This window comes from Heptranchias perlo, chromosome 25 (assembly GCF_035084215.1).
Source record: "Heptranchias perlo isolate sHepPer1 chromosome 25, sHepPer1.hap1, whole genome shotgun sequence".
Taxonomy (NCBI): Eukaryota; Metazoa; Chordata; class Chondrichthyes; order Hexanchiformes; family Hexanchidae; genus Heptranchias; species Heptranchias perlo.
Window position 1 is genome coordinate 14,177,865 of NC_090349.1, and position 239,857 is coordinate 14,417,721.

The following is a 239,857-nucleotide window of genomic DNA, read 5'->3' on the forward strand; positions in this document are numbered from 1 at the left end:
TCACCACCCGCCGCAGGTCCAGTCTGTCAGCTCTGTCCTTCAGGAATCGGCCAGCTCGGTCAGTAGTGGTGCTACCGAGCCACTCTTGGTGATGGACATTGAAGTCCCCCACCCAGAGTTCATTCTGTGCCCTTGCTACCCTCAGTGCTTCCTCCAAGTGGTGCTCAACATGGAGGAGGACTGATTCATCAGCTGAGGGAGGGCGGTAGGTGGTAATCAGCAGGAGGTCTCCTTGCCCATGTTTGACCTGATGCCATAAGATATCATGGGGTGCAGAGTCAATGTTGAGGACTCCCAGGGCCTCTCCCTCCTAACTGTGTAGCACTGTACCGTCACCTCTGGTGGGTCTGTCCTGCCGGTGGGCAGAGTCTGGGATGTTGGCAGAAAGGTATAATTCTGTGAGTATGGCTATTTCAGGCTGTTGCTTGACTAGTCTGTGGGACAGCTCTCCAATTTTGGCACAAGTCCCCAGATGTTAGTGAGGAGGACCTTGCAGGCTCGACTGGGCTTGGTTTGCCTTTGTCGTGTCCGGTGCCTAGTGGTCCGATGCCCGGTGGTCGTCCAGTTTTATTCTTATTGTTACTTCCTGTAGCGAGATTGTACAACTGAGTGGCTTGCTAAGCCATTTCAGAGGACGGTTAAGAATCAACCACATTGTTGTGGGCCTGGAGTCACATATAGGCCAGACCGGGTAAGGACGGCAAGTTTCCTTCAAATATTTGTGCTATATTCTTAGATCAGATAATGTAGATTACTCAGGATTTGAAAACCAATAAAGGATTTGTACAAAAGGAAAAAATGAATAGGCACATCGAAATCCAGCCCAGCTGGACCAGATTTATCTGTTAATGAATAAAGGATAATTCTATTTTGATTTAGTGTCTGTTCCTGATTGCAGTGTAGTGAGATGAACCTATGCCCTGAGCTCGTTAAACTGGACCATATGTGCCAATTTTAGCTCGTGCTGAAAGTTTCATTGGCTCTGGGAGCCAACAGCCACTAAAATGGCCTTAAGTCGGTGGAAAAGAAGAGATCAAAGCAGCTGAGAGTCGGACAATTTAAAATTCACACCAGGACAGGTGTCTCACAAGTTTGGCTCTGGTAGGTATTGGGAGCACCGAAGAGGGCTGATTTTCCGAATGCAAGTTTCTGGTGTAGAGAATCATCGGAAGCGCGCCCGTGACTTCCCGATAGGCGCTCCCTGCGGCAAGGCTCCATGCCAGGAGCACGCATGGGAAAAATCAACCAAAGAAACCCCACAGAAAACTAGCAACAAGGGATGACAGGATAAGTCACACATTTACCTTGGCCTAATGCATGATCCTGAGAGTCAGTCAGATCTCTGTTCAGTTGTGAGTCAGACATGCCCAGGGGGTTTTATAATGGTCTCCTTCAAACCTTTTACTTTCTACATTCAGTAAGTGCTGATGGAGGTATGGTTGATAGCCCTGAATTTTTATTTTTGCCATTATTGTTATTTTCTTTAGAAATCAATTTGTGAATTTACTCTCAAGCGATCCCCCGAAAGACGTAAAGTGAGAAATCATCAGATAGTTGCTTTTAAATATATTTTAGCAATTTGTTTTTCCCTACTCCTACGTCTTCATTTAATTACAGCACCTTAAAACAAATCCCAGGGCCCATCTCCATGCTTGTAAATGTAAAAAAAAATTGCTTGTGCAAGGTGAATTTGCATTTGAACCCATTTTTAATATTTAATTATCAAACTGCTGCAAATCACTTCCACTGACATAAATCAGCCTTCTAAACCTAGTGCACGAGTATTATTTTGCAGTAAAACACAGTGCCTTTACACTGGTGCACACTCTTCCTCAGATCATCCATCATATCTGTTTCAGCAGAAAAGAGAATATTGGAAACATTTATGACCTTGGAGGTAATTCAATGTTAATTGAAACTGAGGGCTAAATGTCAATAGCACTGTGCTGCTGCTAAACTCCATTAGTGCCGTGTCCAAGGCCCCCATGCAATTTAATAGTGCACAGACTGCATCCCCTTGTTTGATCCTCCCCTTTCCATGAGTGGGGTGGGGGAGGAGGTATTAATATGACGCTGGAGGCATCACATCATAAATATATTGATTTTCTGGTGACACAAATAATCCAGTTAGCGTAACAGTGGCAAGATGCTGTCATCTCAATAAAATTTACAATTGAAGTTTTTTTATAACTATCCACCTTGTTCTCCCTCTAACGTCAGCAAGATGTTGCAGAATAAAGTCGAATACTAACTCAAACAGCCTTTGTACCAGTTTTCTGATTCCTATTTCCAGAGGGTACGTGACCCTTTAATTACCAGCACTATTTCTTCCTTACTGATAGCTGTAATTCTGGCATGCTGATATACTGGGTACGGAGATAAATCAATTCATATTAGCTTAGCACTGATTATATGTGTAAATAGCTTCAGAGGTATCTGATAGTGTCTTGTCCTGATATTAGTAGAGAAGACAAAAACCCGTTGCAGATCTAATTTGGACAGCTATGTATATATGAATAAACCAATGCAATCCCTAAATAACTCGATCCATGAGAGGACTGTCGCTGACTCATGAAGATTAACTGACCCAACAAGTAGAGATAGAAAAGCTTACAGTCTTTAATGAACCCCCTGAGATAAGTGGCAGAGTATGACAGCATCAGACCTTGTGTTGGACTGAGGGCTGGCTTTAGTCTTTTCTGAGGCTCCAGGCCCCGCCAGAGGTAAAGTAATTGATTCTGGAGGGGACGGGGTGGGGGGGTGGTTTAATGACCTTACTGAACCCGAGTTATTGCTCCAGTTGGTGTTGAAGATCCCTTGGAGCCATTTTTCCCTTGGCCCGTGTAGGGCCTCTGGGTGCCCCTAGTGGAGCAGCTGTGTGCCGCTCACCCTTCCCGCCAGCAATTCGAGGTGGGATCTGCCCTGAACATGCTAATAGCCTTGACCCAGGAATTTGGAACAAGGTCAGCGAACATGGCTAAAGGCAGCCAGGAGTCCATTTATGACACTCTCCTGGGGCTGGAGGAGGTACTCCTGGAATTTTGGCGCCAAGGACTTTAAAAAAAAATCTGGCAAAGTCAGAATCTTGTCAACAGGCCTGACTCACTTTAAAGTAATATTCTGGGTTTATTTTATCGACATCATTTAATATTTTAAATACCTTGATGAGGACCTCCCCTTTAATTTTCTCTCTGGACTATAAAGTTTGAACCTCTCCAATCTTTCTTCATTGCTCATCCACTTTACACTTGGGATCATTCTCGGCAAGATCTCAAATGATAGCATGAAACATAATGGCCAGAATTGAATGTAGCACTCCAACTGTGGTCTGACCAATAAAGAAAGAAAGAACTTGCATTTATATAGCGCCTTTCATGACCTCAGGACGTCCCAGTGCACTTTACAGCCAATGAAGTACTTTTTGAAATGTAGTCACTGTTGTAATGTAGGAATATAGCATGTTGTAATATAGCATGTTGTAATATAGCATGTTGTAATAAAGCTTGTTGTAATATAGCTTGCCTATAAAATATGTAGGAAACGAATCAGGTTAGACGCCAGGAAGTTTTTCTATTCTCAGAGGCTTCGTGCCCTTTTGAATGTATTACCAGTTGATGTGGTAAGTATGGGAACACCACAATCCTTCAAGAAAATACTTGACAAGTTCTTGAAGGAGGAGCATATTAGGGTGCATCAGGGATGTGCAAGTTGGTTAGGTTCAACTAGCGATGTGTCATGATTAAAGGAGGGAGGACAAGTTGATAAAGCTGTAAAAATATCATAAGGGATTGTAGGTTTTATAAATAAAGGAAGGATATACTTGCCTTAGAGGGGGTGCAATGAAGGTTCAGTAGATTGATTCCTGGCATGAGAGGGTTGACCTATGAGGAGAGATTGTGTAAAATGGACCTATATTCTCTGGCGTTTAGAAGAATGAGAGGTGATTTAATTGAAATGTATAAAATTCTTAGACGGCGTGATAGGGTAGATGCTGAGAGGCTGTTTCCCCTGGCTGGAGAGTTTAGAACTATGGGTCATAGTCTCAAGATAAGGGGTCGGCCATTTAGGACCGAGTTGAGGAAAAATTTCTTCACTCAGAGGGTTGTGAATCTTTGGAATTCCCTACCCCAGAGGGCTGTGGATGCTCAGTCGTTGAGTACATTCAAAACTGAGATCGATAGAATTTTGGACACTAAGGGAATCAAGGGATATGGGGATATGGCAGGAAAGTGGAGTTGAGGTAGAAGATCAGTCATGATCTTATTGAATAGCGGAGCAGACTCGAGAGGCCATATGGCCAACTCCTGTTTCTATTTCTTACGAGTACAAAAGCAAAGAGGTATTGCTAACTCTATACAGGTCATTGGTTAGGCCACAGTGAGAATATTGGAAAAGAATTTCAACTTGCCGCCCAGACATAGAACTGGCTTTGTGGATCGGCCGCCCGTTATGGAAACCGCCTGATTATCATTTCCATCGGTGGAAATGAAAACCAGGCAGTTTCTATAACGAGCAGCTGATCTGAAACACTAGTTTTACACCAGGGAGGTAAGTTGAAACTCCACCCCATCGTGCCCAGTTTTGAGCATCCTACTTTAGAAAGGATGTCAAGGCCATGGAGTGGTTGCAGAAGAGATTCGCTAAGACAACATCAGGGATAAGTCATTTTAGTTGTTAGAAGAGACAAGAAAAACTGAGATTCTTTTCATTAGAGCAAAGAAGGTTAAGAAGAGATCTGAAAGAAGTGTTCAAAATGTTTCCAGCGGGTTGCCGCAGGGCTCGGTACAAGGTCCTTTGCTTTTTGTGGTATACATTAACGATTTGGACTTAAACGTAGGGGGCATGATTAAGAAATTTGCGGATGACACAAAGATAGGCGTGGTTGTTGATAGTGAGGAGGAAAGCTGTAGACTGCGGGAAGATATCAATGGACTGGTCAGATTGGCAGAAAAGTGGCAAATGGAGTTCAATCCGGAGAAGTGTGAGGTAATGCATTTGGGGAGAGCAAACAAGGCAAGGGAGTACACAATAAATGGGAGGATACTGAGAGTTGTAGAGGAAGTGAGGGACCTTGGAGTGCATGTCCACAGATCCTTGAAGGTAGCAGGACAGGTAGATAAGGTGGTTAAGAAGGCATATCCTTTCCTTTATTAGCTGAGGCATTGAATATAAAAGCAGGAATGTTATGCTGGAACTGTACAAAATACTAGTTAGGCCACAGCTTGAGTACTGTGCACAGTTCTGGTCACTACATTACAGGAAGGATATAATTGCACTAGAGAGGGTGCAGAGGAGATTTACGAGGATGTTGCCAGGACTGGAGAATTTTAGCAATGATGTCAGATTGGATAGGCTGGGGTTGTTTTCCTTGGAACAGAGGAGGCTGAGGGGTGATTTGATTGAGGTGTACAAAATTATGAGGGGCCCAGATAGAATGGATGGGAAGGACCTATTTCCCTTAGTGGAGGGGTCAATAACCAGGGGGCATAGATTTAAAGTGATTGGTAGAAGGATTAGAGCGGAAATGAGGAAAGTTTTTTTCACCCAGAGGGTGGTGGGGGTCTGGAACTTACTGCTTGAGAGGGTGGTAGAGGCAGAAACCCTCAACTCATTTAAAAAATACCTGGATGTGCACCTGAAGAGCTGTGACCTGTAGGGCTACGGACCAAATGTGGGAAAGTGGGATTAGGCTGGGTGGCTTGTTCCTCAGCCGGCGCGGACACGATGGGCTGAATGGCCTCCTTCTGTGCCGCAAATTTTCTATGATTCTATAATTCTATGAGGCGTTTTGTTAAGGTAAGCTGTTTTGTGAGTCGATAACTAGAAAGCATAAATTTAAAATCATCACCAAAAGAATGAAGGGAGAGGTTTGGAGATTTTTCTTTATGCAGAGGGTTGTTAGGACATGGAATTCCCGACCAGAAACGGTGGTGGAAGCGGTTAAGTATTTGAAAATAAAAGATTAAAAGAGTGTGGGGAAAGGGCAGGGGAGTGGGACTGATTGGACAGCTCTTTTTAGCGAGCCGGCACAGGTATAATGGGCTGAATGGCCTCCTTCTGCGCTGTAAAATTCTACTATCTTCTGGAACTTGCTTGATTGCCGATTGGAGTTGGGGAGAAATTTGCCAGACATTTTCATGAAGTTGGCCATGGCATTTTGTTCTCTGTTTTCTTGCCCCCTATTAGAATTAGCCTTACAGTCAACGGGGAGGGTGATGCACAGGGCTGCACCACCTAGTGGATAGGGTGAACATTAATGGGCCGGACCATCTTACTTTGCCCTTTTTGTACATTTGTTAAGTATAATGTAGCAAAAGGCATCGTGCAGAAAATGAAATACAAATATTTAAAACATTTAAAGGGGAACTTTCATCAATTTTTTTTCATGAAGATGGTCCATTTAAAATTACAAAGCATCAAGTCCTGCAGTAATTTACTTGCTATCAGTTGTATTTTCTATGGGAAAGTCACAAATCTGCGGAATTTGTCTTATGTCCTAATTGGTGATGATTTGTTCTTCATGAATTGGTCCATTGCAAAACTATCTCACACCGTTAAGTATCATGGGAAACCCACAAAATAGATGCAAATTACACCTCCGAGGACATCAAAATACAAATGTGGACTAGAGATTCTCCAATTCCACCTTAATGAACCTCATTCCATGTTTTCCTTCCACACAGGCTTTTGTTGTATCCACAAAAGAAATAGCACGAGGCAAGAGTAGAGTTCGATGTCTGAAGGATCTTCTGTAAATAGCTCTTTTTTCAGGGTCTGATCGCTTCAAGACATGAATACAACACCCAATTATCAATTCTTTACTACAGTTTCAGGGGACTGACAATATCATTGGTCTCATTAAGGGTTCATCTTATCAAGGGTTAAGTACACTCTAATGAATCTTCAGTCTGAATTAGGAAAATAGCTCATTATAAAGGAAGTTCCATGGAGTGTGTTGTGAAGTTGATAGTATTAACCTCCACTCTGCACATTCCAAAAAGAATACTTCTAGTGTTTTTTTACTTATTTAATTAGAGAGAACATTATGGTCTTTTCTCTCTCCACCTCCTCCCCCCATACCCCCTCTCCTGATTGCAGTGATTCACGCTGGGGTACCGTATCTGGGAGGCCGGAAGCCCTCTGGTACCTCACCCGAGTGGCCATTCTGCATGTGTGAACCTGGACGGTGACTATTGGCCAGTTGTTTGACTAGAGGAACGTCCCCTCCAAGCCTGATCCTGTCCTCACCTCAAAGCAGGCTGCTACCATCAGCTGCAACAAGTTGGAGAGGGTCTCGGAGAATAATGGAAACTCAGCAGAGTGTTGAGTACTAAAATATGGTGCTGTTGTAAGGTACTCAATTTTTGGAGTTATTAGCTTGGCCATTTCTAACTTTGGACATGTTATTAATGGCAAAAACCCAGCCTTTAAATTGTTGAACAGATATTTTTGTTCAGATAACCGCATACCACAGATTCTTGTCTGTTGATAAGGAATCAGGAAACAGAAATAGCACAGCATCAAATACTGCACTGCCACAAGCAATATAGAAGAAGATCCCCTCTTATAGCAGTCAGAAGCCACAGGGCTAAGACAAAGAAAATCTCCTTACAAAGGTATAGCTCAAGCTCTCCTTCAAACTGTATAAAAGGAGAACAAACTGTGCTATTGTCAGGAGAGGCAATCGTCAAGGAGAGGCCACACGAAGAGGCACCATGAAGGAGAAGCAGAAGACCAAGACAAGGAAGAACCACTTTGGTAGACACCCCAATCATCTCCCCAGGGCAACAGTCTGATCAATCCTGCATCCTGAACAATATTCCACAGTTCTGACTATTGCTTAGAGCTGTTGCTTATTGCTGTTCAGCAGTCACATAAAGTGCTTAGTAATCTTAGTATCAGTCTCTGTGGTTATTGTCTCCGCTCAAGGTTAGAACTAGTAATTGAAATTAGTAATAATCCTACACTGTGGAGTGAAGGGTTTTGATAGAGTAGATAGGGAGAAACTGTTTCCACTGGTGGGAGGGTCGGTAACCAGAGGACACAGATTTAAGATAATAGGCAAAAGAACCGGGGGGAAATGAGTAGAAACCTTTTTACGCAGCGAGTTGTTATGATCTGGAATTGCACTGCCTGAAAGGGTGGTGGAAGTAGATTCAAGAGTGACTTTCAAAAGGGAATTGGATACATACTTATCCAAGGAAAAATTTGCAGAGCTATGGGGAAAGAGCAGGTGAGTGGGTCTAATTGGATAGCTCTTTCAAAGAGCCAACACGGGCATGATGGGCCTCCTTCTGTGCTGTAAGATTCTATAATTCTATGAGTGGGAGGGGAGGGGCAAATGCTGATTTAATCCCAGCACTCTGCTGAGTTGCCGATCTGAACTGCACTGCTATGGTCAGATGTTTGATGCCAGATATGCCCCGGTGAAGGAAAGGGAAAAACTGGAGGGAGAATCATTGTTGGGCACTTATTTTTAGCATCAGCTAGGAGGCAGAGACCTAGAAGCAGATAATATACCTACCTCCCAGTTTCAGTTGGTACACAAGGACACCAGGGGAATCTAGGGGGAAAATAATGGTGTTTAACACACTGGAAAAAATATGTTTTTGTACTGTACGTGTTTGGATTATGAATTTCAATGTTCACAAATGCTTTAATGCAGCTATGAAAAGCTTAATAAAAATCCATATAATGGATTACTGCAGAATTTAGACCTTAGAGAGGACTCGGCTTTCAATATGGCCAACATGATTGATGATGTCAAAGGAATTTTAGTTTCCTTACCCTCTGGCCAAACATGATTTTTATGCAACGAGTTAGAATATTTTCTTATTGCATTGAAAGAGCTCAGCTATCTATAAACACAAGTTTTATTAGTAGTCACTTGGCAAAGAATATCCCTATTTACAAATAAGAAGTGCAGTTCACTGATGGTCATTGATGCACAACATAAGAACCGCACAAATAAAACCACATAGGATCCCTGAACAGGCTTCAGTCTCGAACTCAATGTTTGTCGGCATCTCGGAGCGATTCAGTAATTTATCACCACACATAAAATTGATGTGACTCACTTATTTCTTTAACCTCACCTGCCTATCCTGGGATTGGTGTGTGGCATGTGGGGCACTTAAAGAGAGAGGGCAACAAAGAAGTAAATGCAGAGAGGGGTGGGTGAAGAGGAAAGTTTTAGTGTTACTTGAGCACAAAATTTAGGCTGACACTACAGTGCAGTACTGGGGGAGTGCTGCACTGTCGGAGGTGCCGTCTTTTGGATGAGACATTAAACCCAGGCCTCGTCTGTCCTCTCAGGTGGACGTAAAAGATCAATTGGCACTCTTTCGAAGGAAAGCAGGGGAGTTCTCCGTGGTGTCCTGGCCAACATGTATACCTCAACCAATATCACTAAAAAAGATTCTCTGGTCATTATCACACTACTGTTTGTGGGATCTTGCTGTGCGCAAACTGGCTGCTGCGTTTCCTACATTACAACAGTGACTACACTTCAAAAGTACTTCATTGGCTGTAAAGTGCTTTGGGATGTCCTGAGGTCATAAAAGGTGCTATATAAATGCTAGTCTTTCTTTTTTACATGGCAGCGTTCGGAATCTCCTTGGGTGGGGTGCGGCTTCTCTCAATCGGTTGCCTGAAACTTCGGCAGATCAGCGGAAACCCTATTTGCGCGATTTATCCGGGGTTTCCGCTGAAATTAGGACAGCCAATCAGGACAACCCCCAATGGAATTCCTGGCGAAACGATCTTAAGACAAAGCAAGCGTAGAAAGAATCAGGTAAAGGGTTAATTCTTTGCTCTCCTGCAGAGTTTCCACTGCATTTATAGTGAAGAAGAAAAAAAGGATCATCTCTGCAAGGATGAAGGGCTGGAATCCAAGCTGACATACTGCCCCATGAGTTGGATTTTTTCCCTCACCTTCCAGCTGGAAAATTTTTTGCGCTGCAAATTGCTGGAAGTACGAGCTGATAACAGGGCATCTGGGACCTTGGTGAATGACGGGACCAACAGTCTATCTCCTTAATCAGTGAGATTTAAGGATTGAGAAAGAAACAGAGGAACCATGGAAAAGGAAATAGAATGATTTCGAGTCAAATTACGTACAGAAAGAGAAATAAAGGAAGGAAAGATTGGATTAAGAGAGAGAGAGAACAGAGTCAGAAAGGAAAAGTAAGAAAAGATTTTTTAAATTTTAGGTTTTAAATTTTAAAAACCTCTAAGAACAATTTGCTACCTGCAGGAATGAGATTCCACAGTTTCAATTGATCCCTTTCTGGGACGGAGAGATTGCGTAGCATTGCAGGAACATAAATCTTGTCATTAAAAGGGTCCTTACGTTGTGAAATACCAGCCCTAACTATCTGTGGCAAGTTTAATTCGAATTTACTGTGCAAATGTAGCAATTCCTTGAAACTCTGGGGGAGATTGAGGGCGAGTTGCCGTTTTCACGATGCTAATGACGGCGCAGCGCAAATCGTCAAGCAATTCGTGGCGATTCACAACTCAGGGTGTATCTCTTCATCGCCACAAATTGCTGGACGATTTGCACACTAATAATGGTGTGCGTATTAAACTCCCCGTTATTTTCCCAGCAAATTCTGGGCCAGTGATATATTTCCAAACCTAACACATGCAGAAGTGTAAGAATGTAAAAATCCAACAAACGGAACAGTTTTCAGGTGCAAATCGTATTTTCTAGAGATTGGCGTAATTATTTAACACAGACTACCCGCTCAATTTCAGAGCGTATATTCACACGTATGGAACAACTAGAGATAAAGGACTTTCCCTTTTGCACCTTGCACAGTAATATTACCAGTTATTGTGTGGTTGACTGTCCGGAAATATCTAGATCAGGGCAACATAATAATATGGAGTAAAAACAGAAAGTGCTGCACGTACACAGCAGATTCATCAGCATTTGAAAAAAGGAAAGACATGTTAACATTTCTGGTACAGTCTACTCCTGTTACTTGGAAGTCGCTTTTTATTCGAAAAAATTATGGAGTAGTAAAAATTAAACAATTTTAGTAAAACAGCACAGGGAGCTTTTTCTTTAAAAAAAAACTATTTAAATTCGAACGAACAGATAATTCGAATGAAGCAACGTTGAATTAGGAGCAGATTGCGTGGCTGGAGTTATGTGCTTCTGCACTTGCCAGCTTGTGATTTACTGCCTGTTCACTTTAATGGGTGAAAAATCGCATGCTGTGGAGTACAGAAGCAGAAAACCTTGGCCTACCTACTTTTAATAAAGCCAATACATTAATCTGTCATTTCTCTTTTCAGACCTGATGGACCTGCTGCGTATTTCCAATTATTTCAGATTGGCAGTTTTTTAATATATATAACAATATGGACATTGGGATGGACCCTTCCTCTCTGCCTGTGTAGACGCTTTATACAATTATTACTCTTAGTAATTGCTCTCTGCAGACATGAGGGACAGAATTTCCCGAGGCTCCCCTCACCACTACCATAGGAACATAGCAACAGGAGTAGGCCATTTAGCCCCTCAAGCCAATTCCGCCATTCAATGAGATTTTTAAAAAATTTGTTCATGGGATATGGGCGTCGCTGGCAAGGCCGGCATTTATTGTCCATCTCTAATTGCCCTTGAGAAGGTGGTGGTGAGCCGCCTTCTTGAACCGCTGCAGTCTGTGTGGTGAAGGTTCTCCCACAGTGCTGTTAGGAAGGGAGTTCCAGGATTTTGACCCAGCGACGATGAAAGAACGGCGATATATTTCCAAGTCGGGATGGTGTGTGAGGGCAACGTGCAGGTGGTGTTGTTCCCATGTGCCTGCTGCCCTTGTCCTTCTAGGTGGTAGAGGTCGTGGGTTTGGGAGGTGCTGTCGAAGAAGCCTTGGCCAGTTGCTGCAATGCATCCTGTGGATAGTACACACTGCAGCCACAGTGCGCCAGTGGTGAAGGGTGTGATGTTTAGGGTGGTGGATGGGATGCCAATCAAGCGGGCTGCTTTGTCCTGGATGGTGTCGAGCTTCTTGAGTGTTGTTGGTGCTGCACTCATCCAGGCAAGTGAAGAGTATTTCATCACACTCCTGACTTGTGCCTTGGAGATGGTGGAAAGGCTTTGGGGAGTCAGGAGGTGAGTCACTCGCCGCAGAATACCCAGCCTCTGTGGCTGGTCCAGTTAAGTTTCTGGTCAATGGTGACCCCCAGGATGTTGATGGTGATGGTAATGCCATTGAATGTCGAAGGAAGGTGGTTAGACTCTCTTTTGTTGGAGATGGCCATTGCATGGCACTTGTCTGGCATGAATGTTACTTGCCACTTATCAGCCCAAGCCTGGACATTGTCCAGGTGTTGCTGCATGCGGGCACAGACTGCTTCATTATCTGAGGGATTGCGAATGGAACTGAACACTGTGCAATCATCAGTGAACATCCCCATTTCTGACCTTATGATGGAGGGAAGGTCATTGATGAAGCAGCTGAAGATGGTTGGGCTTGGACATTACCCTGAGGAACTCCTGCAGCAATGTTCTGAGGCTGAGATGATTGGCCTCCAACAACCACTACCATCTTCCTTTGTGCTAGGTATGACTCCAGCCACTGGAGAGTTTTCCCCCTGATTCCCATTGACTTCAATTTTACCAGGGCTCCTTGGTGCCACACTCGGTCAAATGCTGCCTTGATGTCAAGGGCAGTCACTCTCACCTCACCTCTGGAATTCAGCTCTTTTGTCCATGTTTGGACCAAGGCTGTAATGAGGTCTGGAGCCGAGTGGTCCTGGCGGGACCCAAACTGAGCGTCGGTGAGCAGGTTATTGGTGAGTAAGTGCCATTTGATAGCACTGTCGACGACACCTTCCATCACTTTGCTGATCATTGAGAGTAGGCTGATGGGGCGGTAATTGGCCGGATTGGATGATGGCTGATCTGTGACCTAACTCCATATACCCGTCTTAGCCCCATATCCCTTAATACCTTTGGTTAACAAAAATCTATCAATCTCAGATTTAAAATTAACAATTGAATTAGCATCATCTGCCATTTGTGGAAGACAGTTCCAAACTTCGACCACCCTTTCCATGTAAAAGTGTTTCCTAACTTCACTCCTGAAAGTCCTCGCTCTAATTTTTAGGCTATGTCCCCTTGTCCTAGACTCCCCAACCAGGGTAAATAGTTTCGCTCTATCTACCCTATCAGTTCCCCTTAATATCTTGAAAACTTCGATCAAATCACCCCTTAATCTTCTAAGTTTCAGGGAATACAACCCTAGTTTGTATAATCTCTCCTCGTAATTTAACCCTTGGAGTCCAGGTATCATTCTAGTAAATCTACGCTGCACTCCCTCCAAGGCCAATATATCGTTCCTAAGGTGCGATGTCCAGAACTGAACACAATACTCCAGGTGTGGTCTAACCAGGGCTTTGTATAGCTGTAGCATAACTTCTACCCCCTTGTATTCTAGTCCTCTAGATATAAAGGCCAGCATTCCATATGCCTTTTTGATTATTTTCTGTACCTGTCCATGACATTTTAAAGATCTATATTCATGGACCCCTAAGTCTCTTTGGATGTCCACTGTTTCGAGCCTTTCACCATTTAGAAAGTACTCTGATCTATCCTTTTTAGGTCCAAAGTGGATGACCTCACACTTACCTACATTGAAATCCATTTGCCACAGTTTTGCCCATTCACTTAATCTATTAATATTTCTCTGTAATTTTATGCTTCCATCTACACTGCTTACGATGCTGTCTATCTTTGTGTCATCGGCAAACTTGGATATGTGGCTCTCTATCCCGTCATCTAAGTCGTTAATAAATACAGTGAATAGTTGAGGCCCCAACACAGATCCCTGTGGGACACCACGAGTCACATCATTATCAGTGCCTCGCATGCAGTGGGCAGCCTATCAGAAGATCAACTTTGTACCACCTGCCATCATCTGTCCGTTGACATTAATGGACAAAAAAATCGTAGACAGTGCTCCTGCCGATAAGCTGCCCACTGCACGCAAAGACCTTTGGGCCTTGGAAACTTATAATAAATGTATTTATTAAAGGTGTTTCTTACATTGGAGAGATGCACTCAGTACACCTCTTGTATAATAAGGTAAGATTGTCATTGCATTGCATGAAGTGGTCAGCCGTGCAGCAATATTATTGGGACTCCTCTCACTCATAGCAATGTCGGGCAAATCCTGTTTTACCCAGTTACAGCTGCGATGCCATTTGGCACCTGCCAACTTTTGTAATGTTCTGCGATAGAGATGTCACAATATTGTGCCACTTTTAAAGAGTCAGGACAATCAAACTGTCTTTTCTTATCTTTACAATATGAACTATAAGGCACAACAAAAAAATGAGTGAGGAAGACCTCAGCCAGTGATTTTTTATTATTATTTTTGTTCTTGAGGTGTGAATGACGCTGGCAAGGCAGCATTTAATGGCCATCCCTAGTTTTCCTGATATTGTTACATATTGTTCTCTTCTGTTTTGTTTCAACTTTACCGCTGGATCATGCCATTGAAAACACTTGGCTTGAAATGGGTGGTGCTCCTTACCTACTGGACATTAGCAGTCTCCTGCCTTACTTTCAGGACAATACACAGCAGAAAATGCCCTCATTGCAAAGTTTCGCCATCATCAGGAAGCGTAGGTGCTGCTTTAAGAAACTGCACCGACACATTTCTGCTCCTGCCCAGGAAATCCTGACCTCTGCACACACGGTGCGTGATACAACTGCTGGTAGAAGCGGCCCAGCTACATTTAAAGGAGGGGAGAATGGACAGCCTGAGGAAGTCCCCAGTATGTGCCGGCAGCATGAAATGCTCCTGACTAAACACGCTCGTGGTGCTGCCGGTGCATCCAAAACAAGAGTTTCAGGCCTCTCCCACCGTGCTTCAGTCAAGCCCTTTTCATGTGATCATTGATGGTTAAGTGTCGAAGTAGGCTCAGTGTCATTCTGCAATGTTATCATTATCACTGAGCGTTATCATTAAAGTTAGAAATTATATCATCAAAAAGCCACTGCCCCAGATACCTTAAATTTGTAAAATGGTTTTCAAAATGCAGAAGCACTTGTGAATTCTTCTGTGAACCACTCAAAATTCTCCAAGGGCCTTCTCTTCTTTCAGAAGCATCAATTTGCAGTAAAGTCACACAGTATTTTGCATACAGAAGCAACCACTGATTTAATTGTGTGCTCTTTAGATTTTGCAATTAAAGGTTTGCACAATATCAGGTGCTGTTATGGATTATCAGTCCTGAACCTTTCACTCTTAAATTCAGACTAATAACAGCTAGATCATTCGAGACTGTTTTTAAAAAAATATAACAAAGCTAAAGTAATCATATTAACTGTTTCACTACTATTTTCCCAGAATGTCATTTTTTCAATAATTCCTTATTAAGGTAGTCCTTCCTTATATGGCGACTAAAAATGCTTTAAATATATGAGTTATGTTATAGAAGATATCACATAAGACACATTTGTCCCCGTTCCAAGTTTCTCCTCTTCACTCCAGCAGTCACTGACTTACACTGGGTACTAAGACAGATTTCTATGAGTCCTGTCTGGGCCTTTGTTACCTCCAGGTTCAACTATTCCAATGCTCTCCTGGCTGGCCTCCCATCTTGCATCCTCCATAAACTTGAGCTCGTCCAAATCTCTGCTGCCTGTATCCTAACTCGCACCAGGTCCCATTCACCCATCACCCCTGTGCTCGCTGACCTACATTGGCTCCTGGTCCGGAAACACCTTGATTTTAAAATTCTCATCCTTGTTTTCAAATCCCTCCATGGCCTTACCCCTCCCTATCTCTGTAACTTCCTCCAGCCCTACAACTCCCCAAGATCTCTGTGCTCCTCCAATTCTGGCCTCTTGCACATCCCTGATTTTCATCGCCCCACCATTGGTGGCCTTGCCTTCAACTGCCTAGGCCCTAAGCTCTAGAATTCCCTCCCCAAACCCCTCTAGCTCTCTAACACTCTATCCCCCTTTAAGACGCTCCTTAAAACCTACCTCTTTGACCAAGCTTTTTGTCACCTGTCCAGTATGTCCTTATGTGGTTCGGTATAACACTCCTGTGAAGAGCCTTGGAACGTCTTACTATGTTAAAGGCGCTATATAAATGCAAGTTGTTGTTGTTGTTGTTGTTTGCTCTCCGTTACCTCGCCTAAATGGTTATTTTTCATGTGTTAGCCTAGATCATGATGTTTGCAGCCTATTTGGCTGTGAAGCAGGGGGCATCACAGCTAACCCTAATTCTATCATTACTTTATGGCCCGTTTCTCAGGCACTAAATTGGTGCGTAAGCCTCCAATATGGTGGGCAGGAGGTGCGCGCTCATTATGAGCTGTAAGTGTGTCACCTGTGACATTGGTATGGGCAAAAAAATAGGCGTCCAGGGCCCCTATGAAGCTCCCTGTGCAAAATTGAGTTGCCCTGAACGCCGGGCCGGCTGTGCTCAGGAAAACCAGGTCTACGTGTGGCCTACCCCAGCAGTCCTCAAAGAGATCACCACAGGCCGCCACCAAAAAGGTAAGTTTGTAAAAAATACTTACCTGAATGTGGAGCTGGGAGGAGCAGGAACGCAGGCCTGCGTGAATGCATTTCTAGTCCAAAGCCTCCACATATTGCTCATGATGAGTCAGTTAGGTTGTTGCAGTAAAGTCTGGGAGTGTGGGAGGGTTGCACATCTCCATGGAAGGGATTTGGAAAGAAGCTTGTAAGAGATCTACTCAGTGATTATTTGATTGGGTCCTGGAATGTAAATAATGCTGTTTTCCTTGCCCATTGTAGGTAGCTGAATAAATAAGATCATTCCTCTCACATACCACAGTTATGTAGATACATCTCTGCACGTCTACAGCGGGCAAGGAGGATACCAAATAGGCAAAATGTCCCATTCTTTTTGGGTGCAGGTTTTTATAGCGAGGACCAAGAAATATAAAACTAATTTGCAACTTTCTTTTACGAAATATCTTTGTGACTGTAATTGAGTATTGTTTAAATAAATGTGCTTAATTTAGGAGTTTTATTCAAAGGCTGTTTCCTTTCCTTCACTTTTGTCTTGTCACTTGACAACGGCTGATAATGAATTGAGATGCCTTTTTGGCCCTTCTATAGACTTTCTAAAGAATTTTTGTCCCCCTATTGTGACCCATCCCTTTAATTATCCCCAGCCCTTTAACTTGCACTTCAATGCAATATTCATCCCCTACCACAAATGTGTTCCCTCCAACTGCCCAAATCTGTTTTTGGATCTGTGAATCATTATGCAAGTGGACTGACCCAGGAAATTTGGCTCAGTGACAGCCATAGCAACACTGGGCACCAGGAATGTGATTTCATCCTTAGGGTCTAGGAATGACAGGAGATGATGCATGACATCTTTCCACCATTATCTTGCAAGTGCCATTCAACGTCTAATGTCACTTGCAGCGGGAAATTTTGGAAGTTGCGACGGGTGGCAGAAAGACGGGCCCTTTTACAGCTGAGGGCCATCATGCAGCGAAAGAGCAGTGCCAGATTAGCCTAAATGGAGATGGCCAAAACAGTGAATGCTGCCTCACCTGCACCAAACCTGGGGGCAGGTGTGGAAGAAATTTACTGGTCTCAGGAAGGCTGCCATGGTAACTTCTACTACCACTTAGTTTAACTTTCTAATGTTGGCTCTCAAGGCATCTTAGCAGTAACAAAGGGGACAATACACAGCTAATGTACATTAACAGGGGAGTGTAGCGCTGCCATAGAATCATACAGCACTGAAGGAGGCCATTCGGCCCATCATGCCTGTGCCATTTCTTTGACAGAGCCATCTAATTAGTCTCACTCACCTGCTCTTTCCCCATAGCCCTGCAAATTTTTCCTTTTCAAGTATTTATCCAATTCCCTAATGAAAGTTGCTATTGAATCTGCTTCCACCACCCTTTCAGGCAGTGCATTCCAGATCATAACAACTCTCTGCATAAAAAAAATTCTCCTCATCTCCCCTCTGGTTCTTTTGCTAATTATCTTAAATCTGTGTCCTCTGGTTACCAACCCTCCTGCCAGTGGAAACAATTTCTCCCTATCCCCTCATAATTTTGAACACCTCTAATAAATCTCCCCTTAACCTTCTTTGCTCTAAGGAGAACAAGCTCAGCTTCTCTAGTCTCTCCATATAACGAAAGTCCCTCATCCCTGGTACTCATCCATGGCAATGCATTTGCTCTGTGGCCCATTACATGCAGCAAGGAACAAACACCAAGCATGCTGCCAGCAAAAGGTCCCTGAATGATGCTGTCCTGGGCACTTGGCTGACACACATCTTCTTGCAGATTCTTCTTTCCAACATATGTTACTTTTCTATCTGCTTGCCGGAGAAGGCTGCATATAACAGGTGCCTGCACACCGGAGGGGGTCACCTAGCATATGCCCAGGGTCCTGGAGATTCTGCACAGGGTGGTAAAAGGCGGAGTGTGGGAGGTTGAGTTTGGATATGTCTCCCAAGCTGATGGATAATATCATCCTTTCTTTTTTATTCTTTAACTCCTTACTCATTCACTCCCTCACAGGTATACATGGCAGTAAAGCAGCCCAGCACATTGAGATAACTTGCAATGTGAAGCTGTATTTCAAGGGGTGTGTAACCACTGAAAATGAGCTCTTCTTCTGTTTTTACAGGCTCCCAAGAGGCGTAGGTGGAAGAGCCTAATGTATAGCCTCAAACAAGCACCTCACAGCACCCTGCATCACCTGCTCTTACTGTGACAAGCAACATCACAGTTATATCCATTCAGTTAGCAAGTTACAGGAGGAAGCCCTTACATGAAGAATTTACATGAGTGAGGAGCAACATTGCAGAGGGATATTTTATCATTTCTGTTTTCTTGCGGGTGATGCCCTCAAGGCCGACATTTATTGCCCAGTTGCCCTGTGGAAGGTTGCGATGGGCCTTCTCCTCGAATTGCTGCAGTCCTTGTGGTGATGGTATTCCCACAATGGTGTGCTCGGGAATTCCAGGATTTTGACCCCAGCGACGATGAAGGAACGGTGGTATACGTCCAAGTCAGGATGGTGTGTGACTTGGATGAGATCTTGGAGGTGATGGTGTTCACAAAACATTGCTCCTCGTTCTTCTCGGTGGTAAAGGTCATGGGGTTGAGAAGTGCTGCCAAAGCAAGCTTCATGAGTTGTTGCATTGCACCCCGTGGAAGTACAAGCTGCAGCGGTGGTGGATGAGGAGGAAATTGAGTTCAATGGGAGGGGCGCAAATCAAGTGGACTGCTTTATCCTGAATTGTATTGAGATTCATAAGTGCTATTGTGGCTGCACGCATCCAGCTAATTGGTGAGTATTCCATAACAATTGGAGGAACTGCAACTTGCCCACTGGCGGGTCAGCTAGAGGACTTCAGTTGGTGAATCCAGGGATTTGGATCTCACACCACTGACCTACAAAGACAATGGGATAGCTCCTGATCAGTAGTTCATGTAGTTATTTCAGAAGTGACTAAACTCCCAACTTCTCAATTGCCATTCAGGTCATTTATTTCCCCATGGAAAATGCACAGCATCACTAAAGAGCCCTGCAATTTTGCTGTCTGTCTGGATTCACCAAAATGGAGGGCATTATTTATGGCATGTATGAGTCATGACCTTCAATTTTTCCTCCTTCATGAACAGAAAAGGGCTCCATTCCATGAATGTACTGCTAGTCTGTGACCATTGGTATATAATCATGCATGTGGATACCTGCCAACCTGGCAGTTGCTATGTTTCACTTGTATTACATCAATTCCCCGAGGTGAGCATTATTTCAAGAGCCGAGAAGCTTGGATGGATGTCTGTTGGGGGACAAAGATTATCAATTGCAACCATGAATGCTTCACTCATCAAGGCATCCCTAAGGAAGACCTGGAGAGAGATATTGGGCCAAATTTTGCTGCGTTATTTTGAGATCGAATTCTGGGCCATAATAAAGCATCTGCTACCATCAGGATCTTGGTGGATAAGACCATTGGAATCCTTAGATATGAGGTCAAATGCCTGGACTGATCAGGGTGAACCCAGCCAAAGGGTCGAAAACTATTGCTCCCAGCTGCTTTTTACACAACCGCACTGCAAAGGGACCTTGCATGGAGCAGGCAGGGAGAAGTATGATTCGTGGCATGTCTAATATTCCTACCTCACTATCTTAAACTGATCTTAAACTATGTAAAACTCTGGACAACTACATTGTGAAGGTGCAACATCAATTTCACACATGGATCATATTTACAGAATGCCAAAAATAGCTGGACTGTTTGCATAAACAAGACAGAGAGCCATGAAAGCCTGAATGGATGGGATATTCAGATGCATTCTGGAGATGCAGAGCACTGCTTCTTTAAAGGTTGGCATTTTACCAGTGCAACTTCACCTTGAATTGATATGTTCAGCTTCCTTGTGCTGATTTCTAATAGCATGCAGGTGTACTCCTGATTTTATACAAATGATGGAATAATGAAAGCGAATTATACTGGAATGCACTATTTCCATCATTTCCAATGCCCACTGAAGACTTAGAAAACCCTGTGGAGGCTGCGTATGTTAATGATTTGCTGAAAGTTAAAGTAAATGAACAAAAAAAATCTTCATGCCTCATTTAGAGAGATGGCAATAAGTATATCAAGATTCCATGGGATGTTAACACTGGTACCAGAGAAATGTGAAAAAGTTTGCCATCTGTTTCAAAATAACAATGGAAACAATAAGTAGGCCTGTGCCAAAGCTAATAGCTAACAAAATATCAGATTCCATCCCTGTCTAATTAGCAACATGTTATATCTGATTTCCCCAGGTAAGTTAACTAACGGTCCTGTGACAGAATGTGACATTTTAAATAACTCTAGGCCTTATTTTTTTTTGTAGGATAAGATAGAGCTCCCTTTGGAACCATGCCCATGATGAAGGTGTCCCCCTCACTTACCCATTCAGAAAAGGCAGTTTGAAACAGTTAGGAACCGAGGGCAAGAAATTGGAATTGAAGAGATAGAGCTGTCATAGTTAACAAAATGGCGAAGCACACCAATGGGCAAAATGGCCGACTCCTGCTCCTATCTTTAGTATAATTACTATCAGTGTCTCCCTGGTTTTTCTTAATCTTCTGCTTTCTTGTTGTGCTGACATGCAATCCCCGTCCCATATGAAAACAGCTTAATCGTTCAACATAGCAAAGCAAATGCAGCTCTTCAATGAAGTTCATGAAATCCAACAGTGGTCGCGATTTGAAAACTTACTTGGAGGGAACGTCACTATGAGATGGGCAATAAATGCCGGCTTTGCCATTGACACCCACATCCCAAGGATGAATAAAAAAAAGTGGCACTTTTTAAAGAAGTAGTGTTTTCCTGACCTTAACCCTTGGAGAATGCCCATTTCCTAGATGTGAAGATCAGGACAAAGAAGCAGAGACCTATTTCACCATGTCTCATGTTTTGGGATTTTTTGATTACTTTTCCACAGAAAGGATTTGGAAAAGTGTAACATTTTAATGTATTTTTAAAGCAAATTGTATTCACACAAGCTTTTCAAAAGCACATTGAGACGAACATTGGTTAAAATGCTAATGAGCTAGGCCTTGAAGTTGTTTCCCCGAAGACCGAAAACAGTGAAGAGTTCATTAGCCTCACTTGGTAGTCACACCCGTGGTGTTGGGAGGTCCCTGGTCCTCTGTGCTCAGCATAGGTTGTCCATTTTAGGCCCTCCCCTCTGGTTGTGAGCACAGGGAGTTAAAAATAGGGTTAGGAACATTCACCGACAGTCAGCTTTTTTAAACAGAAAGCCGCTAGGGCAGGCTTTTCACCCAGACTTAGCAGCCAGCCTTCAAAAAGATTGGAGTGACACATCTGGGAAACAACAACATCTAGTTTGTACGTCAAGGTGGATGCGCTGTTACACCCCCAGGCTATGCTATCATATAAGTACATACTGCACGGTATGAGCACACACCTAAGTGTAAGATGCTCAGACCACTGCACCTGAGAGAATATCTAAGGGAAGATCAGAAACTTGTAACACTGGGTCTCTGCTCCTTTTATGTTGGCCCAGGGGGGTTTTCCTTGGGCTGGAGCTAGGCCTGGACCTGCACTAGCCGTAGGCCCATTGCAGCCCTGTAAATGAGGTGGGTGGGGACACTCCCGGGCTCCTACTTCACTTTCCTGCATATCAGCCCATTGAATATCCAAATGGAGGGTTACTCAAAAGAAACCAGGAATTGGGGCTTGTGCACAGACATGTGCATCGGAGGGTCTTTGGGAGGCATCCTAAAGATATCAGTAGACAAATGTTTCTCCATTTCCAGCCTCTGGATGATCATCAGGCCTTGGACCGCCCCCCACCCCCCCCACACCACCGGCTGCTGCTCTCCAGTGAATAAATTAACTGTTCTAAACAGAGGAGGCCAATCCTCATGGCCACTTCTAAAGAGAGGAGTCCCAGCAGCAGCACCACTTCCAAAGAGAGGTCTGAGCATCAGTAATACTTCTGTTGGGGGAAGTGGGGGGAGGACACCAGTAAATGGGGGAATTAGGGGAGGGCAGCAGTAAATGGGGGGAATTAAGGGAAGGCCCCAATAAATGGGGATTTTGGAGGAAGGCACCAGTAAATGGGGATATTGGGGGAGAGCACCCACTAATGGGGTAATTTGTGGCGGGCACCAGTAAATGGGGAGAATTGGGAGAGGGCACCAGTAAATGGGGGAATTAGGGGAGGGCACAACTAAATGGAAGAGTTAGGGGAGGGCACCAGTACACGGGGGAATTAGGGGGCAGCAGTAAATGAGAATTGGGAGAGGGCACCAGTAAATGGGGGAATTAGGGGAGGTCACCAATAAATGGGGGAATTAGGGGAAGGCACCAGTAAATGGGGGAACTAGGCGAGGGCACATGTAAATGGGGGAACTAGGGGAGGGCACCGGTAAATGGGGTAATCAGGGGAGGGCACCAGTAAATGAGGGCAATTGGGGGAGGGCACCACTAAATGGGGGAATTAGGGGAGGGCACCAGTAAAAGGGGGAATTAGGGGAGGGCACCAATAATTGAGGGACTTAGAGGAGGGCACAACCAAATGGGAGTTAGTGGAGGACACCAGTAAATGGGGGGAATGAGGGGAGGGCACCATTAGTACCACTTTCTAAAGAAAGGGATCTTACCTTCAGTACCACTTTCTCAATATGCACGTCGTACCATCAGCACCACTTTCTAAAGATAGTTGTCTCACCATCAGCACCTGTTTCTAGAGAAAGGGAGCTCACCGTCAATACCACTTTCTAAATAGGTCTCACCATGTACCGCTTTCTAAAGACAAGGATCCCACCATTAGTACCACTTTCTAAATACAGTGGTCTCACGATCAGTGCCGCTTTCTAAAGAGAGAGATCTCACCGTCACTATCACTTTCTAAACAGAGGGATCTCACTATTAGTACCACTTTCTAAACAGTCTCACCATCAGTACTGCTTTCTAAAGAGAGGGATCTCACCATCAGTACCACTTTCTAAGCTGAGGTCTCACCATCAGTACCACTTTCTAAACATAGATCTCACCATCTGTAGCACTTTCTAAACAGAGGGATCTCACCATCAGTATCCCTTTTTAAGAAGGCTAATTCACCCTCAATACTAGATTCTTATTTGGTTATATAGCACAGTTTGAAGAGATGGAGCTTAATTTCTTCCAAAACTAACGTTTGGTCCATTTTTGTGTAATTACACAATTTAAAAAAAAATCTCAACTGGGAACTTTTTAAATTACACCTTCAGCTATTGGAATCTGACAAGTGATGAAAAGTGTTTCCCTACAAGTGGCTGTTAACACATCCCATGCCTTGAATGAATTTGTACATGAACAAATGTGAAGCACAACATCTCCCAGGTACCTCACATATCTTATGATAAGATGATATGTGTAAGCTATTTTTGAAATTGGAACATAAAGAGCTCCCACTATTTTTTGCAGAGCAGCCTGGCATTTCACCCAGTGAAATACAACAGGGAATACCTCAAAACAAAGAATCCAAGACGCCTCAATAAAGATCAATAGTGTAAGGGTGAACTGGGAAGATAAATGACAGAGAAACCGATTGAGGGGCATGAAAGATAGTGTACTGTAGGGTATATTTCTAACTCTGGGATCAATTTGCAACATTCCCTTCAGGCCCTGTATATTGTTGTGTTGCTATGGACAAGTGGAACTGGATGACAAAAACATTTTCTTTGATACACTACTCTACCTGTGCAATAGTTACTGTCTTAGATTGTATGTCACTGGTTTTTAATGGGGATACCAGACTTATTTAAATACTGCGAGTGGAGGGACATCTGACCAAAGTTGCCACCAGCAGATTATGTGCTGATGTGAGTTTCATGAAGAGACCCACTTCCTTTTTTAAATCATTGTAAAGTTTGCCTCTTTTGTTAGTTATCCAGTCACAGTAATTCATCATCTCCAAAACACCTCTTTAAAGGGGCACCATCTTCATGGAAATGTCCATGGCAATACTTTTTAATTTGTTTACAAACATGTAATACAGGGCATAAGTTGGTCTGCAATGCATCACCATATCACTCACACGTCATGTCACTGTACAAAAAGAGGGACAACCTGGGTACTTTGCAATCTATTTGATTGCACTTTCTATCAGTACTCACTCTCTCCTAAATCGCAGTCACTCTGATGGTCCGTGTGGCACTGACAACAATGGCCTAACGATACATAATGGGGGTGGATCTTTACTTTGTGTGTTAGAGTAAAACGGGTGATAGTGAGTCGACAGCCCATTTTACATCTCTCCCAATTTTTATTTCCATTGAGGTCAATTGGGAGAGATGTAAAATGGGCTGCCCATTCACTATCACCCATTTTACACTATCGCACAAAGTCAAGATCTACCCAATATCTTTTGGTATAAAAAAAACTATATTTAAATGAAGCCCCAAAAAGAAATGAATCTATTTCAGATCAGTAGGCAGAACTTAGAGTGTGCAAGTTTCTATCCAGCAAGTCATACAGGGTTTAGATACTGCATCATGCAAAAGTTTATTTACATAATTGAGGCCCTTGATTAGGTTACTTTCCTGTTTCTCACTCTTACTGTGTCAGAGTAACATGATGAGCTAAAAGCAACAACACCACCAGCAGAAACTTACATTTATATAGCATCTTTAATGTAGCAAAACGTCCCAAGGCGCTTCACAGGAGTGTAATCAGACAAAAATTGACACCGAGCCAAAGAAGGAGACATTAGAGCAGGTGAACAAAAGCTTGGTCAAAGAGGTAGGTTTTAAGGAGATTGGAGAGGCGGTGGGGTTTAGGGAGGGAATACCAGAGCTTTGGGCCTAGACAGCTGAAGGCACGGCCGCCAATGGCGGGGTGAATGAAATCATAATTGGCAGAGTTGGAGGAATGTAGAGTTCTTGGAGGGTTATAGAGCTGGAGGAGGTTAGTCACTTAAAGAGGCATGGCTGACCTATTAAAATGGCGGTATGTGAATCTATCAGGAAATTTGCACACAGATGTGCAAAATGTGCACTGACGATGTCATGGCACCGATTGTATGTGATTTAAAAAAATTGTTCTTCAAAACAGGAAAACTTATCATAAAAGTTGATGTCATATCAGATACTACAAACATTTTTCTGGTGGCCAGAGTGGCAGTTACAGAAAGAGGTCATGCAGAACAGGCTGTTTCACCAATGAGGAGCCATTGCCTATCAGGAAAGTCCCTGAAATGATAATGTTGCTCTTTCAAGAGGATAAGCCCACTCTCTGTTTCTTAGTACAGGTACAATCAGTGTCGTTAATGAGGGAGACATATCCCCCACAACTTTTTTTTGTCACAGGTTGTCTGCCCCTCTCTGACTCCATTCCCCACCATGTACCCCCAACTCATTACAACAGTGACTACACTTCAAAAGCACTTCATTGGCTATAAAGTGCTTTGGGACGTCCTCAGGTCGTGAAAGGCGCTATATAAATGCAAGTCATTTCTATCCTTCGAGGTTGTCCCTCTCTCTTAATGAACATTGACTAATTCTGACACATAACTAGAATGAAAGTAAAATTCGTAACCCTGCTTTGATGGAGTATAGGCCAGAAAAAACACGACTCTGTGACCATTGTACCCAGCCACTGAGCTTGGTGAGCAAACTGTAGGTAGTTAGGAGAGCAGCTGACTAGGTCTGATAGCTGAATCAATATTGAACATGAGTTGAAAATAAATATTTAAGCAGAGATGGGGGGTGGGGGGACTATGGAAAAAAAATTGGTTTTGAAAAAAAGCTTTAATTATTTCATGCATTTCAGAAGTAGAAAGAAAAAGAAAGGTTTCTTTTTATTGAACTGTTAGGTGCAGTTTTAGTGTTTAACATATTCCCCTGCACTTTGTACAACAGTTAAAATGGGGTCCAAAGTTCAGTGGCTGGAGGAGCGGATGGATAAATGTGAACCCAGGAAAATGTGCCCAGTTCGAATGTAAACAGATGAGCGAGGCTACGTTTATGATGACCAAAGCAGGCCACTTTCTTGTGTAGAAAATAGTGGTTTTGGTGATTTTCTTGTTTTTTTGGAAGAGTGTGTTGCCATTTTAGCTTGTTGGATCATGTGGGGAAAGTTCCATAACAACAGGGAGACCTTGTTATGACGAGGGTTAAACACATTGGAATTGAAAGAAAACCTAGGGAAAAAGTGGATCAGTTACAACTTTTTTTTCGGTGGGTGGGGGTAAAAGATGGGGACTAAGTTGACACCTTTGCAGCAGGAGCTGGTGAATGCACTGGTGGGTTCTGGGATCAGCAAGCAGACCCTGATTGAAGCTCTCCATGAGCTCGACCCTTATCAACCTGCCAAGACCGACGAAGCTCAGGGGTCGACCATCAGCATCCTCCCCAACGATGGCTCCAAAGCCGAACCGCTGCCGCCCTTAGCGAACGGCCATCACCCCGACAAACTGTCCGGCGAGGAGAGCTCAGAGGACGGCGACGAGGACTACGACACCCCGGCGATCCTGAAGGAACTGGACAACCTCAGCCCCGAAGAAGCCGCCCAGCAAAGGGCAATAGTGGAACAGCTTCTACAGTAAGGACCCTTTTATCCCGTTTACTTTCTCTTCTTTAAGAATAATGATGTCCCATCCAAAGTTTCCCTGATCTTGTGCAGCCCATTCTGTGGAACGTGTGATGGGAAGCTGCCTGGCTGTATCAGGCGTGCCACAGCTAGTTACTAATTATCCAATTGATTGTTATTTCTCTGTTCTTTTGCAAAATATAAACTAAAATAGTATAGCCGTCCCTTTTTGGTTACATTTGATCATTAACTACTGATTATACATGCGGCCGGAAGCGTGTGACCGATATGGAGAGTCTGCCCAGATTAAAGTTATTTCGTTGCCTGTTATTAATTAATTTCTTTGTGTGCAAATTCGCTTGTCTATTTCGTTGGTACAACTTGTCAATTACAACAAATTTGCACCGTGCAATGACTCTCGCGTGTGTGTGTATGTGTGGGGCAGAATTGGGTAAAAAGTGAATAATAATGTCTTTTATAATCCTGCAGATTGAATTCATCTCAATATTTTTAATTTGTAACTAAACTTGGTTAAAATTAAATCCATAGAAACTCCACTGGACAGCTGTCTGTTACAGCTTCTGGGCAAATAGTGACATGTTATACACTAAAACATTGCACAACAAAACGGGATAATAACGGTAATTTACTGTATCACCTAATGTATAATGACAACTGTTAATTTTTTTTGGAGTTGCTGCAGTGAGATTGTGCATGGCGAACTCTGTATACTAACGAATTATTTCGATTTAGCAAACTTTAACAAATAAACTTAGTTTAAAATATATATAAAAACAGTTCTCGTAATAGTAGGGGATGTTTTAATGTTTCATTTATTTAGCCAATATTTTCCTTGAATTGTAATGCAAAACATCACAATCTAAAAGTTCTCTAACAAATTAAACCAAATTTGAATGTTAAACAGTAGGTTATGAATCCGTTAATAATCGGATTTCCAATTCGTTTTGTGGTGAGGATATCGATTATATATGGTTATATATTTGATTTGAACGAATTGATTATCTGGAGTTATGTGAATTGGATTCTCTTTAGTAACTTACAACAGGGAATAGTCAGCTACCGAAAGCTGTATGTTAATTGGGCGGGTCAATGTGTTTGCTTAGACTTTACATTAATATACTGCTATAAATAATCAACCCGACTGCCATTTAAAATGAATGAGGGTCTGGTTGATGTCTAATCGAGTGCGATTACTGAATGCCAAGAGAACGGGAGAGCAGAGCTGTCACTAAATCAGAGCCCAGGTCGCGGAAAAAGCAAAAAAATGGAGTATGTAAAAGCCGAAAAAAGGTGGGAAATAGCGTTTGTTTGTTCCAAGGAGATTTGGACTTTGGTCCAGGTGGAAGTTTTATCTGTTGCTCAACATCAACAGTTCAATAAAAAAGTAGTTCAGGATTAACACAGGGTGACTACCACGTAGGTTTTTTTTTGTTTGAGGAAAACATATAAAATACGGTACAAAATTTTCATCATGTAAAAAAATCTTTAACTGTTTTCCATTAAATATCAGCGCATTTTGAGTTTGGATGAAATTATTTGCTGCTCTGAGTGCGACGTGTCCCAGGTGTTAAATTCCCAGGTACCCACCAGCACGGCTGACCTCGCAGCACTATGTTCCTGTAATTTGCAAGTCAGGGAGATAAATGTACTGACGTTTCAATCATGGGACCTCCTCACCCCTCCCACTCCCTTCTCCATTTCATTCCAAAAAACTCAGTGCATTTTGGAGTCCAGCTTGAATGGTGCCGAACAGAATTGACGCTTGTAATGTTTGATGCTGGACCAGGGCAGGTGTATTTGTTCATTCAAAGTAAATCCATTTTAAAGCTGTTCTGAAATGGTGGTTTCCAAAGGTGGTTTAAAATGACCGTCTGAAAACTATTTTGTTAAAGGGAAGATTATAAGCACAGGGGAATGGATAGTAGAACAATAAGCAATCTTTTATTTTACAGTGTGAAAAGAAAGACTTGCATTTATATAGCGACTTTCACAATCTCAGGATGTCCCAAAGTGCTTTACAGCCAATTAAGTAGTTTTGAAGTGTAGTCACTTTCAATGTAGGAAAGGTGGCAGCCATTTTGTGCACAACAAGGTCCCACAAACAGTAACGTGACAATAATGATAATCTGTTTTAGTGGTGTTGGTTGTGAGATTAAATATTGGCCAGGACATCAGGGAGAATTCCCCATCTCTTTTTCATATAGTGCCATGGGATCTTTTACGTTTAACATCTCGTCTGAAAGACATCATCTTCGACAGTGCAGCACTCCCTCGGTACTGCACTGATGTGAGACAATGTTTGGTGTCCTTCAGTGAAATTACTCACTCCAGGCATCTATCCATTTCTATTTTCTTACAAAACACAGTGAAAGTTCCACTGTTTAAAACGAACCCAGCCTCAGGGAAAGACACATTTACTGAAGACTGATTAATAAAATCTGGAGAAGAATTATAAAGTTTCTTTGGTGTCACATTCATTCTTACAGAACAACAAAAAAAACCATGAAATTTCAGAGAGAGCATATCATAAATTCAACATGTATTAAAATGAGTTTCTGAATGCAACTTTAACTTATAGCCTGCTGAAATCTGAAAGTTCATTCAAATACACAATGAAATTAACATCATAGAAATAAAAGCTCTCTGTTTCTCTTCAGTTGGGGCTAATGTAGTCCCATTCCCTGCCCTTTCTCTGTATCCTTTTTATATCCTTCCCCTTTAAATTCCAATCCAATTCCTGTATAAATGATATGGGGAAGGGGGGTCATTTACACCTTCACTGCCTGGGTGGTAATCTGATGGAGCAGATAAAGGGCAGGTCCACTTGACCAATTTTATGGATATTTTTGAGGAAATTACAGTGTATAGATTGCACATGTTGCACATTTAAATTTTCTAAGGGTGTTTGATGAGGTGCTCATAAGAGAATTGTTATAAAAACTCAAGCACATGGCATTAAAGGGAAGGTAGCCTCATGGATAGAGCAGTGGCAAATGAACAGAAAGCAAAGGGGTAAACAGATGTTTTTGAAATTGCCAGGGACCACTTCTATTTTCTGTTTCTATAAATGATTTGGCCATGAGAAGAATGATATTGAAGTTTGTTGATGATACCATATTAAAGGGCATGGCAAACTAAGGAGGAAAGCAAGAGATTGGAGGATCTAAACAAGTGAGCAGGGAGGTAGATAGATGACAGATGCAGTTAAATGCAGATGAAGGTGAAAATTATCCTCAGTCTCTGACTCAATAGCCAGTTGTGGAAAAACATTCTAATAACCAGCTGTATGAAAACAGTTTTTCTAACTTCCCCCTTCATTCTTCTAGTGATAACACTGAGTCTATGGAGTAGATCTTCGTCTTCACTGCCTGGGTGGTAATCTGTTGGAGCGGATCACTTGTCCATTGTAGAACCCGCCCAATTTTCATTCCATTGTCTCCTTGTTATAATCATTAGTGGAAACAATCAGAAAATTATTTTTATAATTTTGGAGACCTCCATTAGAATCACCCCCATTAACATTCTCTGTCCCCAGCGAAAAGGAACCCAATTTTTTGAGTCTTTCATCATAACTTTAACCTTGCCTTCCTTATATTATTTCTAGTGAATCTTCACTGTACCCTTTCTGTTGCTGTAATAGTCTTTCAATATGGGCTGACCAGAACTCCCTGCAATACTGTGACTGAACCAATTTCTTTCACAAATTCAACATTACTTCCTTGTTTCTGTATTCAATGACCCATGGGTACAACCCAGAATCCCATTTGTCCTTTTAATGTTTTTTTTTCTATCTGCACTCCATCTTTCCAAGATCAATGTATCTGCATCCCTAGATTGCTCTGTTAAGAATCTTACTGTTTAAATTATGTTTCCTTTCACTTTTCTTTATTCCAAAATATAGGACTTCATATTTCACTCCATTTAACAGCATCTGCCACCTATCTGCCAGTCAGCTGTTTGGGTCTTCCTGCAATCTCCTGCTTTCTTCCTTATTTTGCCAAGACCCTTAATTTGGTATTGTCAGCAAACTTCAATACTAAAGTGGGCATAATTTCCTGTTCCTGTGTCTGGTGCTATTAGATCATTTGGGGTACAGCAAATATAGGAGCGCATGTCCCTAACAGAACCAGGCCAATTTTCTGTCTATTAATTTAAACGGATGGAAAATTTGGTGGGCTTCCTTATGGGAATGAATTGTCTGATGAATGAATGAATTAAGATTGTTGAAGTACTTAAATTAATTTGTGAGGTTTGAGGCAGAGAAATGATTTTAACTCTGCCTGAACGTGTGTCCATGGCCTCTGAAACATGCCATGGAAACAGAGGCGAGTTGCAGCCGGCACCCATTTGGACCTTTAAACCAGCGATTGACACATGGGGATAAAAGGTGAGTTTTTGCAGCAGGGCAATCAGTTCCCTCAGACAAGTCTTTGGCTGGGAGTTCTTAGTGTTCAGACTGAATTCTTCTGTTCAGACATATTTACCTACATTTTGGACCCCGTTAAACTGACACCATCAGGATGGGGTGGGGGGGGGTGCAATGGGTGTATTTAGCATAACATCTGAGGAGGAGGCATATCACCATCCGTAGCAGGTACAGCCTGCAGTTCTGGGAGTTGCAGCTCCACAAGACAGAGGTGCACCACAAGGATCTGCAGAAGAGCAGAGGGGGAGCAATGGAGGGGCTGAGGTTGCAGGAGGCACTGCCCTTGTGAGAGGGTCTAGAGGCAGAGGCTGAGCTTCCTGGATCTCTCTGAGGAGCAGTGCCTACGGAGGATGAGATTGAGTCGCCAGGTGGTCGCAGACATCTGCAGGCTCCTTCATGCAGAGCTGCTCCCGGCTGGGCCTGGTGATATCGCATTGCCCGTCACAGTTAAAGTCACCACTTCCCTCAATTCCTTCACCTCCGGATCCTTCCAGGGCGCCACCGGTGACATCACCAAGATCTCTCAGTTGCCTGTCCATAAGTGTATACGACAGGTCACGGATGGCTTCTTTGCCAGGGAATCCGGCTACGTCAACATCCCCATCGACAACATCAGTCAGACTGAGAGGGCAGTTGGTTTCCAGTCTCTGGCTGGCTTCCCACGGGAACAGGGCATAGCAATCCGAGGACCTCCACATGAGCCAGGACTGTTCATCAACCGAAAGGGATATCACTCCATCAATGCGCAGCTGGTTTGCAACCACCAGAAGAGGTTTCTGCTGGTGTGAGCCAAATTCCCTGGCAGCTGCCATGACTCCTTCATTCTGTGCGAATCCAACATCCATGCACAAGACAGACTTAAGGGCTGGTTCTTTGAAGACAAGAGATAACCCCTGCAGATGTGGCTCATGACACCTGTGAGGAACCCCACCAGTGAGGCACAGCAGCGGTACAACAACAGTCACATCACCATCAGGTCTGTCATGGAGCAAGCCACAGGAATGCTGAAGATGCGCTTCCGGTGCCTGGATCGATCTGGGGGAGCCCTTCAACACTCACCAGCGAGGGTGTGCAGAATAATAGTTGTGTCCTGCACAACATCACTCAACAGAGAGGGTTACCGGTGGATGAGGTCCCATGTGTTCCACAAGCAGCCGCACCTGCAATTAACATCGAAGACGAGGAGGAGGAGGAGGATGACGATGATGGGCGAACCATCGGCGAAGCAGTGTCTCAACTGGCTGCTCGACATGCCAGGGAGTCACTCATATTTGATAGATTCTCATAGGGAGATCTGCAAAGTGACTACAGCCAAGTACTCATACCACCTGTAAGGACCATCGCAACCACAACCCCAACCACCCCCCCCCACCCTCCAACTCCCCACCTCAGGGTGCACAAAACAGTCATACAACGACACATACACCCATTGCAAACGCACCCAATGGGTGGCATCAAGTCTTACCTTTCATGAGCAACCACATGTAAGGGCGCTTTCACAAAAGGGACTCAAGAATGGGCAAGACGTGGCAGTGGTGGTGAGAATCATAACATTTAATGTGATATAAACCAAATAGAAATGGAAAACATGACAGTCTGTCAGACACCCTGGTGCATACCCTTGGTGATTACAGAACCATTGACTTCCTCTTCCTACAGCTTCTATGTGGTGCATCCCCTATCCCCAGCAGAGGTAGTGGCAGGTTGCTCAGATTCATGCCCAGATGGCTGAGATGCTTTCGGCCTACGACCTCTGGGTTTTGGTGCCCGTGAGGGCCCCTCCAAAGACTGCTCCGCCTGCACCTGTGCAGGGGCAGACTCGGCCATCTGGAGAGGAGGCAGCATTGCGGGTACCGGTTAAGGGGGGCAACGGGTGAGACGTGGGAGAATTTTGGGTGGCGTCCCCACTTCCATGTCCCCTTTCGCCATCATCCCTCTCCTGGGCCAGGGCCACATCACTCCTACCACTCTGCTGGACAAGAGTTTGGAGGACATGTGTGATGCCTTGTAAGGCCAGTGCTTGTGTATCAATCTACCTGTCTAATGCAGCAGAATGTAGTTCGCCCTGAGCCCGCATGGCCATTGTCAGGGCCTGAATGGACTCGTTTGTGAGCCGTGCTTGAAGCTCAATGGAGGCTGCCATTCTCTCCATCACAGATATTCCCGCACTTAACTGTGCCGCCAATCCACTAGCGATGGAGTTGGACTCCTCCATCCTCTCCGCGACTGTGGAGAGTGTGTATGGCACGTTTTCCACTCCCTTACAAAGTTGCTCCTGTACCTCTACCATTCTCCTTCTCAAGGATGGCCCCCGGGGTTCAGCATTTGTGCTGAGCTGAGCAGAGCTTGGAGAGGAGTGCGCCCACCGACGTGGATTCTCCACAGCTGTCCCTGCCACCAGTGTCTGCTCGTGCCCACTTGTGTGTGTTGATTCACCAGGTGACAACCCAACTACCACTATAATAGGACCCACCAAGGTGTGAGTATCTGCGCTGGATGGCTCACTGAGATATGACGGTGCACCCTCGGAGGCAGGGAGCTCCTCTGAGGGATTGTCCTTGACCACGTCTTCGGTCCGTGATGCCCCTGGAAGAGAACACACAGCAATATTAATAATCATCGCAGAAGTAATGTTGCGATGAGCGTCCTGAGGTGTGCAACAGACCAATCATCGATAACATCAGTCCATGTTGTGTGTGAGGGATGTTAAAGTTCTGTCCCTAGACGTTTGCGGGGTGCAAGTCTCAGCATCCCCGGTGGCCAGGCACTCCACTGTACGACTTATCTCCAATATCTCCTCCTCCGCCTCTGTGAGGGCCATGATGTGTGGAGGCCCCCCCTCCAGTCCTCACCCTCTCCCTTGCATTTTGCGCCCTCTTCTCCTACAAGGGGAGAAAGTTCAGACGTGTGAGTGAGTGAGGATGAAGTGGTCACCGGATGGATGCATTTTTTTTGGGTCAGGATGACAATGAAGCAAATGCATCAGAGGGTGACAATCAGACAGATTGCTCACATTGCATCAGGATTGAGATGGGTGGGAGAGGAGGGGGCACAAATTGGGGTGTGAAAAAGTGCACAGAAAGTGAAGGTAACTTGACGCTGAGCCATAAGTGGGTATGAGGAGTGATGTGATGGAGTAGGCTTCAAAGGGCAGTGTGAGGGGTGGGTACTGTTCACCACAGAATGCAGGTCAATCAGTAACTGTACTCACTTTTCCTGACCTGGTTAGATCATTAAATCACTTCCTGCATTGCAGCCATGACCAGGACACCGTGCTCTTGTTGCTGACCTGGTCTGCCACCTCCAGCCACGTCTTCTTTGTGACAGCGTCAGGTTTCTTACTCTTGTCTGGTGGATAAAGCACCTTCCTCCTGCTTCTCACTGTGCCCAGTAATGTCTCCAGGGCAGTGCCGGAGATCCTAGGTGCTGCCTTGACTCTGGAACGTTGCATCGTCATTGTTGCCTCCTTTCTCCTTCAAAATGCATTGTTGGAGTGGCCCTTTAAATAGTGGGCTTTAAACGTGTCATGTGGGTGCGCAGTACACCCGCTGTGCAGCTTGAGGACGTGAAACCCGGAAGTTGAGTTAAGTGGCTGCAGTTGAGTCGCGATCGCTCGGGAAACCGCACAATTTTTTCCTCTGGATTTCCCATATGATTATTGACCCCCCCTCCCCCTGCTGAGATCCCATCTCCTAGTTAAATTTAGGCCAAAATCCTTCCTATAACAAAATATCCTAATACATGGGGAGCAGTAGACATCGAATACAAGATAGGGGAGGTTGAAAGTATGGTGTAAGAAGTAAGTTTTCAGAAGGCTTTTGATGTTGGAGAAGAGAGATAGCGAGGTGAAGGGTTTGGGAACATAGGAACATAGGAACAGGAGTAGGCCATTCAGCCCCTCGTGCCTGCTCTGCCATTTGATAAGATCATGGCTGATCTGTGATCTAACTCCATATACCTGCCTTTGGCCCATATCCCTTAATACCTTTGGTTGCCAAAAAGCTATCCATCTCACATTTAAATTTAGCAATTGAGCTAGTATCAATTGCCGTTTGCGGAAGAGAGTTCCAAACTTCTACCACCCTTTGTGTGTAGAAATGTTTTCTAATTTCACTCCTGAAAGATCTGGCTCTAATTTTTAGACTGTGCCCCCTACTCCTAGAATCCCCAACAAGTGGAAATAGTTTCTCTCTATCCATCCTATCCGTTCCCCTTAATATCTTATAAGGAGATAATTTCAGATGGAGGAGTGTGGTGGCTGCAGACTCTGCACTTTGTGGAATGAAAGGAGAGGGGAGGGTGGGGGAGAGGAGGTGCATTAGGCCAGAATCAGAAAAGCGGAGAGTGCAAGCTGGAATGTAGGGGCGGAGAAGATTGTGAGATAAGGTAGAACAAGGCCATGAACAGTACATTACATTAACAGTGTGGCAGACCTGGATCGGTTTGCTTCTCGAGATGTCGTGAACGTGTTTTGAATGATTTACACAACTTTCACTGTCTCTGAACTTTTCTAGTTTGTTCTTGTTGCAGTTGCTATGTGGTAGGAAACATGAACTTACGTTGAAAATTGCAACGGCAAATTCCCCAAGGGGCAAAATACTGTCCTGTCGCGGCCATGTGTCTTTATAAACCATGATATTGCAACTACAGAGACACACAGCTGCCCTGCCTTCCCCCAAGCCCACCCTTAAAGTCAGTATCTCAGTAATGAAATTCAGCATTTTTGTTCCAGTGAATCCAAAGGGTTTATTGGATTTCCAAAGGCAGAATAACCAGTGGGGGGAAAATGAGGCTATTTTTAAAGTACTGAGTGACTCAGGAACATGTACAGGAGAGATAAAGACCACTGTGGTCCATTTAGCTGGTTCCTAAGTTTCAAAAGATTCCAATTTATACTTTGTCTCGTACACCCCTTGCTTGACTAAAAACTTAATTAACTCCTCCCTGAATGTGCCAACATCATCTGCCTACACTAACCCGCACATTATGGCCTTCTCCACATATTCACCTCCTGCTGTATGAAGCAGTTACACCTCCCCTTTTCTGAGCTTGATTCCGTACCCTCTCGGTCATATTTGTGGTATGTCAAACTATTTATTAGGGTTCATCATATCTGTACCCCTCAGAATCTTGATAACTTCAATAAAATCTCTGCCTGGATGGATTTTCAAGGAAAAATTAGATGGGCTGGCTAACACATTGATCGCATTTTCCTAACCTTGCCAGTCATGAAAGGAGGATTCCTTCCTCATTCTCCTGAAACCTCACTGTAATCAACTACACATCGAGCTCAGTGAATGCTCAAAAACATCGGCACACCTTTACAAAGTGCTTCCTTTGGCCGGAGCTGAGTCAGGTGAGGCATGTTGGACGTTTTCTATCCTGAAGCAAGTTCTGATCACAATCTAAACCTCACACACTTATGTCTGATTAAGTCACCAAGACTTCAATTGTCTCGGGTTGCCAACCCTCCAGCAATTAAAGTTTAATCTCCTGGACACTGTTGCGAGCAACCCAGGACAAAAATCAGAGGTGTAAAAAGAAAGGTGTGTTTTTTTTTTCATTTTCTTTGACCACTTTTGTATTAGTGATGAAAATATTGGAGTTGGAGAAAAAAGGCTGTTTGACTGACAGTCAAGAATCATCCAATTGGGTAACGAGGAGTCTGTTTGCTTTCCACTCGGCATGGGAACGCAGTGCGCTGCAAGGATGGATGTGTCAGGTGATCAACGGTGGGGGCGGGAGGTCATGAGATGTAACCTCAGGGATTATGACCAACCAGAGTTGGCAACCATATTGTTGCCGTATTGGCAGCTGCAATGTCTTATAAATATAACTACAATAACAACTTGCATTTATATAGTGTCTTTAATATACTGCTTCACTGTAGCGTAATCAGACAACAATTGACACCAAGCTAAAGAAGGAGACATCAGGACAGAACGGGATAGGTTTTAAGGAGTGTCTTAAAGGGGGAGAGAGAGGTGAAGAGGCAGAGATATTAAGGGAGTGAATTCCAGAGCTTAGGGCCTAGATGGATGAAGATACGGCTGCCAATGGTGGGGCAAAGGAAGTGGGGGATGCATAAGAGGCCAGAGTTGTAGTTAAGCAGAGTTCTCGAAGGGCTGTAGGTCTGGAGGAGGTTACAGAGATAGGGTGGGGTGCGGCCATGGAGGGATTTGAATACAAAGATGAGAATTTTAAAATCAAAGCATTGCTGGACTGGGAGCCAGTGTAGGTCAGCGAACACAGGGCTGATGGGTGAACGGGACTTGGTGCAAGTTTGGATACGGACAGTAGACTTTTGGATGAGCTCAAGTCTTTGGGGGCGGGATGGAGTGCTGACGATGGCCAGGAAACCATTGGAATAGTCAAATAAAAAGAGTAATAAAGGGCACTGTTAAACAGTATGTTCCAGCAAAGGGCAACTTTACTGTCTATATATCCACCCACCATACGTTTCAGCAGGACCAATGGCAGCAGTCGACCAACCAAATTATTACTTATTATCAGAGTTAAGGTTTGAGCTTTTAACCAACATTTTCCATCTTAGGTTCAAGGTAAATGCCACTTTCCATAAGCAGATCACGTATACTGTGATCTAAAGCCTACGCCCTTATACGTGCGGTAGGTGACTTAAGGTACACAGCCTTAACAATTAACCCCTAATTATGGTATAGTTACAGGAGATTATGTGGGTTGCCCACCACAGTCTCTTATTTTTCCTCAAACTGGAGACCAATACATACAGGATAAAACTATTAGTCAGCTTTATTTATTGGTTAATACACAGAAGGCAAATGATACAGTGAAATACTAAACAGCATAATACTTAAAAACACTGAATTTAGAATCAGTCCATGGGAAGTTAATTACACTTTCAAGGTCATATTTCTTAAAAAGTTTGATGAACAACCTTTGGATGAAATAGTTTAGTTTATCTTGTGGTACACCCTCCAGATGCGATGTCATAAGTGGATGATACGAATTCCAGTTCATCCATAGAGTTCGGATCTCCCACCAGAACTAAAGCCAGCGGGAGAATTTCCTGTATTTATTGAGTCCAGAGGCCTCTGAAGTCAGAGTAGGCATAATTATAGTAGGAATTATTGCACAGAATGCTTATGAGTAAATGTTTGAGTTATCTAAGTTCATGCCGTGAAGACGTACAGTTTATTTTGCATCTAGAACAAAGCCCTTATATTCTGACTAATTTCCAGATCAAAAACCCTAGCCTGGTGCCGCAGACAAACACATTTTCTGACCTTAATTTTGAGATTCGGTAAAGAAAAGGCAACATCTATTATAACTCTAGCTACTTCAAAACTGTACGACATAACATATAGGCATCTCACTATTCTGTCACAAGTTGCAGTGGCTTGTGATTCCACCACCAACCATAACAGGGTATTGTTGGGTCCTGAATAATGGTGTGTGCCGTACACTGCATGATGTTTCAGTATTATCAGAATTTCCTTTGAAATGTTCTACCTCCGGATCACTTCTTAATGTTACAATTTACCAGATACTAAACATCTAAAAAGTATTTGTAAATGATGTACATAAGAACATTTTGAGTAATAGATTAAAAATAAAGCTTTACTTCCTAAGCAGCCAGCTAATTAACATCGCGAGTGGAGGAAAGGGCTGCTCCAATGTGATCATTACAGATCCTGAAAAGGCACTAGCTTCTATTGTGAGGCATCATATTATCAAACTTCAGTGAACACCTCATATCTTTGTATAATTTTGTATCTATATCAAGTATTTAAAGCAACATTTCCTAATCAATGGGACGTTACTGTTACACATAACAATTCGAAAGCTGGTCTCAATGGTAATTCAGCAGCAATAATCTTAGCAACTGCTAAGTTTGTAATAACCTAATTTGTCACCATCTCCTCTCCTGAAGTGTTCACTCTTGCTGCAATACAGTACCATGGGTGCTGGTCACCCTACATTACCCAGCCTCTTATTTATATATAAGAAAGAAAGACTTGCATTTATATAGCATCTTTCACAACCTCAGGATGTCCCAAAATGCATTAATGCCAATGAAGAACTTTCGAAGTGTAGTCACTGTTGTAATGTAGGAAATGCAGCAGCCAATTTGCACACAGCAAGCTCCCACAAACAGCAATGTGATAATGACCAGATAATCTGTTTTAGTAATGTTGGTTGAGAGATAAATATTGGCCAGGTCACCCGGGAGAACCTCCCTGTTCTTCTTTGAAATAGTGCCATGGGATCTTTTACGTCCACCTGAGAGGGCAGGCGGGGTCTCGGTTTAACGTCTCATCCGAAAGAGATCTGACAGTGCAGCACTCCCTCAGTACCGCGTCAGTCTAGATTTTTGTGTTCATGTCTCTGGAGTGGGACATGAACCCATGACTTTTTGACTCAGAGGCAAGAGTGCTACCACTGAGCAACAGCTGCCTTGATAGTGAGTGTTGACAGACTATCTACTGTGAGGGAGCTTCATAGCTGAGCAGGAGACTGATCTCGCTTGATGACCAAGCGTGTGCTATTCCATTGGCTCCAAGTGAGGAAGGGTCCACATCAGGTCCCAGTTTTGGAATGGACATCTCTCGGGCTTTCCGTGGAGATCAAGGGGACAATTTTCTACAGGAGCGCACGTCGGTCGGGAGGTAGGTGGAGCACTCAAGCTGACTTCTCATTGGCTTCAGCGAGAGGCCCGAGCCATTTTCACAGTCAGGCCTCAATGAAATACTTTGGGCAAGCTTGCAGCGCTCAGCAGGCGTACACAGGCAGCTCACCACTAGGGGGCGCACGGTGCGGGGAATCCGGCCATTCCTTCATGGAGCTGAGCCGGACAGCGGGCACCGAAGGGGGAAGGAGCCAATTCGGCGGTGGGGTGGGGGAGGGGCATTGAGTGGCTGGCAGTGGGCCTCAAAATCATTGTAAAAAAAGCTTTTGGAGCTGCTTGCTGAGTGGCCTCGAGCGGTTCCTTTGAGCGCTGCTGGTTAGGCCGCTCAACACCTTATACCAATGGGTGGAGTGTGCGTGGGGTCCTAAAACACTGATTTAAATATTTTAATAAGACCTGTTACGGGTGGGAGTGCTAGCTGCCCATTTCCAGGCCCACTTGAAAATCGAGTTGGGCGGATCTTGGGCTATTCAATGAACCAGTTATCCGATAATACCAGGTAACCTTTGTTCCCACTTTCCTCTGCCCATGAATTTTCCACTCTCCACTTTTCAAAGTCACCTTCATTTTCATCCTTTTCAGAGAAGCCAGTCAGAACCATAGCATGCACCAGTGATTCGCAATACATCAGCCTTTCTGCCTTGTCTAGGTTGCTCAGAGAAACTCCAAATAGAAGCTCTCAGTTAAATATTTTGGGATCATTGATCCCCAGCTTGCTGCAAAATTGTTTCTCTTCAATTTTCACCTGCTCGCCGCCCCGATTTCCAGCGTGAATGGGGCAGGCAGCAGTTGAAAATCTGGCGACGTCATCAATGGGAGAGACTGAGGGACCCATTTGTGACGACCAACTCGGCTGACTAAGCAGGAACATGTAGAGACATTGGAGCAACATGGGGTGAGAGGAAATAGTGAGACCCAGTTTTTAAATACACAAAGAAAAGAGACACCCTCCCTGAACAAGGACTGCATCTCAACTAATCTCCAAAGATATATAAAAACAAGGAAGCTTGGGAATTAACAGAAATTGTTTCTGAAGCAAAGGCTTATAGAGATTAAAGCTCCAATAAGTGATCAGTTCAGTTCAATTGGGAGGGGAGTAGAATGGGCCTGGACCTTGGTCCACTCCAAATTAATAAGGTTCGGGTGATAATAACTAATACAGAAAGCATGGGATCCTAGATGTGTTGTAGCAGCTATGCTTTTCATTTCACTTCCACCAACACCCTCCCCGCCTTGAATTCTCTCCCTTCCTCTTCTAAAGGTGTTTACCTCACCCAAGCAGCCATTCTTCACATATAAGCACAGGACCTCCAACCAACACTATACACCAGATACATCGACGACATTTTCTTCCTATGGACCCACGGCGAAGAATCACTGAAGAGACTACACGATAACATCAACAAGTTCCATCCCACCATCAAGCTCACCATGGACTACTCCTCAGAATCGGTTTCTTTCTTGGACACACAAATCTCCATCAAAGACGGGCACCTCAGCACCTCACTCTACCGCAAGCCCACGGACAACCTCACGATGCTCCACTTTTCCAGCTTCCACCCCAACCACGTCAAAGAGGCCATCCCCTATGGACAGGCCCTACGAATACACAGGGTCTGCTCAGACGAGGAGGAACGCGATGGACACCTACAGACGCTGAAAGACGCCCTCGTAAGAACGGGATATGACGCTCGACTTGTCGATCGACAGTTCCGACGGGCCACAGCGAAGAATGGCATAGACCTCCTCAGAAGACAAACACGGGACGCAACCAACAGAGTACCCTTCGTCGTCCAGTACTTCCCTGGAGCGGAGAAACTACACCATGTTCTCCGCAGCCTTCAACATGTCATCGATGACGACGAACACCTCGCTAAGGCCATCCCCACGCCTCCACTGCTCGCCTTTAAACAGCCACCCAACCTCAAACAGACCATCGTTCGCAGCAAGTTACCCAGTTTTCCCCAGTCGGGGAACACTTTAGCAGTCAAGGACATTCAGCCACCGATCTTCGGGTAAGCGTTCTCCAAGGCGGCCTTCGAGACACACGACAACGCAAAATCGTCGAGCAGAAGTTGATAGCCAAGTTCCGCACCCATGAGGACGGCCTCAACCGGGATCTTGGGTTCATGTCACGCTACACGTAACCCCACCAGCAAAAAGGGGGAAAAAATGTATATGTTTTTTAAAATTCTCTCTCTCTCTCTCTGCCATTTTGAGTTTCTTTCTGCCTGCCTGTGTAAAAGACACAATGTATATCGAGTGTACTGGGACGTGCTGTTCTCCGTGACTGGCCTGTTTGAATAACAACGACACCTTTTGATTGGTGTGATGCTGTCCCAACATCGTATAAGATATGCGATTTGAGAACCTTTTCATTCAATCATCTGACGAAGGAGATAATCTCCGAAAGCTTGTGATTTTAAAATAAATTTGTTGGACTATAACCTGGTGTTGTAAGATTCCTTACATTTGTCCACCCCAGTCCATCACCGGCATCTCCACATATAAGCATAGATACTGAATACTGGCAGGCAATTCCAACATGGAGTGCACCAAACCTGAGTCCAATCTCTCTTCACCTAACATCTGCACTTCCAGCAGGAGTCAATAGACAGCGATTAGCAGCAGGAATGCTGGCTGACTCCCTTCCGTCACCCTTCACCAGCCCAGGCTGCTATGACTACTGGTAGCTCTTCTACCATTGGTCCAGTTGAGATCAGCTAAGCCAACACATACTGAACACAAATGACACAGAATGAGCCCTGGGCCTTCCTGCTCTGTGGGGCTCAGTACCACAGGAGGCAGTGCATTTACCAACTAAGCCATTAGGGGAGCTAGCCATGCTTTTCAAAGGAAGAATTCAGTTGATTAAACTGGGATCAAGTGAGTCAATGTACTGTTTTGTCATTAAAAGGGTAATTAAACAATAAATTATCCAAGTGAATATTTGCATCAACAGAATGCTTCTAACAGCCAATAATGAAAATGAACTGTGTAAAACACAAGATGCTGGTGGAGACATTCACCTGGGGAAATGTTCAGATGCTGATTTTATAGACATTTCTTTATTTTCATGTTTTATTTTATTGTTGCTGTTTTGGGGTTGCTGAGAACATTTTATGCATAATCAAAAGTGCAACAATTTGTCCCCACATGCATTATTTATTAATTTGTGATATTAAGTGGCAGTATGTTTGGGAGAATTATTGTTCATATGAAGGGAATTGAAAAATCTGCAACAAAATTCAGCAGTAAAATATTAATTGCCGTGTTAGATAGTGTTTTACAATTAATGTATTCATTTTACGTGTCAAAAATCATCAGGAGCAGCTAATTTAAAAAAAAAATTTGCATTTCAATTTCCTTTTTTGTGTCTGGACTCTGTGAGCAGGCAGTCACAGTTGTGAAGGATGCTGAAGACAGTACTACAATCTGGCTGGACTAGGGTCATCTACGGTTCACTAGTTTGCATAGTCCTTGAGCCTTAGATATCTGGTTTAATAAAGAAAAAAGAAAGACTTGCATTTATATAGCGCCTTTCATGACCTCAGAATGTCCCAATGCGCTTTACAGCCTATGAAGTACTTTTAAAGTGTAGTCAGTTGTAATATAGAAAACGCAGCAGCCAATTTGCGCACAGTAAGATCCCACAAACAGCAACAAAATAAATGACCAGATAATCTGCTTTAGTGATGTTGACTGAAGGGTAAATATTGGCCAGGACACTGGGGAGAACTCCCCTGCTCTTCTTTGAAATAGTGCCATGGGATCTTTTATGTCCACCTGAGAGGGCAGACAGGGCCTTGGTTTAATGTCTCATCCAAAAGATGGCACCCCTGACAGTGCAGTACTCCCTCACTACTGCACTGAAGTGTCAGCCTAGATTATGTGCTGAAGTCTCTGGAATGGGACTTAAACCCATAATCTTCTAACTCAAGAGGCAAGAATACTACCACTGAGCGACGGCTGACACCTGAATATGTAATGCATATATAATGCAATCTAATGTAATACAGCCTGAGATAGAACATTTCTGCAAAGCCACTCCATACTCTTGTAGTTATAATATTGTCACTGTTATACAGCCAACTCCCACCTCACTATAAGGCTCTTAGTTATAAGACTGTCTCTGTTATTCCCTACCTTCTTCATCAGGCTGTTTATTATAACACTGGTTCTTTTACATCTTGTCCTCATTGTAAGTCTGTCAGATATTTCAGCATGTCTCCTTTAGCTCCAGTTTATAATGTTGTGGGGCCTGTTTCCCAGGAGTTGGGTGGAAAGGTAATTTGTGCGTGTTTCAGACACTTGGAGAACAAAAAAAACCAAAACGAACATTTTCAGCTAAGTCTCCCAACGAAAAGGCATTGAGACTGATAATGTGATCTCTGTTGCCTGCAGCACTGCTGTATGTCGGACGCTGGATCTCTTCATCACAGGAAGTGGGATCTCTGCATTATGGGGTGCTGAGGCCTGGGAGCAATGAAGCTCCAAGTTGGATCTTTGATTAAACTGAACACCTTTTTAAATATTCTGGTAAAGAGTTATCGGGACTTCCTGGATTTTGAATATCTGAACCTGCAAATTTTTTAAAAAGGAACTGCCAGTCATGTTTAAGCTTGAATTTTTCTTCTCTCTAGCTTATAATCAATGAAATTTGCAATACTTATCAAAATGAGCTTGGTACTGGGATCTGAACTGCAGTTATTTTCTAAATTGCTTAAGCACTATGACTATATTTTAAAAGAACCGAGTTTGTGGCTTGCCACATATAAAGGGGCACAGGGCCAACACATTGATATGACGACATTACACAATGCCCAGGAACAATATGAGTGTGACTGTACATTTCTAAAAATGCCGTGCATTCTCCATCTGTGACAGGGCATGAGTTTACAGTGAAGCATGGTTAAAATTCTTTCCATCCCAACCATGTTAAAATTACACTACATCTTAGCACACCTTTTTTGGGAATTTTGCACAGCCAAGCAAATTTCTACCTCGCCTGCTACTTTCTATGGGGTGGGGGGGAGAGGAATTGGTCCCTATCGTACCCGATTTCTGAGCGAAAAATAGAAGCGGGGGGAACAATTTCTGGCCATGATTTCCCGTCCTTGGATCCCACTGGAAGTGCGTTGGCTGCCAATTTGGCAACTAGTGACTTCTATATGCCCGGGGCGTCCATCTAAAACAGGCGTTAGGCCCCTTGAATACGCTAATCAGGGGTCGACTGACTGTTTTAGGACCCCGATGCCAAATTTAGCAAGAACTTGGTGGAGCATGAGCCACTCAGTTTTTCTCAGATGTACAGCGGCCTAATCAGCGGTCCTTAAAGGGACCATAGCTGTCCATCGAAAAACAGGTCTTTTTTTTTGTTGCTTACCTTAATATGGAGCCAGCAGGAACATTCCTGTTCCCCTCTGTCTGTCTCCACGGCAATACTGCAGACTGCTGTCAGTCCATGCATCACCTGTTCTCCCCCTCCCCCTCCTGAACTTAACTGGTTATTTTAAAAGCTTACGTTCAAAAATTGTTGCATTCAAATAAACATAGGGTAGAAATTTCATAGTGGTAGAAATACAAAAATGGACATCTGCCAGATTTCTATTTTCCATAAGACAGTAATTAGGTGGAGAATGTATCAACCGATGCTCAGTTTGGGTTCCGCCAGGACCACTCGGCTCCAGATCTCATTACAGCCTTGGTCCAAATATGGACAAAAGAGCTGAATTCCAGAGGTGAGGTAAGAGTGACTGCCCTTGATATCAAGGCAGCATTTGACCGAGTGTGGCACCAAGGAGCTCTAGAAAAATTGAAGTCAATGGGAATCAGGGGGAAATCTCTCCAGTGGCTGGAGTCATACCCAGCACAAAGGAAGATGGTCGTGGTTGTTGGAGGCCAATCATCTCAGCCCCAGGACATTGCTGCAGGAGTTCCTCAGGGCAGTGTCCTAGGCCCAACCATCTTCAGCTGCTTCATCAATGACCTTCCCTCCATCATAAGGTCAGAAATGGGGATGTTTGCTGATGATTGCACAGTGTTCAATTCCATTCACAACCCCTCAAATAATGAAGCAGTCCGTGCCCCCATGCAGCAAGACCTGGACAACATCCAGGCTTGGGTTGATAAGTGGCAAGTAACATTTGCGCCAGACAAGTGTCAGGCAATGACCATCTCCAACAAGAGAGAATCTAACCACCTCCCTTTGACATTCAACGGCATTACCATCGCTGAATTCCCCACCATCAACATCCTGTGGGTCACCATTGACCAGAAACTGAACTGGACCAGCCACATAAATGCTGTGGCTACGAGAGCAGGTCAGAGGCGGCGAGTGACTCACCTCCTGACTGTCCAAAAGCCTTTCCACCATCTACAAGGCACAAGTCAGGAGTGTGATGGAATACTCTCCACTTGCCTGGATGAGTGAAGCTCCAACAACACTCAAGAAGCTCGACACCATCCAGGACAAAGCAGCCTGCTTGATTGGCACCCCATCCACCACCCTAAACATTCACTCCCTTCACCACCGGCGCACAGTGGCTGCAGTGTGTACCATCCACAGGATGCACTGCAGCAACTCGCTAAGGCTTCTTTGACAGCACCTCCCAAACCCACGACCTCTACCACCTAGAAGGACAAGGGCAGCAGGCACATGGGAACAACACCACCTGCACATTCCCCTTCAAGTCACACACCGTCCCGACTTGGAAATATATCGCCGTTCCTTCATCGTCGCTGGGTCAAAATCCTGGAACTCCCTTCCTAACAGCAGTGTGGGAGAACCGTCACCACACGGACTGCAGCGGTTCAAGAAGGCGGCTCACCACCACCTTCTCAAGGGCAATTAGGGATGGGCAATAAATGCTGGCCTTGCCAGTGATGCCCACATCCCATGAACGAATAAAAATTAGTTGTAAAGTAACTCCTCAGTGTCTGTCATACACCCGTTCTCATCAGAACACTCAGTTATTATGCAGTAGCTTCCATTTAAGCAAGGATGTGAAAAGCAGGATGTCCACTTTATACAGAGGACCTCCTGAGAACTGATTTCTTTCGATGTATGTTCCAAATGCATTGGCCAAATCTGACCCATGCAATTAGCCAGGACCAGTGCTGTTTTTGCTAGGTGCAGAACTAAACCTCAATCCAAGGAAGCTGCTTGGATTTTCCATTCCTGCCTTCTCGGCCTTTCCAGAAAACATTTTTGATAGCTGAAGCCTTGTTCTCTTGGTAAGATGTTGTGATTTGTTGGCGGGACAGTCGAGTCTCATGGATGAATGAAACGTCAGCTGACTGAAATACCAGCAAGCTGGGGAGATCAGTAATTCTGGTAGGTGTGTAAACACGACAGTTAAGTATGACTTCTGTTAGGCAGGTGCACCGGTTAATCCGGATCAACTGGCTTCCACTGAGGTGTCTCGATTGTACTGTAATTTTATAGGGGGTTCCCAGTTACAGAATCTCTATTTTACCCTCGGTCTTGTTATAAGCTTCTGAGTAATAGTGGTGTCCTGATTGCACCTCACCCTCATCATCAGACTCAGTTACAACACTATCTCTATTACTTTACTCATTAAACTGGCTCTGTTACACTCTCATTATAAAGCTCTCAGTTGCCGCACTAATGTGTTACAAAATAACTTACCTTCATTACCTTCATTATCTGGCTTTTGTAACATTGTCTCTCTTACACAAGTCACACTCATTGTAAGGCTCTCCGATCGAACACCGTCTCTCTTACACATCCCACCCTCTGTATATAAGGGAAATAAAACATTGAGGAATGAAAAAAATAAATAGAAATAGTGAGTGCTGGGGGATGAAGAGTTACAGGAATAAATAGCACATCCTGAAGCTTCTTTTGTTGAAGAAAGCAATCCGTTGTTGTTAAAGGTCCTTTTAATCATGAACCCTCCACCCATGCCAGAAAAAAACTGTTGATAAACATTGACTGTCCTCCATATAATGGATGTCGCAAAGGGAATTCTTCTCTGTATTCTGTGATACCTATTCAGAGTGGGCATTTTGAAGTGCTTTTCTCAGTCATTGAACTGGACCTAAAGCTTTTAATCTCATATTTCAATTCTCTGCAATTTGGGCTCAATCTATTTGTACGATGCAAGTACTTATTAAACATAGGAATGTTCTCATCAGTTGCACAAACATAAAAGTAGGGTTGAATTTGCACAGTGCAACATTAGTAATGAATGTAAAATTCCTCTTCCCACTATTTTAGCATGAACCCCTTTGTTAAAATGGTACACAAGGAATTTTGTGCTGTTTTTAGGATTCTAAAGGGACTAGATAATGTGGACCGTGACAAGCCGTTTCACCTCGTCCAGAACAGTAGATCCAGAGGACACGGCCTGCGTTTGAAGGGGGGTAAATTCAAAACTTAATCTGCAGAAGCATTGGCCCCAATATTTACGGGGAGCTTGTGCTTGCAGCCGGGTAACTCGGAAATCCCGGGAAGGCGGAGGTCCTGCCGAATTTAATGGCAGGACCTCATTAGCATTTTTTAACTCCGTTTCCCACCTGGCAGCTGGCCAGGTTGAGAGGTTGGCCAGCTGCCGAGCGGGAAAGCCAGCGGTAGAAGCCTACAGCCGGGGAGTGCTGGTGATGGACCCCGGCAATTGGAGAGGATTGGGGCATAGTGGTGGGGGGGGTTTTGGAGCGCGACAGTGAGAAGGGTGGGAGAGATCGCGGGGAGGGTGAGATCGCGGGGAGGGAGAGATCGCGGGGAGGTCGGCTGAGCGCGGGGAGGTCGGCTGAGCGCGGGGAGGTCGGCTGAGCGCGGGGAGGGAGAGAGCACGGGGAGGGAGAGAGCGCGAGGAGAGTTTGCCGAGATCGTGGGGAGAGTTGGGAGAGATCATGGGGAGGGAGAGGTCGCGGGGAGGGTTTGTCGAGCGCGGGGAGGGAGAGATCGCGGGGAGGGAGAGATTGCGGGGAGGGAGAACCAGAAGATTCACTCCTGCTCCTCCTGGCCCACAAGCAGTGCTGGAGAAGCACTTTCCCACTGGATCCGACATCTCTGGCCTCTCTTGAGTTTCCCGAGCCCCGGGAAACCTGGCTAGCAGCCATTAAATTCAAATGACTCCCAAAATCTGAGGAACAGAGTCTCATTTAAATATTATAATCACTGACCCGCCTCTCCAGAGTGGGTTACTCGGACGCCCCCAGACCCGATGCAGTTAAACTGGAAGTAGGCGCAATCGCAACATGTCGGGGTCGGGTTTCAAATTTTTACCGATTTAACACCCCCCCCCCGACCCTCTCCCGCCCGTCATGCGGTGTTAAAATTCTCCCCATTATTTCAGTGAGCGAGTGGTTAATCTATGGAACAGACTCCCTCGGTTGATGGTGGAAGCAAATCAAATGCAAATTAGATAGATTTCTATTTTGGGATACAATATCTGAATAATTAGAGACATGACGTGTGGTAAGTGTAGCAGGCTTGGGAGGAACAGGTAACTTTGGACCTATGGTTCCCAAAGCTCTCCCCCACTGGGGTTTCCTCACATCATGTCTGGGTCTGTTGTAGACTAATTAATAGAGATTAATTACTATCATTAGTCAACAACTCCATTATCCTTGTATCATGTGACTACCAAGATGGTAGAAGGTGAACAAGATGGGCCTTGGTCTTTTTTCATCTAGCAATTCCTATGTTTGTGCAGAGGCATTAACATACTCATTACTAATATCGCAGAATGCAAATTCAACCCAATATATACAGAGAGAAAGAAAAAACACAAATATCGTTAATTGGAAATAAGGAACAGGTACAGGTGCAAACTGTGGTACTGCTACGTTCCCTTCGGGCTCTTTTAAATGCAATCTGATTTTATTCACTGATGGCTAAAGATTTAGCTTTGCTGCTAAACTCTGAAAATATTAAAAGAATACTGTTTATTTCACCTGAGTCAGAAAGACAGTGTTGCTTGCTGAGATCATTGAGACAGTGCCCAAAAGGACTAGAGGGCAGATGTGTGTCAAACATCACAGTTCAGCTGAAGCTACATGCTGGCTGTTTTAGTGATGGACAATTTGCTCGAACATCACTGCCAGTACACTCTTAGCTATGGAAACTGTATAAAATCTTCTCCCTGGGCTGGGGAAGGTTCCTTTTCTGATCATTATCCAGTGACTCCTGGTGGAAAGTGCAAGTGTGTGGACGTGGGTGAGGACAGGACTGAGCTGGGCTGTGATACCCCCCCAAGATTGACACGTGAAGTGTCAGGGGGCCACCAACGCCCATGGAACTGTACCCCAGTGTGAGTCTGCACTTTGAGGAAAGGAAGGAGAACACATGGGAAAAAGAAAGAACGTGCATTTATTGGGTCTTTCATGTTCCCGGGATATCCCAAAATGCATCACAGCTAATGAATAACATTTAAAGTGTAATCATTGTTATTTTGTGGGCAAGTGTAGCAGCCAATTTGTACACAGCAAGGTCCCACAAATAGCAAATGAGGTGAATGACCAGTTAATCTTTTTGATGGTGTTGGTTGAGGGATAAATGTTGGTCAGGACACAGAGGCGGTGATATTAGATGGCGCGATACGGATGATAGCGAATCGGCAGCTCGTTTTACACTTTGACCGATTTTCTTTTCGTGTAAAACGGGCTGCCAGTTCGCTATCGCCCGTTTTGCGCTACTTTCCGAGATGAATTTCGCCCCCAGAGACAACTCCCTGCTCTTCTTTAAAAAAAGTGCAAATGGGATCTTTTATATTCACCCAAAACAACCAAACAGGGCAAACAAAAGCTCCCCTCTAAGTGCTTGGGAACACTCAATAATGTTTCCCGAAGTGAGTTGATATCAAGGAGGAAGAAATTTTTTACTGAATTTTTAAAAAAAAACAGCTCGGATATTATTCTTGGAAAGAATCACTTTCCTTCAGTTTCCCTTTAGCGTCGTAAAGGCGTTGGATGATTCCAGCGCGGATTTCTTCATTTGTAGTTCACTGGAAATAATGTTAGCTGCAAATTTTCAATGACTATGAATGCAGCCAAGCAGCCGCACATATCCTCCCCCTCTAGGCCTTTTATAATAGCTCCCTGCCATGATAGACAACGTCTATTGTATAGTCAATTAAATAAAGATACCATCAGGGAAAAGGGAATACAATTGTAATTTCTGTGCTTGCATGCGCTTAAATGGAACAATTAAAGTATTTGTTTGGCATGAAGTTAGCTGACTACTGAATTTTTAGAAATTTGGGACAGTATCTCATCTCCTGATGCAGGGAAACCAGATAATGACTCTTTGGGGGCTCTAAGTATTCCTCAAAGTGCTGCTCCACTGGCATTAATATGGTGACGAGAGATGAGCAGAGCTAAGTGAAGCAACTGGTTAAAGCAGTGGGAAACACGTTAGTATTTGCCCCAGGGAGGGCAGAAAAGGACCTCTTTCAATGATACCTGTTAACAGCTGCAATTGGATCAAATTCCGATGACCTCAGCTTAGTTGACATCAGCCGCTGACCCAAAGAGGTAAAAATAGCTTTAAAAAGCTTTGAAAATCACAACTTCTTCATTGACCCTGCCTTTTACTCTATTAACCCTAATCAGTGGTGTCTACATCTGGGCTTTGGCTCTCCACCTGGGTTACTCAATTAAACAAATACCAGTTTGCTTTGAATTCAACACCAATTTTGCAGTGTCTGTGTGTGAAGCTCAGAATTAAAGGGGACAGTCATTGATGCAGGGTGATTTCTTTCGGCAGGTTGCGTTTCTGGAATAGCCATGTTTGGAGCTAACCACCATTTTGTGCAGCAGCAGAGGCCCTAACTGTAGCCCTTCATCTTTGAGGAGTACAGTAGAGTAGTGGTTATGTTACTGGGACTAGTAATCCAGCGTCCTGGGCTAATTAATCCAGTATGCGTGTTCAAATCCCATCACAGCAGATTAGAAATCTGAATTCAATCACAGCGGGTTAGTGTGCTGACGTGTTACCCCGTGGAATGGGAGAACTTGGTTGATTGTCAGTTTCACCCGTGGTCAGTTTCCAACCTCAGCCGGAACTGTTGGGGATTTGGTGAGAGTCAGAGCTTGGGAAAGTTTCTCCATTGCATATTAAAGCTAACATTAATGAACAAAGAAAATATACCCAAAGAGGGCATTCTTTAAAGAAATGTTTTAGTGAACTTTTACACTCAATAAGGCATGGGCATTAACTCTAGAGAATGGAACACTCAAGCACTCAACAATATCAAGCATTTGAAGTATAGCACATTTAGATTCAAAGAATCATACAGCACAGAAGGAGGTCATTCGGCCCATCGTGCCTGTGCTGACTCTTTGAAAGAGCTATCCAATTAGTCCCACTCCCCCGCTCTTTCCCCATAGCCATGCAATTTTTTTTCCTTTTCAATTATTTATCCAATTCCCTTTTGAAAGTTACTATTGAATCAGCTTCCACCACCCTTTCATAGTAAGATTCCCTCTGCTCTGCTCCATACCACACCCTACTGCACCAATGTGACATTTCCATTTCCTAAACTAGCCAGCTTTGTGGCCTTTCTGATTGAGATTGTCAATGTAATAATGCGTATTAGGGGCAGCTTTGTGCCATGGCCCTTATTAAGATTCAGGCTACTTCCCAATGCTCTTTATTCATGTTCTCCACAATAGCTAGCTTCCACAAGTAAGCCTGTGTTCTCTTTGAACTGAGATATGACCTTGTGCACAAAATATCTGGGATAATGGGCTATGAAGAAAACAATGGATCCTTTTACCTTTGGGTTATACACTAGAAATAGTACCGATGTCACCATCTGCTCCTGGGGCTAGGATTTTCACATGTTCATAGTTAACAACGGTCAAAAATCTACTGGTCTCTTTGAACTTGCAGAAAAACACACACTTACAGACCATGTAACAGGCTAAAAACTGTACAACAGATTTATTTGAAGTAAGATTATACAGAAGTCAAAATAGATCAGCAGATTAGATGGTGATACATTACTAAACTTTCACTGATATTTCAATATGTTTTTAATCATAGAATCACAGAAAATTTACAGCACAGAAGGAGGCAATTCGGCCCATTGTGTCCGCGCCAGCTGAGAAACGAGCCACCCAGTCTAATCCCACTTTCCCGCATTTGGTCTCTAGCCCTGTAGGTTATGGCTCTTCAGGTGCACATCCAGGCACTTTTTAAAGGAGTTGAGGGTTTCTGCCTCTACCACCCTCTCAGGCAGTGAATTCCAGACCCTCATCACGCTCTGGGTGAAAAGAAATGTCCTCATTTCCGCTCTAATCCTTCTACCAATCACTTTAAATCTATGCCCCCTGGTTATTGACCCCTCCACTAAGGGAAATAGGTCCTTCCTATCCACTCTAGGTCCCTCATAATTTTGTACACGTCAATCAAATCACCCCTCAGCCTTTTCCGGTCCAAGGAAAACAACCCCAGCCTATCCAATCTGTCATCATAGCTAAAATTCTCCAGTCCTGGCAACATCCTCGTAAATCTCCTCTGCACCCTCTCTAGTGCAATTTTTAAAATCCAACCTAAATAATTTCCAGCTTCTTAGCATCGTTTTATCAGTACTTTTATTAGAAAAAGTATAACGATGGGCTCTTCAGACTCCATGGAGTTCTAACTGACTGCTAGCAACATGGTGCTAAACAGCAGAATCACATGAACTGTTGAGCTGACCAAAGGCCGCAGTATGTATGTGTGAGCACACAGATGTCAATCAAATCAGAGATAATAATGGACTTTCAGAGATGACAGCTGTCTGTCCTAGCAGCATACTGCCTGCTGAGACAGTGATCACAATGACTTTACCTCACCTCACTTGCATTCCTCAACAGCTGTGTGATAGAAATTCTGCCGTGAGACATATATTATTCTGCAAAGGATACCTAGCTTGGTTAGTAGAGTTCAAAGAGCTACTGGGGCTGGTCAAACCAGGTGATGCAACTTCATATTCCAAGTTTCCTATAGGGAGTGGCTGGCCTGTGGTTTAATTAAGATTCTATTTACTATGTTATACGAAGACACTTATGATCTGAAACAGGTTGGAATCTCAGGTCCATCACAGCTTTATGGCCATAGGAACTAATGAAAGAAAGAATGAACCTGCATTTCAGTAGCACCTTACATGACCTCTGGACATCGCAAAGCGCTTTACAGCCAATGAAGTACTTTTTGAAGTGTAGTCACTGTTGTAATGCAGGAAACACGGCAGACAATTTGCATACAGCAAGATCCCACAAACAGCAATCTGATAATGACCAGATAATCTGCTTTAGTGATGTTGGCTGAGGGTTAAATATTAGCCAGGATATCGGGGAGAACTCCCTGCTTACTAAACTCATACAGCTTAAACTCACTTTGTGTAGGCAAGAAAGTAGACCCATGGGGGTAGATTTTGACTTTCTGTGATGGTGTAAAACAGGTGATAGTTTTACATCTCTCCTGATTTGCATTTCCATTGATGTCAATACTAGTGCAGCAAAAAATACTGAATGGTGAGGACGGGGGGAAGTGAGCTGAGCAGTTGCTATCACAGCAATTTAGAACTGATGGTGGTTTGACCCTGACCAGTGCTGCAAATTCCGTATAATGAGCGTCAGTGCTGGCTCTGGCAGTACCAGGCAGTGTTTCACTGTGTGAGATTGTCTCTTGAGTCAGTGCAGAGAAAACATAATAGACATCACTCGATCTTCACCGCTCCTGCAGTCTCTACAGCGTGTCATTTCTCACAAGTATTTATAATTGGGCTCTAGAGTTTTAAGGAAACAGCAGTCGAAAAGGAATCCGCAATGTTTGTTCAGGTCGTGTCACAATTTTAAACAAGTGAAGTCTTCACAATGTAAATTCTAATCAGTTTGTGTATTTAGGCTAAATTGGTCCCAGTGCTCACAACCACCTTATTTTCTAGTTACATTTTCCCTCAGTTTTTCCTTTGTTATTGAACAACCTAGATGAAGGGAATAAGGCTCATAGGACCTAATGCACCATCAAGATGGAAAAAGAGTAGGACAGGAGACAAGGTAAATCACAAAATAATGCGTAGGTGATATTATGATGGGTTTTAAAAGACTCCAGATTTTAGGAGAAAGGGAGGATTGTGCGAGATGAGGCATTCTACCGTTTTGAGTTCCTAAGAAAGAGTGAGTTAAGCATTGGAGCTGGTGCAGTCAGCCTAGGGAGGAGGATCAGAGTGTAGGATTGGGTATGAGGAGTGAAGGTATTTTCAACAGAAGCTGTGGGGTTGAGATGGAAAGAAAGATTGGAGGGCAGAGGGAAGAGGAATTGTTTATCAGATGATAAGATTGTTCCCTTCATTACATTTCCAACACCACTAATCATTCCCTCACTTAAGGGTGTGGGAGAATGAGCTGGCCTCAGATATCTACTTTATACTAAACTATAATAAGGTGGTTTCTAGGTGTGCCAGAGTGCCTGAGGATGACTAATCCTCTGATTTCACCTCCCTCCTGGCGACAAAGCACCCGGCAAATCAGATATTGGGATGTATTAAAAGGTCAGTATTGAGCCGAAACAGTGAGGTAATCCTGCCACTTTACAAATCATTGGTGCGACTGCACTTAGAATACTGTTGTTTCTGGGATTCTAAAGGGACCACAAAATGTAGACCATGTCAAGCTATTTCACGTTGTCCAGAACAGTAGAACCAGAGGACACGGCCTGAGCTCGTAGGGGGGTAAATTCAAAACTGATCTGCGGAAACAATATTTCAGAGAGCGAGTGGTCAATCTATGGAACAGGCTCCCTGGAGAGATGGCGGAAGCAGTTAGTGTTGATTCATTCAAAAGCAAATTAGATAGATTTCTTTCAGAAAATAATATTTTGGGATACGGTATATGAGTAATTTGAGACATGACGTATGGTAAGTGTAGCAGGCTTGGGAGGAACAGATGACTGGACATATGGTTCCCAAAGCTCTCCAACATGGGATTTTCCTCGCCTCATTTCTGGGTCTGTTGTAGACTAATTGGTAGAGATTGATTGCTATGATTAGTTAACAACTCCATTATCATTGTATCATGCAACTACCAGGATGGTAGAAGGCCAACTAGGTGGATCGTGGTCTTTTTTCGTCTAGCATTCCTATGTTCCTCCACTCAGTGCCTCCCTCTGGTGGTTTGGCTGAATACATATCTTGGTTTAATGAGTTTGTGATGTCTGGCAAGATAATTAATTTGCAAGGCTTTTGGTTTTCACAGAAAATGGATTGAATTGCAGAATGCAGTTCCAAAAAATGCTGGTAAAAATGTTGGGACCCCTTGTAAGAAAAATGGAATTGTGTTATTCAGTCACTGTAGAACAGTTGCCATGCTCATTTATCAACACAAGGTAAATGTTGCGTGTCATCTACAGCTGCCAAGGAAGCAAACTCTTCTCCAACAAGGATCTATCACGGCAGCTTATGATGCACACTTGCAGGAACTGAGCTTGGCTGCAGTCTCTCCTCCCTAAAATATATTAGAGATGGAGAAGAAAGGTTGTTTGACTGGGCGGTTGGAGGCAGGAGGTTCTGTGATATCCCAACTCCAGCCCTTTCAGTAAATGCAGTAAGTACTCAGCAGGCTTTTAAAGCGAAAAGGCAGGTTAACGTTTCTGTTGTAGATCCTTTGTCAGGACTGATGGTTCTGACAAAGAGACTTATTAACGTAGGTACAGCACAGGAGGAGCCTGTGCTGGTTCTTTGAAAGAGCTGTCCAATTAGTCCCATTCCCCTGCTCTTTCCTCATAGCTGTGTAAATTTTTTCCCTTCAATTTCCCAATTCCCTTTTGAAAGTTACTATTGAATCTGCTTCCACCGCCCTTTCAGACCGTGAATTCCAGATCATAACAACTCGCTGCGTAAAAAAATGTTTCCTCATGTCGCCTCTGGCTCTTTTGCTGATCACCTTAAATCTGAGTTCTCTGGTTACCAATGCTTCTGCCACTGGAAACAGTTTCTCCTTATTTACTCTATCAAAACCGTTCATGATTTTGAACACCTCTATCAAATCTCCCCTTAACCTTCTCTGATCTAAGGAGAACAACTTCACCTGAATTTATAGAATCATAGAAGAATCATAGAAATTTATGGCACAGAAGGAAGCCATTCGGCCCATCATGTCTGTGCCGGCCGAAAAAGAGCGATCCAGCCTAATCCCACTTTCCAGCTCTTGGTCCGTAGCCTTGTAGGTTACGGCACTTCAAGATAGACTCTTAGAAATTTACACAGAATCATAGAAATTTAAATAGTTAATCTTTTAATAGTTTATTTTTAATACTTAAATGTTAATCTTTTTCTAGATGCTGATGTTCTGCTGTATATTTGTGGCATTTTCTGTCAGGATGCGGAGTGAGTTCTGACGAACGATTATGCCTGAAATATTAGGCCTCTTTTTTTCTTTTCTTTTCGGTCCTGACAGACCTGTTGTGTATTTCTGGCATTTTCTATGTTTGTTAACTGTTGGGCCTTTATTCATTTGATAAAATGGGGGAGCCAGATAGACGGGTGCCTTGCAGAGGAAAATCGGGCGGGGGGACCACGTCCTGATGCAATTTTATCTGATTGTTAGGGAATAAATTCATAGATTACACTCATGGCCCAACAAGTACATTGTCTGTATCAATTACTGCAGAATGTGATTATCAGTAAAATAACATGATCATAGGGAAGATAAAAAGATTGTCCTAGTCTTAGTTGAGTTTGCCCAAAGGCTATGCACAGTGTTTCTTAAATATTACCTGAGTTCTAATCCACAGGGGCTTATTTAAAGGGAAATGTAATCATTTAACAAAATGTATTTTTGCTTCCACAATGGTTTATAGTAAATGCACCGTGTGGTTTAGAACTGATTCATAAAGAACAAGAATTACATAGAATGTACAGAAACAGGCCATTCGGCCCAACTGGTCCCTGCTGATGCTTGTGCTCCACACTAGCCTTCTCCCACCCCTCTTCATCCAACCCTATCAGCATAACCTTCTATTCCTTTCTCCCTCATGTTTTTATTTAGCTTCCCCTTAAATGCATCTGTGCGATTTGCCTCAACTACTCTGCGTAGTAGCAAGTTCCACAAGATGTCAGGTTCGATGCCTGGCTTGTTCCGAATTAACTGGTCTTAGCCAAAGAGGCAGTAGTGACGCTCAAAGTGACCTTAATGTCTCTGGGCTTGGGAGGGAGAAAAGAAAATCAGCCAGTGCTCCTGCTCCTGATTCTATCCAGTGACTCTTGTTAGTGGGGTGAGGGCTGTGGTGTCTTCTGTGGGAAAATAGCCTTATAGGGTATGGTTTCACAGACACTGGTCACCATCTTTTAACTTGCCCAAGTGGCCATCCTTCATATTGAGCCAAGCAGACTATTCGACTGTAGGTGGCATCATAGCTGAACCCAATCCTGTGCTCCCAATATCCTCACACACAAATGTCCTTTCACCAGGGGTCACTTAATAACAATTCAGGAGCAGGAACCCTGGCTGATTTTTCCCTTCCCTAATCTAGGGACGTTAAGGCCAATTGTAGAACACCTACAAACCATCTCAGCACAGACCAACGATTGAACTGGAGACCTTCCTCCGTTCTCCTGGGTAGTGAGAGGAAAAGTGACCAGGCTTCCCACTCCTGACCCTTGCTGGAAATACATGTGTGTGGATATTGGGGGAAAACTGGAACGGGTTTGGTTGTGATTTCCCCCTATTTCCAATAGCCTGTTTACATTCACCGTCTTGTTTCACACATGGAAATGGCTACTTGGGCAAGGTACTGAAAGGTGACCAACACCTCTGACCCATACTCCAACAAGAGGGAGTCATATCCCGGAGAGGCTACGAGGGGAAAGAAAGGCAAAGAGACAAAAAGCATTGACGCTAGAATTATAACCCTATCTGTACTTTGACTTCTCTACAGAGAGGATCCATGGAGGTCAGCAAAGTTGATAAAGTGCTACATGCAACAGCACAATATCCCACAGCGTGAAGTCGTGGACACAACCGGCTTAAACCAGTCTCACTTGTCGCAACATCTGAATAAGGGGACGCCAATGAAAAATCAGAAACGGGCTGCTCTCTACACCTGGTACGTCCGGAAACAGAGAGAAATCGTCCAGCGTAAGTATCATTCCTTCTGATATCTCGGCACTTGGCTGCATCTCCAGGCACTGTCTTGAATTTTGTATTAACATAACAGTTTAAAATTTGTGATAATTTACTTTCAAAAGTAATTTACTTCTGTTTTTATCACTCTGAAAAAAAATGAGATCCATGTTTTTTTTCTCATTTTCTCTTTTTAAAAAAATCCCTTTTCCCCCCATGTCATGCATCACTCCCTGACTGATATGGCAGGCAATGATCTCCTCCCAGGCTTCTTCCAACACTGCGTGGAACTGGCTGTTAGAAGGTGCTGGTGTGTCCTGAGGTGACCAGCTCTCTGACTTTCCTTACCTCCCTTTGGAACAGCACAAAGCCACCACTCATGGCCTCTCCTGGCAACCTGGCCGAGATAGGGCACTTGTGTGTGAATGGAGCAAAATTGTAGTACTTTTAGGTACTGCGTTCCCGGTACTTTTCTCTTCACATACAAGCTGCTCCTCTCCTTATTCCACTCTTTCCTTTTCAGTTTTTAGGCTGTACTTCAGTCATCAGCAGATACTTTGGGTTGAACTTTCAGGCTTCCCGCCTGGCGGAAATGGGGCAGTAGCGCCCCGAGAATGGTGGGCAATGTCCTACCGCCCTGTTGCTGCCGTCGCTGTGGCTGCGGCATTGTTCCCCCAGGCCTACTGCTGGGCGGCCAGGGCAGGCCCGAGTGATAGTTCCGTTTAAAATGCGAATTGGGGTCCTATGACATACATAGAACCCTGACTGCCATTTTCAGACTGAACTGGGCGGAGCGTGTGACGTACACACATCGACCAGGATCAGCTGGCGGTCCGGCCTAAGGGTATCCGAAAGATATTTTATTTCTTTGGGTCTGGAAGTGCAGGAGTGCTCCTCCAGGCTCCACAAAACCAGCTTCGTTATAAGATCCGACAATATAAAGTAGGTGTGATTGAATTGCAGTCTCCAGTGGTGCTCACTGGGCTGTTTGAGGTGCCTCACAGCACACTGTTTAAAAGTGAACACAGCTTCCTATATAATCTGTTTAACTCCTTGCCTTTGGAATTTTCATTCCTTATTGGGCGCCCTACCTCTGTCACGCACCTCTCCGCCATGATGGATTCGATACCTGGAGAAGGGCTGATGAGTTTTGTCAATTCTCATCCTGGCTATGACAATGCAAGGGACTGAAGCTAGTGCATGCCAATCAGCAAAATGCAAATAAATCTCTCACTAGCTAGTCAAGATTCCCAACAGCAGTGAAATATTGTCTAACGCACCCCAGAATTCACTTCTTACTTGTCAGTCTTGTTTAGATTGGGACTGCCTTCATTGGTGGAAAATTAAACTTGCCAGCGATGAGTTATAACTACACCAACCTCCGCAGTGTTGCACCTGTGAGGCCTGGAACTATGCCTGCAGCAAGATTGAGAACAAACTTCATTGCGTATTGAATCATAGAAAGTTTACAGCACGGAAGGAGGCCATTTGGCCCATCGAGTCCATGCTGGCTCTATGCACGAGCAATCCAGCTAGTCCCACTCCCCTGCCCTATCCCCGTAGGCCTGCACATTTTATCCAGTATACAGAACTCAGAGATTATGGCACACTGCAAAAATGTCAAGAGTTTAATATTCAAACTGAAATTATTACTTTAATATTAAATACTTGCAGTAAAATTGATTGAACATAACGGGTTGTAATGAACTCAAATACAGTAATTCTCCACTTTTGGTGAACTCATGTATAATGAAGTTCTGCTAACAGTGGAGGAAATGTTAGTGTCCCAATTCATTTACTAAGGGGCTGCTACATGTTCATGGATAATGGCTGTAGCACAATTAGGGAATACCAATGATAAAAATGCAAGAGCAAAGATCAAATGGTTTATTGTCTGAAAACTGACATTAGATTATAGTATTGAACTTGCTCTCAGGTAACAGTTACACACAGGATATGTGTGAATATATGTAGTGTTTGTCCATATACTTTATCTCCTCTACATGCGATGATGTTCAGAAAGATATTAGTCTTTAGCCTGGTACTCGCAGCTTTTTACTGTATGTTAAAAGTCATTTTCAGATTTTGAGCAAGATAAATTTTAATGCCTTTTGATGCAACATAGAATCTACAGGCCATTCGGCCTGTAGATTCTATGTTGCATCAAAAGGCCCAACAGGTCCATGCCGGTGTTTATGCCCACACGAGCCTCCTCTCAACTCTACTTCATCTAACCCTATCAGCATATCCTTCTATTACTTTCTCCCTCATGTACTTATCTAGCTTCCCCTTAAATGCATCTATGCTAGTCGCCTCAACTACTCCTTGTGGTAGCAAGTTCCACATTCTAACCATTCTCTGGGTAAAGAAGTTTCTCCTGAATTTCTTATTGGATTTATTAGTGATTATCTTATATTTATGACCTTTAGTTTTGGACTCCCCCACAAGCAGAAACATCTTCTCTACGTCTACCCTTTCATAATTTTAAAGTCCTCTATTAAGTCACCCCTCAGCCTTCTATTTTCTAGAGAAAAGAGCTCCAGTCTTTCCTAATAGTTATAACCTACAACATATGCGAAATCCTAACAAAATCAAAATATTGTGCATATTATAACGGAATAATGCTCCTCTCATAGTGAAATGTGGCTTTTTATAAAAAATAGTCTGAGCATGGATTAATAATGTAATGTTTAACCATAATGAAACTTGCTCTATGTAATAAATGGACACTGATACTTCCAGTTAGAAAGCACCTGATCATTGCTTCCACTTACTGAAATCTCTTAATTACACCTTCTAAATGGATCAGCTAACCGGAGCAACCTCAGGTCTCTTAGTTTGATACATGGAATCAGTTTAAGGTCAGACTCACATCCCTGAAGCAGAGAATGCAGCCCTCGCCCCTCACGTGGCACCTGTACCTACTTTAAGTAAATATCCTCGTGACCCATAACAGGAACCTGTCCAAATGAACCCAAACCAGCTCAACGTGGGTTGGCACCTGTTCAGATTTCAGTCCAGTGTCGTTCCCTGGTCTTGCGATCATCGCAAAGCAATGCTCTGTCAGAAATACTACAAAAAATGCAAATCGCAGTGAAGCACTGAACATTTGCAGCAAACGACCATATTCAATCACCAATGTGTTTTTTCAGAGTGGATAATGCAAGAAAGTCCTATCAGATTAATCTCAATGGTGAACCTATAGATTCACAGCTCTCCCCTTCAGCTAGCAATGTTATATTGTGGAATTCACACTTGTATACCTCATAACTGAACTGTAACCTGGGGGTAGATCTTCATCACAAGATGGTTGTGGGATTGAATTCCAAAGGTGGCCAGGCCCTTACAACCATCAGCTACAGTTCTGGTGAGTCTCACTGCCTTTTGATCAGGAGGCCGTATGGAGAGAGTTGGAAAACTCAATATTGCTCACTTTAGCTTAATGCAAATGCACTTCTGCTTAGCTGATGCTGAAATCTTGATGTAAACTCCAAAATATTTTATGATTATATAATTAGGCAGAGAGAAATCCAGCTGTATAAAAAGCAAACAGCTCTAGTGCCAGTTGACAGTGAAGCCTGCTTGACCCATGAAATGGCCTCAGCACTTGGCGTTGCGTGTGGGGATCTCAAGTAAGCAGACTGTCACTGTAACACTACTTGTTAAAATGTACATAGGAATCTCTCAGTCATAAAGCAGGTGGAGATGATCTATGCCCAGTAGCACTAAAAGGGGCTCATAGAGAATCAGCATCCCACATTACACCATGCACAATTTTCTTTTCCATTGACTTGAAATGGGATGCTGATTCCCCATGAGCCCGTTTCCTGCTACTGGCGTAGGCCAATTTCACTCCCAAGATGTCTTCTGTTAGAACGTGCCCCTGAGTATAAAATACTTTGCTTTCGAAGATGGCTTCCGGCCATTTACTTTTAAACTATATGTGCATCGTCCGCAGCCTAATCACAACAGATACCCATGCAGCATTATGTGGTGCTATTATTTTGTTAGGACCAGGTTCATGCCCATGAATACCATACATGGTAAGTTCTGGATATTGACCGTCCCATCAGAGGGATGGGCCAGACTAACGTTCTTGCAGGAAAAGATGGAAGGCAGTTACAAATTGTGCTTCTATTATGAATTCTCTAATGTGAGCAAAACGAGTCAGGTCTAAACTGAGCACAGGTTGTCTTTCACAGGCAGATACGCAGGATTATTATTGCATTTAGTCCGAGGTGAAAACTCCAGAAAGTAAAAGTGTGATGGTTATGGTATGCTGCGGTTTTAAAGTACTTGTTCTTTGAGCCTTTGATCATACAAATTCCTTTTTTTGAACTTAAGCAGGTTTATCTACCCTTTCTCGTTGCAGAGTTCAGCCAACCAACACAGAAGACAGGACAAAATGTGGCAGAAAACAGACAGCAGCTGTTTCTCTTTGCAGAGTTCAACAATCCAGCCCAGGGAGCTCCAGGGGAAGAACCTGTCGAAGAGCCAGCCAACAAGAAGATGAGGAGAAACAGGTTCAAATGGGGGCCTGCATCGCAGCAAATTTTATTTCAGGCTTACGAGAGGCAGAAGAACCCAAGCAAGGACGAACGAGAAGCGTTGGTTGAAGAGTGTAACAGGTGAGCTATCCAACAGGGTGAAAGCCTTTACAAAGTGGGCAAACCAGAGACATGGGACCAACTAGTCTCCGATTGAAAAATCAATTGGCTCCAGGTTCAGATTATTTGAATGATTCTGAATCTGCAAATCCGCAGATGGTAAAATGTAGGGCCAGAGTTTACTGTCAAAATGACGGTGAGGCTAATGGCGCTCACCGCTACTCCTGCGCAAATCGCACAGTAACTTCAGGCAAGGGCTGATGCGTGGTTAAACGCAAAAATCCGGAGGTTGCTGTCCGAGTTGCATCCTCCGCCGATAGCTTCTCGAAAACAGCATCTCGCTGTTTGACTCACCATTGAAATGCAATGAACGACGTGAAGTTCCTGTACTTGGATGTAGATACAAACTAAACTCGCCACAGGAAGTCAGGGCTTGTCCATTTCATTCTAACTACCTTTTTAACAGCGTGATAAGCTAATTACTGCCAAACAACATCTCTGGAACTGAAAATGAACTTTTACAAGTGTGGAGTCTCATTCGTTCAGCTTTTAATTGTTGTTAGAGATGTATTTTTATTTTTTCTTTCTCTCTCTTAATCCAATCTTTCTTTCCCTCTCTTTATTTCACCTACTGTACCTGATTTGACATTGAATTCACCATTCTAACTTACACTTCCTGGTTCAGACTGCGTTGTTCATTAACGATTCTTCAAACTGATTGGTTAAGGAGACACACAGTTGCTTGCCCTGTTCACTCAGGTCCCGGATGCCCTGTAGAGGGCACTGCGCTGTTTCCATCTCCCACTTACAGCAACTTCCAGTGCAAAAGATCATGGAAATAAAATGGGCAAGGGCAAGTCTAACAAACGGCGCCATTCGTTCGTTGGCTACAGTAAATTCTGGCCCGTTATCTTTAGTGCTAAGCCCCTATTCAGCTCAGAGAGTATTTTGCACGTTGAAACTTTCAGAGAACTTTGTTTCATTGCAATCCGAAGATGAAATGATCAGAAGTGGCAACTGTACCGATGTCTCAGTATGGTACTGAACAATGCAGATTCGAAACGTCCCAGGTTTGAGCCCTGATCTGTGCTGGGATATCTGACTTCAGCCCAGGTGGTGGTAGAGGTGCTACAATTGGCCTTAGCACCTCTGAGCTAGTGAGGTGGTGCTGGTGGTGGTGGGAGGGGGCGGGGGGATCAGCCAGGTTCCCACTCTTGATTGACATAGGTTGAGGACAGTGTTCGACTCGCCCTTGACATCCTTCATCAAACATGAAGAAAGACCATTTGGGTGTGGTGCAAAAGGCTGCTAGTGCATGTGCAACTGAACCCATTACTACTCCCATTAGGAGAGATGGGGAGAAAGATGGAGGAATTACATAGGAACAAAGGAACAAGAGTAAGCCACTCATCCCATCAAGCCTGCTGTACTATTTTTTTAGCCACAGTAACTCACTGTCTTTAATCCCAATTCCCCACCCTATCTCCATCTTCCTTGATATCCTTGCTTCCCAACAAAGTATCGAAACACCTTTTAAACACCTTCAATTGATTCTGCATCAGTGGCCTTCTAGGACAGTACCTTCCACATTCTCACAACCCTCTCTGTCAACTTTTTCCCCCTTGATTCTCTTTTAAGCAGCTTAATTTAAATGTTAATGATGTCCCCTTATTGTAGATTCCTTACTGGAGGGAAGAGTTTTTCCCTATCTACCCTCCTTCATATTTAAACAAACCAATCAAATTACTTGTAACCTCCTCATCTCCAGAGAGTACAACCTAAGTTTACCCAGTGTCTGGAAATAAGTCCCTTTATTTTAGCTATCATCCTGTGAATCATTGCTGTCCAAGGCTAGAATATCCTAACTCAGGTGCAGTGCCCAAAACTGTACCCATTACACCAGATAAGGTCTGTCTAGCATTGTGTATAATTGTAGCACTACTTCAAGTACACTGTGAATAACCAAAATACTTTGATGGGCTGTCTGGTGGTGCTCTGTGTTTGGATAATAATGAACAGGGTGGTAGATTGTGGGTTTGTATCCATGGTTCCCACATGGCTGTATCCATTCTAGGCCTGGGGCTTCAAGGGGGATGCATCAGACGAAGGACAGGTGTCTTACCATCGGAAAGGAGTGGAATCAAATGGTTACTCAACCTGGCTGCTCTTGTACACCTCCCTGTAATCCATTATAGAATGGCATCAGCAGGAGCCGATCTGTTACTTGCCTGTCCTTCCAGCCAAAGAATAGTACATGGTGCAGGCACACCTAACAGAGGTGGGGTGGGGGGGTGGGAACCGAAGTATTTTGCAGCCAATCAACAAGCACGATTGGCTGCAAAGTGACATCACCATTAATGGAGTGAATATTGACACCACGGTGTCAGGTGTCAGCCAATGAGTTGGAGGCGGGGGCAGGACTTGTGGTTTAAATTTACAGTGTCTCTGAACTCATGACCGAAACTACAGCAAACAGAGTCCCCCGAGTATAGCAGGATTATTTCTGCAGTGCAGGATAGTTACATAACACAAATTATGTGCGTAAAATCAATCCCAGTCACTTACAGCAGTGCGGTCTCCAGGCCTGACTGACGGGAGAATTACCCAAACATCTCTATTCTGGCCGGGACCTGTGGTGTCACTAGACGCAGCCCACAATGAATCCAGGTGCCAAAGATGGTACCTGCTTGGTCTGACCATGGCTCTTTTGCCCACCACAGCTTTTTACTTCCTTGACTGTGTGGAACATGAGGACTGAATAGGCATCAAGGTAGCAAAGGGGTGCAGACTCATTCTGAATGGGTCATCAGAACTAATCAATGAACCAGGTTCCACCAAAGACATTCAAATGACACCAAGAATTGTCTTGCTCATCAAATCTCATAGATTTATTCAACGGCAGCAAAGTATTTTCAGTCCATATTTTTTTCTAACCAGTCACACCGCAATTCTGTTGAGCCTCAGATTTTTTTTTTATTTGTCATCTTGCTCCTGGCATTAAGCCCCCAATATTATTCCTCAATCACTGCCAACAGAAAGAGACTGACTCACTGAATAACAGGTCCCATTATTGTTTATGGAGGATAAACGAGGCCTGCCAGTGGGGTTTGGTCTTTCTATCGCAAGTGAAGCTGACCACTTAAACCCAGCAATATTGCCTTGATGACTTACTAGTTTGAGTGTGTGTGCGGAGTGCAAGGGGAGAGTAAAAGGACTGGTTTTGTGAAACTGCGTCGTTTGGTGGGGAGGGGGGTGGAGAAGCCAGATTTTTGTTTGAACTGGCGCCAATCAAGTCACGAGCTACTGATTCTCTAAATAGCTGCTTCCAGCATAGGAGAGAGGATTGGTTGAGGGAATGGAATGAGATACATTTGCATTTATTTGCTTTTATTTCACCTTCAGGATGGCGGGTGGTCACAGATAAGCTTTAGCAATCTATTTTTCTTTGATCTGTGCTTTGTTGGCTGAGCTCAACTGAGTTGGCAATGGAACATTGAAATTGGCTTCAGTGTTCTGGACTAGGGGCAGGACAAAGCTAAGGTTTGGTGTTGATGTCCCACCTAATTGAATAGGCTGCTGACAATCATTGTTTGGATTCATATACGAAGAATGCTCACTTGGGAGAGATACCTGGAGGACTGCTGGCATTTGTAGAACTACATTGCAGTATGAGTCATTGCCTTCAGTGAGGTGAGGAAAACGCAGAGGGAAATTGCAACTGCCTGAGTTCGTGAGAAAGCCTATTTTCCTTTGAGGAAAATACATCCTTTTTAAGGCAGTCATATTTGTTCCTTCTCATCTTTCTGCGAGTCTATTCATGGCAGAGAACAGCTCCAGTTGAGACATGCTTCTGGGCTTCAGCCACTGTAGCGCGGAACCAACGGCTAGGAAATATGTGAGGGTGCCCCAGGCTGGCCTTCCCTCTGCTCTTTCCTCTCCTTTGGGAAAACTCCTAATTCCCAAACAGTGCCCAGCCACAATGGCATGGCTCAGATCGAACGCCCACTGCATAGGGATTGTGGGGACAAACCTATACTTCCACCACCCGAATGTACTGAGGCTCAAATGCTTTCCATAATCAAAGTGCATCTTATTAGATTACATTTTCTCCATTGGTTCATGTTACAAGTTTGCCGGTCTGCCTTAGATATTCTCTCAAAGTGCTGGTCACTCCTATAAGTGGTCTGAGTGTCTTATGTTCAGGAGTCTGTCCATACTGCCCAATATCTAATTATAGCAGGCTCGAGGGGCCTAATGGCTGACTCCTGCTCCTATTTCTTATACAGTAGCATAACCCGGGGGTGTAACAATAGGGACCCCCTGAGATCTGAACTGGAGCTCATGTCTTTCATACATGCCCTCATTCGTGCTTCTCCAATATTTTAGAAGAGGGACTGAATAAACACTGTAGTGAGACGAGGCCGGATACAAATTGCCAAGCTGCTTTAATTTACTGGCAGCGAGTGTAACAGAGTAACAGTTGTAATCAGAATTTACTGACTTCACTTCATTTTCACTTCTCTCCTTGAAAAATAATAAACCACACACCCTCTGTGAGCTGACTTACTTGTTTCTGTTGCAGACAACATCTAACTGCAAAAACTAACATTCTGCATCTTAGTTTCCAGCTTCAAGCCCAGGCCTGCACCTTGTAGTTCCTTTTAAAACCTGACTGACTGCCTAGTGTCTCCTTTTTCCTAGTCTCTTGGTGTTGCCAGCAGGTGGGAGGGCTGTCCCCCTGACTTTCTGCCTGTTCAGTATTTTGCCAGGAAGCCTGTCGGTAAAACTGGTTTCTTCTCCTCCCTGGGTCATAGGTCTGAAGAAACCATCTCCTGCTAGTCTCAAAATGAATAGGGACCAGCCTGGCTTATCGAGCCTTGGGTGAGTCAATTGGCTCTCATTGTCGCAGTTTGGAATAGTCCACAAACTGGCTTGTCTAGCTTTAATACACATATTCAAAGCCTGACCCATTAACAAATAAGCCCCTTTGTCTCAATGGCTGTAGACTGTAGCATTTTAAACCTGTGTAAAAATCACATTTTTAAAACACAACTCATTCTCAATTCTTTCTGTGAAGAATAAAAGTGATCAAAACTCCCCAAATGTGATAGTTCTATGAGGTTTCTCCACCCTCACTCAGTCCTGTGTAAGGTTCCCCCTCCCCCTTCCTCAGTTATGTGTAAGGTTCCTCACCCTCCTGTATGGGGTTTGACCACTTTACCTTGCTCCTCTCTAAGGTTTCCCCACCTTCCCTTGGTCCTGTGTGAGGTTCCCCACCTTCCCGTGCTCCTCTCTGAGGTTTCCCACCTTCCCTTGGTCCTGTGTGAGGTTTTCCCACCTTCCCTTGGTCCTGTGTGAGGTTTTCCCACCTTCCCTTGGTCCTGTGTGAGGTTTCCCACCTTCCCTTGATCCTGTGTGAGGTTTCCCCACCTTCCCTTGATCCTGTGTGAGGTTTCCCACCTTCCCTTGGTCCTGTGTGAGGTTTCCCACCTTCCCTTGGTCCTGTGTGAGGTTTCCCACCTTCCCTTGGTCCTGTGTGAGGTTTCCCACCTTCCCGTGCTCCTCTCTGAGATTTACCACCTTCCCTTGGTCCTGTGTGAAGTTTCCCACCTTCCCGTGCTCCTCTCTGAGGTTTCCCACCTTCCCTTGATCTTGTGTGAGGTTTCCCACCTTCCCTTGGTCCTGTGTGAGGTTTCCCACCTTCCCTTGGTCCTGTGTGAGGTTTCCCCACCTTCCCTTGATCCTGTGTGAGGTTTCCCACCTTCCCTTGGTCCTGTGTGAGGTTTCCCACCTTCCCTTGGTCCTGTGTGAGGTTTCCCACCTTCCCTTGGTCCTGTGTGAGGTTTCCCACCTTCCCGTGCTCCTCTCTGAGATTTACCACCTTCCCTTGGTCCTGTGTGAAGTTTCCCACCTTCCCGTGCTCCTCTCTGAGGTTTCCCACCTTCCCTTGATCTTGTGTGAGGTTTCCCACCTTCCCTTGATCCTGTGTGAGGTTTTCCCACCTTCCCTTGGTCTTGTGTGAGGTTTCCCACCTTCCCTTGATCCTGTGTGAGGTTTTCCCACCTTCCCTTGGTCCTGTGTGAGATTTCCCACCTTCGCTTGGTCCTGTGTGAAGTTTCCCACCTTCCCTTGGTCCTGTGTGAGGTTTCCCACCTTCCTTTGGTCCTGGGTGAGGTTTCCCACCTTCCCTTGATCCTGTGTGAGGTTTCCCCACCTTCCCTTGGTCCTGTGTGAGGTTTCCCACCTTCCCTTGATCTTGTGTGAGGTTTCCCACCTTCCCTGGATCTTGTGTGAGGTTTCCCCACCTTCCCTTGGTCCTGTGTGAAGTTTCCCACCTTCCCTTGGTCCTGTGTAAGATTGACCCACCTCCTTCCTCGGTTCTGGGTGAGGTTCCTCACCCTCCTTCAGTTCTGTCCAAAGTTAACCACTCTACCTTGCTCATGTGAAGTTTCTCCGTCCTCCTTCAATTCTGTGTAAGATGTCCTTGCCGACCTTGTTTCTGGGTGAAGCTCACTTGATTCCCATCCTACCTCATCTCTGTGTGTGGTTTACTTGCCTGCATTAATCCAATTGGCATTAAACACATTGGTTTCATTGCATTGCATAAACCTCTACGCCTTACCTAATGTTATATGATTTTCAGGCACACTAAAGCAGACAGACACGATAAGGGATGTTGGGAGAATTGACAAATTCCTACCTATCACATTTATAATAACCTTGTGTTCTGAGCCATCACTGTCAAATAGCACAGCTGGATGAGAATAGCATGAATGCTCAGTGAAAACCAGGTCAAGCATATTTGAAAGTGCATTTTGATCAGGGTACGACTCCTCACAGCAATGCCCTTTTAACTTTTTGAGTATCAAGCCTCCTCTGCAGTCTTCAAGTGATGTGATAATATTAATGGGGTGAACCTTGACTTTGTGTAAAACGGGTGATATCGAGTCGGCAGTCCGTTTAACATCGCTCCCCATTTTTATTTCCACTGAGGTCAATAGGGAGAGATGTAAACTGGGCTGCCCATTCACTAGCACCCGTTTTACACTATTGCATAAAGTCAAGGTCTATCCCCCCTTGGTGTCTATAGGAGAGGAGGGGAGGAAATGGACAACAGAAAAAAATGTCAGATTGATTCTTTTTGCATTTTTGCTGTAGTTTTCATTTAATTCTGTGAAGAATTTTCAATGCAGGGGATGGTCCGTGCTGTCACGGTTTATAAAGATATAGTACTGTTTCCTAGTACCTCCTTCAGAGTCCTCTCATAATGTGGACAGGCCCCAAACTGCGGCCAAGTTTTCCAATGAAAGTACTTGAGCTAATTGGAAATGACCAGGTAATTTTCAGTTCACAAAAAGAGTTGGGATTTTTTTTTGTATTGAAGATGACTCAAGTAACATGCCTGATATAATCACACCTCATTAGTCTCTGACCTTATATTTTACAAAAAAAAACCTAAAATACATTCAATTTTGAGGGGCAATTTGTGCCTAATGGTACCTGCTGGCTCACATGACCGAAACAAAGGGCTCCAAGGGCAGCGATCGGAGATAATCTGTATACTATCTAGGGAACGGGGAGAAACGTCAGCCAGGGTTCCTGATCCTAACTGCTGGAAAGTGCGCATCAGGCTCAGGCTTGACTGTGATATCTCCCACAGGCGAGCAGCTTCCTGACACTATCTAGACCCAAACATGAGGGAAAGCTACTTAGGTGAGGTAGTTCTGGAGCCGTTCAGGGGTGATGTCAGGAAGCACTTCTTCACACAAAGAGTAGTTGAAATCTGGAACTCTCTCCCCCAAAAAGCTGTTGAGGCTGGCTCAATTGAAAATTTAAAAACTGAGATTGATAGATTTTTGTTAGGCAAGGGTATTAAGGGTTACGGAACCAAGGCGGGTAAATGGAGTTAAGATACAGATCAGCCATGATCTAATTGAATGGCGGAACAGGCTCGAGGGGCTGAATGGCCTCCTCCTGTTCCTATGTTCCTTTGTCCTAGGTTCCTAGGATGGCAAACAGTGAGAGGCAGCCCCTTCAGGAGCAGAGAGAATAAAGTGGAAGGACAAAGCCAATAAAACCTCGAAATAACTGCCTGCGATAATAGCAGACGACCACTTAACATATTCATATGGCATTCTTCAATACACTGTTTTAGTGGAGGGATCAACCCATTTAAAATAAAAGTTGAAACAGCGGACAAAAGAATGTCACTCAAGCCTGTTTATTTGTCAGCTGATATTGCCAATGGTCATTTCTAGGATTGAGAGAATGTGTAGAATATTTTGCTATCCTGAGCTGGCGTCTGGGTGCAACTTTTCGTATCCGTACATCTGGAGGTTGGATGCGATAGCAATAGAAAAATGTGAGCTGATCCTAATCAGACCAGACTGCAGTCTGTTCCCCTGCAAACCTGCAATAAGTCACATTCCCATCCCATATTTTGAAAGAGAGTATATCGTCAACGAGCTCCTCCATTGGCTCAAATCCAACCTAACTACGCCAATTCATGTCTACTGGATGCCCAGTGTAAAAAAAAAATGGGATTTGGTCCCAAAAAGGTCAAACATTCAGAGAAGCTGATCATTGTTGACGTGCATAATGACGAACATGCTGCACTATGTAACATAATTCATTATTTTTTATTAGCTAAACATTGTTGCAGACATTTAAATCTCCCCTCTGCCAGAACTCCAGCTTTCCTTGCGCTTCTAGTGTTAAAGATAATGAATGATGAACTGAAAGACACATTACATGACAAAATAATCAACAATAACTTGTACTTATAAAGCACCTTTAACGTAGAAAGACGTCCCAAGTCGCTTCACAGTTGCATAATCAGACAAAATTTGACACCGAGCCAAAGGAGGAGATATCAGGAGTGGTGACTAAAAGCTTTGTCAAAGAGACTGGTTTTAAGGAGAGTCTTAAAGGAGGTGGAGTGATGGAAAGGTTTATGGAGGGATTCCCGATGGCTGAAGGCACGGCTGCCAATGATGGGGCGAAGAGAATGGGGATGCATAAGAGGCCAGACTTGGAGGAAGACCGAGTTCTCGGAGGGTTGTAGGGCTGGAGGAGGTTACAGAGACAGGGAGAGGCAAGAACATTGAGGGATTTGAACACGAGGATGAGAATTTTAAATTGAAGGTGTTGGTGGACGGGCAGCCAACAATGTAGGTCAGTGAGCACAGGGTGATGGGTGTGCTGGTCTCAGATAAGCCTCTGAATCAGCTTGTCTGAAACAACACTGACTAAAAACATAACCTTAATTACAGCTCCTTTGGTGACTCAGTGGGTAAATGCAATGCCTTACCTTTAAACTAGCTGATCAGGAAGGAAACAGATGCAATCACCGGTCAGTATTGAGTTGGCTGATTGAGGCTGAGGTAGCACCAGGAACTGGCTGCCATTGACTTCAACACCCTTGGGCTAGGAAGGGAAAAATTAAATCAACCATTGTACCAGTTCTCAATTGCTATTCAGTGGCCATATCAGAAAACACCAAATGTGTGAGTGGATATGGGGCAAGGGCACGATGAGGCTCAGCCACAGTGATATCAAAAGGTCAAATAGTCTGTTGAACACAAAGAGCCCAGTAATACAATGGCAGGCAACCAATGTGCTGAAGCACAGTGGGCATGGAGGTCTAAACCGATAATATGCCCAAGGCGCTCAGCAGATGGCGAGTGCAAAGGAGGCTGGGAGCCTGCACTAGGGTCGTCAGCTCCAGTTGGACGTATTCCCGGAGCTTTCATCGCATGACCTCCCACCTCCACCTGCCCAGCCCCGTCAAACAGCCTTCAATTCCCATTTCCAATACTTTTACAACACATAAATGGAAGAGTTCAAAGAAAGTGAATAAAACAAACAAGTTTTTTTAATGCCCCTAAAATTTTTCCACCTGGGTTGCTCACAACATTGTCCAGGAGATTAATCTTTAATTCTTGGAGACGCCAGGACAATCCTGGAGGGTTGGCAACCCTAGCCCGCACATAAACTGTACACTGGACTCGGTAGGAACCTTTTTTTATTCGTTCATGGGATGTGGGCGTCGCTGGCAAGGCCAGCATTTATTGCCCATCCCTAATTTCCATTGAGAAGGTGGTGGTGAGCCGCCTTCTTGAACCGCTGCAGTCCATATAGTGAAGGTTCTCCCACAGTGCTGTTAGGTAGGGAGTTCCAGGATTTTGACTCAGCGACGATGAAGGAATGACAATATATTTCCAAGTCGGGATGGTGTGTGACTTGGAGGGGAACGTGCAGGTGGTGTTGTTCCCATGTGCCTGCTGCTCTTGTCCTTCGAGGTGGTAGAGGTCGTGGGTTTGGGAGGTGCTGTTGAAGAAGCCTGGGCGAGTTGCTGCAGTGCATCCTGTGGATGTGCACACTGCAGCCACGGTGCGCCGGTGGTGAATGTTTAGGGTGCCAATCAAGCGGGCTGCTTTATCCTGGATGGTGTCAAGCTTCTTGAGTGTTGTTGGAGCTGTACTCATCCAGGCAAGTGAAGAGTATTCCATCACACTCCTGACTTGTGCCTTGTAGATAGTGGAAAGGCTTTGGGGAGTCAGGAGGTGAGTCACTCGCCGCAGAATACCCAGCCTCTGACTGGCTCTTGTAGCCACAGTATTTATGTGGCTGGTCCAGATGTTATGACTTTTTTTAGTGAGATTGTACAACTGAGTGGTTTGCTAGGCCATTTCAGAGGACAATTAAGACATCAACCACATTGCTGGCAGGATTTGAACTCATGACTCCAGATTATTAGTCCAGGCTCTCTGGATTACTAGTCCAATAACATAACCACTATGCCACCGTACCCAACCAGATACACCACCCGGCATCGGACCACTAGGCACCGGACACGACAAAGGCAAACCAAGCCCAGTCGACCCTGCAAAGTCCTCCTCACTAACATCTGGGAACTTGTGCCAAAATTGGGAGAGCTGTCCCACAGACTAGTCAAGCAACAGCCTGACATAGCCATACTCACAGAATCATATCTTTCAGCCAACGTCCCAGACTCTTCCATCACCATCCCTGAGTATGTCCTGTCCCACCGGCAGGACAGACCGACCAGAGGTGGCGGTACAGTGATATACAGTCAGGAGGGAGAGGCCCTGGGAGTCCTCAACATTGACTCCGGACCCCATGAAATCTTATGGCATCAGGTCAAACATGGGCAAGGAAACCTCCTGCTGATTACCACCTACCGTCCTCCCTCAGCTGATGAATCAGTCCTCCTCTATGTTGAGCACCACTTGGAGGAAGCACGAAGGGCAGCAAGGGAACAGAATGTACTCTGGGTGGGGGACTTCAATGTCCATCACCAAGAGTGGCTCGGTAGCACCATTACTGACCGAACTGGCCGAGTCCTGAAGGACATAGCTGCCAGACTGGGCCTGCGGCAGGTGGTGAGCGAACCAACACGAGGGAGAAACCTACTTGACTTCGTTCTCACCAATCTACCTGTCGCAGATGCATCTGTCCATGGCAGTATTGGTAAGAGTGTCCACTGCACAGATCCAGTGGAGACGAAGTCCTGTCTTCACACTGACGACACCATCCAACGTGTTGTGTGGCACTACCACCGTGCTAAATGGGATAGATTCAGAACAGATCTAGCAGCTCAAAACTGGGCATCCATGAGGCACTGTGGGCCATCAGCAGCAGCAGAATTGTATTCCAGCACAATCTGTAACCTCATGGCCCGGCATATTCCTCACTCTACCATTACCAACAAGCCAGGGGATCAACCCTGGTTCAATGAGGAGTGTAGAAGAGCATGCCAGGAGCATCACCAGGCGTACCTAAAAATGAGGTGCCAACCTGGTGAAGCTACAACTCAGGACCACATTCATGCTAAACAGCGGAAGCAACACGCTATAGACGGAGCTAAGCGTTTCTACAACCAACGGATCAGATCAAAGCTCTGCAGTCCTGCCACATCCAGTCGTGAATGGTGGTGGACAATTAAACAACGAATGGGAGGAGGAGGCTCTGCAAACATCCCCATCCTCAATGATGGCGGAGTCCAGCACGTGAGTGCAAAAGACAAGGCTGAAGCGTTTGCAACCATCTTCAGCCAGAAGTGCTGAGTGGGTGATCCATCTCGGCCTCCTCCCAATATCCCCACCATCACGGAAGCCAGTCTTCAGCCAATTCGATTCACTCCACGTGATACCAAGAAACGGCTGAGTGCACTGGATACAGCAAAGGCTATGGGCCCCGACAACGTCCCGGCTGTAGTGCTGAAGACTTGTGCTCCAGAACTGGCTGCGCCTCTAGCCAAACTGTTCCACTACAGCTACAACACTGGCATCTACCCGACAATGTGGAAAATTGCCCAGGTATGTCCTGTCCACAAAAAGCAGGACAAATCCAATCCGGCCAATTACCGCCCCATCTGTCTACTCTCAATCATCAGCAAAGTGAAGGAAAGTGTCATTGACAGCGCTATCAAGCGGCACTTACTCACCAATAACCTGCTCACCGATGCTCTCTTTGGGTTCTGCCAGGACCACTTGGCTCCAGACCTCATTACAGCCTTGGTCCATGGACAAAAGAGCTGAATTACAGAGGTGATGTGAGAGTGACTGCCCTTGACATCAAGGCAGCATTTGACCAAGTGTGGCACCAAGGAGCCCTAGTAAAATTGAAGTCAATGGGAATCAGGGGGAAAACTCTCCAGTGGCTGGAGTCATACCCAGCACAAAGGAAGATGGTACTGGTTGTTGGAGGCCAATCATCTCAGCCCCAGGATATTGCTACAGGAGTCCCTCAGGCAATGTCCTAGGCCCAACCATCTTCAGCTGCTTCATCAATGACCTTCCCTTCATCATAAAGTCAGAAATGGGATGTTCGCTGATGATTGCACAGTGTTCAGTTCCATTCGCAACCCCTCAGATAATGAAGCAGTCCGTGCCCGCATGCAGCAAGACCTGGACAACATCCAGGCTTGGGTTGATAAGTGACAAGTAACATTTGCGCCAGACAAATGACAGGCAATGACCATCTCCAACAAGAGAGAGTCTAACCACCTCCCCTTGACATTCAACGGCATTACCATCGCTGAATCCCCCACCATCAACATCCTGGAGGTCACCATTGACCAGAAACTTAACTGGACCAGCCACATAAATCCTGTGGCTACAAGAGCAGGTCAGAGGCTGAGTATTCTGCGGCGAGTGACTCACCTTCTGACCCCCCAACGCCTTTCCACCATCTACAAGGCACAAGTCAGGAGTGTGATGGAATACTCTCCACTTGCCTGGATGAGTGCAACTCCAACAACGCTCAAGAAGCTCAACACCATCCAGGACAAAGCAGCCCGCTTGATTGGCCCTTCCACCATCCTAAACATTCACTCCCTTCACTACCGGCGCACTGTGGCTGCAGTGTGTACCATCCACAGGATGCACTGCAGCAACTCGCCAAGGCTTCTTCGACAGCACCTCCCAAACCCGCAACCTCTACCACCTAGAAGGACAAGGGCAGCAGGCACATGGGAACAACACCACCTGCACGTTCCCCTGCAAGTCACACACCATCCCGACTTGGAAATATATCGTTCCTTCATCGTCACTGGGTCAAAATCCTGGAACACCCTACCTAACAGCACTGTGGGAGAATCTTCACTATACGGACTGCAGCGGTTCAAGAAGGCGGCTCACCACCACCTTCTCAAGGGCAATTAGGGATGGGCAATAAATGCTGGCCTTGCCAGCGATGCCCACATTCCATGAATGCATAAAAAAAATGTTAAGTTTGTGGTCAATGGTGACCCTCAAGATGTTTATGGTGGGGGATTCGGCGATGGTAATGCCGTTGAATGTCAAGGGGAGGTGGTTAGACTCTCTCTTGTTGGAAATGGTCATTGCCTGCTACTTGCCTGGCGCCATTGTTACTTGCCACTTATTGGTCCAAGCCTGGATGTTGTCCAGGTCTTGCTGCATGCGGGCATGGACTGCTTCATTATCTGAGTGGTTGAGAATGGAACTGAACACCGTCCTGAGGAGCTCCTCCAACAATATCCTGACTTTTATACTAATTAGGCATCTCTCCCACAATGTGGATGGAGTGCCTGAGCAGTGATTCCGCTACATAGTCCTGTTGTGAATGGACATTGAAGGGGAGGCTGCCATTAAAGTGTAGGGGAAAAAATTTTGGGCACCCCTATCGTCCTGCCCCTCCCACCTGGTGCATCCCCCATACCCTGCTGTCTCTTGCCCCCCACATCATATCCAGCAATCCTTCCCCTCCTTACCTCTATGCCAGAAAAGTGCCCACTGCTGTCATCAGAGATGTGCATGGAGCGACAGAAGATTCTGCACATGGGCTGACCTTGCTTTATCCAGTGACGTAAACTATTCTGTGGGCGGGGTCATTATCTGCCTCTACCTGCGGGATTTTCCTCGGAGGTTACTCCATCTGATCAGGAGAACCCCCGACGTAAATATCCCAGTTGATGCATGAGGAATGACCACTCAGCTTTAAGCCCCTCCCCGGTCAGAATCTTCAGGAGAGAGACATTACAAACACCATATTTATGTACAATCAAGACAGAGATTCAAGTTGTCAGCTCAGAAGATTTGCCCTAGCTACTCGCTTATACCAGGTCATAGACCCTTTTACAATTGCCAACAAGTAGCCTCCATCAAGTATATTGTTAAAGGCTGTTAAAAAAAGCACATGGATCCTTGGGGTTATAAATAGAGGCATAGAGTACAAAGGCAAGGGAGTTATGCTAAACCTTTATCAATCACTGGTTAGGCCTCAGCTGGAGTATTATGTCCAATTCTGGGCACCACACTGAAGGAAGGATGTGAAGGCCTTGGAGAGGTTGCAGAGATTCGCTAGAATGGTTCCAGGGATGAGGGACTTCAGTTATGTGGAAAGACTGGAGAAGCTGGGGTTGTTCTCCTTAGAGCAGAGAAGGTTAAGGGGAGATTTAATAGAGGTATTCAAAATTATGAGGGGTTTTGATAGAGTAAATAAGGAGAAACTGTAACCACTGACGGGAGGGTCAGTAGCCAGAGGACACAGATTTAAGGTAATTGGCAAAAGAACCAAAGGGGAGATGAGGAGACTTTTTTTATGCAGCAAGTTGTTATGATCTGTCTCAAAGGGCGGTGGAAGCAGATTCAATGGTAACTTTCAAAAGGGAATTGGATAAAAACTTGAAATGGAAAAATTTGCAGGGCTACGAGGAAAGAGCGGGGGAGTGGGACTAATTGGATAACTCTTTCAAAGAGCCGGCACAAGCACGATGGGCCGAATGGCCTCCTTCTGCGCTGTATCATTCTATAATTCTCTACAATTTTTATACATTCTGGGACACAACGAGAGCCAAACATACAACAGAAACTGAGGTCGAGCTCTCTGATTATAGTTATGTGGTGCACTCCGAATAGAGCAGAGAATTGCCTCTCACCATACAGCTTGTAATTTGAATCTCAAACAACTGCATCTGAGAGTGACACAAAATTGGGTCATATACGACGTACATTTGTGGAAGTAATGCTACAACAGCTCGGTAGAGCCTCCTTAATGTTTACACATGCAACCCATCGCTCAAAGTGGATTTGTCTAATGCGTATATGTTGTGTGCATGTTAGGGTCGCCAACTCCGGTTGGACGTATTCCTGGAGGTTTCATCACATGACCTCCTGCCTCCAATCGCCCCACTCAATCAAACAGCCTTTTTTCCCATTTCCAGCATTTTTTACGACAAATAAATTAAAGTATTCATTTTGTTTAATGCCCCTGTGATTTTTCTCCCGGGTTTTTTAAAAATTTGTTCATGGGATGTGGGCGTCGCTGGCGAGGCGGGCATTTATTGCCCATCCCTAATTGCCCTTGAGAAGGTGGTGGTGAGCCGCCTTCTTGAACCGCTGCAGTCCGTGTGGTGACGGTTCTCCCACAGTGCTGTTAGGAAGGGAGTTCCAGGATTTTGACCCAGCGACGATGAAGGCTCGTAACAGTGTCCAGGAGATTAATCTTTAATTCCTGGAGAATCCAGGACAACCCTGGAGGGTTGGCAACCCTAGTGCATGTTTGCATATGGTCCAGTGAAAAATGACAACATGCCCACTACACTGTTACATTTTTGGATTTCTTCTAACTTTCTTTTACTCTAGATATTTTTCGCTTGCATGTTTAAGACAACTCCCATAAATGAGCCCTCGCTCTTTACGTCCCAGAGGGTGCATTCAATGGCCCTGATATCTAGGTAACATTCATAGTGACATCAGGATAATGCAGATCATCTCAGCTACTGGTTGTATCCCGTGCCTTTACACATCCTCCTGTTTTCATGAGGCGGCAGAATACACTTGCGTTTGTATTAGGATTTAACGGTTAAATAAATTTACTAAACACTAATGGGACGCCAGAATAGAACTATTAATGCAACATATGTGTTGACAGTAGTTGTTAAGCTTAACTAGCTCCTCGTCATAGAAAAATAATAAATAGTTAGCAACTGCTGCGATAATCTATAATGTAAGCAACTTTTCTTATGTAGTGGCCTCTGTTTTATCCTCATAAACTATGGCCTCACTAACCCTTTTCAAAGGCTCCTGACAGATTCTTCGAAAGTTCCAGACAGAATCAATAATTTGGAAGAAAAAAGACCGGACTGATAAATACATTCAAGATGCTGACCGCGGCCAAACAAAACTTAAATAACTTTCTGTTCAATTCAAAATGATCTGCCAATCACCACATGTGAACAAATCACACAGAACATTTAGGGCCGATTTTAAGTTTCATCGGTGGCGGAAAATGGGCAGCAGTGGATCGGCCGCCCGTTATACACCATTGTGGAGAGGAAAATTGGGTGAGGTGTTAACGGACAGCTGATCCGCTACTGCTCATTTTCTGCCACCACCAAAAGTTAAAGTCAGTCCTTTCAATTCAGGGTTGGGTGTGCAATGAATTCTCTTCCCACTCTCACACCATTACCTCTGGAGTCCCTCAAGGCTCTAATCTTGGTCCCCTCCTATTTGTTTTTTATTCGTTCATGGGATGTGGGTGTCGCTGGAGAGGCCGGCATTTTTTGCCCATCCCTAATTGCCCTTGAAAAGGTGGTGGTGAGCCGCCTTCTTGAACCGCTGCAGTCCGTGTGGTGAAGGTTCTCCCACAGTGCTGTTAGGAAGGGAGTTCCAGGATTTTGACCCAGCGATGATGAAGGAACGGCGATATATTTCCAAGTCAGGATGGTGTGTGACTTGGAGGGGAACGTGCAGGTGGTGTTGTTCCCATGTGCCTGCTGCTCTTGTCCTTCTAGGTGGTAGAGGTTGCGGGTTTGGGAGGTGCTGTTGAAGAAGCCTTGGCGAGTTGCTGCAGTGCATCCTGTGGATGGTACACACTGCAGCCACTGTGCGCTGGTGGTGAAGGGAGTGAATGTTTAGGGTGGTGGATGGGGTGCCAATCCACATGCTGTCCCTCGGTGACATCGTCTGAAAATACAACGTCAGGTTCCACATATACGCTGACGACACCCAGCTGTACCTCACCAGCACCTCTCTTGACCCCTCCATTGCCTCTGATTTGTCACGCTGCTTCTCCAACATCCAGTATTGGATGAACAGAAATTTCCTCCAATTAAATATTGGGAAGACTGAAGCCATTATCTTTGGTCCCCATTGCAAACTCCATTCCCGAGCCACCAACTCCATCCCTCTCTCTGGCCCTGTCTGAGGCTGAACTGGACTGTTCTCAACCTTCGTATCTTATCTGAGCCTGAGATGAGCTTCCGAGCCCAGATCCTCTCCATCACCAAGACCGCCTACTTCCACCTCCGTAACATCGGCCGTCTCCACCCCTGCCTCAGCTTATCTGCTACTGAAACCCTCATCCATGCCTTTGTTACCTCCAGACTGGAATATTCCAATACCCCTGGCCCGCCTCCCGCCTTCCATGCTCCGTAAACTTGAGCTTATCCAAAACGCTGCTGCCCGTATCCTAACTCGCACTAAGTTCCGTTCACCCATCACCCCTCTTGGGGTTAACATCAAGACATTGCTCACCCCATAACTCAATGCACAATTGCCCAAAGCTGAAATTTCCCCCTTTGTCACTGATATCTCTGTAACCTCGTCCAGCCCAACAACCCTCCTCCAATTCTGGCCTCTTGCTCATCCCTTATTTTGATCGATCCACCATTGGCGGCCATGCCTTCAGCAGCCTGGGCCCAAACCTCTGGAATTCCCTCCCTAAATCTCTCTGGCTCTCTATCTCTCTCTTGTCCATATGGCGCTCCTTAAAACCTACCTCTTTGACGAAGCTTTAGGCCACCTGTCCAATATCTCCTTATGTGGCTCAGTGTCAAATTTTGCTCCTGTGAGGGGCCTTGGGATGTCTTACTATGTTAAAGGCGCTATATAAATGAAAGTTATTGTTGTCTATGCCCCTGCACAACTCCACAAGCACCTAAAGTCAGAAAAACCAACCAATTCTTGCAGCAATGAATTGAATTAGACTAGGATATGATTTTAATTTTGAGCAGATAATATTTTTTTAAAGCATCTATTTGGTGTTGTTGAATTCTATTTGCTCTTAGTCTGGCAAACTGAATGACTGTTATGACAATAAGGACTAATGAAAAATCCTTTCACCCAAAGCAGAGGTTTTTCTTTCCATGTGAATTCATTGTATGAATTTGGATGACTGAGGAAAGGTGGAATTCATCCAAAAAAGAATCTATCTTGTTCAAAATTCTCCCTGGAAGTTTCCAAAGAAACCGATTTAAATGGACTTCTGGTCTTACACATTTATTATCTATGTTCATTACAGAGCAGAGTGTATACAGCGAGGAGTCTCCCCATCACAGGCCCATGGGCTGGGCTCTAACCTTGTTACTGAGGTGCGGGTGTACAACTGGTTTGCGAACCGAAGGAAGGAAGAGGCTTTTCGGCACAAGTTGGCAATGGATGCGTATGGCACTCAACAACCCCACACGGCAACTCCTGTGACACCCCATAATAGCTCACCCCTGCAACCAAGTGCCTTGTCACCCAACAAATTACACGGTAAGGTTTAGTATGTTTAGTATGTTCACTCTTTCTGATTTGACAGTGTTTAATATACTCAATGTGGGATATTTAATTTAAATAAGACAGGGCTTGTTGGACCGCTTGGGGAGTTGGCTATGAGTTCAGGCTCAAAGGCCAGGGACCATGTTTTTCAGGCAACTACTTGGACACCTTAGTCGCCATGCTGCCCTTTTGCTTTAATGAAAGCTTGTATCAAACTCCCAAAAATTAGTCTTGCAGGACAACAGCCTCACTACCTATTCAGGGTATCCAGGCAGTCCACCGTTAGTGTTCCATTAACAGCGTTTTCAAGCATTTTCAAAGGGTACAGTCTAGTTTGACCCTTTGAAACTGTTTGAAACCATTGTCATGTGTAAAATGACAACAGTCTCCTGAAGCAGCTCCAAATTGGCCCACATGGTTTCTGCTCCATGTTTCCCTCCTAAGACGACACAGCTCACAGTCAAAATGTCTCTGTGCACTATTTTCAGTGTTTGTGTCAAATTCTTTTGTGAGCTATTTTAAAGGCCATCAGCCAGTTTAAATCAAGTGGATTTTAAAACTGGATAATGACTTCATTAAAAGCAGTGCACATAGGAGTTTGATGCAAGTATGTTTGCCGGTGCACTAAACAAATTTTAACCCCCAGGAAAGAAACTGCAGAACGTTGCAGTCTAAAGATCTAAGTTTTAAGGCGTGGCCATCACACTTCAGGTGTCACACTTTGTCACACCTGAAAATTTCTGTGTCACACTTTTTTAAAAGGTCACTGCCCCCTGATTTCTTCATCCTCTAATTGACTTTTAGGGTTTTTCTAAGTACAATTAAATAAAAAAGACTTTCATGAACTCAGGAGCACTTTACAGCCAATGAAGTATGTTTGAAGTGTAGTCACTGTTGTAATGTAGGAAACATGGCAGCCAATTTTGCGCACAGCAAGGTCCCACAAACAGCAATGTGATAATGACCAGATAATCTGTTTTTTTCTAGTGATGTTGGTTGAGGGATAAATATTGGCCAGAGCTCCCTTGCTCTTCTTCGAATAGTGGCATGGGATCTTTTATGTCCACCTGAGAGGGCAGTCAGGGCCTCGGTTTAACATAGCCTCTAATTGACCTCAGGAAGGCACAGCAATTAGATCTTATGAATTTAAAAGGACATATTCAAGTGCCACATGGCTGCAATTCAGCAGCACAATAATGAACCGTACCTTCAATCTCATATCGGCCCGTTTATTATAAGACCGTGTATCCGCGAACAATACCATAAGAGATCTGTCAGTAGAATGAAAGTACATTTCAGTGTATCTATTTTCCTTGAACTTATTTGAATACCCATGGGAACTGAGATGATGTTTATTTTTAAAGAACTGCATATGGTGGCAGAGGAAAGGAAAACCAAGATCCTTCGTACCTGACTGTAGAAGTATAGCCCTCACGTGCCACCTGGCAGCTCATCCGCTTTCTAATAACGGCAACTCTTATTACTTCATGGGGGCCCTCATCCATTACCAGCACTTCAGTGGTGACAGGCTGTTGTGCACTGATTTGACAACCAATTAATAATAATAATGCTTTTAAAGAGTTTTATCAATTGCATAACAATGGTGCCCAATGAACACTAAAGGTTTAAAGTAGGTCAATAAGTGATGGATGGACAACTTTTTAACAATCTTACTGCTCAAAGTGCTGGCTGCAGAATGTGTTGGAGAAGCTTTAGTTTTTTTTTGGCGTGCATTTTTCCATGCTTTTCTGCCAATTCCCGGGCAGGTTGGGAGCATGACAAGGAGCCGTTTCCACCAGCTCTCCGGCCTCTTCCTGGATTTCCCGCAGGAATTGGAGCTGAGTGGGCAGATTCAGATTCAATGTTAATGGCAGAAATGCATCATCCAATACTCCCTGTCATTAATGCCATGTGCTGCTGGAGGACTTTGAGCGATAGTGTAAAACGGGTGATATCAGATCAGCCGCCTGTTATACACTATCGCACCCCTCCACCCCTTCCCGGTGTCCATCTGTGCTAAGGCAGCGGAGGGTCACTTAAAATTTAACAGACTGCATTTAATGTTGCAGTGGTCCCAGAGTGATCAACTGTTAGCAGGTCCAGTACAGCTGGTCACATTACGCTGCAGCAAGAGATGCCGAGATTTCCCTCCCTAGCACCTCCCCTCCCACCCCCACAACCTGAAGTGGGCGACTCGGTGGGAACGGAAATACTAGTGGGGGTGGGGTGGGAGGGGGGGTGTTGGGCCACAATAATTATTATAATGAACCTGACCCCAAAAAATCTGGTGGGGTTGGGCGAGCACAAAGCCAGACCGCAGTTTATTCAGCTGAGCAAAAATGACCTTTCCGAACGAATAGCTGACTTACCTTCTGACGGGTTCCTATCCAAGTGCGTGTGGAGTTTAATAGGAACGGTTTAAAAACACGGGGTTGTTAGCTGTCACCCTCCAACAGGAAGATTTATGGCTTCAAGAACCTGATTTATAGTGATGTGGAGATGCCGGTGATGGACTGGGGTGGACAAATGTAAGGAGTCGCACAACACCAGGTTATAGTCCAACAGTTTTATTTGAAATCACAAGCTTTCGGAGCTTTGCTCCTTCGTCAGGTGAGTGAAGAGTTGCATAAAGGCACAGCATATATAGTCAGAGAACAATGCCTGGGCATAAAGAGGAAACAAACGGCGACGGGTAAAAACAGGAAGGGAAAAAAAGAAGCTGCAAATTCTGTGTTCTGATTAAGTGCTGGACTGGCACAAACTCAAAGCCTTTATCTGTACTGTGGAGAGTGTTAGGATCTGAACTTCTGGAGCTAATTATAACCTCTGGTCAAGGAAACCAGCTGCCACATCTTGACGGCAAAATCATGGGCCCACCTTTTACATGGTCTACAATGCCATCGGTTCCTGGAACTTGGGTTTGGTTAACACCTGGAGGCCTATTTTGACTTTTGGGTTGACTGACTGGTGAAGTGCCTATTCCAGCGGCAAAGAGGCCCCCGCCATTTTGAGGCTCCGGCCTCATTTAAATGTGGCAGGCAATCTGCGGGGCAGGTGCAAACGCCAGCAAGGTTAATAGTGGGGAGGGGGTCCGGATTGCGGAGGGTAGGGGTCCTGTGGTAGCACTTGGCCAGGCCTCTTCGGTACCATCACCTGTGGAACTGGTCGGCGTGCGTGCAGCCTAGTTCTGACCGAAAATGTTAATGGGGTCCCATTTACATCAGAGGACTCTATTTCCATTTCAAAAGGGGCCTATCACCTGAAACAGGCGGGCGCTTTGGACACCCAGCGGTAGACCCCTTTTAAAATGGGGCCGGCCATATCGCCGGTGTTAACGGGGACGGTAAGGCACCATTTTGAGGCCGTTACCATCCCGTTAATGGCTTGGCTCTTGTAGCTCTGATGTTACCAGCTTTTTGTCAACAGTCACATCCTTAAGAGGTGCTTTTCCCAAGTATCTATTTAAGGAATATTCCAACATATTCCTCATCCAGCACGTGCTAAGGCACCTTCACTAATGGAGCTCAGCCAACTCCAGATGTTGGTGCGACTCCGAAATTTAAACACGCTTTTGTTCTGTGATTCTGAGACACACAGATCGGGAAGGTGCCAGCTTGGTCCCCCTGGTCTGTGCTGAGACGGCAGTGGAGGTGCCTCATTCTGAGTATCCCTAGGCTAGGGAGGGGAAATAAAAATCAGCCCGTGTTCCTGCTCATATAGGGACAGAATCAGGCTTACAGTCGAAAAGGCTGCAGACACTCAAGGGAGGGGGATTTTCAACTCCCTCCGGCCAGCGGAAACCAGGCGGATCGGGAGTTAAAACTGTGCTGTGCTCTTTACCACTCAGATAATGCCCTGCAGCTGTTTTAACTCCGGCCGGTTGAGAATTCCGTCGAATCAGGTGAACGCCTCATGACTATATGGAAATCAGGGTCCTTCTGCTTAGATCTCAAGTTTCTCCGCAACATCGCAAAGCACTTCATACACAATGAATTACTTAGACGTGCTGTTACCATTGTCATGTGGGTAAATGTTGCAGCCATTTTGTGTACGGTAAGGTCCCATAAATAGCAGCTGGGTTGAATGACCAGCTGATGTGTTTTGATGTTGTTGTTTGAGTGAGGAATGTTGGCCAGACAGCAGACAGGACAAAGCAGCCCGCTTGATCAACAGCCCATCTACCACCATAAACATTCACTCCCTCCACCACCGATGCACTGTGGTTGCAGTGTGTACCATCCACAGGATGCACTGCAGCAACTCGCCAAGGCTTCTTCGACAGCACTTCCCAAACCCGCGACCTCTACCACCTAGAAGGACAAGGACAGAAGGCGCATGGGAACCACCTGCACGTTCCCCTCCAAGTTACACACCATCCCGACTTGGACATATATCGCTGTTCCTTCATTGTCGCTGGGTCAAAATCCTGGAACTCCCTACCTAACAGCACTGTGGGAGAACCTTCACCACACGGACTGCAGCGGTTCAAGAAGGCGGCTTATCACCATCTTCTCAAGGGCAATTAGGGATGGGCAATAAATGCTGGCCTTGCCAGTGACCCCCACATCCCATGAATGAATAAAAAAAGTAGCACCCACCTAAACTGCTGCAACGTGCACTGGAGTGTCACCTTCGTTACGAGCTGAAGTCCTGGAGCGGAGCTGCTGGCTTAGGAGGTGAGACTGCCACCAACTGAGCCAAACTGGCATTCAGATTGGTTTGTAAAATCTGGTCATAGGTTAACCTACTACTTGGTTACTACAGAAAAAAAAATCAGTTTCCTTATTCTATCTCCTCACTTCCAAATCCCATTATGACCAGTGTCTCTCACAGACATTTAAAAATATTATTTCATTCTGAATAGGACTGAGGGCCTAAAGCAGAGCGGGGTGATTAGATTAGCGCGGTGATTAGCAATGAAGATTAGAGATGGAGCATTTGTCATGACCCTTCATCTGTCTGCTTCTCTCCTCTTTCTCTATTGGAACCTACAGCAGATAATACTCAATGACCCATTAGATTCATCAAGCAGCTGTTCCTCTCTCCTACCATGTGCCCTCCTCTTTATGCTACACTCTAATTAGTTTTGTAATTCTGGTAAGCCTACTTTAAATCAAAAGCGGATTTTCTCCACTTCCTATCGCTAGTACTCAGCTCCTGTCCATCCATTATTGGCCCCGTTTATCAATTCCTTGGAATAATCCTATCTTACGGTCTGCTCACCAATCGGATACGTTCGCATTCAGTGCAGAAGAATTTCACACCTGATTACAAGTCAACCTTAACCTTTCCTAGAAATATCTCTATAGAATTTGTATGCAGCTGTTCGAAATTAATCATACACCCATAATACAGTGGGCCATTTTCAAATTAAAAGCAGCCTTTTTATTATAGGTTTGGATACAACGTGGCTTATTAATGTGAACTGTACTTTGGACACTCACCTATATTCCCATGTACTTCAGTCACTAAAGCCTGCTTTATATGGAAGCGACAGCCTTTGTGCTAGTTATTGTTTGACCTGCCTTCTTTCTGATGAGACACAGTAGGGATATAAATTCCATCCAAGTCAGTGCAAGCACCAATTTGCACTCAATACAATCTTCAATCTACCATTACCCACTGACAAGTCACTTCTAGTCAGGCTGCCATCCTAAATTGCTGAAATAAATTGTATGCTCCTGAATGATTTGAAGGATGCTGGGAGCCCTCCATCAGCTTTCAACTCTGCCCTTTTAACAGTAACATTTTTCACTCAATCCAATGGGACTTGGAGCAGGAAGACACCCTTTGAGTCCAGCTGTGTTTTTTACAACAGAGGGTGGGACTCGTTCATTTTTCCAGTTATAGGAACATAGGAACAGGAGTAGGCCATTTAGCCACTCGAGCCTGAGATCATGGCTGATCTGTGACATATATATCCTATAACTCCATATATCCACCTTAGCCCCATATCCCTTAATACCTTTGGTTAACAAAAATCTATCAATCTCAGATTTAAAATTAACAATTGAGTTAGCATCAACTGCCATTTGCGGAAGACAGTTCCAAACTTCTACCATCCTTTGCGTGTAGAAGTTTCCTAACTTCACTCCTGAAAGTCCTGGCTCTAATTTTTAGGCTATGTCCCCTAGTCCTAGACTCCTCAACCAGTGGAAACAGTTTCTCTTTATTTACCTTATCACTTCCCCTCAATATCTTGAAAACTTCGATCAAATCACCCCTTAATCTTCTAAATTCCAGGGACTACAACCCTAGTTTGTGTAATCTCTCCTTGTAATTTAACCCTCCTAAGGTGCAGTACCCAGAACTGAACACAGTACTCCAGGTGTGGTCTAATCAGGGCTTTGTTTAGCTGTAGCATAACTTCTACCCCCTTGTATTCCAGTCCTCTAAATATAAAGGCCAGCATTCCATTAGCCTTTTTGATTATTTTCTGTATCTGTCCATCATATTTTAATGATCAATGTACATGGACCCCTAAGTCTCATTGGACCTCCACCGTTTCGAGCTTTTCACCATTTCGAAAGTACTCTGATCTATCCTTTTTAGGTCCAAAGTGGATGACCTCACACTTGCCTACAATGAAATCCATTTGCCACAGTTTTGCCCATTCACTTAATCTATTAATATCTTTCTGTAATTTTATGCTTCCATCTACACTGCTTACAATGCTGCCTATCTTTGTGTCATCGGCAAACTTGGATATGTGGCTCTCTATCCCGTCATCTAAGTTGTTAAAAAATACAGTGAATAGATGAGGCCCCAACACAGATCACTGTGGGACACCACTTGTCACATCCTGCCAATTTAAGTACCTGCCCATTATCCCTGCTCTCTGGCTCCTGCTGCTCAACCAATTTCCTAACCAGGTCAGTAATTTGTCCTCAATTCCATGAGCTTCGACTTTAGGTAAGGACTTTATCAAATGCCTTCTGGAAGTCCATATAAGCAACATCCACTATTTTAGTCACCTCTTCAAAACATTCAATCAGGTTCGTCAGGCATGACCTACCCTTTACAAATCCATGCTGACACTCTCTGATCAGCTGAAAATTTTCAAGGTGTTCAGTCACTCTATCCTTAATTATAGACTCTAGTAATTTCCTGACAACAGATATTAGGCTAACTGGTCTATAATTCCCTGGTTTCCCTCTCTCACCTTTCTTAAGTAGTGGAGTGACGTGCAATTTTCTAGTCTAAAGGAACGGTTCCTGAATCGAGAGAACTTTGGAAGATTATAGTTAGAGCTTCTGCAATGTTCTCACCTAGGTCCTTTAAAACCCTGGGATGGAAACCATCAGGTCCTGGGGATTTGTCACTCTTTGGTGCCGTTATTTTCTTCATTACTGATAATTTGCTTACGTTAATTATGGTGAGTCCCCGTCCCTGATTCAAAATTAGTTTCCTTGTGGTGTCCGGCATGCTATCCTCTTCCTCTCCTGTAAATACTGACGCAAAGTAATTATTTAACATGTCCGTCATTTCCGTATTTTCATTTATAATATCACCATTAGCAGTTTTTAAGGGGCCCATATTGCGCTTGACCACGCGCTTTTTCCTAATATAGTTGTAAAAATGTTTTGTGTTGATTTTGATATCCCTTGCTAGTTTCTTTTTGTATGCCCTTTTTGTAGCTCTTACTATTTGTTTTGTCATCCTTTGCTGTTCTTTGTATCTCTCCCAGTCGCCAGGATCTGTGCTAATTTTTGCATTTTTGTTTGCTTTTTCTTTTAGTTTTATGTGGTCCCTTACCTCTTTTGTCATCCATGGCTGTTTTTTTTTATTCGTTCATGGGATGTGGGCGTCGCTGGCGAGGCCGGCATTTATTGCCCATCCCTAATTGCCCTTGAGAAGGTGGTGGTGAGCCGCCTTCTTGAACCACTGCAGTCCGTGTGGTGACGGTTCTCCCACAGTGCTGTTAGGAAGGGAGTTCCAGGATTTTGACCCAGCGACGATGAAGGAACGGCGATATATTTCCAAGTTGGGATGGTGTGTGACTTGGAGGGAAACGTGCAGGTGGTGTTGTTCCCATGTGCCTGCTGCTCTTGTCCTTCTAGGTGGTAGAGGTCGCGGGTTTGGGAGGTGCTGTTGAAGAAGCCTTGGCGAGTTGCTGCAGTGCATCCTGTGGATGGTACACACTGCAGCCACAGTGCGCCGGTGGTGAAGGGAGTGAATGTTTAGGGTGGTGGATGGGGTGCCAATCAAGTGGGCTGCTTTATCTTGGATGGTGTTGAGCTTCTTGAGTGTTGTTGGAGCTGCACTCATCCAAGCAAGTGGAGAGTATTCCATCACACTCCTGACTTGTGCCTTGTAGATGGTGGAAAGGCTTTGGGGAGTCAGGAGGTGAGTCACTCGCCGCAGAATACCCAGCCTCTGACCTGCTCTCATAGCCACAGTATTTATATGGCTGGTCCAGTTAAGTTTCTGATCAATGGTGACCCCCAGGATGTTGATGGTGGGGGATTCGGCGATGGTAATGCCGTTGAATGTCAAGGGGAGGTGGTTAGACTCTCTCTTGTTGGAGATGGTCATTGCCTGGCACTTAACTGGCGCGAATGTTACTTGCCACTTATGAGCCCAAGCCTGGATGTTGTCCAGGTCTTGCTGCATGCGGGCTCGGACTGCTTCATTATTTGAGGGGTTGCAAATGGAACTGAACACTGTGCAATCATCAGCGAACATCCCCATTTCTGACCTTATGATGGAGGGAAGGTCATTGATGAAGCAGCTGAAGATGGTTGGGCCTAGGACACTGCCTTGAGGAACTCCTGCAGCAATGTCCTGGGGCTGAGATGATTGGCCTCCAACAACCACTACCATCTTCCTTTGCGCTCGGTATGACTCCAGCCACTGGAGAGTTTTCCCCCTGATTCCCATTGACTTCGATTTTACTAGGGCTCCTTGGTGCCACACTCGGTCAAATGCTGCCTTGATGTCAAGGGCAGTCACTCTCACCTCACCTCTGGAATTCAGCTCTTTTGTCCATGTTTGGACCAAGGCTGTAATGAGGTCTGGAGCCGAGTGGTCCTGGCGGAACCCAAACTGAGCATCGGTGAGCAGGTTATTGGTGAGTAAGTGCCGCTTGACAGCACTGTCGACGACACCTTCCATCACTTTGCTGATGATTGAGAGTAGACTGATGGGGCAGTAATTGGCCGGATTGGATTTGTCCTGCTTTTTGTGGACAGGACATATCTGGGCAATTTTCCACATTGTCGGGTAGATGCCAGTGTTGTAGCTGTACTTGAACAGCTTGGTTAGAGGCGCAGCTAGTTCTTGAGCACAAGTCTTCAGCACTACAGCTGGGATGTTGTCGGGGCCCATAGCCTTTGCTGTATCCAGTGCACTCAGCCGTTTCTTGATATCACGTGGAGTGAATCGAATTGGCCGAAGACTGGCTTCTGTGATGGTGGGGATATCGGGAGGAGGCCGTGATGGATCATCCACTCGGCACTTCTGGTTGAAGATGGTTGCAAACGCTTCAGCCTTGTCTTTTGCACTTACGTGCTGGACTCCGCCATCATTGAGGATGGGGATGTTTGCAGAGCTTCCTCCTCCCGTTAGTTGTTTAATTGTCCACCACCATTCATGACTGGATGTGGCAGGACTGCAGAGCTTTGATCTGATCCGTTGGTTGTGGAATCGCTTAGCTCTGTCTATAGCATGTTGCTTCCGCTGTTTAGCACGCATGTAGTCCTGAGTTGTTGCTTCACCAGGTTGGCATCTCATTTTTAGGTACACCTGGTGCTGCTCCTGGCATGCTCTTCTACACTCCTCATTGAACCAGGGTTGATCTCCTGGCTTGTTGGTAATGGTAGAGTGAGGAATATGCTGGGCCATGAGGTTACAGATTGTGCTGGAATACAATTCTGCTGTTTGTTTTGGCAAGTAGAGCTCTTATCCCATAGGGGTATAAACTGGTTCTGTATCATGTTATTTTCCCTCATCTCTTGAATGCATTCACTGTACTCTGACGTGGGTCACCCTCTGATATGGTCAGTAGCCACATGTAAGTTTTGACTTGATTCCTGCAGGACATCACAGTCGAACCCAATGCTGTCCCCATCTGGTTTCCACAGAGATGCACTTCCAGTGGAGGGTTGCTGGATAGCATTGTGGAGTGGGAACCCTAGATGGCTTTCCTCCCTGTAGCCCAGAGATACTGAGGCCAATTGTGGTACTCCTGCTACAGCTCTCGCTGAGTTCAGCTAACAGCAGAGACTGGGAATCAAACTAAGGGACCGTCCTGTTCTGTGCGGCTAAGAGATGGCCCATAATTTCCTGAAACTCTGCCGGTTATGCTGAAATTTACACCGATCTTCCCATCGGTGAATTAAGCTCAAATTTCCTGAGAATCTCATTAGCATACACTGGAACATAAAAACCTCCATTTACAGGTGTAAAATGGACGCCTAAGAGTCCAATATGGCGGGTGGTGCGCGCACGCATATTCCGTGCCGGAAGTGTGCCGCCCACCATATTGGTAACGGCTAAAGTATAGGCGTCCAAGGCCCGCGCCTGAAACAGGGGTTAGGCCCTTTGCATATGTAAATAGGTGGCCCAAGACCTGTTTCAGGACCCCTTCCCGAAATTGGGCTGCCCTGAATGCAGCCGGCGCCAGGCCTCTGCTGTTCAGTTTCACTCCCAGAATGTCTAAGAAAATGCAATTGTGGAAGTTTTAAAATTTTTAGTGCAAATCGCTCTGATGCCATAAAGATGTATTCATTCGTACAGAAAATATATTTTTGGTTTCAGTGAGGAGTAATTAAAAAGAAATATTTCTAAAATAATAAAATCATAAAAATATACATTTTCCACTATGATTAAACTTACCTATCGAATTGTCTTATATCATTGAGTGGCGATAACCTAGTTATTGGAAGTCTCGGGGTTGAGTTCATATTCTTCCACGAGCCATCACTGACAGCTGAAGATACTTAACAAACCTACTCCCAGCGTGCACCTGTGGCTATAGTTCCCAGCATGCCACAGTCTGGACGTGTGCACTATGGAGAAAGCTTCCAACCTGCAACAGTAGGAATTTGTGGAGAGAATGTTCAGTGAAAGTTGAAGCTTTGCGAAAGACGTAAACATTAATTATGATTTTCGATCCTTAATATTTCAAAACAAGATAAATCACCAACTCTGCATTCCTCCAATTCTGGCCTCTTGCGCATCCCCGATTTCCTTCGCTCCACCATTGGCAACCGTGCCTTCAGCTGCCTAGGCCCTAAGCAGTGGAATTCCCTCCCTAAACCTCTCTGCCTCTCTGCTTCTCTCTCCTCCTTTAAGACCCTCCTTAAAACCTACCTCTTTATCCAAGGTTTTGGTCACCTGTCCTAATGTCTCCTTCTTTGGCTCAGTGTCAATTTTTGTCTGGTAACGCTCCTGTGAAGTGCCTTGGGCTGTTTTGCTGCATTAAAGGCGATGTATAAATGCAAGTTGCTGTTGTTGTTGTTTAGAACTTTTTTTGATGTCCATTTTGATCAGAAGCCTATTTCCCAGAGATGTTCATTTATTGACAAAGATACGCACAGGCAGAGAGAGAAAATCAGACAAGGATCGAGAGAGCCAGACAGACAGACAGACAAACAGAGACACAAAGAAAGAGACCAGCTGGAAACTTCCTTCACTCTTAGGCAGATTTAGAAAGGCGGAACACAGGCACTTTAAAATATACAGCTGATTAAAATTAAATTGCTGGTGATTAGAGAAACTGACAGAGAAACGTGCACTCTGTGGTGAAAGTTACTGCATTTGTTAGCAGTGGCTCAGTGTCCTTGTCCCCTCCCTATCTCTTTAACCTCCTCCAGCCCTACAACCCTCCGAGATCTCTGAGTTCCTCCAATTCTGGCCTCTTGCGCATCCCTGATTTTAATCGCTCCATCATTGTCAGCCGTGCCTTCAGCTGCCTAGGCCCTAAGCTCTGGAATTCCCTCCCTAAACCTCTCTGCCTCTTTACCTCTCTCACCTCCTTAAAACCTTTGACTAAGCTTTTGTCCTAATATCTCCTTATATGGCTCGGTGTCATATTCTGTTTGATAATCGCTCCTGTGAAGTGCGTTGGGATGTTTGTCGCAAGTTGTTGTTGTAGCACTCTCGCCACTGGGTCAGAAGGCTGTAGGCTCACGTCCCACTCCATGGACTTGAACACATAATCTAGGCTGGTACTTCAGTGCAGTACTGAGGGAGTGCTTTCAGATGCGATGTCCTCTCAGGTGGATATAAAAAAATCCCATAACACTATTTGAAGAAGAGCAGGAGAGTTCTCCCCAGTGTCCTGGCCAATATTTACCCCTCAATCAACATCACTAAAACAGATTATTTGGTCATTTATTTAATTGCTGTTGGTGGGACCTTGCTGTGCACAAATTGGCTGCTGCGATTCCTACATTACAACAGTGATTACACTTCATGGTTCCTTTGACATCAAAGGCATTTACCTTTTAAAAATAATTCTTAGAGCCGCACTTTGGCTCAGCTGGCTCAGGTGGTGAGTAACTGAACTATAAATAAGACTAGGAAGGTTCCAGGTTCAACCCCTGGTCTGTGATGAGATGGCTGATCTCAGTGGTAGGGGCACTGTCGTTGGGTTCTGCCTTCGTGACACAGGGAGTGATGAATTAACAGAGTCCTGATTGCTGGCCAGTGACCCATGCTGGAGGTGCATGTGTGGTGGAGTTTGGGGAGACAGGATCAGGCTTGGCTTTGAAACCTCCTCTGCCCACTCCCTGTGGTAAAATAACCTGCTGATATACTGTGCGGGGGCAACTTTAACCTTACCCACCCCGTCAGCAAACTGACAGGATCGGGTGCGATGCTGCTTTTACACCCCATCCGATTTTACCCTTCATTGATGTCAGGGGAGAGTAATATTGGACGAAGTGTAAAACCGACATTCCACCCGATCCTGGGGGTTTCTCGCCCAACAAGTTAGGTTAAAGTTACCCCCTTATTGTCTAGATTTACACATGAAGAATGGCCACATGGGCAAAATACAGGACGTGAGGGTGCCCGATGACGTGGAATCGCACTCCAGCAAGGAGTCAACGCCTTCAAGAGAGAAAGAGGTCAGATAGGATATTTGGCAGAAACAGGGAGAAACATTGTCAACCTGGCAAGAGTAATTTAATTTGCCATTCTGCACCCCATCTCATTTTACACAAGAAGTGATTCAAAAACACACAAAAAGGCTGACAGTAAAAGGAAGTACCTGCTGATCAACTGTGAATGGTTTTGTAAGCAGGCGATTGCCATCCTTTTTCTACTAAACAGTCAACATCAGCGATGTATCAATATGGTGGCACTGAAAAGAAAGAGAGAGGAGGACATAATGAAAGATCAGTACCTGACAGAAATAGGAGGGAGGAAAGATAAAAGTACTACCTGAAAACAAGACTAAAACAGACTGAAGAACACCGACAAAAAGGACAAAAAAGAAGAGAACAGCAAAAGAGTGCAGGGATAAATAAAATTATCCCTATCGATGGGTTCTATTCTCTATATTGTTGAAGTGATTCTGCTTCTACAAGCAATGTGTAGAAATGCCAACATTCACATTTGCATGATAGCACGCTGACATTTCTCAGAATGTCTGAGCTCCGGGAACTATGTTAATAGGTCATCCAGATAATTAAAAGCTTGTTAATCCACCTTTCATTATTCCGGTAATCTCCCTTTCAGAGACCTACACCAATGCTGACCCTTTTACAGACATATATGTAAATTCAGTGCTGCCGTATTTTGTGAGGTGGTGTTGCCGATCACCACTGCTCATTTTCATTACACTACTGTACTTCTCTGCTTGGTTTTAGCCTCTTTGCAATTTGGCAAATGCCAAATTGTTTTGCTAACTTTGTTGAAGTAGGCCACTTGATAAATTAATTTCCTATTGGCATAAAATGTGTATTTATGTGAAATTGTAAAAATGGTTTATTTATGAATCCAGGTACATTAGCTGATTAATTAGCTTCAGAACTGGGAAGGTGGAATTTCTTCTAATTGCTAAGGTCTGTTGTACAGCGATATCCAAACTCAAAGGCCCATCCTTATTGCTTACATTCATAGAAACTGCTCATCTTTACTGACTCAACCTGTGTTAGGAGATAAAATGTATTCAATACGTGGACTATTTTAAATTTATTGCGTAGTTAATCGGGGAACTGAGCATTGCAGTAGGGTAGACACTGGCCTTTCATCTCTGGGATGGGAGTTCAAATCCAGCCCAGGATAAAAGTCTCTTCTGTCTGCTAGCTATAGAAATCCTGTGTGAAATCTACTTGTGCAATCTGAATCCAATTCCTCAAGGACGTGGCACCTACAGTACAAAATTGGCACTAATTGGCAATGTCATTCAGAGAAGCCTGAGGATGGTTGGCATGGGTACAAATACCACACTGGTGCAGTAGAAGGTGCTCTATTGAGGTTGGGGCTGAGGCAGGGTAGAAGGAACTTTACTCTCTATGGGTGTCAGAAGTGAGTAATGTAATTGATGTGATAGTACAATATGATGCACCATTACTAAAGGTATTAAAACATACAGACAAGGCCGTCCTGATGAAGCAGAAGTAAAGTTTCCAATTCTGAATCACGCAGACTTGAGAAGGTTCCAAGTTTGATTCCTGGTCTGTAGTGAACAGCTGCTTTCAGCTTGAGTATGATGGAATCCACTTGCCTGGGTGAGTGCAGCTCCAACAACACTCAAGAAGCTCAACACCATCCAGGACAAAGCAGCCCGCTTGATTGGCACCCCATCCACCACCCTAAACATTCACTCCCTTCACCACCGGCGCACAGTGGCTGCATTTTGTACCATCCACAGGATGCACTGCAGCAACTCGCCAAGGCTTCTTCGACAACACCTCCCAAACCCGCAACCTCTACCACCTAGGAGGACAAGAGCAGCAGGTACATGGGAACAACACCACCTGCACGTTCCCCTCCAAGTCACACACCATCCCGACTTGGAAATATATCGCCATTCCTTCATCGTCGCTGGATCAAAATCCTGGAACTCCCTTCCTAACAGCACTGTGGGAGAACCTTCACCACATGGACTGCAGCGGTTCAAGAAGGCAGCTCACCACCACCTTCTCAAGGGCAATTAGGGATGGGCAATAAATGCTGGCCTTGCCAGCGACGCCCACATCCCATGAACGAATTTTAAAAAAAGAATAGTGACTGGGGCACTAAAACTGAGTGCGGGGAAGAGAAAAAATTCCCAAAAATTCCAGTTCCTGATCAATATATAGCAACCCTACGAGAAGTGCACTGTGAAGACACTGGCCGAGGGCTGGATGGGGCCCAGCTGTGACGTTGGATAGTCGCTGGCATTCACTGTTCAGGCTCACACAATAATAGTGGGGTATGGGGTGGCCCCCCGTGTCCATAGAACTATAACCAGAGGAAGTCAATGCCTTCAGGAGATGAGGTGAAGGGAGAAAATTAGAGGAGAAAATTTGTCGAGAAAATAACGAGGAGGAAAAAAAGTACTTACTGACCCCAAGCCGCTCAATTCCTAATGTGGTGGTTTCAACAATTTGTTTTTGGATGGTCCTTGACTGGGGAGGAAATGTTGTGCAAAGTCCCAGAGACACATTTCAATTTAGAAACTAATAGTCCAGCACAGGCTCAATGGGCTGAATGGCCTCCTTCTGTGCTGTAATGATGCTATGATTATATTATTCATTCAGCAGCACAAAACTAGGCCTTGACCCATCCAACAAGACCTAACTTTTTGTGCCACACTGCACAGAATGGCACTTAGCATTGTCAACAATGGCAACAGAGGCCATTGAAAATTCAGCCCGTTGAACATGACACTCACAGCCCCTCTCGCTAAAGAGGCAAAATTCTACACACTGAGCAACTGGTGGCGTGGAATTAAATAAAAACAGTAAACTGAAAAAACAACAGGCCACCCAGAAGAAGATTGAACACGGCCTACAGTACCAGCCTTTTCCAGTGCCTGCCTACAGTCTCACTCCCCAGCATCCCCTCACTGGTTTCGATAAGATGAACCCAGAATATTACTACAAACCAGAGAACATAAACTTAAATTAGTGAAAAGCAAATTTAAAACAGATATTAGAAAAACATTTTTTTTACAAAAACGCTGGTATATCTTTCGAATTATCTTCCATGAGGATATAGACACTAGGCGGTTGGACGCTAGGCTGGAGATGACTAGACTAGAGGGATGAGCTTCATTTGGCACACCTCCTCCCATCAACCTCACCCTCCTGGCAGCAAGGCATTGAGGTTACAGCCATAGGTATCGGCACAGATAATCAAATTCATTGTAAAGCACTGTGACTGGGATCAAAACAAAGCCCGTGTAAAGTAACAAGGCAGGACTGAATGGTGTTAGGTGGATATAGTGCTGCATTTTGCTCAGTTGCCTTTAAGGGTCAATGAGAAGACATCTTAGAGCTTTTTCTTTCTATTTTTTGCTCATCTAAAATGATAAATTAGGGAGAGTCCAGGACAGGCCAGATTGTACATGCTTTGTTGGAGGAGCAAGCTTGCTGAACCCATGTCCTTTTCTGGTTTTACACTTTCTTACATATTCTAATTTAAGACTCTTGCTCACTCCAGTTTCTCCTCTCTGCTCCTGAAGGTGGTCGACTCATGCTGGCATATGGTCCCATGGGTGTTAGCAGCCCTCTAGCTCATAATCCTGTGGCCATTCTTGATAGGTAAACCTAGATGCCGAGTGCCAGAAAGCTATTTTACTGTGGGTGCCATCACAGCCAAAATCCCGATCCTGCCCTCACCCAATGTTCACCGATGCATATGTCCTACAGGGGTCACTGGATGGTGATTAGGAGTGGGCACCCTGGCTGAAGTTTTTCCCCTCCCTAATCCAGGGGTATTGAAGCCATCTGTGTGCCAACCCTTAGTGCCATGCAAGCTGAGAGCTTTCTTACATTTTCAAGAATTATTTAGCAGTAATATTACTTCACACCTTCAGAGTTATGGGGCTTAGATACGAGAACTGGAACTTGCTGACATCAGCTCAGCATCCCATATATGGCTTTTGTTTGTACTTTTTAATTCTGCTTGACAAGCCATTGTACTTAATTCTGAGTCACGTTCAATTAACTCCTCAGTGTGTGTAGGAGGGGGTCCCTCCAATACCATCAAATCTTCACCAGCGTGGGCACAATTAACGTGCAGATACTTCAGCCACCTAATAACAAGACTGGCCGCCTTGTGTTAGAGGTCTGCATTATGAGGAAAGACTAGAGTGACTTGGGATTTTCAGGCTTGAAAGGAGGTATCTGAGAGGTGATCTTTTATAGGATAGTGAATAGTACGGAAAAGGTAAATCCAGAAAATCACTTTAAATCACACTGCGAGAATAGAACAAGGGGTCACAAATTCAATCTAATAAAAAACTAATTTAGGACTGATATCAGGGAGTCCTTTTTCACATGAAGAGCAATCAATACATAGAATGGACAATCCTGGAATGATTTAAGAACTATTTGGATGCTGCAATGGGGAGCCTTTAGAGTATTCCTGGATGGATGAACTAAGATGGGCCAATTGGCCTCCCTCATCTTGTGATCTTGTGAAATAAGACTGGGGACCTGCAAAAGAGAGTATAGCAGTTCTTTCACATTTGAAGTGGAGAGAAACTCAGTTTAGAGCATTGCCTATAAACTTCGTCATTTGGAGAAAGCACTCATTCGCGTTATACAAAATTCTATTTTAATTTCTTGAAATTTATCTTTTAGTAATTTTGGTGCTGATCAAGGCCAAACCATCCCTACTTTTATCACCAGTGTCAGCATCATGCACTTTCAAGTCAGGCACCACATGGGTAGATGCTGAGTGATGCTTCCTCTATTCTGCACCTGCAATGTGCCTTCACCCAGAGGTCAGAATGACAACTGCTATTGTACCAATGTGATATTTACATTTCCCATACACCATGTCAATTTTCTCATTCAATGATTTTGATACCAATTTGTTTGAGTTGTGGGTAGCTTGGTGCTGTGGACCTGCACCAACTAAGAACTGGCTCAAATTTATTTCACAACAAATTGCATTTATATAGCTCCTGTAACATTGTAAAATGTCCCATGGCGCTTCACAGGAGCATAATTAGAAAAAAGAAAATTGACCCTGAGCCAAAGGAGATATTAGGACAGATGACAAAACGCTTGGTCAAAGAGTTAGGTTTTAAGAACATAAGAACATAAGAATTAAGAGCAGGAGTAGGCCAGATAGCCCCTCGAACCTGCTCTGCCATTCAATCAGATCATGGCTGATCTTCAACCTCAACTCCACTTTCCCGCCCGATCCCCATATCCCTTGTTCCCCTAGAGTCCAAAAATCTATCTATCTCAGCCTTAAATATATTCAGTGAATCAGCAGCCACAGCCCTCTGGGGTAGAGAATTCCAAAGATTCACAACCCTCTGAGTGAAGAAATTCCTCTTCATTTCAGTCTTAAATGGCCGACCCCTTATCCTGAGACTATGTCCCCTAGTTCTAGATTCTCCAGCCAGGGGAAACAACCTCTCAGCCTCTGCTCTGTCAAGCCCCTTCAGAATCTTATATTTTTCAATGAGATCACCTCTCATTCTTCTAAACTCCAGAGAGTATAGGCCCATTCTACTCAACCTCTCCTCATAGGACAACCCTCTCATCAAAGGAATTAATCTAGTGAATCATCATTGCATCGCCTCCAAGGCAAGTATATCCTTCCTTAGATAAGGAGGCCAAAACTGTACGCAGTACTCCAGGTGAGATCTCACCAAAGCCCTGTACAATTGTAGTAAGACTTCCTTACTCTTGTACTCCAACCCCCTTGCAATAAAGGCCAAAATGCCATTTGCTTTCCTAATTGTTTGCTGTACCTGCATGCTAACTTTTTGTGTTTCTTGTTTGAGGACACCCAAGTCTCTCTGGACACCAACATTTAATAGTTTCTCACTGTTTAAAAAATGTTCTGTTTTTCTATTCTTTCTTCCAAAGTGAATAACCTCACATTTCCCCACATTATACTCCATCTGCCACCTTCTTGCCCACTCACTTAACTTGTCTATGTCCCTTTGCAGACTCTTTGTGTCCTCTTCACAGCTTACCTTCCCACCTAGCTTTGTATCGTCAGCAAAATTGGATACATTACACTGGGTCCCTTCATCCTGGTCATTAATATAGATTGTAAATAGCTGAGGCCCAAGCACCGATCCTTGTGGTACCCTACTAATTACAATCTGCCAACCTGAAAATGACCCGTTTATCCCTACTCTCACTTTTCTGTCCATTAACCAATCCTCTATCCATGCTAGTATGTTACCCCCAACGCCATGAGACCTTATCTTGCGTAACAACCTTTTATGTAGCAGCTTATCGAATGCCTTTTGAAAATGCCTTAAGCAGCGTCTTAAAAGTGGAGAGAGAGGTGGAGAGGTTTAGGGAGGGAATTCCAGAGCTTAGGGCCTAGATGGCTGAAGGCACAGCCGCCAATGGTGGGGCGAAGAATGTGGGGGATGCACAAGAGGTCACAGTTGGAGGAACCTCTCCTGACTCTCCCACCATGGCTCAGCATCTATTCATTCATCTATTGTATTTACATTTCCCCCCCTCTGCAAAGCCCCTTGGGATATTTATAAGGTATTATATAAATGCAAGTTGTGCTTGGGTTGATATTATTCCATATTTGATCGAGGATATTGCTGGCAGCAACTCTAGTGGATGTTATTGCTCAGTGTAGTTGACCTCCCGGTGACATCCACACTGAGAGACTGATGGCTGCGTCATAACAAGTTTATTGAGAAGTAACTTGAAGGTTATAAAAATTAAATAATATGGCCAGTGATATGGCCAATTTTCCTACAGCATTTGAATGTCTTGATAACTAAAAGAAAGCACTATGCTCAACATTTGACCCTCAGTATCCATCATTCCCACAAGACGTCTATAGAACTGATACTTCCTGTTCGTGATAAGTGCTTTTCAAAAAGTTCCCTAATTTCTCTTCTCTTTTCTCATGACAGGAGTAAGATATGGGCAGCAAGCATCCAATGATGTTGGGCCTCCATCTGTCAGTCACCATGGCAACAGCACTATGGTGACAACTCATACAATACTCCAACCTGTTTCTCCTCCGGGTCTGGAACCAAGCCATAGTTTGTTGACTACGGACACCAAATTGGTAAGTGCGTTAGGAATGATAGAATCACGATCGATGATGCTGTCACCAGAGAGACAAAGGTGTGTCTTGTCAGCATGTAATTACTCCACAGGCCCTACGCTCAGCACTTTGCTCTTATTGTACATTTTAATAGATACTTTGTTGTTTTAAAAAAAAATCTGTATGATTCTTCTACCCAAAAGCTTAAAGGACAGCAACCAGAACTGTTACTATTTTTTGTAATCCATAATAATTTTGGTAATTATTATTATTATAGATGCAGTGCTAGTTTAAACTGAGCACAAGTTGAACTGTCATATATTCAGGTGAATTTTCTGGTGTATTTTGAATAACTCTGGAGTAGCATTTTACTCAAATAATCTGGGCCTTAAGCTTCTCCCTCATATTCTGCCCCTATCAGTTGACTCCTCCAGGTCAGGAATGGCTCTGCCAGCCTTTCATTCTTTCCTCCATTTGGAGTTTAAATGATTCTCTGCCACCAGCTGTCGCCTTGACTAACCTCACTGTGAGCTACCAAATCTTGCCCTTTTGTGTGGCATCTGGCTCAAAAGACTATGGATTCAAGACTGGCCTTCCAAATAGGACCTTAGAAGAGGGTCAAAGCAATGACGTGTCCAAGATGACACTCCAGTGCAGTACTGAGGGTGTGCTGCACTGTCGGAGGTGCCGTCTTTCGGATGAGACGTTAAACCGAGGCCCCATCTGCCCTCTCGGCTGGACCTAAAAGATCCCACGGCACCATTTCGAAGAGGATAGTTCTCCCAAGTGTCCTGGCCAATATTTATCCCTCAACCAATATCAAGGAAATAGATTATCTGGTCATTATCATATTGCTGTTTGTGGGAGCTTGCTGCGCACAAATTGGCTGTCATATTTTCTACATTACAACAGCGACCGCACTTCAAAAGTACTTCATTGGCTGTAAAGCAGTTTGGGACGTCCTGAGCTTGTGAAAAGCGCTATATAAATGCAAGTTCTTTCCTTTCCTTTATTGGTAATCGCACAAGAGGAGCTTAAAGGTAATTCTTCTAGAAATGAGTAGAAGAGACAAGTGCGCATTTTTGATAAATGAGACCACAAATCCACAATCATCAAATGGAAGAATGTTGTTCAAAAAAAGTATCCAAAACAATGTGAAAAGATATAAAACAAAGAAAAGAATTCTCAGAATTTAAATAGGGATAAAGTATGAAATAAAACAATTCGCAACAAATCTAACATATCGAACTAAGGTCATTGAGTCCCATAGCGTTGCATGAAACCAGTGGCCGAGTGGATGTAAGACTTGGGTTTGTTTAGACCAACACCAGGTCTTCCTAACTGCAGCTGGTCTTTTTCAGCCAGTAAATAAGCTGCTCCAGTAGCAGCTTGTGTTGGTGGTAAAGTCCTGAAGGAGGAGACATATGATTGCCACCTCAGGGGTAAGAATCTGCCTTGCCCTTCAATAACCTTGGTCCATGGTTTCTACCAACAATAGAGAACCCAGCAGTCTCGACTTTATTTATTTATTTACTGATGTCGGAAGTTTCTAAGGAACCTGTGACCCAGGAAAACACCCTTGCAGATGTAATGAGTGCCTATTAAAGGCATTGAGAAACTTGAGAGATAAAGTGGCCAAATAAATGCATTTTCTACAAATAATAATGATGTTAGGGACGATGAATTGAAACCTTGATACAAACAGTTCATTAGGGCAGTGAATAACTTTTCAAACCCTTTGAGATTTTTCCGAAAATCCATTAACCCTTCAAGACCTCTTGTTTTCTTCTTAGTTTCTTTATTTCTCACCAGTTTCTCACCAACATTAAATTTTTATGTGTGAGACAACCCACTGGTAAAGAATGCTTTGGGGAGAAGATTAGTAATTAACATAAGGTGTGAACCAGTGACACAGAAACTCATAATGTAGAAACTACTTGTAAAACCAATCCGCTGAAGGATCTAAGCTCCCACACCTCTCTCAGATTCGTGACCCTTGGTACACAAGCACTGAAGCCATCGTTCAGCAGTTAAAAGCTTCTTTGACTCTGACTTATTTTCCCCTGCCCCTAAGTTTACCTCCATTTTCTTTGTGCCAGCTGTGGCTCAGTGGCAGCACTCTCACCTCTGAGTCCAAAAATTGTGGGTTCAGGCCCTGCTCCAGAGACTTGAACACAAAATCTAGGCTCACAGCACTGTTGGAGGTGCCGTCTTTCAGATGAGATGTTGAACCAAGGCCCCGTCTGCCTGCTCACGTGGATGACAGGAGAACAGGCGAGTTCTCCCCAGTGCCTGGCCAATCTTTATCCCTCAACCAACATCACTAAACAAAAACAGATGGTCCGGTCATTATCGCATTATTGTTTTTGGGAGCTTGCTGTGCGTAAATTGGTTGCCGTGTTTCCTGCATGACAACAGTGACTACACTTCAAAACTAGTTCATTGACTGTAAAGCGCTTTGGGATGACCTGAGGTCGTGAGAGGTGCTATATAAACGCAAATCTTTCTTTTTCTTTTTCCTTCTCGGGGCCCTCCTGTACTCTTAGGAAAACACTCTGAAATGTTTTTGTTCTACATGAGGCGTGCCGTATAAATGGAAGTCGCTGTTGTTCATCCAGAACTCCATTGCTCATACCCTTTCCCATGCCGTCCCACACAGCTATCACCCCTGTCGTTGCCAACCTCCATTCGCTCCCCATCCCTCACCGTATCTACTTCAAAAATCCTCATTTTGAAAGCCTCCGCCCACCTCTGCAACCTCCTGAAGTCTCAACACTCACCCACTACTCTTCTGACTCTGGTTTATCCTTTTCCTTCCCCTCACTCTGCTCTACCAATGGTGCCAGAGCCTTCAGCTGGCATGACCTTTGCACTTCAGAATTCTTGTCCTAAACTCCTTCACCTTCAAAACCCACCTCTTCGACCCAGCCTCTGGTCACCTCCCCTATATGCCTCCTACTTCCTGCTTGAACTCCCCCTCCCCACCTGGTAAAGCATCTTGTGATGGTTTGTTATGTGAACGACGCTGTAGAACCGCAAGTTGGGCTGGCGATAACTTTAACCTGGCCCGCTCGGCGGGAAACTGATGGCATCGGAACGGCTGCTTGTTTTATAGCCCGCCCGATTTTACTCTCCGTTAGTTGAGGGGTGTAAAACAGGCGGCTGATCCGATCCCATCCCATCAGTTGCTACCGGTCGGTACTGGGTTAAAATTACATCCCCGCGCACCCTGATGTTGGTGTTTTTTTAACAATCCATAAGGATGGAAACAATGTCAAAATGCCAAGAATAACTATGATTTTCCCCTTCATTTTAGTAGAAACAAAGAGCTAAAAATTCCACTTCTAAAAAAGATTGTGCATACCCAGCCTGTGATTTTATGTTCATTAAAATGAATGGTTAAAATGAATGGCTCAGAATGTGTAATTTTACTGCATGTGCTTCCAGGGTGCACTGGGAGCATAGAAGCAGAATTCCAATAAAAAGACCCAAAGAAATGATCGCTCGGTCCTCATTTTTTTATCTTTAAAAGCAGTCTAATAGTGTTACCAGGGGGTACAAAAATAATTAAAAGGGGCGTGTAAAATCCCCGAATATTTTGCGCATCATTTTTTTTTATCTTGCTTGGTTACGCTCTTCCAACTGGGTGACTGCACTATAGATTGCTCCAGGTGTCTCCAAGAGTCAGCAGGCTGTCTTTGACACGGAGGTGTGAAAACCCATCACCATGCCAAAACCAACTACTAAGAAATCCGCAGAGGTAGGGGTAGGAATTACTATGCATTGCACCCTTTTTTCAGGCGTAAAACGGGCTCAAACTACACCAATTTAGCAGTGGAACGGCCTGCGCCCAATCTGCGTAGGCATTGGTCCCACTGCTAAATTTGTGAGGCCCATTTTTCAGGCGACCCGGGCAGTTGCCTGAAACAAGCGTTTGGCTCCGTGAATATGTTAATTAGAGGCCTAGAGCCTGTTGAAGGATTCCTGTGTAAAATTTGTTCCTGATGAGTGGGACAGATATCAGGCATCCACTGCTCAGGGTTCTTCAGCGACCCCTGTGCCTGCCACTACAAGTATGTTTTAATTGTTTTTTAAACCTTTCTGTGGAGACAGGAGGAGCAGGACTGTGCCCCCCGACACCATAGTCCTGGTGATCGACCCCCCCCCCCACCCCGCCCCCACCATTGCTTGCTCCAACCCCCCGTCCCGTCACGGAACTTGCCTGAGGGCCGCTGCCAGCGAGGCAGGCAGCTCGAAATGAACTTCTCTTGTGGGGTGAGTTGCCTCTGGAGGCCTGACCGGTGCTGGCAGCTCGCACTGAATATGTAGATGTGGCCTGAGGACCAATTCCTGGTTCGGGTGTGCACTGCCTCCGCAACAGGCCCAAACCAAAATTCCACCCGTGGAGTTTCTGTTTTGCCTAATTATGGAGCACACACTCTCTTCCTGCAGGGACACATCCTGCTTATATAAACCCAGATTGGCAGCATCCCTACGTGACCCCTAAGTTGTGTGTATGGGTACTGCTGGAACTTAACCAGCAAAAGCCGTGCAGCTTACTGGCAAAGACCACTGGTGAGCTTCCTGCTGACTTGACCGCCTAGGACCGTGCTACTCATAAGGGCCTTGACTTGCAGTGTTATTTGGAGCCAAATGGGAAGAATCCCAGCCTCCAGTGACAGGTCTAGCCTTCCAGATCCCATTGATGAACCAGATGGGCTGCTCAGTCACCAACAGCGCTGCAGAACCTCTAGAGGTGAAGGGCAGGGTGTCCGATTAATTAGAATGTAGCTCTATGATATATATTCAGCCCAGATTTAAGAGTAGAGAGTTTTAAGATTGTTTGTTTTTTCTGTCACAAGGAGGATAGTGGGATGTCAGTAATGTAGGTGTGTTGAAATAACAAAGTTGCTGAATTCTAAAGGGCTAGTTTTTATTAAAAGAAAAATCTGCATTTACATATCGCCCTGTTGTGTTTCTCAGAAACATTGCAAGACGCCTCACTTAAAATGATATAATTTGAAGTGCAGGGACTGGAGTTACATAGGAAAACACAAGGCCATTTTGCTCCCATAAATACCCAACAAACAGCAATGATATGAATGACCAGATAATTTGCTTTTTTTGGTGGTGTTGTTGGAGGGCCAAATAGTTTCTAGGACACCAGGAGAACTTGCTGCTCATCTTCAAATAGTAGAACAGGTAGGCAGGACCTAGGGCTTACTGCCTCATTTGAAGGTCGGCACGTCCCACAATACAGCACTCCCCTGTACCTCACTGGAGTGTCAGCCTGGATTATGTGCTAAATTCTTGGTTTGGCAATCGTAACCACAACCGTCCGACTCGGGCACGAGTGCTACCAACTGAACCAAGCTGACTCGTGACATGGTGAAGCCTCTCGCACTTTCGTACGTGCGGGGTGGCTCAAATCAGGGATGCCGTGCAGTTGTCAATAGGAATTACTTTTAGTTACCTGAGTTCTCTGAGCAGCCTGTTCCAGGAGCTGAACCGAGCTGAATAGGTCTGACACTGTACATCAACAGAATTGAACAGAACCAAATATTACCCAGCACTGGGCTTTGAGAACTTGGACAGCTACAGCTGAACTTGGTTGTGTTCCTGAAACCGCATTCCTGTCACAATACAATACTTACAAGGTCAGAGTACAGCTGTGAATAAACCGGTGCCAGGCAATTACCCTCATTATTTCTTTCCTGCTCCCTCCGCAGGAATTAGGTGCTGACAGCAATGTTTATCGAAACATTTTTAAAGTAGGTTTGATGGATGTGATTTAATGATCGGCACTGAAGAAGTTTCCAACATGCAATAAAACGATGCCGTTGAAATCGGGCCGTGCAATGTCAGTAACAGTTTTTTTTTGCAAATACACAGGTGCTCATTTTGCACCATTACCAAATTAGCTCATTACATCCAGCAGTTTTGGAGTCAAAAGGACCATCCCAGTTACACTGTCACAGTGGCAGAACTCCAATCAGTGACTAAAGTGGAACATTTCAGCTTTGGGTAACAGTGCAGAAAATTTTGGAATGGGGGGGCGAGCAATGTCCTGATGTTAACCCCCAGAGACGTTTTGTAAATAGTTTGCAAACTGCGACAGAGGTCCTGAAATTCGATAGAGGTTCTCCTGGTCTCCTGGCTTCTTAGACAGAACCTTCAGGCAAATGGCAGACGCCTCTGGGGCTTCCACCAGATTCTCACCGAAGTTAAAGCAGGAGACTGGGAAAATCCCGGTGGAATTTCAGGGCCAGAATGTTTCATCATACAATCATACAGCACAGAGGGAGACCATTCGGCCCATTGTGCCTGTGCTGGCTCTTTGAAAGAGCTATCCAATTGTTCCTACTCGCCCCTGCTCTTTCCCCATGGCCCTGTAATATATGAGTTCTTAGATAAAAATGTTCAATCTTACTTGCAGAACGTATGATGGGTGTAAGATGAAAAGACACAGCAAAGCTTTATAAGCAAAGGAGTAGGCGGCTGAGTTTAATGGTTGCTGCTTGGGTAGCAGCAGTTGATTAGCTCGCGTCTGCCCTGTGCACGCTATTGAGGTGGTTTTATGATCTTTGCCTGTACGAACCTGTATGACTACCAGCTAAATAGTCACAAACAGTGACTTTAGTATGCACAGTTGTCTTAAAGTGGAACTCGCTGCTATGGAAACCACCACATAATATAAACATGGCAGTGCAGTTTGCATGACACTGGAACATGGAAGCAGCTCAGAAATATAAATGCACCATAAATTGGCCATGCACGCTCTGGCTACGGGGAATGAAATTCCTTCTGTCGATAATTTTAGTCAAACCATCAGTGAGATTGCTGTTCTTCTGTCATTCCAACCTGTCATTAAAATTATCCACAGGAACAATTTCACCCCGTGAGTTATGGCAATTGATTCACTCCCCTCTGGTTGATTCAGCCTTTACTCAGTTGGTAGCACTCTTGCCTCTCAGTCAGAAGGTTGTAGGTTCAAGTCCCATTCCAGTGACTTGAGCACAAAATCTGGGCTGACATACCCGTGCAGTATTGAGGGAGTGCTGTACTGTCGGAGGTGCCATCTTTCAGATGAGATGGTAAATCGAGGCCCTGTCTGCTCGCTCAGGTGGAGGTAAAAGATCCCATGGCACTATTTTGAAGAAGAGCAGGAGAATTTGCCCCGATGTCCTTGACAATATGTATCCCTCAACCAGCATCACCAAAGGTAGACTATCTCATTGGTGTTTGTGGGAGCTTGCTGTGCACAAATTGGCTACCATGTACATTACAATGGTATTTCATTGGCTGTAAAGTGCTTTGGGGCATCCGGAGGTTGTGCCAGCCGCTATATAAATGCAAGTTATTTTTCTTTCATACTATCCTGGTCACATATTTCCTGCTTATTTCACAATGTTCTTGCATTCCAGTCACCTGTTTGCCAACACGATTTCTATGTGCAGCTTGGCTCAATCCTGGACGACCTGCATTAAGTGGCCTCATTTCCTCAGATCTAGCAGCTCTCTAATTGAACGTAACAAACACTAACAGCCACTTGTGAAATAAGAGATTAACAACGTAGTGTAAATAAAAGTCTGCACTTGGATTAATGAGCTTCAGCCTAACCGTAAGAGACAGGGCCCAAAGGATTAGACCTAAAGCCTAACTTAGAAGTTTGAGGTACAAAATGCAGTCAATGTTGTTTTTTGGAAAACTACAGAGTTGCCAAGTTGATTTTGTTAGATTTTTACCTGCTGCAGAGAGCCCGCCCCATTCCCTTCAGATAATTTTCTCTCCTCTCAGAGCTATTGGGATGATATTCTACCCTAAACTGATCATCTTCGCAAGAAAAGATGGCTACATGGAGGTGAACTGGTCGCGTATCGTGCATCATTCCTTAAATTAAGCTGTATTCATACACGTAGCCAATTTTAGGCTTTTTTCAACAAAGTTATAAATACAAAACCCCCTGTTTCCCATTGATATCAATCCCTTGTCCAGTAATTTCGAAGTTCTGATGATGAATGATGACAGGTTCTAGCTCGGCCGTGATGCCATTCACAGTCGAATAGCCTGCCTGCATTCGATGTCAAGACTCAGATGTCAATAATGGCCAAGGAGGGGAGGGACGGAGAAGGGAGAAAATTGGTGAGAAAAAAATACTTGTATGCATCACTCACCCCAATCTTGAAGGAAGTGAATGATTAAGAGATTTTTCTTCCTCTCCTCCCTCCAATTTGTGTCTTTTGGTGAACTTCTGTGCTCATCGAGGTGAAGGATGTTCGGCCTGGGAAATGCAACATCTTCCTATTTCAGAATCTATTATCTACAGCAAGCACTCCCAGGTCAGGTATACCCCATGGAATAAGAAAACTATTGCCTCTCTTCTGCCCCTTTGGTGGTCCTTAACCTCATGCTGCATCAGTCCGAACTTTTCCATTTTCCACATCAACCATCGTCATGGCCTCTTTAATTCAGATTGATGCTTTCATCCATTAGCCTAGGTTTGTTTTGAACCCAGACCTCAGAGGTGGAAGGATAGTGTGCTATTCCACTGTTCTATGATCCTTTTGCCAGAATATAGTTTGAACCAAGTTTAGAAAGAAGATATTTTGAATAATGTGAATAGCAACCGTAATTTTTGGACATAATCTAGGCTGACACTTCAGTCCAGTACTGAAAGAGTGCTGCACTGTTGGAGGTGCCGTTTTTCGGATGAGACCTTAAACCGAAGCCCTGTCAGCCCACTCAGGTGGATGTAAAAAATCCCATGGCACTGTTTCGAAGTAGAGTAGGTGAGTTCTCCCTGGCACCCTGGCCAATATTTATCCCTCAACCAACATCACTAATACAGATTATCTGGTCATTATCACATTGCTGTTTGTGGGAGCATGCTGTGTGCAAATTGGCTGCCGTGTTTCCTCCATTAAAACACTTCAAATATACTTCATTGGCCGTAATCCTCTTTGGGACGTCCTGAGGTCGTGAAAGGCACTATATAAATGCAAGTCTTTCTTTTCTTTTTACTTGTATTGCTTGAACTGAATTTTGTGGAATGATAAAATTTTTGTACTGTTAAATTCAGCTGGTTGTCTTAATATTAAGCCAGAAGATATGAAACTAGGCTGGTTGCCGTGGTGTTTTGAAGTGGTAATTAGTTACCCAAAGAGACACACACTGGCCATGAAACTGCTTATTTATTCAGGTTTCTGTAGCTTTGAAACAATGTCAGTCAGTTGGAATGGTGAGTCTTTGACAAGTGTCTAAGGCTATCAACAAAGAATGTTCCCATTGCAATTTGGATAGCCAGCTGTTCTGCCTTAGTTAAACAATGGGAGATGTATTGCTTCCCCGCAGCTCTAAGGGGGGAGGGGTTCTAATTCAATGCCTCTGTGATTGACTGCTCTGCAGGCAAATCCCGTTACCACAGTCTTAAGGAGGTGGCTCTTTGTCTCTTTTTCACTCTCTCTCTCTTTCTGAGACAGACAGGATGGGCGAACGAACCTGAACAGCCAATAACAGAATAGTGGGGTCAGTTAGCTTTGGAATAGCTAGCTTGAAATTTGGCTTATATCTAGAACATTGGTGTAGTTTTGTCTTCATTATTTTTTCATGAAATGAGGAGTGTAGGAAATTGACTGATCTCAGTGTGAAAATTGTATGGTGTTCATTTGGGTATTTTATGTAAAACTAACCAATTTATTGGTTTGTAGTTGTGCCTCAGACCAATGGAACGCATTTCAGTCTGCCTTTCACAAAGAGAAGGAGAATGCACATGGCAACATGTGTGCTATTTCAGTAGCTGATATATGGACTGAGGGTTTTACATTATGATCCCTGCGCATGCTATTGTTTAATTCGATTTTCAGCAGTAAAAAGTTGCACTCCAGATCGTAGGGGACACGAGGTCCATTTATGGGAGTGTTCGGTGACGCTGATCCCGTCAGAATATTGAGTGCAAAACCTAAAAATTGTGATGGTGACACAGTAACGTAAGAACTGGGTTGGCAGTCTTAATACACGTTTAAACAATGGGTACGCTGCTCAAGAAATTAGCAATCAGCAGGACTTTAAGAGAGGATATGGTTAATAAAGCTCGTTTAGCATGAAAATCAGAACTGACAGGCCCATGCTGCTCTTTAAAAAAAATATTTCAGTGTCACTGAGCAAATGAAAATTTATCTATTTAGCTTTGTCCTGAGGGAGCAGAAGAGCAGTAGCAGATGTGTCTTGTGTTCATCATGGTGACATCATGCTCAAATGACCCAGTGATGTTTCAGTACCATCGATACTGGAAAATCGTTACCCTTCACATTTCCTTGAATTTATCAACTTCTGATGGTATCTGTTACTAGGTTACAGACCTTGATTTGTCAAACACTTGTGCTCATTATGATTTTGTAGTGTTTTTTTTTCATTTCATTCTGTACCCAACAAGTTTTGTTTTCTTTCTAGCTTTCTCCCCATCCTCTCCAGAAAGCTAAAACTCAAGTAGTTCCCCAGGTGCTGGGCCCCCTCCAGTTCCCCACCAGGCGGCCATCCTTTACTTCAGTCAAGACAATGTTTGTTAGCAGGCTGTTCTGCTCAGTATTGTTCTGCTACCAGGCCCACTTACCTGCTTCAAATGCTCCTAGACCCACCTGTTCTGAGCGGCCCCAGGCCCATCCCAATTGCTTCCAGGATGCAGAGCCACATCAAGTACTATTGGGTGCACCACTCATACTCCTATCTCTCTTGTCCTCCCAGCCCATTTCCAGGCTTAGGTACTCCTTCCCCCTCTGGCCATTCCCTCCCACGACTCTGCTGCTTTCTCCCTCCCTTATTTCAATCCTCAGCCCGAGGCCTTCATTTTTGTCTGTGAGCAATGTCACGGGAGATCAATGGGTATAACTTCTTTTAAATCGGCCGCGGTTCCCGTAATGGAACAGTAGAAAATGTCCTTTGGGTTGTTGTCCTGTGCTGAGCCACACAGACCAGACCAGAAGGCCTCAGGTTTGGTTTCCGGTTTACACTGAGTTCAGTGATTCCAGCCCTGGCAGTGAGAGGGAGAGGAGTCAGCTAAAGTTGCCGATCCTGATCACAGTGCGTGGAACATGTGCATGTGCAAACAGGATTGGGCTCAGTTGTTGTGCCAGCTGGAAACCAAGAACATTTCTGTACTCACTGTCCAGGTTCACACATAAAGAATGGCCACTTGGTTGAGTTACCAGAAGCTGGCTAAGCCTGTGGAACCGTACCAAGCATGAGTCAACGCCTCTAGGAAAGAACGAAAGATTTGCATTTATATAGCGATTTCAGGACCTCAGGATGTCCTAAAGTGCTTTGCAGTCAATGAGGTACTTTTTTTTTGAAGTGTCGTCACTGTTGTAATGTAGGAAATGTGGCAGCCAATTTGCACACAGCAAGGTCCCATAAACAGCAATGTCATAATGACCAGATAATATTTTTTTTAGTGGTGTTGGTTGAGGGATAAATGTTGGCCAGGACAGCGGGGAGAATTCCCCTGCTCTTCTTCAAAATAGTGCCATGGGATCTTTTACATCCACCTGAGAGGGAAGACGGAGCCTTGGTTTTAACGTCTCATCCGAAATTTGGCACCTCCGACAGTGCAGCACTCCCACAGAGTGTGCCTGGAAGTGTCAGCCTGGATTTTGTACTCAAGTCCCTGGATTGGGACTTGAACCTGGCTCAACAGGCAAGGATCTTACCAACTGAGCCACAGCTGACAGGAGAGGAGAAGAGAGGAGAAAATGGAAGGAAGGAATGAAGACTTTGCAGACTCCCTTCTCACTTCTACAGAAACATTTCATTTTGCTCCCCTCCAAGTTGCACCAAAACAGCACCAAAATCCTCCCCTTTCCCACTTAGACTTGTAATAAAAGGTCAAGATCATAAGGCATTTATGGCTGATGAAGGCCATTTGGACGATCTTAATTCATTGATCTAGAGAACCCTACACTCCCCCCACTGCTGCAACTAATTGCTTCTTAAATGATTCCAGGCTTTTCGCCTCCATCCCTCCACCATGCAGTCCATTTCAAGTGTTGATCACTTGCTGAAGAAGAACCTCCTGATATCAATCCTAAAGTTACCATTTGCCAGTTTGAAACTGGGGCCCCCCTTGTTCTACTCCCACGGTTCAATTTAAGTTAGTACTCCAGATTAACCATACCATTTACTGTCTTAAAAACCTCTATGAGATCACCTCTCAGACGCATCCTTTCCAGGCTGAAAAGCCGAAGTATCTCCAATCTTTCCTCATAATTTAGACCCCGACACCAGGGCCCAGCCTCCTGGTCCTTCTCTGCACTGCCTCCAGCACTTGAGTGACTCCCTTGTTTCTTTGTAACCAGACTGGGTACAGTACTCAAGGTGCGGTCTGACCAGAGCACCATACAGTTTGAATAGGACATACTCGGAGTTGTATTCTATTGTTTTTAGCTATGTAATTCAACATTCAAATGGCTTTGTTGATTGTTACTCTACAATGGTTGGACAAATTGAGCATTGAATACGCTAAGACTTCTAGGTCTCTTTAGAATTCATCCATAGCTTTTTCCAACACCATCCATGGAGTAAGTACGTTGCCTCTTTTCCTTCCTACGTGCAATACTTTGCACTTGTCTGCATTAAATTCATTTGCCATTGTTCGGCCCATTCACATATTCTGTTTAGCTCATTCTGTGATTTCTAGGCTTCCTCCTTCGATTCCACCACCCCTCCTGGTTTGGCATCGTCTGCACATTTAACCAATTTTCAGTAAATTTAAGAATTCAAGCCATTTATGTGAATTAGAAACAGTAAAGGTTCCAACGCTGAACCCTGGGGCACCCCACTCAGTATTCCTCCCCACTCTGACATTGCCCTTCTAACCTGTACCTGTTGCTTTCTACCCTTCAGGCATTTTCTTCTCCATATCCAAGATTTGCCCTGAGTTTAATTAATAATTTTTTGTGTGAAACTTTATCAAATGCCTTTGGGAAGTCTAAGTGCACAACGTCAAGTGACTTAACATTTCACTTCCTGAAACAGATCAAGGAGGTTGGTCAGGCAGGATTTTGCCTCTCTAAATCCATGTTAGCTGCTGTTCACTAGGTATTATTGTACAGATAATCCTCAAGTTTACTCCTGTTAATGAATTCCATTATTTTAAGACTGATGAGTGTGTCCAATTTGTTTACAATTCACTGCTAATTCCCAGTGTCCAATGACGCCATCACAATGATTGTCAGTGCCTCGCAAATCTCCTCACTAGTCATTCTGAACACTCTGCAATAAGTACCAGGGAGGGGAGTGGGGGGGGGGGGTGGTGGTAGGGGTCAGGAACCTGTTGGAAGTCGCTGCAGAGCTGTGTGCGTCGGAGAAATTAATGAGTGAGATTTTGATCAAAAGGAACAAGACTGCGAATCTGTTGAACTATATGGAGTTACGATACTTTTCCAGAGATGGGATATATCACAACAGGCTGCATTTATATCAAAATGACTTATTGTCACTCCAACTGAGCGAAATTTGTTGGCCTGCAGATGAATGAAGTATGCCTGTGACCTTGTCGAACAGAAGTAGGTCAAAAATATGCTTAGGCAGAAGTAAATTCCTCTAGAACGGCATTTTGTACTTGTAGAGCAGATTAGGACTGTAACGGGATTAGTGTAGGCCATTGGCTGGACAGCAGTTGATAAATTAACACATCCGCATTTACAATGGTGAGAATGGGGTGGGGAAGGTTAAAAACTGCAGGTTTAACAGTAAATTGCCCTATTACTATACATATATAAGAGAAAAAACATGCTATTGCAATTAAAAATGGATACATTTTGGCCTAGAATCATAGAATCATAGAAAGGTTACAGCATGGAAGGAGGCCATTCGGCCCATCGAGTCCACGCCGGCTCTATGCAAGTGCAATCCACCTAGTCCCACTCCCCCGCCCTATCCCTGTAGCCCTGATAATTTTTTCCTTTCAAGTGCTTATTCAGTTCCCTTTTGAAGGCCATGATTGAATCTGCCTCCACCACCCCCTCGGGCAGTGCATTCCAGATCCTAACCACTCGCTGTATAAAAAGGTTTTTCCTTGTGTCACCTTTGGTTCTATTGCCAATCACCTTAAACCTATGTCCTCTGGTTCTTGACCCTTCCGCCAATGGGAACAGTTTCTCTCTATCCACTATGTCCAGACCCTTCATGATTTTGAATACCTCTATCAAATCTCCTCACAACCATTTCTGTTCCAAGGAGAACAATCCCAGCTTCTCCAGTCTATCCATGTAACTAAAGTCCCTCATCCCTGGAATCATTCTAGTAAATCTCTTCTGCACCCTCTCTAAGGCCTTCACATCTTTCCTAAAGTGCGGTGCCCAGAACTGGACACAATACTCCAGTTGTGGCCAAACCAGTGTTTTATAAAGGTTCATCATGACTTCCATACTTTTGTACTCTATGCCTCCATTTATAAATGATGTGGAGATGCCGGTGATGGACTGGGGTTGACAATTGTAAACAATTTTACAACACCAAGTTATAGTCCAACAATTTTATAAAGCCCAGTATCCCGTATGCTTTTTTGACCATTTTCTCAACCTGCCCTGCCACCTTCAATGATTTGTGCACATATACCCTCAGATCTCTCTGTTCCTGTATCCCTTTTAGAGTTGTGCCCTCTAGTTTATATTGCCTCTCTCCATTCTTCCTACCAAAATGCATCACTTTGCATTTTTCTGCGTTAAATTTCATCTGCCACGTGTCTGCCCATGCCACCAGCCTGTCTATGTCCTCTTGAAGTCTATCACTATCCTCCTCACTATTTACTATACTTCCAAGTTTTGTGTCATCTGCAAATTTTGAAATTGTGCCCTGTACACCCAAGTTGAAGTCATTAATATATATCAAGAAAAGCAGTGGTCCCAGCACCGACCCCTGGGGAACACCACTGTACACCTCCCTCCAGTCCGAAAAACAACCGATCACCACTACTGTCTGTTTCCTGTTCCTTAGCCAATTCTATATCCATGTTGATACTGCCCCCTTTATTCCATGGGCTGCAATCTTGATGATAAGCCTACCGTGCGGCACTTTATCAAATGCCTTTTGAAAGTCCATATACACCACATCAACTGCATTGCCCTCATCTACCCTCTCCGTCACCTCATCAAAAAACTCTATCAGGTTAGTTAAACACGATTTGCCTTTAACAAATCCGTGCTGGCTTTCCCTAATCAATCCACACTCGTCCAAGTGACTGTTAATTCTGTCCTGGATTATCGTTTCTAAAAGTTTCCACACCTCTGAGGTTAAACTGACTGGCCTATAGTTGCTGGGTTTATCCTTACACCCTTTTTTGAACAAGGGTATAACATTTGCAATTCTCCAGCCCTCTGGCACCACCCCTGTATCTACGGATGATTGGAAGATTATGGCCAGTACTTCTGCAATTTCCACCCTTACTTCCCTCAGCATCCTAGGATGCATCCCACCTGACCGGGTGACTTATCCACTTTAAGTACAGCTAGCCTTTGAAGTACCTCTTCTTATATAAAAAGAATTAAACCCTGAAAGGATCACGGAATCCTTTTAATAAGTGGAGTAAATAACCCATGACATTTTTTAGACAAGCAAGTGAGAAAAGCAGTGTAGCACTGAGGGCCTCTCCACACATTTAAATTTTATAGACTAATATACAGCAAATAAAAAGCAATTGGAAATGCCGACTCTGCAGCCTACATGGAGGGTTTGGACTGAGGTCTATGAATCACATCTACTGCACCTTTACTGTGTGGTTAATTGGAAAAGTTCCATCAGCCCCTGCATACCTCTGAGTAAAAGTTAACCTGATGACAGCCGTTGTTAAACAATAGAGTTCTATTGGCATCTCCTGAAAGACTTTATTCTTTGTCCTTGACATTCCTGCAGGCAGCAAAAACCATCTAAGTTCTGGGGATCAGGGTGATGCCGTAACTGTTGTCCTTTTAATTCAGTTTCAGGGTGTGGGCTTTGCTGGCAAGGCTGGTATTTATTGCCCATCCCTAGTTGCCCTGAGAAGGTGGTGGTGCGCCGCCTTCTTGAACCGCTGGTAGTGGTTTGGTACAACTGAGGGTTCTCCTAGGCCAACTAAGAGGCAGCGAAGAATCAGCCATGTTCTTCAGGGCTCTAGCCAGGAAGTGCTTTGTTCCCCTTTTTCTCCTAGCCCCTCCATTCTGCCTCCTGAAGGCACTGACCCTTTGCTAGGACGTGGTTCTGCAGGTGCAGGTTGCTCTCTAGTACCTTGAACAAATGGCCATTAATTCACGTGAGCTCAAACGGTCAATATTGACATCCTATTCAATCATATGGTGGTGGGGGGGGGGGGGGGGCTCGTGGCTGAGCCTGGTCCACAATGTCCATACACGCTCGCTTCCATTGAGCATGGTTGGACAGTGACCGGCAGTGTGAACCCTGGCCAATATTTCTTTCCTTGACCCAGGGATATAGTAGCCAATCGTGGTGCCCTGACTGCTACCCTGGCCGAGAGTAGCTAACTCAGTGTAAACCAAGGATCGACCCTGCGACCTTTCTGGGCTGAATGGCTCAGTCAGTCACTGGATGAAACTGGCCGAGTCGTCGAGGCAGCCTAGCCAGAAAGTACTGTTGCATAACTTGCTGTAGTAGACAGGGAACAAGGTCGAAACACTTTCTTAAAGTTAAAAAATAAATAAATAAAAGTGTACAAAGTGTTAGAAAATTCACCAAAATAATTCAGCAGGATCTAGTCATCTGGTTCCAATAAAGCAAGTGATGCAGAGCTGTGAGGAATTCCAAAGAAAAAAGACTTTATGCAATGAAAGCCAAATATTAATTCCAGGGAGAGAGAGGGTAATGGCTGATTGGCAGCGAGTCACATGGCAATCATTTAGTTAGGCACTTCTGATAGTGCGTGAAATTCGACCAGCTTCTGAACATCAGCGGAGCGCTGAGATTGAGTTACTAACTTCCAGCTATTTCTGTTTAATGTACCTGCTGTTTTTGAGTGCAGTGAGTCAGCGTAACAGCAGAGATTAGATGGTTGAGAGGAATGCTGGATGTATCCCAGGTTGCAAACAATCCAGAATGAGGCTTGGGCAAGAAGCGACACTTACACAGAAGATCCAAGAAAGACGACGGCGATGGTTTGGGCACGTTTCAAGAATGGAAACAGCTGGATAACCTTTCACGGCCCTGCATAAAGAGATACATCGAACCCGAAGCCCAAGAAGCCCAAGGAAGCACTGGATAGACAATGTCAGGATTGACTCGTCACAGAAAGGGATTCAGGTGCCTGAAGCGGCCAGGCTAGTTCAGAACCGTCAACAGTGGAGTGAATTATTTCGGTCCCATCGTCGCTGCTGAGCTGATGGATGGGAATTTAGTAGTTGCAGTTGAAGCAGTGTAAAGCAAAAGAAAAGTTAATGAAGCAGTTGGTGAGCTAGGATCTGAAGGACATACTTGTCATATAGCATCAGAGTTTTGCACTGGTACATATCCAGTCAGAAATGGTTCATAGAATCATAGAACGGTTACAGCACGGAAGGAGGCCATTCGGCCTATCGAGTCCGCGCCAGCTCTATGCAAGTGCAATCCAGCTAGTCCCACTCCCCCGCCATTTCCCTGTAGCCCTGCAAATTTTTTCCTTTCAAGTACTTATCCAGTTCCCTTTTGAAGGCCATGATTGAATCTGCCTCCACTGCCCCCTCGGACAGTGCATTCCAGATCCTAACCACTCGCTGTGTAAAATAGATTCTCCTCATGTCACCTTTGGTTCTTTTGCCAATCACCTTAAATCTATGTCCTCTGGTCCTTGACCCTTCCGCCAATGGGAACAGTTTCTCTCTATCTACTCTGTCTAACCCCTTCATGATTTTGAATAGCTCTATCAAATCTCCTCTCAACCTTCTCTATTCCAAGAAGAACAATCCCAGCTTCTCCAGTCTATCCACGTAACTAAAGTCCCTCATCCCTGGAATCATTCTAGTAAATCTCTTCTGCACCCTCTCTAAGGCCTTCACATCTTTCATTAAGTGCAGTGCCCAGAACTGGACACAATACTCCAGTTATGGCTGAACCAATGTTTTATAAATGTTCATCATGGCTTCCATACTTTTGTACTCTATGCCTCTATTTATAAAACCCAGGATCCCGTATGCTTTTTAAGCCGCTTTCTCAACCTACCCTGCCACCTTCAACGATTTGTGCACATATACCCCCCGATCTCTCTGTTCCTGTACCCCTTTTGGAGTTGCGCCCTCTAGTTTATATTGCCTCTTCCTACCGAAATGTATCACTTTGCATTTTTCTGCGTTAAATTTAATCTGCCACGTGTCCGCCCATGCCACCAGCCTGTCTATATCCTCTTGAAGTCTATAATAGATTTTAGAAAAACAAAAAGTGCTGGGAATACACAGCATATCGAGTTACATTGAAACTGTAGCGCAGAAACAGGCCATTCAGCCCAACTGGTCTATGCTGGCATTTATGCTCCACACGAGCCTCCTCCCTCCCTACTTCATCTAACCCTATCAGCATACCCTTCTATTCCTTTCTCCTTCATGTGCTTATCTAGCTTCCCTTTAAATGCATCCATGCTATTTGCCTCAACTAATCCTTGTGGTAGCGAGTTCCACATTCTAACCACTCTGTGGGTAAAGAAGTTTCTCCTGAATTCCATATTGGATTTATTAGCGACTATCTTATATTTATGACCTCTAGTTCTGGTCTCCCCCACAAGTGGAAACATTTTCTCTACGTCTACCCTATCAAACCCTTTCATTATCTTAAAGACCTCTATCAGGTCACCTGTAATATCTGTCAGCATCTGTAAAGATAAAAGAGGGGTTAATGTTTCAGGTGTAAACCCTTCAAGCTGAGATGTGCAAGCAATTTAGGAGGGCTGGAAAAAAAATGAAATATGGGGGGGTAGAAACAACAGATTCTCCAATCACAGAGTGTGAGTTGAATGGCCTGAAAACAGAAAAACAGAGAACAGTTAGATAATATAAAGATCATTTCAGTGAGGTAATGAAAATACATTAAAAGAACAGAAGAAAGTGATGAAAAGGCCTGAGAATGGCCTTGGCAAAGCAAAATATAAATCCCTACATGCAAGAAGTCTGAAGTGAAAGCAGAAAATACTAGAAACACGGGATAGGTGGGTGAGTCCTGAGAAGAGAAACAACAGGCCAACACTCTGGGAGCAGACTCCCCTGCCCCCCGCCAGATCTGTGTTCTGACAAAGAGTCTACACCCAAAATGTCAACCCGCCTCCCCCTTCCACCAGACGTCAATAGTCCCGCCGTACACCCCAACAACCCCAAGCTGTAATGAAAAGATGAAGACATTGCGAAAGCCTGAAGTTACTGGTGTCAATATTCTGACTGGAGGGCTGCAGAAGAAAGATGAGATACTGTTCCTCGAGCTTGTGCTGAGCTCGGCTGAAACAGTATGTGTCATCAAATATATTCAAGGCTGAGATGGATAGATTTTTGGACTCCAGGGGAATCTAGGGATATGGGGATCGGGCGGGAAAGTGGAGTTGAGGTCGAAGATCAGCCATGATCTGATTGAATGGCGGAGCAGGTTCGAGGGGCCGTATGGCCTACTCCTACACCTATTTCTTATGTTCTTATGTTCTTAGTATAGGGACTGAAGATAGAGAAGCCAGAGTTTAAGGCCACATAATCTATTTTTTTGTTAAATAAAAAGAGGCTCCAGCCATTCAGAATTTGTTGTTTAGTCAGATAACTGTGCAGATTTACTTGTGCTTGGTTTCAGGCTGTAGAGCAGAAGCACCCAGCAATTTTAGATTGTTTTTCATCGTAACAAAGTGCACACACTCATATATACTTTTTAAAAATTATATTACAAGTGGATCTCCCACAGCTTTGCCCACAGAAATTTCCCTCATTAACGATGCTGTGGGTGTAGATGTGGGAATCGACAGCTTCTGAAGCTTAAGCAGCTCCATCTAGTGGTCATGATGGCCAAGGCGGCCTTCGAGACACACGACAACGCAAAATCGTCGAGCAGACATTGATAGCCAAGTTCCGCACCCACAAGGACGGCCTCAACCGGGATCTTGGCTTCATGTCACGCTACACGTGACCCCACCAGCGGAAAAAAAAGTTATCTGTTTTTAATACAACTGGACATTCTCTCTCTCTCTGCCTTTCGGGTCTCTTTCTCTCTCTGTCTTTGTAATCTGACCCATTGTGTATTCAGTATACTGGGATGTAATGTTTTCCGTGGCTAACCTGTCTGAACACCAACGACACCTTTGATTGCTGTGATCGTCTCCCAGCCTAATATATGCTATGCGATTTTAGAACCCTCACTCACCTGACGAAGGAGGTAAGCTCCGAAAGCTTGTGATTTTCAAATAAAACTGTTGGACTATAACCTGGTGTTGTAAGATTCCTTCCATCTAGTGGTAGTAGTGTGTGCAGCTGCAGTAAACAAACATGTCACATGAATGCAATTGAGGTGTTTATCCAAGGCTGGGGTTAGGCATATTGTTGGGGGAAAGAAGAGGAAGCAGGATGCTGCATCTAATCCGGGTTATACTTGGCCTGGGCATGCTTGATCCTGAGATTGGGTTGAACATTTTTTTTAGAAAAAACAAACCTTATTCAATGGGTGGAAAAATCCAAATGAAGAAAAGTGAGCAGACAGGGAGGGGCAGTGCTGCTTGAAGCTGGAGCCGGCTGCTGCACTCTGTGGTCAGCCGTCGTTCTCAACCTTCCTGCGTAGAGCTTTTAAAGACAAACAGTAACTAAAAGGAAACACGGATAAGGGGAACAGAAAAGTTGTCTTATGACAGTTGCCTTTGGGAAAACAGGCTATGGAAGTGGTACTGAGTATTGCTGGCACAGTTTTAATGTTACTTCAATGGGTCGAACTCTGTACCCAAGTCTGATCCTGACCAACACATCTGCCCCTGACAACTATCACTAAAGGCCCGATCTTCCACCAAACAGCCTCAGCACAGTTGACATCAGATCTGTTTTCAAATTCTCCTGACAGCTCAGTTGGTAAAGGCAGCTTGTAACTGAGCCTTATCGATGAGGAGGGTCCCAGGGATTCAATGCCCGGGCTGTGCTTAGTTAACTGGTTTCGGCCGAACGCAGAAGTGGGATGAGGGGGTGCTACACTGGCCTCAGTGCCCTGGGGTAGAGAGGGGGAAATCAGCTAGGGATGCTGCTCCAGTTGGAAAACGCACATGGATATCGGATAAGGTCCGGATCAGGAAATGGCCGTGATTTCCCTCCCCTCCCGCAGTTGAATAACTTTCTGACACACGTGCAATCTAAAAAGAAAAAGGAAAGAAAGACTTGCATTTATGTAATGGCTTTCATGATGTCAGGACGTCCCAAAGAGCTTTACAGCCAATAAAGTACTTTTGAAGTGTAGCCACTGCTGTAATGTAGGAAACGTGGAGCCAATTTTGCGCACAGCAAGATCCCACAAACAGCAATGTGATAATGACCAGATAATCTGCTTTAGTGATGTTGGTTGAGGGATAAATATTGGCCAGGCCACCGGGGAGAACTTCCCTGCTCTTCTTCAAAATAGTGCCATGGGATCTTTTACGACCCCCTGAGAGGACAGATGGGGCCTCGGTTTAATATCTCATCCGAAAGACGAAGGCTCAGATATGAAGAATTGGGTGAGGTACTAAAGGGCAGCCGATGCCTGTGTAGAACTGTACGGCAGCATGAGTCACATCCTAACGAAAAGTTATTACCACCTCATTCAAAACAAAAGAGTTTATTTGTGCTTTCAAGCCACGCAACCATATTGCCTTCACAGATATTCTCAAAGCAGAAGTAGGCTGACAGGCACCAGAAAGAACCATTTGGTCCAGAGTGTATTTGTTCAATTTGTAGGTTAAACAGAACCATAAGGAGTGCAACACTATTAGCTATAAACAAGTCTTATCTTCTCCATATTTGTTCAGCTGAATACAGAGTTGTCAAGGAGATGAGCGAGGAGTGCATGGGCACAGGAGAGCACGCCTGATTCATAAAACACCAATTACAGAGTTATTTATTTGTTAGGGCCGAACAATTCTCTCCCAATATAGCAACCATTTCGCAGAGTGTGAATGTATGGGCAATTACCTCGCCTGAGTGAAGTGAGTTGAAAGCATTATTTTATATTATTTGATTCAATAACTGTGAGGGTTTCATCAACTGCTTTTACACTTCATAAAACAAATTTCCTGAAATAAAAGGCTAATAAATAGGCCAAGTAAAAATCTCTTTGGTTTATGGCTATTTCAATTTATACTTTGTGACAACTCTGTTGAATGAAAGAAAGCGTTAAGTCCTACTCCAGGGACTTGAGCACAGAATCAAGGCTGGCACCCCACTGCAGTACTGAGGGAGTGCTGCACTGTCGGAGGTGCCATTTTTTGGATGAGACGTTAAACTGAGGCCCTGTCTGCCCTCTCAGGTGGACGTAAAAGATCCCATGGCACTATTTCAAAGAGGAGAAGGAGTTCTCTCCTGTGTCCTGGCCAATATTTATCCCTCAATCACTAAAAAATAAATTATCTGGTCATGAAAACATTGCTATTTTTGGGATTTCCTGTGTGTAAATTGGCTGCCACGTTTTCTACATTACAACAGTGACTACACTTAAAGTACTACATTGACTGTAAAGTGCTTTGGGATGTCCTGAGGTCATGAAAGGCGCTATATAAATGCAAGTTATTTTTTTCTCTTTCTTCTCAATATTCTACCCAGCACAATAGGGTTTAGATTTCTGTGTCCTCCCCTTCCTCCACCCAATATTCTCTACCTGTCTCCTAAGGGAGTTAACTCCTTGCTGAAGTACAGTTCTGTGGGTGCTGGCTACCCTCTCGCGCCTTGCCCAAAGCGGCCATTTTGTCATTCATGAGGCCAAACGTTGAGTGCGAACAGGGCTTTCAACAGCAAGATCGTCACAGCCATCCTGCTCTCGCCCGATGTCCACACCTGCATTTTCCAGCTAGGTTCATTGGATAGCAATCAGGAGCTGGAACTCTGACTGATTGTACCCTTCATAGCCAGGGGCTCAACTTTAGTCCCCCAGTTGCAACCCCAACCAAATCAGCACAGAAAAAAAAAACAAACCTGGGAGATTCTGGAGATTTCTGTTCGTTTCCCTTTTGAGATCCTGATTTTGACTAATAGTTGTTCATTATGGCGTATTGTGCTGCATATTGGTACACAAGAGACCCCATTTCTCAGGCATATTTTTTGGACACCTCAGATGTTTAAAGGTTTACGAGAACTTGCCAATAGCGTAAATGGCATCGCTACAACAACAACTTGGTTTTATATAGCGCCTTTAACATAGTAAAACATCCCAAGGCGCTACAAGCTGCTCTTATAATATATGGAAATACTTTGTAGTGTGGGCAATGCTATCGAATTGGGAGGACGAATAGTTCGGTCGGTCAAACAACCTGCTGCAGGAAGTCACTTTGCCGTAAAGGTCAACTCTGCAACTTGATGTTACCGTAGAAATATCTTTTACAATATTTTGGTTTTTTTTAATTTCAGTTATAAATAAAGTTTTTTTTTAAATTGGTGGGAGATGTGATCAGCAATGAGTTGGTGTCATTGTGTTGGCAATGTGATGATGTCATGGCGTGCCCCTGTACTGATCAGCAAGGTGCGGTATCTTGCTAAACACTTTTGCTTGATGACGTTGCCACTTTAAGAGGTGAGGCAGGGAAATGTGAGGGTGAGCCGACCCAACGTTACGGGGCCCAGGGGTGGCGTTAGGACCATGCAACCCGTGCAAATTGCATGGGGCCCACGAGCGGATCGGACACCAGATTAAGATAGTATTTAGTATCATCGTCTGGTGAAATGCAGGGGCCCCAAACCTAACCTTTGCATGGGGCTCCCCGCAAGGCGAAAGCTGCTCCTGAGGGGGTCCTCTCATTGTTGGTTACAGTTGGCAGGGGTTTGGGAGCTCATGGTCCATTTGCTCCCTTGGTAAGGAACGGTACTTGGCATGGAGGGGGAAAGCTAAAGAACACGGAAGAACAAATATGAAATATTGTTTCTGTTCACAGCAGTTCTTTTTATATTTCACGAGCCTTATTGGCCTTCACAAAGAAAGTAAATACTGCTGTTTTGTGTTTGGAAGTTAGTAATTAGATGAGCTCAGACCATTTTCCTCTCATCAAGTTTTACTGCAACAGTTTGTTTGCTGGTGGTTATAAGCCATGGATAGGTCATGGGTTTTACATTCTAATGTTGCAGAACTCCCAACAGCACTGCGCAAAACTAAACAAGCATTTGAAAAGCATTCATTCAGTTAAGAGAGTCTCACCATTAGAAACCCCTGGTAAACAGAGAATCTCACCAACAGGAACCGTGTTAAGGAGAGAGTCTCACCATTTGGAACCTTGTTAAAGAAGCATCTTCACCATCAGCCACCTCATTAAAGAGACAGTTTCACCATCAGGAACACGAGACCCATAAAACGTTACAGCACAGGAGCCCATTTGACACAGCATGTCTATGCTGGTGCTTTGTTAGAACAATCTAAAGCTAATCCCACTGCCTTGCTGCCTCCCGATAGCCCAGTAAATTATGCTTGAAATGTTTATCTATTCTTCCTTTTAAAAAATGCAAGGGTCTCTGCCTCAACTCTCCCTGTAGCAAATCATTGCATGCTCTAACAACTCTCTCTAATAAAGACATTTTTCATAACCTCTCTCCTCATTCCCTTAATGACAGTTTTAAATCGATGATCCCTCATCACTGATTCCCCAACGAGGAGAAATAATTTTTCCCTATTCACCCTATCAAAACCTTTCATGATTTTAAAAAATTTCCTATTAAATCTCCTCTTAACCTTCTCTGCTGCAGTGGAAATAATCCCAGTATTACAAGTCACTTCTTATAACAATATTATTCAGGTGAATTTACACTGTATGCTTTCTATGGCTTTAATGCCTTTTCTACAATAGGGCACCCCAAACTACACACAGTAGTCTAAGTGTGTCCTAACCATTGCCTCGTACAAATTTATTGTAATCTCTTTAATCTTATACTCTATGCCCCTGTTTATAAAACTCAAATTGCCATTGACCTTTTTATGGCTTCATCTATCTGCATTCGTACTTTCAGCGAATTATATGTTTGAACTTCCTGGTCTACCTGTTCATCCACACTCTTCAGCATCTTTCCATTGAGTGTAAAAGAAAGAAATAATTTGCATTTATATAACGCTTTTCATGACCTCAGGACATCCCAAAGCACTTCACAGCCAATGAAGTATTTTTTTGAAGTGTAGTCACTGTTGTAATGTAGGAAACGCAGCAGCCAATTTTGCACACAGCAAGATCCCACAAACAGCAATGTGATAATGACCAGATAATTTGTTTAGTGATATTGGTTGAGGGATAAATATTGGCCAGGACACTGGGGAGAAATCCCCTGGTCTTCTTTGGAATAATGCCATGGGATTGTTTACATCCACCTGAGAGGGCAGACGGGCATCAGCTTAACGTCTCATCCGAAAGACAGCACCTCTGACAATGCAGCACTCCCTCCCTACTGCACTGGAGTGTTAGCCTGCAATTTGTGTATATTCCCATTCTTTGTTTTTCCATCCAAAATGTACTAATTCACACTTCTCCATTTAAACTGCATCTGTCACCTGTCTGCCTGTTCCACTGAGCTGTCCATGTCCTCCTGAAATCTTTGACAGTCTTCACTGTTTGCCAATCCACTACATTTGTCAGCAAATTTCGATATCATGTTTCCTAAGCCCATGTCCCAGTGATTTATATATACACCGAGAACAAAGGTATACACAGCACTGGTCCCTGGGATATACCAGTTTCAATCTGAGCAACACCCACTAACCTTACACCTTTGTTTCCTGTCCATCAACTAACTTTCTATTTATGCTGCTACATTTCCTCTTGTACCATATGTCTGAATTTTTGTAACATGCCTCCTGTGAGACAATTGATCGAATGCCTTTGGAAAATCCATATACACGATATCTATTGCATTCCCTTTAACTACGCAATTGGTCACTTCTTCAAACATTTCTTACCTTTAACAAATCCATGCTGGCTCTCCTTGATTAACCCATTGCATTTCTACGTTTTTTAAATTCATTCTCGAAAATATAGCGTTGCTGGCAATTAAAAGTCAACCACATTGGTGTGGGATTAAAGTCACAAATAGGCCAGAGCAGGTAAGGAATGCAGGTTTTCTTTCCTGAAAGACATTAGTGAACCTGTTGGGTTTCTATGATAATCCAACAGCTTTACGGTCACTCTTACTGGTAAGTCAAGGATTTTTTGTGCCACCGTACCACAAGTACTCATTAATTTGATCTTGTTAAAAAGAAGGTTTCGCCATCAGGATTCAGGTTTAAATAAATCTTTAAGGATAAACGGGGCTGGGCTTGGGATCACCCAAGACTGCTAGGATTCCTCTCTTGCTGCAGGCTGCAAGAGCCTTGTGTGGAAAATGTCTGCAACGGTCTCAATCCAGTTCCAAACTCATTCTGGGCCCACAGCGCAAAAATGAACATACTTGGTGGCTATATAATAATCATTTCAGAAAGAACTCTGAGCTTTAGCTAACACTAGTAATTAGCTGAGAAAAATATTTGACTGCTTGTATACACATTAATATGAATGTAGTTTCTTAACTTAATGATGGAAAAGGGGGAGGGGCTTCAATGGACGCCCGTATGTTTTACGTTAAAACTATAGGAATTAGGACCCTGCAAATTGGGCTGCGGGCTCACCCGCCTGTTCATCCCCTGAAGGGCACTTGACGCCATTTTGGATCAAGCATCCAAAGTCTGTCTGAAACCAGCGGACGTCTACTTAATATATTTAAATGAGGGTCCTGTGCTTGTCTCAGGACCATTTTAAACTGCTGAAGCGCCAATTCTACAACAGACCCACCAATCATGGGGCGGAACAGTTGGGAAGCGACCATTTCCAGTGTTATTTAAAGGAATCCTCAGCTCTTCTCCAGTAAATCACTGGTTTGTTTAGTTTGACTGCTGGTGTGCTGCTTTTCGCTGACATGAAATTTTCCAAAGAGTTATCTGGCTGAGTCTACAATGGAACTTTGACATGGAGCTTCTAAGGAAACTTCAGGTTGGCATTATGGGTGTGGTGTTTGGGATGCCATTGTGGCTGGAAGAGGAGGAGGAGGAGCAGCCGGCAAAAGTCCAGAAGGTGCAGAGCATCATCGCCTGCGTGCTCTAACACAAGACCCCTGGAGTATCCATGAACAGGAAGGGTTTCCATTTATTGAGCATACAGCTGGCCTGTGACGACATGCAGCTCGTGATGCAGAGCTGCGCCATGTAACCTGGCAGTTGTCATGGCGCCTTCATCCTGCGTCAATCCTCTCTCTCTTTCAACCAGACCATTGGGTCAGAGGCTGGCTGCTTGAGGACAAGGGCTACCCCCTGCACACGTGGCTCATGACACAGATGGTGAGGGACAATACAATCAAAGCCATGCTTTCGCCTGAGGTTTGACAGCACAAATCATTGGCATCCTGAAGCAAAGCCGCGAACCACTAATCAGCATGTCTATATATATATGTGTGTGTGTATGCATGGGAGTGCACTCATGCATGGGAGTATATGTTTATATTTGCATACGTATTTATGTGCATGTGTCCAGCTGCAGCTACTGGCTAACTGCATTTCGGAGCTGAAGCTGCGGGTGGATTCACTGTGGAGCATCCGCGGTGCTGAGATTATTGTGGATAGCACGTTCAGTGAGGTGGTCACACCGCAGGTAAAGATTACGCAGGGAGAAAGGAAATGGGTGATCGCCAGGCAGAGTAAAAGGACTGGGCAGGTAGAGCAGGAGTCCCCTGGGGCTATCTCCCTCTCAGACAGATATTCCGCTTTGGATACTGTCGGGGGAGATGGCTTATCAGGGGAATGGAGCAAGAGCCAAGACCGTGGCACCACGAGTGACTCAGCTGCTCAGGAGGGGAGGAAAAAGAATGGGAGAGCAATAGTGATAGGGGATTCCACCGTAAGGGGAACAGATAGGCGTTTCTGCGGTCGCAGACGTGACTCCAGGATGGTATGTTGCCTCCCTGGTTCTAGGGTCAAGGATGTCACGGAGCGGCTGCAGGACATTCTGAAGGGGGAGGGTGAACAGTCAGGGGTCGTGGTCCATATCGGTACCAACGACATCGGTAATAAAAGGGATGAGGTCCTGCAAGCAGAATATAGGGAGTTAGGAAATAAATTAAAAAGCAGGACCTCTAAGGTAGTAGTCTCAGGATTACTCCCAGTGCCATGTGCTAGCGAGAGCAGAAATAGGAGAATAGACCAGATGAATGCATGGCTTGCGAGATGGTGTAGGAGGGAGGGGTTTAAATTCCTGAGGCATTGGGACTGATTCTGGGAAAGGCGGGACCTATACAAGCTGGACGGGTTGCACCCAAGCAAAACCAGGACCAATATCCTCGTGGGGGCATTTGCTAGTTCTGTTGGGGAGGGTTTAAACTAGTGTGACGGGGATGGGAACCAAAGGGCAGGTACAGATAGGACAAATTCAGACCAGGAAACGGGAATTAGAAAAGTAGTTAGTGACTCAGAAAGGCAAAAGAAGCAAAGGTTAAATAGTGTTCAGCACAGGAATTTGACGGGGTTAAAGGCGATATACTTCAATGCAAGGAATATTACAAACAAAGCAGATGAGCTAAGGGCACAGATAGACACATGGCAGCATGATATCATTGCTATAATGGAAACCTGGCTTAAAGAGGGGGGTAATTGGCAGCTCAATATCCCTCGATATAGAGTTTTCAGGCAGGACAGAGTGGGTGATAAAAAAGGAGGGGGGGTAGCATTACTGGTTAAAGAATCAATTACAGTTGTGAGAAGGGATGATATGCTAAATGGATCATCAATCGAGGCCATATGGGGTGAGCTAAGAAATAAAAAAGGGGCAGTCACACTACTAGGAGTGTACTATAGACCCCCGAATAGCGAAAGGGAGATAGAAGAACAAATATGTAGGCAAATTTCTGAGTGCAAAAATAAGAGGGCAATAATAGTAGGGGACTTCAACTACCCTAACATCAACTGGAATTCAAAGAGTATGAGGGGCACAGAGGGCGCAAAATTCTTGATCGGTGTCCAGGAGAACTTTTTTAGCCAGTATGTGACAAGCCCAACAAGAGGGGATGCAATTATGGATTTAGTCCTGGGAAATGAAGATGGGCAAGTGGGTGAAGTGACAGTGGGTGACCATATTGGGGATAGTGACCACAATTCAGTTAGTTTTAGCATTATTAAGAAAAAGGACAGAGTTAAATCAGGAGTAAATGTTTTAATTTGGGGGAAGGCAAATTTTACAGAACTAAGAGGTGATTTGGCAGAAGTGGACTGGACACAGCTACTTGAGGAGAAATCAGTGGCAAGCCAGTGGGAGGCACTAAAAAGTGAAATTCTACGGGTACAACGCAGACACATCTCCTCAAAGAAAAAGGGTGGCACTGCCAAGTTTAGAGCCCCCTGGTTGTCTAGAAGTATACGGGGCAAGATAAAGCAGAAAAAAAAAGCTTATGACTGTCACAGAAAACTAAATACTGCAGAAAGCCTAGAGGAGTATAGAAAGTACAGGGATGGCGTAAAAAAGGAAATAAGGAAAGCAAAGAGAGGGCATGAAAAAATATTAACTAGAATGATTAAAGAAAACCCAAAGATGTTTTATCAGTACATTAAGAACAAGAGGATAGCTAAGGAAAAGGTGGGACCTATCAGGGATGATAAGGGTAACTTGTGTGTAGAAGCAGAGGATGTGGGTAGGATTTTAAATGAATATTTTGTCTCCGTATTCACTAAGGAAAGGGATGATCCGGACGTAATAGTTAAAGAGGAGAGGTGTGAAATATTGGATACGGTAAACATAACGAGAGAGGAAGTACTAGAGGGACTGGGATCTTTGAAAGTTGATAAGTCACCAGGGCCGGATGGATTGTTTCCTAGGCTATTGAAGGAAGCCAGGGAGGAAATAGCGGATGCTCTGAGGATCATTTTCCAATCCTCACTAGATACAGGGGAGGTACCGGAGGACTGGAAGACTGCAAACGTAGTACCATTGTTTAAAAAGGGTATGAGGGAAAGGCAGAACAATTATAGGCCGGTCAGTCTTACCTCGGTGGTGGGCAAACTATTAGAATCAATACTGAGAGATGGGATAAACTGTCACTTGGAAAGGCATGGTTTAATCAGAGATAGTCAGCATGGATTTGTTCAGGGAAGGTCATGCCTTACAAATCTGATTGAATTCTTTGAGGAAGTGACAAGGAGGATTGATGAGGGTAGTGCAGTGGATGTTGTCTACATGGATTTTAGTAAGGCATTTGACAAGGTCCCACATGGCCGACTGGTCAGAAAGGTAAAAGCCCATGGGATACAGAGAAATGTGGCGAATTGGATCCAAAATTGGCTCAGTAACAGGAAACAAAGGGTAAAAGTCGATGGATGTCTTTGCGAATGGAAATCCATTTCCAGTGGTGTGCCACAGGGCTCAGTGTTGGGGCCCTTGCTGTTTGTGGTAAATATTAATGATTTGGACTTGAATGTAGGGGGCATGATTGGCAAATTTGCAGACGACACAAAAATTGGCCGTGTAGTTGATAGTGAAGAGGATAGTTGTAGACTCCAAGAAAATATCAATGGGTTGGTGGAGTGGGCGGAAAAGTGGCAAATAGAGTTCAACCCGGAGAAGTGTGAGGTAATGCACTTAGGGAGGGCAAACACTAAAAGGGAATACGCAGTAAACTGGAATATATTGAGAGGCGTAGAGGAAGTGAGAGACCTTGGAGTGCATGTCCACAGGTCTCTGAAGGCGGCAGTACAGGTAGATAAGGTTGTGAAGAAGGCATACGGAATGCTCTCCGTTATTAGCTGAGGTATAGAATACAAAAGCAGGGATGTAATGATGGAACTGTATAAAACGCTGGTAAGGCCACTCCTGGAATATTGTGCGCAGTTCTGGTCACCACATTACAGGAAGGACTTAATTGCTCGGGAGAGAGTGCAGAGAAGATTTACAAGAATGTTGCCAGGCCTCGGAAATTGCAGCTACAAGGAGAGATTGGATAGGCTGGGGTTGTTTTCCTTGGAGCAGAGGAGGCTGAGGGGAGACTTGATTGAGGTGTACAAAATTATGAGGGGCCCAGATAGAGAAGACAGGAAGCACCTGATTCCCCTAGCGGAGAGTTCAAGACCTAAAGAACATGGATTTAAGCTGATTGGCGGAAGGATTAGAGGGGACATGAGGAAAAACTTTTTTACCCATAGTGGGGTGGGTGTATGGATTTCACTGCCCGAATTGGTGGTAGAGGCAGGGACCCTCAACTCTTTTAAAAAGTACCTGGACCTGCACCTCAAGTGCTGTAAACTGCAGGGCTACGGACCGGGTGCTGGAAGTGGGATTAGAATGGGCACCTGGTTGTTCTTCGAGCCAGCGTGGACACAATGGGCCGAATGGCCCCCTTCTGTGCTGTATCTTTTCTATGGTTCTATGATGTATGGAAATGTCTGCGCATGTCATAGAGTCATAGAGTCATAGAGTTATACAGCACGGATAGAGGCCCTTCGGCCCATCGTGTCCGCGCCGGCCATCAGCCCTGTCTACTCTAATCCCATATTCCAGCATTTGGTCCGTAGCCTTGTATGCTATGGCATTTCAAGTGCTCATCCAAATGCTTCTTGAATGTTGTGAGGGTTCCTGCCTCCACAACCCTTTCAGACAGTGAGTTCCAGACTCCAACCACCCTCTGGGTGAAAAAGTTCTTTCTCAAATCCCCTCTAAACCTCCCGCCTTTTACCTTGAATCTATGTCCCCTTGTTATAGAACCCTCAACGAAGGGAAAAAGCTCCTTAGTATCCATCCTATCTGTGCCCCTCATAATTTTGTACACCTCAATCATGTCCCCCCTCAGCCTCCTCTGCTCCAAGGAAAACAAACCCAATCTTCCCAGTCTCTCTTCATAGCTGAAGCACTCCAGCCCTGGTAACATCCTGGTGAATCTCTTCTGCACCCTCTCCAAAGCGATCACATCCTTCCTGTAGTGTGGCGACCAGAACTGCACACGGTACTCCAGCTGTGGCCTAACCAGTGTTTTATACAGCTCCATCATAACCTCCTTGCTCTTATATTCTATGCCTCGGCTAATAAAGGCAAGTATCCCATATGCCTTCTTTACCACCTTATCTACCTGTTCCGCCGCCTTCAGGGATCTGTGAACTTGCACACCAAGATCCCTCTGACTCTCTGTCTTGCCTAGGGTCCTCCCATTCATTGTGTATTCCCTTGCCTTGTTAGTCCCTCCAAAGTGCATCACCTCGCACTTTTCCGGGTTAAATTCCATTTGCCACTGTTCCGCCCATCTGACCAACCCATCTATATCGTCCTGCAGACTGAGGCTATCCTCCTCGCTATTTACCACCCTACCAATCTTTGTATCATCAGCGAACTTACTGATCATACCTTTTACATTCATATCCAAGTCATTAATGTAGACCACAAACAGCAAGGGACCCAGCACCGATCCCTGTGGTACCCTACTGGCCACAGGCTTCCAGTCACAAAAACAACCTTCGACCATCACCCTCTGCCTTCTGCCACTAAGCCAGTTTTGTATCCAAAGTGCCAAGGCATGTGTTTTTGTAACAAAGAACAATTATATCTCCCCTACATGGAGAAACATGGGAACATTATTAACTGCAAAAACTGTAAAATTTTAGTAAATTTAGGAAACTAAAAATAATCCAGGTACTTTAAAGTATTTGTTACAGATTTACATATTTCTTCTCTTTCTGAATGCATCATCAAGTGAGTAAGATGGTGCTTTTTTATCTGACAGTCTCATCTGATTTCTGGTGATTTCTAGATCATTTCTGTTTCTTATATAGAGTTTATAATGAGTCCCAATGTGTTATCCGAGCTCTGGGGTTGGACTGAGTGGAGTTGCTCTGATTACATTGCTGGCTGTCAGCACAGCCGTTCAGCCGTTGTCTGCTATGCGTGTGTATGTAACTGTGTGATGATGTGGATCAATTCTTAGCCTCACAAAGACATCTTTCACCTGTCTAAAGTTTCTACAATTAACAATCCTCTCATCCAAAAATATTAATAGGAAATAATTTAAGAAGCAACATGTATATATTATGTTAATCTTGTGGGGTTTTTTTATTCGTTCATGGGATGTGGGCGTCGCTGGCAAGGCCAGCATTTATTGCCCATCCCTAATTGCCCTTGAGAAGGTGGTGATGAGCCGCCTTCTTGAACCACTGCAGTCCGTGTGGTGAAGGTTCGCCCACAGTGCTGTTAGGGAGTTCCAGGATTTTGACCCATTGACGATGAAGGAACGGCAATATATTTCCAAGTGTGAAGGACGTTCACTTCCTGTTCACAAACCTTACTTCCTGTTATCACGATTTTTAGACACGCTTTTCTATCAACATTTACCATTGTAAATTGCTATGACAACATTTCCCATTCCATTTTGTTATGTCAACTGTCACAATATAGTTGCAGGCACCAACCACTAGATGGCTGTGTGCAGCGAGTTCCTGAAGTCTCCCAACTCCGGTGCCATCTTGTATATAAAAAAAGTTATATTTATCGACTGTTTGTGGGCAATACCACAGGGAATTTACTAGCAGTAAAGTGAAAGGTAAATTGTATCCAGTCCTTCCCAGTGAAGTCAGCTCCAGTCACTGACTGGGCATCTACTCCCCCGGCCAGGTCCAGGTCATGCACATTTTCCATGGTTTAATTTCAGGGTGCTATCAGTGGGGCCGCCACCTGCCTGGGTTTGGCCAGTCCAGTTTTTGAATGGGATGTCTAGAAAAATTTAAACTAGACGCCAAAAGTCTGTTATTTTTTCAAAACAGAAGTCCATTTTCCCACTAACCTCTATACGCTATGATATGGAGAGACTAGTTATTAGTTATTAAGGTAACTAAGTTCTTCAATTAATTCTCTTTTGCAAAGCAAACATCAGAACTTAAATTGTGCCTCTGCCTCCTGCCCTGCCCCCATCTGGTTTTAGACTCATCAATAGGTGGTATCCATTACTTTCTATCGCTCTGTCTCCTAACTGGCCTCACACAAACCTTACCCCAGAGGTGGCTTCAATTTAATGGCTGGGATGACTCAGAACATGATTCACCCTATTGAGATTCAAGCTGGAAGTTGGACTTAGGCCAAGGTGAGGCCTATTCTGTCTTGTTATTCAGTGTGAACCGGGTAGCAGGCTGCAACATGTCACATTATTTCACATTTTGTCTCTTCTGTCTAACCTGGTGCATTTTCTTCACAGATATCTGCCTCAGGAGGAACCCTTCCCCCTGTCAGCACGCTGACCGCCCTCCACAGCTTACAACACAACCCGCACGCTGTCGCTCAGCAGACCCAGAACCTCATCATGGCTTCCTTACCTAGCGTCATGGCCATTGCACCGAGCGAGTCATCCGGTCTGTCACCTGCGCTAACCAATGGAGGAGCTTCAGCTTTGGTGATCGGTAAGTAGGCACACAGAGATTTGTCGGTGGGAGGGAACGCGATATTCACTGCAATTGCCTAAAAGAAAAAAAGTTTCGCATTTACTTAGGACCTTTGCAAATCTCTAATAAGCTTCACAAAGTACTTCACACACAGGGAATTACTTTGAAATGCAATTACTGTTTTGTATGAAAACATGGCAGCCATTTTGTGCGCAACCTGATCCCACAAACGGTGATGAAATAAATGACCAGTTAATCTGATCTTTGGTGTTGGTTGAATGAGGGAGTGTTAGCCAAGACATCAAGAGAACGCCAGGTTCTAGTTTGAATAGTGCCATGGGATCTTCAGCAACTACCTGAACCACTGTCACAAGCAGATGGGGCCTCAGTTTAACATATCATTCAAAGAACAAAGATCCAAGTATTAAAAAGGAGCTGAAAAAACTTTGACACCCAGACACTGCTTAACCACCAATAACTCAGTTGGTAACTGTACTGGTTGGTATAGTGCTCACTCATACCATCGATGTTTACGTTCAGCCATTTGGCTCATTGTGTTTGTGCTGGCTTTTTGCTAAAGCATTCCAAAACTGATTCCACTGCCCTGCTCTCTCCCCTTAGACCTATATCTTCTTCTGCTTCAAATGTTTTCTGCTCTCCCCTTAAAAGATGCAATTTTTTCTGCTTCAATTATTGCCTGTATTCACCAATTCAATCCCCGGTCTAGTCCAAGTAAAGATCTTAATTAGAGGCTTGAAAGAAAGAACTTGCACTTATATAGCGCCTTTCATGACTTCTGGACGTTCCACAGCACTTTACAGCCAATTAAGTAATTTTGAAGTGTAGTCACTGTTGTAATGTTATTAAATGCAGCAGCCAACTTTTGCACAGCAAGGTCCCACAAACAGCAATGAGATAATGACCAGATAATCTGTTTTAGTAATGTTGGTTGAGGGATCAATATTGGCCAGGACACTGGGAGAACTCCCCTGCTCTTCTTCGAATAGTGCCATGGGATCTTTTACGTCCACCTGAAAGGGCAGACGAAGCCTTGCTGTAACGTCTCATCTGAATAACGGCACCCCCGACAGTGCAGCACTCCCTCAGTACTGCACTGGAGTGTCAGCCTAGATTATGTCCTCAAGTCTCTAGAGTGGGACTTGAACCCACAACCTTCTGACTCAGAGGTGAGAGTGCTACCAACTGAGCTAAGGCTGAATTATGATCAGAGTCTTGCAGTTGGCCTCAGTTTCCTTGCGCTGGGAAGCTGAAAAGCATCACCGAGGGTTGAAGTAGACATTGAAGATCCCACAACGTTATTCCAATCAGAGCCCGATTGCTGTCCAGTGACCCCTGCTGGTAAGTTAGCATGTGTGCACATTGCCTCAGGACACTACTGGGCTCAGCTGTGATGCCCCAGTGGGTGGGATAGCCTGCTGGAACCCACGGCCTAGACACACAAGAAGAGGGGACATCCCAAAGGAACACCGGAGGACAGCCAGAGCCTGTGGAACCGCACCCTGGAGTGAATCAGTGTCTTCATGAGAGATGGGGAGATTATCAGGGGTGAGGGGAAGTAAAGATTTGGAAACTTCTCGATGGCTATAAAGAAGCAAACGGATCATTGTTCTTCAAACGAGTTGTTCCCGGTGAGCAGGTAAACTGTAAAGCTTAAATCAAGCCCGTATTATGGAGTGCCAGGTGAACACGACCGCACTCCTCCAAGGATTTCCATTTTAAAAACCTGAACGAGTGCTCTTGAGTTTGTTTGAATTGAAAATTGAATTGAATTTTTAAAGAAGGTGCAGTGATGAATAGCCCGAACATCTGTACATCAAAGAGGAGAGAGTCCTGTCTCATCCTGCGCAACTCAGAAGGTACAACAGTTCAGTGGGAAAGACAAATGCGGCCGACTTTGAAGTACGATGTTTGCGTGCTCCAGCTCATGCATATCGAAAAGAAAATGTTTATATTCCTGAATTAGTGCTGCCATTTCAGACAAGAGACAGCGAATGGGGGCGGAGGGGGTGGGGAGGAACTTACACACGCCCACATGAGCATGCAAGTTATGGCAAAGGCTCATTCATGACTGGGATGATGTTATATGAACATAAGAAACTGCCAGGCAGGAAAAGTCCAGCTCCATCAAGCCTGCCCCAACACACCATTATGGCTGAAGCATCACGACTAGACACCTCCCCCCAACCCCAACAGCCATGTAATCTCCTGGGAGAGGCAAAAAATTATTCCCCTTTCAACGTTACTGAATGTAGTTCGTTTACTGCCTCCCCTTCTCTCCTTTTAAGTCTCGGTACCATGCAGGTCGCCTAGGGAATGGATGAGGTAAATCCAGAATATTACTTTAGATTCAATTGCGAGAGTAGGACAAGGGGGTACAGGTTAAAAAAAATCCAGAAAATGATGGAAACACTCAGCAGCTGCGAAGAGTAACGTTTCAGATCCCACATTTATGCTTGTATTTCAGATTTCCAGCATCCGCAGTATTTGCTTTTGTTTGGGTACAGGTTCAAACTAGTAAAAGGTAAATTTAGAACTGATACCAGGAAATTTTTCTTCACAGTAAGAGTGATCAACGTATAGAATAGACTTTCAGATAGAGTAATGGAGGCAAAAACAATTGAATGCTACAGTGAGAGGGAGGAGGGCACTGTGGGATTGTTTTGGATGCATGAACTAAGATGGGCCGACTGGCCTTTCTCCGTAATTATGTTGTGGTCATTCCCAGGTTGGTGTCAGCCATTGCTCAGTTGGTAGCACTCTCACCTCTGAGTCAGGTTGTGGGTTCAAGTCCGACTCGAGGGACTTGAGTGCAAACTCCAGGCCGACACTCCAGTGCAGTACTGAGAAAGTACTCAACCAACCAACATCACTTAAAACAGATTATCTGGTCATTATCACATTGCTGTTTGTGGAATTTTGCTGTGTGCAAATTGGCTGCCGTGTTTCCTGCATTGCAAAAGTGACTACACTTCAAAAGTTCTTCATTGGCTTTAAAGCACTTTGGGACTTCCTGAGGTTGTGAAAGGCGCTATATAAATGCAAGTCTTTCTTTTTTTCTTCCCAGACTGAGAGGGAGGAGCAGGCAGTTGAGTCCCTGCTGGAAAAAGCTCGAGACTACTTCAAACTCTTAAGAGCAAGCTCACAGGATCCGTAAAGTCGCACATAATTCCTCCACATAAATAAACCCTCGGTCTGCCCACAACATGTGTTGAATTAGAACTTTTTAATGTGTCCTGTGGTTTTAACTTTGTGGAATGCGCCAATAAAAATATCTCCGAACTCAAATATTGTTTTATACTTTCAGGCCTCGCCACGACCCAAGCTCAGAATGTTCCGGTCATTAACAGCGTGGGCAGCAGTCTGACGACCCTTCAGCCAGTGCAGTTTCCACAGCAACTGCACGCCCACCACCAGCAGCCAATCATGCATCAGGTCCAGGGTCACATGACTCAGAGTTCATTCATGGCGACGATGGCACAGCTTCAGAACCCACATGGTGAGACGTCTCTTGTTTATTGTCATTCCAGAGGGTTGTGGCATCAAAAGAAACCCAGCGCAACTCAACTTTTAGCAAAAAAAAAGCCCCCAGAAAGTTCACATTTAAGGCCTTGCTGGGGACGTGTTCTGTCTGAGTCCGCTCCTATTGGGAACGGGGGAGGGGAGAGGCTTGCTTTTCTTCAATATTCCTGAACCACAAACAAAAATGTGGAATACACAATTTGTGTGGAAAAGATTTTCTTGGTGATAAAACTGTTAGCCAGTCATGACTCGCCTGTTACAATGAGTCTTTAGAGCTTCTCAAGCAACTTATGAGCCCGTTAGCCCAGATGAATGCCGGCAGGCCAACCTAGAAAACCAGCAAAAGCTGACCAACTGCTTCAAAAAAAAGCTGCCAACTCAAGACAGCCTCGTGGGCTTTGTACTTTAAGTGGTAGATATACCCAACATTCCTAAACTTCTTTGGAGGAAACGTTACAAGTACATGAAAACCCAGAGGGGTAAATTCTAGTGTTGAAGGCACAAAACTGGGGCTGCAGTTCCCAGAGGGTGTTCAGGCTCTAATCCACTCCCCTCGCCATACATTCACTCCCCTCCTCTTGGGATCTATTTCCCCCTCTCCACTCCTTCCCGAGTCCAGTGGCTAATGCACCAGGCAGGCTTTGCTGTGAGAATACAGCACTGCCCCAGTACTGCACTGAAGTGCCAGTGGAGATTATATGCTCGCGTCCTAGAGTGGAGCTCAAACCCAGAGCCTTCTGGTCAGGTCACCCCTCAGCTTACTCTTTTCTAGAGAAAAGAGCACCAGCCAGTTCAGTATTTCCTGACAGGTAAAACCTCTCAGTTCTGGTATCATCCTTGTAAATCTTTCTTGTATTTTCTCCTCTATATACTTTTTATAATATGGAGACCAGAACTGTACTTAGTACATAGTATACACAGTGCATTAGTTGGCTTGCTTTGATCTCTGCGCGTTTCGTTGAATTATTGATACTGCAGGGGATTTGCTTTGGGCTTGTGAAGCCAAGGGCTCGTCTCCTCCTCCATCTGCCGCAAGTGTGTCCTCTGACGTTCAGTTTAATCATTCAAATTGTCTTCTGCAACTAGTCTCTTTCCACTCCTTATCAATATACTGTGTGACTAAATATTCACTTTTCTATGCAGAATGTTACTGAGCAGAAATGTGAAGGTAAGATCCCAACCAGGATTACCTCCCCATGAAAGTCTTAACACTAAATCAAACTGTATGCATACTCTCACCATAAGAGACTGCTAGCTGTAACCATGGTGATTCTCTCACCGTTTTTTCTATTTCAAAATATACTTTATTCATAAAATTTGTAAAGGTACATCAATGCAATTCAAGTCATGCTTCAAACAATACAATACAGGTCGTACAATTTGCAATGGTACATAAAGTACAATTCAACAGTCCCAGTACAATCAACACAGTTAAGCACCATACATTGTACATACAGTTCATGGTGTACAATACAAGGTGGGGCAGCCTTACACTGTGGCCTTTCCACATAGAGTCTTTGCGTAGGTCGCACCTCGCCTCAGTGTGTCCTGAAGCATGTGCTCCTGCACCTTGGAGTGTGCCAGTTGGCAACACTCGGTCGTGGACAGCTCCTTCAGCTGGAAGACCAGCATGTTTCAGGCAGACCAAAGGGCCTCCTTCACCGAGCTGATGGTCTTCCAGCCGCAGGTGATATCTGTCTCGGTGTGCGTCCCGGGGAACAGTCTGTATAGCACAGCGTCCTGTGTTACCGAACTGTTTGTGATGACCCGGGACAGATACCAACGCATCTCTCTCCACACCCTCTGTGCAAAGTGGCAGCCCATCAGGAGGTGGACGACAGTCTCCTTCCCACCGCAGCCTCGAGGGCAGCTCACAGTGGCGCTGAGGTTCCATGCCTGTTGGAAGGACCGCAATGGGAGTGCCTTTCTCACCACCATCCAGGCTACATCCTGGTGCCTGTTGGTCAGTTCCGGCAATGAGACGTTCTGCCAAATGTCTGGTCGGGGAAGAAACTGATTGAGTCCACCCTCTCAGTTCCTTGCAGGTATCTGAGAACGTTTCGTGTCGACCACCGTCTGATGGCTTTGTGGTCGAAGGGGTTCCTCCTCAGGAACTTCACCTGGGACAGGTGGTGGTGGGGGGGGCTGTTCAGCTGGACGGGATGTCCTGCGCCTGCTCGGCCAGCGTGGCCAGACCCAGCCTTCTTAGTGTGTTGGATAGGTAGAAATCCAGCACGTAGTGACGCTTGCTGTTTGCGTACTGGGGCTCTACACATATCCTGAGGCAGCCACACACAAAGGTGGCCATCAGGATCAGAGCGGTGTTGGGGACACTCTTCCACCCTTTGTCTGGGGGCTTGTACATGGTGGTCCTGAGAACGCGTTCTACCTTGGACCTCCAGACAAAGTGAAGATAGCTCGGGTGACTGTGATGGTGGAGTTGTGGGGAATGGGCCAGACCCTGGCCACATAGAGCAACACCGCGAGTACCTCACACCTTATCACCAGGTTCCTGCCGATTATGGAGAGGGATCGTCCCACCCACATACCAAGCTTCTGTTTGGCCTTGGTGACCAGCTCCTCCCAGTTCTTTGTACAGGCCAGGGGCTCCCCAAACCAGATCCCCAGCACCTTCAGGTAGTCAGAACTGACGGTGAAGGGAACAAGGGACCAGGCCTCCCTACTATCAAAGAACATGGCCTCGCTTTTATTTCAGTTTACTCTGGCCCCCAAGGCCAGCTCGAAATGGTCGCAGATGCCCATCAGTGTGTGGACCAACTGCTGGTCAGAGCAGAAGACGTTGACGTCGTCCATGTACAGGGAAGCCTTAACCTGAGAGCCTCTGCTGCCTGGGATTGTCACCCCCCTGATACCTGCGTCCTTCCACCATCAATTGTCTCCAAACAAAATATTCTGGAGCATCGACAGCCGCAAACATAATCTCACTAGCACTATATAGCCAGCCCACCTTAAGCTTATAGAAACCCCATCTGAATTAAACAGAACCAAACCAGGGTCATGTCAAAGTAACCAGGCTACACACATAGTTTCCTCACTGCATCCTCGTCAAGAACTAAACATCTGTAGATGATGTTCTACAATGGTGACTGACCCTAAGTATTTTGGGATGATAGGGCCTAATATTCCATATTCTGCAATAAAAATACTTGACCATAAAAGGACAGTACAATTGTGCTTTTGAATAGAATATTGCAGAGAAAGTTATTTTTCTTGTGAAGGAGACTTCATCACAACTTTGCTTTTTGTTTCACCCAACCTTCTTCTTTGTTCTCCTGAAGGAGCAGGCTCCAAGGGAGTCGGCTGCCCTCCTATACCTCTCCTGAGCGGCCATTCTTGATCCAACTAGTGTGGGGGCATCACAATCAAGCCGGATCCTGATCTCTCCTGACACTCACATGCACGTCCAGCAAGGTGAGAACAGGATCAATGCCCCCAAGGTGGAATAGCCAGCCAACACTTACTGCCTAGGCTCACATGGCAAAAAAAGGCCACTTGGGCACGAAACCAGGCAACAGCCAATGCCTATTGCACAGAACCACAGACGATTACAGCACAGGAGGAGGCCATTTGGCCCATGGTGTCTGTGCTGGCTCTTTGATAGAACAATCCAAAATGAATCCCACTGCCCGTATCTTTGTATCTTCCTCTGCTTCAAATTCATTAATTAGAATATACCTGTGGAATAATATCCCAGTGAGAGTCGGTGCCAAAGATTATGGGACAGGAAAATGACATTGTACCTTTATCTTGGCCGGCAGGCTGATTTTGAAACTTTGTACAATAATACCATTGAAAATGAACAAAAACTGATGCCATTTTTATGCAAATCCAATTTGTCTTCATAATATTCAAAGGAAAAATATTACACTTTTAAACTTTTTTTTTGACCCTTTCACATTCCCGCTGCTGCTTCCATCTGCCGTGCTCCCTCAGTTCAGTCTGCGGGTGTCCTTAAAACCCTCATGAATGGTTGTCTGAGGCTGGTCTTTTATGTGCCCCCCCCCCCCCCCCGACCCTTTGAGATGGCGTAGACTCTGCGGCCGCAGCATCCAACTTTGTGGTCTGGTCATGAACTTAACCAGCCCTGGCGAATTGGAATGTCAGTTAGGGATTGAGATTCAGCCTGGAGACCAATGGTCGGGAGCATAACTTTGTCTCAGCTGCTCCTGTGGGATATCTTGTGGAGTACTGACCTATATATACTCAAAATAGTGACCCCACATAACACATCAATAGATCTCAGTCAGTGTTTTAGAATGACAGATTAATTGAGAATAAAACCACAGAAGGACTCATTGGGCTTACAATAGCTGTGTCGGTTCTAACACTTCAGCTGAAACTATCTGCTCCAATCCTATTTCCCCGCTCTTTCCTTGTTTTGTATTAAATCCTTCTCAGTTCCCTTCCTTCTGAATTTTAACCTTCCTTTGTGCATTTACAAGTAATGGAAGACAAAGAAGTCAACAAAAGAACAGTTTATAAAAGGAAGAAAGAGACGGATAAAAAGGGTGGAATCAGCAGGGTCTCCTCAATGGTTCAGTGAGTAAATACGCTCGCTGGGAATTTCCTGACCGGGGTTGGGGGTGGGGGGTTCTCCCGATCGGCCGTCGGATTTTCAGCAGAGAGCCCGGATAGTCGCGTGAACGGGGTTTCCGCCGATCTTCCGCCAAAGTTACACCGGCTGATTTTGGAATCGCCCAGCGACTGTGTTGTGGCTGAGTAAGCTGTGTGGACCCAGGCCATCCGAGGTCGTCTGCTCAGTTAGCTGGTTTAAGCCGTGCTGTTGATCGCAACCTGGGAATTTACCTCAAGAACCCCAGAGTTGGGGGGAAGGGAAAACAAATCAGCCTGCTCTTCCTAATCACCATCCAGTGACCCTCTGCTTGAAAGAGGGCTTGAATGTGATGGGTGGTCAAGTCACCTGTCGACACAAACTATTTAGACGCATGTTGTTTATCAGCTCGAGGTAAGATTTCCTCTGTTGTCTTATTTGTAGCAAAATCGCATTCTTTATGAATACGATTCTGATTCCGCTACAAATAGCCCACAGGGGAAACCTTACCCTCTTGTTAAATTGTCTTGCAAGCAATGATGACAAATGAAGTTCAATCTCTTTGGCATCTGAGAGTTGGCAGCTTGAGGGGAGGCGAGAAGATTGGGCTTGTGGAGAGGGAAAGAGGGAAGGGCGACAGGATGGATAGAATATCGCTCTAGTGTGTGCACATCTGTTTCAGTTTATGGCCTGGAACCAAATTGAAATCAGTTTAACTTGAAAATTGACAGAGATGTGCTTGTTTTTAACCAAAAGAAACTTCCAGTTCCGAATTTACTGCTACATGATGATTACGCTTAAATCAAAGGAGCAGCTCCTTCAGACTGAGTCTAAATCACCTGTGTTCATGTAGCCAGGCTATTGAGTGCCCCACGATACATTGTCTAACTTGTATGCTTCACATCTTTGAAAGTGGCCGTCATTATTTGATAGAAATCTCATTTATTCAGATCGAGACCTCTGTTGGCGATCCTAAACAATTGGTTTGTAGGGCCACTGCACTGGTCGGAATAAATCCTTTTGAGATTGCTTATTGCTGTCCTTTTAACCTTGAGTTAATTCAATCTTTCACTGTGGTGTTGTCATAATTGGAACAGTCATCGGAGGAGACGCAGGAGCAGCTGAGGCAGCAGCAACCCCTTTGGTTTGCAACAGATTCCTTTTGTCTTGTGTCTGTGGAAACTATTCGGCCTACCCTAGTTTCTTTTTAAAAAATCTTCTTATTTTATTTAAAGATTTCCTAGGTACATATAACCTCTCCCGTGGGGAAATCTGATCCTGGGTTTAGCTGTGTTGAAAAGACTGCACTGTAGCTACATAACACCATGTAAATTGACTCAGTATCCACAGCCTTTTGGAGGAGTGAGTGCTAGATTTCCATTCTCCTTCCCCTCTAGTAACACACATGCCTGAGCCTGACTCGCTCAGCCTGTTCAATTTCATATAAAGGGCTTTCAACCCTTTGAGTGCTGAACAAACTTCAGCTTTCAAAATGCACGTGCAATTTTTTTCTTGTATTTTCCCATCGTCCCTTTTTTTCAGCTCTCCAGACGTCAACCATCACAACCTGGCCAAGAGGGAAGAAGGAGAAAGCTTGTGTTTGTGTAGTGCATTTCATGACCTTAGGACGTCCCAAAGCGCCTCACAGCTAATGGAGTACTTTTGAAGCGTAGTCACTGTTGTAATGTAGGAAACATGGCAGCCAATTTGCACACAGCAAGGCGCCATGAACAGTAATGAAATAAATGACCAGATAATCTGTTTTAATGATGTTGATTGAGGGATAAATATTGGCCAGGACTCCCCTGGTCAATAGTGCCATTGGATCATTTATCTCCACCTGAAAAGACAGACAGGGCCTCGGCTTAACGTCCCATCGGAAAGACAGTACCTCAGACAGTGCAGCACTCCCTCAGTACTGCACTGGAGTGTCAGCCTAGATTATGCGCTCAAATCCCTGGCGTGGGCTTAGAACCGACCATCTCCTGAATCAGAGGCAAAAGTGTTACCACTGAGCCACAGGTAGGGAGTATGTGAACTACTCTCAGGACTTTCCCAGTGACCTTCTGGAACAGGCCACCAGGTGAAACTTTGGGAGAGCAGTACTGAGGCACGCCACATTTATCTCTTCCGTCTGCTCGATTCCCAATGCTTTGCCTGTCTCTCCTTGTCTGTTCGTCCAACTCATTCTCAAAGCACTGCCTGCCTCACCCTGCCTGCTCACCCCTCTGAATCTGCCCTCTCCTTGTCCACCCGCCCGATTATTGATGCCTGTCTCTCTTCACCAGCCTGATTCCCGCCTACCCCTCCTCACTAGCCCAATTCTTAATGCTACAGTTGTCAAAGTCTCCCATGCTACAGTTTCATCAATGTGCCTGCCCATGTTGCCTTTATCTCAGCAGAGGTGAGATCATTGGTGGAACTTAACAGCTGGGTCTACTTAGCCTTTACAGCCAAATAAATCAGTTGATTTAAATTTACCCCGGCCAGAGATTTCCTCAAAGCTGCTCCCACTCTGGTGCCGTAACTTCGCTGGAAGTGCGGCAGAAACTCTGTTCACACCGTATGGGAAGTTACGGCAATGGAGCCAGGATAAAATTACCGGCCCATGTTTCAGGAAGCTGTGGTGAGTGTGGGGCGGCTCTCTGGATTGCAGGGATTTTGAATCAATTGATTTGACCAGATGCAAAAGATAAAGGAGCCACCATCACCAAAGCAACGATCCCACCATCACCAAAGCAATGATCCCACCATCACCAATGCAACGATCCCACCATCACCAAAGCAATGATCCCACTGTGACCAAAGCAACGATCCCACCGTCACCAAAGCAACGATCCCACCATCACCAAAGCAATGATCCCACCATCACCAACGCAACGATCCCACCATCACCAAAGCAATGATCCCACTGTGACCAAAGCAACGATCCCACCGTCACCAAAGCAACGATCCCACCATCACCAAAGCAATGATCCCACCATCACCAAAGCAATGATCCCACCGTCACCAACGCAATGATCCCACCATCACCAAAGCAATGATCCCACCATCACCAAAGCAATGATCCCACCATCACCAAAGCAATGATCCCACCATCACCAAAGCAATGATCCCACCATCACCAAAGCAATGATCCCACCATCACCAAAGCAACGATCCCACCATCACCAAAGCAACGATCCCACCATCGCCAACGCAATGGTCTCACTATCACCAAAGCAATGGTCCCACCGTCACTAAAGCAACGATCCCACCGTCACCAAAGCAATGATCCCACCATCACCAAAGCAACGATCCCACCATCACCAAAGCAATGATCCCACCATCGCCAACGCAATGATCCCACCATCACCAACGCAACGATCCCACCATGACTTAGGCACTAATCCTATCATGACAAGGCAATGATCCTGCCGTTACCAAAGAAATGATCCTGCGATGGCCCAGGAATGATCCCTCCATGATATAGACAATGATCCCTCCATGATATAGACAATGATCCCGCCGTGACCAAGGCAAAGACAATCATCTGGAACATTACTTCAAATTAAATCATGACAGTCAGATAAGGAGATAAATACAAATTAGTGAAAGATAAATTTAGGATTGATGTCACTCCGAATGGAATTCTGATTAGCACAGTGCGTGCAAAAACTTTGGAATCATTTAAGAAACAGTTGATGCTGTGGAAATGGTTTCCGCTCAATATTGTTGCCCAATAGTGCACAGAAAAACTGCTGACAATGATGTGGAATTTGGGGCATTTGGCTCTTACTGGGTTACAGTTCTACTGCCCCTTGTGGCCCTCTAGTAGCTCACTAAAGTAGCCATTCTTCAGCTAGTCAGTGAATGACAGGCTACTTCACTTTTGGAGATACCAGTTGAGTCTGATCTTAGTCCCAACATCTCTGTACATGCATTTTCCAAATGGGATCACTGGATAGCAAACAGGAGTCGAAACCCTGGCTGTTTATTTTTTCCCCTTTCCCGAGACCAACTTAGGTGTCCCAGCTGAGACCAGGGATTGAACCCCAGGGCCTTCCTGGTCCGTGTGGATCAGTTGTGTACTAGACAGTGCATTTACACACTGAATACACAGGAAATCATCAGCATCGGTCGAGAAAAAATGGCAAATTATGACTTTTTGGGCATCTATCCTTCATCTGACTCAGGAGTCACACCTGGCTTTCCTCTTTACAGGTGCTGAGTGACCTGCTGTTTATTTCCAGCATTTGCAGAGATTCTTTTAATTTACCCACTAAACCTGTTTAGTAATTGTTATACAAGGTATTTGATGTTGGTTGTTTTCTACTTGTTGCATGCCACATGTTTGGAATGGTGTAATCCTGAATCATGAATATTTCATGCTGTGGCTCATTTGGTAGCACTCCTTGCCTCTGAGTCAGAAGGTTGTGGGTTCAACTCCCCATTCCAGAGACTTAAGCACAAAATCTAGTCTGACTCAATTGAGGGAGTGCTGCACTGCTTTTTGGATGAGATGTTAAACTGAAGCCGTGTCTGCTCCCTCAGGTGGATGTAAAAGGTCCTGTGGCACTATTTCAAAGATGAGCAGGGGAGCTCTTCCTGGTGTTATATCCAATATTTTTCCCTCAACCAACATCGCTAAAACAGATTATCTGGTCATTATCACATTTCTGTTTGTGGGATTTTGCTGTGTGCAAATTGGCTGCTGTGTTTCCTACACTTGAAAAGTGCTTCATTGGCTATAAAGTCCCAAAGAGCTTTGGAATATCCTATGGGCTTAAAAGGTGCCCTTTTCATCAAGAGTAGTTTTTAACAATCCCCACCTCCAATACAAACCGGAAAAGACATGGTGACTGGAAAGCAAGCTCAATGAGCATGGCCATCAGTGGGCATTCTGGGAATGATGACATCATGTACACAGCAGGCCAACTTTGCTGTTCTCAAAACGGTGGATAAGCTGATATAGGACAAAGGAGCTTCGTAATTATTGTTTAAATGTTATTGCAAACGTAACATTTGTCATGATAAAGAATTAAATACCTAGGAATGCATTTATGAAGGGCTGTTTCTTTAGAGAATATTTGAATGAGAAACATTTCACTGGCATGGCGGGGGGGTGGGGGACACATTAGTCAATGAATATAATGAAGGATGGATTCTGTTGCTTGGGAATGATGAATGGTTTCCCTTCTTTAATAAGGAACAGTCATTGATTACTTCAAGTGAACAATATATTGCTTCTCCTCATAAAACCCTACTCTATTATTTATCATAATTTGGTAAGCTATTTAGGAAATTAAATACTTCCACGCAAATACTAATGGTAAGAGCACTCATAGTTTTACCGTGTGCTAATGCTTGCCAGATGAAATGCAAATAAGTAATTTACAGTTAATTTACTCACTCTCGGAAAGGCAACAGAGGTGCCAATAAATTAGATGAATGCTTCTGTGCTACACAGACCCCCTTGGGCTTGTCTGTCAATACACTGTTAATTACAAGAAATGCCTTCTAACATATATATACATTTATCTAATCAGCCAGTAGTCATGCAACAGAACTTCAGATGGTTCATTGCTAAGTCCTTAACTCAATGTTTTTTAAAAGAAACATTGTAATATTTGGTGAGCAAACACAGGCTGGGATTAGGGTGCAAAATCAAGTCTGGTAGCAGTGGGTACGGGGCTGTTGAATGGCAGGACACCAGGTGTCTGTATGTGATTCCACACATGGAGGAATCCACTGGGGCAAAACATTTGATAATAAAATCAAAAAGACCCTGTGAAATTCATCAACGGCTCTTAAAATCATCCATCTGTCCTTTCTAGAGCTTCACCTTGAGTATTGTCCCAATATACCAAATGCGGGTGATAAGGCAAAACCAAGAACACAGAGGAGACTGTGGGGTGAACGGAGGATATGGGATGACACAGGTAAAGGATTGACACCAGAATATAAGGGAACAGGCAATGTTTCAGCTTTACAGAGGCTTCGAGCTTCAGTCAATGTTCATTCATGATGTGGAGATGCCGGTGATGGACTGGGGTGTACAAATGTAAGGAATCTTACAACACCAGGTTAGAGTCCAACAGTTTTATTTGAAAATCACAAGCTTTCGGAGGCTTCCTCCTTCGTCTAAAATCCAGAGTCATGAGTTCAAATCCCACCACGGCAGCTGGCGAATTTAAATTCAATTAATTAAAATAAAAATCTGGAATTAAAATACCAGTATCAGTAATGATGGCCATGAAACTACCGGATTGTCGTAAAAATCCATCTGGTTCACTAATGTCCTTTAGGGAAGGAAGCCTGCCACCCTTACCTGGTCTGGCCTATATGTGACTCCAGACCCACAGCAATGTGGTTGATTCTTAATTGCCCTCTGAAATGGCCTAGCAAGCCACTCAGTTGTAAAATCTCACTCAAGAAGACGGCTCACCACCACCTTCTCAAGGGCAATTAGGGATGGGCAATAAATGCCGGCCTTGCCAGCGACGCCCACATCCCGTGAACGAATAAAAAAAAACAGTTTTGGAACGGGACCAAAATTATGTCTTTAAACTTCAGGGCCCTCCCCAATTCCTCGCTCCGAGACCCCACCCAATTCCTCGCTCCGCGACCCCACCCAATTCCTCGCTCCGCGACCCCACCCAATTCCTCGCTCCGAGACCCCACCCAATTCCTCGCTCCGAGACACTCCCCAATTCCTCGCTCCGAGACCCCACCCAATTCCTCGCTCCGAGACCCCACCCAATTCCTCGCTCCGAGACCCTCCCCAATTCCTCGCTCCGAGACCCCACCCAATTCCTCGCTCCGAGACACTCCCCTATTCCTCGCTCCGAGACCCTCCCCAATTCCTCGCTCCGAGACCCTCCCCAATTCCTCGCTCCGAGACCCTCCCCAATTCCTCGCTCCGAGACACTCCCCAATTCCTCGCTCCGAGATCCTCCCCAATACCTCGCTCCGAGACCCTCCCAAATCTTTGCTCCGTGCCCCTCTTTGTTTTACTGTTTACTCTCACAGGATGTACACTTTGATGCTGATGCTTAGGATTCTGGCTTTCATACAATTTTACTCTGATTTTGACAAAAAGAATGACTAAACATAAACACCAAATACCGAAGGAAATAAACACTGGAAACGGACAGAACTTAACTCCCAACCAAAATCAGAACTGCACACTCATAACATTTCCTCTGCACACTTAGCTATCAGCCTGATTGGCATTATCCCAGAGTGTTCCTAAACAGGAAGGAACATATAGGAGCTGCAATAATTATCCTCCCAAACCAGAAGGTACTGTTTAAAATGGGACAGCCAAAAACCAATGTCACATCCTGACATTTTCAAGCCCAGTACTAACAGCAGCCAATTGTGGTGCAGTTTCTTGCTGAATTAAACCTTCTGATTCAACAAGGTTTTCACAAAGGTTATTTGATATAATCCAGTGGAGGGAACTCAAAGAACAATATGGCGATATCCGCTTTCTCCATCTCCGGACTCTATCATTCTTAAACATTTGTGTAATCAGTATTTCAAGTGATAACCTTCTAGCTCGTTAAATGTGGAAAATCCTGAGTGGATTTTCAGTCAGAGCTCCCTCGAACATTGGTGGATAATTGGCTAAACAGATAGTAATCAGGACTTTCATTCTAGAACATCTTCGCTTCAAGAATGTCACAAAATATTTTGTGGAATTATTCCAAGTACACTAGTGGAGTACTTTTGGCTCATTTCCTTTTTTTTCCTGCTTCTTTGCCCTTTGCTCCCCGTGATGCTGACTCATACTGGGGTATGATTCCAGGGCAATGGCCGCCCTCCATTATCTTGCACAAGTGGCCAGTCTTCTTTGCGTGAATCTTGATAGTGAACGGTACTGAACGGTGTGGGAGCAGACAGCACCGTGAAGTCCGATCCTGTGCTCACCCGACGTCTAGACAAGTTGACCTTCCAGCATGGGTGGATGGCAATCAGGAGGGAAAACCCTAGCTGATTTCTCCCTTCCCTATCCAAGGGATGCTGAGATCAACTGTAGCTCCTTATATCTAAGATCAGGCAACTCAGCATAGACCAGCAACACAGCATGTAATAATTTTACCCACTGATCCACTGGGGGACACTGATTTGTTTCTAATTATTACTTTATAAAAGAAAGAAAGACTTGTATTCGTATAGCACCATTCACGGCCTCAGGACATCCCAAAACTTCACAGTCAATTACGTACTTTTGAAGTGTAGTCACTGTTGTAACGTAGGAAACGCAACAGCCAATTCGCACACAGCAAGGTCCCACAAACAGTAAGGCGACAAATAGGCATATCATCTGTTTTTAGTGATGTTGATTTGGGGATAAATATTGGCCAGGACGCCGGGGAGAACTCCCGTGCTCTTCTTCGATTAGCACCAGGGGTTTCTTTATGAAACCACCTGAGACGGCAGGCACATCAGTTGATTGTAATAAACTCCAGAATTAAAAGCAAATGATCCTTGAGCTTAGCTATGCTGAAGCTACCTTGATCTTGTCATGTTGGTGGCCACACCAAAATTAACCAGAAACATGGGTCCAGCACAGCACTGCATTCAGTTTAAACACAAGGAACTGGAACACAAAAGTCCTTAACTCTCTGACAGAACCCTAGTACTAGACTTTGTGTGGCTGCTGTTGCCAGACCATTGACAGATTTGATCTTGCCCTTTAGTTGGCCACCTTATTGCCAGTTTGCTGTCCTATTACTCTTGATGGACTGCTCTTTGTCACTTGAATGTAGATGCAAATGAACGTGGATGCCTCCACACCAATGATCCATTGACAGGTTGTAAATAAGAGGTGAATGCACAGTTCTGTGAGGAGGTGTGCAGCCTTGAAAAGGCCTTCAAAGGAAAGAAAATATATTAAATTGTCAGCCAAGATAAGCAGTCAGACAAAAATCAAGGAGAGTGGACCCAATGAGGTGGAGGTGGGGTGGGGGCTGCTGGCTGTAAATGTGTTTAAGCTGTAGATCTGAAAAACAAACGTGTCAGGTTTCCTTGGATGTTGCACAGAGCAAGGCAATAACTGCAGCCTTCTAGAGGTAGTGTTCTCAAATACTGAAGGATTTATCTTTAGTTGAATGTATCTGGGCTTCCAAGGTTAGGAGGGTTTTGGAGAGCTGAACCCAGCTTGTATATAACCATTATTTCAATCTAATCATATTCCTTTCTCAGCCATAGCCGTCTTGCAATTTCTAGCCATTGAAAATCAGCTGTGGCTCAGTTGGCAGCACTCTCCCCTCTGAGTCAGAAGATTGTGGGTTCAAGCCCCTCAGGGACTTGAGCACAAAACTCCAGGCTGACACTTACAGTGCAGTACTGAGGGAGTGCTGCACTATTGGAGGTGCCTTCTTTTGGATCAGACGTTAAACTCTCTCAGGTGGTCGTAAAAGATCCCACGGCACTATTTCGAAGAAGAGCAGGGGAGTTCTCCCCGGTGTCCTGGCCAATATTTATCCCTCAACCAACACCACTAAAAAACAGATTATCTGGTCATCATCACATTGCTGTGTGTGGGACCTTGCTGTGTGCAAATTGGCTGCCGTGTTTCCTATATTACAACAGTGACTACACTTCAAAAGTACATAATTGACTGAAAAGGGCTTTGGGACATCCTGAGGTTGTGAAAGGTGCTATTTAAATGCAAGTCTTTCCCTCTTTTACAAGGTCACGTTGTAGGACTGGCAATCCTTAACCAAGCTTTCATTCAAGCGATAGTAAACATTTGAACCATGGTTTGAGTGCTGTTGAGCCTTGTTAGACTTGACAGCAGATTAGTGAAGATGTTAATGGAGACTCTCCCTTTGAAGTTAATGTTATCGCAGGTCACATCCTAGGTCCACTTGAAGTGAGTTCTCAAGACCATCTGCGAATGTGGGGTGGGAGCATCCACTCTGTTCCACGGGTAGTTCAAGTTCTGTCAACCGTAAACTGGAGCATAGCAAAAATTGGAAGTTGAGTGGTTCCATAATCTGAGCATGGAGTCAGGCCAACTTGCCCGGGCACAAGGTTCTGATCATGGAGAATTTGCCTTTCATCAGTATAAACCCATGCTTCTTGTCCTTTTGTCACCTTTTACCTTGAAGTAGTGCTCTAGATTTACCTTTCACACTAAAAAGTTTCTTTTTGGGTTTGTGACTCCTTCACTCTGTCAATCCCAATCACTCTTCCAAACCAATTCCCTCAATGTCATCACCAGCATGTGCAGTTTACATACAGATATAATTTTTTAATCAAGAAAAATAGATGGAGGGGGAGAGATAATGTATGTTAAAACTAATCACAATTACATCCAAAAGGCCATTGTCTTCATGGACATTTTTTGGTCTATTTACAAATATAAGGCACAATGATCTAAGACAACAGTGACAAGGTCAACATGGCGACACTGAAGAGCAGGGGATTTCTCGCCGGTGTCCTGGCCAACATTTATCCCTCAACCAACACCAATAAAACAGATTATCTGTCCATTAGCACATTGCTGTTTGTGGAAGCTTGCTGTGCGCAAATTGATTGCCACTTTTTCTACATTGCAACAGTGACTACACTTCAAAAAAAACCCTCATTTGCTGTAAAGTGCTTTGGGAGGCCTTGAGGTCGTGAAAGGCACTATATAAATGGAAATGGTCGACGGGTGTTTTTGTGACTGGAAAGCTGTTTCCAGTGGGGTTCCGCAAGGCTCAGTACTAGGTCACTTGCTTTTTGTGGTATATATTAATGATATATAATGGTAGGGGGCATGATTAAGAAGTTTGCAGATGATACAAAAATTAGCTGTGTGGTTGATAGTGAGGAGGAAAGCTGTAGACTGCAGGAAGATATCAATGGACTGGTCAGGTGGGCAAAAAAGTGGCAAATGGATTTCAATCCGGAGAATTGTGAGGTAATGCATCTGGGGAGGGCAAACAAGGTAAGGGAATACACAATAAATGGGAGGATACTGAGAGGTGTAGAAGAAGTGAGAGACCTTGGAATGCATATCCACAGATCCCTGAAGGTAGCAGGACAGGTAGATAAGGTGGTTAAGAAGGCATACAGGATACTTTCCTTTATTAGCCGAGGCATAGAATGTAAGAGCAGGGAAGTTATGCCAAAACTGTATAAAACACTAGTTAGGCCATAGCTTGAGTACTGCATACAGTTCTGGTCACCACATTACAGGAAGGATGTAATTGCATTAGAGGGGGTACAGAGGAGATTTACGAGGATGTTGCCAGGACTGGAGAATTTTAGCTATGTGGAAAGATTGGATAGGCTGGGGTTGTTTTCTTTGGAACAGAGGAGGCTGAGGGGTGGTTTAATTGAGGTGTACAAAATTATGATGGGACTAGATAGAGTGGATAGGACGGACCTATTTTCCTCAGCAGAGGGGTCAATAACCAGCGAGCATAGATTTAAAGTGATTGGTAGAAGGATTAGAGGGGAGCTGAGGAAAACCTTTTTCAACCAGAGGATGGTGGGGGTCTGGAACTCACTGCCTGAAAGGGTGGTAGAGGCAGAAACCCTCATCATATTTAAAAAGTACTTGGATGTGCACTTGAAGTGCCATAACCTACAAGGTTACGGACCAAGTGCTGGAAAGTGGGATTAGGCTGGGTTGCTCATTTTTGGCCGGCGCGGACATAATGGGCCGAATGGTCTCCTTCTGTGCCATAAATTTTCTATGATTCTAAATGCAAGTCTTTCTTTCTTTAAATCAATTGTTTTAAAGGGGTTAGCCTTTCCTTTAAACATATAACACCCTGTTCTCCCACATCATTTACTTTAATGATAATCTGGCTAATCCTACCTGAATGCATTATTTGTAGTCTGTACACACATACCATACCTCAGCAGCAGATTAATGGCCCATAGTCTCTCCTTTCTCATTGCTAATCAATTCATTGTTCATCTAAATGGGAAAGATTAGCAGTTCATTATTCAAAAACTACAAGAGCCCAGGCAGTGGAAATGCCTCAGAAAAACTCTTCAAAGCCCGCAGTTAGTGTTTCTGAAATTAATGCACCACTCAGAAAAAGGATGATTGAAATCAATCTTCAATTTTCAGAAAGAAAAAAAATCAATCTTGCTGAATTGACTTCTGATGTCAAACTCTCGATGCTGTGAACTTGATGTCTTGAGACAGTGCATGATGCGAAGGGATAGGGCCAGCATTGGTAGAACTGCCACCTTTTGTTCAGTCCAAATCCGGAAGGGGCGGCTGGGCTTTGGTTAGATCTCCTCATGTAAATCTTTTATCGTGGATTCACCATATGCCATGAGAGTGAAGTTCAAGTTGTTTATAAACATCACCTGAACCAATGAAGAAACCCCTCTCATCTTGGAAAACATGGACTTAAACTTTACATGAGGCCTCAAAGACCTGTTTTACACCTCTATATGTTACATGGAAACAAAAGCTTGGACATACCCAGTCTAGACAATAGGCGTCACAGCCGAATCGAATCAAAAAGAATTTTACAGCGCAGAAGGAGGCCGTTCAGCCCATTGCGGCTCTGCCAGTTTTCCGAAAAAGCTGTCCACTTCGTCATGTTTCCCTGCCCTTTCCCCATGCCCTTTCAATTTTTTCCTTTTAAAATATTTATCATCTTTCTTTTTGCATTCTGCATCCACTGCCATTTCTGGTAGGATATTCCACGCCCTAACAACCCACTGCATAAAAAAACTTCTCCTAACCTCTTCTTTGGTTTATTTGGTAGAAACATATGTAGGCAGGTCAATATCAGACGAAACTTCATGCAGTGAAGTGTAAGGTACTGCATGTAAGAAGGATGAGATGATGCTGACGGCCATGCTACATCAAGTGGTAACCAAATTATTTCCTTTTGGCTTGTTTTTGATTTGAGATGATTGTACATTTACTCTGACAGTGTTTTGGTACCTGCCTATTTCAGTTTATCAGCCAAACCTACAAACATAGGTTCTCCATGAATGATGTTGAAATCGCCAAGGATGATGTTGAAACAAACAGAGAAGTCTTCGTAGACTTGACACTCACCGTGTCCAGCCAATGCACATCAGCAATCAATATACCTAATAGCCAAATAATGGAATACAAGTCAGAGGAAGTCATGATTAAACTGTACAGTGCTCTGGTCAGACCACAATTTGAATACTGCGTCCAGTTCTGGTCACTAAGACACAAAGGAGACATTTCAACATTGAGGCAGTGCAGGGAAGAGCCACAAGGCTGCTCCCTAGTGTCAAGGATTTGAGTTATAAGGAAAGACTGGATAGAATGGGGCTTTTCATCCTTGAAAAGAGGCATATAAGAGGTGATCTGATAGACAATATAAGATAGTTAATGGTCTGCAAAAAAGTAAAGCCGGTAAATTGCTTTTAAGTAAATTGTGTGAGCAGGACAAAGTGGCGCAGGTTCAAACTAGTAAAAGGTCAATTTAGGACTGATATCAGGAAATTTTTCTTCACACAGAGAGTGATCAACAGATGGAACGGACTTCCAGATAAGGTAGTGGAAGTGAAAACCCTGGAATCATTTAAGAACCAATTGCATGCTGCAATTGTGGGGGTGTTAGGTTAGTTCTGGGTGGATGAACTGAGAATGGCCTCCCTCATCCGTAATTATCTTGTGATCATGTGAAATTGTTTTTCTCTATTTACCCCTCATAATTATGAACGTCTCTAACACTTCCTGTCCTTCAGCAGGGATCACTGGGTAACAATAAGGATATGCTGATAGGGTGAGATGAAGTAGAGTGGGAGGAAGCTAGTATGGAGTATAAACACCGGCAAGGACCAGTTGGGCCCATTGGCCTGTTTCTGTGCTGTAAATTCTATGTAATTCTATGTAACAGTCAGGATCATAATTTTTTTCCCGCCATTCCTCACCCCAGGGCTCCGAGCCTATTTGTAGTACCCCATGCCACCTTGGCAGAGATCAACTAACAGCGCAGACCCGGGATAAAACCTGGGACCTCCTTGGCCTTTTAAGCTTCATTCCACACTAACAGTACATTTGGTGGATGGGGAGCCAATTTAGGTTAGTGAGGACAGGAGTGATGGGTGAGCAGGAATTAGTGTAGAGCATTTGGTTAAGGCCCCACCCACAGATGGCTTTAATCCATTTTTGGGTCATTTTAGTTTTTGCTGGAGGCGGGTGTCACAGTCAAAACCGACCACTCTGATGCCCATGTACTTGGTGTGTGGTAACTATGGGTTTAATGATTCTCACATAAGCCATGATGTGAAACGGGTTATGTTAAAACAAAGCGTTTACTGGCCAACGTCACCAGCAGTAATTTTTAGGCTCTAATCACTGCAAATTAGTACCATGATAGTGGGCTCAGCAGCTTAGTGGTTATGGTACTGGACTAACAACCCAGAGCTTGTGAGTTCAAATGCCACCAGGGCAAGTTATTAAAGAGATTTTTTATAAAATGGTAATTATTGGGCAAGAAATAAAAACCCAACAGCAACAATAAAATCCGTCACCCCTACCCGGTCTGGTCAACTTGTGATTCCAGTCCTTGACCGTTAATGCCCTCAAGGCAACTAGAGCTGGGCAGTACTGCCCACATCCCAAAAAGAAATAAATAAACAAAAATCCATAGTTGGTTCGTGGTAAATAATAGACATAATAAATACTGGGGTAGAAATTGCTTGGAGCAGCGATCCAACACTGCTCGCCGCTCTGTAGATTTATACTAGCCCACTAACTTACCAGGGTCTTTTCTTCGGGCATTTCCTCGAATAGGAAGTGGAGGAGAGCCCAGCGTCAGTTCAAGCGAAGCCAGGACCCTGGGAGAAGCGAGAGGATCGATCTCTCCCCTCGGTCAAAAAGATCGCAGCATTCTTGACACGCTGCGTTAACTATCTCTGTAGGCTTGGAATGTTAAACCAGGAAGTGAAAGGTACAACATTAAATTCATTGTAAAACAGTTACAGGCAGCGAAAAAAGAGAGGGTAAGAAATAACTGAATTAAATAAAAGAGAGAAGGGAAAAGTTTTTTAAAAATTAAATTTTTTTAATGACCAAAAATTATTAAAATAAGGAGTAATGATACTCCACATTTTTAAAAGTTAATTTTTAGTGGTTTGGTAGTCTTTAAGACTTGGTTTAGAACTGGTATTTTTAAGCGTAACTGTTTTGTGGCGATATTAGATACTTTCCAGCTGGGCAGATGAGCAAGTTGGCTCTTTTTCAATGATTTCTCTGATTGCAGCGTGCGATATCCCTTTAATTCGAAGCTGTCAGAGCGCTGGCGAACCACCAGGAGCAAGTTCTGGATTTCCGCGTTTCACTGCACGTGTGCGAATGCCGGAACCTGCTCCTCCATTTCACCACTGACAACGGTGAGCGTTGCTGAGCTCTCCGTTATTTTGCAAGGAATTTCTGCCCAGTATAAATAGAGTAACGCACAGTGAGGTTGAAACTTCACTGCACAATATTAGTAACAGAGAAGTTCCTATGAAATTCATTCCATTGCTTTTACAAGGATGCCGACCCATTCATTTTAAGTGGGTTAGCAGCTCTGCCAAAATAGAAGACGGAGGAATTTTACACGGATGCATTCATTACTAATACTGTGCAAGCCAATTTCAGCCCCTGTGTGTTCCAAGACAGTAACCCATCAATGGGTTGAGCAGATATCATGAGCCACAAGAGAGATCATCGCATCAGTTGTGCTGGATGTCATCGTGATGTAAATGGCTCCCTCGGACCAGTCTCCTTCCCCAGAGTTCTCCTGAAGATGGTGCCGTTCGATATATTATATAAGGAGAGGAAATATTTTTGTCTGCATCGATTTCTGCACTGACACAGATCATTTTTTTCTGTAGTCTCCAATAATGATGGGAAATTGTGGAAAGGCAATTTATACATTTACCAGGTGATCACCGCAAGGCTCCCTGTAGCTTTCCTAAAGTGGTTTGATGCTGTTAAAAAAAGAACCCAGGGGAAGTTTTGACATTTTAAATACACTTCAGAGATTAATAATTCTGCATTGAAATAATAATAATTTACCGGTAATTCTCCTTTGCTTATTACAAATATGGATTGAGGATGGGTTAAAACACAGCAGGGTCACCTTCAGGATGTGCCATTAACGACTGGCTTTTATATTAGGCCTAGCAATTAAGTGATTTGCAGGCCGCATGTTTCCTGCAGCCACACACACTCGACAATATAGACCGATGGAGATCGCAAGACTCCGCACTGATAAAGTTGTGCTAACATCTCTCTAAGGCCAGCACATTCACTATTACTACAGTGGAGGGAATTCTCCTCTGCAATCATGGAAAATTAATGCCCAGATGCCTACTACCACACCAGATTTCCCTCCCTCCACTCCTGCTCCCTCTCTGCCCCTTCTCCCTATCCCCCCTGCTCCCTTTCCCCTGACTCCCTGTCCCTAGTGCTCCTTAACCTCCTTTTCCCTCTCTCCACACTCTCTGTTCCCACCTGCTCCCTCATCCCCTTCTTCCCATTTTCCCCCTGCTGTCCCTTCTCCCTCTCCCCACCTGCTCCCTGTCCCCCCTGCTCCCTCTCCCCTCTTCTCCCTCTCCCCTTCTCCCTCGCCCCCCGCTCTCTCTCCCCCTTTTCCCTCCCCTTCTCCTTGTCCCCGCCTGCTCCCTCTCCCCTCTTCTCCCTCTCCCTCTCCCCCTTTTCCCTCCTCTTCTCCTTGTCCCCCCGCTCCCTCTCCCCTTCTCCCTCTCCCTTTCTCCCTCCCCCCACCTGCTCCCATCCCCTCCTGTTCCGTCCCCCTCTGCTCTCTTCCCCCTGCTTCCTCTGAGATCACGGCTGGCCGCTCCTTGCCTGCCCGCCGCATGCAGATGGTGACGGAGAGAGCAGGGCCTGGGTCCTTGGCGTATTTCCCTCTTGTCCACCCCGCTTCCCGGGCCCACCATGGGGAAAGCGGTGATGGGCCCTGAGAAGTGGTGGTAAAGGCTCCGAGTTCCCCCAGTGGAGGGAGAGGACCTTATAGCAGCCTCCTCTCCCTTCAAGTCAAGCTCAGCAATTATTTTCTTCAGACCCTGGTCTTAGCCAAGGCCTTCGGCGAGAGCCTTGCTGCATCTTTGAGGCACTTTGGCCCCTTTAAGGTCCATCGCTGCCTCTTCTGTTGCTGCATTGTGTTGGCTAGTGGCTGCAGAAAGTAACCCGAGACGTCAGCTGCTGAAACACACAGGCAGGAACAACATTTAAACTGAAGTAACCTGAGTTCAGTCACTGGCCTGAGCTGGGTGGAACCGGTTTGAATTAGCTAAGTTTTGTGAAAGACAAAGGAAATGTGATAAGACACAAGTCCTTGGGACAGAGCCAATGAGGAGAAGACACAGGTAACCGAGAAAGCCTAAACCAATGAAAGAGAGAGACAGCACAGCTTGAAGAGATAAGATTCGGAATAAGAATGAAGGATCTGGGGCGTGGAGCCAGAGCGAAGACTCCGGAGACCAACCATCACGGAAGTGGAAGACCCTACGTCAGGGACGTAGAGACGACGTTGAAAGAGAGAGAGAATGGAACGCCTGGCCAGCGTCAGCTCTCCTTTTCGGGTATTATCCTTTATATTCTGTGACCACTCAGGGAGTGTCAGAGAAACCTAATGGGTGTGCGTTTAGATCTTTGTTTGGATATAAAACTGTATAACCTGGTGTAAACTGCATGCCTATATCTAACCAGACGTATAAGCTATATGTATATGATCTAACAGCATGAATAAAGTGAATTGAGAGTTAAGAGAGAATTGACTCTTCTCCTCTTTGTTCTAAGCCAGTAACCGTAACCGGTGACCTCTGGTCAACAATTGTAAGGAGAAAATTGTTAGGAGAGCTGAGGTACTCGTTCACTTCTGCAGGTGCACGGTTCGTAGGTTCAACATGATAAGAAAAACAGTAATTCACAAAAAAGTGCTGTATTGCACAAATGTCTAGGGTGGGACTCACTAAAATTATTCTTTTTTTTAATGCAGCTGTGTACAGCCACAAGCCAGAACTGTCCCAGTATCACACCAGCCTCTTTCCACAGACCATGGTCTTCACTGATGCCAGCAATATTAGCAGCCTGACCAGTCTTCCCATGGCAAAGCAGGTAACCAGAGACGCAACACATCTTTCTAACAGCTCGCATTACGTACCTTTTGAACGGTGAAAAGTTCCAGCTTTCAAAAATGTGCAAAATAACCGAAGGAAATTTGTCTTCGACTCTCTTGTTGCGTTTCCCTATTCCAGGTGCCATTCCCTGGCTGAGGGAGCAGATAGGTGACCTGTGACCTGTGACCAGGCCTCTACCAACTCCATTCTAAGCCAGATACTAGTAGGGCAACAACCCGAGGCGACTCTCCTTCCCATTTTCCTCCCTCCCTGTGGGCAAACGCCTGGTCTCCAGTAGCACAGCTGAAATGCAGCATTTTCCCAACCAAAGAGAATTTGGGCACCAAAAGAGACACATGTGGGCTTCCTGAAGCCTCTGTTGGTAAATGTACTCCCGACCATGATGTCTGGCCTTTCCCTCTTGTCCATGCGACCGCTTTTCTGAGCAGGCAATGTAAGAGGCAGTGTCACCATGGTAACATAGCATGCAAGATATTTTTTCACATTTACAAATAGAAGGGGACCCAATTGTTCTTTGATATTGGAAACCTGTTGTGTCCATTAATTGTTTTGAAGCATTCATATTTATAATAGAGCCTGTGGACATTCGTAGCCCACATCTCCACCTGTGGCCCCACTTGCTGCTTCTTGTGCCTCCATCCCTGTCCTGTCAGTTGGAGGTTCACTTGCCTGAACTGGGATTCATATTGTTCCCTCTCTTTTCCATGCTCTCCAGCATAAGAAGACAAGGGAATACTTACTGGAGGAAGGGCTGTCTCAGCTTCCATACAGCAAGTTGAAGAGACTAATAATCGATCCAGCCCAGAAATTAAGCTGTGTGATAGTACCATAAAATAAATGGGTTAAAGCCTCCATTGAAATAGTGGACAAAGAGAATCCATATGAATGTGTTAAGCATTTCGATGGTAATATTACCTGGTATAATTTTTAAGTTATAGTTTTGTTATTCTCTTTTTCCCTGTGGAAGTGCCTGATTTTCACTTGGCAACTAGTCACAGTGGAATGATTGAAGTCAGGAGCTCACTGTGTGTAGGAATCGCAGACCCAGCCCTACATCCCAAAACTCCCCGGTGCGGCATTCCCGAGAGTGGCTATCGAACTAGCCTCTGGGTGACCTTGTGACAATCAGCAAAATGAACAGTTTCTGTCTATCTACTCTGTCTAGACCCTTCATAATTTTGAATGCCTCTATCAAATCTCCTCGCAACCGTCTCTGTTCCAACGAGAACAACCACAGCTTCTCCAGTCTATCCACATAGCTAAAGTCCCTCATCCCTGGAATCATCCTAGTAAATCTCTTCTGCACCCTTTCTAAGGTCTTCACATCTTTCCTGAAGTGCAATGCCCAGAACTGGACACAATATTCCAGTTGTGGCCGAACCAGTGTTTTATAAAGGTTCATCATGACTTCCATACTTTTGTACTCTATGCCTCTATTTATAAAGCCCAGGATCCCGTATGCTTTTTTAACCACTTTCTCAACCTGCCCTGCCACCTTCAACGATTTGTGCATATATACCCCCAGATCTCTCTGTTCCTGTACACCTTTTAGAGTTGTGCCCTCTAGTTTATATTGCCTCTCCTTGATCTTCCTACCAAAATGTATCACTTTGCATTTTTCTGCGTTAAATTTCATCTGCCACGTATCCGCCCATGCCACCAGCCTGTTTATATCCTCTTGAAGTCTATCACTATCCTCCTCATGGTTTACCACCCTTCCAAGTTTTGTGTCATCTGCAAATTTTGAAATTGTGCCCTGCACACCCAAGTCCAAGTCATTAATATATATCAAGAAAAGCAGTGGTCCCAGCATTGACCCCTGGGGAACACCACTGTACACCTCCCTTCAGTCTGAAAAACAATCATTCACCACTACTCTCTGTTTCCTGTCCCTTAGCTAATTCTGTATCCATGTTGCTACTGCCCCCTTTATGTTGGTAAGTAATACTGTTTTAAAGGGTCACTGGCTTGTATACCCTTGACTTTGTAAGGCTTAAGAAGGGGTGATATAATCAAGGCTTCTAAAATGATAAAGGAATTCGATAGCGCAGATACAGATAAACTATCTCCTCTGGTGGGGAATCCAGAACAAGAGGACATAATCTTAAAATTAGACCTAGGCCATTTAGGAATGAAATCAGGAAGCACTTTTTCATGCAAAGGGTCGTGGAAATCTGGAACTCGCTCTCCCAAAAGGCTGTGGATGCTGGGACAGTTGAAATTTTCAAGACTGAGATCCATGTTTTTTTTGAGTCAGGGTGTCAAGGGATATGGAGCAAAGTGGGGTCAATGATGTTGAGGTACAGATCAGCCGTGATCTAACTGAATGGCGGAACAGGCTCGAGGGGCTGAATGGCCTACCCCTGTTCCTATATTTCTCTATCTTAATTTTATTTGCAAACAACACAATAGCGTAAATCATACTGGAGTGCATCATCTCATCGCTGATATGTGAAGTGGTGAAATCAATGTAGAGCTCTGCTCCATTATTCCCCACCTCCCCAAATAGAAGGTTAGTCAGGTACATGAAAATGTTGCCCCTTTAGTCAAACCAAGAAAAACTACCAAACAACATTGTACAAGATCACAGTGTAGCAGACACAGTAAGTGCAAAAAGCAGTGAAGCATTTTTGAAAGTGGCTGTTACTCTCTGTTCTATTAACAGAGTTTTAAAGAGGAAGGATGGTACAATAGGAGACTGGTATTTACCATAGAAATCTCTCCTCATTCACCTCTCAGTTTTCACCTGAATCATTAACCGGTCCTTTCAAAGAAACATAGAAACATAGAAAATAGGAGCAGGAGTAGACCATTCGGCCCTTCAAGCCTGCTCCGCCATTCAATATGATCATGGCTGATCCTCTATCTCAATACCATATTCCAGCTCTCTCCCCATACCCCTTGATGCCTTTTATGTTTAGAAATCTATCTAGCTCCTTCTTAAATATATTCAGTGACTTGGCCTCACAGCCTTCTGTGGTAGAGAATTCCACAGGTTCACCACCCTCTGAGTGAAGAAACTTCTCCTCATCTCAGTCCTAAATGTCCTCGCCCGTATCCTTTTTTAAAATTCGTTCTTGGGGTGTGGGCATCGCTGGCAAGGCCAGCATTTATTGCCCATCCCTAATTACCCTTGAGAAGGTGGTGGTGAGCCGCCTTCTTGAACCGCTGCAGTCCGTGTGGTGACGGTTCTCCCACCGTGCTGTTAGGAAGGGAGTTCCAGGATTTTGACCCAGCGACGATGAAGGAACAGCGATATATTTCCAAGTCGGGATGGTGTGTGATTTGGAGGGGAATGTGCAGGTGGTGTTGTTCCCATGTGTCTGCTGCTCTTGTCCTTCTAGGTGGTAGAGATCGCGGGTTTGGGAGGTGCTGTCGAAGAAGCCTTGGCGAGTTGCTGCAGTGCATCCTGTGGATGGTACACACTGCAGCCACTGTGCGCCGGTGGTGAAGGGAGTGAATGTTTAGGGTGGTGGATGGGGTGCCAATCAAGCGGGCTGCTTTGTCCTGGATGGTGTCGAGCTTCTTGAGTGTTGTTGGAGCTGCACTCATCCAGGCAAGTGGAGAGTATTCCATTACACTCCTGACTTGTGCCTTGTAGATGGTGGAAAGGCTTTGGGAAGTCAGGAGATGAGTCACTCGCCGCAGAATACCCAGCCTCTGACCTGCTCTTGTATCCACAGTATTTATATGGCTGGTCCAGTTAAGTTTCTGGTCAATGGTGACCCCCAGGATGTTGATGGTGGGGGATTCGGCGATGGTAATGCCGTTGAATGTCAAGGGGAGGTGGTTAGACCCTCTCTTGTTGGAGATGGTCATTGCCTGGCACTTGTCTGGCGCGAATGTTACTTGCCACTTATCAGCCCAAGCCTGGCTGTTGTTCAGGTCTTGCTGCATGTGGGCACGGACAGCTTCATTATCTGAGGGGTTGCGAATGGAACTGAACACTGTGCAATCATCAGCGAACATCATCATTTCTGACCTTATGATGGAGGGAAGGTCATTGATGAAGCAGCTGAAGATGGTTGGGCCTAGGACACTGCCCTGAGGAACTCCTGCAGCAATGTCCTGGGGCTGAGATGATTGGCCTTCGACAACCGCTACCATCTTCCTTTGTGTTAGATATGACTCCAGCCACTGGAGAGTTTTCCCCCTGATTCCCATTGACTTCAATTTTACTAGGGCTCCTTGGTGCGACACTTGGTCAAATGCTGCCTTGATGTCAAGGGCAGTCACTCTCACCTCACCTCTGGAATTCAGCTCTTTTGTCCATGTTTGGACCAACGCTGTAATGAGGTCTGGAGCCGAGTGGTCCTGGCGGAACCCAAACTGAGCATCGGTGAGCAGGTTATTGGTGAGTAAGTGCCGCTTGATAGCACTGTCGATGACACCTTCCATCACTTTGCTGATGATTGAGTGTAGACTGATGGGGCAGTAATTGGCCGGATTGGATTTGTCCTGCTTTTTGTGGACAGGACATACCTGGGCAATTTTTCACATTGTCGGGTAGATGCCGGTGTTGTAGCTGTACTGGAACAGCTTGGCTAGACGCGCGTGGAGTGAATCGAATTGGCTGGAGACTGGCTTCTGTGATGGTGGGATATCGGGAGGAGGCCGAGATAGATTATCCACTTGGTACTTCTGGCTGAAGATGGTTGCAAATGCTTCAGCCTTGCCTTTTGCACTCACGTGCTGGACTCTGCCATCATTGAGGATGGGGATGTTTACAGAGACTCCTCCTCCCGTTAGTTGTTTAATTGTCCACCACCATTCACGACTGGATGTGGCAGGACTGCAGAGCTTTGATCTGATCCGTTGGTTGTGGAATCGCTTAGCTCTGTCTATAGCATGTTGCTTCTGCTGTTTAGCACGTATGTAGTCCTGAGTTGTAGCTTCACCAGGTTGGCACCCCATTTTTAGGTACGCCTGGTGCTGCTCCTGGCATGCTCTTCTACACTCCTCATTGAACCAGGGTTGATCCCCTGGCTTGTTGGTAATGGTAGAGTGAGGAATATGCCAGGCCATGAAGTTACAGATTGTGCTGGAATACAATTAAGCTGCTGCTGATGGCCCACAGCGCCTCATGGATGCCCAGTTTTGAGCTGCTAGATCTGTTCTGAATCTATCCCATTTAGCACGGTGATAGTGCCACACAACACGTTGGATGGTGGCCTCATTGTGAAGTCGGGACTTCGTCTCCACGAGTACTGTGCGGTGGTCACTTCTAACAATACTGTCATGGACAGATGCATTTGCAACAGGTAGATTGGTGAGGACGAGGTCAAGTAAGTTTTTCCCTCATGTTGGTTCGCTCACCACCTGCCGCAGGCCCAGTCTGGCAGCTATGTCCTTCAGGACTCGGCCAGCTCGGTCAATAGTCGTGCTACCGAGCCACTCTTGGTGATGGACATTGAAGTCCCCCACCCAGAGTACATTCTGTGCCTTTGCTACCTTCAGTGCTTCCTCCAATCTAAATCACCTTGAAGCCTCTTTGCATCCTTCTCACAACTCACGATCCCAACTAGTTTTGTGTCATCAGCAAACTTGGAAATATTACATTTGGTTCCCTCATCTAAATCATTGATATATATTGTGAATAGCTGGGGCCCAAGCACTGATCCCTGTGGTACCCCACTAGTCACTGCCTGCCACCCCGTAAAAGATCCATTTATTCCTACTCTCTGTTAACCAATTTTCAATCCATGCCAATATATTACCCCCAATCCCATGTGCTTTAATTTTGCACACTAACCTCTTATGTGGGACTTTATCAAAGGCTTCTGAAAATCCAAATACACCACATCCACTGGTTCTCCCTTATCTATTCTACCAGTTACTTGCTCAAAAAACTCCAGTAGGTTTGTCAAACATGATTTCCCTTTCATAAATCCATGTTGACTTTGTTTAATCCCGTTGATATTTTCTAAGTGTCCTGTTATCACATCCTTTATAATATACTCTAGCATTTTCCCTACTACTGATGTTAGGCTAACCGGTCTGTAGTTCCCTGTTTTCTCTCTCCCTCCTTTTTTAAATAGTGGGGTTGTATTTGCCACCCTCCAATCTGCAGGAACTGTTCCATAATCTATAGAATTTTGGAAGATGACAACCAATCCATCCACTATTTCCATGGCTACCTCTTTTAGTACTCTGGGATGCAGATTATCAGGCCCTGGGGATTTATCAGCTTTCAGTCCCATTAATTTATGCAGCACTATTTTTTTACTAATACTAATTTCCTTTAATTCCTCCTTCTCACTAGTCCCTTGGTTCCCTAGCATTTCTGGGAAGTTATTTGTGTCCTCTTCTGTGAAGACAGAACCAAAGTATTTGTTTAATTGCTCTGCCATTTCTTTGTTCCCCATTATAAATTCTCCCATTTCTGACTCTAAGGGACCTACATTTGTCTTCACTAATCTTTTTCTTTTTACATACTTGTAGAAGCTTTTACAGTCCATTTTTATGTTCCTTACAAGTTTACTCTCATACTCTATTTTTCCCCTCTTAATCAATCTCTTGGTCCTTCTTCGCTGAATTCTAAACTGCTCCCAATCCTCAGACTTGCTACCTTTTCTGGCAACTTTATATGACTCCTCTTTTTGCTTTACAGATGCTGACTGACCTGCAGAGTTATTCTAGCTTTTTCTGTTTTTATTTCAGATTTTCAGCATTTGAAGGTATTTTTCTTTTTAATCTCTCCTTGTTTTTAGTTTGGGGTCTTTATAAAAATAGAAGGAAATATTCACCTTATCAAAATTAACATTTTACATCACTTCAAGGTCCCTGCTTTTAACATTTGGTGATATCACGATGGTGACGTCTGTTACAGGGAAGCTAGTTTGTATCTAAAATTCGCTCCGACAATCAGTCATAAAAAGAGACTTGCATTTATATAGCTCCTTTCACAACCTCAGGATGTCCCTAAGCACATTACAGCCAATTAAGTGCTTTTGAAGTGTAGTCACTGTTGTAATGTAGGTAATGCAGCATCTGCCATTTTCAAATAAGAGAGAGAGATGGAACTGGCTGAATGTCAGGGCAAGTGATTTGTTGTTGCTCAGATTCAGCCATATGTCGAAATTCTCACCATCTCTGGGACTTTTATGCAAATTTGCAGTTCAAATTGTGCTAACCGCAGTGTGTGTGGATATCTGGGGGAGGGGGGGTGGTCACAGGACGACGCCCTTTCAGTTTCTTTGGGTTATCAAATGCAACTTGAGCTCAGTGCAGGAAAGCTGCACGTCAGCTTCCCCAGAATGAATACCATCGCCGAGGTATCACCGAATGAGAAACCGTCCACTAGGGACCCACTACATTCATTTAAAAATATTACCTGGCAAATTTCAGGGTCTGAGGTAGTAATTGCGAGATCCCTACCCTGCCATGAATCATTTACAAACGCTCTGTGACTCTGCTAAACAGATTACAAAAGGTACTTCAACCCATTACCAGCAGACATCCCTGGCGAATGTAAAGCTGAAAGCTGCCTGTTCGTCCAGAACAAACTAGGCAACCCAGATAAACTTTATGGAATTGCAGGCAGATTTCTCAGGGGAAAGCCCAGCTGTCTGCCGCTAAACAATAAAAAAAATAAAAACAACAGTGAACAAAGCCGAGATTCAGTGGGTGATGAATGAGTCCTAGTCAGGTGACTTAAGAAATCTCCATAAGAGCAGGCTCCACTGAGCAGGCACTTGTGGTCACCCCATCAATTCAAATGGCATTTAATTGCTGCAAAAACCTGGTGCTGAGTGTGGAACAATGTACCAACTACTTCATTGCTAAAAGGGAAATACTCCATTCTGTAATTTCATTCTGTTCAGTAGCCAAACTATCCCTTTCATGGAGTGTACATTCATGGGAAATAGATCAAATTTGCCATCTTTGTCTTTGTGCTTTTATATGTTTTTTCATTAAAGGGGTTAGAGTTGGATGGACGTAGTCCTGGAGGTTTCATCACATGACCTCCCATCTCCACCCACCCCGCCCGGTCAAACAGACCTTTAATTTCCATTTCCAGTATTTTCACATCTACTAAACAAAAGAGTTCAAAGAAAGAGAATGAAACAAATCATTCTTTTTCTCCCTGGTTGCTCGCAGTAATGTCCAGGATATTAATCTTTAATTCCCGCAGGACAATCCTGGAGGGTTGGCAACCCTAAATTGGGGAAAGGTGATGATGCTGTTTGAATTTTCTGCAATTTCCTCTCTAAATCTTTCCACCTCTATGTCCTCCTTAAAACCTACCTCTTTGACCAAGGGGTCACCTGTCCTAATGTCTCCTTCTTTGGCTCGGTGTCAATTTTTTTGTCTGATTACGCTTCTGTGAAGCACCTTGGGACATTTTGTTACGTCCAAGTTGCCGTATAAATGCAAGTTGTTGATGTTGATGCTGAAAAATGAACATTTTCTCTTTTGCATCTGCTAACAGGACGCTTTTTCATTTTTCACACTCCAGTTCTTTTTACCATTTCTGTAAGCCAACAGTCTCCAGTGAGTTGCTGATGACAGCTGGGTTGTTGGAAGGGTTCGGGGCAGGGGCCTTGGCGATATTTTTCCCCACAGGAGAGGATGGGAGAGTCAGACTCCAGGCGCCTGTTCACAGTTCCTTTTTCCATCATATTTTATCTCTGTCTTTCCTGAAAGGGACTGGGATACAGTTCCACGCACACTGGCAGTCCTCTGGTACTTCACCCAAGTACCCATTCTTCGTGTGCAAGCTTGGACCACGAGTATTGGCAGGCTATTCAACCGTGCGGGGGGGGGGGGGGGGTGGGAGGATGGGAAGCAAGACATCCCAGCCCAATCATGCTTTTACTTGACCATTCACATGACCTCACTTTCTACCAGCTCGTCACTGGGTGATGGGCAGCAGCTGGAATCCTGGCTAATTTTTCCTCTCTTGCCCAGGGACATGGACATTGTAGCACTCATATCCTGGCCCCAGCTGAAACCAGCACAAACTGGCTGTCAAACCTCAGACCTCCTGGTCTGTATAGCTCAATATAATACCGGGCAAAATCCTTTACCCACTAAGACACCGAGTGAACTCTGGCTAGTTAGAGTCCTGAGGACAGGTCGGGAATTAGTGCAGGCCCCTGAAGATGGGGGAAGTGAGTATTTGTGGAGGTGGTGAAAATAAATCACTACAAAATAGTGCAAAAAGTGAATAAAAACCAATATCTTATCTCTAAAATCCCTTTGCATTCATGGGTTTTAGCCATGTGAGGCCCAGTGTACTAAACACTCTCAGGGCAGGTACCACCAACCAGCTGTGGCCTTAATTCATTTATTTTGTATTCATATCCATACATTTCAGTCCTTATTACGATCTGGTAAAGCTTTCATTGGCATTATCGTTTCCAGGGTTACAGGACTTTGCCATTCTAAAAGCATATCATCACTGAGCCTGGGTAGAAGTACACTGGCCCAATACTTCCTTTTTATTATTCAGTAAAAGCCAGTTAAACGGAACACAGATAAGTGGGATGTTCGCTTTATAGGAAAGCTGGGGACTCATTTCCCTTAATACATTCCTATGGATCAAACAAGGGCTAAATCCTGTACATCTGGTTAGACCGGACACCTGCTATTGACCTACAGTATGTTAGATTTGAACGAAGAACCTCTCTCTGGGAGTCCAACACTGTGTGACTGCGCCCACAGGAACAGCCTTGGTTACATGTTTTGTTGATGTTTTGTATGAAACCGCATGATATTTAAGAACAATGACTCTGTGCAGGGAAAGCAGTAATAATTCCCCCATATCAAATGGAGAAGAAAAGAAATTGCAAATTATTAACATTTTTAGGAATGTGAGGTCCAACAAGTCTCTCATAGGAACATCGGAATTGCTAGATGACAAAAGACCAAGGGCGCTAAATTGGACCGCTACACGGTCTCTCCAACATCCAAGATGGCATCTTGGCTATGCATGCACGTTTCCTGCATGACGTGCGTTGTACGCCATCTTGGTATAGGGGTTAGCGCATACGGAAATACTGAACGCTGGAAGCATGTAAAGGAGAAAATGGATACAATCAGTGTGCAACACTGATTTAAAGTGATAAGTTCCAAAATGGTGTCTAACGCTCAACTCAACGTACAGTCTTAACCCAGACCATCTGAACGTGTCTTAGAGTGCCTGGAGGACCCCCACCAGCGCTTTTAAAAGGGACTGTGCAGGATTTACAGGTTAGTGGCTAGATTATTGCTTCTGGCTGCCGAGACATTTGTAACTGTTTTTGGAGGTCTCCTAGACTTGAAAACTAGGACGCGGGGACATTGCCAAAAATTTAGAGCCAGGACGTGCAGGAGTGAATTTAGAAAATGCTTCTACACGCAAAGGGTGGTAGAAGTTTGGAACGCTATTCTGCAAATGGCAGTTGATGCAAGCTCAATTGTGAATTCTAAATCTGAGATTGATAGATTTCTGTGAACCAAGGGTATTAAGGGATATGGGGCTAAGGGCCCAGGACATTGCTGCAGGAGTTCCTCAGGGCAGTGTCCTAGGCCCAACCATCTTCAGCTGCTTCATCAATGACCTTCCCTCCATCATAAGGTCAGAAATGGGGATGTTCGCTGATGATTGGACAGTGTTCAGTTCCATTCGCAACCCCTCAGATAATGAAGCAGTCCAAGCCCACATGCAGCAAGACCTGGACAACATCCAGGCTTGGCTGATAAGTGGCAAGTAATATTCGCGCCAGACAAGTGCCAGGCAATGACCATCTCCAACAAGGGGGAGTCTAACCACCTCCCCTTGACATTCAACAGCATTGCCATCGCCGAATCCCCCACCATCAACATCCTGGGGGTCACCATTGACCAGAAATTTAACTGGACCAGCCACATAAATACTGTGGCTACAAGAGCAGGTCAGAGGCTGGGTATTCTGCGGCGAGTGACTCACCTCCTGACTCCCCAAAGCCTTTCCACCATCTACAAGGCACAAGTCAGGAGTGTGATGGAATACCCTCCACTTGCCTGGGTCAAAATCCTGGAACTCCCTACCTAACAGCACTGTGGGAGAACCTTCACCACACGGACTGCAGCGGTTCAAGAAGGCGGCTCACCACCACCTTCTCAAGGGCAATTAGGGATGGGCTGTAAATGCTGGCCTCGCCAGTGACGCCCACATCCCATGAACGAATAAAAAAAAAGGCGGGTATATGAAGTTAGGTCACAGATCAGTCATGATCTCAATGAATGGCGGAACAGGCTCGAGGGGCTAAATGCCACTGACACTTGCTGCCTCCTGATATGCGCCACCTTCTCCACTAAGCAAGCGAGACAAATGTCTGGGTGATGTGCCTGTCAAGGTTGAATAGCCTGTGAGTTGTGGGTGGGCAGTTTGTAACAGTGGCAATATGTAAGGGTGAGAGAAGCATCTGATTGGAAGAGTTGAGTACCGGTGGAAAGAGTTTGTTGTTATGTGGGTGATGGGGGGTGTAGTGTGTGGTGCAGTGGATGCGGCTAGTGATGTAATTGGTAAGAGACACCACTTGACAGTTGACCTCACTCACCTTGATCATTCATGTCAAAGCATCGAACTTCTTCCTGCACTGCATCCATGTTCATGATGCTGTGCGCCTGCCACTGCCTTTTGTTATATGTCTGGAGGGCCTCTTGCCCCCCCGCGGATATAGGATGTCCCTCCTTCTGTCCATCTCTTGCACCAAGGCCTCTATTGCATCAGCAGAGAACCTTGGTGCACACCCTCTCGCAGGCCTGGTACAAACTCAGATCAGCAGATTGATGAGGTCTGGCATGCAGATTGGTGGATGTGGGATTTAGTAGTATGCAACCTTTATTCAATGTTTTAACATAACTCATCAGTTTGTAAACATCTGTATTTGCATGCGCGATGTCTGATCTCAGTTCAGACTCCGTGCAGACAGCAGACTGTTATTTTCAGCAAATAACAGGTACCAGCGACCTTTAAGAGATTTTTAAGAGATAGCCTGCCTTTAAGAGATTGGGACTCCCCGTGCTGGTGGAAAGTGCGAATTGTATTGAATCCTCGTTCAACGCTGATGTCCAACGCTGCTTGAAGTTAGGTCCTCAGGCCTCACGAAAGTCTTGTCCTGCCTGTGCAGGGGCCATTAGGTGCGGGGTAATAGCGGATCGCACTACCCCCGCCCAATAATAGGCCCTATCTAATTTTTTTTCCCCCCCAAGTTCCTTCTAGTTCACCTTCTACCATCCTGGTAGTCACATGATACAACGATAATGGAGTTGTTGACTAATCATAGCAATCAATCTCTATCAATTAGTCTACAACAGACCCAGAAATGACATGAAGAAATCCCCAGTGGTGGACAGCTTTTGGTCCAAAGTCACCTTTTTCCCTCCCAAATATGCTACACTTACCATCTGTCATGTGTCAAGTTACTCATATACCGTATCCCAAAATGTTGTTTTCTGAAATCTATCTAATTTGCATTTGAATGAATCAATACTAACTGCTTCCACCATCTCTCTAGGGAGCCTGTTCCACAGATTGACCACTAGCTCTCTGAAATATTGTTTCCGCAGATTAGTTTTGATAGATCCGTCTGCTTTCATAGATCAATCCCATCCATCTGCCTTCTCATCTTTCTCAATCCCTTCTTTCTCCAGAAGTACATCCAATTGCCTGTTGATCCCATTTGTACCGTCCACTTCAAAGACCTTCCCAGGCAACTTATTCCACAACTCCATTACCCTTTGTCTGAAAACTTCTGCCTGATTTCCCTTCTTATTCCTAACTTCCACATTCTTAACTTGTGTCCCCTGGAATTTGAGCTCTTCATGATAGTGAACTAGTTAGTCTACATAACAAGAGTCACTTATCATTGCGTGCTGATCTTACTTTTATTTCTTCAAACCCTTCGCTAAGTGAACTTTACAAATACGTGAAAATACATGTTTCATGTTTACTTGAAAAATTTGAATGTGAGTTTTTCCCATCCCCTCCCCCCATAATTTTACTATTTTGTTCTCCTCTTTAGGTCTGTCAACTTAATGCACCACCCCCATCTATGAGGCAAAGTTCCTGTCTAATGGTAAATGGGATTAGTCCAGGTTGACCCCTTCCTATCACCTTCCTGTCCTCTCTCTGGAGAAGTTGTCACAAGATAGGCTGCAATGAAAGAGTCCCTTCAACCGCATTGATCTCAAACATCTTTCCTCATCTTGTTGCTTCTCATTTCCGTCCAGCCAAGGCCAGGAACTCACCATGAGGAAAGATTTCCTCTGGTTATTATGTATTAGTGACCATGCGTGGACTTCTTTTGTTCTCCATTTTCTGGCTAACCAAATTTAGAAGCATTTACGATTTTGCTAGAAATTGCCAGAGTAAATCTTCCAATTATGTTTACCATGTTGCCAACACATATCAAACTTTCTTCCATGTGAGAGACCCTGATGTGATGCAACACCCTCCATTGTATTATCCATTACCAATAATGGAAGGACACTATTGTCTGCAAGCTCCCATTTCATGGGTGTACTTTTGTGACAAGGTTCAAGAGGCCCAATATCAGAATATTTTATCAGAACAGGTATTGTAGAACCACACAGACCAGGAAGGTTCCTGAGTTCTATCAGTGATCTGGGCTGATCTCAGCCAGGGCAGTGGTAGGGGCTATACAATTAGCCTCAGAAACTAAGGGCTGAGGAGGAGTTCCCGCATCTGACACTAGCCAGTGACCTGCCCGCCCTCCCAACTAGAAAATGCATGTGTCTGGACATCAGGTGAGAACACGATCAGGCTCGGCTCTGATACCCCCCATGGTTGAAGAGCCTGCTGACACTCATTGCCTATGCTTACATACAAAGAATGGCCACATGGGTGAGGTGCTAAAGGTCAGTATGAGAGAGCAGCTTCAGGAGATAATTGGTGAAAACACAAGTTGCGTGAAGGGCTGTCTCATTTCACTTTGTATTTTGACACAATGACCTTTATTTCAAAATTGTATTTTGAACTCTAAACTTTCTTTCACTGTTCAGTGGGGAAGAGGTTGCACACATTGGCCCCGATATTACAGTGGAGGCAGGATAGCAGCGGGGGGGGGGGGGGGGTGCTGTGAATGGGCGCACGAGTAACCCAACCAATAAAAAATGTCCATTTCCCACGCGATCGCAATTCAATTGGTGCCACTTAACATGGCTTCCGGATTTGCCATCTGAAAGCTGCACAGTCGCATCACAGGCTGGAGGAGCTCTATTTAAAGGGCTCTTGCTCCAATGGAGCAAACACCCAGACACCACAATGGAGCAGCACAGGGGCAAGGCTGCTCCAAGGTTCAATGATGCCTCATTCCAGGTGCTACTGGATGGGATGAGGAGGAGGAGGGATCTGTTTTACCTGGCGGACGGGAGGAAGTGGCCTGCCTCTGCCACCAAGAAGGCCTGGCTCGAGGTGGCAGAGGAGGTCACCAGCAGCAGCAACATCTCGCACACATGGATCCAATGCAGGAAGCCTTCAATGATTTAACTAGGTCAACCAAAGTGAGTACACTTATTGATTCTCTTACATTCCATCTTCCACATCATCGCCCCCACCCCACAACTCATTCTGCACTGCCAATACTACTCCATCACATCACTCCCCACACCCACTTAAGGCTCATCCTCAATTTACCTGCACTTCCTCAGTACTTCCTCACCTCCCCATTAGTCACCCCCACTACCACTCAACCCAATGTCATGGCTCTGTCTCATACTCACCCTCTGATGCATCTCTTTCACAGTCAGCCTCACCCAAACCAATGCATTCACCGGTTGGCCACGTCACCATCACTCACCCACATGTCTGTTCTTTCTCCGCTTCTAGGAGAAGAGAGCGCAAAGTGCATGGGAGAGGGCGAGGACTGGAGGGGGGCCACAACAAATCGTCGTCCTCACAGATGGGGAGCAGGAGGCGCTGGAGCTCAGCCGAACCCTCGAGCGCCTGTCCGTCGGGGACGCCGAGACTGGCACCTCACAAACTTATGGTGACATAACTTTAACATTCAGCACACGCAATATGAATTGATGTTAACATGCCTTGCCATCTTCAGCACCTCAGTACGCTCATCGCAACATGACACGTCTGAGATGATGCTTAATATTGCCTTCTGTTCTCTTACAGGGCTTTCAGTGACTGCTGCGACAGCAGAGGGCGATTCCTCAGAGGACCTGTCGGCCTCTGAGGGTGCACCGTCACATCTTAGCGAGCTTTCCACCAGCGCAGATACTCACACCTCGGTGGGTCCTAGTCCTCAGCTAGTTGGGTTGGCACCTGGTGAATTACCACATATGAGCACAAGCAGACACTGATGGCAGGGCAGCTGCGGAGAGTCCGCTTCGGTGGGCGCACTTCTCTCCAGCTGGACGCAGATGCAGAACCCCAAGGTTCACCATGAAAGGGCCCTATCACACCATGAACACTTGATGCCTCTCATTGGGTTACTTTACAGTGGGTGTATGTGTAGTTGCAGGACTGTTTTGTGTAGGGAGGAGTGGGCAGCCTGGTGTGGGCGCTGCTCTTTCCAGGTGGTGTGATGACAGGACTGTTCACACTTTCTGATGTTAGGAGAACCGTTCACAAATCAGTGACTCCCTGTCCTCACGAGCAGCCAGGTAAGCCACTGCTCTGCCCATCTCCTCCTCCTCCATGTGGGTGGCAGATGTGGATGGGGCCTCCTCAAGTGGCACCCCTCTATGTTGTTGCCCTCTGTGCTCTTGTGCAGGTTATGGAGCTGCATGTGACGGAAGTGCACGCCATGCCTGGCGAGGCTGGTGATATTGCTCGTCCTCGGATATAGTGGTGAATGCAGCCATGGCACCCCCATCCTGATGGTGTGACTCTGAGGGGGTCCGAAAAGTTATTAAATATGTGTGAACAGAAGAATTGTGAGTGGAAAGTATGAATTTTTAGTGAAAACACAAAGATCTTGCAGCCAAAAGTTTGTGTGAAAGAATTGAGTGCCCTGCAGCAAAAACTCACCTTTTCTCCCCATCTGTCAAACAAGCATTTGAATGTCCCACTGGCTGCTGGCTGAAACACGTCTGGCAGAACACGGAGTGTTTCCCACAGCACGAGAAACACACTGGGGATGTTTCAAAATCGGACCCCTGCCTTAACGTGAACAAAATTAAAGTACTTTAAGTAACTAAATAAGTGTCTTAACTATCGTCTCGCCGGCTTTAATTGCCGGTGGGACTTCCGCATTCAGGAGGCGCGCACGCACCCAGTGGGGAACCCGGAAGTCTGTGGGTTGGAGCCGGGTTCTGAACCCGCTCGGGATTTCCGCGATTTTCGGAGCCCCCTCGTCCCCAACGCACCCACTACTTCACTGGAAAATTGAGCCCATTGATTCTTTGCTGCTATTCCTGTTGGCTGTCTATAATTCAGAGCTGTAATTGCTGCTCAGTTTCACGGCCATTCTTGTTCTATTAATGGTTCTTTAATCACACAGCTTCCTTGCACCCTCCCCCCTGCAATGAGCTCTTTTTTTATAACAGCCTTTTTAAAAAACAAAATTGTGGTCAGGACATTCTGCAATGCTTAAATTTATGCCCGTTTTTTTCAGCAAGTTCACGAGGAGCTGTGAGTATTATTACACAATGTGAGAGGTACTGAAAGAGGAAGTCGAGCAGTCACATAATTGCAGTCACACAAGAATGACGTCTGTCCATGGACAACCACGTCAAATCTGAGTTTTCAACAATTGCAGCCCACAGTAGAAAAGGCACTATTACAGAATGTGCTCAACAGTGCCAGGGAGCTACATTAATACATACAATGAAAACAATAAGAGCGCTACAGCACCCAGGCTCATGGCTGTATCTGCTGATAATGATTCAACTCCCTCAGCATGTCTCGGCTACTCCTTCAAGCCCTTTCCCTAGTGGTGTGTGTTACAATTTAAACGTTCTCTCAACATATTTAACAAATGTTCACAGCAAATGGGAGGTTTCCATAAGCATATCCTATGAACTGAAACTTTCCATCTTAGATGTGATTTGAATGCGATAACATATCACAGAACTAACAGTTGCCCTTCTGCACTGTACGATGTAGTAGAGATTACATGGACTACCTTCATGTTGTCATGCTTGCTTTGAAAGGTGGCTAATAGCTCACCATCAGACCTTTGTGGTTCAGGTTAAAACTAATAGTCAAATTTATTTACAAGTGAGACAATCACACAGAACACATGCAGCAAAAAACTAGGAATACAATGGGGGTGATTTTTACATCCGCCCAAAACGGACCTGAGTTCAGTGGAGAAGCTGTGCTGCTCACTCGAGGCTGGTGTCGGAAGGCCTGAACCATTTATAGGTTTGGGTCTCATTTTAAGGCAGCTGGCGAGCTGCGGGCACCAGACAGGCTCGCTGGTTGTGGCAGCACAGGAAATCATCTGGCTCCTATGCTGAGCCAGCCAGCACGTCAGGCCTAGGGGGCAGGAGTAGAGGAGGGGGGGGGGGATTGGGGGAGGTTAATCCCAGAGGGGCGTCAGCACAGGCTGGCAGTCAGCTGCAGTATTTTGGTGGAGCTGGGAGCAGCATTTCCTGCTCTCCCTGGCCCCACACAAAAAAAAATGAAAAAGAGATTTGGTTCCCTTTAGTGGAGTGGCGTCCAGCAGTACGGATACACAAGGTTAGAGCATGTGCAGTGCACGATCTGCCCAATTGTACTTCAAAATTGCAATCAGGGTCCTATAATGACGGAAGACCCAAATTTGCATATTTAAACAGCCTCCCATCTGAAACAGGTGGGTGAGCTGATTGCCCATTTACAGGCTTGCCTGAAAATCACATCATGTAGGCCTTGGGCATCCAAGGGGGCGGCTAAGGTTCCCCCCCCCCACCATTTTCCTCTGCCAGCCGCCCATTTTTCAGCTGAGAGATGGGTGGGCAGCAGTCGAAAATTGACCCCACTGCTTAATTTACTCAAATATCCACTCCCTCTCCCACCAGCGCATTGTGGCTACACTATGTGCGATGTTGAAGATGCACTGCAGCAACCCAAGGTTACTTTCAGAGTATCTCCCTTCCCTGCGACCTCTACCATCGAGAAGGACAAGAGCAGCAGTGTCGTGGGAACACCATCACTTCCACGGTCCCCTTCGAGGCACGCAGCGTTCTGGCTTTGATATATATCGCCATTCCCTCATTGTCGCTGGGTCAGTATCCTGAACTCCCTGACTAGCACCATTGTGGGAGCACCTTCACCACAAGGACTGCAGCGATTCAAGGAGAGAGCCCATTACTATCTTCCTCAGGGCAACTAGGGATGGGCTGTAAATGTCGGCCTTGCCAGGGTCACCCACATACTGAAAACAAATAAAAGAAAACTATATTAAAACAACAATAGATCCTGGATCTGCAGCTGTTTCTTTCACTAACTTTTGAACTGATGATGGTAGAGATGGTATGGAACTCTTCTTGGTTGCTTCCACTGGAATAGGCCATGCGAAGCAGGGTCCTAAAGTCCTCAGGGAAAACCTCCTTGTACAGTTTCCTCAGTCTTTCCAAGATAAATTTCAATACACTCAATCAAAGGTATTTTCACAATAGTTTGGCAGTCAGGATATTAATTATTTCTATCTCTCAAGTGGATAAGCTGTGAACAGCAGCTTCTTGCCTGTCTGTTGAGTCACCTGACCCCAAGAGAAACTATTCTTAGTGTTTGATGCGAATCTGCAAGTCTGTATAGATCAACATTTCTGCAATACCAGAGACCAACCTGGCAAACTTGACCTGATTACACTGAGTTACATCAAAACTACAGCACAGAAACAGGCCATTCGGCCCAACTGGTCTATGTTGATGTTTTTGCTCCACACGAGCCTCCTCTCTCCCTACTTCATCTAACCCTATCAGGATACCCTTCTATTCCTTTCTCCCTCATGTGCTTATTTAACTTCCCTTTAAATGCATCTATGCTATTTGCCTCGTCTACTCCTGGTGGTAGCACATTCCACATTCTTACCACTCTTTGGATAAAGTTGTTTTTCCTGAATTCCCTATTGGATTTATTAGCAGCTATTTTATATTTATGACCTCTAATTTTGGACTTTCCACAAGTGGAAACATTTTCTCTACGTCTGCTCTATCAAACCCTTCCATTATCTTAAAGACCTCTATCAGTTCACACCTCAGTCTTCTCCTTTCTAGAGAAAAGAGCCCCAGCCTGTTCAACCTTTCCTGATAAGTATATCCTCTCAGTTATGGTTTCATCCTTGTGAATCTTTTTTGCACCTTCTCTGATGTCTCTATATCCTTTCTATCATATGGAGACCAGAACTGTGCACAGTACTCCAAGTATGATCTAACCAAGGTTAGAATCATAGAATCATAGAATCATAGAAGTTTACAACATGGAAACAGGCCCTTCGGCCCAACATGTCCATGTCGCCCAGTTTATACCACTAAGCTAGTCCCATAGAATCATAGAAGTTACAACATGGAAACAGGCCCTTCGGCCCAACATGTCCATGTCGCCCAGTTTATACCACTAAGCTAGTCCCAATTGCCTGCACTTGGCCCATATCCCTCTAAACCCATCTTACCCATGTAACTGTCCAAATGCTTTTTAAAAGACAAAATTGTACCCGCCTCTACTACTGCCTCTGGCAGCTCGTTCCAGACAATCACCACCCATTGAGTGAAAAAATTGCCCCTCTGGACCCTTTTGTATCTCTCCCCTCTCACCTTAAATCTATGCCCCCTCGTTATAGACTCCCCTACCTTTGGGAAAAGATTTTGACTATCGACCTTATCTATGCCCCTCATTATTTTATAGACTTCTATAAGATCACCCCTTAACCTCCTACTCTCCAGGGAAAAAAGTCCCAGTCTGTCTAACCTCTCCCTGTAAGTCAAACCATCAAGTCCCGGTAGCATCCTAGTAAATCTTTTCTGCACTCTTTCTAGTTTAATAATATCCTTTCTATACAAGTTTAACATAACTGCTCTGCTTTTCAATTCTATCCCTCGAGAAATGAATTCCAGTGCTTGATTATATGACCTTATCAACCTGCGTCACTACTTTTAGTGATTTGTGTATCTATACCCCTAGAGCCCTTTGCTCCTCTATCCCGTTTAAACTCTTATTATCCAAGCAGTATGTGGCCTCCTTATTCCCCCTACCAAAATGCACCACCTCACACCTATCTATATTGAAATTCAGTTGTCAATTACATGACAATTCTGCAAGTTTATTAATATCCTCTTGCATTTTGATGCATAGTTCCTTTGTATTAACTACACCGCCCAATTTGGTGTCATCTGTAAATTTTGAAATTGTACCTCCGATTCCTGAATCCAGATCATAAATGTAAATTGTGAAGAACAATGTTCCCAGCACCGATCCCTACGGAACACCACTTCTCACCTTTGCCAGTCTGAGTAGCTACCCTTATCACCTACTCTCTGTTTTCTGTTTTGTAGCCAACTTGCTATCCATTCTGCTACCTGTCCCCTGACTCCACATGCTCTGACCTTAGTCTACAATGTGATACCTTATCGAAGGCCTTTTGAAAATCCAAATATATTACATCTACGGCATTACTCTTGTCTACACTTTCTGTCACTTCTTCAAAGAATTCAGTAAGTTTGGTCAAGCATGACTTTCCTTTCTGAAATCCGTGTTGACTATTCTTTATTATATTTTCATTCTCTAGATGTTTTTCTATTACATCTTTGAGTAAAAATGTCATTAGTTTTCCTAACACCGACGTCAAGCTAATTGGTCTATAGTTCCCTGGACTTGTTCTATCTTCCTTTTTAAATATAGGAATCACATTAGCTGTCGGCCAGTTTTCAGGCACTATTCCCTTTTCTAATAAATTTTTATATATATGTAATGGTGCCTCTGCTATCTCCTCCCTAACTTCTTTTAATATGTGTGGATGCAATCCATCCGGACCAGGAGTTTTATCCTCTCTAAGTTTGAAAAGTTTATCAATTATCTCCCCCTTTCTATCTTAAATGTTTTTATATCTTTTTTGATCTCTTCTCCTAATTTCATGCTCACCTTGGTAAATACTGAGGCAAAGTAACTATTCAATATTTCTGCCATTTCGCTGTCTTTACCTGTGAGTTTATCTTGTGCATCCCTTAGTGGCCCTATCCCTATTCTGATTTTGGAGATAATGGCCTCGATAGTAACCGCCCCCCCCCACCCCCACAATGGGTGGGAGAGGGTCAGCGGTTTAAAAATGAAAACGGGGAACGCCTCCCCAACCCGCAGCGTACACGGCCATTGCCGTTCTTACGGCAGCGGGTTTTGTGTCGTGCGAGAGAGACGGGACACTTCATTAACATATTCAAATCAGGCTCCCACATTGAAACTGGGAGCCTGATTTAAATTTAACAGTTTCCGCGCAGGTTTCCCAGGGCTCAGGAAACCTGGCAGTAAAAGGGAGACGGGGACGGTCGGCTCAAAAAAGTAAGTGCCTTTTATAGCTCTCCTTGTGGGCCAGGAGGAGCAGGAGTGCTCTCCCTGAACCCTCAAGGAAGTCTTCGGCCTCCCCTCTGCCGATCGAGGCCACTCCCTCCCCTCTGCCGCGATCGCAGACCTCCCCTTCCAGCCCCAATCTCCGGTCTTCCTCCCTCCCACAATGGCCGACATCCCCTAAACCCCGATCTCTTGCTCCCTCCCCCCTCCCTTTTGCCGGGGACCGTCCCCAAGGGTTTACCTGCCCGGCAACTTGTCCAGCTGTTGGGAGGGAAACAGAAGAAAAGAATTATAATGAGGGTCCTGACCTTAAATTCGACAGGACCTCCATGTCCCCAACCTTGCTGGGTTTTCCCCTGCGCTACTGTGTTCCCCCGCACCCTCCCCGTAAATATTGGGGCTAATGATTCTGAAGAAAAATCTTGAACTTAAATTGTTATACTAGAAGTTCTTGTTTAAAAACGCTAAACATTATTGCAAGAATATTTGTTAAAGAAAAGATTCAAACAAGATTGAACTAAAGCCTTGTATATTTTTTGGCCATGTGCTATAAAAAACCATACCCTAAAAAGGTAGATAGTAAAGAGCTGCATGCAGACATTTATTTATTTAAGTGTAGTATGTGAGGGAACAAATTTATTTATTTATCTGGCCGAAGTTGATAAGGAAAATGGAAAATAAGGTTTATTTATTTTCCAAGATCCATTCAAAAACACCTATTTCATTGTTTCTGTGGAGACCTCTTAGAAACCCCTTTCCAAATTCTCCAATTGGCAAATTGCTCCTCACCTTGAATGCCATTGGAGATCTACTCATCTATAGGAAACTCATAGGCATTCTAAAGAATGAGAGCCCAAAACTTACCAGTTTGGCAACTGGATACTCCTTGAAATGATCTGTTTGACCTCACGTGTATCACCCCTCCTGATAGACAGTCGTGGGCAGTGGGTTCTGTGACCCACATCATGCCACTTGCCTTCAACTGGAAGAGTTGCAGAAAGGCCATTGAAGGTGATGAAAGTGGAGAAAGATAGTATATGTACTAATACCCACTTTTTGTTCCATTTCAGGTTCTGACACTTAATTCGGAAATCCAGTCAGAAAACCAGATCCATGCATCCGTGCAGCAGGCACCTTTGCACAATCAGGATGGTTCCATTCAACATATCCATCGAGTTTCCTCAAGCCCAGCCATTACCACAGGTAGAGTGTAATATTTGGTTAAATTTGTAGCAGTGTATTCCCGAGGATTGGATCAGGTGGTGCTCTGGAACACCATCATTCTGCACCGACATCCCGCTGATCAGGATCCATGTTACAAACTGCAACAACCTAAAGTACTATTCAGTGATTTAAAAAATTGTCAAGCCTTTCATGTCTTTAATCAAACAGAATTAATTTTGCTGTTTTAAAGGGAAAAACAAGAGATGAATGTCTAGGCGGGGAAATTGTTCTTGTTCACTATGGTGAAGGGTTCAAACATCAGGAAACACAAGTCGAAAACCAGGATGTTAGGTATAAGTCAGACTGAACTATTTCACCCAAGGAGTTGTGGAGTAAGTGACCATGGAATAATAAAAATTAAAACCTGCTCCTTACTTAACCCATTATATAGGAGCGTCCAAGCTTTTTTGGTTTTGTACAGTGGAACCTCACAGGCTACATAGAAAATTTAATCAATGTTCTCATTAACTTGCATTTATCACAAGCTGTGATTATTGACAGATCTCAGTCTTCTTATTTAGGATTTATCCGCCAATGAGGCAACAGTGCTAAGAACAGCCCTTTTCAATCTTCCAAGCCCGCAAAATTCAAAACAGGGTAAATGAGTGAGTAAGAAAGATCAGCACAAGTAGGAATGGGTTGCTTGGACGCTCGCCCAGATTGCTAAGGCCCGAGTGCCTGAAATGGACACCTCTGCATTATATACATTATATCTAATTCTCGCCACTTGCACATCCCCGATTCCATTCGTCCCACTATTGGCAGCCGTGCCTTCAGCTGTCTAGGCCCTAAGTTCTGGAATTCCCTCCCTAAATTTATCCACCTCTCTACCTCTTTCTCCTTCTTTAAGACGCTCCTTAAAACCTACCTCTTTGACCAAGCTTTTGGTCACCTGTCCTAATATCTCCTTATGGGCTCTGTCAATTTTTGTTTGATAACGCTCCTGTGAAGTGTTACTACGTTAAATGTGCTACATAAATGCAAGTTGTTGTTGTTGTGCTGCAAATCTACGATGTAGTGGTGTATGATTGGACCAGATGTTTTCGATGGCTGTTTCATGAGACGGCCCAGATGTTCTGTGCAGGGAGACTCTTTCCAGACTTGGTGGTGTCCTGCAGTCTGGGTCTTGGGCTTTGCCGTGGATTTTTCCATTTAATGCAGACCGAGAGAAGTGGCAACGTCCCGTGGGGATATGGTTCGAAGGACCACTCGCAATTACCGCTCCCAAGTGGTATCAGTGACTGTGTAACAGGAGTGGCCATTTTTGTGCGGTTTTTAAAAAAAAGCAACTCAGTATTTTCCAATTCCCGGAAATAAAATGTGCATTTTAATATGTGGGCAGAATGTTAAAATGAACGCTGGCATGATCAGACCTAATTCCTAAACACAAAAGCGATATTTTTGAGTCTTTGCTCCTAGCATGGAGCCTCGCTAGTGCTGAGCATGGTAGTGGAGATTGGGTTACGACATTGGATCCCTGATTTTCCAACCAGTACGTGCTGGGATAGTGGCCCTGCAAAATTACCCCCAACTCTGATTCACGATGGATTTACTGTTTAAATCTTTGGACAGCAGGTATTTGGTGACCACAGTCTCAGAAATATTTGTGATTTTTTTTGGTAATATACTGTCGTATAGTGTAAGCGAAAGAGCAGGTGTGAGTACAAAATGGGGTTCTTCACACTGACATTGTGACGTGTCATGAGGAAAGTATACCCATATATCTCTTGGCACGCGCTGTAGCTTTAAACCTCTGATCGTTAGGGGTTAGCGGCAGCACGAAGATTTCTCACGTTCATTATTTCTAGTTACCAGAGGAAATCTACCCCTTTGTATCTTTACCAATTATTAAAATTATTAATGGATGCAAAACTACAAATCTGAAGTTCCTCTCACCCCATCTCCATCAATCACATGATTGTAATGCTATGGCTGAAGTCTGTAGGGTACTAGCAAATTTGGTAAACTAACATTGCTACAGTTTGCCTGTCAATGCTGCCCCTCAGCCCCCTGATGATGCTGCGGCGGTGTCATTACTGAGAGGGATTTGTACGTGCCACTAAGTACCGTTACTGGCACAGTAAGATTCAACCCAGAGTCTCTGGAATTCAAATCTTGGCTATGGGCCTGCCACATCGCAGGTATTTATAGTATTCCCCTGTGCACTGCTGCCTGAAGTGTCATAGCCTCTAACAGGGGGATCGGGCATGATCTCTCAGTCAAAGTGCTCGCTGTAATATTACAACAGTACAAGACTCGTGCCAGCACACTGGTGCAGTGCTTAGGTGAACAAGATACCACACTTTTCAGTGCACTGCTTATTTTGACAGTTTTTTTCAGCCTGAACTCAGCGTGAATCCTGCCCTCGACGAGGGTCTGATGCCAGCCGTATATTTTCCCATAAGTCACAGGAGGGGAGGGTTTAACACTTGTTTTTGCATATTTTTTCCCTCCCACCTTGTGCCACTCAGCCTTGGAATCCTTCAAGCCAGCCGAAAATCCAAATAGTAAAACACTTGGCTTGCCAAATGGCTATGGTACGATGGTTACTCCTTTATGCTGGCGGAATAGGCTCAAGGGACTAAATGGCCCACTCCTGTTCCTATGTTAGGCACATACTGCTTACAATAAGCAAAGCCATGGCTCTTGTAGTGTAACTGTTTCATTGTAGAAGGGTTCATACTTTAACTATATTCTAATGATGATGTGGAGATGCCGGTGATGGACTGGGGTTGACAATTGTAAACAATTTTACAACACCAAGTTATAGTCCAGCAATTTTATTTTAAATTCACGAAAGCTTGTGAATTTAAAATAAAATTGCTGGACTATAACTTGGTGTTGTAAAATTATATTCTAATGAAACATGTGTACAGTCAGTCCTGTGATGTTGGGTCGATGAGAGAACATATAATCTTTTTTTAATCACAAACCGAGCTTGCAGTCGCTGGTCTGCCTGTGTGAAACATTCAGTCAGCGATGTTGTGGCATAATCTGCGTCACCTTCTGACACGCTCAAGGGTAATTCTGGTTTGGGGACTGTGCGATGATTTATTTATTTTTGAATCCTATCCTGCCCTCAACCACGTTGCCTAGTATAAAAATCCAGGCAAAGCATAAATTCAGCTGTGAGTTGCACTAATGTGATACTAAGGTACCAAGACTTTAGGGAAACACCAACTGCATCACTGGAAGATCCCATAATAAATCCCAAGTCTTTCCTGCCTGTGGAGGGGGAAGGAGGAGCCTGTGCATGTGGACACCTGCTAATTGCATTACTGTGGAAAAAGTGCTATATTTTTAAAAATCAAAGTGGGTACATTTAGAATAACAACATCTTGCATTTATATAATGCCTTTAACATAGTAAAATGACTCGAGGCACTTCACAGGAGCGTAATCAGACAAAAACTGACATTGAGGCAAAGAAGGAGATATTAAGACGGATGACTAAAAGCTTGGTCAAAGAGGTAGATTCTAAGGAGTTTCTGAAAGGAGGAGAGAGAGGTGGAGAGGGAGGGAATTCATAAATATATAAATGCAAGTTCTTTCTTTCTTTCTCCCTTTGAAATGAATCAGATAGAGTAGGACACTGTGATCAATCTAGATTGAAGTGCACTTAGGATGCAAAGAGGAGGAAGAGGGTGCAGGATGGCATATTTGGAACTTAGGAGGAACAAGAGAGGAAGGTTCAGAGGACCACTGACTGTTGTAGTAGATTATTAATAAAATACAGTACGATGAGAAAAGGTGGAAGCTAGAGGTGAATGAAAGATTATTATGGGATGACAAACATTTTCTGGTGACATCCTGTTTTGCTTCATAATCTTCGACACAATTTTATCTGATGAATAAAATGTATTTCTTCCTATGCAAAAGGAGAGTACTATATTAGAAAAAAGTGTTGCACGCTTGAAAATTAGTCTTCTCTGCTGGAGTTGATGGATTGGAGTAGCACGTAGTGTTAAAACACACTCAGGACCCTCAGTCACGTGTGCACACTTCCATCGGGGTTGCGGAATAGACACGGTTGTTGGGGGGGAGGGGGGGTAGATCTTTCCCTTCCTGACCTGGAGGTGTTGAGAGGTTGATTGTAACTCTCCTTCCACTGCCCCAGCTGAGATCATCTAACTCAGGCAATTAATGGGAGAAGGTGGCTCTCTGAACATGCCCATCCTCAACCATGGTGGAGTGCAAGAGGCAAGGCTGAAATGTTTGCAGGCATCTTCAGCCAAAAATGCTAAGTAGATGATCCTACTCGGCCTCATCCTGCATCACAGATGCCAGTGTCCAGCCAATTCGGTTCACTCCACGTGACATTAAAAAGCATCTGAGAACACTGGAGATGAAGGCTATGGGTCCTGACAACATCCCGGCTGTAGTGCTGAAGACATGTGCACCAGAACTAGTCAGTCCCCTAGCTAAGCTATTCTAATGCAGCTATGACATCTACCCAACATTGTGGGAATTACCCAGGTACATCCTATCTACAAAAAGCAAGACAAATCTAACCCATCCAATTATCACCCTATAAGCCTTCTCCCAATCATCAGTAAAGTGATGGAAGACATTGTCGATAATACCATCAAGCGACACCTACTCACCAATACCGACACTCAGTTTGGGTTCCGCCAAGCGTGTCACAGCATTGATCCAGACATGGACAGAAGAGCTGAATACTAGAGGAGACGCAAGAGCAACTGCCCTTGACATCAAGACAGAATTCAACCAAGTATGGCACCAAGCAGCCTGAACAAAACTGAGGTCACTGGGGGTCAAAAGGGAAATTCTGCACTGACTGGAGTCATACTTGATACCCAACATGATTGTGGTTGTCGGAGACCAACCTTCATAGCCCCAGGACATCACCTGCAGGAGTTCCTCAGGGTACCATCTTCAGCTGCTTCATCAATGACATTCCCTCTGTCATAAAGTCTGGAGCGGGGCAGTTCACTGTTAATTCTACAGTGTTCGGTTCCGTTCACAACTCCTCCGATAATGAAGCAGCCCATGCCAACCTACAGCAGGAACTGGACAACACCCGGGCTTGGGCTGAAAAGTATCAGGTAACATTTGTGTCGCTTAAGTGCCAGGTAACAATCATCTCCACCAAGAGAAGGCCCAACCACCATCCCCCTGACATTCAACGGTGCCACCATTAATGAGACGCCCACCATCAACATCTTGGGGTCACTTAACTGGACCAGCCGTATCAACACTGTGGCTACGGGAGCAAATGGCTCAACTCCTGATTCCCTCAATGCCTCTCCACCATCTACAAGGCTCAAGTCAGGTGTTTGATGGAATACTCAACACTCACCTGGATGGGTACAGCTGGAACAACACTCAAGAAGCTCGACACCATCAAGGACAAAGCAGTTCGCTTGATTGGCACCCCCGGCACCGAACTCAGTATCCATCCTTTCCATCACTGTGACTGTAGTATGCACAATCTTCAGGGTGTACCACAGAAACTCACATAGCACCTCCCAGCCCCACATACTCTGTCACCAAGAAGACAAGACAGCAAGACTGTGGGAAACCGGGGGGGAAAAAATTGGATTGGGACCCTCTTTGGGCGTAGGTAGCGTGATGTGCTATTACCCCACGCCCAATGGCCCCTGCGTAGGCAGGACGCAAGTTTTGACCCACCCGAGGCCTTACCTGCAATCAGCGTTCCTTTCCAGGCCTTGCACGTGGAATCAATGCAATTTGCACTTTACACCACCAGAGGGAGCTCAATCTCTTAAAGGGAGGATGCTCGTTAGAAATCTCTTAAAGGTAGCTGGTACCTGTTATTTGCTGAAAATAACAGTCTACTTTCTGCACAGAGTCTGAACGGAGATCAGACATCGCACACAGAAAGCACAGATGCAGGTCCCATCCCTATGTTTACACACTGATGAGTTATGTTAAAATATTGAATAAAGGTAGTGCACTATTAAATTCCACATCCTCCATTCTGCATGCCAGACCTCACCAATCTGCCGATCTGAGTTGGTACCAGGCCTGCGAGAGTGCGTGCACCAAGGTTCTCTGCTGATGCACTAGAGACCTTGGCTGCAGGGGTGGACAGAAGGAGGGACATCCAATATCTGCAGAGGGGGGGGGGGGAGTGGGGGGCAAGAGGCCCTCCAGACCTATACTCAAAAGGCAGTGGGAGGCAGCGAGGGATGAAGTCAATGCCAGGCGCACAGCATCGTAAATATGGATGCAGTGCAGGAAGAAGTTCAATGCTTTGACATGAGTGGTCAAGGTGAGTGAGGTCAACTGTCAAGTGACGTCTCATACCAACTGCACCACGCACTACACCCCCATCACCCACATACCAACAAACTCTTTCCATCAGTACTCAACTCTTCCAATCAGATGCTTCCTCTCACCCTTATATATTAGCACTGTTTCAAGCTGCCCACCCACAACTCACAGGCCACACACATTGGCAGCTATTCAACCATTACAGGCACATGACAGGAGAAGGTGGCACATATCAAGAGGCAGCAAGTGGCAGTGGCATTTAGCCCATCGAGCCTGTTCCGCCATTCAATGAGATCATGGTGGACCTGTGACCTAACTCCATATATTCGCCTTAGCCCCATATCCCTTAGTACCCTTGGTTCACAGAAATCTATCAATCTCAGATTTAACATTCACAAGTGATCTAGCATCAACTGCCGTCTGCAGAACAGCATTCCAAACATCTCCCACCCTTTGCGTGTAGAAGCATTTCCTAACTTCACTCCTGCACATCCTGGCTCTAAATGTTAGGCTATGTCCCCGCGTCCTAGTATTCAACTCTAGGAGGCCACCAAAAACAATTACAAATGTCTCGGCAGCTAGAAGCAATAATCCAGCCACTATCCTGTAAATCCTGCATGGACCCTTTAAATAGCGCTGGTTGGGGGGTCCTCCAACTAAGACACGTTCAGATGGTCGGGGTTAAGACTGTGCATTGAGTTGAGCGTTAAGTCCCAAAATGGTGTCTATCACTTTAAATCACCATTGCACACTGATGGAAGCCATTTTCTCCCTACTTTACACGATTCCAGCGTTCGTTATCTGCGCCTGCTAACTTCTATACCAAGAGGCGTCTGGCGCACGTCATGCTGGAAACGTGCGTGTGCATCCAAGACGCCATCTTGGATATCAGAGAGGCCGTGTAGCACCGAAACAACGGGTGCTACACGGCCCAATTTAGCGTCCGCCATCACCTCCAAATTCCCCTCCAAGTCACACACCATCCTGGCTTGGACATATTCCTTTATCGTCACTGAGTCGAAATGCTGGAATTCTCTAGTTAACTATTGTGGGAGCATCACCTCCATAAGGACCGCAGCAGTTGAAGGAGACAGTCCATCACCTTCTCAGGGCAACTAGGGATGGGCAATAAATGCGGCCCTGCCAGTTCAGCACTGACCAGGGTTTGAATAACCACTATGCTACTGGGTATGGTAGCATAGTGGTTATGTTACTGGGCTAGTAATCCAGAGGCCTGGACTAAAATCCAGAGTCATGAGTTCAAATCCTGCCATGGCAGCTGGTGAATTTAAATTCAATTAATTAATTTAAAAAAAAATTCAATTAATTAAATAAAAATCTGGAATTAAAATACTAGTATCAGTAATGATGGCCATGAAACTACCGGATTGTCGTAAAAACCCATCTGGTTCACTAATGTCCTTTAGGGAAGGAAGCCTGCCACCCTTACCCGGTCTGGCCTATATGTGACTCCAGACCCACAGCAATGTGGTTGATTCTTAATTGCCCTCTGAAATGGCCTAGCAAGCCACTCAGTTGTAAAATCTCGCTACGAAAAGTCATAATAAGAATAAAACCGGACAGACCACCCGGCATTGGACCACTAGGCACCGGACACGACAACGGCAAAACACCAAGCCCAGTCGACCCTGCAAGGTCCTCCTTACTAACATCTGGGGACTTGTGCCAAAATTGGGAGAGCTGTCCCACAGACTAGTCAAGCAACAGCCTGACATAGCCATACTCACAGAATCATATCTTTCAGCCAACGTCCCAGACTCTTCCATCACCATCCCTGGGGATGTCCTGTCCCACCGGCAGGACAGACCCACCAGAGGTGGCGGTACAGTGATATACAGTCAGGAGGGAGTGGCCCTGGGAGTCCTCAACATTGACTCTGGACCCCATGAAATCTCATGGCATCAGGTCAAACATGGGCAAGGAAACCTCCTGCTCATTACCACCTACCGTCCTCCCTCAGCTGATGAATCAGACCTCCTCCATGTTGAACACCACTTGGAGGAAGCACTGAGGGTAGCAAGGGCACAAAATGTACTCTGGGTGGGGGACTTCAATGTCCATCATCAAGAGTGGCTCGGTAGCACCACCGCTGGCCGAGTCCTGAAGGACATAGCTGCCAGACTGGGCCTGCGGCAGGTGGTGAGCGAACCAACACGAGGGAAAAACTTACTTGACCTCGTCCTCACCAATCTACCTGTCGCAAATGCATCTGTCCATGACAGTATTGGTAGGAGTGACCACCGCACAGTCCTCGTGGAGATGAAATCCCGTCTTCGCACTGAGGACACCATCCAACATGTTGTGTGGCACTACCACCGTGCTAAATGGGATAGATTCAGAACAGATCTAGCAGCTCAAAACTGGGCATCCATGAGGCGCTGTGGGCCATCAGCAGCAGCAGAATTGTATTCCAGCACAATCTGTAACCTCATGTTCCTCACGCTACCATTACCAACAAGCCAGGGGATTAACCTTGGTTCAATGAGGAGTGTAGAAGAGCATGCCAGGAGCAGCACCAGGCGTACCTAAAAATGGTGAAGCTACAACTCAGGACTACATGCATGCTAAACAGTGGAAGCAACATGCTATAGACAGAGCTAAGCGATTCCACAACCAACGGATCAGATCAAAGCTCTGCAGTACCATCTTCCTTTGTTCTAGGTATGACTCCAGCCACTGGAGAGTTTTCCCCCTGATTCCCATTGACTTCAATTTTACTAGGGCTCCTTGGTGCCACACTCGGTCAAATGCTGCCTTGATGTCAAGGGCAGTCACTCTCACCTCACCTCTGGAATTCAGCTCTTTTGTCCATGTTTGGACCAAGGCTGTAATCAGGTCTGGAGCCGAGTGGTCCTGGCGGAACCCAAACTGAGCATCGGTGAGCAGGTTATTGGTGAGTAAGTGCCGCTTGATAGCACTGTCGACGACACCTTCCATCACTTTGCTGATGATTGAGAGTAGACTGATGGGGCGGTAATTGGCCGGATTGGATTTGTCCTGCTTTTTGTGGACAGGACATACCTGGGCAATTTTCCACATTGTCGGGTGGATGCCAGTGTTGTAGCTGTACTGGAACAGCTTGGCTAGAGGCGCAGCTAGTTCTGGAGCACAAGTCTTCAGCACTACAGCTGGGATGTTGTCAGGGCCCATAGCCTTTGCTGTATCCAGTGCACTCAGCCGTTTCGGACTGCAGCGGTTCAAGAAGGCGGCTCACCACCACCTTCTCGAGGGCAATTAGGGATGGGCAATAAATGCTGGCCTTGCCAGCGACGCCTACATCCCGTGAACGAATAAAAAAAATTTTTAAAAATCTGGTCGATAAGGCCCAGCTCCCTATTGATAAATCCGTGGAGCCATCGGGGGACATTTCGCATACAGAAAGTTAAGTGCACTATGGTGTAAAAACTAATTTCATGAAGAGTAGGGAAGGTTAGGCCACTTCAAGACATTTACTCTGGCTAGACTCCGGGGCCCTGATATTTACGGGGAAGGGTAGAGTGTACTGGCAGGGTTAGCTCCTCATTGCTGGAGCACAAATAAGGCACTTTTAATTTACGTTCAGAAATTGTCCCTATCTTGCGAAAGCAGCCTCCCCTTTTAATGTTTGTCATTGGGTGCCACTTTTGGCTGGGCTCTGATGAAACGTACAGAGGCCTGATTGCCAGGGGGTGCAGATGCAAGAGGGCCAGCTCCGTATTTTTAGCAAGCTGCAGCAGGAGGCCTTAACCCAGTGGTGGATTTTCAGACCCACACTTCATTGGTTCTACAATGGTTCTCTCTCTTGACCGTTTCCACTTAGGAAAGGAGGTAACAACAGAAGAAATGCAGCCAGCTCACTCCTCGAATGTAAAAGCATCTATTGTGCAGTGATAGAGAGACAGTGATGGGTTGCGATTACCCTACCCTCCTGTCTGATGGCATCAGTCAATCTTGGAGGACCATAGAAGGGAAATCTGTGAGAAAATGGAGTCTTACACCAGGAAGGTGCCAGGATCCAATTCCTGGTCTGTGTTGAGTCAGCTGATCTCAGTCAGGGTGACGGTAGGGGTGTTACAATTGGCTTCAGTGTCTCTGGGTTAAGGTATCCAGCGACACACCACTCCCCCGCCAGCGGAGGTGTGCTTGTGTGGATGTCTATAATGCCCCTCGTGATTGAAAAACCTGCTGACACTCAGTGTCAAGCCTTATTCTTGAAGATTGGTTACTTGGGGGAGGTATTGGAGGGTGAGCAGCCCCTGTGGAACTGTATCCCAGCAACCAGTCAAAGGGAAGGGGAGAAAGCTGTGCCACAGAGGGCTGGGATATGGTTCAGAATGTGCCATCAGGTGAAAGGTCAAATGGAAGTGAATGAGCTTCTCTAAGCGGGGTGGGGGGGGGGGGAGGGGTTCAGAGGACAAGCTACACCGAGAGCTGCTCTTGCGCTGCCTCGGAGTGACCCAGCTCAAGAACAGGATCGGCAGAGGTCTGAGAATGGGTCATCTGCAGGAGAAGTGGCTTGTTGCGGTTCGACAGCCCACAACATATCCGGTGAATTTCTGCAATTACTCGGTGTAGTGTGATTTGCTGCCCGACTACAGGTTTGTCTCTGTACAACACGGGGGTACAGTGAAAGGAAGAAAGAACTTGCATTTAGATAGTGCTTTACACAACATCCCAAAGCGCTTTACAGTCAATGAAGTGTAGCTACTGTTGTAATGTAGGAAACCCAGCAGCCCATTTGCACACTGCCAGATCCCACAAACTGCAATGTGATAATGACCAGATAATCTGTTTTGGTGATGTTGGTTGAGGGATAAATATTGGCCAGGACACCGGGGAGAACTCTTCTGCTCTTCTTCGAAATAGTGCCATGGGATCTTTTACATCCAACTAAGCAGGCAGACAGGGCCTCGTTTTAACATCTCATCCATAAGACGGCACCTCTAACAATACAGCACTCCCTCTGCACTGCACTGGACTGTCAACCTAGATTTTATAATCAAGTCTATACAGTGGGACTCAAACCCACAACCTTCTGACTCAGAGGCGAGAGTGCGACCAACTGAGCCATGACTGACACTGGTGGGTACAAGTCTGTCACTGTATAACACTGGGATACAGTACAGGTGGGTACAGGTCTGTCACTGTATAACACTGGGATACAGTACTGGTGGGTACAGGTCTGTCACTGTATAACACTGGGATACAGTACTGGTGGGTACAGGTCTGTCACTGTATAACACTGGGATACAGTACTGGTGGGTACAGGTCTGTTACTGTAAACACTGGGGTATAGTACTGGTCTGTTACGGTATAACACTGGAGTACAGTACTGATGGGTACAGGTCTGTTACTGTAAACACTGGGGTATAGTACTGGTCTGTTGCTGTATAATACAGGGGTACAGTACTGGTGGGTACAGGTTTGTCACTGTGTAATACTGGGGTATAGTACTGGTGGGCACAGGTCTGTTACTGTATAACACTGGGATATAGTACTGGTGGGTGCAGGTCTGTTACTGTATAACACTGGGGTACAGTACTGGTGGGTACAGGTCTGTTACTGTATAATACTGTGGTACAGTACTGGTGGGTGCAGGTCTGTTACTGTATAATACTGGGGCATAGTACTGGTGGGTACAGGTCTGTTACTGTATAATACTGGGGTATAGTACTGGTGGGTACAGGTCTGTTACTGTATAATACTGGGGAATAGTACTGATGGGTACAGGTCTGTTACTGTATAACACTGGGGTATAGTACTCGTGAGTACAGGTCTGTTACTGTATAATACTGGGGTACAGTACTGGTGGGTACTAGTCTGTTACTGTATAATACTGGGGTACAGTACTGGTGGGAACATGTCTGTTACTGTATAACACTGGGGTACAGTACTGGTGGGTACTAGTCTGTTACTGTATAATACTGGGGTACAGTACTGGTGGGTACAAGTCTGTTACTGTATAACACTGGCGTACAGTACTGGTGGGAACAGGTCTGTTACTGTATAACACTGGCGTACAGTACTGGTGGGAACATGTCTGTTACTGTATAACACTGGGGTACAGTACTGGTGGGTTACTAGTCTTCCTCTCCCCTCTCTGGCTGTGCCCTCTACCCGCACCCTCCTCCCTGCCTCATCTGTGCCACTTCTTTCCCCCACCCTTTTCTGTATCAAAGTCCTGGAGGCAGTGAAAATGCTGGTTTCTGAATGATAACGAGTCACTTGCCTATAGTCATCTGGTCTCTCTGGAAGCAGGAAATGGTGAGAGGAAGAAAAATAAATCAAAAATTAGGTAAGTTTTCATGAAATGAGTAAATAATGCAATCTCTCAGCTCCTCGTTTAAACGAACAAGCGATGTAACCTTAGGGTTTAGCCGTGGCATGCTGGTTGTGTGCCTGCATTCTCAACATATCACACCCATGCCTGGGGGCTGTTTGGACAGGACATTCTTATTATACAAGCAGCAGCTTGTCATCAACAACAACAACCACTTGCATTTATATAGCGCCTTTAACGTAGTAAGACATCCGAAGGCACTTCACAGGAGCGTTATCAGACATAATTTGACACTGAGCCATATAAGGAGATATTAGGACAGGTGACCAAAAGCTTGGTCAAAGGGGTAGGCACAGACACGATGGGCCGAATGGCCGCCTTCTGTGCTGTATCTTTTCTAAGGTTCTATGGTTAAGGAGAATCTTAAAGGAGGAGAGAGGGGTAGAGAGGCAGAGAGGTTTAGGGAGGGAATATCAGAGCTTAGGGCCTTGACTGCTGAAGGCACGGCCGCCAATGGTGGAGCGAAGTGAATCAGGGTTGCACAGTTACTTTAAGGATCTATGCCATGAGTCTTTTGACATTTAAAACTAACTCTTTCGAATAAGTGACTCAGTAGCAGGTTAGTGTGCCCTCCATAGCTGATTGGATATTGTATCATTTTATTGAAATGTTTCTTTGAGTTTGATGAGCACTGATGCAAACCTCCTCATCGCTAACTAGATGGGCAGAACATCCCACCACAAAGCAATTCTGAACCTCAAGTACTTCCTTATGCTGAAGATGATTCACAGAAACAGGTCTTTCAGCCAAGTGTTTTTCCCACATGAGCCACCTAGTCTAATCCATCTCTCCACCTCATGCTCTTTAATATTCCTCGTTTTCAAGCAACAATTTCATTGCTTTGAAAAGACTCCACATCAACAATTTATGGCAGAGAATTTCACATTCTAACTACTCTCTCTAACTTCAGCTCTAATTCTTTTTCTGTTTATCTTATATAGGTGTCCTCCTTTTACCATCTCATCGAATAGTAGGAACAATCATCTATTATCTTATCATCACCCTTCATAATCTTGAAGGCCTCCATCAGGTCACTCCTTAACCTTCTCAGCTCAAGTGCAAAAGCTCTAACTTCTAAAGTGTCTCTTCATAACTATAACTTATCCCTGGTAACATCCTAGTGAATCTGTCTGTACCCTTCCACTGGTTCTACATCATTTCTATAACGGGGTGCCCAAAACCGAACACAAGACCCTGTCTGCGGCCAAAGTTCCATTTCTGCCTGGCAGGATACCTGTGCCTTGCGGCTGTGCTACTGAACAGATATTGGGCTAAGAATTCCTAAGGGCCTTCTGTGGTAACATCAGGGCTGACATTCAACTTGCTGCGGGTGGAACACTGGCAGTGTAGATCGGCCGCTTGTTATAGAAAACGCTCAATTTTAATTGACATCAGAATCAATGGAAATGAAAATTGGGTCCTTTCTACATCGGTCGGTCGATCCATAATGCCAGTTTTACATCCGGGTGGCAAGTTGAAAAATCTACCCAATTGTTAATACATTTTCGAAGATCTCGGTATTTCGAGTGAAATTATTAACAAACACATTTACAATTTTGCTAGAATTAGTGAGCAGAGTCGAAATCTCCGCAAATACATTTGCAAAATCCTTACAAGTGGGACAGAAGATTTCTTCTGTGTGCTGTATGTAATGAATTTGTAAACCTAAGCAAATCTATCCTCTTAGTAACCACAGGAACTGAAGGATGAACGTATAGTATTGACTCACAATATATACCAGAATTAGTTTAGTCAAGGGTCCCTGAACCATGAATTATGTAATCTGCCAATAATTCTTTATTTTTCAAGTCACGCATCTTCACGCACTGAATGCAAAGTGTAATGCTGCTCCCTCCTGGTGCAAGGCTGTCACCCCCCTCGGTAACCCAGCCTGTTAACGTGTAGGCTGTGGTACTCTCTAGTAACATGTAGTAACTTCAGTTCAAATCGGGAGATTTAATCTTGGGAGCCTATGGTCTGATGTGATGCACCAGCCGCAATAAATGCCGTAACTGAAATCAGAATAAAAATAGCGACACCAATTCTATTTGTATTAATTAGAGCAAATTTTCCGATTGCATCGAGTTTCCTGATGGACGGAAAATCACGTATTGCGTGTAGCTTCCCGATACGCACTCTCAGCGGGCGGGGTTCTGGGCCAGGAGCATATGTCTGGAACATTTACTGTGCCAAATTAGACAGGCTGGAATCTGTTTTAAGGGCTGGGTTCAGACAAAAACAAACCCTTGGGCTCCACTCCTGCAATTTAACAGGCCAGTTCCTCCTCTTGGATATACTGTCTTGTCATATAATGCAGGCCTTACACCTGGGTCAGCCTTGGTGATCTCACACCTTGGTGAGTTCTTGATTGCCGCTGCGGGGAGTCTAACCCATATACCTCTCCTCAGGGAGAGAGAGGAAATCACAGAGAATCATCCCTGGGCTGCTCTCACCCCATCCCCCTACTGCTTCGGAACAATACGGGCAAAATCCTGCCAACAGGTCAGCCAGATGCAACACAGGCAGATCAGGAGAGAGAAGAGAAGTCCTCTATGTACTCAGTAACCTAGAAATGACTGATGTGATATTAGCAGATGAATGCTTAATGTGTTTATATGATGTTCCTCAGTTTGCTATGTTAAAGCAGGCCTGTTTTGTTAAACTCAATTCTCAATTTAATAGTACAGCTGCTGAATGCTATATGTCTGAACAATCTTAACCAGGTCTTATCTCTTCCCCCAGCTCCTGCTCAGTGTTAATTATAACCACAAATTGTTGTTGTTACTAAAATTAGCAACAGAAGGGAAAATATAGCCCAAAGAGTATAAGTCTTGGTTGGGTCTAAAGTAACAGCTACTCTCATACTTTTTCCTCTCCCTTTTTAAAAAAAAAATCAGTAAAATGTTCTTCCTGTCCTGAAATTCTGACTCATCCTCAAGTGCAGTTCCACAGACACCATGTGCCTTTTACCCACTTGTCCGTTTTTTAAGTATGAGCCGAGATGTTGGGTGGTCAGCAGGTTATTTGATCCCTTGGTGGTATCTAGGCCAAGCCACATCCAGTGTCCCAATCCAGTGACCACACTCAGACACACTTTGCAGCCCCCAGGTCACTGGATGATGGTAAGCAATAGGAACGCTGGATTACTATTTCCCCTTCTGGAGCGAGGGGGGCGGGAGAGGGAACCGGAGAATGGAGGGAGCAGAGCATGGGGGGTGAGGGAGCAGAGCACAGGGATGGGGATGCAGGAGCCCAGAGGGAGCAGAGCGCAGGTCGGGGTGGGGGGTGGTGGTGGTGGAGAGCAGGAATCCGGGAAAGGGAGGGGAGCATAGCACGGAGAGAGCAGGGGGGGAGGGAGAACATGATCCAGGTCTAACGGGGGTGTGGGGTTGATGAGAGGGAGAACATGCTCCAGACGGGGAGATGTATCGCGTACTCCTCCTCCTCCACCCCCCCAATTAGACCTGGATCACGCTCTTGAGCGTGAACGATTTCTCGGAAAGTAACATCATCGGAGGGCCTGAAATCCGGAAGTTAGAACAGTGTCACTTTTCACTTTGTAATGTAAAAGGTGACCCACCCCGCCCTCACTTTCTACCCAATAAACCTGAAAACAATCCATGGCCCGCACACAATGCCCCATCAGTCCCCGCAGCTCTCTCCCACAGTGTTCAGTTTGACGGAGTGATTAGTGGCGGTGTGCGTACTTACGGTTTTCGATCGACCCGTGACGTCACTCTCAGCCCATTCTAAAAAGCTACGGCTCTGCTAGTGACATCACTTCCAATGACATCACCCTCACCTGTTCCTGTTGAATAAAATGCCGTCACTAAACCAAGCTGGCAGCTCAAATTATGTAAAATAGTCAATGCTGTGGATTTGTCAAATTTAGCCTCACAGAGAAATGGCTACAGCTCCCAGCATGATCTTGCAGTGCTCGTTAATGGGGCCACATATCTGAAGGGGCCCGCAAGTCAATTGCTGGGTTGGCCTGGCGTGGAGCGTTTTCAGAGTCAAAGCGAGGTGGGAGGCTGCTCAATGTGGAGGCCTCACTCCTCCAGCAGATAGAGGAGTTTGGTGGGAGTTTTTACAGATCATGCTGATAGAGTGCCATGAGTGACTCCAGGTTCACGACTGACACAAATTGGTGCCATGCAGCCCTCCATAGAGTGGGGCCTGGCTTGCCAGACTAGCCAACCTTCATAGATACTTAATTCACCTGTTTGTCTGTTTGGTCAGCCCTAAACCAGGGGAGTAGCTGCTGTGCTGCTTCTCTGCCTGGCCACAGACTAGTTTTGTGCCTCCTCGCTGAGTTCTCTTAGTATCTTGGCGCCTGACACTTCAACGATTATCACCCACCTCCGGGTGGACAAGGGACAAAATTCTGTGAGAATCACAGTGCAGCCTTTACATGGCAGCAGCCAGCTCTGCACGAGGTGCAGGGAAACATTGCGGTATACTGAAGAGCGTCACAACGTTATGATGCACAAGTCAGATGGTCGTCCTTTGCATCCGTCAAAGGTGCTGAATGTTTAGAAGAAGAAGCATCTGAGCAGCCTGGAGCGTCCAGAAGGACCCTTCCTGCACCTGATCCACCCATCCTGTCATGGCATCTTGGGAGGCAGATTTGAGGAGACATCTGTCTCTTCCCAGAGGTGACATAAGCAAGAGGGCTCAGATGAGGATTCCAAGACCAAGATCTCAGGGATCTGGGCTGTTAAAGATCAATGATTCAGGAGCTTTGGTCTCACCTGCAGGCAGTGGAGACTGTCTCTTCCCCCATGGTGCTGATGACGGACAATTGGAGGCGTCCAGAACCCACATCTGCAATGCAATGAGGGAGGCAGGACATGAAGTGCGGAAGACCCTGGTGACTGGCAGTCCAGGAGATCAGTGTAGCCGCCAGCCAGACATGAGGAGGAGGGGATAAGGGCTGTTGTCACTTCTGTACTTGCAACAGTTACTGCTCCCATAGATGGCAGTCTTACAAAGTAGCCTTGACTTCTCAGAAATTACAGTTTCAACATAGTAGACGGTCAAATCCGTGTTCCAGAATTGCACTCATGTGCTTGCATTTAGGCATCCCCCCCGCACCCGCCCCCCCACCCCACCTCTGTTCATTTGATTCCAGTGGGTGCGCTGCCAGCAGAATGATCCGGGCCGCAGAGGAGTCACGGGAGGGAATTCATGGCAGAAAGCGAGGTGGCCAGTTCTGGTGCGGAGTTTGGGCTGAGGGGCCCTGCCCCACTTCACTTGCCAGACCACCACCCAGAAGTGAGTGGCTTTCATAAGGAAAGTCCAGGCTTTTATGTCAGAGGAAGTTGTGAACACAGGTCACACCTTGACTCCCTTGTGCAGAGTTGGTCACTGAGGCACAAGGGAGCTACTGATGAGCTGTGGTCAGTGCAGAGAAAAGCCACAAGGAGGGTCACTAGTGTAGGAGGAAACAGCATAGATTCAAATATAGGAATGATATCAAGAAATCATTCTTCACACAAAGAGGGATCAACACTTGATTCAAGGTGAGCCAAATGGCCTTGCTCATCCACAGTTACCCTGCGATCTCTTTTTTTGAATGAGGAAGAGAAGGAGCAATGGAAGGAGGATGAGCAGCATTTATAGATACACATAACCCAACTGGCAGGGCAGCTGTAGGAGTGAAGAGGAGGTACTGTGCAGTTTGTGTAGTCTGCAATTCCCAACAGCTATCGCCTGTATTCCAAAAGACACTCTACATTATCTGAAGCTCTGGAGTAAAAGACAATGCTGCTGTCCATTGGCCCCACACTGGTCTGCTATCTTTCCCCCAACTCCACGTTTGAATCTCTCCGATCAGGTTTGGACCCTAATCAAAGTCAATAGTGAGATCCTTTGTGACTGTGGCCGTGGTCCACTATCCCTCCTCATCTTTATTTCAGTGGTTTTTAATACGGTTAACCATGCCATCTTTCCCCAATGCCTCTCCTCCATTGTCCAGCTGAGTGGCAGTGCCCTTACTTTGTTCCACTATTACCTATCCAGTCGTCTCCAAAGAATCTCCTGCAATGGCTTCTCTTCCCACCCCCGCACTGTTACCTCTGGAGTCCCCCATGGATCTATCCTTGGCCCCCTCCTATTTATCATCTGCATGCTGCCCCTTGGCAACATCATTCGAAGACATGACGTTAGGTTCCACATGTAAACTGATGATACTCAGCTCTACCTCACCACCACCACCTCTCTCGACCCCTCCACTATCTCTGTGATGTCAGACTGCTTGTCCAACATCCAGTCTTAGATGAACTGCAAATTCCTCCAATTAAACATTGGGAAGACCAAAGACATTGTCTTCGGTCCTTGCCACATACTCCATTCTCTCGCTACTGATTCCATCCCCCTCCCGGGCTGTCTCAGGCTGAAACAGACTGTTTGTAACCTCGGCCTCCTATTTGACATGAGCTGAGCTTCCAACCCCATATTCTCTCCATCACAAAGACTTCTACAACATTACCTGTCTCCGCCCCTGCCTCAGCCCATCTGCTGCTGAAAGCCTCATCCATGCCTTTGTTACCTCCAGACTTGACTATTCCACTGCTCTCCTGGCCGGCCTCCCATCTTCCACCCTCCAAAAAACTTGAGCTCATCCAAAACTCTGCTGCCCGTATCCTAACTCGCACCAAGTCCCGTTTGCCCATAACCCCTGTGCTCGCTGACCTACATTGGCTCCTGGTCCACCAAAACCTTGATTTTAAAATTCTCATTCTCATGTTGAAATCCCTCCATGGCCTCACCCCTTCCTATCTGAACAAGGTAGTGTTAGCGCTGTGCGTTCTCTGAACTCGGTAATGTTAGCACTCTGTGTTTTCTGAACTAGGTAGTGTTAGTATTGTGCGTTCTCTGAACTAGGTAGTGTTAGTGCTGTTCATTCTCTGAACTCGGTAGTGTTAACGCTGTGCGTTCTCTGAACTCGGTAATGTTAGCGCTATCTATTCTCTGAACTCGGTAATGTTAGCACTATGTGTTCTCTGAACTCGGTAATGTTAGCGCTATCTATTCTCTGAACTCGGTAATGTTAGCGCTATGTGTTCTCTGAACTCGGTAGTGTTAGCGCTGTGCAATCTCTGAATCATAGAATTGATACCGCACAGATGGAGTCCATTCGGCCCACAGAGCTTGTGCCAGCTCTTTGTAAGAGCAATCCAGTTAGTCTCATTCCCCCGCTCTTTCCCTGTAGCCCTGCAAATTTTTTCCCTTCAAGTATTTATCCAATTCCTTTTTGAAAGCCACGATTGAATCTGCATCCACCACCCTTTCAGGCAATGCATTCCAGATCATAACTACTCGCTGCGTAAAAAAGTTTTTCCTCACATCACCTTTGGTTCTTTTGCCAGTCACCTTAAATCCGTGTCCTCTGGTTCTCGACCCTTCTTCCAATGGGAACAGTTTCTCTTTATTTACTTTATCTGAACCCGTCATGATTTTGAACACTTCCATCAAATCTCCTCTCAATCTTCTCTGCACTAAGGAGAACAACCCCAGCTTCTCCAGTCTATCCATGTAACTTTAAGTCCCTCATTCCTGGAGCCAATCTAGGAAATCTTTTCTGCACCCTCTCTAAGGCCTTCACATCCTTCCCAAAGTGCAGTGCCTAGAATTGGAGACAATACTCCAGATGTGGCTGAACCAGTGTTTTATAAAGGTTTAACACAACTTCCTTGCTTCTGTACTCTATGCCTCTATTTATAAAGCCCAGGATTTCATATGCTTTTTTAACTGCTTTCTCAACCTATCCTGCCACCTTCAGAGATTTGTGCACATCTACCGTCAGGTCTCTCTGTTCCTGCACCCACTTTGGAATTGTACCATTTAGTTTATATTGCCTCTCCTCGTTCTTCCTGCCAAAATGTATCACTTCGCACTTCTCTGCATTAAATTTCATCTGCCATGTGTCTGCCCATTCCACCAGCCTGTCTATGTCCTCTTGAAGTCCTATCCTCCTCACTGTTTACTACATTTCCAAGTTTAGTGTCACCTGCAAATTTTGAAATTGTGCCCTGTACACCCAAGTCCAAGCCATTATTATACATCAAAAAAAGCAGTGGTCCTAGTACCGACCCCTGGGGAACACCACTGTATACCTCCCTCCAGTCCGAGAAACAACCGTTCACCACTACTCTCTGTTTCCTGTCACTTAGCCAATTTCGTATCCATGCTGCCTCTGCCCCTTTTATTCCATGGGCTTCAATTTTGCTGACAAGCCTATTATGTGGCACTTTATCAAACGCCTTTTGAAAGTCCATATACATAACATCAACCGCATTGCCCTCATCAACCCTCTCTGTTACCTCGTCAGTAAACTCAATCAAGTTAGTTAAACATGATTTGCCTTTAACAAATCCGTGCTGGCTTTCCTTTATTAATCTACACTTGTCAAAGTGATTATTCATTTTGTCCCGGATTATCGTTTCTAAAAGCTCCCCCACCACTGAGGTTAAGCTGACTGGCCTGTAGTTGCCGGGTTTAACCTTACACCCATTTTTGAACAAGGGTGTAACATTTGCAATTCTCCAATCCTCTGGCACCACCCCCACATAAAAAGAGGATTGGAAGATTATGGTCAGCACCTGTGCAATTTCCACCCTTACTTCCCTCAGCAACCTAGGATGCATCCCATCTGGACCGGGTGACTTAAATACTTTAAGCATAGCCAGCCTTCTAGTACCTCCTATTTATCACTTTTCACCCCATCAAGTATCTCAACTATCTCCCCTTTTACTGTGACTGTGGCAGCATCTTCTTCCTTGGTAAAGACGATGCAAAGTACTCATTTAATGGAAATCATAGAAAATTTACGACACAGAACGAGGCCATTCAGCCCATCATGTCCGCGCCAGCTGAAAATGAGCCACCCAGCCTAATCCCACTTTTCATCACTTGGTCCGTAGCCTTGTAGGTTATGGCACTTCAGGTGCATATCCAGGTACTTCTTAAATGTGATGAGGGTTTCTGCCTCTACCACCCTTTCAGGCAGTGAGTTCCAGACCCCCACCACCCTCTGAGTGAAAACATGTTTCCTAAGCTCCCCTCTAATCATTCTACCAATTACTTTAAATGCTATGCCTCCTGGTTATTGACCTCTCTGCTAAGGGAAATAGGTCCTCCCTATCCACTCTATCTAGGCCCCTCATAATTTTATACACCTCAATTAAATCTCCCCTCAGCCTCCTCTGTTCCAAAGAAAACAACCCTAGCCTATCCAATCTTTCCTCATAGCTAAAGTTCTCCAGTCCTGGCAATATTCTCGTAAATTTTCTCTGTATCCTCTCTAGTGCAATTACATCCTTCCTGTAATGTGGTAATCAGTAGCATTAGCGCTGTGCGTTCTCTGAACTCGGTAGTGTTAGTGCTATGTGTTGTCTGAACTTGGTAATGTTAGCGCTGTGCATTGTCTGAACTCTAGAGTGTTAGCGCTGTGTTCTCTGAGCTCTGGAGTGTTAGCACTGTACGTTCTCTGAACTCCAGAGTGTTAGCGCTGTGTGTTCTCTGAACTCTGAAGTGTTAACACTGTACGTTCTCCGAACTTGATAGTGTTAGCGCTGTGCATTCTCTAAAATCAATAGTGTTAGCGCTGTGTGTTCTCTGAACTCGGTAGTGTTAGTGCTGTGAGTTCTCTGAACTCCAGAGTATTAGCGCTGTGCGATATCTGAACTCGATAGTTTTAGTGCTGTCTGTTCTCTGAAATCAGTAGTGTTAGTACTGTGCCTTGTCTGAACTCTGTAGCCTGCCTGACAATGACTGGATCAACTTACACATTGCAGAGAACTTGAATTACTCTACAGCAGACTGGATCAAATTACACATTCCAGACAAAGTGTTGGGTGAGTATTGTCCTCCCACTTTCTCTTGGTGAGAATAATAAATTGGTGTATTAGCACCACAGTGGTGGCAATGGATGCAGCCTACAATGAATGGTGCCCTTACCCACTAGGCTTTCAGGAAGCCTTCTCTTTTGTTTTGTTAACGGTGTTAATTAACCACTGTGCCTGAGGGAACTGAGGATCTGTATATTAATTTTAAGAGTTAATAAACATTACAATTCCTGATACTTTTGACGTTTTTGACTTATAGTTAATCTCCCTACTTTATAGCTTATATCTTGATTCCACCCCCAACCTTTATTGCACCCATTGTGAATTTGCAAACAATGTAATGTTTAACCATTCAGTAGTCCAACAATATTATGCCCATCATAGTGCAAGATTGACCAGATGAAAAAGAATGACCTTTTAATTTACAGATTCCAATGGAAGCTTTAGGCTTTACTAAATTAAATTTATTTCTGAGGGTGGTACCATAATCAATTGCAACTCATCCCTTCATTAGCACCGCATGACTCACACCTGCAAAATTATACACAGTGCTAATTGAACTAGAGTGCAAAATATACAAAGAAGATTTATTTTATCCAATTTCCATCCGTCCCCTCCTCTCCTGAAGCTGTTAACTCCCTTGAGGGGTTTGATAGGCAGCATTCATGCTCCACTACCTCACCCACGTGGCCTTATTCATGCGCCAGGGTAGATGGTAAATGTTGGCAGGCTATTCGACTGTAGAAGGCATGTCAGCCAAACCCAATCTTATTATGACCCTATGTTCACACATGCACACTTCCAGCAAGTAGTGGGGGAGGGGAAGAGGGAGGGCTGCTGGAAAGTGTTCAGGAGTGGGAAACCTGACCTCAAATAGCTTAGCATAGGTCAGGAATCCAAGACATTCATTGTCTATATGGCTAAGAGCTGGTGGGCTAGATTTTTGTCCTCACCACCTGGGCAGTAATCTGGTGGGGGGGGGGGGGGCGATGGTCGCTGGCCTGTTATAGAACCTGCCTATTTTTTTTTTCCACTGAAATTAATGGAATGAAAATTAGGTGGGTTCCATAAAGGGCTGGGGCTCCCCTTCAGCAGATCACCGCCCAGTCAGTGAAGACAAAAAGTCTTCCTCGGTGCCTTCATCTTGAAGCCACTGGGAGGAGGTTATAAAGAATGTTTCAAATGAATGTCAGTCTTGTGACAATTCTCTTTCCCTTCTTCGTTCACAGTCTCTTCAGGCAGCCTGGTCATGTATCAAAACACACAGTCAGCAGACGGTCACAGTCACCTGCTGTCGCCCAGTCACAGCAACATCGAGGCCTTCATCCCACAGCAGATGGCCTCCACCGCACCGTAACCAAGCCAACCAAAGCAGACTGTCTTGTAACATACTTTAGGCCCGGATCAAGCCACTGGGGAAAAAAAAGATGAAAGGAGTTAAATAATTTTCCAACGCACTCAATTATACTGGGGACAGATAGTCTTCTAGAACATTCTGTGATGATGGTACTTATTTGCATATTTTGAACTCAAGAATTACTTTATTATAGAGGGCTGTTTTGAGAGATGTTGATGTGCAATAAGTTTAATGAAAATCCTCAAATCATATGTCTAATCCAAGAGCTATATAAGGTGGAAGGGGTTGGGGGAGGGGAGAGAGAATTACAGGCCAACCACTGCTAATTATTCAGATCCCTGCCCCAGATATTCCCAGTAATATGATAGTCTAGAGATATTTAGCAGCACCAAACCTGCATTTTTGTGCTGCCAGTTTTTTCACATTATATAATTTAAGCTCTGATTTATGAAGTACTTTTTCCTCACTTTAAATATGCATTTATTTCCCCCCTTATCCTGTTGATTGTAAAAATTGGACTAAAGTATTTAACTAACCACAATGTTAAATGTCATTGCAACTCACTTTGTAAATTCTGTAGGTTCACTTAAAATTTACGTCACATACAGTATTAAAGTACATTCAGTTTGTATTGTTGCCTAAAGCTCTGAATTTCTTTTTTGATTGTAGTCCCTGTTGTAAAACGTTGTGGTTTTTCTTTACTTACGATTGGCCTGGGCCAGAGGTTAAAAAAGAACAGAGAGAATTCCTGCTCCTTGACCTCTCTGGATGACCACCTCTGTTGAGGTTTTAGGCTTATGAGTGGAACAAGTCTCCCAATGAGGGCAAAGGTTAAACAAAAGGTTAATGGGCACATACCTAGCTACACTTCAAGGCTCTACGATTTTGCTCCTCCAATTTTCTCCACAAGTGATGGCAACCCTCCAGCACCTGAACCATCTCCAGTCAATTTGACAGTGAGGGACACTATCGCCAAGCCATATCCTGCTTTCTCAGCCCGACATCCACACGTGCACATAGGCCAAGGTGATTCAATGCACAGCGATCAGAGTGGGAATCCCGACAGTGGCCAGTTGTAGCCTGACTATGGTGCCAGCTGAGAGCAACTAACTTAATGCAGACCAGTGATCAAATATGGGACTTACCTGGTTTGCATGGATCCTTTCCATCCTGGGTAATTCACTTACCAAAAATGAAGTGAGCCGTGGAAAGTCCCAGCACGATCTGTATGGATTTGGGAAGTCCCAGCACAATCTGTATGGATTTGGGAAGTCCCAACACAATCTGTATGGATTTGGGAAGTCCCGGCACAATTTGTATGGATTTGGGAAGTCCCGGCACAATCTGTATGGATTTGGGAAGTCCCAGCACAATCTGTATGGATTTGGGAAGTCCCGGCACAATCTGTATGGATTTGGGAAGTCCCGGCACAATCTGTATGGATTTGGGAAGTCCCGGCACAATCTGTATAGATTTGGGAAGTCCCAGCACAATCTGTATGGATGTGGGAAGTCCCAGCACAATCTGTATGGATTTGGGAAGTCCCGGCACAATCTGTATGGATTTGGGAAGTCCCAGCACAATCTGTATGGATTTGGGAAGTCCCGGCACAATCTGTATGGATTTGGGAAGTCCCGGCACAATCTGTATGGATTTGGGAAGTCCCGGCACAATCTGTATGGATTTGGGAAGTCCCGGCACAATCTGTATGGATTTGGGAAGTCCCGGCACAATCTGTATGGATTTGGGAAGTCCCGGCACAATCTGTATGGATTTGGGAAGTCCTAGCACAATCTGTATGGATTTGGGAAGTCAGATACATTATAAATCGGTCCCCTTGATGTATGTGTGTGTGGTGCTGATTGGTCATTCATAAATAAACCATTCACCACAATTTACCATAACATTTAAAAGAAAAATGATATAGTTACTGCAAATGAACTAAGAGATTAGAGTCTAGAATTTACTGTGTGTGATATTAGTGACAAATGCTTAGCCCTTCCTATGACATTCCTTTGCCTGTTATTTTAATGGAGGCGTCACCTCATTTATAATGAACAGATTAATGATTAAAATAACGGACAGGGGAATATCACAATGAATGTGTCAAGTACTGACATTACCAGCAATAATTTCCATGGGCCAGAGTTTCGGCTACATTGGGTTGGATTTTTCAGTGCAATCCGGCCGAATCGGCGCGAAACACTGAGGAATTTAGAATCACGCCCGGAGTAATTTGCACCCGGTGTAATTCAAGTTTCCGCAATCTATTGAGCTGGTTAAAAAAAACAATTGGCTGAAACTAGCCCCACCCACAAAACTGGCCGGCCCCCCTCCACCCACTCAAGATGGCAAGTTTCCGTCAATTGCGCCTGCCTGCGGCCGTTCGAGGAGGGTTTTAAAATTAAGCTAGTTTTCTTAGGCGCAAAGCCACTAGTAGGCATGGTATAAACGTTTGTAAATAGTAAAAAATAGAAATTTACTAAGAAACGGACTAGTGTACACCAATGAAAGCAGGAAATGCTTCAGTATAGTTTTTTTGAGTCATTTTCAGTGATTTTAAATCAGGTTACTCACAGGCAGAGGACTGGACACCTTTATTAAAAATGCTTATTTATTTTCAGCAGTATTAACAAAACTGCACCAGTTTACCGCTCCTAAATACATCTCTTAAATATATCAATGAATATTTTTGGTTGCAAAAAAACTAAAGAAATTATTACGCTATGTTAAGCCGCCGAATTGCGCTGATTCATGGTAGATTTTACATTTGTGATTATGTTAATGCAATTTAGCGGAAACTTGTCGTAAATGCACCAGTGCAATTTTCGGGCACAATTTGTGTCCAAATGCCAATTCCAGGCCCATATTCTTATTTAGTTAGCGGTTTTAATAATTAGCATCTGGAAAGGTCCAGGTAATGTGATAGTGATTTTATACAAGCCAGGGGACTGCATGTTGCAGTACGTTGAGTACACTATCCTAATGACTCTGAGATCTCATTAACTCCAGCCCAGACTGATGGGACGAAAGTCTCCTTTGTAAGGCTCTATGTGAGGTGAGTTTGGGCAGTCTAAATCCAATTCCTTATGGGCCACAGCACAAATTTACTCCTAAATGGGAAATCTCATTCAGAAGTGTCTCAAGAAGGCCAGTGCAGTAAGGGATGCTCTTCAGAGGCTGAGATGAAGGTACATTTTGGGGACGGAGCAGAAGACGTTTTATTCTACTCATAACCCATACTCTGACCTGGGAGTGCTTGGTACAAGCACTGAACACCCGAAATAGGCAAGTTTTCTATTTCCCATTGCTAACATCACTTGCTTTGAAGACCATAAAAATGTACTAAAAAAATCCCACAGTTTTCAGCAAGGCCTATATGGGTGATAATGTCAAAGATAACCCATCTTTGATCATTCTTACGATGTTGTGAAGATCCCTTTCTACATTTTCACTGCCGTTGCATTTTTGCAGATTTAACTTCCTGTGTACGCATTTTTAGCGCACTGATTAACACACTTGAGTAAATTCCAATCGGTGTGTTATTTTAACACAGCCGCTGAGCATTTGTTTTAAAAGGATTAATGTCTGTGTTAAAAAATTCACAGACAGGTGTTCCCATAAATATGTTAAAATAGTACACAGAGGAACCTAAACCCAATGGTGTTAAAATGGCCAGAATATATCAGTGGATATCATTTCAAAAATAAACATTCCAGAAGACAGAATCCTTTGAAATTCAGTCTATCTGTGGCTCTCCCGACGATGGAACAATTTCATCGGGTGAGCAGCTGATCTCAGCTTGAGCACCAGTGACGTGCTACAGTTGGCCTCAGTGTCCCAGACTAGGAACGACAAAAATCAGCAAGGCCTCCCATTCCTGATCATTACCCAGTGACTCCCACGAGAAGTGCTTGTGTGTGGACATTGGGTGAAGAGAAGTTTTGGTTCTGGTGCCACACCCACTGCAGTTGAATAGCCTACCGACACTTATAGTCAAGGCTCACACTTGAAGCATGGTTACTTAGACAAGATACTGGAGAATGACCAGTGCCCATGAAACTATACCTCAGCAATCAATCAATACCTTAGAAAGGGGGAATAAGTAAAAGAAAACTTAATGAGAAAAAGTTATTCAATTTTACCGTTGTGGAGAATTCTAACACCTCACCTACCAAGAAACAACCATACACACACAGAGACAAGGGCACTGTGTCATTAAGAAATGCAGACCATAGAGAGGACTGAGTGACAGTACGTCTGAATACAGTCCTTTTACTTCTGCAACCCAGGTTCAAATCCAACACTGACAGGTGGGAGAGGGGTCTCCTCGCTCTGACAGCTGTTGTAGGCGCTGGGAGAAATGAATTTGAAAGTTTCCATTCAGGGTCCTGGGGGCAGAAGCCAATGACAGGAACTGGCTCTCTCAGGGTTAGAAGTCACAACAGTACTGAGCATCAGAAATAAAATGTAAGACAGGTGCTGTAGTTAGGACTGATTTAAATTTGGAGCTGTGGTAGATGCAGCTTAGAGGGGAAGAAGTTTCATTCCCTGATCTTTCAGATGACATTAATAATAACTGGAATTTTCTCTCATATTGAACCCCACTTCCTTCAGTACTTTGGCTCCAAATGCTCTCTGACTTCTCTGACTCTGATATTTTAAAAATGTCGTTTTAACAGGATCTTGAAAAAACAATTCACCGTTTTCTGTGAAAGCCGGATCACAATAGTTCACTTTGTAGCTGACACTTTAGCAGGAACTTTCCCAGTGCCAACAAGGAGATGTGGCAAAGGAGTTATTAAAGGAAGTGATTTCCAGCAACTAGCCCTGTTCTCTGTTGAGGGCAATAAAAAGCCTCTGTAATGTGATACACTTTAGTCACATCACATATCAATCAGGCACACAGACAATTTATCAAAACCCATAGACTTGGAAAGGAATCGATAGCCATCACTGGTGATCATTACAGCAGACTGGGAGAAAGCTCATCAATATTAACCTGCCAGTTTTGGCTTCACACGCGATCAGACACCAGAGTCAGAGAGTTCAACAGGGAAAGGTTGGCTCGTCCTTTGCACTTGTTTAATAGTGTGACTGAAACACCTTGAATTGATGGTTTCCCCTACACTCTTCAATTTCCTAGTTTTCTCCCTTTGTCTATTGAAGGTACTGGCTCGTGCTAGACTGCGGGTTGCCCTCTGGAACCTCATTCAACTGCCTATTTTTCATGTGCGAGCCTAGACTGTGTCAACGGAGAGGTTATTTGATTAAGGAGGGCATCACTTGAAGCAAAATCTTGTCCATGACCGACATCCACTGTTGCTTGATTTGTTTTCCTTCTGTAGTGCAGAGGTGCTGAGGCCAATTATATTAATATATGTATATATTATAAAATTCTACAGCCAGCATAAGACCTAACGGAGGAGTTTAAATCCCAGACTTCAATCTGTACCCTGACCTCATCTTGTTAAGCACTTCTGAGAATTCTCCCAGCTCCATTTATAGGATTGCTCAGTCAAGAGGAACAGCCACATTCCTTGCCCTCTCAGCTGTTAACAGAATCTTTACACAATCGATTTTGAGGGCAGCTGTAAATATTGGAGGCGAGGGAATTTCTGCCTTCTGTGTTTAAAAATCTTTTCAGAATTATTTTCGAGAGGATGGTGGCAGACAGTGACTGCTTTGAAGGTCTCAGAGAATCTCTGTGCAATGCTGATCCCTCAGCCCTTTGACATTGTCCCTAGTGTCTCACTGTATCCAAAGCTAATTCATAGATGTGATTTTCTGTTTTCCTTTGACTGTACTTGAAATAAATGCCTGACTTCATGAATTCATGAAGTCAGTTAATTGTTTAAACTCATAGTTCAAAAGGATCAAAACCTTGAATCTATATACTATATTAAAAAAAATGATGTAAATATTTTAGAAACATTTCATGAGATTTCCTCAATCAAATCACAAACAAAGCAATAACAATGTACAGCCAATTGCTGGGCTATAAAAAAAATTCTATAACCAAGACAAGGCGAAACACCAACAGTGAGCAGGGACTGAAAGGTCTACACAGGGATGAAGCTGAATGAACTTGGGCAGTCACTGCCTTGTTTCCAGTAAGTACGAGACTACTGCACAAAACACGCCCATGACTGAGCAGTTAAACGAAACTGGCAGTTCCAGAGAGGCCATATGGATGGCTGGTATGGAGAAATGGGAAACAACAATGTCTAGGTGATCACAAAAAGATTCAAGGTATGTATATATAGTTTCTTTTAACAGCTATTTTTCCCTCGTGCATTTGCAAATTTAGCAACAATAATTGACTATCTAAGCACAGGCTGTGCTGAGATAGCGGATCTCAGCTACAGTAGCTTTACAGATGCTGCAAGGGCCCTAGTCCAGGGAGGCTGAGGAATAGAATCAGTCAGGGCTCCTGCTTCAGATCCTCACTATCCCTGACTTCGGCTGGAAACTGCATGAATGTGAATGTTGGGCGAGGACAGGATGAGGCTCGGTTGTGATGTTCTCATGCCCTCATTTCTAATCTCATTGCTTAGGCTCGCATGTGAAGAATATCTGTTTGGTTAATGTGCCAGAGGGTGATCAGCAATGATGGAACCATTTCCGAGGACCAACCTAGTGTCTTTAAGAAAGAAAGCGAGAAAATTTAGAATGGGGAAAAAAAATTGCAGCTTTCGGTTTTTTAACCATGTGCCCAGTGTCAGGAACCCAATTAGAACAGAAAACACACAAGGAATGTAAGCACTTAAACTCCAGCCCGCACGTGTTTGGTTTGTTGAATTATAAAGACGGATATATGAACAGTGACAGGCAGGAAGAGATCCACTGCTCCATTCAGCCTGTCCCACACAATTGCGATCACAATATATACACTCCCCACCCCACCCCACCCAGAGCCATGTAATCTCCTGGGAGAGGCAGATAAACAAATAAAACCCAGGCCAATTTGGGAAAAAAAATCTGGGAAATTCCTCTCCTTAGGTGATGAAAACTAGCCCAAGAGACCACTCTGGCCCTGATAATGCCATGCAGTACCTACCTTCATCAGACATTTCTGATGAATTTCATTAAGGCAGGCATTAATACAGATCCTATTGTTCCCAGGACACCAGCTTTACCATTAATGTGAGCCACAAAAGTTTCACCATCAGGAAATTATGCAGAGAAGTAGTTTGGAATCTTTCTAATTTTTAAAAGAATGTGGTGGGTTTAGACTGAATTTTAGTGCTGGCAGCTGATGTGATGTACCAACTGTTTCCAGCACGAGTTAATAAATGGAAAACAAGACTGTGGATATTTGTCCTTTAAATATTGTGTCCATTGGTGGTACTTAATCTCGCATAAGACAAAAAAAAAACATGGTCAGATATTTCATTGATGGTAGACATTGTTTTCGTAACCACACTGGATTCTTTATAAGCCACAAACAAAGCTTTCTACTTCAATCAGCTAATAAAGAGACAGCTTTCAAATCATAGGACAGTCAAATCCCAGGTATGGTGCTACACCAGCAGTAACGAGAGGGAAATAAATAGATCAGGCAATAAAGGTAGCTGCTCCTCCAAAAGCATAGTTATGGAAAAGGACAAAGACAGAGCAGGAGTTAAAGGGCTCGAATTTAGCAGGCCTGCGGGTTCCCAGCGGGTGGTCCTCCGGGAGCGTGGAAAACGCGGACGGGTAATTGTGTGCGTCCCCCACGCGATCGTGGGATAATTGGACCCATTAAGCCCTGCTTCCGGGTTCTGCGCTCCCCAGCTGCGTGCCGGCCGGCTGCGCATGCGCAGTACCGTCGACGCGATGTAGGAGCTCCAGTTAAAGGGGCAGTCTCCCAAAGCCCCTCCTGCTGCAAGCAAGAGGTCTGGGAGAATGGCTCAACAAAGGGGAAAGGCTGCGCCCCGTTTTTCAGATCTGGCACTGCAGCTGATGCTGGAGGGCGTGAGGAGGAGGAGGGAAACACTCTTCCCAGAGGATGGGCGCAAGTTCCCTGCCGCCGCAACCAGGAAGGCATGGGCAGAGGTGGCGGCGGAGGTGAGCAGCAGGGGCAACACCCCAAGGACTTGGGAGCAGTGCCGCAAGTGCTTCAATGACCTGACTAGGTCTGGCAAGGTGAGTACACCAACGCACCCTCCCACATCCCGTCCCCACCATCACGCCAAGCAGATCACAACCCCCTCCTGCACAGCCACCACTGCGCTCCATCAGCAATCCTCACAGCCACTCATTCACCATCCTCGCCGTGCACGCAAGTACCCACCGTCCCTGACCCCACCCGAACACTACCACACACCCCAATCCCCATGCAATGGGATGGGCACGTGGCCCACGCTTCCTCCCATCCGTTCCGCGCCACGCTCAACCCAACCACACCGATGCTCGATGCGTCTCACGATGCAAGACGCACCCACTCACACATCTGTGTTTTGCCTTCACAGGAGAAGAGGAGCAAGAACAACCGCGAAAGGGCACGCACCGGAGGTGGCCCGCCGCAAGTGGTGGAGCTCACCGACGCAGAGGTGGAGGCGCTCGACCTCGCCCGCACGCGACATTGCCTGTCGGTGGCCGATGGCGAGTGTGTCGCTGCCGAAACGGCCGGTAAGGGAAAGCTGACACTCAACACCCATGATCGCGAGTTACCGTCTCATCACCTGCCATCAGGCGCACTGTCAAGTTGGTCCACATGCCTCAAAGTGCCCTCTGTTCTCTTGCAGGTCCGTCTTTGGGTCAAGCGAGCGTGGAGGGCGATTCCTCAGAGGACATGGCGGTCTCTGAGGGTGCATCGTCACATCAGAGCCAACCATCCACCAGCGCAGAGACACGCACCTCGGTGGGTCCCCCTCGCCAACTAGTTGGGGTAGCACTTGGTGAGTCACTGCGCACGAGTGAGCATGAGCAGACCCTGGTGGCAGGGGCAGCCGCGGAGGGTCCGCGACGGAGGGAGCACTCATCTCCAGGCTCTGCTCAGCCGGACCCAGATGCTGAACCCAGGGGGCCACCAGAGAAAAGGAGAGTCGTCGAGGGCCACCAGCTAATTGCTGAGGTGCTGGCAGAGGTGCCGCGCGCATTGTCCACAATAGCGCAGGCGATGGAGGAGTCCACCTCCTGCATGTGGGCATTGGTGGCGCAGGCACAGGAGGGTACCGGCGACACAGTGTCGCGGGTAGGTGCGGGACTGTCTGCGGTGGAGGACAGGCTGGCCTCCCTCGAGCGTCACGCACAGCTCCAGATCGAGTCCATGCAGGCCCTGACAACGTCTGTACGGATTCAGGGTGAGCAACATTCCGACGCCACCAACAGGCTGAGGGATACACTAGGGGTGGCCTTGCAAGGCCTCACACATGCCATCCAAACTGCCATCCAGCAGGGTGGAAGGGGTGATGTGGGCCGAGGCCAAGAGAGGGATGATGGTGACCGGGGACATGGAAGCGGGGACGCCTCTCAAGGCGTCCCCACGTCCCACCCGTCACCCACCTCTCAACCAGCACCCGCAATGGTGCCTCCTCTCCAGGTGGCCGAGTCTGCCCCTGCCCCGGTGCAGGAGGAGCAGTCTGTGGAGGTGCCCTCACGGGCACCGAAACCCAGGGGCCGTCCGCCAAAAGCATCTACCCGGTCAAGGCAAGAAGACGAGCAACCTGCCACTACCTCTGCTGGAGCCACAGGGGTAGCACCACGTAGGGGTTCCCGGAGAAGAATTGCAAAGGCCTTATAATCACAAAGGGAATACACCAGGGTGTTTATTATTTTGTACTTTGTTTCTTAAATGATGTCACATTCCAGATATTAAATAGTCTATTCTCACCACTCCTGCCACCTCTCGTCCATTCTTCCGCGGCTTGTGCAATAGTTGCGTTCCGTGGAGGCCATCATGACGGCGAACACCTGCTGCCACCCATTGGGCACACTGCTGTGGGTGCAGGATTACTGGCAGCACTCTTCAGTGGAGGGGGCTGGTATGGCCGCTCGCCTGTGCAGGTGAGGAGATGCGAGCGCCTCGCAGTGTGTGACTCTAGGAGAACCGTTGACGTATGAGTGCGTCCCTGGCCCGGCGACCATCCCGGTGAGTCGCGGCTCGGCGCATGGGTCGTCCAACATCCTCTGGCGCGTCCTCCGCCTCCTCCTCCTCCGCCTCCTCCTCCTCCTCCTCCTCGCCCTCGCCTTCCTCAATGTGGGTGGCGGGTGTGGATGGGGCCTCCTCCAGCGGCACCCCTCTCTGTTGGGCCATGTTGTGCAGGGCACAGCAGACAACTATGATTCGTCCCACTCTGAATGGTGTGTATTGGAGCGCTCCCCCAGAACGATCAAGGCACCTGAAGCGCATCTTGTGAAGCCCTATGGTCTGCTCAATTGTAGACCTGGTAGCAGTGTGGCTGTCATTGTACCGACGCTCCGGCTCGGTGATGGGGTTCCTCAGAGGTGTCATGAGCCACGTGTGGAGGGGATACCCCTTGTCGCCGAGGAGCCAGCCGTTGCCGGCGTTGGGTGCCTGCAGGATGGGCGGGACGGCGGACTCCCTGAGGACGAAGGCATCGTGGCAGCTGCCGGGGTATCTGGCACACACGTGTAGGAATCTCTGGCGGTGGTCACAGATGAGCTGGGCGTTCATGGAGTGATACCCCTTCCTGTTGATGAACAGCCCTGGCTCATGCGGAGGTGCCCGTATTGCGATGTGGGTGCAGTCGATTACACCCTGTACCCGTGGGAAGCCAGCCATGGCATGGAATCCAACCGCCCTCTCCATCTGGCTGCGCTCGTCCATGGCGAAGTTGATGTAGTGGGAGGCCCTGCGGAACAACCCATCGGTGACCTGCCTTATGCACTTGTGTGCAGAGGACTGACAGACCCCGGTGATGTCCCCGGTGGCACCCTGGAAGGAACCGGATGCGAAGAAGTTGAGGGCAGTGGTGACTTTGACGGCGACAGGTAAGAAGATGCTGCTTGGTCCATCAGGGAGCAGCTCGTCGTTAAGGAGGCTGCAGATGTCGGCGACTACCTGGCGATTGACTCTGAGCCTCCGTATGCACTGCTCCTCGGAGAGGTCCATGAAGCTGAGCCTCGCTCTGTACACCCTGTGCGGAGGGTAGTGCCTCCTGCGACGCATCTCTCTCTGCGGTTGCCCTCCCTCCTGCTGTGCAGGTGGGTGTGCCGCAGCACCGTGTTGGGGGGCTCCACCTCTCCGAGGCGGACGGCGTGGACTGCGAGGCTGCTGGGGCTGGTCATCCTGTTCGTCCTCCGACGATGTCAACGCACCACCCATCTGGCAGGTGTTGGTGTGAGGGGTTGTGCAGGGTAGGTGGGTGGGTCCTCGGACTGGGGCTGCGGTTTCGTGTCGGTCTGTCCTCTGGCTTGGCGGGGGTTGGTGGAGGGCAGGGGTTGCCCTATGTGACGCGGTGGCCTCCTGCGTGGGTGAGGGCTCTCCCCCGTGGAGCGCACCTTGGCACCTGCCACAGGCTGCTGGCTGCAACACGCCTGGTTTGAAGGGTCCTGTTTCCCCCAGTGTGGGAAACTGACTGCTTTGAACCTAAAATCCCACACTTCCTCTTTTGACAGCTGCTTCAGCTCATTAACTGACCACAACGAGCAAGTTAAGTACACTCAAGTGGAACCCCGCTGGCTTTAATTGCCTGCGGGATTCCCACCAGCGGGGCTTTCGCGCGCAGCCCCGCACGTCAGCGCGGTACCCGGAAGTGGCCGGGATTTCGTCCGAATCCGGTCACGTGATCGGAGATCGGGATTTTCGGGGCCCCCCCGCTGGAAACCCGCAGGTAACCCGACCCTAAAATCGAGCCCAAAGTTTTCAATTGGGGAAGGGCCAATTTTACTAGACTGAGAAGTGATTTAGCAGAAGTAAACTGGAAACAGCTACTTGAAGGTAAATCAGTGTCAGAGCAGTGGGAGACATTCAAAGGGGTGATTCAAGGGGTTCAGGGTAAATATGTTCCCACAAAGAAGAAGCGAGGGGCTGGCAAATCTAGAGCTCCCTGGATGTCAAGAAGCATTCAGGGTAAAATAAGGCAGAGAAAGAAAGCCTATGATAGACACCGGGAACGTAATACTATGGAAAGCTGAGAGGAGTATACAAAGTGCAGGGATGAAGTTTAAAAAGGAAATTAGGAAACCAAAGAGAGGGCATGAAAAAATATTAGCAGGCAAAATCAAAGAAAACCCAAAAATGTTTTATAAATACATTAAGAGCAAGAGGATAATTAAGGAAAGAGTAGGGCCTATTAGAGACCAAAAAGGTAAACTATGTGTGGAGGCGGAAGATGTGGGTATGGTTCTTAATGAATACTTTGCATCTGTCTTCACAAAGGAGAGGGATGATACAGGGATTGAACTTAAGGAGCAAGAGTGTGAATATTGGATGGGATAAACATAGTGAGAGAGTATGTATTAAGGGGATTAGCATCTTTGAAAGTGGATAAATCACCAGGGCTGGATGAAATGTATCCCAGGCTGTTAAAAGAAGCGAGGGAGGAAATAGTGGAAGCTTTAACAATCATTTTCCAAACTTCACTGGATACAGGCGTAGTGCTGGAGGATTGGAGGACTGCTAACATTGTACTGTTGTTTAAAAAGGGATCGAGTAACTACAGGCCAGTCAGCCTAACCTCGGAGGTGGGCAAATTATTGGAATCAATTCTGAGAGACAGGATAAACTGTCACTTACAAAGGCACAGGCTAATCAAGAACAGTCAGCACGGATTTGTTAAAGGGAGGTCGTGTCTGACTAATTTGATTGAATTTTTCGAGGGGGTGACAAGGAGGATCAATGAGGGTAGCGCAATTGATGTAGAATGTACTCTGGGTGGGGGACTTCGATGTCCATCACCAAGAGTGGCTCAGTAGCACCACGACTGACTGAGCTGGCTGTGTCCTGAAGGACATAGCTGCCAGACTGGGCCTGCGGCAGGTGGTGAGCGAACAAACACGGGGGAAAAACCTACTTGACCTCGTCCTCACCAATCTACCTGTCGCACATGCATCTGTCCATGACAGTATTGGTAGGAGTGACCACCGCACAGTCCTCGTGGAGACGAAGTCCCGTCTTCGCACTGAGGACACCATCCAACGTGTTGTGTGGCACTACCACCGTGCTAAATGGGATACATTCAGAACAGATCTAGCAGCTCAAAACTGGGCATTCATGAGGCGCTGAGGGCCATCAGCAGCAGCAGAATTGTATTGCAACACAATCTGTAACCTCATGGCCTGGCATATTCCTCACTCTACCATTACCAACAAGCCAGGGGATCAACCCTGGTTCAATGAAGAGTGTAGAAGAGCATGCCAGGAGCAGCACCAGGCATACCTAAAAATGAGGTGCCAACCTGGTGAAGCTATAACACAGGACTACGTGCATGCTAAACAGCGGAAGCAACATGCTATAGACAGAGCTAAGCGATTCCACAACCAACGGATCAGACCAAAGCCCTTCAGTCCTGCCACATCCAGACGTGAATGGTGGTGGACAGTTAAACAACTAGCAGGAGGAGGAGGTTCTGTAAACATCCCCATCCTCAATGATGGCAGAGTCCAGCACGTGAGTGCAAAAAACAAGGCTGATGCGTTTGGAACCATCTTCAGCCAGAAGTGCCGAGTAGATAATCCATCTCGGCCTCCTCCTGATATCCGCAACATCACAGAAGCCAGTCTTCAGCCACTTCGATTCACTCCACGTGATATCAAGAAAAGGCTGAGTGCACTGGATACAACAAAGTCTATGGGCCCTGACAACATCCCGGCTGTAGTGCTGAAGATTTGTGCTCCAGAACTAGCCGCGCCTCTAGCCAAACTGTTCCAGTATAGCTACAACACTAGCATCTACCTGACAATGTGGAAAATTGCCCAGGTATGTCCTGTCCACAAAAAGCAGGACAAATCCAATCCGGCCAATTACTACCCCATCAGTCTACTCTCAATCATCAGCAAAGTGATGGAAGGTGTCGTCGACAGTGCTATCAAGCGGCACTTACTCACCAATAACCTGCTCATCGATGCTCAGTTTGGGTTCTGCCAGGACCACTCGGCTCCAGACCTGATTACAGCCTTGGTCCAAACATGGACAAAAGAGCTGAATTCCAGAGGTGAGGTGAGAGTGGCTGCCCTTGACATCAAGGCAGCCACTCTCAAGGCAGCCGAGTGTCGCACCAAGGAGCCCTAGTAAAATTGAAGTCAATGGGAATCAGGGGGAAAACTCTCCAGTGACTGGAGTCATACCCAGCACAAAGGAAGATGGTACTGGTTGTTGGAGGCCAATCATCTCAGCTCCAGGACATTTCTGCAAGAGTTCCTCAGGGCAGTGTCCTAGGCCCAGCCATCTTCAGCTGCTTCATCAATGACCTTCCCTCCATCATAAGGTTAGAAATGGGGATGTTCGCTGATGATTGCACAGTGTTCAGTTCCATTCGCAACCCCTCAAATAATGAAGAAGTCCTTGCCCGCATGCAGCAAGACCTGGACAACATCTAGGCTTGGGCTGATAAGTGGCAAGTAACATTCGCGCCAGACAAGTGCCAGGCAATGACCATCTCCAACAAGAGAGTCTAACCACCTCTCCTTGATATTCAACGGCATTACCATCGCCAAATCCCCCACCATCAACATCCTGGGGGCACCATTGACCAGAAACTTAACTGGACCAGCCACATAAATACTGTGGCTACAAGAGCAGGTCAGGGGCTGGGTATTCTGTGGCGAGTGACTCACCTCCTGATTCCCCAAAACCTTTCCACCATCTACAAGGCACAAGTCAGGAGTGTGATGGAATACTCTCCACTTGCCTGGATGAGTGCAGCTCAACCAACACTCAAGAAGCTCGATACCATCCAGGACAAAGCAGCCCACTTGATTAGCACCCCATCCACCACCCTAAACCTTCACTCACTCCCTCCACCACCAGCGCACAATGGCTGCAGTGTGTACCATCCACAGGATGCACTGCAGCAACTTGCCAAGACTTCTTCCACAGCACCTCCCAAACCCACGTCCTCTACCACCTAAAGGACAAGGGTAGCAGGCACATGGGAACACCACCACCTGCATGTTCCCCTCAAGTCACACACCATCCCGATTTTGAAATATATCGCCGTTCCTTCATCGTCGCTGGGTCAAAATCCTGGAACTACCTTCCTAACAGCACTGTGGGAGAACCTTCACCACACGGACTGCAGCGGTTCAAGAAGGTGGCTCACTACCACCTTCTCAAGGGCAATTAGGGATGGGCAATAAATGCTGGCGTTGCCAGTGACGCCCACATCCCATGAACGAATAAACAAAAGTCTACATGGATTTCAACAAGGCTTTTGACAAGGTCCCACATGGCAGATTGGTCAAAAAAGTAAAGGCCCATGGGATCCAAGGAACTGTGGCAAATTGGATCCAAAATTGGCTCAGTGGCAGGAAGCAAAGGGTAATGGTCGACGGGTGTTTTTGCGACTGGAAGGCTGTTTCCAGTGGGGTGCTGCAGGGCTCGGTACTGGGTCCTTTGCTTTTTGTGGTATACATTAACGATTTGGACTTAAATGTAGGGGGCATGATTAAGAAATTTGTGGATAACACAAAGATAGGCCGTGTGGTTGATAGTGAGGAGGAAAGCTGTAGACTGCAGGAAGATATCAATGGACTGGTCAGATGGGCAGAAATGTGGCAAATGGTGTTCAATCTGGAGAAGTGTGAGTTAATGCATTTGGGGAGAGCAAACAAGGCAAGGGAATGCACAATAAATGGGAAGATACTGAGAGGTGTAGAGGAAGTGAGGGACCTTGGAGTGCATATCCACAGATCCCTGAAGGTAGCAGGACAGGTAGATAAGATGGTTAAGAAGGCATATGGAATGCTTTCCTTTATTAGCCGAGGCATAGAATATAAAAGCAGGAATGTTATGCTGGAGCTGTATAAAACACTAGTTAGGCTACAGCTTGAGTACTGCGCACAGTTGTGGTCACCACATTACAGGAAGGACATAATTGCACTAGAGAGGGTGCAGAGGAGATTTACAAGGATGTTGCCAGGACTGGAGAATTTTAGCAATGATGACAGATTGGATAGGCTGGGGTTGTTTTCCCTTGGAACAGAGGAGGCTGAGGGGTGATTTGATTGAGGTGTACAAAATTATGAGGGGCCTAGATAGAGTGGATAGGAAGGAACCTATTTCCCTTAGCGGAGGGGTCAATAACCAGGGGGCATAGATTTAAAGTGATTGGTAGAAGGAATAGAGCAGAAATGAGGAAAGTTTTTTCACCCAGAGGGTGGTGGGGGTCTGGAACTCACTGCCTGAGAGGGTGGTGGAGGCAGAAACCCTCAACTCATTTAAAAAATACCTGGATGTGCCGTGACCTGCAGGGCTACAGACCAAATGCCGGAAAGTGGGATTCGGCTGGGTGGCTCGTTTCTCAGCCGGCGCGGACACGATGGGCTGAATGGCCTCCTTCTGTGCCGTAAATTTTCTATGATTCTATGAATGCATTGTGCAACTGAGCCATGCAGACCCAGAAAATCCCAAGTTTGATTCGTAGTTTATGCTGAGTTAGATGGTCTCAACCAGGGAAGTGATAGGGGCAGAAAAAAATGGCCTCAGCATCAGCCAGGGTTCCCACTCCTGAGTGCTGGAAAGTGCTCGTGTGTTGACACGAGATGAGGCAGGATTGGGTTCAGGTGTGATGCCCACCATGATGAAACAACCTGCCAATACATGATTAAGGTACTGAAGGTAGGGTTGCCAACCCTCCAGGATTGTCCTGAAGTCTCCAGAAATTGAAGATTAATCTCCTGGACGCTGCTGCGAGCAACTCAGGAGAAAAATCATATGGTAGAATGAAAAATTAGTTTTTTTTCATTTTCTTTGAACACTTTTGTTTATTGGTTATAAAAATATTGGAGTCGGGGAAAAAGACTGAATGACAGTCAAGAATCATCCAAATGAGTCATGAAGTTTGTTCACTTTCCAATTGGTGTGGGAAGGCGATGTGCCATGAGGACGGACGTGTTGAGCAATCAATGGCAGGAGCGGGGGGGGGGAGGTTGCAGTGGGAGGCAGGACATCATTAATTAAACCTTCAGGAATACATCCAACCAGAGTTGGCAACCGTAACTGAAAGGTCGTACCATGAGGTAGCATGCAACTGTCCTCGAGTAGCAGTCAGTTCCTTCAGGAGAAAACTGAAGAAAATTGGACTCAAACAAAGTAAATGTAGAGGGAAGTACTGCTCGACATCTGCTTATACAAAACAAAATGTGGTCTAGTCATCTAGCTTGTAGACAAAATTTGATTTTTATACAATACTTTAAAGCATGAAGTCGACTGGAGATATGACATTTTGGACCAGTTATACTGAACAATTAGTGACAACGTGAGGTATTTTCGACTTTGGATTGACACAAACCATGTTGGATAATGGGTCTGAAGTCATGCGGACCATATTTAAACTAGAGGTATGAGATGACATGAAACCTTTTAACAACTTCATTTTTAATGAAGACCCTAGAGGAGAGCCAGTTCTCTTCTGACATCAAGGTGTTGATTCCTGCTGAAAGCAAGGAGCTGACAAGGCTGTTTTACAAGTCCAAGCAAATTGTTAACTGTAGCAAAAAGTTTAAATATCAGAGGACGCAAGTTATAAATTAGCAAATGAAGTTTAAGAAGGGAAGGCGGGTGAATGTTATTTTTTAACATAAAAGGTAACAGATTGTGGAATAAGTTACATGGGATGACCATTAAAGTGTACAGTATAAGTTTCTTTACTTAGATAGTGATAAATGTTCAGAGCAATTGGCAACAGGGTTGTAGATGAAAAATATTAAGGATTTTCAAAATGAGACTGGAAGCTGTAATGGAAGAATCAGGCTGTTAGAAATTTGGTGGGCTGAATGGCTTTTTCTTGTGTTTCATTTTTCCCACTAAAATTTAACCAGCATTTGGATGTTAATGAATTGAACATCAAAGAAAAACACAGAGCCAACAATATAACTCAGATCTGCCCGGCACATATCTCTCAATTGTACTTGTAGTATCACACCCAATCCACCTCCCCAACCTTGGCATAGAGAAGGATAGCTGATATCAACTTTGGGATCCATCAGCAACTTGTTACAACTTGGGATACTTCCCACTCTTTATTTGGGCTCATCACACATTCAAGCTTGTGCATCCTACAAACTGAAAACTTGACCTTATGCATGAAGTATCCAGGATGGAGCACCACTAGGTAATAACAATGGAAATAGTATGGGATGTTCACCATATATTTTTGATCTTTCTGACAGTCAGAAAACATCACCTTGACAGTGGTGTTTTATATATTTTAGGCTAAACTGCCAAATTAAATTTATTGTTAAATATAAATTTTTACAGAAGTGGTATAAATCAGCAGATAGAAAAATCAATACTGTACTTAACTTCAACTGGTACATTCAATTGAGTCCAATATAACAAGTCTTTCGATGCTTTCTTTGTACAAGTGCCCCCGTTATGTCCATGGAGTTCTAACTTGCCACAGTAACCTGGATGTACAGGTGCCCCTTGTGAACTTCCAAACTGACCAAAGGCTGCAGTATTTATCTCTTTTGGGATGCCTCTGAGCTTTAAGGAGCCAATCAAAAAGAGCCTTACCTTGCTTTTACACCAGGCTGATTGAATACTAATCCGCACCTTATCCAGGGTCTTGCATGTCGAATGAATACCGTGACAGGATAGCATCTGATTATACCTGGAGACAGCTAACTGACCTGCAGATCAAAGCACTGGCCTGCATTCTGCAGACTTTCACGGACTCAGCATCATGTTGTAAACAGGAAGGTAAGAAAACTTTCGCTTTGCATAACTAGTTTAACTTGGGATACTTCCCTCTCTTTATTTGGGCTCATCACACATTCACTTTTCCTCAAATAGAATTAAAACCATCAGAAGGAGGGAAGGAGGGAAGGGAAGGAAGGAAGGAGGAAGGAAAGGAGGGAGGGAGGGAGGATGGAAAGACTGTCTTACATTTATATAGGGCCTTTTACGATCTCAGGACGTCAAAAGCACTTTACGGCCAATTAAGTACTTTTGAAGTGTAGTCACTGTTGTAATGTAGGAAACAAGGCAGCCAATTTGCAAACAGCAAGCTCCCACAAACAGCAATGTGAAAATGACCAGATAATCTGTATTAGATGTTGGTTGAGGAATAAATATTGGCCAAGAAACCAGGATAAGCTCCCCTGCTCTTCTTCAAAATAGTGTTATGGGATCTTTTACATCCACCTGAGAGGGCAGATGGGGCTTCAGTTTAATGTCTCATCCGAAAATCGGCATCTCCGACAGTGCAGCCTCCCTCAACACTGCACTGGAGTGTCAGCCTAGATTTTGTGCTCAAATATCTGGAGTGGGGCTTGAACCTACAACTTTCTGACTCAACCCTTCGATTTGATTAGCTCAAGGATTACTGGAACATAGGAACATAGCAACATAGTAACATGAGTAGGCCATTCAGCCTCTCGAGCCTGTTCCGCCATACAATGAGATCGTGGCTGATCTGTATCCTAACTCCATCCACCTGCGTTGGCTCCATATCCCTTAATACCCTTGGCTAGCAAAAATCTATTGATCTCAGATTTAAAATTATTGAGCTAGCATCGACTGCTGTTTGTGGGAGAGTTCCACACTTCTACCACCCTTTGCATGAAGAAGTGTTTCCTAACTTCTCTCCTGAATGGCCTGGATTTTAAGGTTATGTCCCCTTGTCCTAGACTCCCCACCACTGGAAAAAAATTCTCTCTATCTATTCTATCAATTCCTTTCAAAATTCTAAAAACCTCAATCAAATCACCCCTTAATCGTCTATATTCCAGGGAATACAAGTCTAGTTTATGTAATCTCTCCTCATAATTTAACCCTTGGAGCCCTGGTAATATTCTGGTGAATCTGCGCTGCACTACTTCCAAGGCCAGAATATCCTTTGATGTGGAGATGCCGGTGATGGACTGGGGTGGACAAATGTAAGGAGTCTTACAACACCAGGTTATAGTCCAACAGCTTTATTTAAAATCACAAGCTTTCGGAGGCTTCCTCCTTCCTCACCTGACGAAGGAGGAAGCCTCCGAAAGCTTGTGATTTTAAATAAAGCTGTTGGACTATAACCTGGTGTTGTAAGACTCAGTATATCCTTTCTAAGGTGCGATGCCCAGAACTGTACACAGTACTCCAGATGTGGTCTAACCAGGGCTTTGTATAGCTGTAGCAAAACTTCCTCCCCTTTATATTCTAGCCCTCTAGTTATAAAGGCTAACATTCCATTAGCTTTTTTGATTATTTTTTTGTACCTGACAACTACATTTTAGTGATATGTATACATGGACCCCTAAATCTCTTTGGACTTAACACTGTTCCCAGCTTTTCACCATTTAAAAAATACTCAGATCGATCATATTTTGGTCGAAAATGGATGACCTCACACTTACCTGTGTTGAAATCTATCTGCCAGAGGAGTCCTAAACCAATGTGCTGATTTACTGAAAGCCCCTCCCCCACTCACAGAGACGCAAAGACAGCAGAAATCTCTTCCAGAAAACAGTCAACAGAAACCATTCCAAATTTGCAGGGCCATGGGAAAAGAGCAGGGGAGTGGGACTAATTGGCTAGCTCTTTTAAAGAGTTGGCACAGGTACGATGGGCCAAATGGCCTCCTTCAGTCCTGTACAATTCTATGATTTGAAATTGTTGCAATACGAGGCATAGCTACAAATTTAGTGGAAAGATTTGCAAAATTTCCAGTAAGTTGAAACGTGGATATCTGCACCGGTATAATCTCCAAAGAGTGGTCAGCACCTTTTTAACCCCTGAAACTTAGTGCCGAAGACTTGAAAATTCAAAAATCACCGAGCATAGATGACTACAGTGATCTGCACTGTCAGCTTATAAATGTGTGATTCTGCTTAATTAGAAAGTATGTTCTAATGAGTTTCATTAAGCTAGGCATGCCTTTGGATCCTACTGCTCCAAGGCACACTGATGTTAGTTAAAGAACTTGCATCACTGTGAAATCAAACAGAAAAGTACATTGACATCTAATTTTGGAGTGGATGGTGGTTTTACACTGAATTTTAATGTTGGCATCTGGTGCAAGATGCCAACAGCAGTCAGCATGACTAACGGGTAAGTTAATAAATTAAGCGAGTCTTTGTTAGTTGTCCTTTAAAGATTATACCCACTGGTAGTTTTTAATCTTACGCATGGCAAATAAATGTCAGAGTTGCCACTGATGCCAAGCATCATATTGGTGACCGTACTGGGTTCTTTAAAAACCACAATTTTTGTTTTCGATTTAAGCAGCTAATGAAGAAACTTTTCCCTTATCAAAGGAGAGCACAATCAGAGGTAACCTGGCTAGTCTAGCAGCAGAGAGGGGGTAATGAATCAAAGCAAAAAAAACATCTGCAATGCTGCTGCATCCCCATTTTGGACTGTGTGATACCTTGAGTTATAAAGCATAATTGTTCCACCTATGTGAAACAACTTCACATCTGCCCAGAGCAATGGAACAAAAGCTTCCTTTCTCCAAGGGATGTTTAAATTCAATGAGGCTGGACAATCTCAGTGGAGTTCACAAATGGACACAAGCCATAGCACAAAAATGGAATAACTTTCGTCCCGAGCCGAATTTGGAAATTAACTCAAATTCTGTGTTGTTCAAGGTCGTCTGTCTGAATACGTTAAAAATCAGATAAATAGCTAACAGAGAGGGGGGAAATGAACCAAAGCAAAGAAACTGTCTGCAATGGTGCTGCATGCCCATTTTGGACTGTGCGATACCGTGAGTTATCAAACAGAATTGTTCCATCTTTGCGGAGCGAGTTCACATCTTTCTGCATGCGATAAAAATCAGATGAACAACTAACCATCACAATATTGCTGGGATGGGCAAATCAACAAGAAACCACCAGAAATTGGCCCTTTAGCTGAATTCCATCAGTTGGCCAGTTTATATGAGGGTCAGCCAACTAGAACTGGTTAATAGCCTTTACTGCTTGTGCTTTTTTTTTTCCTCCATTTTTTTTCCTTTCCTCACCTGACGATATCAGCTTGTACTGGGGTCCCCCACTAACTCATCCCAAGTGATTACTCTTCATATATGAACCAAGACGGCACGGATCAGCAGGCTACTCAACCAACAACAACAACTTGCATTTATATAGTGCCTTTAGTGTAGTAAAACATCCCAAGGCACTTCACAGGAGTGTTATCAAGCAAAATTTGGCACTGAGCCACATCAGGAGATATTAGGGCAGGTGACCAAAAGCTTGGTCAAAAAAGTAGGTTTTAAGGAGCGTCTTAAAGGAGAGAGATGTAGAGAGGTGGAGAGGTTCAGGGGGGGAATTCCAGAGCTTCGGGCCTGGGCAGCTGAAGGCACAGCTTGAATCATCATGGCTGAATCTAATTCTATCCACACAAGCACTTTCCAGCAGTGATTGCTGGATAATGATCAGAAGCAGGAACCCTGGCTGATTTGGCCCTAACTAGTCCAGGGCGTTGAGGCGAATTGTAACTATTCAAGGGCCACCCTGATTGAGTTCAACCAAACTCAGCAAAGATTAGTGACTTTCCTGATCTTACATATAAACATAATGTATACAAATCTAGGATATTCTCCACATCTTAATAATAGAAGCCTGACTCACAATCTCAGTTATTAAATAACATATTGTTAATATTTTGCATCAAATAATTTTTTAAAATCCCAAACTCATGTGAGTTATACTAATGTCCATTCATTTTTAGTTAAGCATCGTGCAGTCCACATCAGATCCTCTACACACAATGCTTTTCAAGTGCTTAAAATTAAGTACTAAAGACTTTGGAACAGATGTGGTTCCATATTACAATTTGTTCTGAAAATCCATGAATCAAGAGATCTTGAAGGTCTAACGTTTTGGTTTGGTCCAGATTAAAAACAAAATTTTGCAGTGTCATTGGCTCAGGGATAAAGCTTCCATCTCTGAGTCATTCAGATCAGGAAGGTTCAAGGTACAGTACCTCCGGGTTAAACAGTAAAAACCAGCCAACATTCTTGCTCCCGATTGCTGTGCTACTGGATGTCTGCATGTGTGGAGGGCAGGATCAGGTTCGGCAGTGTAGTTCTCCACAGTTAGATAGCTTGCTATGAAGGCCCACACATAAATAGGGCACTGGAACACAGCTGTGCCTTCAGGAGAGGAGGAAGGTATATTGTACTACAGTACATCCAATATCCCTGAGCTTTACCAATCCCTGGGAGAAGAACTGAGAGGTTTCACTTGGTCAATGCAGCATGGATGGTATCGGTGCTGATTGCTGACTGTTAATTTTGGTAATTACTTTTTACTAAACTACAATTTTATAATTGTTAACAGTACTGTACTACCCGAGTGACGCCACTTCTAAATAAAAAAACTTGTGTTAGAAATGAGGAGCAGCTTTTGATATGTAATTACCATGACCAATGCATATGTAGCTCCAAGTGGTCTTGTCCTGGGGCAGTTATATTTAAACAAAGTTGTCCAACTTCTCAACACCTGAAATAAGTTCTTAGCGGCAAAGGGGAAAAGAACTCCATTTCCATGGACGCCCGTTAATTGCACGACAGCACTATAATTTCACAAAAAAAATCAATTGCATACAGATCATATATTTATGACTAGATGTCAGGAGGATTTATGGCGGATGGCCTTATTGGAAGTTTGTATCCGGTTTCAATTTCCTACATTATTAACCGCTAAGTTCTTGTAAGAGATGAGGTGATTGCCATTGCTTGATGTGCAGGAGAACTCATCTGCGTAAAGTTACATTCATGTACACTGTACCACAACTGAGTTTGACCCATGATCTCTCATTTTAGATGGAACTGTGATGCAACAGGCTGAAGGATTATTTTGGAAGGAAGACAGGAAAGGAAACTTGCTATGGACTGCCCGAAAGGTAAAGACACTTCCCAGAGTGCTACAGACCAGAAAGGCACCAGGTTTGATCCCGTTCTCAGTTAGGGCAGTGCCAGATGTACTACAATTGGTCTCAGCATCCTTTGACTTGGGGAGGTAGGGCGGGGAAAGAATAAATCAGCCGGGGTTTCTGATCGCTCTCCGGTGCCCCTTGCTGGAAAGTGTGCATGTTAGGCAAGGACAGGACCAGGTTCGGCTGGGCCCCTCCCCCCCATAATAGAATAGCTTGTCATTTGTCACTGCTCATTCTTTTAGCCTCACATTTGAAGAATGACCAATTGTGCACAGGAGCGTAACCAGCACTTGTGGAACTGTACTCCATCACGACTCAGCATCTTTCAGAAGGGAGGGTAAGGAAACTGCAGGCACAACTAAAAGAATTTTGCTTAGCCAGGGATAGTTATTTTTACAGCTTATAAGGTGCTTATAGGCAAGCACGTTAAGTAAAACTGATAGCTAGTGGTAGGTAAAGTTGAAATTGCATCTCTCACTCTCCGACCCATGCTGTGACCCTCTCCCTCCTTAATTTATCAATAAAAGTTGAAGGCGGGATTAGGGGTTATTAATCCACATGATGGCTTTAAAAAAAAATGCTAATTTATTTTGGTATTTTTGCTCCAAGAGATCAGACTGGATTGCTGCTGCCAGCACCCCACCAATTGCACTCTGTAACAGGCTGCCGAGGAACACTAGAGCCTCACAGGAGCTTGAATGAGCTTGCACTAATGAAGTCATTGAGTTGTGGAGGGGGTAGGGAAAGGGGCTACTTCCATGCAATAAGAGGAATAATGATTTTTTTTTTAAACTGTGAATGATGGAAATCTGAAACAAAAACAGAAAGTGCTGGAAGAATGAGCAGGTCAGTCAGTATCTGAGAGGAAAGGCAGGTTTTAAGCCCCCAGTTCTGATTAAGTGCCTACTCAAATGTTAAGCTTTGCTGTTCCGCTGCTGATGGCCTGCTGTGTATTTTCAGCATTTCTGCTTCTATTTGAGAACTAATGGATGGATTCACACAGTCCCTGAAGAATGAACAGCATTTAATATGAAATTTAAAAATATAAAAACTTGTCACTGTCCATTTTGTCAAAATTGGTGTGTGCGTTAACCCTCATCTGCAGAGGCATCTGAAAATGCACTAGCATACAACTGTATACAACAGGTCAAGGCTTAAAGGGCAATGAGTCTGCCCTTTCACCTCAGGATTCACATCAAAATCAAACCAGTGGGATTTAAATAAAAATGAATTAAATTAGTTCAGACAGCTTCAATCTATTTCCCTGAGGAAATTTGTGCAGAACATAAAAGCAATGGGGGAAGGGTCTCTTCGAGGGATGCTGTCAGAACGCTGTATCTAATCCATGCCATGTGTAACCTTGGAGTGTTCGATTTTCCCAGCAGAAGCAAAATAAATGAAAATTCTGCATCAATATCTGTCACCTCAGTACATGTGTACACCAATATAAGGGATTGTGGATAGCTTTGAAATACATTACAAGATGATGCACAGAACCTGGTATCTCTACCAAAACACTATTAGCATTATGATGACAATAAGAGATAGCAATAAAAAGAAAGATTAAGATTCACTTGGAACAAATGCTTAATTCGGTATTAACCACCCAGCAAATGGAAGCACACCAGATTCTCCCTATCAGGTTGTCTGATACATTAAAAACCTAATTTTATGTGCTTTTCTTGAAATACTACTATTGCAAGTTGCTATAAGTAAGCATTACTAAGGGGCCTCACCTAAAAAATCATTTCAATATTTCTTTTCTCAGCCACTTCTGCCTCCAAAAAAAGTTCCAATAGACAACAACAACTTGCATTTATATAGCGCCTGTAAAACAGTAAAACAACCCAAGATGCTTCTCAGAAGCGTAATCAAACAAAAATTGGCACAGAACCAAAGGAGACATTAGCACAAGTGACCGAAAGCTTGTCAAAGAGGTAGGTTTAAAGGAGCATCTTAAAGGAGGAGAAGCGGAAAGGTTTCGGGAGGGAATTCCAGACCCTAGGGCCCAGGCAGCTGAAGGCACGGCCGCCAATGACGCCATTTTCCAAACTTCACTGGATACAGGCGTAATGCCGGAGGATCGGAGGACTGCTAACGGTGTACCGTTGTTTAGAAAGGGAGCAAAGGATAGACCGAGTAATTACAGGCCAGTCAGCCTAACCTCGGTGGTGGGCAAATTATTTGAATCAATTCTGATGGACAGGATAAACTGTCACTTAGAAAGGCACGGGCTAATGAAAGACAGTCAGCATGGATTTGTAAGGGGAGGTCGTGTCTGACTAACTTGATTGAATTTTTTGAGGAGGTGACAGGGAGGATCGATGTGGGTAGCGCAATTGATGTAGTCTACATGGATTTTAGCGAGGCTTTTGACAAGGTTCCACATGGCCAATTGGTCAAAAAAGTAAAGGCCCATGGGATCCAAGGGAATGTGGCAAATTGGATCCAAGATTGGCTCAGTGGCAGGAAGCAAAGGGTAATGGTCGACGGGTGTTTTTGCGACTGGAAGGCTGTTTCCAGCGGGTTGCCGCAGGGCTCGGTACAAGGTCCTTTGCTTTTTGTGGTATACATTAATGATTTGGACTTAAACGTAGGGGGCATGATTAAGAAATTTGCGGATGACACAAAGATAGGCGTGGTTGTTGATGGTGAGGAGGAAAGCTGTAGACTGCAGGAAGATATCAATGGACTGGTCAGATGGGCAGAAAAATGGCAAATGGAGTTCAATCCGGAGAAGTGTGAGGTAATGCATTTGGGGAGAGCAAACAAGGCAAGGGAGTATACAATAAATGGGAGGATACTAAGAGGTGTAGAGGAAGTGAGGGACCTTGGAGTGCATGTCCACAGATCCCTGAAGGTAGCAGGATGGGTAGATAAGGTGGTTAAGAAGGCATATGGAATACATTCCTTTATTAGCCGAGGCATAGAATATAAAAGCAGGGATGTTATGCGGGAACTGTATAAAACACTAGTTAGGCCACAGATGGAGTACTGCGCACAGTTCTGGTCACCACATTACAGGAAGGATGTAATTGCACTAGAGAGGGTGCAGAGGAGATTTATGAGAATGTTGCCAGCACTGGAGAATTTTAGCTATGATGACAGATTGGATAGGCTGGGGTTGTTTTCCTTGGAACAGAGGAGGCTGAGGGGTGATTTGATTGAGGTGTATCAAATTTTGAGGGGCCTAGAGTGGATAGGAAGGACCTATTTCCCTTAGTGGAGGGGTCAATAACCAGGGGGCATAGTTTTAAAGTGATTGGTAGAAGGATCAGAGCAGAAATTAGGAAAAAAATTTTCACCCAGAGGGTGGTGGGGGTCTGGAACTCACTGCCTGAGTGGGTGGTAGAGGCAGAAATCCTCAACTCATTTAAAAAATACCTGGATGTGCACCTGAAGAGCTGTGATCTGCAGGGCTACGGACCAAATGCGGGAAAATGGGATTAGGCTGGGTGGCTTGTTCCTCAGCCAGCGCGGACATGATGGGCCGAATGGCCTCTTTCTGTGCCATAAATTTTCTATGATTCTATGATGGAGCAATGAAAATCAGGGATGAGCAAGAGGCCAGAATTGGAGGAGTGCAGAGATCTCCGAGGGTTGTAGGGCTGGAGGAGGTTACAGAGATAGGGAGGAGTGAGGCCATGTAGAGATTGGAACACAAGGATGAGAATTTTTAAATCAAGTCATTGCTGGACTAGAAGCCAATATAGGTCAGTGAGCACAGGGGTGATGGGTGAACAGGACTTGGTATGAGTTAGGATATGGGCAGCAGAGTTTTGGATGAGCTTAAGTTTTATGGAGGGTGGAAGATGGAAGGCTGGCCAGGAGAGCATTGGAATAGTTGAGTCTGGAGGTAGCAAAAGCATGGATGAAGACTACCAGCTGTTTGCAATGTCCACTAACCTACTGCACTTAGGGGAAGTCTCAAAAGTTCTACTCTTACCCTAAAGTTTTACTTGAATTATGGATGGTGAAACTTTACTTTGGTCCTTTTGTTGCGCCTACTCCAATTATTCTCATTTATAGCATCACATACAGAAAACCGAGCTTTTGCAAAAACATTTTGCACTGATGCCATCAAGTCACTTGCTAGTAAGTATAAGCTAGTCTGCAATCAGAAAGCTTGAAGACGTGCAGAATTCCTTGACTTGGTACAGTCTTCCTTTCTCTCCCTGCTTCTCTCACTTGTTCCAGTCTTGACCTTTGATTCTTTGCTTTCTCTTCCCCATCATTGCCTGTCCTTGCTTACCATTTCCACTTCTGCCGATTCAGCCACCCAGAGAGTGCCTTACGTTGTGTGATACGGTGTTTAGCAATACTCTTTAGCATGGGTGAGACAGCTTTACACCAGTGAGCAGCGCAATGCTTCCACAGCGTAACTGATACCATCCGTCCCAAAGAGAGCAGGGATAAAGTGAGGACACAGGAGCAGACAAGATTGTGCAAGCGGTCAGGAAAAGTGTGGAAAAGCCAAAGAAACTGGAAAAAGTGTGAAAATTGGATCGAGCTACTGCAGTTTAAAATACTGATGCTCAAAATAACTGCACCTTGGGAAGGTAGGTGAAGAGTTATATATTAAATGTTGCATTTTCTTAAGAATACACTTTTGCACTGATGCGGAGTGGTTTTGTGTAACCTCCTCCAGCCCTACAACCATCCAAGAACTCTGCATTCCTCCAATTCTGGACTCTTGTGCATCCCCCACTCCCTTCACCCCACCATTGGTGGCTATGCCTTAAGCTCTGGAATTCCCTCCCTAAACCTCTCCACCTCTCTCTCCTCCTTTAAGATCCTCCTTAAAATCTACCTCTGGCCAGGTTTTTAGCCACTTGCTCTAATATCTCCTTCTTTAGCTCGGTGTCAATTTTTGTCATACGTTCCTGTGAAGCGCCTTGGGACGTTTTCCTACTTTAAAGGCGCTATATAAATAATTCCAGAGCCAGGTATCAATTTTTGGAACACATAAAGAAAGCCCAGTGATCCGAGATCTCCTGGGGAAGCCTGGTTCGCACTGCATAGAATCATCATGCAGCACAGAAGGAGGCCACTCAGCCCATCGTGCCTGTGCACACACCACATTGGATGAAACTGCAGTGCGATGCGAAGCTGGGTTTAAAAAGTACTTTGGCAGTCTGATGGGCCTCCTGGGCTAACGTCTTAAACTTACTGAAATCTTCTTAATGTTATTAGAATGCAGACATTTCTGTCTACTCCCTCAAACCATTATCAACTACTGCCCAGGAGCAGAGCTCTACCCATGCATGTAAGCATGCACATTCAGAGCTATCTGCTATTGGGCAGAGTGTGATTTGCAGCCCACAGCATAACATGGATGTTGTCAGATTCACTTTCCATTCAACAGATGAGGCATGTAACTGCAGCCTTAGAGAAGCTCAAGCTCATCGGTCAAAAAGAAGAATGTTAAGGGGGAGATATATATATATTAATGGTGTTCAAATAATACCAAATCCTTTAATATTTTATGTACCTCAATAATATTTCTTCAAATTAAATCAGGAAAGTAGAAACAAAGGGCATAAATTTACATTTGCAAAAAGTACATTTAAAACATATCAGGAAGAAGTTCTTTACTGAAAGAGTAATGATGTTTGAAAAAGCTTGCTGGGGTATTA

General features: G+C 44.9%; 1 protein-coding gene across 4 annotated transcripts; it reads left to right on the plus strand.

Moving 5' to 3' along the window:
* The first annotated feature begins 26,413 nt into the window (after positions 1–26,413).
* hnf1a (HNF1 homeobox a) lies at positions 26,414–210,875 on the plus strand. Of its 4 annotated transcripts, XM_068005667.1 has the most exons (12): positions 26,414–27,083; positions 59,079–59,278; positions 63,636–63,891; positions 82,660–82,895; positions 102,916–103,073; positions 137,402–137,603; positions 140,911–141,102; positions 151,515–151,619; positions 163,644–163,762; positions 186,289–186,421; positions 208,837–208,896; positions 210,117–210,875. In XM_068005667.1, the coding sequence occupies exons 1-12, from the start codon at positions 26,737–26,739 to the stop codon at positions 210,242–210,244; spliced, it is 2,136 nt and encodes a 711-aa protein (XP_067861768.1). In that variant the 5' UTR covers positions 26,414–26,736; the 3' UTR covers positions 210,245–210,875. The 4 variants fall into 4 exon arrangements, with proteins under 4 accessions (XP_067861768.1, XP_067861769.1, XP_067861770.1 ...); XM_068005668.1 differs by lacking the exon at positions 208,837–208,896; XM_068005669.1 differs by lacking the exon at positions 151,515–151,619 and having other exon boundaries at positions 26,415–27,083.
* Positions 210,876–239,857: the final 28,982 nt, after the last annotated feature.

Bases quoted from the DNA above. Each gene is read 5' to 3' on its own strand.
- hnf1a (XM_068005667.1), top strand. From the start codon at position 26,737: ATGGGGACTAAGTTGACACCTTTGCAGCAGGAGCTGGTGAATGCACTG. The intron at 82,896-102,915 runs GTAAGGTTTAGT...TTCTCATGACAG, and splicing joins GTCACCCAACAAATTACACG to GAGTAAGATATGGGCAGCAA. The intron at 137,604-140,910 runs GTAAGTAGGCAC...TTATACTTTCAG, and splicing joins AGCTTCAGCTTTGGTGATCG to GCCTCGCCACGACCCAAGCT.